Source organism: Aquarana catesbeiana, linkage group LG10 (assembly GCF_042186555.1).
Source record: "Aquarana catesbeiana isolate 2022-GZ linkage group LG10, ASM4218655v1, whole genome shotgun sequence".
NCBI lineage: Eukaryota > Metazoa > Chordata > Amphibia > Anura > Ranidae > Aquarana > Aquarana catesbeiana.
In genome coordinates, this window is record NC_133333.1 from 248,210,679 (window position 1) to 248,465,063 (window position 254,385).

A 254,385-nucleotide genomic window follows, 5' to 3' on the forward strand; every position below is an offset into this window, starting at 1 on the left:
AATGTCATCGGTGTTCCAACATGTTTCACTCTGTCTGCAATGAATGAGCGGTGACATGTTGGATTGTTCTGTCACCATTAACCCAAAGACTTCAGTAAACATGCAGAATAATGGCAAACTCTGGAATTATTTGTTTGAGGGGGAGAAAAAATTGATGAACATTTGCAATGTTTACATGTAGATTAGGACAGATAATAGTAGAACTTGAGAGATTCACAAGCAGAGGACCTTAACCCACCTGCCCCAGGCGTGTAGCCATCTATATATACGGGGCCCAAGATTGCTGAACAAGACAAGTGTGTTCCTGGAATTGTTTTCTACCACCCCCACTGTTTGTATGGAGCATTAACAATCAATGGGCAGAGATTCAACAGATAGGAAATGTTGTATCCGTTCTATTAATCTCTGATAGAGAAGATTGTTTAACTGGCAATACACAGACATATGTCCATCATGTTCAATAAAAAAGACAAAAAAAGAATAATTTACAAACCTTTCATGCTTAGTACGTTAAACGCACATTTTTTCTTCAGATTAGGGTAAAAAAAAACTCTTCTAGACCATGATCAGATTTGGTTTATTAAAATAGAATACCTTCTTGATCCCTAGAGGCAATAATACCTAAAATAATCTATGGCAGCCTTTCTCAACCTTTCTAACTCATGAGAACCCTTAAAATAAATTTCAGGTCTCAGGGAACCCTGGCTATTATCAATTTATTGGGGAAAATGCCCCTTGCATACTGTACAGTAGGTTTGTTGGTAGGGTGCAGCATGGTGCACACAAGATTCCTGCTAGAGTCACATGGGGTGGCAGCATTTAATTGGATCGCTTCCACAGAGACCCAGGAAACCATAGAGGAACCATGTTCCTCTTGACTTCCTCTCCAACTGCAGTGCCGCTATGGAAGAGTGTCATCTGCAGTGGAGAAAGTAGAATGCACCTGCCTGCAGGTAGCCAGGGGAAAGGATGTCAATCCCCCCTCTCCACCCCTCTTATTGGTGGCCAGTGGGAAAGATGCACCCTTAACTGTAGTGGTCAATATGCACCCTTACAGACAGCTACAAAGCCCATTGGTGTCATGCCTCTTGGTATGCCAAATGATGTCGGACCTGGGACTATGGAGGCATCATTAGATGGGAGGTCTATCAGCTGCAGCTCAAGGAACATCTAGCTATCTCTGGAGGAACCCTGGTGGAGAATGGCTGATCTATGATGTTCTTTCGTATAATTAATTAGCCAGTTATATTTTGTGCATTTAAAAACATGTCAAGCATTATGTAGGCATACTACATAGTTGACTAGTTGAAGCCATTCCTGAAGAAGTATTTTTCAAATTTTTACAGTATTTACTGTAAAGAATCCTTTCTGTAGGTGCAGGTTAAAGCCTAACTCCAGGAAAATAAAAAATAAAAATTCCTCCCTTGCAGTGGGCACCCTCCAACACTTCAAGGGTTAATTGCTCATTATGTCTAGGAGGGATTAAAGAGGCTGATTCACCTACCTGAACCCTCACTCCGGCGCTCTTCTCCTCCATCCAAAGCTTGGGTCCGTGGGCAGGGCCTCTGTGTCATCTCGTACCAAATAGGCACATCAACCCTGTATGGTACACTGAGGAGGCTGGCGTCAAACCGGAACTGTTTTTTTTCTGTCTGTCTTTTTGTCCCATGGAGGAGATTTCCCTTTATTTCCTGTCCTGGATAAACAAAAAGAATTAAGAGAATATCTCCTTAAAGTGAGGGAGCTTTCTCTTGGTCAAGGTTCATGCTACTACGTGTTGGGAATGCATGCAAAATTGTGCAAAAAAATGCGCTGCCCTTTAGTAGACGTGTGGCGGTGCCATTATTTGTTAATGGCATTTTCCCACCCCCATGCATCTGCCAATGAAGCATTTTTGGAAAAAGGTCAAGGACTTCTTTTCCACATTTCCTGCGCATAGGGCAGTCCATTAAAAATTAACTCATGCTGTGGAAGTGATAGGACGACACATTGTATGGGATATAAGGCAGAGAGAACCATATACAGCAATTTACTGCAGCACATATTGAGACCCCCATCTGTTTTTGGTCAGGATCTTGGCAGGAGTTTTTTACTCCACACCCCTGAATTCCTTGCAGTTGGGATGGTTGCCGCCTCTCTGCTCTCTCGTCCTCCTGTGAATGCCCATCTCTTTCCATCCGGTATATATCTGAGGCCTTGGTTTTGCGTTCACCCTGTGAGAATCTAATCTTGGCCCCCCTGGTTGCTTTTATCAGCGATTTTGTTCATCTTTAATACTCATGATTTTCTATATAAAAACATAAGCCTCCCGGAGAAGCACTACAAGGTCCGAAACATGTTAAATGACATTTAACATATGTGCTCTCGCCAGCCCAACTTTGTCTACAGGACAGCTGAGTTCCATACCAATGTTTACCTGAGTATGTTTTTCTTATTTGTTACACACATTTTTTATGTAACTGTATTTTTCTTGCTATTTGCAGTTTTATTGTATGTTTATAATAAAATGCCCTTTTTTTTTTTTTTACTACATTACCTGGTCTGTCTATAAAATCCAGAGGGGTATTACAGTGCAGTTCAGCAATAGGTTTTTCTTTTTTTGTCTTTTATTGGATCAGATGGACTAGGAGTTTATACACACACTGCCAATCCCTGCCTCATCAAGTCCATTGAAATTAATGATCTGCCCTTCATGTGACGTGCGGCAACACACGGAAAACGCACATGCACTCGGTCGCCCCTGTACTTATGAACCTAGCTTAGACAGTTCTCTCCGGAACCAAGGTCTCCCCATCTCCGGTTCTGGTGACAGCTGTTTAAATGTTGGATTTCCAAATACTGTCTGTCCCGGTTTACTGTGGTCTCCAAGACCCAATAGAGATGGGGACAGCAATAAAAACCCAATGGAGGTTCTAACTGTTGCCTACGCTATCCAACACCTAAAAAAATATTAGCTGTGGTAACACTTTAAGCGTTTAAGGTTTTTTTATGCGTCTTATCCCCTCGACGTGTGAGAACATCTTGTTCTGTGTGATTTTACATCTGAAGATTCAATTCTCTTTGCTGCCCCGGTTGCATCTAGTGAAATTAATTGTCTCTCTGATGATTGTAGAAGGAGCACCCTGGGGGTTTGCACCTCGGGAGGTACACAAGCATGGAGGCAGGTGTTCTTGCTGTGTTGTCAGCCTAGTCATTTATTGTATTTACTTTAGACACTACATATACATATATATGTATAATCTAATTTCTTTTATGTAGGTGGTTGTAGATGGGAAGAAATATATTCGGATGCGTTTATGCACCTCCAGCCTGGGTTGCGTTCACACCAGATATATATTATACTTTTCAAGGCATAAGCATTTGTTTGCACAGTTTTTGGTTACATTTTAAATAACATAATTTACTGGAATAGGAAAGTTCAGGTCACCTCCCTAGGTGCGAGCCATAAAATTATGGCACGTTCCTAATTTTTCAAACCCATGTCAACAAGGGTCGATCCAGCCAAAACGGCCCTTTCATTTTTTTGGTAGATGCTGTTAAAATGATGCTGGAGAGTTTAACCACCTGAAAGTTTCACATATCTATTGGGCACTCTGTTGTGGGATCTTGGTGCAAAGTTCCAGGAATCTGTAATATGAGGGATTTCCATGATTTCGGCTGGATTTTTTATTTTTTTTTTTTTTTTTTTTTTTGATGTAGCACCCTCTTAGTGTAGAGTAAGCTGCTAGGTAAATGTAGCTAGCTCCTCTGTAATCCAGAGGAGCAGGGATTGATTATTTAGGGCTGCTCAGTGTTTCATAGGCTGCTGCTCTGTTACTTCCAAAAATAAAAAGATATACAACGCTAATGCCCCGTACTTACGATAGGATTTTCTGACGGAAAATGTTCGATGTGAGCTTTTTGTCGGAAACTCCGACCGTGTGTAGGCTTCATTGGACATTTTCCATCGGAATTTCCGTCACACAAAATTTGAGAGCTGGTTCTCAAATTTTCCGACAACAAAATCCGTTGTCATAAATTTTGATATACACAATTCCGATGCGCAAAGTTCCACGCATGCTCGGAATCAAGCAGAAGAGCCGCACTGGCTATTGAATTTCATTTTTCTCGTCTCGTCGTACGTGTTGTACATCACCACGTTCTTGACGTTCGGAATTTCCGACAAGATTTTTGTGACCGTGTGTATGTAAGACAAGTTTGAGCCAACATCCGTGGGAAAAAAAACATGGATTTTGTTGTTGGAAAATCCTATCGTGTGTACAGGGCATAAAAGTGCTGAAGTCCAGATAATCAATGAAAAGAATTTGATTGATGACAAGATGGACGTTGAAACCATAATAATAGTTCCACAAGAAATTGTGAATAAAGGTGTAAAAAAAATAGTAAATTCTTGATATCTCGAAGGAAGGGGTTAAACCAATAGGGTGTGAATAGGTTGGCCGTGCTGCTCCATTAACCAGAGAGAACTGATAGCTCTCTTTTCTACTCTTATCTGCTCTGTTACTTCCCCCTGTCTTCTAGAGGATTCTAGAATCCTAGTGGGAGGAGGGATTGGACATACAGCCTGAATATTTATGGCACTCTAGCCGATCCCTGGGTAGGTGTGCCCAGTAGGTGGTGATACAGCTCATAAATAGTCTGAAGCCTAGACAGCAGTGTGCAGAGTTCCTGAGTCCAATCCTTCAGGAGGAGACCCCTGGTACGGGATCCTAGAGGAATTCTTTAGGAAGAAACCGAGGTCCCAGCTAGGCTTAGCTGGGAGGCCTGAAGTTAAAGTCCAGGGATCAAGTTGGTTCTGGAGAAGCTCCTGAGAGAGAGCCAGGAGGAAATTGGTGGGAAAGAGTCCAGCTGTCCTATGGTGGTGTGAGTCTACATCTCCAAACTGAAGGCAGGATAGCCTGTGCAATGGCAGGCCTATAAGTAGGGAGTTGCAATAGTCAAGGCGAGAGATAACAATAGAGTGAACGAGTAGCTCTATGCTGTCGGTGGTAAAGAAATGGCTTATTTTGGAGATGTTATGGAGGTTTTAGGCGACGAGATAAGCACAATGATTGGATGTGGGGCCGAAGAGAGAGTTCAGAGTCCAGGATTACACCAAGTGCCCTGGCATGTGGGGACAGACTGATAGTTGTGACCTTCAGTTCAGTTTTGGAAAGCTTAAATTAGAGGAAGTGTTTTGACATCCATACTGATATCCCAAGACCACCATTTGTGGACAGACAAGGGTCTCCAAACTTTCTAAACAAAGGGCCACTGGTTTTCTGTCGTTCAGACTTTAAGGGGGATGGCCAGCAGGAGTAGAAAATGCTCCATGTTAGTGGGAATAGACTGTCTCAAGCTTGGTGTTCTGTGGGATTGAAAAGTTACATAACGCCTGTGTCCAGTCAGCAGAGGAATAGTGCCCCTTCATTGGTATCCGTGGGAGGAACAGTGCCCGATCGTTTATTTCGGTGGAAGGAATAGTGCCCTATTGTTGGTGTCAGTGGGAGAAATGGTGCCCTATTGTTGGTGTCAGTGGGAGGAATCGTGCCCTATTGTTGGTGTCAGTGGGAGAAATGGAACCTCATCAATGGTATCAGCGGGCGAAATGGTGCTTCATCAAGAATGGTGCCCCAAGGGTTGGATAAAGGCAAGTAAAGGGCAACATTTGGCCTGTGGGCTGCAGTCTGGAAATCACTGGTATAGATGAATAAAAGCCACACTCCAGTATATACTCTTCCAGTCATCTTTATTCAATCATAAGCAATACAGCTGCATCTATAATGCCCCCACCCAGGGACCACCGCCTACTTAACATGTTTCACCCTAAAGGGCTTGCTCACGGGGATGTGAGCAAGCTGTTTTTGGTGAAACGTGTTAATGAGGTGGTGGTCCCTGGGTGGGGACATTATAGATGCAGCTGTATTGCTTATGATTGAATAAAGATCATAATATTTAAATCTTCATAAAAAATTCTTCTTATAATTTTCATAAAAGTGATAAATACTTTACTAAAAGGACGTGCATTTTTAAGCGTGTAAAATCATGAACCTTGCCATATCTGTTCTATTCTAATGACCAGCGTGCGTGCGTGCGTCGTCTGCCATTATTCAGCTGTAACATGGTAGGTAACAACGTGTGATTAGAGCTCCATTTTCTTTTTTATTTCCACTTATTATTCTCCCAGTAGTCCCAACTTTGTCAACAAAACCTTCCGGTAATTAACAGTCTCCTATCTTTATTTTTTTTCTTCTTCACGAAAGCATGCCCCAACATGCATTGTATTCCTTAATTTCTACCCTCAGACAGCATTCAGACTAATTATTTCTCTGCGTTATCATAGCCTCCAACTTGTCATCATTTCCACTGGCTTTCAGGAGACTGCAAATTAACGAGGAGACATGGGCAAACAAGGACCTAATTTGTTTATAGATCAAATGAATTAGTAGAACAAAAAATGATATTGGCTTTAGGTTCTGATTTCCATGAGCAAAGCAACATATTGAAATCTGGATTGTGTCTGCAGGATACCGTGCTGGCCTGGAGATAGGGAGAGGTCAAATAGCCTAGGGAATCGAGCAAGCAAGTTCAGAGGGGGTCAGATTGTTCTTTATTGGTCTTTTCTTCAAGGTAGACTCTTCGGGCCTAGCATGTGTACCATTGCACGCTGTGAGCTTCTCACAATGTGCAATAGAAGCAGTCAGAACCTGCCTTGGCTGGACGATGTCCAGCATCATCTACCTAGGGGGTCTCAAAACTTTCTAAGCAAAGGGCCAGTGTACTGTCCTTCAGAATTTAGGCCAGACTCTGGCCAGTGGGAGTAGAAAATACATCAAGCTTGATGGTCAGTGGGAGTAAAAAATGTACATATGATTTGTAGTCAGGGAGTAGGAAGAGGAACAGTGCTCCATCATTTGGTGTCAGGGGGAGGAATAGTGCCCCATCATTGCTATTAGTGGGGGGAATAGTGCCATATCATTGGTGTCAGTGGGAGGAATAGTGCCCTATCATTGGTGTCAGTGGGAGGAATAGTGTCCTATCATTGGTGTCAGTGGGAGGAATAGTGCCCTATCATTGGTGTCAGTGGGAGGAATAGTGCCCTATCATTGGTGTCAGTGGGAGGAATAGTGCCCTATCATTGGTGTCAGTGGGAGGAATAGTGCCCTATCATTGGTGTCAGTGGGAGGAATAGTGCCCCATCATTGGTGTCAGTGGGAGCAATAGTGACCCGGCATTGGTATCAGTGGGAGCAATATTGACCCCATCATTGGTTTCAGTTGGAGGAATAATCCCCATCATTTTTATCCTCGGGAGGAATAAGGTCCCAAGGACTAGATAAAGGTAAGCAAAGGGCCTCATCCAATCATCGGACTGTAGTTTGGAGACCACTGATATAGCTCTTTCCTCCCCAGCCTTCAAAGCATTTTGATATTTGCATAATTCCTCCCAAGACCCAGCCTACTGTTTGTATCAGGGCTCTAGAGAGGAGTATGGAGGCCTTATTTTTTTTTCAGGAAGCTATATACAGCACCCTGCTAGCCCTTCCCCTAACCATAATCTGCCAGCATTGCACAGAGAAGCACTGGGATCCAGTGTTGACACCACTGGGTCTAAAAAAGATTGCAATGAAAATGGAAAGGTTTTGTAAAAAATTAAATAAAGTCATTCTAAAAATTTATAAACCACAAATTATTTCTCCAAGAAACTCATTTTATGGGCGACAAAACCCTAGCCCTTCGTAGAGCTTGGGTAACGCAAGCCTTCCACGCCATGTATTCTACCTACGCGAGAGGAGATGCCATCCTGTTGAATAAGTCCTTGCCTTGTACTGATGACCGTGTCATGATGGACCCAGGGAGGCACTACATAATATTTTTGTTGGAATTTAGAGCAGCATTGTGGGCCTTTGTCAATGTTTATCTCCCGCCCCCTTTTGATCCTGCCCTCCTATATTTTATTTTTTATGAAAAATTGGCCCCTTTCCATTTGGCGAAAATTTTATTATAGGAGGGGGCTTTAATGCCACCCTTGATGAGAATTCGGATACTTCCAATCCTCATAGGAGTGTTAATCAGGATTTGGCTATCTGGGCTGACACTTTCACGCTCCCTGAAATTTGGAGGTGGAAGCACCCGGATGAAAAATCATGCTGTTATCTTTCCACAACTCATAAGTCAGGATCCCGCCTAGATCTTGTTTTTGGTACCACCTTGTCTTTGTCTTGTGTCAGTGCGGCTTCTTACCTTCCAGTGGGCCTATTTCATCACTTCCCCCTTGAACTTTTCTTGCAGATGGGGGATCAGAGGGAACCCGGTTGCTGGAGGCTGGCCCCATGATGGGTTCAGGAAATGGTGTCCACAAACCTAGATAAATATTGTAAAATTAATTATTCCTCCGCTTCACCTTCTATGGGAGAAGGCATGCAAAGCCACTTCCCGAGGGCAATATATCTCAGCAATTAAGGCTGTCTGCAGAAAATATGCTTCCCAAACTACTCAATTGAAGGAGTGCGAGGCTGAAGCTGCGGCCTGCCTTTGCTGCAGCCCCAGCACCTGAATCTTTTTGTTGCTTAGCACAGGAGGGATCTAAGAATCCATTTCACTACTTTTGACACCAGGGCTGCTGATGGGGGGGGGGGGGGGACAACCAGTCCTCTTGTAGGGGGCCCGAGCACACAGGAAGGGGGGTTAGTGATGGACGACAATTGCAGAACTTTTCATCCAGCAGCTGAAAGCTGGTCTCTCCCCTCTCCCTAATGCCAACTTTTATATGCTGAGATAAAAGGGACAGTCATCCCTCACTGCAGGCCCCCCCTCCCAGCACAGGATCTAATGGTAACTTTGCTCCTGAGTTTGTTATCTCTGTAACTTTGTTTCTATCCAGCTGTCTCTCTGATCCAGAAGCTCCAACTGCCCAGTCTGTATATTTTTATCTTCTTCATTTTTATTTATAAAAATAAATGATAAATTACAGTTTTATCTTTTAGATTTAGCAGGAATTCTGTGAGTTATGTTGCGTTTGTGTCTGCTAATAATGATTTTATTGTATTTTTAGCGAAATATAGCTTTTAATACTTTCTTCAGGGCGGCGGCCCTGTCAGGTAGTCTGTACGGGGGCCTGCAGTTTCTATCAGCAGCCCTGTTTGACACACTTGGATGTCAGGACCTTGGCAGGGAAATTATTCAAATCGGGAGATAAGAATGGGAGGCTACTGGCTAATTTGTAGCAAATACTTGTTATCAAATGGTGGTCCCTGAACTCCTATCCACATCTGGTGTCAAACTTACAGGGCCATCAACCATACAAGTTCGGTCTGTATTATAACTTTTTATATGACCAACCCTCGCCCATCTCTGTTCCTGCATTCCTTACTAAATTAAGCAATCTCTCATTACCTACCCTCTCTCCTGAGGAGGTAGACCGCTTGGAAGCACTGTTGACATCTCTTACAATTGAAGCGGCTATATACTCCTTTCCTAATATTAAAACTCCAGGACCTGATGGTCCTCCCAGGTAAAGAGCATGCTTCCATTATAGCCCCTAAACTCCAACAATTATTTTCCTCTTGTCTGGAGACTGGAGAACTACCATCTTCGATGCAACAGGTCGACATCCCTAAGCCTGGCAAGGATCTGTGGCAATGCGGCTTCTATATCACTTTTAAATGATGACCTAAAGATTTTAACCAAGGTCCTAGTGTATTGGGTAACCAGGTGCTTCCTGCGCTAATCAAGGATGACCAAACCGTGTTCATGCCAGGTAAATCTACCGATGTTAACCTGCGTAGAGTCCTTACCCATCTCCAACTCCCCCCAGGAGACACTGCGACTAGAGTAGTCATGGCCCTGGACATGGAGAATGCCTTTGATTCAATCCATTGGCAATATATAACTGCTGTTCTTGAAATTATTGACTTCCCTCCACTACCTGGGTACATGCTCTGAATGTACATGCTTTCTGTCAGCTCAACTTATACTCCAGTTTGCAGGTCATTAAGCAGAGGTTGAAAGCATGGGACAATCTTCTCTTGACTCTTATTGGAAGAATAAACTTGGGGAAAATCAAAATCCTTCCAGTCCTCTTGTATGCTATACGCTAGTCTACTATGTTCTTCCCACAAATTAGTTACATAATTACCTCCTTCCTTCGGAGACCCTGTCCACACAGACTAAGTAGGAAAATTCTTTGTAGAACTTGGAAGCAGGGGAGTGCCCAGATCTTTACACGTATTTCTTAGCAGCCCTACTTATCCATGCCCGTAATTGGGTGGTCTCCGATGACTCTATCGCCTCAGTGGTCCTAGAAGCAGCGCATTCAGGCTCATTTGAAACTCATTTAAAACCACCTCTTCCGTAGCCTCCAAGCCCCATTTCTATCCCTCACTTTTATCTATGAAAGCAGTGTTTAAGGCTTGGTGCATTACTATGCTCAAATGTACCTCCACCACTGTTTTTTAGTCTCGTCATGGTTCAACTTCATGCTAGCTGAATTCCAGACCATTCCTGGCCCCTCCATCTGGACTTCAAAAGAAAGCATCTTGATAATAATATTTGTAAGGGAGGCTCCCTGATCACCTTTTGATAGGCTAAAACAGCACTAAGGTCTCCCAAATTTTCTATTTAGGTCTCCCGAATTCCCTATTTTTTTGGGATATCTGCAACTCCGCCATGCCTATCAGTCTTAGTTTGTTACACACACACACTCTGTCTGTTTCCAGATGATCTGGAATCATTGTTGCGTGAGGTTACCCTCGCCAAACCACTGTCTGTAATCTCCAGGGGTCTTTTGCACTCAGTTCATAAAGGCCTTGACCTTCTGAGATCGAAATGGCATGCAGAGGTGCCAGAGCTCGATGGAGAAAGCTGGGAAGATGTTCGGGAGTATCCCCTTCTACAGTTGGTTGCTACCAGGAATAGGCTAATACAATTCAAAATATTGAATATGGCCTATCTAACGGCTGCACATAATCTACGCGGAAGTTGCACCACACATCAGCACTCCAGCTGATTATTTTCATGTATTTCGGTCATGCCCTTACATCCAAGAATTTAGGTCAGAGGTTACTCGCTTTATTCATTCCCTAACTACCATTTCTATATCTCATACAGTCGCAGTATGTCTCCTGGGCCTGGTGAACCCTGTGGCACTTACTAGGGCGACTAGGACCTTACTTCGTATTGAGGTGGAAGTCGATTAGACTCCCTCCTCTTGGGCGTTGGAAGGCTTTAATAAACTCTGTAGTCCCGCTTTATAAACTGACTTCTATTTCTCAGGGATGCCCAAAAAAGTTTCATAAGATATGGGATATCTGGTGTGATTCACCATCCATGATGGAGGCCGGATCAGATCCCACTGATGGTGGCACTCTTTAATTGTTAGATTATCATTTATTGTACATGAGAGAATTTTATGATTCTAGGATAGTCCTCATATGATTCCCCATGCGGAAATGCTAGTATCCTTCTGTTTCTTTAGTTATTGCAGCTGACCCATCATCTCTATTATTCCTGTACATTACCCCAGGAGTCCATCTCAGATTGTGTATCTCCTTGTAATTGCCCTACATTTGCTGGTAACATTGAGCTCCTGCTTTTGCTCGTATGTTTTCTCTGCCTGTGAGGTATGGTTGAGCTATAGTTTCTTTCCTTTTCCTTTTCCTTTTTTTTTTTTTTTTGGTTTGTTACTGTATTTTGAGTCCGGGTATGCCCCAAGGCTCTGTTTTATACCTTATTTTCTTAGAAATTTTAATTAAAAAAAACAAAAAACGTATTTACAAGTTGATAGGGTGGGGATGGGAACCAATGAAGGTGAAATATAAGCAGATTAAACTTCAGCTTTAAAGTATAACTAAAGGCAAAATAGTTTTTTTTGTTGTTGTTATGTATAGAGTGGAGAGGGATTAGAACCCCTGTCAGTTTTTATTGCTGTCTGTTTCTCCGATTTACCCTCTCTATTTGTTCCGTTCACCATTATCATTGAGCCCTGGTTCACACTTAGGTGATGCAGGAAACGCAGCAAATCCTGTGCATTTCCTGCACCGCATTGCAATCGCACGGCGTCAATGCGATCTGCTGCGGATGTCAATGTTATCTTAACGACACCCTGAAACAAATCGCAAAATGCAGTTGCGATTACCGGGATCGCATTGTATGGGTGTGAACACCCATGTGATGTGATTCAGGTTTCGAGAGAAAAAAAGGGGCACCATTTTGATGCGGTGCAATTTTTCTTTTTTTTTTTTTTGTGCGAATCACATGCAGTGTCTACATCGCCCAAGTGTGAGCAAGGGCTGATAGTGAAAGTAAAAGAAAAGCCGAATTTTGGGTTGTCCCCAGAAAAGTAATAGAGGGGAAATCTTCCAATGGGGACACTAGTTCGGGGGTCCCCAAGGAATTCCCTTAATTTGCATGAATTTCCTCTCACTTCCTGTTTGGCTATGGGACAGAAAGTGAAGGGAAATCTCTGCAACGGGACACAGATGGCGAAAAACAAATCTGACAGGGGTTATAATCCTTCCTCGCTCTATCCAAAATGGGAAAAAAAAAGTTTTGCTTGTACAGTAGTACCTTGGATCGCGAGCATAATTTGTTCCAGACGCATGCTTGTAATCCAAAACACTCGTATATCAAAGCGAGTTTCCCCATAGGAATCAATGGAAACCTAGGTAATTCGTTCCATTGTCACTGCTAGTATATGCAGTACCGCATGTGGCCAGAGGTGGGGGACGCTCTGAGACACTCGGAGACACAGGGGAACGGAATGTTTGCCAGTGTCTCCGAGCGCCACCAGCGCCCCCTGCACCCCTGGCCACATGCGGTACTGCACACCCCAGAGGCTTAATTTCTGCTTGTCTTGCGAAACAACGCTCGCAGATCGAGTCAGGATTTTTATTTTTTTTTTAAAAACAGCTTGTATTGCGAAACATTTGTAACCCATGTTACTCGCAATCCGAGGTTTTACTGTAGTTCTAAGCCTCCTTGTCAGGTTTTTTTTTTTCCATCTATATCCCCTTTTGGGACATTTCACTTCCTGTTCTGCAGATACAACAGAAAGTAAAAGAAAATCGCTACAAAGTGAGAGAAATCTCCTCTTAGATATTTTGTCACAAGAACAAGTTTGACATTTTAAAGCGGAAACTAAACTCTCTCAATCAACATTGACTATTTTTTAATCCTTTTGCTGCTAGCCTTAATAAATAGGAAGGTACCATATATTTATATTATATACCTTTTTATGGAATCCACATGCCCTTAGCTCCAGCATGCAGGCAGGAGGGTGTGCTTAGCTTAGAAAACTCTTATCCTATGAAGACTCCTGCGATGTATGCACACCGTCCAAATTTTTGAGATGGCAATGAGCAAAAGTATGCGGGAATAGGACACACCCCCTGCCACGCCCCCTTAAAGGAGAATTGTACAAAAAAAAAAAAAAAAAAAAAAACAAGATTGATTAAACCTACAATTGCTTTTTTACCAGTACTATTCCTTTATATTGGCTTTTGGAATTTACAAATGCAGCAATTTAGAATTCAGATGAAAAGTTTAGCGCTGGGAAACATTTTTTGACAGACAAAAAGTGTATTTTATATACAACTATGTAGATCAGACCAAAATGAGGGACAAATGGGGAGGAATGAGGGACAGAGGGACATTTGCTCCAAATCAGGGACAGTCCCACGAAATCAGGGACAGTTGGGAGCTATGTGTATGACATCATTTGCCTAGGCCAGAAACCAGGAAGTACGGTAACTGAAAAAATGTAAAGAAAAAAAAAAAGTGTAAAACAAGTAAAAACAATGTACTTTCCTATCGATTTACTAATGCTAGCAGCATGAGGATTATAAAGAGTCAGTGTTGCTTGAGAGAGTGGAGTTCTACTTTAACCCAAAGATATGGAAAACGATAGATTCCCTTTAACATTCTATGTCTGCTGTACAAATTCTCTATTTGCAGAGCTTGTTGTCTCCAGAGTGAGTGGATTGTCTTGTAAAGTGATCAGTTATTCGGCTCATTCACAGAAGTCCCAAGACACCATCCCCGGCTAATTGTTTAGAGAGAAGAAGGTGGTGTGAGATTACGGCTCCCCCAGGCTCACACAGCTTGTTTTACACGCCGTAAATGTCTTTCACGTGTTGTTTTATGATGTAAAACACGGCCATTATCTTACAAGTACGAGGCCCGGATCTGTATTATTCTCCAATCACTGTGGGCTTTATTGCTGCCAACGAGGACTCCTATTATTTAAGAGCCCACTTAAGCTTTATATGAGCCCCTTTCCTAATAGAGACGCACACTGCAGTGTAGTACTTTATATTGTTCTATGATGGAGGAAGGAAGAGGAGGTAGACTCATGGTGATGTGTATGCAATGACCCAAGCAAGCCATTTTCATATTAATCCACAGATTTACTTGTAGGCAGGTGCAGTCTACTTTCTCCACTGTAGGTGGCGCTCATCTGCAGCGGCATTGCAGTTGAAGAGGAGAAATCAAGGAGGAACCTGGTTCCTCCTATGTTTTCCTGGGTCACTGGGGAAGTTATCCAATTGGATGCTGCCGCTTCATTTGATTCTAGCAGCCATCTTAGGTCGGGCAGAGCCTATTTAAAAAGAGAAGTAAAGGGGTTTTTTTTTTTGGTGGGGATTATTACTTGCTGTGTCCCAGAGTGAGGTCAGGCAGCAGAGAGATGTTGTTGCCTGCACAGTGAGGGTGCAGGGATGCAGGGCAGACGGCGAGCGGTGAGAGATTATGTCATCTCTCTGCTCCCCTGCTGACCGGGCCACTGATTGGCCAGGCGGCCGCTCCCCCACTGGGCCGCCCAGCTGCCCGCCGAGCCGCTCGCCCGCTTACCCACAGAGCTGCCTGCACACTCACCCGTCCGCCGAGCTGTCTGCACGCCGAGCCGCCCGCTCACTCACCCGCAAATAATTTCTCGGGGGGGGCAATTGCCCCATTGCCCTCCCCTGGATCTGCCCCTGCTCCTCTCCTCTCTGCGCCTCCACGCTCACTGGAGCGCTGAACTGTGGAGGGGCAGGCCGTCTCAGGTTCTCAACGGCTCGCTGAGAGGCTGAGACAGGCACCTGGTGGTTCCAGACTTTATTGTCGTGATGACGCGGTGCTGGACTGATTCCAGTGACGTCAGCAGAGAGCGGACTTCAGACCACTCTCTGCTGAAAACCGGTCATAGGAGTGCAAAACGAATTCTGACCCATAGGAGAAGTCCAGACAAACGAACTCGGGCTGGACTTCTCCTTTAAGGCCCTGGCTCCCAGACTTGGTACGCTTTTTGCGAGTCGGTAGAGTAGGGCCGGGTACCACGTCTGTTAGGGACAGAACTGGCGTCAAGGAAAGGTGTCTGACATAGAGGGTAAGTGGTAGGGTTCGTAACTTCTCTGGGCATCTTCCCGCTTGGGCACAAAGCGGCCAGGCCACACTTTGCCCCTCCCAACAGGCGCTGCCAGTTCGGCTGAAACCTGCTCTCTACACGCTGTTGGGATCCATGAGTGTTCCCGGTTGGGGCGGTCTTCCCACCAGGTTTATTGTAAACTGCCTTTACAGTACTTCAATACAAGTTCTTTACATTGCACTTGGACTGTGTGTGTTTATTGCCGTTGCACCCCACCTACATATGTAAGTCCTTAAAATAGGCGTATACACCGATCAACCATCACATTATGCCCACCCACCATAACCCTTCGAGGCATGGACTCTCCACTAGACCTCTGGGGGTATGCTGTGGTATCTGACATCAAGCCTTCAGTAGCAGATCCTTAAGTCCTGTAAATTGTGAGTTGAGGCCTTCATGGATTGGACTTGTTTTTTCCAGCACATTCTACAGATTCTCGATGGATTGGATTGTGATCTGGAGAATTTGGAAGTCAAGTCAACTCCTGGAACTTGTTGTGTTTTTCAAACCATTCTTAAAGCAGGGTTCCACCCAAATTTTGAACAATATCTGTATGTATTCTCTTCCTTGCCTAGATGCTGACATGCCGTTTAAAAAAATTTAAATCGCCGTAATTACCTTTTATTTTTCTATTCTTCTTTGCACTTCCTGGTTCTCCTCCCGTGGGAGTAGGCGTGTTTCTAGCCTCTCCCAGACTCCGCACAGACTCCTGGGAGCTAGTCTCAGGCTTCCCAGGATGCCACTGAGCATGTGCGGGAACGAGCAGTGAATGCTGGGAGCACAGCATTCACCACATCCAGGAAATAAATGCTTGTGGGCTTCAAATGCCCACAATGAAGATGGAAACCGCCTGCAGTGAATAATATAAGTTATTCTTTCCGACGAAATCTGACACAGGCGGACATATTACACACAATATGTGAGTATGTAATGCTGAGAAGAAAAGTTTGTGAATGAACTCAAAAAAAAAAAAAACGATAGGTGGACCCCCGCTTTAAATTGATCAGACCAGGACACCTTCTTCTATTGCTCCGTGGTCCAGTTCTGATGCTCACATGCCCATTGTAGGTGCTTTTGGCTGTGGACACTGGTTAGCATGGACACCCTGACTGGTCTGCGGCTACACAGCCCTATACACAACAAACGCGATGCTGTGTGTGTCCTGACACCTTTCTATCAGAACCATTATTAACGTTTTAAGCAATATTTGAGCTCCAGTAACTCTCCTATTGGATCGGATTACACAGGCGAGATGCTCATCAGTGAGCCTTGGCCGCCCATGACCCTGTCACCAGTTCGCCTGTTTTCCTTCCTTGGATTACTTTTGGTCAGTCCTGACTACTGCAGACCTGGAACATCCCACAAGAGCTGCAGTTTTGGAGATCCTCTGACCCAATCGTGCCTTAGAAACACCCACTCCTTCCTCTGACCCAATCGTGCCTTAGAACACCCACCCATCGAGGCGTATTCATATTTGCATAACTCCTGCCAAGAGATAGCCCACTGCTTACATCAGGGCTGGGGGCTCTTGAGAGGAGTGCTGAGGCCGGGTGCTGTGATGTCTTCAGGAAGCTATGTACAGCCCCCTGCTGGCTCCTCCCACCAGCCATGATCTGCCTGCATTGGGTAGAGAAGCACAGAGACCCAGATATCACTAAAATCAGTACAATGGAACCTTGGATTACGAGCATAATCCGTTCCAGGAGAATGCTTGTAATCCAAAGCACTCGCGTATCAACGAGAGTTTCGCCATAGAAGTCAATGGAAAGGAAGATAATTAATTCCGCATTGACTTCTATTGCATGCAATACCGAATGTGGCCAGAGGTGAGGGGTGCCGGAGAGCCTCAGAAATACTCGGGGACAGCTCGGCTGAACTCGGAAACACTCGGAAAGGCTAGGCAACACTTGGGAACTGAGTATTTCCAAGTGATTCTGAGTATTTCCGAACAGCTCCGAACAGCCCTGAACCGTTCCAAGTGTCACCGACGCCCCCCCGCACCTCTGGCCAAATGCGGTACTGCACACCACATTAGCTTGAATTCTGCTCGTTTTGCGAGACGGCGCTCGGGTCAGAATTAAAAAAAAAAAAAAAAAAAGTTGCTCGTCTTTCAAAACGCTTGTTAACCACGTTACTCATTAACTAAGATTCCACTGTATGTAATGAAAACAGAAACGTTTTATGTAAAAATGTACTTTGATTGTTGAAGGCGGGAGGGAGAACCAGGAAAGGCAAAATATGAACAGATTAAAGTATAACTAAAGGCACGGCTTTATTTATTTTTTTAGTTTTGGATAGAGTGGAGAGGGATTAGACCCCCTGTCAGGTGTTTATAGCTCCAGCACATAGCCAGTGATTGACAGCCTCAGCTCTGTTCCTGTGAGCTGCGTGAAGGGGGGGGGTGTGTGCCCCTTCCCTCCAATCAGCTCTCAGAGCTCTCCTCACTGAACTCCTGCAGAGTGTAACTTCAGCTCCCTTCCCTCTGTTTTGAAAGCTCAGACAAGCTTTATAAATTCTGCACTTTGAATGGCTGTAGAGAAGAGAGAGGGCTTCAGATAAACAGGTACATGAAGGGACGGCATGCCCCGTGCCAGACCTTCAGATCTTCAGATCTCCTTACCATCATCACGGCCCCGGCCATTCATAAAGCTGGGGCCCGCAAACCTGAATGGGAGATTGGGTGAACATGGAAGCGCCGGAGAACCGTGGCAGCACTGCACTGGAGGGCTCCTTGTGTAGGTAAGTCTGTCATAATGTGCTAGTATGTGGTGACTCTTTTTTTTTTTTTGTGCAGTTTACTACCGCTTTAACAATACTAGTAAGATAACCCTACGGGTCCGGCGCTATTTTTCCACTTTCCTCAACTGGGCAAAAAAATATGACTTTAACCTCTTGGTGCCGAGCGCACACAAATATGTGGCCTCTCGGCGGGTGGGCCTTGGTGCCGATCGGCCGCATATTTGCACGCATTAGTGCAAATAGGGCTGTGCTGAGAGCGTGCTCCTGGCACAGTTACCGGCGGCTAACGGAAAGTTCCTAGAGAAAAACTCACCCAAGCTCTACCGCTATATAGTATAGTTGGTGTGCAGAGTAGTCGGTGCTCTGGCTAATTAAGCTCACAAAAGATCCATAGAAAGTACAGGCCGGCAACTCGACACCTTCTCCAATAGGAAATATTTATTTGAGCATTACAGCAATAACAACATCCAAAAATACTGACGCGTTTCGGCCTTAGGCCTTCATCAAAAGCATTGCTGTGACCTATAAACTGTACAACTCCGTTGAACAACAAACTGAAATCTTTTAGGTGGAGGGAAGTAAAAATAAAAAACTAAAATAATATGGTTGCATAAGTGTGCACACCCTTACACTAATACTTTGTTGAAGCACCTTTTGATTTTATTACAGCATTCAGTCTTTTTGGGTATGAGTCTATCAGCATGGCACATCTTGACTTGGCAATATTTGCTCTTTTCTTTGCAAAAACACTCCAAATCTGTCAGATCGCGAGGGCATCTCCTGTGTACAGCCCTCTTCAGATCACCCCACAGATTTTCAATGGGATTCGGGTCTGGGCTCTGGCTGGGCCATTCCAAAACTTTCATCTTCTTCTGGTGGAGCCATTCCTCTGATTTGGATGGATGCTTTGGGTGGTTGTCATTCTGAAAGATGAAGTTCCTCTCCATGTTCAGCTTTCTAGCAGAAGTCTGAAGGTTTTGTGCCAATATTGACTAGTATTTGGAACTGTTCATAATTCCCTCTATCTTGACTAAGGCCCCTGTTCAAGCTGAAGAAAAACCAGCCCCAAAGGATGATGCTGCCGCCACCATGCTTCACAGTGGGTATGGTGTTCTTTTAGTGATGTGCAGTGTTGTTTTTGCGCCAAATATATCTTTTGGAATTATGGCCAAAAAGTTCATCCTTGGTTTCATCAGACCATAACACATTTTCCCACATGCTTTTGGGAGACTTCAGATGTGTTTTTGCAAAATTTAGCCGGGCTCAGATGTTTTTCTTCCTAAGAAAAGGCTTCTGTCTTGCCACTCTACCCCATAGCCCAGACATATGAAGAATATGGGAGATTGTTGTCACATGTACCACACAGCCAGTACTTGCCAGAAATTCCTGCAGCTCCTTTAATGTTGCTGTAGGCCTCTTGGCAGCCCACCTGACCTCATCTTTTAATCACATTTGGAGGGACATCCAGTTCTTGGTAATGTCACTGCTGGGCCATATTTTCTCCACTTGATGATGACGGTCTTCACTGTGTTCCATGGTATATCTAATGCCTTGGAATTTCTTTTTTACCCTTCCCCTGACTGATACCTTTTAACAATGAGATCCCTCTGATGCTTTGGAAGCTCTCTGCGGACCATGGCTTTTGCTGTAGGATGTGACTAAGAAAATATCAGGAAACACCTACTAGAACAGCTGAACTTTATTTGGGGTTAATTAGAGGCACTTTAAATGATGGCAGGTGTGTACTGACTCCTATTTAACATGAGTTGTAATGTGATTGCTTAATTCTGAACACAGCTACATCCCCAGTTATTAGAGGGTGTGCATACTTATGAAACCACATTATTTTATTTTTTATTTTTACTCCCCCCCCCCAAAAAAAAAAAAATTTAATTTGTTTTTCAATTAGATTGTACAGTTTATAGGTCATATTAAAGGTGGAAAAAGTTCTGAAATTGTTTGTTTGTCTCATTATTTTAACATCACAGAAACCGGACATTTTAACAGGGGTGTGTAGACTTTTTATATCCACTGTATGTACAGTATCTCACAAAAGTGAGTACACCCCTCACATTTATGTAAATATTTTATTCTATCTTTTCATGTGACAACACTGTCTTGCCAATCTTCTTATAGCCTAGGCCATCTTTATGTAGAGCAGCAATTCTTTTTTTCAGATCCTCGGAGAGTTCTTTGCCATGAGGTGCCATGTTGAACTTCCAGTGACCAGTATGAGAGAGTGAGAGCGATAACACCAAATTTAACACACCTGCTCCCCATTCACACCTGAGACCTTGTAACACTAACGAGTCACATCACACCGGGGAGGGAAAATGGCTAATTGGGCCCAATTTGGATATTTTCACTTAGGGGGTGTACTCATTTCTGTTGCCACAAGTTAGGACTTTAATGGCTGTGTGTAGGATGACCACCTGTCCCGGATTGCCCGGGACAGTCCCGCATTTTGCAGGTCTGTCCCAGGTCCCGGGTACCTTCATTTACTGTGAGTAAAGTGGCAATGCGGTGGCTTTTTTGGGGACCGTGATCAGTGCTTCTAGGTAGAGTGTGCACCCCACCGCCCCCGCTGTGCTGTGATTCCTTACACCACAAGCTAAATTTTTGGGAGGGGGGGCTGTCCCTGAATTGCGGTTTGGAAATGTGGTCACCCTAGCTATGTGTTGAGTTATTTTGAGGGGGACAGAATATTTACATTGTTATACAAGCTGTACACTCACTACTTTACATTGTAGACAAGTGTCATTTCTTCAGTGTTGTCACATGAAAAGATAGAATAAAATATTTACAAAAATGTGAGGGGTGTGATCACTTTTGTGAGATGCTGTATGTGGGGCGGTCCTTAAGCAGTTTAAAGGGCCAGTAGGCGCCGGCTCCAAGGGGTTAAAAAAAAAAAAAAAAAAAAAAGTTTTGCTTATAGTCCTACTTTTAAACTTGAGCTATAAGACAACCTTTTGTTGTTACAAATGTGTTTCCTCTGAAATTGCTATTGTTCACCTTCATGGATGACATGCACACATCACGGATTGGCGGCCGTACGTCACATGGCGGTGGAGGGGGAACGTTTGATGGGCATAAGTGAGTTCAGTGATTTAAACTTGGCCTGTGCGTTGGCATTCGGAGGCTTCTTCTAAGCCAAGCGTAACACTCCCAGTTTTCTATGTGCTCAGTGTTCCAGGAAAGAGCATACAAACCCAAGCCACACTTTCCCCTCTCCGTCAGTCGTCTCGATGTCATCGCCTTGGAGACCGGGACGCCTCCGTGGCTCTCGGGCAGTGAAAGCCGTTTCGCAAGAACATGCCGCTCCCGTCTGCAACAATCCCAACAGGTTCCTCCACTACAAGGGAGCAGGTAGGGCCCAACGTCCCGGATTCTCACTTTTTTTTTTTCTAAATTCAGGATAAGGAACCACCTAGAATATTTGGTTATTCTATAACTGGCATCCTTGTAGAGTCTTCCTAAATCGGCTTCTAGTTTATCTGGTTATGAGATTTTAATCTTTCTACTTTTGTACATCAAAAGACAGCAAAGCTAAACTCCGGCCCTTTCTTTCCTGATCACAGAAGAAGTGTTACATTGTATCTAAAGCCACAACTTTTTTTTTTTTTTTTTATTAGTGTTAGATAGATCAGTGAAGGCTTAGACCCCCTGTCAGGGTTTTTTTATTGTCTGTGTCCCCTGCTGGCAAGATTAACCCCCTTTTATCTGTCCCCATGACATTATTGACAGTCAATGGAATATGTAGCTATTTCCCCCCCCTTAGGCTGGGTTTACACATGTGCGGTTTGCAATCTGAAGTCCGGTGCGGTTTTGTTTACCGGTTTAGGTGCGATTCAGGTGTGAATTTTTTGCTTGAATTTGTATCTGAACCAGACCTAAAATCCTGACTCTTTTTAAAGAGGAAGTAAACCCTGATGAGTTTTACTTCCTCTTTTTTTTTCCCCCTGCAAAGTAAAAGCATAATGGGCTAGTATGCATCGCAACTTACCTGCAATCGAAGCCCGCGATGTCCCCGCTGGTGGATGCATCCATCTTCACCCCTCTTCCTTTCGGAGCTGGCTCTGTGACTGGCCGGAATCGCGTGACATCACTCCCGTGCATGCGCGCAGGAGCCACCGGTCATGGCACGGTCCCTTTTTAAAAACGGCACGACCATGCCCTTTTTTTCGGTGCGCATGCGCCGGTGACGTCGGCACAAGCATATATGGTAAATATCTCCTAAACCGTGCAGGTTCAGGAGATATTTCCAGTACCTACAGGTAAGCCATATTATAGGCTTATCTGTAAGTTAAAGTGGTTGTAAACCCTTACAGACCACTATGACCTACAGGTAAGCCTAGATTAAGGCTTAACTGTAGGTGCAAGAAATATCTCCTTTAACCTACACGGTTAAGGAGATATTTTCCTAAAAACGGGCACCGATGTCTACGGCACATGCGCGCCGTACATAACCGCGCAGCCGCACTGAGCGTGCCGTTAGTGAAGGCGATCATGCCGTCACTGGCGACTCCCGTGCACATGCGCCGGAGTGACATCATCGCTGCTCCGGCCAGTCACAGCGCCGGAGCAGCAATACCCGGAAGTTACTCCAGGTATCATAGTGGCGACGGAGGAGGTGAACGAGGGTTGCTTCGAAGGCTTCGATCTCAGGTAAGTAATTCATAATGTGCTAGTATGCTATGCATACTAGCTCATTATGCCTTTGTCCTGCAGGGTGTTTTTTTTTTTTTTTAGAGAGGGTTTACTTCCTCTTTAAAGTGGCAGTAAAGGGATTACAACCACTTTAAAATGGGACTGCAGCTATCCCAGACATGTGTGAATCGGCTCCATGGAAAGCCGGTCTCTAGGCCGTCTGTGACCTGTATTCCTCCCAGAGTCTCAAAGCACCACACTGTCATGCTTGCAGCACAGGATCATTGGTTGCCATAGGCATGCGCACAGGGTGTGCTGGGTGTGCCCAGGCACACCCTAATCCCCCCATGCGCATTAGTGTTATCGTTCTGTGTAGCAACAGTGTCATGGGAAAGATCTCCCTCTTACCGGCTCTGCCATAAGAGAAGTGTTTATCCTTTTCTCTTTCACTGTGCCATCAGGGAGATCAATGTGCCGGGGTCATATATATGCAGATATATACACATGCATGTGTGTTTGAGCTTAAGGGTGCACACCCTAATGCATTAGGCTGCGCACACCTATGTTGGTTGCCTCCTGCCGATATCAACCAGGCTCTTCCCTGTGAGGGAGATGCAGACTCAAACCACCTCTGGACAGCTTAGGCTCTCTCCCACAGCTTCCCCCTGGCTCTCTCCCATAAACTTCTCCTGACCCAACTAGATCCTTGGACTAGACTTGCAAATAGGCCCCCCAGCTAAGCCTAGCTGGGACCTTGGTGTTTTCAGGCAGGCTTCCTCCCAGGCTTTTGCCCCAGGGTCTCCTGCCGATATCCACCAGACAATTCCTGGTCCAATTCCTTACTCAGCTATGAGTAAGCATCTATCGATGTGAAACGCGTTAGCTACGTCCTATGCACTGTTCCTGTGAGATGGCTTTTGTCCCTGGGTCTCCTGTCGATATCCACCAGACAATTCCTAGTAGGGGAGATATAGACTCACACTGCCTCTGGACAACTTGGGCTCCCTCCCACAGCTTCCCATACATCCCAACATTTTGAGATGGGAATGAGGGACACCTACTAGCAAATGTATGTCAGTATAGGACACGCCCCCCTGCCACACCCTCTTAAAGGAGAATTAACCAAAAAAAAGTTAATTAAATCCACAAGGGCTTTTTTTACCACTACTATTCCTTTATATTTGCTTTTAAAATTTACAAATGCAGCAATTTACAATTTGAAAGGTTTAGCACTGGGAAACAGGTTTTGAAAGTTAAAAAGTGCATTTTATATACAACTATATAGATCAGACCAAAATGAGGGGGAAAGAGGGACAGAGGGACATTGTTCTAAATCAGGGACAGTCCCTCAAAATCAGGGACAGTTGGGAGCTATGGAGCCTTCCTCCAGGCTCTCACCCGTGAGCTTCTCCTGTCTCAACTAGATCCTTGGACTAGACTTGAAAAAATTGGCGCCCCCCCCAGCTAAGCCTAGCTGGGACCTCGTTGTCTTCAGGCTGGCTTCCTCCCAGACTTCTGCCCAAGGGGGAAGAGCCCTTAAACTAGGGTCACCTCCTGCAGAGCTGGACCCAGGAACACTGCATTCTGCTGCTCAGGCTTTAGACTATTTATAAGCTCTCCCACCACCATCTGGGCACACCTCCCCAGGGATTGGCTGGATTCCCATAAATATTCAAGCTGCAGAATTTGTCCTTCCTCCCACTTTGTTCTAGAAATCTCTAGAAGACAGGGGGAAGTAACAGAGCAGCAGCCCGTGAAACACTGGGAAAGCCCTAAGAAATCCACCCCTGCTGCTCTGATTGCAGTGGAGCTAAACTAAATTTGCCTAGCAGCCTACGCTAAACTAGAAAGGTTCTACAAAGATGTGGCTAAATCTGTCAATGGGGTCACCTGTTAACAACTGCCTAAGCAGGGATTTCCCCTTAAAGCGGAACTTAACTCACTTAAACAAATTCTATCTTTGTCCCTCTCACTTCCTGTTACACAAATTGGTAAAAATACTTATTCTGATGTTAACAGTTTTGTTGCTTTTATGTTTTTTGTTTTTTTTTTTTTGTGCTGCAAGGCAGCACTTCCTGGTTTCCAGCCTAGACTAGGCCCCGCTGGCTCCTGGGATTGCTATATCACAGCTGTCCTAAGAGGCAACAGGGTGGATTTACTAAAGGCAAATAACCTGCGCACCGTGCAAGTGCAGTTGCACTCATTTTCCCCAGAACATAGTCAATGCGGTAAAGCTTCAAATACCGGGCGGGAATCGCATTCCTGTTCAAATCGTATGCAATTCTTTGCAGTGCGATTTGAGCCTATTCATTTCGTATGGGATCAAGTCACACCGCAAAGGTACAGTATTGGAGAATTTATATGAGTACTTGTGCAAACGCTTCATATCACCCCCCTGGTATCAGTAGCGGTGCAACTCTACTTTTAAAGTCCAACTCCAGGCATGATTATTTTCACACATTTCCAGCAGGCAAACATTCTTGTTCATTGGCTTATAAGCACTGCAGGTCTCATAGACCCCAGTACTATGGTTATGTCTCTGCTCCCCTCTCCTCCAGACCGTTCACAAAACAGAGTCCTTGGGTGGTGTACTTTGTGAATGGTCTGGAGGAGAGGGAGGCAGAGATGGGGGGTCTGAGAGCTGCAGCACTTGTATCCAGATCCGCTCTCACTGTACATCCTCCATCATGTAAACTACCTGACTTACAGGAGATAGAAGTATGACAGCGAGGTCCTCTGAGGAACAAGAATGTATGCCTGCTGGAAATCATTGTTGGTCAGGGGCGGACTGACAACTCATGGGGCCCCCGGGCAATAGGAGATTATGGGGCCCCCGGCAGGGGTGTAACTACCACCATAGCGACCCATGCGGGCGCTATGGGGCCCACAGCCGAGTGGGGCCCAGTGAGGATAAGAGCACCGCCGGCACAGTCTCCCAGCCAGGGGAAGAGAGAGGAAAGGAAGAGGCGAGCTGTCCGTATCAGCAGAGAGCTGAATTGCCCGATGTAAGAGCTTTCATTAGAACTTCCAGTGTTCCCGGGGCTCACGTCACATAGCTCCATCTTTTGGCCCAGTGCCTTTGATAGACAGAACGCCAATCCAATGCGGGACATGTGACCTCATCAAACGCGTCGGGCCAAGAGGTGGGGCTATGTGACGATGAGCCCCGGGAAGATAGGAAATTCAAATGAAAGCTATTACAGCGGGCAATCCCGCTCTCTGCTGATCCGGGTGGCTTGCCTCTTCCTCTGCATAGGTGGGGCTGTATGGGGCACAGGCAGACCAGGCTGTATGGGGCACAGGTCACGCTGTATGGGGCACAGGTCACGCTGCATTGGGCACAGGTCACGCTGCATTGGGCACAGGTCACACTGTATGTGGCACAGGTCACGCTGCATTGACACTAGGGCAGCTGTGGGGGGAGGGCTGTTTGCAGGGGGGCCCCATGCAACATTTTGCTATGGGGCCCAGCTATTTCTAGTTACGCCCCTGGCCCCTGGGCAATAGGAGATTATGGGGCCCCCGGGCAATAGGAGAAGATTATGGGGCCCCTGGGCAATAGTAGATTATGGGGCCACACAGTATACACACACACACACACACATACAATATACACACACAAACACACAGTATACACACACAGTATATACATACACACACTGAAAAGGTACTGGAGAGGCGGGGCAGCTATAATCTTGGGATTTTTTTTAAAAAACACAGATTTTTACATGCTGTCCCTGGTTTTATTGAGGCTGGCAACCCTGATGGGGCCCTTTAGTGGCATGGGGCCCTCGAGCAGTGCCCGAGTGCCCGAATGGTCAGTCCACCCCTGTTGTTGGCGCTTGCATCTACCTTGGTGGGGATCCACCTGACTATTACACACCTAGAAGTACTAATGGGAAAAAATGATTGCAAATGGGTGACTGTATTAATTCCATAAAAGTCCGTAGTATGGCACCTGAAGGCAGCCCAGTGGAGATGAGAAGCAGTACTCTGGAAAGGCTGGGAAAAGAAGCACAAGGCGCCACTCTAAGTGCAGTAAGTTATGAAATTTAATAAGCAAATGGTGCATATGTACTCACAAGTTAAAAACGGGCATATCAGAAATGAGGGAACAGCCGTCCGGGAGGGAGTCCATCCAAGGCAGAACGTTGGTGAAGTGGAGCGGGTTGCGCCGGTGGATGCCGACGTTTTCCTGGACCTCGACCACACATGATGCCGGGGGATGACGTCCCTTCCGGTTGGACGGTGTGTCAGTAAGCAGGCAACGCGTTTGCGGAGCATGCGCTCCTTCTTCATGCCTGTTTTTCAACTCACTCTTGTGAGTACATATGCACCATTTGCTTATTAAATTGCATAATTTACTGCATTTAGAGTGGCACCTTGTGCTTCTTTTCCCTGCTGGAAATCATTGAAGATAATCGTGCCCGTGGGGGTTGGGTTTTAAGGATATCGCTGTTCTTCGCAAAGGTATGGTTGTTGATGGCTGGCGAACTACAATGACCAGCAACCAGCTAAAGAAGCCCATTGATTGTTTCCAGAAGAGACTTGTGAGCGGGGTACCCGAGGAAGGCTGTGATAGGCATAAAGGGTTCATCATGGTTAATTTCAGTGCTGGCCGGGGTGACCAGAAGCTCTGGTCTACAGTACTGCATAACCTGCAAAAGGGGAAGTGTAAATAAGTGACACCCATTCTGAAAGCTCCTCTTGTCCATTTGACATCCGCTCCCATAGTTCCCAACTGTCCCTGATTTCGAGGGACTGTCCCTGATTTTGAACAAAGTCCCTCTTTCCTCCTCATTTGTCCCTCATTTTGCTCTGATCTATATAGTTGTATATAAAATACACTTTTTATCTTTCAAAAAGTGTTTCCCAGCGCTAAACCTTTCATCCAATTTCTAAATTGCTGCATTTGTATATTTCGAAACCCAATATAAAGGAATAGTAGTGGTTAAAAAAAAAAATCCCTTGTGGGTTTAACCAATCTTGTTTTTTTTGTACAATTCTCCTTTAAGGGGGCGTGTAGGTTTAATAATTTTTTTTCCCCATAATTCTCCTTTGTGAGGGCGTGGCCGGAGGTGGGGCCTATGGCTACGTACTTTTGCTAATAATAGGTGTCCCTCGTTCCCATTTCAAAAAGTTGGGAGGTATGTCCGCTCCTCTTGATTGGAAATGTCACAGGAGGTACGGCAGGGTCAGTGCCAACAGCAACCTCGGCAGTCCTTAAACCGATTCTTCAGTCCCCCCCCCCCCCCCCCCCAAAAAAAACAAATTAAAAGTCAGCAGCTACAAATACTGTAGCTGCTGACTTTTAATAAAAGGACACTCACCTGTCCAGGAATTCGGCGCCATCCTCACCTGGACCAGTTCTTCGCCGGTCTTCAGGTCCTCCACCATGCTAAATGTGGGAAGCCGCCTGTGACTCCTTGCGGCTTCCCACTGCTCATGCGCGGACCATGCTGCACTGAGTTTATAGTCCCACAGCCCTCTGGGACCTGTGATGTGTCCCATGAGGCGGGGTGGACCTGTCAAATCCAGGTATCTGCTCATCAACCCGCCACCAAAAAAAAGAAAAAAATCCAAAAGTCGAAGAGGAGGGGGGAGCTAGCAGAAAAGCCCTTTAAAGAGGAAGTAAACCCTGATGGGTTTTACTTCCTCTTTTCTCCCCTGCAAAGTAAAAGCATAATGGGCTAGTATGCATCGCATACTAGCCCATTATGTTGCACTCGCCTGCAAACGAAGCCCGTGATGTCCCCGATGTCCCCGCTGGTGGCTGCATCCATCTTCCCCCCTCTTCCCTCCAGGGCCGTGGACTCCGGCTCTGTGACTGGCCATAGTCCCGTGACGTCACTTCCGCGCGTGTCCTTTCTTCAGTGCGCATGCGCTGATTACGTCGGCACAAGCGTATATTTATCGCAGGTTTAGGAGATATTTCCAGTACCTACAGGTAAGCCTTATTATAGGCTTGCCTATAGGGAAAAAATGGTGTGTAATGCCGCGTACACGCGATCGGAAATTCGGCCAGCAAAAGACCGATGAGAGCTTTTGGTCGGAAAATGCGACCGTGTGTACGCTCCATCGGACTTTTGCTGGCGGAATTCCAGCCAGCAAAAGATTGAGAGCAGGTTCTCAATTTTTCTGTCGGAAAAAGTTCCTATGCGAAAATGCGATCGTCTGTATGCAATTCCGACGCGCAAAATTCCTACGCATGCTCGGAAGCATTGAACTTCATTTTCTCGGCTCGCCGTCGTGTTGTACGTCACCGCGTTCTTGACGGTCGAAAGTTCAGCAAACTTTTGTGTGACCGTGTGTATGCAAGGCAAGCTTGAGCGGAATCCCGGCGGCAAAGCCGTCGTATATCTTTTTCCGCCCAAAATCCCGATCGTGTGTACGCGGCAAAAGAGTTTACAACCACGTTAATGATACAGTGATGGATATGCATTATCTTCACAAAGATTTTCCAGTTTTAATTTGCGTCAAGAACTCCCCCTAAAGGGGTCCCCTTCCAACCCCAGGCCATATACAGCCTAATGGCCCGCTTTTGATTGTTTTCATCACTGGCTGTAGCACATAGCTCCCAACTTTTTCAGATGGGAACGAGGGACACCCATTAGCAAAAGTATGCAGCATAGGACACGCCCCCTGCCACGCCCCCTTAAAGGAGAAATATACAAAAAATGGATTAGTTAAACCCACAAGTGTTGTTTTTTTTTTTTGTTTTTTTTTACCACTACTATTACTTTATATTGGCTTTTGAAATTTACAAACGCAGCAATTTAGAGATTGAATGAAAGGTTTAGCGCTGGGGAACACTTTTTGAAGGATAAAAAGTGCATTTTATATACATCTATATAGATCAGAGCAACATGAGGGACAAATGAGGAGGAAAGCGGGACAGAGGGACTTTGTCCCAAATCAGGGACAGTCCCTTGAAATCTGGGACAGTTGGAAGCTATGGTGTAGTATATTGAAGTGTATGTAAAGCCAAGACTTTCATTTTGAGTCATGGATAGAGTAGGGAAGATTTAGGACCGTTGTCAAGTTCTTATTTTTGTCTGTGGCCCTGCTGGAGAGATTCACCCTCTTCTATTGTATTTACAGTAGTCACCAGAACAAGAGGTGAGGGTACGTCTTCCAAGAAACATACCAGTTCTAATTCGAAGAGGGAAATTTCCTAATTTGTAGGAATTTCCTCTTACTTCCTGTTGTGTCTCCAGAACAGGAAGTGAAGGACACTGACGAGAAAAATTCTAGTTGTCTGGTTGTTGTTCTGACCCTCCAGTTTTTCTGAGTCGCTTATATGGAATCTGCAAACAAAATTTTCTGAAAGAGATTGTCGTTTTTTTTTGTTTTTGTTTTTATGACTTCCATGGTTTCCTTGAATATCGCTCTCTTCTGGGATATACCTTTACCACTGTGACATACAATCATGGCCCCAGTGAAGGTGCTGTAACCTGGACTCCTAATTTCCTAGCTGGTGATCATTTGGTATTGCTGATCAACCAGTAACTTTGTAATAAATAGGAAGGTCTCCCTCTGCCCCCTACAGTCAAGGTGCAGATAAAAATCATCTGCTTCACTGTCTATGAAGATTGTCGTCAGTAGTTAAAAAGGAACAAAATGGCTTCAAAGCAGTGATTCCCATACTGCTACCCATGGGCCGGATGTGGCCCTGTGCATGTATTTAATTGGCTTTTGGGGCAGTATTTCTATTACTGACACCAATGATGGGGCACTATTCCTCCAACTGACACCAATGATGGGACACTATTCCTCCTACTGACACCAATGATGGGACACTATTCCTCCTACTGACACCAATGATGGGACACTATTCCTTCCACTGACACAAATGATGGGGCACTATTAATCCCACTGACATCAATGATGGGGCACTATTCCTTCCACTGACACCAATGATGGGGCACTATTCCTCCCACTGATACCAATGATGGGGTACTATTCCTCCAACTGACACCAATGATGGGCACTATTCCTTCCACTGACACCAATGATGGGGCACTATTCCTCCCACTGACACCAATGATGGGGCACTATTCCTCCCACTGACACCAATGATGGGGCACTATTCCTCCCACTGACACCAATGATGGGGCACTATTCCTCCCACTGACACCAATGATGGGGCACTATTCCTCCCACTGACACCAACGATGGGGCACTATTCCTCCCACTGACACCAATGATGGGGCACTATTCCTCCTACTGACACCAATGATGGGGCACTATTCCTCCCACTGATACCAATGATAGGGCCCTGTTCCTCCTACTGACACCAATGATGGGGCACTATTCCTTCAATTGACACCAATGATGGGGCACTATTCCTCCTACTAACACCAATGATGGGGCACTATTCCTTCTATTGACACCAATGATGGGGCACTATTCCTTCTACAGATAGCAATGTTGGGGCACTGTTCCTCTTACTAACACCAATGATGGGGCACTATTCCTCTTCCTGACACAAACAATGGGGCACTATAATTCTCACCGACACCAATAGGGCACTGTTCCGCCTAATGAAGCCAACTATGGGGCACTATGCCTCTGGTTGACACCAACACTGTGGTAATATTCCTTCCACTGACACCAACAATGGGGCACTGTTCTTCTCACTGACACCAACAATGGGGCACTGTTCTTCTCACTGACACCAACAATGGGGCACTGTTCTTCTCACTGACACCAACAATGGGGCACTGTTCTTCTCACTGACACCAACAATGGGGCACTGTTCTTCTCACTGACACCAACAATGTGGCACTGTTCCTCCTCCACAACAGGTGCTAGGCCAATTTTTACTCCAACTGATACCAACCCTGGTGCATTTCTCACCACCACTGCCTACCAAGTTTGGGGTGTTCTACTCCCCCCTGGCCAGTTTGCCCCCCCCCCCCCCAAGACTTAAGGACAGTGAAGTGGCCCTTTGTTTAAGAAAGTTTGGGGACCCTTGCTATACCAAATTTTTATCTAGTTCCTTCTGACATAAAAGCTTGAACTTATCCCTGTGATGTTGGGTTTGACTGTTAGCAGGAAAGTCCAAATAGACCGGGCACTAGCAATCTAAAAACTTCTGTAACTTTTAGAAGAACTACAAGTCCCAGCAAGACACAGATGAAGTGACATCACTGCTGTGGAACCAGCATGCAGCTCAGGAGTATTGAGAGTGACAGCTGCCATCTGAGGCTTCTCACACGGGTGTTTTATGTTAGGTGCCAGGCTCCCCTTTTGAAGCCACAGATGCCGGAGTTTTGAATTGAGCCATCCATCTCCCACACACAGGTCGCAGGCCCGGGGTCTAGATAAACATTCTATTAATACTGAAAGCCATGACACGGCTTATTTGTAATCCATTTTCACCGTCACCATCACAAACCTCACCGTCCCAAAACATCATAACAAAAGTGGAAGCTTAAAAAAAAAACAAAAAAAAACCTCCTTAAAACTTTTCATGACACAAAAAAAGAAAAAAAAAAAAAAAAATCACGTGGTCTGATGACTGCGCCGCCCACGGACTATAAAATGAGCGTCATCATGCGCCCTAAAAATAATTAGAACCACGAAGAGGGTATTTCCAGCCAATAAGAAGACGTTTGTCATATTAATGGAAGCCGGGTGAGTTCATCAATTTACAGCTGTGAGAAACAAACAAAAAAAAAATGTTTTTTAAGGGTCTCGGGAATATTGATGCAAGGTGTACAAAAATGAAACTTTTTAAATGTAGAAATGGAATTCGGCGTTTGCACAGCACATGGATACGTGGATTGTTCTTGTCTTAGCTGTTTATTAAAGTCTCTCATGATACGTAAATGTAACTTTTTTTATTCTATTTTATTTTTTTCGTGTGGTATTGTTCTTTCTGTTGGTTTGATGACAAACACGTGGCTGTGCGTTTTTTTTTTTTTTTTTTTGTCTGCTTACTCATGAGTATTGCTAACCATGATTGATCAGATTGATAGCATTGCGGATCGAGGTTACACATGTTAAAAAAAACAAAAAAAGGGGGTGCATAGTTGCAAGCTTGCTATAAAAACTTGCTGGCTGTGGTCTTTGTGAACAAAACGTGGCCAGCATGTGATCTCCTGATCCAGGAGCTGTTGAATCCGATTTTAAAAATGGAGCAGCGTGGGTTTTTTTTTTGGGGAAATGCGGTTTTTGTTTTTTTTTAAATTGATCTACGATGTGCTCCACCTTTCTGCCACGGACTTTGCAGCTATAAAGTTGGGTGTGAATTTGATGAGCTGGAGTAAAAATGATTTTATCTTTGTTCCGGTAGAGCGTATATATGGCGTTTTGTGTTACTGATGGCACCCAAAAAAATAATAAAATGGCGGCTATAGAGGTATACTCCGTGGCCTGTGGCTATTACATATTCATTGTTTTTTAGTTATTATTTACTGTATGGATGTAATATGACTATTCTGCAATTCACAGAAACGAGGGGGCAGCTCCTCGTCGGGTTCATGTTTTCCATCCGAATGAGCCCGTTGCTGTTGCTGTGTTTTGAATCAGCAGGGAGGAAATCGGAAATCGCATTTTAACGAGTGTATATTTGTAAAAATTTATATATATATATATATATATATATATATATATATATATATATATATATATATATATATATATAATATACACGATTTATGTAGCACCAACAGTTTACGCAGCGCTTTACAATGTACAGGGAGGACAGCACAATTACAATTACAGTACAGTTCCCTTCTGTATTGAACTATGCTGTAATTGTGCTGTCCCCCCTCCTCTACATTGTAAAGTGCTGCGTAAACTGTTGGCGCTATATAAATCGTGTATAATAATAAATAAAAAAATATATGAGATTGCTGCGTGTATGTATGTAAAATATGTAAAAAAAAAATATATATATATATATAATGTATTTATGTATATGTATGTGTGTATATATATATATATATATATATATATATATATATATATATATATATAAAAAAATATATATATAATATATGAGATTTCTGTGTGTGGCTTAGAGGAAGGACATACAGTAGATAAGGATCTAGAAACTCGGGCCTGTAGTGGTGCACGTGGTGGAATCTGGTTGCTCCTTTGTTCCCAATGCGGTGGCCATTTTTGTTGTTTCTGTATTATCCGACATTCATTTTTGAAAAGTGAGAGTTTTTTTCTCCTGTGTTTCCTCCTGGTGTGGTATTGATTGGTGGTGATCGTGAAAAAAAAAAAGGTGATGAGGTTGATGATATTTCAAGAAATAAGGAAGAGGATGTGGTGTAGCTGAAGGCCCACAAGTCCCAGCATGCCCTACTGATTTCGGCAATTTTAGAAAGACATTAAAATTTTTGCACATGTTTTCAATTGCCTGGCCGTTCCGTCTGCTAGCCGTGCACCTCAGTGGACATCTCAGTAACAAAGCAGCTAAACGTAGATAGAGCTACCTGCTCTGGCCCTTGGCTTTGTTTCTGGATATCCCAGTCTGCTACCTGCCCCGACCCTTTGATTTCTTTCCTGTCTGTTTAAGTCTGTTGTCTGCCTTGACCCTAAGCTTTGTTCTTGGCTATCCATGTCGACTAGGGTACCAAAGAGACTTTGACCCAAAGTGCCTGACCACCACTACACGACCACTTATAATAAAATTGACCAGACATGAAACCGACTGAAGTTTAATGGCCACAGCAGCCTTTTATTAACCAAATCTATAAATAACATATTAAACATATTAACACATGAACATCAGACAGTATTCCAGGGGCCCCAAGGGTCCTTGTGGGCATGCACTCCAAGTACCTGGGTAACCACCACTTTAGGCCTCCAGCCTCAGAAAGCCCTGCCTCGGAGACCAACCAACATCGCAGATACCACCAGCCAGAATAATGGGAGCCGTACCTCAGACGGGTCCTACAAATGTACCCTTTTGCCCCTAATTATAACCCATCCAAGGACTTCATGGCCCTGCCAGCCTCTATGACCAAAATGCCCCAGCTCCGTGACTTGCTAGAAAAAACAGAAAAGACCAAAACAACCACAATAACTCAAAAAACCTGGAGGGAGGGTGGTAAGTTGTCCCATCCACGCTCTCTTCCGACTAAACTCCTCCCGAAACCCTTCCAACTTACCAAATCCTGAAGCCCCTCCTGCTCCCATCTTTCCACCAATCTGGTGAGTGCAAACTTCCTCCATTACTTTACACTCACATAACTCCTCCTATGCTCAAACCCCTTCTAACCCAGTCATGTTGGCCCTCCTTCTAGGCTTTTTCCCTTTTTTACTCCTCCCTAGTCTGCTATCTGGCCTGACCCTTCTTTCCTGTCTATTTGTGTCTGCTACCTGCCCCGACCCTAAGCTTTGTTCTTGGCTATCCAAGTCCGCTACCTGCCCTGGCCCCTGACTTTGCTCCAGGCTAGCTGGCTTCTTCTGTCAGACCTACTTCCTGGGACCTTCTAGACTCCGAGACCTTGGTCCTAAGCAGGACGAATCTGTTGTGACCTAGTGTCCGCACTCAACGATGCCCATCTCCATCATCAGGAGCTCTGGTGCATACTGGGTGGCCCTTGAACCTTCGGCCCTGGAGAACCCTGTATCATCTGCTATGACGAGGGTTCCATCCTTTCCCAGAGTCCTCCCAGTGTGGTTTTAACTCTGCAGATCCAACTTTCAGGCTTGATCTTCCCAGTGGTGTCCTGCTCTACTAGGAAATGTCTGTCAGACCACACTTCTTGGGTATGTCTACTGTCCCTTATAGCAAGGGTCTTCAAACTTTATACTTTGCTCCTTTTTAAACATGGCCGTCCTTGTGTGTACTGAACCTTTTAGGCCTCCTTTACATATGCTGTGCCCTCTGAAGAGTAATCTGTGTTGGATTGCTCTTCAGAGGGAATTTGACAGGCGGTGAGGAGGCGTTCTATTGCCTATAAATCCCTTATACAGCCCACTTCCTCTTTCTTGTCTGGTCCTTAGCCTAGGCTTATGACACCATGCACAGCTCTCTCACTCTCATGAGAGTTTGCCAGGAAAGGAGGGGGGGAGGAGTCATAAGAGGGCCAATGAGAGCTGCAAAGCTAGGGGTGTGTCTGTGTAAATCCAGGAAGTGAACGGGCAGCAGCTTCAGCTGCCCACAGATAAAATGGCTGCAGCCAGACTCGGTGGAGGGAGATTTCTGTAGCCTATTTGGCAAGTACAGAATCACAGTATATATAAAATAATATGCAAAGTGGTTGGTGGGAAGCTTCAGAATGGCAAAGATGTTTTTATTACAAATGATGTGAGCAGACTGCAGTTCCTCTGCTTTTGACCCCTTTTATGTCAAAAGAACTGCTTGTTTTGTTCATGCCAGCCAATCGGCATATCCTGAAAAAAATAAATAAAAATGCAGTAAAAAACAAAAAAAAAAAAAAAAAAAACGGGTTGATTGGTTGCTGTGGGCAACTCAGACAGTTCTTATTGCAGGTTGATTTTATATACAGGCCCCGGGGGGGTGGTGTGCATGCAGCAGTGGAATGGTTACATCTCTGATAAAAAAAAAAACCACCTTAAATTAGGACTCTTCCTCCGAATGAATGAAGTCACGTGACCAGCAAACGTTCTCACCCACATATGACCACACAGCTGAGCACGCCAGATCTCCCAATTAAACCGAAACCAACAGAATATTTATATATATTATTAGTCTTTTTGTCTTTAAAGAGAGAAAACGCCTCCTGTGCCTGACCGGTGAGCTCTTCTCATATCCCCCAACCCGAGGAAAGGGACTGAAGGAGACGTCTGCATTTTGGTTGCTTGGCCATGACTGTTGCTCGAGCAACTTATGGAGGAATAGGAACTATGGCGGTCAGCCAAACTGCGTGGATGTGGGGGGGCGACCACACGCTGCCGGCCCTTTTTTTAAAGACTTCCGCATGCGCCATTTTAGAGATGGGCGCAGAGAGCGACCGGGATCTGTACCCTGGAGCAAGGCTGCTTCTAAGATGGCTGCACCTCTCGTGGTATCAAATGCTTTACTAAAAAAAAAAAAGAATAAACATTTTTTTTTTTTCTGCAAAAACTTTTTTACATTTTTTTTATTTTTTTTTTATTTTAAAACTGAAAAGAAAAAACGAAATTAAAAAAATGTCTTTTTGCACAGGGCTGTGATGCTCGGTCGCAGAAATGGCGGTAGTACCTGCGACGAGGTCCACGTTTCTGTGACATTTAGATCTCCCCCCCCCCCCCCATGCTACCTGCTGTGATAAATTAGGGAGCTCTATTTAAAAGAAAATAAGAATAAAATAAAAACTTGGTAAAATATTCAACTTTTCAGGAAGTTTTTAGCACTTAGCCCAGTGTTCACACTGCCGTGACTTCAAAGCCGAAAATCCCTGTGCGACTTCATCGCAGCTTGCATACGACTTCTTTTAACAGAAGTCAATGCAAGTCGCGTTTAAGTCGCACCAAAAGTAGCGAAGGAACCTATTTTCTTGACTTGAGTCGCACCGATTTAGAACGGTTCCATTGCAGTTAATGGGGTGCGACTTGTCATGCAACTCTCAAGTCGCATGACAAGTCATGGGTAGTGTGAACCAGAACTAAGTGTTAAATCAAAGGAGAACTGTTTTTTTTTTTTTGGGGGGGGGGGGGGGGGTGTTTTTTTTGTTTTTTTTGTTTGGTTTTTATTGGGAGTTTTAGGCCTCGTGCACACTGGGCGTTTTTACAGCTGCTGTTTTGGGCATCGGGCGTTTTTTATTTCTTTTTCTACAGCCAGTAAAATCCCCAGCATGTTCTCCTATGTGCCCGTGCACACATAGGCTTTTATCAGTGTTTTTTTTGGCTGGGGCATTTTCAGACTAGAACCCCCCCCCCCCCCCCCCCCCGAACTACTGTATTTGAAGAGGAGTTTTTCATATGTAAAAATGCTACAACGCTGTTAAATGCGGCTATCGAGCGTTTTAGGTGCGTTTTTGAGCATCAAGCTTTTTGTGGCTAAAAGACGCAAACGCGGCAAAACACTAATGCAAAAAAAAAAGGCAGCAAGACTTGCATTATTGCGGCATTCTATAGCTAACGCGTTTTTATAGCGTTTTTATAACATCCAGTGTGCATGAGGCCTTACAGTTATTCAACATAATACGCTTGTATGGCATCTATCTGAGGAAGGTGCTGGAGTGAACAATTTTACATTACAAGCCATTAAAGTGATTGTAAAGTCTTGTTTTTTTTTTAAATAACAAAAAAATGTTATACACACCTCCTCTCTGCAGTTGTTTTTGCACCGTACAGCCTAGATCCTCCTCTTCTCGGGTCCCTCTTTGCTGCTCCTGGCCCCTCCCTCCTATCATGTGCCCCCCCTCAGCCAGCAGCTCTCTATGGGGGCACCCGAGCCGCGTCAGAGCTCCGTGTATCCATTCAGACACGGAGCCCCGACCCGGCCCTGCCCTCTCTCTCCCCTGATTGGCTGACTGACTTTGATTGACAGCCGTGGGAGCCAATGGCGCCGCTTCTGTGTCTCAGCCAATCAGGAGGAGTGTCCCAGACAGATTAGACACTCGTGGACAGCGCTGGAGAGAGAAGGGGCTCAGGTAAATAATTAGGGTGTGCTGGGGTGGCTGCTACACACAGAAGATTTTTTAATCTTAATGCATAAAATGCAAAAAAAAACTTCTGCCTTTACAACCCCCTTTAATCACTTGACCTCCGGAAGATTTACCACCCTTCATGACCAGGCCATTTTTTTTTGCGGTACGGCTACTTTAGCTGGCAATTGCGCGTTCATGCGAAGCTGTAGCCAATTAAAATTTCCCCCACAAATGTTTTTTTTTTTTTTTTGTGGGAAAAATCCAGGGGTCTGATATATTTTGGAATTTGGTCAGCTTGTCTGTACTGAAAAGCGGTCAATTTTTCATATAAAAAAGCGCAAAGCTTCTTTTGGTGGTATTTGATCACCTCTGCAGGTTTTTTTTTTTTTTTGAGGAACTTGACTGGCCTGCACAGAGTCCTGAGTCCCTCAACCCGATAGAACAGTGTTCATCAACCCTGCCCTCAGGGCCCACTAACAGGCCAGGTTTGCAAGATAACTGAAATACATTACAGGTGATATCATTTGCTGCTCAAGTGATTGCAGTATTCTAGTCTGCATCTCCCCAAGGTAATCCATAAAACCTGGCCTGTTAGTGGGCCCTGAGGACAGGAGTTGATGACCACTGCGATAGAACACCTTTGGGATGAATTAGCAGAGACTATGAGCCAGGCCTTCTCGTCCAACATCAGTGCCTGACCTCACAAATACGCTTCTAGAAGAATGATCAAACATTCCCATAGACACACTCCTAAACCTTGTGGACAGCCTTCCCAGAAGAGTTGAAGCTGTTATAGCTGCAAAGGGTGGGCCAACTCAGTATTGAACCCTACGGACTAAGACTGGGATGCCATTAAAGTTCATGTGCGTGTAAAGGCAGATGTCCCAATACTTTTAGTAATCTAGTGTATTTTGAAATTTGACCAGCCTGTTACATAGTAGGTGAGGTTGAAAAAAGACACAAGTCCATCAAGTCCAACCTATGTTTACTGAAAAGCAGTCAATTTTTCATATAGTATACAATAACGGTGCATGCATGATTTGAAGTAGCCTATGTGAATGCTGGACTTTTTCAAGGCTTAAGCAAGGTCCTGTTTTGCACTTATGAAAACATGAGTTAGCAAACTAGTTTAAATTCTGGTGCAAGTAGATGCAAGAGGTTGGCTGTTTATTCAAGAGGGCTTCCCAAGGGTCAAACATCTGCATTAAAGCACAACCATTGCTCTACCCTGAATGGGTAATGCACAAGACATGGCGTGTAGTGGTGCCATTCATATTGAGAAGCACCGCAACCATTAACCTTGTTCAGAGATGTGGTTTGGGAGATGAAAAATATTTGGGGTATCATTCTAGAGGGTTCACTTCCTCCTGGGCTTCTGCCTGGAGAAGATGTGGGCCTAGAAGGACAAGGATCCTGGTGTTCTAGGCCCTAGACCTATTTATGCACATCTCGGCCCCCTACTGGTCATACTTCCTCCCAGGCATTGGCTTTGGCTGTATAAATATGCAAGTTAAGGGTCTGACTCTTCCAACCCACTAAGTTCTAGAACTCGCCAGAAACCAGGGCAGGGGTAGTTGAGCCTACAACCAGCAGACCCCAGAAAAGCCAAAATCAATCAAACCTTGTTGCATTGGAGGAGCCAAAGACTAAACTTGCCTTAATCCTACTAGCAACCTAACTAGAGGGGTGCTACCGAGGAGAAAGGAAAGGTACGCTGCTCCAGGTGAATGTTATGTCCAGATGGACTCGGTGGTCTGGGCGCTAGCTCCGGCTCGCTTTCGTGACACTGGATGCCAAATAAATTTGGCTGCACACCACCGCCAGTCCAAGAGTGTTTATTGAATAAACTGTACAATGGGTACTACCACCAGGACACAGTCAAATAAATCAGGTTGACGCGTTTTACACAAACATTGTGCTTCCTCTGAGGAAGCACAATGTTTGTGTGAAACGCGTCAATCTCATTTATCTGTGTCCTGGTGGTAGTACCCATTGTACAGTTTATTTAGTAAACGCTCTTGGACTGCCAATGGTGTGCAGCCCAATTTATTTTGTATCCATAGGAGGGTGATATACGGACCTCCCCAGCACTGTCGTCTGTCGGGTGCTGCCGCCGCCATCTCCACTAAGGGAAAACGGTCGTGAAGCCTTTTGGCTTCACATCCGGTTCCCTGCTGCACATGCGGGAAGCACGCTGCGCTTTCCAATTGGCCCGGCGGCAGTAGAAGGAGGAGGGGGGAGCGAACTTCTGAGGGATGGTGCCGCAGCGCCATCTCCTGGAAGTGGGTATGGGGACCTGTCAAAAACAGGTCCCCGTTACCCCACCTCCGCCTGAAAGGTGCCAAATGTTGCACCGGAGGGGGGAAGAAGCAAATAAGCGGAGGTTCCTCTTTTGGGTGGCACTCCGCTTTAAATAATTTGTATTGAATAATAATAAACAAATTCCCCCATGCAACAATGGACCCCCCCCCCCCCCCCTGCAATAATACTCCCCTGCAACAATAGGCCCTCCTTCACGAACAAAATACACTCAGTAACAATACCCCCAGCAACAATATATCTGCCCCAGGAACATAAGACCCCTTCTAGCAACAATAGATCCCCCCAGGAGTCCGTATCAATAGACCCCCCAAATAGTGGTTCCCCCCCAACAACAAAAAACCCCAGAGCAAAAGTTTTCCCACCAGCAATAGACCCCCTGCAATGGTAGATCCCACTAGCAACAATAGACACCCCCCCCTAGCAACACTACAACCCCCAGTTACAATAGATCCCCAGCAGTCAGCATCAATAGACCCTCCAGCACACCCCAGCCCCCTTTTACCAGTACATACATTCTGTGCTGGAGGTGCAGGACCCCGCGTTCCCACTGAAGAAAAGCCCCACCTCCTTCTTATCTCACAATGCAGTGCAGGTGCCTCAGTAACCTACTGAGTGGTGCCAGTATTGTACTGTGGGATCAATGGGGGTGGGGGAAATCTCTGACTTTTCGAAAAGTCTGTATTTGCATACTAATTGAAGGACATTGTGGGGCTCATTGAAGGTGACAGATGGAGGAGCATTAAACAATGCACCAAGCGCCTGGTGGCTTTAGACCTCTTGGATCTGTGTCCTCCTTGGGTAGTACAGTGTAAAACCAAATCCTCATCCCTCCTGGTCATTTGTGTAACCCGTCTCCTGATTGTTGGCGAGGCCGGTCCCTGAAAAGCGTTAATTCTTTTCAGTGTCGTCACTTTGCTGTGTAATGGAATGTGAGCCCCTATGGGGGGTTAAGCAGTAGATTAGTAAAGTGTTGTTCAATTCCTGATGTATTATTCCTCACGTATTCACTTTTTTTTTTTTTTATACCGATTTTATTATTATATAATTTTAATTATGGCCTGGGCTGCAGGACGATTGTACACTTTTTAAAATTTCTTTTGGCCTATTTAAATGATATTGGAAATGGGCCACTTTGCACGTCCTTTAGAGGTTTGGCTTCATCTTCGATAGCGCACGTGACCGCCAACACGTCCGTATCCTGCACCCTATGAAGCCACAGACCTCCCATGGCAACACCAGAGAACCAGTACAGTTATATTTTTATCTCCGATATACAAAGAGGAATCGGTACTTTGTAAACAAACAAACAAAAAAACGTCTTTCTATGCGTAGGAGGATTTGTTCTAGATGAAATTCTGATATTGAGAGGAAGTATTTTTGCTATACACGGCTGACTTCCTGTTGAGTCATTTCCATAAGAAATCTGTTAACCCCGCTACCCTGGTCTGAAATGAATTGCAATAGATTGCATTTAAAGGATTTCCAGACACAAGAACGAAAATCGTATTTATTGCACCTGACCAGTCCTTGGATGTGATGGCTGCATTCGTTTTCTTTAACTGCTCCTGCCCAGGCCAGTTTTCAGCGTTGTCACACTTTGAAGGACAATTGCACGGTCATGCAACACTGTATATGACATTTCTATCATTGTTTTTTCACATAAATAGAGCTTTCTTTTGGTGGTATTTACTTATTTTTTGCTAACTAAATTTAAAAAAAACGAACATTTTGAAAAAAAACAAACTTGTTTTTGTTTTGTTTCTGTTATAAAATTTTGTAAACAAATAATCTCTCTTCAGAAAATTTCAGCCAAAATTTATTCTGTTCTATTTCAGTAGTCTGTAGGAAAGTTATAGAGTCCACAAACTATGGTATATACTGAATATATCTGAAAATTGATCAATCCTGATGTACGGACGGCCTATCTCATTTCTTGAGGCCCGAAAACACCAGGAAAGTACTAATCTCCCCCAAATGACCCCTTTTTTGGAAAGTAGATAGTCTAAGGTATTTAGTAAGAGGCATGGCGGGTTTTTCAAAGTTGTAATTGTTTGTCACAATTGTTTGGAAAATGAAGAAATTTTGTAAAAAAAATAGTTTTTTTTCACTTTTTTTTTTTACATACCGTCGCTAATTCAGTAAAGCGTCATTACATAACTGGTATGGTGGTGATCAGGCACACAGACTGGTGACAGTATGTTTGGAAAAAAAAAAAAATTTTTTTGTTGTAGCCGTATGATACATGGTACACGGTACCTCCCCCCGATGGCCTGACACATGGTAATAGGCGGACTACTGTTCCCAGCCAGTCCTTTACTGTCCATGCTGCGTTCCCCGGCCACAGCATTCTGCACTACTCTTGATTATCTTCTCTTCTTCTGTTTCTCTCGCACTGACCTTTCTCCAAAAGGATAGTTCTGTGTCCCTGGTCACAGTACGCTGATCTACTCTTCACCCGCTTGACTGCTACTTCCTCTGTACTGATCTTCTCCAGCATGCAAGTCCTGTGTTCCCTGGTCACAGCAGCTTGATACCTCTTAGAGATGAAGATCTTTATCTAGGGCTCCCTCCTTGCGGTTCCTCCATCCCTCCTCCGCGCTCGGCGCATCCCCCATGTGGGGACGCTCAGAACAGCAACTCAATACTCCATTCTGTCTTTTCCTGCTCTCCAGAACGCCTCCCTGGTAGCATGTGACCCCAGCTTATATGGGAGGCCTGCCCCCTTGCCAATACCGAAAGGTAATTGGTCAGAGCTCCTCACATGAGCTGCCTGCCACTAAGACTTCAGGTCCAACCTCTCTTCCAGAACCATCTTTCTGGAAGCAGGGGAGGCATCTCTAAATCGGAGCACAAGTGACCACACCCATCACTACACTGAACACTCTGTCCCAGAATCAAAACAGACAGGCCCAGCACGCAGCATAAACCTGCCTAAATTTACCTGTACATACCCTGAGTTTAGAAAAATCCCTTTTTAGCACCTACCTTTAGGTAGAGGGTGCTACATTTTTTTTTTATTTATTTAATTTTTTTTCTTTCCTTTTTTTTTTTTAACACACTGTGACCAGAACAATACAGTGTTATCATAGTAACACTGAACTACTCTGGGAGGTGACCAAGATATATATATTATTTTTTTATTTTTTTTTACACATTACACATATGATTGCTTATAACAGTACGTTTCATTGGTATAAGCAACCATTTTTACTGAATAAAACCGATTCATTTAGTGAGTATTGTTGTGATTGGCCACAGCTTATCGAATGGTTCAGATGGGCAGTGATTGGCCCTGTCTGCTCCATGTGATCACTGTTGACCAATCACAGCTAGCAACACAATTGTATACAATGAATGGCATAAAAGGAAGCCATCCATTGTTTACAACTGTCATGTGATCTGCTATGATTGGTCACAGCGATCACATGGTACCTTCAGCGGGCCGTTACAGTGATCTGTCATGGGCATGTTGTGGGTGGATGTCATATGACGTCCCACTGGAACGACGAAAGTCCTGTCAGCTGTCATTTTGCTATAGGCCGGATGGGAAGTGGTTAAAGTGGTTGTAAAGGTTTTTTACCTTAATGCATTGTCTGCATTAAGGTAAAAAACCTTTAATGTGAGTCTCCCCCCCCCCCCCCCCCCATATATTTACCAGAACCTGGTGTTGATCCAGCGCTGTGCCTGAGAGCAACGGCACTGGCTCCTCTCCTCATAGGCTCAGAGACAGCAGTGGGAGCCATTGGCTCCTGTTACTGTCAATTATGGACAGTGAGGAGGGGGCGGGGCGGAGCCGCACTGTGTGTGTCTATGGACACACACAGCCAGTTCGGAAGCAAGCCCGCACGAGTGCCCCCATAGCAGGGGGGGGGGGCAGAGATGAGATCAGTCACCCTGCACAAGGAGTGAGAGCTGAGGGAGGGACCTAGCTGGCTCTGCCCACTGCAAAAAAATAACAGGAGGGGGCGGAGACACCACCGGTCACCCTGCACAAGGATTGAGAGCAGAGCTGAGGGAGGGGCTTAGCTGGCTCTGCTCACTACAGGCTGCCTGCAGAAAGTTACAGGAGGGGGCGGAGATGAGATTGGTCACCCTGCACAAGGAGTGAGAGCTAAAGGAGGGGCCTAGCTGGCATGGCCCACTACAGAAAACGACAGGAGGAGGCGGAGACACCACCGGTCACCCTGCACGAGGATTGAGAGCAGAGCTGAGGGAGGGGCTTAGCTGGCTCTGCTCACTACAGGCTGCCTGCAGAAAGTTACAGGAGGGGGCGGAGATGAGATTGGTCACCCTGCACAAGGAGTGAGAGCTAAAGGAGGGGCCTAGCTGGCATGGCCCACTACAGAAAACAGGAGGAGGCGGAGACACCACCGGTCACCCTGCACGAGGATTGAGAGCAGAGCTGAGGGAGGGGCTTAGCTGGCTCTGCTCACTACAGGCTGCCTGCAGAAAGTTACAGGAGGGGGCGGAGATGAGATCGGTCACCCTGCACAAGGAGTGAGAGCTAAAGGAGGGGCCTAGCTGGCATGGCCCACTACAGAAAACAACAGGAGGAGGCGGAGACACGACCGGTCACCCTGCACAAGGATTGAGAGCAGAGCTGAGGGAGGGGCCTAGCTGGCTCTGCCCACCACAGGCCGCCTGCAGAAAACTACAAGAGGGGGAGGAGACAAGACCAGTCCTCCTGCACAAGAAGAGAGTTCAGCAGTGAGCGGTCTTTATTACAGGAAGTCTCACACTGGAATAGTGCACAGATCTGGAAGAAATACACAAAGATCACCGAGATTCAAGAAGAATGGGTTTGGACAATATTTGTTTTGCTCGGAGTTCAGCTTTATGCCCGACCCCCGACCCTTAAGTGAACTTTAAACTTTAAGGGAAATTAGTACTGCATGATCAGGGTCACAGGGCCGCTATTGGTGAAAAGGAAATCACAAAGACGCAATGATGATGAAGATGATGATGATGAAAGGCCTATTTCTGCGTCAGATATTGAAGGTCTCGGTGAGATATCTGAGTCATTGTTCTGTCTGGAGTGGAGGAAAATCATAATAATAATATGAATAGGACTTTACAGACTAAAAATGAAAGTTGACTGCAACATTGTATCACACAACATACAAACCTGTATCAGTTATCAGATGACTCAACTGTTTTTATCTCACAATATATATAAGAAGTGTAATTAAAGGGCCAGTAAATAAAAACTTGATGGGGTTGAACCCCTTTTCATGTAATGCAAAAAAAAAAAAAAAGTAAGGGCTTCGACATTACTTTAAAAGAGATATATGGGATTTTTTTTTAACCACTTCAGCCCCGGTAGGATTTACCCCTTTCCTGACCAAAACATTTTTTTGCGATTCGGCACTGCGTCGCTTTAGCTGACAATTGCGCGGTCGCGCGACGTGGCACCTAAGCAAAATCGACGTCCTTTTTTTTCCCCTACAAATAGAGCTTTCTTTTGGTGGTATTTGATCACCTCTGCGGTTTTTATTTTTTATGCTATAAACAATGAAAGACCGACAATTTTGAAAAAAAAAAAGCAATATTTTTTTTCTTTTTGCTATTAAGAATATCCCCCAAAAATATATAAAAAAAAATAATTTTTTCCTCAGTTTAGTGCCTCCCCAGGCTTTCACACTGGGGAGGCATGAGAGTCGATTTTCAGGCGCTAAAACGCCTGAAAAGCTCCCCTCCTCTCCTACTCCAATCAGAGAATGCTTTGTAAAAAAAAAAAAAAATACAAGGCTTTCGGTAAAAAGCAGTAGTGCCACATGAGTGACCCCTTGTGGTCAGTGTGCAGCGGGGAAGCCGCTCAGTACAGAACCCAGAAGTTCACAGCCACCACAGTAGTAGCAATGACTACTACAGTGACTTCCAGCTTCCACAGCGTCCCCCTGGGGTATACGTTCTTCTATGTCAGGGGTCTCCAAACTTTATAAACAGAGGGCCGGTTTACTGTCCTTCAGACTTAAACGGGGCCAAACTTTGGCCTTTGGGAGTAGAAGAGGTCCCCGTGGCAGTGGGAATAAACAATGCCCCATCTTTGGTGTCACTGGGAGGAATTGTGCCCCATTATTGGTGCCATTGAGCCCCATTGTTGGTGTCATTGGGAGGAATTGTGCCCCATCGTTGGTGTCATTGGGCCCCATTGTTGGTGTAATTGGAAGGAATTGCGCCCCATCTATGGTGTCAGAGGGGGAATTGCACCCCATTGTTGGTATCAGTGGATGAAAATAGTGCCTCAAGGGCCGGATAAAAGCAAGCAAAGGGATGCATTTGCATACCTCCCAACTTTTTGAGATGGGGCAGATAGGACACACCCCTTGCCACGCCCCCTTAAAGGAGAATTGTACAAAAAAACAAGATTGGTTAAACCCACAACTGTTTTTTTTCCCCCTACTAGTCCTTTATATTGGCTTTTGGAATGTACAAATGCAGCAATTTAGAAATCGGATGAAAGGTTTAGCGCTAAAAAACACTTTTTGATAGATAAAAAGTGCATTTTATATACAACTATATAGATCAGACCAAAATGAGGGACAGAGGGACAGAGGGACATTGCTCCAAATCAGGGACAGTTGGGAGTTATGCATTTGGCCCCCGGGCCGCAGTTTGGAGATTATTGTTCACTGGTCTCTATATATATATATATATATATATATATATATATATATATATATATATATATATATGTGTGTGTGTGTGTGTGTATGTGTGTGTGTGTATATATATATATATATATATATATATATATATATATATATATATATATATATATATATATATATATATATACGGTATATATAATTTTTATATATTTTTATATATAAAATTCCAAGCTGGTCTAATGTAAGTATGCAGTAAAGCTCATACCTAGAGTCCAGCTTAACTTTGCATGCTGTCCTGGTTTGTATACTTGCCCTGGGATTAGATAACAGCCAATCAACTAGCATTTTTATAAGGAGATCAGCTCCTTCTATCTGCCAGGACCAGTATATTTTAAAGGTCACTGTTATTTTAATTTTTGAAATGCAATACTGAATACAGCCTGGAGGGGGCAGCGCAATACTGAAATTCAGATACATTGTCTCATTTTATGTCTAGTAAACCTGGGTGGTTGTACGAATGGATGAACTATTGATCGATCGTAGCAGCTTTTTTAGCTCAACTGACCTGTTGAGTAAATCTTTTCAGCAGTACTGCTTATTCATCATTAAACCCTGGATTTAAACTGGATGACCTTTTACGTTACTACAGCACTGTGTATCAAAAACAACTGTTATTTTATCCTAAAATTCTGTTTTGGCTTTTTGTTTTCATCTGTTTTTACATTTCAGTGCTGCTTATCTGCTCCGGCCTCTTTCAGTCACTTCCTGTCTAACTAATGCGTTTTCTCCCATGCCAGCCTCACATCATTGGCCAGGACCGGCTTCTGATAGTGACACCAGAGGACCATGCCTGGGCAATGTGTCACCATGACTCATACCTCCCAACTTTTTGAGATGGGAATGAGGGAAACCTATCAGCAAAAGTATGCAGGCATAGGACACACCCCTTGACACGCCCCCTTAAAGGAGAATTGTACAAAAATACAAGATTGGTTAAACCCACAAGTGCTTTTTTTTACCACTACTATTCCTTTATATTGGCTTTTGGAATTTACAAATGCAGCAATTTAGAAATCAGATAAAAGGTTTAGCACTGGAAATTACTTTTTAATAGCTAAAAAGTGCATTTTATATACATCTATAAAGATCAGACCAAAATGAGGGACAAATGAGGAGGAATACGAGACAGAAGGACTTTGCTCGAAATCAGGGACAGTCCCTCGAAATCAGGGACAATTGGGAGCTATGATGACCACCTGTAGTCTCCACCACGGACACGGATGTGGCAGGATGACAATGCGGGAGTACAGTTGGGAGATAGTTGTCGCCCAATAGCAGGAAGTTCCTGAACAGGGCCATTCATGATGGCAAGATCACCAGGGATCTGAATATCTGGGGGGGGCCCCCTTAGTCTAAAGAGGGCTTCAAAATTCAGATAAATCCCCCCCTCCCCCTGCAGAACTGCACATCCTCAGGCTAGGGAAGTGGGGATTAGGCCCATGTCCCCAACAACATGGGGACATGGTGCCTTGGCAAGGGCACCTCCTGGCAAGGTAGCTGCCAATCTGTTGAGGGCCTGTGACCTGGTATTGAGAGGCCACTTCCACCATTTCTTTTCTGGGCCAGACAGGTTCCATGCTCATTTATTATAGCAGAACCAAAGACCATGCATTCTCTGCATTAGGGTAAAAAAAACATTCTAATACCTGTAACCCCCCCTTTTCCGCCACAACCCAGCAGTTGGCCATAGGCTCCTGCTGCTGTCAGTCTAATCCTGTGAGTGGGGGGAACGAGCTGTGCTGTGCCTGTCTATGGACCCACGCGGGTCAGCTCGGGAGCACGCTCACACGGGTGCTCCCATAGCACATAGCTAGGAAGAAGGAATGGACAGCGCGGTGGGGGGGCTCGAAAAGAGAAGGTAAAGGGGTCGATCTGTGCAACATCATTGCATAGTGCAAGTAAGTATACCATCTTTTTTTTATTTTAGCAAAAAAAATGACCCTTTAATATCACTTTAAAGTGGAAATTTAGCATAGCTCCCAACTGTCCCTGATTTTGAGGGACTGTCCCTGATTTGGAGCAATGTCCCTTGCACAGGAGAGCCCAGAGAAGCACCGGTGGGCCGTTGGGGGGGGGGGGGCATCCCCATCCCCGTCCCCGTCCCCCTCCCCTCCCTGCTACCTGTAAAAGCCATCCAGCAGCTATTCAGTTGCAGTAGCGAGGGGTGGTAATTTTTTTTGGGGGGGGGTTGCAAACAGTGCCACCACCATTCCCCCCCCCCCCCCCGGTCGGTCGGTCGCAGGTCCGGAGCACTTACCCTATCTATTGGCAGGCTTCACTGGTGGCTTCCCCTGCTCTTCGCGGGCATTACGGCGGCGGCTTCCCCTTCCCCTGCTCTCCACTGCTTCCGTTTCCTCCCTCCTCCTCCGCGGGCCTATCGGGACGCTTCTCTTTTCGGGAAATGGGTCTCATAGCCGCTTCCTGATTGGCTGGGAGGAGGATCAGTGTTTCAATAGGGAATATTCATTGTAACACACCTGGGTGGACTCGTAGCGCAATGCTCTGCGCCCCGACCCCACCCTATTTTGAAGCCTATTAGAGCCTTGGAATTCATGCATTGGGTGTCCTAAAAGGGGCCAGATGCACGGATAAACCAAGTGGCTGTTGCTGGGGGGGCTGTGCCCGGGTGCCCCTAATGGACGGGCCGCCCCTGTTCAGCTTTTAAATGACAGGGAATCACTGGCTGAAAAAAAAAAAGATCCTGAGATGATGCCTGTAGCTGTAGGCATCTTTACGGTACAACCACTGAGAGTCCAGGATGTCATATGATGTCCTACGGGTGAGCGGTGGTCTAGGAGTAGTGTCTCCTTCCAGGAGCCCCTCCATTGCAGTTTTTCTATATACAGATGTCCAAAGAAAGGCAACATTAAAATAGTTTGCTTTGTTGCTGCCCCATCTAAAGTTTCTGGTGACCTAAGCTGGTGGTTAGTAGATTGGACTGCCATGCAGTCATTCTGGAGAATACTTGCATAGGTTGAGTGTGCATGTTTATGCCCTTTGAGGGCTTCACCGTCACCAAACGTATCTCTTTGAGGACAAGCACAATCGGCATGAAAAATACACCCGGGGCTATCCCTGCCTTTTATACTCTGTTTAAATTTGCTCAAGCTAATCATGGACAGTGGACTATACAGTATCCTGGGAGTGTTTTTCTATAAAAGCCATCTCTAGATCTTTCATACGTCGGCGCAGCCATAGCTTGTGTACTCGGGCTCTCAACGGGGTGCTGACTGGTAGCCGCCGCCATACTGTGTGTCGTGAAATCTTCCAATCAGAGACCTCTTGGCAGGCTAACTTTCGCATTAGGAGTAAGATATGAAGGCAGTAAAGTGACATATTATGACCAACGCCGGACAGGCCCGGGCTCGTCAATCTTGGCACATCTTAACGACGGGAAGCGTAGCTTCTAATTCCGTCTTCCATGTGGCGCAGACCTCTTGAGGCTTTGCTGGTGTCTTAGCTCATGACGGTAGCGGTAACACTTTAATGTAATTGACTCCTGCTGAGATATCCTCACACCCGCCTAATCACAGAGGTGCCTGGTACGATTTCCCAGCATGCCACGCTGCCAGTTAAGAATTCTATGGCCGGGAGCAAATTAATACAGTACAAAGTTTTTTTCCACAAATGTAAAAAATGTAGAATAGAATATTTTGCTTGTGGGTCTTGAATGTATTAGTTGTTTTTATATATTGCCAATAATGAGATTGCTGGTGCAAGGTCGGAAGAAAGAGAATTTGGAACCAAGAAGCACTTGGACGTATTGTCTTTAGGCCCGCCATAAATGGTTCCTGTTGAACCGGCCAAGATTCAAACCGTGTATGGGCAGGCTAAATGTACCAAGTTTATCGATCAACTTTGGTACAACCAGCCTGCCGGATTAACTTGTGATTATTGCTATAGCGGCTGTTATAGCTGCTAGCAATAATCACAGCCTTCTCCTGGAGGGGATGGCTTGCCCTGTCCGCCCCTCCACCCCCACGCAGACAACTGATTGGCGGGAGGGATTCCCCTATCAGCATTGTCTGTGTTGATGGGGGAATTGTGTGTATTTTTAAGAAACTTGCACCATCTATGGCTGGCCTTACAGGGAAGGGCTGGGAACCTATGGCCTCGGGATGGGGGGGGGGTGCAAACACAACCAACTAGCCCTTCTTATGGTAGAGAAATCATCATGTGGGCTACAGAAGGTGTACTATGCAAAGTGTGCCAGGTTGGCACATTTTTTTGGGGGTCATGGTAAAAGTGGGGTCCCTAAAGGAATTGGTTTATTGGGACACAGCTTTACATCTTCCAGCATCAGCTTGCTTTGCAGCTCTTGGCATTTGGTCACCTGACATTTCAGAGCTGCAAAGGAAGTTGCTGTTGGAATAGTTCTCTCTTTTCCCAATTCTGTGTCTGAACAGGGAGGAAATATGCCTTGCATCTGTAGGTCCCTCTCTGATGTTTGAATACCAAAGTATCTCCATTCATGATCACTAGCCCAGCAAATCTAATCCTTTCCTGTTTGATGGCCAATGCCCCTCTGCCCCCATAGCTCAGTCCAGTAGTTGTGTCCATAAAGGGAATAAAAGTGGCAACAAAAGCTAAGGAAATGAGAAGACCTTATCAAATATACAACATCCTACTTGGGTTTTTTCTGGATGTCTACATTTATGGATGAATGTTTTATATTGTCTGTGAAGGTTCTCAGGCATCCAGATCACAGGTTATCTAGTAGTAGTTGGTCACATTCAACTTGGCTTGTTCTGTAATTTTGAAGACATTATGTAGTTCACCAAAGCCACTTCTTCCATTCTTATTAGATCTTCAGCTCATTGGAACAGTAGAAGTGGCTTGGATAAGCTACAAACCATTTTCAACATTGCAGAACAAGTCCAGCTGAATGTGACCAGCTTTTGGCTCCAAGCAGCCTTTGGCAATGTCAGTCATTTCTGACTAGTGGCTTTTGACCCCCGTGAGACCCTCTAAACCAGGGGTCTCAAATTGGTGGCCCTCCAGCTGTTGCAAAACATAAGTCCCATCATGCCTCTGCCTTGGGATTTAGGCTTGTAACTGTCAGTCTTGCAATGCCTCATGGGACTTGTAGTTTTGCAACAGCTGGAGGGCCGCCAGTTTGAGACCCCTGCTCTAAACCAACCTTTCTCAACCTTTTCACCCTCAGAGGAACACTTGAAATTTTCAGGCCTTGGTGAATCCCTGTAAGATTGCTTTATCGAGGTTCATTGGGAAAATGCCCCTTACATTGGTGTTAGGAAGAATGCCCCATATAGAGAATGACACCCTTGCAGGCATGCTGTTGGCTCTGCCCAATGGCATTGGACCTGGAACTATACAGGCACGGAGGCACCATCAGATGGGAGGTCAGTTAGCCACAGCTCAAGGAACCCCTAGCTATCTCTGGAGGAACCCTAGGGTTCCATGGATCCCTGGTTGATAATGGCTGCCCCAGCCTTGTCTTTGTGGCTCTCAACCACTTTAAGAAATGTAACTACACTAGGTCTTGTTCTGTACTGTAACTTGTACTTCTGTACCTGGATTTTGGTGCTTCAAAAATGTTGTACCAGCTTTTATTACTGATGAAATATTACAATACATATTGCAGGTTATTTTAAGCACTTCTGTGTTTTTTTGCAAATGCTTAGGTGTGACAATCATTGGGTACAATGTGACAGAAGTGCAACTCCAACCAAATGCACAGTTGAAATATATATCTTTGAACTCTTTTGCCATCCAGAATACAGTGTCTTGAAAAAGTATTCATACCCCTTGAAATTTGTTTGTCATGTTACAACCAAAAACTTAAATGTACTTTATTTGGATTTTATGTGCTAGACCAACACAAAGTGGCACATAATTGTGAAGTGGAAGGAAAAGTGTGGGGGGTACATTTGTATTCTGCCCCCTGTCAATACTTTGTAGAACCGCCTTTCTCTGCAATTACAGCTGCGAGTCTTTTTGGGGATGTCTCTACCAGCTTTGCACATCTAGAGAGGGACATTTTTGCCCATTCTTCTTTGCAAAATATCTCAAGCTCTGTCAGATTGGATGGAGAGCGTCTGTGAACAGCAATTTTCAAGTCTTGCCACAGATTCTCAATTATATTTAGGTCTGGACTTTGACTGGGCCATTCTAACACATGAATATGCTTTGATCTAAACCATTCCATTGTAGCTCTGGCTGGATGTTTCGGGTCGTTGTCCTGCTGGAAGGTGAACCTCCGCCCCGGTCTCAAGTCTTTTGCAGACTCTAACAGGTTTTCTTCTAAGATTGCCCTGTATTTGGCTCCATCCATCTTCCCATCAACTCTGACCAGCTTCCCTGTCCCTGCTGAAGAAAAGCATCCCCACAACATGATGCTGCCACCACCATGTTTCACGGTGGGGATGGTGTGTTCAGGGTGATGTGCAGTGTTAGTTTTCCACCACACATAGCGTTTTGCTTTTAGGCCAAAAAGTTTGATATTGGTCTCATCTGACCAGAGCACCTTCTTCCACATGTTTGCTGTGTCCTCCACATGGCTTCTTGCAAACTGGACTTTTTATGGCTTTCTTTCAACAAGGACAGATTCTCCCACCTGAGCTGTGGATCTCTGCAGCTCCTCCAGAGTTACCATGGACCTCTTGGCTCTTCTCTGATGAATGCTCTCCTTGCCCGGCCGGTCAGTTTAGGTGGACGGCCATGTCTTGGTAGATTTGCAGTTGTGCCATACTCTTTCCATTTTCGGATGATGGATTGAACAGAGCTCCGTGAGACGTTCAAAGCTTGGGATATTTTTTTCATATACCCTAACCCTGCTTTAAACTTCTCCACAACTTTATCCCTGACCTGTCTGGTGTGTCCCTTGGCCTTCATGATGCTGTTTGTTCACTAAGGTTCTCTAACAAACCTCTGAGGGCTTCACAGAACAGCTGTAATTATACTGATATTAAATTACACACAGGTGGACTCTATTTACTAATTAGGTGACTTCTGAAGGCAATTGGTTCCACTTGATTTTAGTTAGGGGTATCAGAGTAAAGGGGGCTGAATACAAATGCCCCCCACACTTTTTACATATTTATTTGTAAAAAAAAAAATTGAAAACCATTTATCATTTCCTTTCACTTATGTGCCACTCTGTGTTGGTCTATCACATAAAACCCCAATAAAATACATTTAGGGTTTTGGTTGTAACATGACAAAATGTGGAAAATTTCAAGGGGTATAAATACTTTTTCAAGGCACTGTATTTGTAAATTTTTATTGCATTCAATAACACACTTGTGTATTGGCTGTTGCATTTCACCTTTCTGTATAATGGGATCAGCAAGTTATCACTCTGCTGAGGTCCTTGGTGTGCTCTCTTCCTATCCTAAGCTGCTGTGGATCCTTCCCTTCACCTCAACATATTAACACAGCAGCAAGCATTAGATGGGGATTGAATTGCATCAGCAATGAATGTTTTTCATTGCTGATGTTTTTTAGACTATGCAAGCACCACTGGTTACTGGATTGCTTAGGAAACTTCAGAGCGTGAAAAAAATAGATTTGGGATGGCCAATTTTTCTTATGGGGTAGGTGGGCCAGGGGTCCTTTGACATGTTTCTGGGAAGAAGACCATTCAGCGGTTGTTATGTTCACACTGCTGTCTCAAGCCTGTAAATAGTTTACATTACAGCAAACAAACAACAAATAGGACAAAATAAATAGTCAATGTGCATAACTATTCGCCCCCTAAAGTCAATACTTTGTAGAGCCACCTTTTGCGGATATCACAGCTCCAAGTCGCTTTGGATAAGTCTCTATGAGCTTTCCACATCTTACCACGAGGATTTTTGCCCATTCCTCCTTGCAAAACTGCTCCAGCTCCTTCAAGTTGAATGGTTTGCGCTTGTGAACAGCAATCTTTAAGTCTGACCACAGATTTTCTATTGGATTGAGGTCTGGGCTTTGACTAGGCCATTCCAACACATTTACATGTTTCCCCTTAAACCACTCAAGTGTTGGGTGATGTGATGTGTTGGGTTTGCTTCAGACATAGTTTTCTTTGATGGCCAAAAAGTTCAATTTTAGTCTCATCAGACCAGAGCACCTTCCTCCATACATTTTGGGAGTCTCCCACATGCCTTTTTGCAAACTCAGAATGTGCCATTTTGTTTTTTGCTGAAAGTAATGGCTTTCTTCTGGCCATAAAGCCCAACTCTATGGAGCGTACGGCTTATTGTCGTCCTATGTACAGATACTCCAGTCTCTGCTGTGGAACTCTGCAGCTCCTCCAGGGTTACCTTAGGTCTCTGTGCTGCCTCTCTGATTAATGCCCTCCTTGCCCGGTCCGTGGGTTTTGGTGTGCGGCCATCTCTTGGTGCTCCTAGGGATCATCAAAGACTTGGATATTTTTTTATAACCTAACCCTGACTTTTACTTCTCAACAACATTGTCCCTTACTTTTTTGGAAAGTTTCTTGGTCTTCATGGCAGTGTTTGGTTAGTGGTGCCTCTTGCTTAGGTGTTGCAGCCTCTGGGGCCTTTCACAAAGGTGTGTATATGTAATGACAGATCATGTGACACTTAAATTGCACACAGGTCAACATCGTTTCACTAATTATGTGACTTCTGAAGGTAATTGGTTGCACCAGAGCTTTTTATGGGCTTCATAACAAAGGGGGTGAATACATACGCACATGCCAATTATCAGTTTTTCATTTCTGAAAAATAGTTTTATGTATATATTTTTTTTCTAATTTTACTTCACCAACTTAGACTATTGTGTTCTGATCCATCACATATAATTCAGATTTAAAAAAAAACATTGAACTAAAGGCTGTAATGTAACAAAATAGGTAAAAAGCCAAGGGGGGTAAATACTTTTGCAAGGCACTGTACATAATGTCCATAGCCTTGCCACAGTTCTACTTCAACCTGAATGATTATTTTGTGAATTAACTTTTACCGATGAGGAGGAGCGGCAGCACAGAGGACCAAGTGACAGTTGCTGCATGTAACTGGCAATGGTAATGGTTGCACATTTCAGAGAAAGGGTTGCAGCTAAACTATAGTGGGGGTTGGGTTAGGTGACGAGAACACTTAGAGAAGGGTTAAAGAGTCACTCCAAGAAAAAAAATACAAACAGTTTTTTTTCTGAAAAGTTCTAAAATTCTAGTTCAGGAGTTTAGTTAGGGTGGGAAACGGAAAGAGCTCAGGGTTACTAATCCAAAAAGCCAGACAGGGTGGGGTATTGAGTATTGACACATAGAATGCAGAACTGTGGTTTTAGAGTGTGGTCCTCTGTTTGCTGTGCAGGGATGGGGTGGTGGGAGTCATAAGAATGTGCTTTCCATTACAAAACTTGTGCCAGGTTTAGTGGTTTCCTGTATATCTGTTTCCACTGTCTTTAAGCTATTTGGTTACATTTGGCATTTTGATATGACTTGACTGGAGATACAATAAGGTTGCATACACTATATTGTCAAATGTTTGTGGTCTTCACAGCTTGTTGACATCCCATTCCAAAACCATAGGCATTAATATGGAGTTTCCTGTTGCAGCCTCCACTCTTCTGATAAGTCTTTCCACTAGATTTTGAAGTGTGTCTGTGGGAATTTGTGTGCATTCAAATCATTGGTGAGGTCAGGAATTGATGTTGGGAAAGATGGCCTGGCTCTCAATTGGTGTTACAATGTATCCCAAAGGTGTTCAGTAGGGTTGAGGTCAGGGCTCTGTGCGGGACACTCAAGTTCTTCCACACAAAACTAGTCAAACCTTGTCTTTATGGAGTGGCTTTGTGCACAAAGCACAGTCATGATGGAACAGAAAAGGGTCTTCTCAAACTGTTACCACAAGGTTGGAAGAGCGCAATTGTCTAAAACAACTTTGTATATAGTATTGTTAACAGTACCCTTCACTGGAGACACCCAATCATTTGGAAAGGCATCCACATTTTGACCCTATAGTACAGTGATGGCGAACCTTGGCACCCCAGATGTTTTGGAACTACAGTTCCCATGATGCTCATGCACTCTGCAGTGTAGTTGAGCATCATGGGAAATGTAGTTCCAAAACATCTTGGGTGCCAAGGTTCACCATCACTGCTATAGTAGGTGTGAAAGGACTCTACCTACACTCAAAATATGTCAACACGTGTCTTTATGGAGCTGGCTTTGTGCACAGGGCACAGGCATGCTGGAACAGAAAGATGGCCTTCCCCAAACTTTTGCACAATCTAATAATACAACCATTTCCAACCAGGGTTCAGTAGAACCCTAAGGTTCCACCAGAAAGTTCTTGGGGGATTCCTTGAGTTGTGGCTGGTTGACATCCCATATGATGGCGTCTGGATAGTTCTGGGTATAAAGCCACTTGGTAAAGCCATCAACATTACCCCACTGGTCTTTTAGCTGTAAGGGTGGCGTTCTTGCCACCACCGTAAAGGGAGCTCTCTTCCCACTGACTACCAATGCAAGAGGCATTCTTCTCCCAGGCCTCCAATTCATTTTAACAAGGGTTTCCTGAGACCTAAAAATTTTATCAAGAGTGCCTCTGGAGTATAAAGGTAGAGAAGGTTGGACTAATGCAGGGTTTCTTATCCAGGGTTACATTTAACCCCAACGTTCCTCCAGAGGTTGCTAAAGGTTCCTTGAGCAATTTCTGCCTCTCAGATAAGTTCCCACTGACACCATTATATTTTTAGCTATCTGTAAGGGGGTTATTCTTCCCAATGACCACAAGTATAAGAAGCATTCTTCCCACTGACCATCAAACTAATGTATCTTGAGTTGTAGTAGACATAGTAATGTTTAGCGGGGGTTCCCCAAGACCAGAAAGATATTTCAAGGGTTCCTCTGTGTTGAAAAGGTTGAGACAGGCTGAGTTAATAGGTCTTTGCATGCTGTAGCATTTACTGCAACTTTCAACCAGAAACACCTGCACTCAATAATTTGGAAGAAACCTTCAGCCATATAATGTATCATGAGATGTAGATATAATGTATATGAGATCATCTATGTCAGTGTGTTGGGATTGTGCATGCTGATGTGTTAATGATAATTGTGTCTGTGTTCTGGTCACAGAGTGATCTATCCTTTGTCTGACTCCCCCTCGGTGAAGATGTCCCATTCTTCTCCGGCTGATGAAGGGACGACTTTTGAGCACCTCTGGAGTACCCTGTAAGTTTCAGTTCCGGGTTATTTGTTTCAAAATCTATTATTATTGACAGGGAAATAGACGTTGTGTTCAGGGCAGGATCAAGAATGAAGTCATAGAGGCAGAGCCATCTTTAATATTAATTGGACCCTGAACAAACATTTTCTTGCCCCAACCCCCCCCCACGCCATGTAATTTTGCAGTCCGCCTCAACATCCCAAAAAACAAACAAGCACCGGCGGGCTCAAGGGGGCAGCTGCTTTGGGCCCCACAATAATGACTAGGCCCGGGGCAGGTGCCCCCTTTTGCCCTGCATTAAAGACGGACTTGCATAGAGGCGAATGACTTGGGGAACAAGCCAAAGTAGATAATTTCATATGCTTGAGGTTTCTTCATATTAGATATTTAGGTTTTATGTTCTGTTGGCCCAGTCTGAACTGCAGGATAGTGTGGTCTTAGCTCAGTATTAAAGGAGGCCTACATTAGCTGGACAGTGAAGTAAGCCATTTATCGATTGCGTTCATGTATGATTCCTGTTTGCCCTTCAGTTAAATATCTTAACTACAGGCAGAAAGAAAACAAAAATGATTCATGCATGTATGTGTGATATTTAAAGTAGTTATAAACCCTTGAATATACCCAGTAAAGTGACAGGCCTCAGGTGACACACAAAGATGAAAAAAAATCCTCCTACATAAGTTGTACCTGTTTATCTGCAGTCTTCTATTCTCTACATCTGCTCAAAGTGCAGAATTTTTTAAAGTTTGTCAGAGAGTTCTGAAAAAAGGGGACAGAGAGCTGTAGTTACACTCTGCAGGGGGAGCTCTGAGAGGCGATTGGAGGAAAAAGACACACCTCCCCCCTTCCACACAGCTCACAGGAACAGAGCTGAGGCTGTCAATCAGCTGGAGGTTCATCCCATGTCACCTTTTTTCTTTTGGTGTCAGGAACACTCTTCAGAAGTGATTCATGCAGATAGCAGCGGGAGGAGGCAGCAGACAAAAATGACACGAAGGCTACTTTCACACTGGGGCGGTGTGAGCGTTAAAGGTGAAGCGCGGCTAGTTTTAGCGGAGCTTTACCGCTGTTTTAGCGTCGCTTTTCGGCCGATAGCGGGTTGCTTTTAACACCCGCTAGCGGCCGAAGAAAGGGTTAAAAGCGCCCATGTTGCGGCGCTGCGGACGTGCATTGCAGGTGCTTCGGCAGCGCTGCTCATTCATTCCAATGGGCAGGGGCGGTTTAGGAGCGGTGTACACAGCGCTCCCAAACCCCCCCAAAGATGCTGCTTGCAGGACCTTTTCTAGTGCCCCGCAAGCGCACCGCCCCAGTGTGAAAGCACTTGGGCTTTTACACCGGGGAGGCACGGGAGGTGTTTTTCAGGCGCTTTACAGGCGCTATTTTTAGAGCTAAAACGCCTCAGTGAGAAAGTAGCCTTAGCGCTCTGGATTGAGACAAGTACATACTATAGTGAAATACGTTTTCTTGCCTGAGGTTTACAACCACTTTAAAATTAAGGAGTTTATATAAAAGCATTGAATATGACTTTCACCAAACTATCACTGGTGGTGAATCAAACACTGTCATTTAAAACCTCCCAGGCGCCGCTTCAAGCAAAGGTCCTACAATGCTTCAGTGACTCCCATTGATTGTAGGTGCCAGCATTGAGAGAGCTCATCCTGGCTCTATGTATACACATGGGAAGAAAGGGGGATAAAACACCTCACTCCAGGAAAAACAGCCTGGGTAAAAAGGAAAGTGAAAGTGGCTTCACCTCAACTTCTCCCAGGCCATGCCACTGACGCATTTCGCCTCGTCCACAGAGCTTAGTCATAGACCCCTATGACTAAGCCCTGTGGGCGCAGTGAAACATTTTAGAGCGTGGCCTGGGAGGAGTTGGGTCCCCATCTCTTTAGATGTAGGGTGGGACCAGGTTTGATTTGGTTGTGCCCACCCATAATGTGGAAATGAGGACCATGGGCAGGATTAACAAGGGATCTGGGACCATAATGATGCTAAGTATGTTCCTGTCTATAGAAAAAAAGATTGTCCATGGGACAGAAGAAGGTGAGGGTCAGCCTCTCTAACTGAGCCCTGGACAGCAGTTATACCAAGCCAGGATTTGTAAACCCTTCCTAAGCTATACAAAACAAAAAAAATATTTTGGGTTATAGATGCGCTTTAGTCTGTTGGAAATAAATATCCAATGTGGATTCCCGAGGACATATAGAATATCTCACCCTGTTTTATCTTCTTCTGCTTTCAGGGAACCAGACAGCAACTATTTTGACCTGCCTCAGTCAACAAGCCACTCCAATACGGAGGTGACCAATCGGACAGAGGTCAACATGGACGTATACCAGATGAGGAACATGAACCAGTCGATCATGGTGGGTGTGTTGTGACCTCGCAATGAACAATTAATGCATCTTGCAGGGAAATAGTGCAGATTTGTTTAAACAAGAAAAAGTGTTGTGGGTCAAATTGGAAATTCAGGTAAAATTTATGGTAAAGTTAGGTCTTGGATATCAGGTTAATGCTTGTTTAGGTCTAGTGGACATAGAAAAGGAGATTTACCTACCTGATCCTCTGCGCTTTTGGACCTCCCATGCTCTGGCAGTCTAAGGTCCTGACATTATCAAGGGTCTACAACGCTTTGTTGGACAAGATGACACTGAAGGACAGTCCATTACTGGAGAATAGGGTAGCTCCTTCTGCCGGGAAGCAGAGGATTTGGTAAGCTAAAGTGCTTCTCCTGTCCTAGACCAGGGGTCTCGAAAATTTTCTAAATAAAGGGCCGTGTGAACTATCTGTCAGACCTTAGGGGGGTCAGACTGTGGCCAACGGGAGTAGAAAAGGCAAAGACATCAGTGCAGAAAAACAATGCCCTATCTTTGGTGTTAGTAAGAGGAATGGTACCCCATCGTACTTGTCATTAGGAGGAATTGTGTCTCATTGTGCCCCATTGTTGATATCATTGGGAGAAATTGTGCCCCATCATTGTTATCATTAGGAGACATTGTGCCCCTTCATTGGTGTCATTGGGAGAAATTGTGCCCAATTATTGGAGTCATTGGGAGAAGTTGTGCCCCATCATTGGTGTCATTAGGAGAAATTGTACCCCGTCATTGGTGTCATTAGGCCCCATTGTTGGTGTCATCGGGAGGAATTGTGTCCCATCATCGGTGTCACTGTGCCTCATCATTGGTGTTAGTGGGAGGAATTGTGTCCCGTCGTTGGTGTAGGTGGAGTGAATTATGCCCCTTCATTGGTGTCAGTGGTGGGGATTACGCCACATTGCTGGTATCAGTGGATGCAATAGTGCCTCAAGGGCTGGATAAAAGCAAGCAAAGGGCCACATCTGGCCCCTGGACTGCAGTTTGGAGGCCACTGCCCCAGACTAAAAGAGGTTTTTAACCTTTGCAGTGTGGGTGCACACTGACTAGAATACTCCCAGGACATTGCTAAGAGAGGCCTAGTCATTACTACTCACTTCACCATCACAGGCGGGAGCTCTTCCTTTAATTTTAACCCCCTCACATGCTCTCTTTTTCTCCTGAGGCAGTAGCTCTGAGCTCAGTGTTTAAAAGCTCTCTGCTGGGCCTCTTCTAGCAAGGTCCTAGGAGTGTTCCAGTCAGGCTATATATGGAATGGAAGTGGCCTACACCTATAGCAAGGGCATTAGTCAACTTTAGTCAGAGCTGCACAGTTTGTTTTTTTATCTACAGACGCCCCTTATCCGCATAGGCAGTTTTTTGGTAAAGGTGAACTAACCCTTTAAGAGAACTACCACCAGCGTAGTGGCGTTAGGGCCATTTTAAATTCTCCCAAATACCTTTACTGATCCACCGCTTCAGGAATAAACCGGACATTAGAATTGTTGAAGCACGCTTTTTATTTTCACTTGTTTCCTGTGCTGAAAGCACTAGGCTGAGGAGTATGACATCATAGACTAGCGTCGTTTCTGAGACATTGGTCCACCTTACATTATGGTTTCCTCCAGCCTTTGACGGGTATAAACTTCAGAACTTGACTAAGCATGACTGCTGAGACAGAGTCCCGTTCCACAGAAAGATGACTTTCTTCGGCACATGTAGGCGTCGTGTTTACTCTAAGGCCTACAAAAGGCAATGAACACCGAGGTAGGACCTTGTCCAAGCATGAACCTGGCACAATCTCCCACCGGGTAGCAAAGTATTTCTGAGATACTTGAGAAAAGTTTCTGCTTGAACACGCAGAGTTGGCACACAAATCTACCTTAGAACTCTGGGAAAAAAAAAAAAAAAACTCGAATTGTGATTTGACTCAGTATGGACATGTTGGAGGTTTAAAGCAAAACATGTTCACTGCATTTTTTTGTGTTTTATTTAAAGAATTCCATGTACATCACTTTCCAAAATTGAGATGTGCCCATGCTTTCCTTGTGAGGTAATTTGTCTCTGGCAGGAGTTAATCTTGGGGTTAATGTCAGGGCTTGAGTTTATGGGAAGCCTAAATAATCTTTAATATCTTACTTGAGATTATGTAAAGATGTTTTTCTTTTAATCTATGTGTGTCCGATAGAGAAAACTGAGAGTGTATCTAAGGCCTTGTTCACACGGGCATACTACAGAGTACACCTGTGTGAAGGCCATGTTTACCCGCGTTCTGTGCATTCCAGTCCCATTGATGTCTATCAGGATGCAGAGACTACATGGACACAGCCTTTGCCACCCGTACGGGTGCACTGTCTGGATTCAGGGCTCTGCACCCGCACCCACAAAGGATGTCAAATTGGGAGTAGAGACTGTATCTGTGCAGCTTCTGCGTCCCAGTAGGCATAAAAACCTATTTATCCCCGTGTGGGTAAACGTAGCCCTCACATGGGTGTACGCTGTAGTATGCCCGTGTGAATAAGGCCTAAGAAGGATTCATCACCAATCAATCAATGTATCTTTTAGCAGGTCTAAATAGGTCAAGAGCCAGATTAATAGACAAATCCACTACTACTTAAAGAGGTTGTAAAGGCTGAAGAAACCTATTGTGTGCTGCCCCCCCCCCCCCCCCACAGCCTTCCTAATACTTACCTGAGCCCCCTCTTGATCCAGCAATGTGGCATGGGAACCTCCGCTGTCCCGGGTCTCTCTCTCCTCATTGGTTGAGACACAGCAGTGGGAGCCATTTAAAAAAAACAAAAACAAACCTTTAATATCACTTTAACTACTTGCCGACCACTGCATGCCGATATACGTTGGCACACTGGCAGCGGTGGGCAAATGGGCATACCTGTACGTCCCCTTTAAATGGCGAGACTAGCGGGCACGTACTGCGTGGCCGTGCCCGCGGGTCCTGCGGACTCTATGTCCGCCGTGATTTGCCTTCACTTTCTGCCCTGTAGATACAGCAGGAAGTGAGAGGAATTCTCTCAATAACAGTGGTCACCAACCTTTTGGAACTCACAGACCACTAAACTCACAATTTTAAATCCCTCGGACCACTAACATGGCTTATATACACACAATGCTCCGGCTCTCTGCTCCTCTCCCCCTGGATCACACTGCTGCCTTATACACACAATGCTCCGGGTCACACTACTGCCTTATACACACATTGCTCCGGATCACACTACTGCCTTATACACACAATGCTCCGGCTCTCTGCCCCCCTTCCCCTGGATCACACTGCTGCCTTATACACACAATGCTCCGGCTCTCTTCCCCCCCTCCCCCTGGATCACACTGCTGCCATATAAACACACAATACTCCTGCTCTCTGCCCCCTCTCCCTAGATCATACTGCTGCCTTATACACACAATGCTCCGGCTCTCTGCCCCCCTCCCCCTGGATCACACTGCTGCCTTATACACACAATGCTCCGGCTCTCTGCCCCCCCTCCCCCTGTATCACACTGCTGCCTTATACACACACAATACTCCTGCTCTCTGCCCCCTCTCCCTAGATCATACTGCTGCCTTATACACACAATGCTCCGGCTCTCTGCCCCCCTCCCCCTGGATCACACTACTGCCTTATACACACAATGCTCCGTCTCTCTTCCCCCCTCCCCCTGGATCACACTACTGCCTTATACACACAATGCTCCGTCTCTCTTCCCCCCTCCCCCTAGATCACACTGCTACCTTATACACACAATGCTCCGGCTCTCTGCCCCCCTCCCCCTGGATCACACTGCTGCCTTATACACACAATGCTCCGGCTCTCTGCCCCCCTCCCCTAGGATCACACTGCTGCCTGATACACACAATGCTCCAGCTCTCTGCCCCCCTCCTGCTGGATCACACTGTTGCCTTATACACACAATGCTCCGGCTCTCTGCCCCCTCCCCTAGATCCTACTGCTGCCTTATACACACAATGCTCCGGCTCTCTGCCCCCCTCCCCCTGGATCACACTGCTGCCTTATACACACAATGAATGCTCTGGCCCTCTGCCTCCCCTCCCCCTGGATCACACTGCTGCCTTATACACACAATGCTCCTGCTCTCTGCCCCCCTTCCCCTAGATCCTACTGCTGCCTTATACACACAATGCTCCCGCTCTCTGCCCCCTCCCCCTGGATCACACTGCTGCCTTATACACACAATGCTCTGGCTCTCTGCCTTCCTCCTCCTGCATCACACTGCTGTCTTGTACACACAATGCTCCAGCTCTCTGTCCCTCCTCTCCCTGAATCGCACTGCTGCCTTATACACACAATGCTCCGGCTCTCTCTTTCTCTCTCTCTCTAAGATTTTGGTGTAGTTCTTTCTTTTTACCACTAGATCCCTCCACCTGTCCCTAGTTCCTCAATTGGAACCATTTTTCAGCGGCACAATTCTGATTTTCTAAAGAAAATTAATTTGGAATTCGACCCATGTATGACCTGCATTAGTCTTGCTGTGTGTTCAGAAAATACTTCAAGCCTGGACTGCTTTTGCTTGCTATTAAAGTGTCTGACTACTTTGGAGTTAGAACTTCTAGTGTGTTTTATTGCGGGTTTGGTTTGTCAGATTAATATAGTCTTAAAGTGTAACTCCACTTTTATGGGGGAAAAAAAATGAATCTAGCGTATACAATTACTACACAAGTCACATTGTAATTAAATGTTATTAAAAAATTACCTTTCCTTTTCAATCTGCACCGCTGTAATTATCTGTAAAATGCAATATGGCCACCGGGAGGAGTTCTGTACGCAGATGGTATACACAACGACCCCCCAGAAATGTCATCTCCTGCTTGTGTGATTGGCTCACTGATTTTCCCAGAAGTCTGCTTAAAGATATAAGTCAGATTTCTATCTCCTGTCATTTATGGAGAGATACTCCCAAAGGAATATCACGTCTAAAGGGATAGAAAAAGAAGAAGAGGGGGAAGTGCCACTAAGTGCAGCATCACAAGGGGGATTTTTATAAAAAGGGAGTAAAAACACTTACAGGATGAAACTGTATTTTCCGCCTTTCACAAGCTAAATACAGTTTCATCCTGTAAGTGTTTTTAATCACTTTTATTAAAAAATCCCCCTTGTGATACTGCACTTAGTGGCGCTTCCCCCTCTTCTTTTTCTATACAACACAGAGTTGGCAATATGCCGAAGGACAGCAGCCTAAAGTGCTTCACACATATCTACTTCATTCCAAAGACTACCACCACTCCCAGTACCCTATTTTCACTGGAACTATTTGAAGTTGCTGAAATGCATTCCTTGCGCCTGAACCCCTAGACTTTGACGTCTAACAGGGATGCAGACGCTGCCGCTTTCCTCATTAGAACCCCGCAGTTACAGCAGCTGATTGATAACTATAAAATCACTCCCATTAGATTCACTCAGCACATGGACACAGAGAAACAAACAGCTATTTCTTCAGAGTAACAAAAGGTAGGAATCTGCAACATAGTTACATAGTTGGTGAGGTTGAAAAAAAACACAAATTCAACCTATGTGTGTGATTATATGTCAGTATTACATTGTATGTCCCTGTATGTTGTGGTCGTTATGGTGTCCATCTAATAGTGTTTTGAAACTATCGATGCTCCCCGCTGAGACCACCGCCTGTGGAAGGGAATGTCACATCCTTACCGCTCTTATGCCCCGTACACACGGTCGGACTTTGTTTGGACATTCCGACAACAAAATCCTAGGATTTTTTCTGACGGATGTTAGCTCAAACTTGTCTTGCATACACACGGTCACACAAAGTTGTCGGAAAATCCGATCGTTCTGAACGCGGTGACGTAAAACACGTACGTCGGGACTATAAATGGGGCAGTGGCCAATAGCTTTCATCTCTTTATTTATTCTTAGCATGCGTGGCACTTTGTCCGTCGGATTTGCGTATACACGATCGGAATTTCCGACAGCGGATTTTGTTGTCAGAAAATTTTATCTCCTGCTCTCCAACTTTGTGTGTCGGAAAATCCGATGGAAAATGTCCGATGGAGCCCACACACGGTCGGAATTTCCGACAACACGCTCCGATCGGACATTTTCCATCGGAAAATCCGACCGTGTGTACGGGGCATTACAGTAAAGAACCCTCTACGTAGTTTAAGGTTAAACCACTTCTCTTCTAATTTTAGTGAATGGCCTTGTGTCTTTTTAAATTCCCTTACGCGGAAAAGTTTTATCCCTATTGTGGGGTCACCAGTACGGTATTTGTACAATGAAATCATATCTCCTCTCAAGCGTCACTTCTCCAGAGAGAACAAGTTCAGTGCTCGTAACCTTTCCTCATAACTAATATCCTCAAGACCCTTTATTAGTTTTGTTGCCCTTCTCTGGACTCTCTCCAGTTCCAGCACATTCTTCCTGAGGACTAGAGCCCAGAACTGGACAGCATACACTAGGTGCGGCCAGACCAGAGTCTTGTAGAGTGGGAGAATTATCCCCTTTCTAATTCATGCTAATATTCTATTGGCTTTGCTTGCAGCAGCTTGGCATTGCATGCCATTGCTGAGCCTATCATCTACTAGGACCCCCAGGTCCTTTTCCATCCTAGATTCCCCCAGAGATTCTCCCCCCAGTCTATAGATTGCATTCATATTTTTGCGACCCAAATGCATTATTTTGCATTTTTCTACATTGAACCTCATTTGCCATGTAGTTGCCCACCCCATTAATTTGTTCAGATCTTCTTGCAAGGTTTCCACATCCTGCGGAGAAGTTATTACCCTGCTTAGCTTAGTATCGTCCGCAAATACTGCGATTGAACTGTTTATCCCATCCTCCAGATCGTTTATGAATAAATTAAATAGGATTGATCCCAGGACAGAACCCTGGGGAACCCCACTACCCACCCCCGACCATTCTGAGTACTCCCCATTTATCACCACCCTCTGAACTCGCCCTTGTAGCCAGTTTTCAATCCATGTACTCACCCTATGGTTTATGCTGACAGTCCTTACTTTGTACAGTAAACATTTATGGGGAACTGTATCAAATGCATTTGCAAAATCCAGATACACCACATTTATCTAGATGGCAGCTCACCTCCTCATAGAAGGTTAATAGATTGGTTTGGCAAGAACAATTCTTCATGAATCCATGCTGATTACTGCTAATGATAACATTCTCAGTACTAAAATCTTGTATATAGTCCCTTCTCATCCCCTCCAACAGCTTGCATACTATTGATGTTAGGCTAACTGGTTTGTAATTCCCAGGGATGTATTTTGACCCTTTTTTAAATATTGGAGCTACATTGGCTTTTCTTCAATCACCTGTTACCATACCAGTCAGACTGTTCGTAAAAATTAGGAACAATGGTTTGACAATCACTTGACTAAGTTCCTCAAGGACCCTCAGGTGTAGGCCATCTGGTCCCGATGACTTTCAAGTCTATTTCTAATTCTATCCTCTGTTAGCCATGAGGGTGCTTCCTGTGATGTGTCATGAGGACAAACCATGCAGTCTTGGTTACTGAATCCCCCCCGATTCCCTTGTGAAGACTGAGAAGAATAAATTCAAAACCTTTGCCATCTCTCCATCTTTTGTAACCAGATTATCTTTATCATTCTTTATGGGGCCAATATGTTCTGACTTCCCTTTTTTACTATTTATGTGGTTTCTTGTTTTTTTGGGGTTTTTTTTTGCTCTTCTCCGCTATGACTTTCGCGTTCTATCTTTGCTGCCCTGATTGCGCTCTTACATTTCTTATTGCATTCTTTGTAAAGTTGGAATGCTGATAATAACCCCTCCGGATTGAATTTTTTTAAGGCCTTCTACTTTGCTTTTATATGCATTTTTACGTTGGAGTTAAGCTACCCAGGCCTTTTGTTAGCTCTTTTAAATTTATTTCCAATTGGTATGCACTGGCCAATACCTTTTATTTAACATGCTCTTAAAGCACACCCATTTTTCCTCCTGTGTTCTTTGTTCCTAATATTTTATCCCAATTTATATCTTCTAGCAAGGTTCGTAGTTTAGGGAAGTTGGCTCTTTTGAAATTCAGTGTCTTTGTATTAGCCTTGTGTTTCCTATTTTTGTGATTGATGCTGAAACTAATTGACCTGGGATCGCTGTTTCCTAAAGAAACGCTTCATTTCTTAATGATGCTTTTACCATCTGACCCATGAAATTGTCCTGCAAGACATTTAAGAAATGGCGAGCCTTAGACGAATGTGCGGTTCCTTGCACCCAGTCTATGTCTGGATAATTAAAATCCCCCATTATGATGACACTTCCCATCCTTGCTGCCATTCCAAAGTTTGTTACAATCCCTGCAATGTACATAGATCGACCAGAGGGGGAGGGGTTTTATCTAAAAAAAAAGTGGAGTTACGCTTTAAATAAATTATTGTGTCACCTGCTTCTCTTTGTACCTCCACCACTAAGGCTGGATTCACACTGCTGTGACGGCAAAGTAGTACGACTTTGCCTGCTACTGTGCCCTGCAACGTTCTTCCTACTTGTTCCGACTTCTTGGATGTGATTTAGGAGCTTTACAAGGGCTGAAATCGCACGCAAGTCAGAACTTTTCTAAAGTCAGAGCAACTTTTGTGTAGTATCAGTTGAGATGGTTCTCATAGGGAAACTTTGAATTTTGACATGTCATGCGACTTGAGTAATCACAAGTTGGATCCCCTTGTCCCAGCAGTGTGAACAGAGCCTAAGTAAGCACCTAGGAGGAGATCCCATCTTAGAGGTGACAACTGTAAAACTTTAGCCGATTCCAAATTGCCGCAAAATGCACGCAATGCGTTTTGCTCTTAATGGCAGCCCAAAACGCGGTGCGATTCTGCCCCAACTGTTGGGCAAAATGAGAAAATTCAAAAATCACACTAAGCTTGTCGTCCAAAAAGAAGCAAGAGCTTATTTGTTTTGTTTTGTTTCTTTTTTCAAAATTATGTCTTATTTTTTTTTTTTTGTTTATAGCGCAAAAAAAAATAAAAACGCAGAGGTGATCAAATACCACCAAAAGAAAGCTCCATTTGTGGAGAAAAAAAAAATGACATCAATTTTTTGGGGGAGTACATTGTTGCAGGACTGCGCAACTGTCACTTGCACATATTGCAAAAATGGCCTGGTCATGAAGGGGGGGGGGGGGGTAAATCTTCCGGAGGTCAAGTGGCTATTGGCTAATCTACAGAGGGCTTTAGAAATGGATAAGGGTGGCACATGTGGACCAAAAAAAAAAAAAAACACAACTGTTGAAACAGTGATGTCATAGCTGAGGAAACCAGGAAAAAAAAAATGAGTAAGACAATGAAATCTTTAAGTGATGAGCAGAATGTAAGCCGTGCCATCAGCATGATGCTACTCGTTCCACCCATCAGCCTTTGCGCTGCCCCAAGGATAATTAAAGAAGCCAAGTACTCCCACTCCGCAAAACTCATTTTTTTTCACACCCGAAATGGTAATCCTAAAGTAAATCGACCAACTTCAGCCTTCCTTTTTACCCTAAATGAAAAAAAAGCACATATTGAGCTCTTTTGTCTAACCCTAAAGCCGTCCATAGATGGTTCGAATCTCTGCTGGTTCAGAAGGTTCGATCGTTCAACTTGGGTACAAACGGCATTTGTGGGATTTTTCATGCGATTATTGCCAGCAGCTATAGCCTCTAGCAATAATTGCTGTATTCTCCCGGCAGTGACGGCTCCCGGCAACCAATCAATATACACTTATTGGGATTTTTTTTTTTTCAAAGACATGGAGCAGAATACATTTTGGCCTAAATTTATGAAGAAATTAGATCTTTATTTTTTTTTTATTGGATATGTTTTATAGCAGAAAGTAATAAAAAAAAAAAAAATTATATATATATATATATATATATATATATATATATATATATATATATATATATATATATATATATATATATATATATATATATATATAATACACACCCTGTGTTTCCCCGAAAATAAGCCTAGGTCTTATATTAATTTTGACAACAAAAGACACAGTAGGGCTTATTTTTGGGGTAGGTCTTATCATGGAATGTGATGTCTTCTCTCCCCCTCTCCCTCCCTGCCAGTCAGGAATCCCCTGTGTGAACTGAGTTAAGATGCTTGTAAAATCCTATAATCAACTCTATTACAGTAGTATATAATGTACAATGTGTGTTTATGTAATATGATTGTGCCAAATACCTTCGTTATAGCGCCGCTCGGTACTTCCGTGACCCGCCGGAGCTCTCTTTCCCGCTCCGAGCACTGCGGGGGGCGGGGGGGTGTGGTATACTGTACCGAAGGTACTGTATTTGGCACAATTATGAAACACACACATTGTACATTATATACCCCAGAAATAGAGTGGATTATAGGATTCTACAAGCATTTTAAACTAGGGCTTATTTTCGGGGTAGGGCTTATATTACAGCTTTACTGGAAAATAAGGCTAGGTCTTATTTTTGGGGTAAGTCTTATTTTCAGGGAAACACGGTGTATGTATGTATATGTGTGTGTGTATGTATATATATTATATATAGATATATATAATATATCTATATAGATAGATATATATATATATATATGTGTGTGTGTGTATGTGTATATATATATATATATATATATATATATATATATATATATATATATATATATATATATATATATATATATATATATATATATATATATAATCTATCTATATGAGAGAGATGATAGATATAGATATATTTATTTTTTTAGTTTTATATAATAAAAAAAAACCCTGTGGTGATCAAATACCAAAACAAAAATAAAACTAGAACCAATGAATGAAGTGCTCAGTACTGTTGAAAACGTATCCACTCATATTGTATTGACACTGTCAAAAGAACACGAGGCTCTACGGCAAACTAAAGCATAAAAAATAGAGTAGACTATGCCAGAGAGGGGACAGTCAAAAGAGCCATATGATTGAGCCACTAGGAAATAGTGGCAAAAACCTCAAAAAAAAAAAAAAATACATTTTAATGAATGAAAAATACATGTCCAAAAAACATACAAAATAAAAGTGAAAAAGCAAATGGTGATTACCAATAATGAAAATGTAAAAATATACTCAAATGTAAAGGTGTTAGCGCTAAAAACATATAAAATAAAAGTGAAAAGTGCAAATGGTGATTACAAAAGCAAATAAATATATAAAGTCCAAAGTGACAATCCCAACACCATAAATAAATGAAATCTTTTTATATATCTATATATTTTTTTTTTTAGCAGAGACCCTAGAGAATAAAATGGCGGCCGTTGCAATATTTTATGTCCCACTGTATTTGCACGGCAGTCTTTCAAGCGCAGTTGTTTTGGAAAAAAATACACTTTAATGAATAATAAAAAACAAAAAAAAACAAAAAAAAACTGTAAAGTTAGCCCAATTTTTTTTGTACAATGTGAAAGATGATGTTATGCCGAGTAAATAGATACCAAACATGTCCTGCTATAAAATTGCACACGCTCGAGGAATGGTGACAAACTGCGTTACTTAAAATTCGGTCGTTTTTGTCTTTTTTTTTTTTTTTTTTTTTTTTATCTCTCTCCCCTTTTTTTTCCTTTTTTTTTTTTTTTTTTTTTTGCTTTTCCCTATATATATAAAATTAGAAGAAAGAAGGTTTTAACCTTAAACTACGTAGAGTCGTCGTAGAGGGTTCTTTACTGTAAGAGCGGCAAGGATGTGGAATTCCCTTCCACAGGCGGTGGTCTCAGCGGGGAGCATTGATAGTTTCAAGAAACTATTAGATAATCACCTGAATGACCGCAACATACAGGGATATACAATGTAATACTGACACATAATCACACACATAGGTTGGACTTGATGGACTTGTGTCTTTTTTCAACCTCACCTACTATGTAACTATGTCTGAGAAATCGATAAGAGCCAATTGCGCTTTGTTCGGGTCTCCGGGCTGGCTGCTCGCTTGGGCCTCCCGGTGGGACAGGAGAACCCAGAGGAGCCCCTCCCGCCGCCTTGGCTGATTAGCCGCATTGGTTGTTAATACAAGAAAGCCCAATCGTCTGCTCTAAAAAAAAAAAACAAAAAAAAAAAACGGTACCGTGGTGATGCCTGCAGATGCAGATCATTCCGCTACAAACATTTGAAGTCAGATGGTGTACAGGTACCTGATTTGGCGGTTAGCCATCATTTTTCGTGACTGCTGCTCAGATCAAAGATGAAATCTGATTGGTCCTGCACTTTTTTTTCTTTATTATTCTTGCCTTTAGCAATGTTCTATTGAATATTGAGCTTCGGTCGGTTCGGCCCCCTCCCTCCCCCCCTTTCTCTCCGTCCTCGGTGACGCAGCTTCTCTATGTAACTATAGCCGCCCCGCTCACGGCTTGGCTTCCTAACTCTTCCCTGACTTTGTTGTCACTGCTGGAAGGACGTAAGGCAGAAGGATCAGGTGGAGGGTGGAATACTAATTACAGGGCAAGCCAAGCCTTTGATTGCAGCTTGATGACTCCCTCAGCTGTAACATTCACACCGTGACGCCATAACAGAGCCGTAATTACCGGGGGGGGGGGGGCTGCCGGCACCGCCGAGAAGGATCTCCAAACTCAATTATTACGACAAATCTGATAAAAGGGACCAGAAAAAAAAAAAAAAACATTCTCATCCAACGTTTGATTGTGACTGTCATTTATTAATAATATAATATGTTTAACCAGGACATTTACCCCCCTTCGTGACCAGGCCAATTTTTTTTGCAATACGGCGCTGCATTACTTTAACTGACAATTGCGCGGTCGTGCGACGCTGTACCCAAATAAAATTGATGTCCTTTTTTTTCCCACAAATAGAGCTTTCTTTTGGTGGTATTTCATCACCTCCTGCGGTTTTCGTTTTTTACACTACAAAAAAAAAAAAAACGATAATTTTGGAAAAAAAATTATTATATTTTTCACTTCCCGCTATAAAACATATCCAATAAAAAAAGTGTAAAAAAAATTTTTAAATTTTTTAAATTTTTTCTTTTAATTTTAAATTTCTTCAAACTATGGGGTAGATTTATGGCATTTTTATTATTTATTTATTTTCTACTAGTAATGGCGGCAATCAGCAACTTTATATAAACAACAATTTTGAAAAAAAAAAAAAATATATATTTTTTTACTTTCCGCTATAAAACATATCCAATAAAAAAGTGTAAAAAAAAAAATCGAATTTCTTCAGAAATTTAGGCCAATAAGTATTCTGCTACATGTTTTTTGGTAGAAAAAAAATCCCAATAAGCATATATTGATTGGTTTGCGCAAAAGTTATAGCGTCTGCAAACTATGGGATAGATTTATGGCATTTTTATTATTATTGTTATTATTATTTTTTCTACTAGTACAATTTTGAAAATAAAAACTATATTTTTTTTACTTTCTGCTATAAAACATATCCAATTAAAAAATCTAATTTCTTCATAAATTTAGGCAGATATGTATTCTGCTTTTGGTAAAAAAAAAAAAAAAAATCCCAATAAGAGTATATTGATTGGTTTGTGCAAACGTTATAGCGTCTACAAATTATAGGATAGATTTATAGCATTTTTATTTTTTTTTTTTTTTTTTTCTACTAGTAATGGCGGCGTTCAGCAACTTTATATAAACGATTTTGAAAATAAAAACTATATTTTTTTACTTTCTGCTATAAAACATATCCAATAAAAAAAAGTGTAAAAAATCGAATTTCTTCAGAAATTTAGGCAGATATGTATTCTGCTACATGTTTTTGGTAAAAAAAAAAAAAAAAAAAATCCCAATAAGCGTATATTGATTGGTTTGCGCAAAAGTTATAGCGTCTGCAAACTACGGGATCAATTTATGGCATTTTTATTATTATTTTTTTTTTCTACTAGTACAATTTTGAAAATAAAAACAATATTTTTTACTTTCTGCTATAAAACATATCCAATAATAAAAAAAAAATTCTTCATAAATTTAGGCAGATGTATGTGTATGTATTCAGCTACAAAATTTTGGTAAAAAAAAAAAAAAATCCCAATAAGCGTATATTGATTGTTTTTTTCAAAGGTTATTGCATCTACAAACTATGGGATAATTGATCCCTATATATACATCATTGGTGTCAGTGGGAGGAATAGTGCCCCTTCATTGGTATCAGTGAGGAGGAATAGTGCCCCATCGTTTGTGTCAGTGGGAGGAGTAGTGCCCCATCATTGGTGTCAATCAAAAGAATGGTGCCCCATTGGTGTCAGTGGGGGGAATAGTGCCCCATCATTGGTGTCAATGGAAAGAATGGTGCCCCATCATTGGTGTCAGTGGGAGAAATAGTGCCCCATGGTTGGTGTCAATGGAAGGAATAATGCCCCATCATTGGTGTCAGTAAGAGGAATAGTACCCCATCGTTGGTGTCAGTGGAGGGGAAAAGTGCCTCATTGTTGGTGTCAGTGGATGGAATGGAGCCCCATCATTGGTGTCAGTGGGGGAAATTGTGCCCCATCATTGGTGTCAGTGGGGGGTTTAGTGCCCCATCATTGGTGTCAGTGGATGGAATGATGCCCCATCATTGGTGTCAGTGGATGGAATGGTGCCCCAAGGGCCAGATAAAAGCAAGCAAAGGGCCGAAGTTTGGAGACCACTGACCTAGATCATTCTGCTCCCCCCAGACTAACATCAAGGCGTTCTGATATTTCCATAACTCCTCCCAAAAGCCAGCCCACTAATTGCTTCAGGACTGCAGGCTCTTGAGGAGCACTAAGCCAAGGTGGTGTTGTGAAGCACAGAGACCCAGTGATGACATCACTTGGTCTAAAATAAGGGATGTAATCAGAGCAAAAGGATTTACTTGAACCGCTAGCCGAGCAGTTACACTGCGGCAGGTTGGCACCGCTGCGCAAATCGCCGTAGCTCTACGTCGCTTCTTTAAGACGTCACAGCAGGTCCCCGCCGCGTGTCCCCGGAGCCAATGCGCATGCCTGGCGGGCACCCGCGATCGCCCGTGACAGGGCGAGAACCAGAATCTGTCTGTGTAATCATACAAATCTCTCAGGGGAGAGGCGAGAGATTGTGTGTTCATACCAAGTATGAACAACGATCTCTCTCCCCCCCCTAGTCAGTCCCATCCCCCCCCCCCACAGTTAGAACACACACTAGGGAACACTTAACCCCCTTGATCGCCCCCTAGTGTTAACCCCTTCCCTGCCAGTGACATGTATACAGTAATCAGTGGGTATTTTTAGCTCTAATCGCTGTATCATCATGTCGCAGTCCTGATAAAAATCGCAGACCGCCGCCATTACTACAAAAAAAAATAATAAAAATTACATCTATCCCCTATTCCCTAGACGCTAAAACTTTTGCGCAAACCAATCAATATACGTTTATTGTGATTTTTTTTTTTTTTTTTACCAAAAATATGTAGAAGAATACACATCGGCCTAAACTGAGAAAAAAAATTATGTAAAAAAAAAATAATAATCGGGGATATATATCATAGCAAAAACTACAAAATATTGTGGTTTTTTTTCTCCAAAATTGTCGCTCTTTTTTTGTTTATAGAGCAAAAAATAAAAACTGAATTACTAGTTAAAAAAAAAATAATAATAATAAAAATGCCATAAATCTATTCCCTATTTTGTAGACGCTATGACTTTTGCGCAAACCAATCAATAAACGCTTATTGTGATTTTTCTTTTTTTTTTTTTTACCAAAAAAATGTAGAAGAATACATATCAGCCTAAACTAAGGACTAAGTTTGTTTTTTTTACATTTTTTGGGGGATATTTATTATCGCAAAAATGTAAAAAAAAATTTTTTTTTTTTTCAAAATTGTTGCTGTTTTTTTGTATATAGCGCAAAAAATAAAAACCGCAGAGGTGATCAAATACCACCAAAAGAAAGCTCTATTTGTGGGGAAAAAGGACGTCAATTTTGTTTGGGTGCACGACCGCGCAATTGTCAGTTAAAGCAACGCAGTGCTGAATCGCCAAAAAAAAATGGCCTGGACAGGAAGGGGGTAAATCCTTCCGGGGCTGAAGTGGTTAAAGTGGAACTAAACCCTTCTGTCCCTTTCAGCCAGGGAAGCGGCTGTCCTAGACTCTGTTTTGATCCAGCGCTGCACATGGCACACGGTCATTTGATGGATTTGACAGTTTGGTTGAGAACACAAGCAACTGTGACAGTTGGCATTCACGGCATGCCAGGAATGTAACTGTTTTTTTTTTAAACCGTTAAATTGATGTCTTTAGTTCCACTTTATTAGCCTGAAACAGGGGAGTTGAGATATGATTGGATTAAACTTTTAAAGGGTAACTCCACTTTCACTGAAAAAATCTAACAAAAGAATACAGCATATACTATACAGTTGCTACACAAGCCATATTGTAATTGAATGTTATTAAAAACGATCTTTCTATTTTAATCTGTACCGCTGTAAAATGAAATGCAATATGGCAACCCGGAGGAGTTCTGAACATCACTTGGTTAAGGAACACCCCCCCCCCCCCCCCCCGAAATATCATTTCCTGCTTGTGTGATTGGCTCACTGAGTTTCCCAGAAGTCTGCGCTAATATATGAGTCAGATTTTAGGCATCCCCTGCAATAGAAATTGCAGTTTCGATGAGATACTCCCATACCTCCCAACATTTTGAGATGGGAATGAGGGACACCTACTTGCAAACGTATGTAAGCATAGGACACGCCCCCTGCCACACCCCCTTAAAGGAGAGTTAACCCAAAAAAAAAAGTTAATCAAATCCACAATGACTTTCTTTTTGCCACTCCTATTTCTTTATATTGGCTTTTAACATTTACAAATGCAGCAGTTTTGAATTTAGATGAAAGGTTTAGCACTGGGGAAACACTTTTTGAAAGATAAAAAGTGCATTTTATATATACGACTATATAGATCAGACCAAAATGAGGGGGAATGAGGGATAGAGGGACATTGCTCCAAATCAGGGACAGTCCCTCGAAATCGGGGACAGTTGGGAGCTATGTACTCCCCAAGGGTTAAATAATTCTGCAGACCCTGCAAGCTTTTCTCATCAGAACACCGAGAGTGTACCCCACACACACAAATAGAGATTTCTTTATTTTTTGTTTTTATTTTTTGTGCTATAAACAAATAAAAAAAAAACAAAAAAAAAACTATTTTTATTTTAATTAATTAATATTATTTAATTAATTTATAAAAAAAAATTATTAATATTTTTTACTTTCTGTTATAAAACATATCAAATAAAAAAATTTTAAAAATCTAATTTTTTCACCAATTTAGACCAATATGTATTCTTCTTCTACATATTTTTAGTAATAAAATCCCAATAACCGTATACTGATTGGTTTGCGCAAAAGTTATCGTGTCTACAAACTATGGGATATATTTCTCGAATGTTTATTCATTTATTTTTTTACTAGTAATGGCGGCGATCAGCGATCTTTTAGTGGGACCGCCATATTGCGGCGGACATTCTGACACTTTTTTGGGGACCAGTGACGCCAATACTGTGATCAGTGCTAAAGATATGCACTGTCACTGTACTAATGACACTGGCTGGAAAGGGGTTTACATTAGGGGCAATCAAAGGGTCAATGGCGTGCCTAGCCAGGACTTGTGTACTGTGGGGGAGGTGCTTTTACGAGGGGAAGGCATGGAACCATCTACCGGCTTTTGCAGCAGTGTTCATTTTGAGATCAGATTTTGATTTTGGTTTAAGTCATAGTTTTTTTTTTTTTTTACTAAATTGCCATTAGTCGTATTTTAGTCATCTGAATTGTTTTAGTCCTATTTTAGTCGTCTAAAATTGAATGGGTTTTGTTCAATTTTAATGCATTATTTAACCACTTCCCTCCCGGCCTATAGCAGAATGGCGGCCGGGCGGTGGTTCAGTTATCCTGACTGGGCGTCGTACGACGCCCAACAGGATAACATGCCGGCGATCGCCCGCGGGGGCGCGCAGCACGGCGATCAGTGGTGCTGTGTGTCACTCTGACACACCGCATCTCCAATCGTGGTAAGGAGCCTCTGACGGAGGTCCCTTACCACGTGATCAGTGGTGACCAATCACAGCGTGCAACCAGGAAGTGCCGGCAAATGACTTTCCTCGGTTCGTGCTGACAGGGACAGCTGATCGGCGTCTCTCCCTGTTGGGGGGGGGGGGGGGTGTCTGCGCTGATAATCAGCACATTGATTATCAGCATAGCCCCCATGAGAGGTGCCACAACAATGCCAATCAGTGCCCATCAGCTGCCTTTCAGTGCCCATCAGGAACGCCTGTCAGTGCCAATCAGTGCCCATCAGTAACACCTGTCAGTACCTCATCATCAGTGCTGCCCATCAGTGTCATCTATTAGTGTCCATCAGTGCCGCCTATCAGTGCCCATCAGTGCTGCATATCAGTGCCGCCTATCGGTGCCCATCAGTGCCGCCTATCAGTGCTGCATATCAGTGCCGCCTATCGGTGCCCATCAGTGCCACCTATCGGTGCCCATCAGTGCCGCCTATCGGTGCCCATCAATTCTACATATCAGTGCCTCCTCATCAGTGCCCGTCAGTGAAGGAGAAAACAAAAATTTTATAACAGAAACAAAGAAAAACTTTTTTTTTTTTCAAAAACTTTTTTTAGTTTGTTTAGCAAAAATTAAAAAAACCGCAGAGGTGATCAAATACCACCAAAAGAAAGCTCAATTTGTGGGAAGAAAATGATAACAATTTAGTTTGTGTACAGTGTGTTGCATGACCGCGCAATTGTCATTCAAAGTGTGACAGCGCTGAAAGCTGAAAATTGTCCTGGGCAGGAAGGGGGGAAAGTGCCAGGTGTTGGGGAAAAAAAAAATTCCCCTCTGGGTTATCTATGTACATTGCAAGGATTATAACAACCTTTGTTGTAGATTCCTATCTTTTGTTATTCTGAAGAAATCCCTGTATGTTCCTCTGTGCCGAGTGGGTCTAATGGGAGAGGTTTCATAATGATCACTCAGCTGTGCCGCTGCAGAGCACTAATTAGGGAATCTGCTGGGCCTGCATCCCTTTAGCCATGTTCCTATTTGGAGTATCTCACCAGAAATGAAATTTTTGTTGCAGGGGATGCCAGAAATCTGACTTGTATCTTAGGGCATCGGACATTGAGTCTGCAGGACCCGCTGATCGGGTCCTGCTGTGTAGAATGACAGCGGGCGACGCGCACTCGCGCCCCAATACCTGGAAGTGCGGGACTATGTATATATAGGCGATCCTGTGCAGCGCGGCCGCCCTGTAGCAGTAAAATCGGACGATCCTCAAGGAGTTAGCTTTAACCACTTCCCGCCCGCCATATAGCAGAATGACGGCCTGGAAAGTGATTTAATCATCCCAACTGGACGTCATGTGATGGGTAAGTCGCAGGGGGGGGGGGGGGAGCGCGGCAATCTGTGGTGTGTCTGTTTGACACATGGCATCTCCGATCTCAGTAAAGAGCCTATGACGTAGGCTCTATACCATGCGATCGGTTGTGTCCAATCACAGTGTAAACAGCTTTTCCTCCACTCGCACTGCCAGGCGCGAGTAGAGGAGAGCCGATCAGTTGCTCTCCTGACAGGCTGATTGATTATCGGTGCAGACCCACTGAAGATGCCCACCCATGACCATCAGGGATGCCAATCAGTGCCCATTAGAGGTGCCAATCAGTGGCCATTATAAATGCCATTCAGTGCCTATCAGTAATGCCTGCCAGTGCTTCCTCATCAGTGCTGCCCATCAATGCCACCCATCAGTGCCGCCCATAAGTGCCCATCAGTGCCACCTATCAATGCCCATCAGTGCTGCATATCAGTGCCACCTATCAGTACCTGTTGTCACCTGTCAGTGCCCAACAGTGCGGCCTTTCAGTGCCCATCAGTGCCACCTGTGAATGCCCATCAGTGCTGCATATTAGTGCGTCATCAGTGCCCATCAGTGCCGCCTATCAATGCCCATCAGTGCTGAAAATTAGTGCCTCATCATCAATGCCCATCAGTGCTGCACATTAGTGCCTCATCATCAGTGCCCAGCAGTGCTACCTCATTAGTGCCACCTTGGTGCCCATCAGTGCAGCCTCATCAGTGCCCATCAGTGAAGGCGAAAACTTACTTATTTACAAAAGGAAAAACTTTTTTTTTTAATTTTCGGTCTTTTTTTAAAAATTTGTTTAGCAAAAAAATAAAAACCCCAGTGGTGATCAAATACTACCAAAAGAAAGCTCTATTTGTGGGAACAAAATGATAAAAATTGTGTTTGGGTACAGTGTCGCACGACGGCGCAAAATGCGACAGCGCTGAAAGCTGAAAATTGGCCTGGGCAGGAAGGGAGAAAAGTGCCCGGTATTGAAGTGGGTGGTTAAAATGTTAATAAAGCAAAAACCCTTATTATGTTTTCCTTTTTTTTTTTTTTTTTTTTTTTTATTGTGGACAGAGTAGGGAAGATCGTTTTGCTATCCATGTCCCACTGAAAAGATTCTCTGCACTTCCTGTCCTACAGACACAACAGGCGGTGAAAGAAATTCTCTCCAAAGTAAGGTGAAATCTCCTACTAAACGGTTATCACCAGAACCAGATTTACCTTCTATTCCTGTACTGGACTCAACTCAAACTTAAATTGTTCCATCACTTTCTGTCCCAGCGACCATGGTCACATGGACAAATAAAAAGATTGACTCTCCTCAGACGGACACGGACTGCAATATGGAGTGTAAAAAAAAAAAAAATCAAAAATCAAATTTCTTCATAAATTTAGGCCAAAATTTATTCTGCTACATGTTTTTCTCAAGACCCGCTTCCTGATTTGGCCAGGAGGAGAATCAGTGTGACAATAGCGAATCTTCATTCGCTGTTGTCACACAACTGGGTGGGCTCCGGGTGCAGTGCCCACAGCTAAAGACCAGGAGGCACGTTTCTTTGGCATCTGGTAACCTTGCGCCTATACACCACTACTGGTAACCAATGCGATTTTCCAGAACCCTGCACAGTCACAGAGATCAATTTAAGGTGTTTACTAACAAGTCCTCAAGACAGCTTCCAGCTTCCACTGGACATGGTCCAGTGAGTGAGACAGTCCTTCTTCAGACCCGATCTCTTGTGGTGATGTCCTGCAACCAGCTTCTACGAAGATCCATCCAGGCCCTCAACCCTGAGGCCTCTAGAACAGCTGCACAGTCCATGGGCTGCCTGAGGGCAGCAGCCCCTTGGGCTCTGGAACCCTCTTGGGGAGAAGGAACCCAGCTCTCCGGTGCTTTAGACCACGGGTCTCCAACATTTCTAAACAAATGGCCAGTTTACTGTCCTTCAGACTTTAGGGGGTCCGTAATGTGGCCAGTGGGAGTAGAAAAGATCCCGATGTAAGTGGTAACAAATAATGCCCCATTGTTTGTGTCAAGTTACAGTAATTTCATCCTATTATTGGTGTGAGTGGGAGGAATTATGCCCCACCGTTGATATCATTGGGCCCCATCATTGGTGTCTTTGAGAGGAATTGTGCCCCGTCATTGATGTAATTGGGCCCCATAGTTGGTGTCATTGGGAGGAATTGTGCCCCCTTCAGAGGTGTCAGTGGGGGTAATTATGCCCCATTGTTGGCATCAGTGGATAAACTGGTGACCCAAGGGCTGGATAAAAGCAAACAAAGGGCCACAGTTTGGAGACAAATGCTATAGACCAGGGATATGCAAATAGCGGACCTCCAGCTGTTGCAAAACAACAAGTCCCATCATGCCTCTGCCTCTGGGTGTCATGCTTGTGGCTGTCAGAGTCTTGCTATGCCTCATGAGACTTGTAGTTCTTCAACAGCTGGAGGTCCGCTAATTGCATATCCCTGCTTTAGACCATTTATTAAATTTTCAGGTCCCCCTCTGGACACACATCTCAAGGGATTGGCTGGAGCATAATAAATATCCAAGCTGATTATTTGCATCTCCCTCCCTAATCTCTGGATGCTTCTTCCAGAGGCAGGTGAAAGCAATCAAACTCCAGCCTGGGAAACCCTGTACAGACCAGGACATATGATCACTGCTCCCTTGATTGGAGCCAAAAACTAAATTTACCCAGCATCTTACGCTAGGAGGGTGCCATGTAATGATAATGGGGGGGGGGGGGTGCTTGTGGCAGTCAAGTGGACCTGTTGCACAGTTTCAGTGGGTCTGTCACGAGGGCCACGTACCTGATATGAGACCGAAGTAGTGGGGAGGCCTCCCTTGCACCTCGGGTCCTTAAAGCCTCTGGAGATGGACCCGAGGAGCAAGCCTTAGTCCAGGATCCGAGGTCATGTCCAGTTGGGCAACGAAGCATAAATGGGTTAATCAGAAGAAGAATGGGGTCGGGTCGGGGTCGGATCCACTCTGGCAGCTGAGTACAAAAGGGGAAAAGAAGTAGAATGGTCAAGGTACAAACCCGAGGTCAAAGCCAAGCAGCAATCAAGAGTTATCAAACAGGTTTCCAGGTCACAACAGGTTCAGACAGATCACACACTAGCACAGGAACAAGGGGGGGCTGAAGATAATCCAGCAATTTGGCAGTATCTGGGCTGGAGGTCACTTCCTGTGCGCCTCCTGGGGATTTTCCCGCCTTTTTCCATCAGGTTGAGGTCACTTCCTGTGCGCCTCCTGGGGATTTTCCCGCCTTTTTCCATCAGGTTGATGTCCCTTCCTGTGCGCCTCCTGGGGATTTTCCCTCCTTTTTCCATCATGCTGAGGTCACTTCCTGTGTGTGTCCTGGGCATTTTCCTGCCCTTTTCCATCAAGTCTTCTGTGCAGGTGCGGGTTGGTGCCCTGAGGCGTCTTTGGCGCGTGCTCAGTTGGCACGGATTTCCTCTTGCGGCAACGCGCCATTGGTGCATGCGTAGTAAGCCCTGGACTCTTACAGGGTCCCTGCATATACTGTACGTTCACTTGCTCTGTAGAGCGCACCATGAGAGGTCCAACAAGCCCTCTCCTGAGTCAGGCCTATAGCAATCATCAAAGCTCATGTTTCCAGCCGATTGGATAACTCTAGCTCCGACTCAGCAGGGGGCGTATCAGGCAGAGAGACCACTGATTCCACTTCAGCATACAGGAAGGGGACAGGCTTTTCTACTCAGGGTGTGGCTGCTTTCTAAAGAAAACCATCGTTTTGCACATTTTTAAAAATTTTTATAGCTAAAAAGTTCCATTGGGCTTTAAACATTTGAGGCTGCATGTATGTAGAGACACATTTTATTGGTTTTTTTCTTTATCTTTGTTTTAGAGATGCATTGTTTGAGTCTTAATACCTTGCAAGAGTAGCTTAATGCCTTAGCAAATGTAATATGTCAACAACCTAATACCGGTCAACCAGAGAATTAGCCACAAGTTTTACTGTTCTGCAAAGTTACAGATGAGACTAATTGATGGTAACGACAGCACTGAGGAACTTGGACCAAGTTTCCATGGCCTCTTCCTTCCGACCCTCTCCTTTCTACTCCGCGGTCACCAATACAGTTGGGCGTTTTTTTTTACGAAGTAGCTTGTTGCCGTGCCAGAATCCGGCTTTACGGAATTAAAACAAGCAAGGTTTAATAAGAATGGAAGGAGCCCCGTCTTCCCCCGCAGTGGGATACTTGGTGCAGTCCAATACAACACTGGGCAAGCCTGGGCCTGCCTGGTGCTTTAATGAATAGTCATGAGGAAAGGAAAAAAGGGGAGGGTCCACGTTTGTTGTTGGATGCAGCTAGTTGACAGAACCCAGGGAGATGAGAGAGAAAAAAAAAAAAAAAAGAAAAATTCAAACAAACTGCTTACATGTACCACAGCATCCTCCGAGAGCCATGCACTGCGTCGTCTACCTGGGCTGCCTTTGTACGTTTTCGCTCCTACCCAAACCTACGCTTCTGACCCCATGACTCCGGTGCTGGGACTTTTGCCTCTTATATTCAACTTCCACATAGAATAAAATGCTATATATAAGTGACCCCATGCAGCCGTACACGGTAGGTAACGGGAGTCCTTGCAAGCTTTAAAAGAACGGAATTTTTTTAAAACTTAGTTTTTTTTTATGTGTAATATATATATATATATAAGCAATTTATACATATTTATTTTTTAATATGATATTTTATATATTTATTTTCTTTTCATTTTTTTATACACATTTATTTATTTTTTAACAGGACACATTTATTTTTTTAATAAAATATAATTTGTGTTTTTTTAAAGAAATCTATTCACATATTTATTTTTTAATGTATACATATTTATTTTTCTGATATGATATATTTTTTTTGTTTTTTTTTAATTTTTTTTTTAATACTTTTTAATTTTTGCAGTACATGTGTACTTCTTTTTTTTATTTTATTTTTTTTTAACAGGACACATTTTTTTTTTAAATAAAATTTTATTTATATATTTCTTAAAGAAATGTATACACATATATTTTTTAATGTATAAATATTTATTTTTCTAATATATGATATATGTTATCTATTTTTTCTTTTCTTTTTTTATTACACGTTTACTTTTTTTTAACAGGACACATTTATTTTTTTAATAAAAATATAATATATATATATTTTTTTATAGAAATTTATGCACATATTTATTTTTTAATGTATACATATTTATTTTTCTTTTATGATTTTATATATATTTTTTTTATTACACGTTTACTGACAGCACACATTTTATTTATATATATGTGTATATATGTGTGTGTATATGTGTGTGTGTGTGTGTATATATATATATATATATATATATATATATATAATGTATTTTATTTATTTTCTGTACTTTTTTGTCTGATTATATGTCTGTGTTTGCCCCACTTTTTTTTTAGAAATGTATACTCAAATTTGATTTTTAATATAGATTTTCCTTTGTTTTGTTTTTTGTATACATATTTAGTTTTCCTTTAGAAATGTATGTTCCTTTAAAAAATTGTCTACCCCCTCCCCCACAAGCTCCTTTACCGTCACTCCCTACTGCTTCTTTCACACCTGTTGCTATTTAAATCCTGCCATGCATTAAGATTAGGAAATTAGGGCTTCTTTTGGGATCAGTTTCATGACTGCGACAGTCACAATGAAGGGAGACGGGGGTCACGTCTCTGGAATATTTGGGCCTTTTGCTCTTTGGTGGCTGTTAAAATTGTAAACTGCGTTCTTCGGGTTTTGTGTATTTTCTGTTCTTTATATTGAAACATATTTTTTGTTAATTTTTAGTTGAAAAAAGATAGTTGCTTTCATAGTGGTTGGTTTGTTACTTTTAAGGGGGTGAACATGTGCAAAATGATGGAAACTTATTTCTGCTTTACATGTGTTTGTGATATGTAGCTGGAGATACAAAATTAGCAAAGATCCTGATTTTTTTTTTTTTTTTTTTATTCCTTAAAAATAATAAATTTTTTTTTATGCAGGGTTCATTCGGAGGGATTTAAGTCAATTTTTTTTTTTTTTTTTTTACTTTTCTAAATGTTTACATTTTTTCTGTCTATGAGATGAATGTTAGTCCAAATGATGTAATAAGTTATTTAAGCAGAAAATAATCCCTTCAAAAGTTTTTTTGAAGGAATAAAAAAAATGTATTTTTGAAACAGAGCAATGGCAAAAAAACGACTAAGTGGTCCACTGAGTCTACCTCAATTGTTTTTCTAGTTTGAAAAAAAAAAAATAATAATAAATATATATATATATATATATATATATATATATATATATATACAGTTGTGCTCATAAGTTTACATACCCCGGCAGAATTTATGATTTCTTGGCCATTTTTCAGAGAATATGAATGATAACACAAAAACTTTTCTTTCACTCATGGTTAGTGTTTGGCTGAAGCCATTTATTATCAATCAACTGTGTTTACTCCTTTTAAATCATAATCACAACGGAAACTACCCAAATGGCCCTGATCAAAAGTTTACATACCCTGGTGATTTTGGCCTGATAACATGCACACAAGTTGACACAAAAGGGTTTGAATGGCTATTAAAGGTAACCATCCTCACCTGTGATCTGTTTGCTTGTAATTAGTGTGTGTGTATAAAAGGTCAATGAGTTTCTGGACTCCTGACAGACCCTTGCATCTTTCATCCAGTGCTGCACTGACATTTCTGGATTCTGAGTCATGGGGAAAGCAAAAGAGTGGCAAGAAGAAAGCCATTGTTGAAAGAAAGCCATAAGAAGTCCTGTTTGTGAGAAGCCATGTGGGGGACACAGCAAACATGTGGAAGAAGGTGCTCTGGTCAGATGAGACCACAATTAAACTTTTTGGCCTAAAAGCAAAACGCTATGTGTGGGGGAAAACTAACACTGCACACCACCCTGAACACACCATCCCCATTGTGAAACATGGTGGTGGCAGCATCATGTTGTGGATATGCTTTTCTCCAGCAGGGACAGGGAAGCTGGTTAGAGTGGGTGGGAAGATGCAGGGCTGGCTCAAGACATTGTGCTGCCTGGGTCCAAGAATAGAATGCTGCCCCCCCCCCCAAAAAAATAAATATCACGTCCACCCAAATCATGTGTCCCTGTGCACTATGTAATGTGTGCAGACAGACAGATCCTCCCCATCATCGGACTCACCGGATCCCCAGACTCCTCGTGCAGACGGATCCTCCCCCATGAAATAACTGGGCCCGTGTGCAAGATAAAAAGTGGGCCCTAGGGCCCTAGGTAGTACAAAAATCACTGGATAAACATCCGGAGTGCAGACTGTATGGTGATGGGTAGAATGTGCAGGTGAGGAGTGTGGAGTGTACAGTTGTAGGTATTATGTTCAGGATGGTGTCAGTAGGGCAGTGGACGTTGTCAGTAGTTCTTTATTTTTATTTTCTTATTTTTTTTACAATTATAATTTTTAGTATTTTTTTTTTTCATTTTTTCAAAATGCTTTTTGGCGGCCAGTGGATGGTGTCACTGGGGCAGTGGACGGAGTCAGTAGAGCAATGGACAGTGTCAGAATTTTTTTTATTTTAATTATTTTTTTACAATTTTATTTTTTAAATATTTTTTTACAATTTATTTTTGTATTTTTTTTTTCACAATGATTTGGGGGGTGAGAGGATTTGGATGGTGTCAGTACGGCAGTGGACTTTTTCAGTATTTTTTTTTTTTGTTTTTATTATCTTATTATCTATTATTTTGTTTTTAGATATTTCTTTAATATTTTTTTTTTCACACTGCTTCTGGGGAAGGGGGTGGGGGGTATGAGGCAGTGGACGGTGTCAGTTTTTTATTTTTATGTATTTATTTTTTTTACAATTTAACTTGTTTTTCATTTTTTTGTGGGGGGGGGGGAGGGAATGGGGCAGTGGACAGTGTAGGCAGGGCGGGCGGTGTCAGTAGTTTTTCTTATTTATTTATTTTACAATTTTATATTTTTTATATATTTTTTTTACAATTTTATTTTGTAATACTTTTTGCAATATTTTTTTTTTTTTTTTAATCAGCTTTGTCGGTGGTCTTTGGTGAAATATGAGGGGTCTGAACAGACCCCTGACATCTCCCCTTTGAGACAGAGAAAAGGATTGAGGACACAGATTCCCCAAGTCCCTTTTTCAGCATTGAAGATGAAGGGACAGAAGACAGAGGCTCCTATTCATTCATAAACTGAAGCAGAGTAACACACAGGTTACTCTGCTCAGTTATCACAGGCAGGGCCGCCATCAGGGGGGTACAGCCGATACACATGTACCGGGCCCGAGCATCTGGAGGAGCCCAGGGCCCGGAAACCAGGAAGTGTGCAGGAGAGAGGCGCCGGAGGCTAAGCACAGTAAGCTGGCAGGGCTGGGACTCAGGAGATGTTATGAGGGAGGGACTTAACAGCCTTTCAGTTACTCATTGGCTGAGGAGGCAGCAGGAGGGGGGCTGCTCCCCCAGCCGTGGGAGGGAGAGGAGAAGCGGCTGTCATGCAGGGATATCAGTGTTTACAGCTGTCCCTCTCGCCGCACCGATCATCCCCGGCTGTGAGCCAAAGGACAATCATCCATGTGTGCAGAGTGGGTCACAGCAGCCCACCTCCCCCCCCCCACCTCGGAGGCCCTAAGGCAAAGGTGCAGTGTTTCAGCGCTCAATGGAGAGCCGCCTCTGCCGCCCCTCCCAAGTGCCGATTGGGTCCCATGGACCCACCAGGACCCATGGTAGGGCCGGCCCTGGGAAGATGGATGGAGCCAAATACAGGACAACCTTAGAAGAAAACCTGTTAGTCTGCAAAAGACTTGAGACTGGGGCGGAGGTTCACCTTCCAGCAGGGCAACGACCCGAAACATACAGCCAGAGCTACAATGGAATGGTTTAGATCAAAGCATATTCATGTGTTAGAATGGCCCAGTCAGAGTCCAGACCTAAATCCAATTGAGAATCTGTGGCAAGACTTGAAAATTGCTGTTCACAGACGCTCTCCATCCAATCTGACAGAGCTTGAGATATTTTGCAAAGAAGAAGAATGGGGCAAAAATGTCCCTCTCTAGATGTGCAAAGCTGGTAGAGACATCCCCAAAAAGACTTGCAGTTGTAATTGCAGAGAAAGGGGGTTCTACAAAGTATTGACTCCGGGGGGCGCTATACAAATGTACCCCACACACTTTTCACATACAGATACTCCTTGTTTAACGAGCGCTCGGACTTACGACCAGCTCTGCTCACCTGAATGACGTGCTGTACATCATTGTATTGTACAGTACAGAATTTTCGTTTGTGTTCTCTACTTATGCAAATTAAAACAACCTTATTGAGCTGGAGTTTTGTGTTTTTAGACCTTTTTTTCCCCAATACAGTAGTATTATAGTAGTAAAATATTGATTACTTGTGGCTCCTCGTTTAACGGCCTGGTTCGTTGGGACGCAACCTGGTTGTTAAGTGAGGAGAGCCTGTACTTATTTGTAAAAAATTGTGAAAACAATTTATCATTTTCCTTCCACTTCACAATTATGTGCCACTTTGTGTTGGTCTATCACATAAAACCCTTTTTCAAGGCACTGTGTGTGTAATATGTGTATGAAAATAAAAAATATTAATAATGTTAAAATATATATCCAAATAATAATTAAAATAAAATAAATAATAATAAAAAAATTGATATATATATATATATATATATATATATATATATATATATATATATATATATATATATATATATATATTTTTTTTTTTTTTTTTTTAATTTATTATTTTTGTTTTTTTTCACTTTCTTGTCTGAGTATAGATGTACTGTTTTTTTTTTTTTGTCCCTTGTGCCAACCATGTTTGAATCTTTACTTCTCTTACTGTTGACTGGCCCTACCTCTGCTGGAAGACTATTAACAATATCAACTACTTTTTCGGTAGAATAATACTTTCCAAGATCAGTTCTGAACTTTCCTCCTGCTAGTTTGAGGTTTTGCTTTTGTTTTTTTTTCCCACTGTACGATTGATCTCTCACAATTGGTCATCGAATCTAAACTTTTCAATACGTACTTTTTTTTGTTTTTTAATCATCATTGTCATTTATTTATTTATTTGTTTATTTGTAAATTCCACCAGAAAACATCTAATCAAACATTAATTATACATTAATTAATTATACATTTAATTATACAACGCTTGGTTATCAAGTGACATAGATGGTCTGTTGGATGGAATTACTTATGATAAAGTTGTAATATTTTATTTCACTTAAAAAAAACAGGAATAATAATTAAAAAAAAAGAATAAATATTGCTGAAGTGAGGTGATGTTTTTTTAAACCTTGTAGATGTTACAAAAGTAAAAGTAAATTTTTTTTAAATTTATTTTTTAACATCTACATGGTTTAAATAAACATCACCTCACTGCACCAATATTTATTCCATTTTTTAAGTTTTTTTTTTATTTGTCTTTGGCAAGCAACGCACACTGCAGACAGAATCAGTGTTGTAGAGCTGACAGAGATGCTGTTAAAAAAAAAAACACTATTAAAACCAAACACAAAAATTGAAGCTTATCAATTCTTCGATGTGGTGGCTGCATTCGCTCTCTTTTATTTTTTTTTTTTTTCCTTTACTGTTACAGAACAAGCCATCCTGCAGATGTAGCAGTTAGTGGGTTGGGACAAGCCATTTACCAGTGAGAGGGGTGCTTACAATGATTAGCTTTGATTTATTTATGTAAAACCTTTATCCCAAAAGAAAAAAAAACAGTTACTGTAACTGCTTATAAAGTGTTCGACAGCTTCAAGTCCATCTAAATCTGCCAGTCCATGAAACACTCCCCCCCCCCCCCCGACTAACAATGTTGCTGTCCAAAGGTGTCTGCTATACTACTTCATCCGTGACGCTGTACCCAAATAAAATTTATGTCCTTTTATCCCACAAATACAGCTTTCTTTTGGTGGTATTTGAAGGGTTTTTATTTTTTGCGCTATAAATAAAGAAAGACTGACAATTTTGAAAAAAAAAGTAAAAAAAAAAAATTATATATATGTGTATATATATATATATATATATATATATATATATATATATATATATATATATATATATATATATATTTTTTTTTTTTTTTATATATATATATATAATATAAATTTTTTTTTTAACTTTCTGCTATAAAACATATCCAATGAAAAAAAAAATGTAAAAAATCGAATTTCTTCATCAATTTAGGCCAATCTGTATTCTGTTACATATTTTTGGTAAAAAAATCCCCAATAAGCGTATATTGATTGGTTTGAACAAAAGTTATAGTGACTACAAAATAGGGCAAAAATTTTGTCATTTTTATTATTTTTTTTTTTTTTAGTATTAACTGCGGCGATCTGCGATTTTTATTGGGACTGCGACATTATGGCGGACAGATCGGGCACTTTTGACACTATTTTGGGACCATTGGCATTTATACAACGATCAGTGCTATGTCGGTGTGGGAAATTATGTCCTGTTATTGGTATCAGTGGATGAAAGTAGTGCCCCAAGGGCCAGATAAAGGCAAGCAAAGGGCCGTGGTTAGGAGACCACTGCTCCGGAGCTTAGTAAATGAGACAAAGCTTCGCTTTGCTATGAATACCCAATCACATGCAAGGGGAAAGAAACAGCATGCATGGGTTGTGTATATTGTGCTTTCATCAATTTCTTCCTCTCTGTGTCATAAATGGTGTATTGCCCTGATTCCTGGTGTCAGACAGCCTCTTTCTGTAGATGCTGCTCCATCGCTCTCTCTCGGTTTGGTCCCTCCAGCTTCTGACGACATGTCTTCCCATGCTCATTCCTTCTGTAAGTACATCTGAGCAGTCAGCCCCAAGCTGTTCCTTCCCTTCCAGAATCCTTAAGGCAGCAGAACAGCAGCTGATGCATCTCTAGAGGTGTCGGAGATGTCCACAGGGAGGGTTTGCTGCGGCTCTGAATAAGACATGGCCTTGGTGTGAAAACTTTTTTTTTTTTTCCCAGAGAATCGGGCATGATAGAAATATATAGATGCCACCACTGTTCATCTGTTTGTGAGGGTGCCAGCTCTGGGGTGGTCATCTTCATCCTTACTTAGCCACTGAATCAAAATGGCACATCCGAATTTAGAATTGGAATACAACATCTTAATATTCAAGTCCAAATACAAGTTTATTCTAATGATAGATTCCTTGCAAAGCGAACATGGGGCTGTAACTTTGCTCCCTTCCTCAGGGCCTAAGAAAATCACACAAAGGTACATTATATGTGGACTCCGTATTCAGTATGTAGCTTGAGTGTTAGGAATGTGCTCAGGATCTGTTACCGGCTGGTTCAAGCAGCCCTTCAGCATGCAGAAGCTTCTAGTCCAATATTCAGCTTCTTCACATTCACACCATTGCCATACTACTACTAAAAGGGAACATAACTTTTATGTTATTTACAGAAAGCTACAGAATGTTTATGGAGATGACACAATTGGCAAGAGCAATGTCTTGTCGTTGGTGTCATCTCTGCAATGTCTTGTCACTGGTGATTCTTGTCCATGGTGTCATTTCCGTAATGTCTTGTCACTGGTGACTCTTATCAATGGTGTCATCTCCATAACATTTTGTCATTGGTGACTCTTGTCCATGGTGTAATCTCCGTACTGTCTTGTCATTGGTGACTCTTGTCCATGGTGTAATCTCCGTAATGTCTTGTCATTGGTGACTCTTGTCCATGGTGTAATCTCCGTAATGTCTTGTCATTGGTGACTCTTGTCCATGGTGTAATCTCCGTAATGTCTTGTCATTGGTGACTCTTGTCCATGGTGTATTCTCTGTAATGTCTTGTCACTGGTGACTCTTGTCCATGGTGTATTCTCTGTAATGTCTTGTCACTGGTGACTCTTGTCCATGGTGTAATCTCTGTAATGTCTTGTCATTGGTGACTCTTGTCCATGGTGTAATCTCCATAATGTCTTGTCACTGGTGACTCTTGTCCATGGTGTAATCTCTGTAATGTCTTGTCATTGGTGACTCTTGTCCATGGTGTAATGTCTTGTCACTGGTGACTCTTGTCCATGGTGTCATCTCCATAACATTTTGTCATTGGTGACTCTTGTCCATGGTGTCATCTCCATAACATCTTGTCATTGGTGACTCTGGTCAATGGTGTCATCTCCATAACATCTTGTCATTGGTGACTCTTCTCAATGGTGGATTCTCCGTAATGTCTTGTCATTGGTGACTCTTGTTAATGGTGTATTCTCCGTAATGTCTTGTCAAGACTCTTGTTAATGGTGTCCTCTCTGTAATGTCTTGTCGTTTTGACTCTTGTCCGTGGTGTATTCTCCATAATGTCTTGTCATTGGTGACTCTTGTCCATGATGTCATCTCTGTAATGTCTTGTCAATAGTGTCATCTCCATAATGTCTTGTCATTGGTGACTCTTGTCCATGATGTCATCTCTGTAATGTCTTGTCAATAGTGTCATCTCCATAATGTCTTTTCATTGGTGACTCTTGTCCATGATGTCATCTCTTTAATGTCTTGTCAATAGTGTCATCTCTATAATGTCTTGTCATCGGTGACTCTTGTCCATGTTGTCATCTCCATAAGGTCTTGTCATTGGTGACTCTTGTCAATTAAGTATTCGCTATAATGTGTTGTCATGGTGACTCTTGTCCATGGTGTCATCTCCGTAGTGTCTTGTCATGGCTGACTCATCGCCATAAACATTCTGTAGCCTCCTGTAGATGTCTAACAGCCTGCACCCCTCCTTCGTCAAGAACTCAATGATGTTACAATGCTTCTGCTTGGAATCCATTATTTACCTACAATGAAAAAGAAGAAGAGTTACTATAAAGGAACAGTTACTCTACCAACAGGTGAAATTTTAATGACCTATGTATAGTAAAAAAAAAAAGTTATGGCCATTTTTTTTGGTATGACCCTCGTATAAAGAGGGTTCTAGTGTCTGCATCCGCTCTCCCAAGCATCAAACTAGTATACTTCCAACTAAATATGGAGACATCTGATATGCACTTACCTGTTCTTAGCCAGCGATTACACAGGTAGTGAAGAATGGATCAGAATGACAGTCTTGGAACTTGCACCTGCAAATGCAAATCAGCAAATGCCTGTTTTTTTGTTTTTTTTTTAACCTTCCACCATCCCAACCACCCCCCCCAAAAATTATGTTTGTTTCCTATTCTTTTCTTTTTTTTCTTTTTTCTTTTTTTTTGTAACATCTTTGTTTATTATGGTGTTTATTATATGAACAAGTATGACACAAAGTTTCTCGCTGGAAACAATAGAGCTGAGCAAGAGCTGGTTTGTATCCCAGGGTAATGGAAATAAACAGTCCGCTCTCTGTAGAGATACTCAAAGCGAAAACACTCAAGGATGTTACAAAAGAATAAAAGTTTCCGGAGAGTATGTACAGACCAAGACACAAAAGCAGACAATGGCAGTGAATATAGAAAATACCATGTGATGGCATTGCATATGAAATATGCTTTATAGCTCCCCTTAAAGCGGAGTTCCAGTCATAAAACAAATTTTACATTATTCAACTGCATTAAATACAAATGACAACCCTTTGGAAACCTTTTTTTTTTTTTTACTCACCTTTTCAGGTCTGTTGCTAGGGGGTCCCTCGTAATCTGCCTCTTCCTCTCCAAGGCGCCTGACGTCATTTCCCTCGGCACCCGTGCTCGCTAGTGCTCCTGTGGAGATGTCTGTCATCATTTGCCAGGAGTCCCTGGGCAGCGCCGAGGGCTTCGTTGCCAATACCACGGGGGCGGGCACTTCCGATGACGACGCCCGACGACGCAACGTCAGAAGTGTACGGCGCTGCGCCGTACATACGGCGCATGAGCGAGAACGGGCGGTGCATGCTGCACCAGAGCCCGGAAGATGGTGCTTGTGGGCTTCACATGCCCACAAGCACTATGGAAACTGCCAGGAAAGGGGAATATAAGATATATTCCTCTATGAAATCGGCACTCGAGCGCCGATTCAGCACAGAAGCGTGAGTGCTATAAATAAGCGTTTCAAACAAAAGATATTCATTGAAAAAAAAAAAAAAAAAATTTAACAGTGGGAACTCCGCTTTAAGATCTCTGCAGGAGCCCCACCAACTTGTCCTGCAGTAGCTACCTTCTAAGTACAGGTGAATGGGGATTTAGGATCAATCCTAGCAAGGGGCGAAATGCGTCAGTAACAGAGGCAGCTAGGTGTATTTGTACTGGTTACTTTAACAAGGAGGACTGGTTTGTGGCTTTAGTATGTAAACCCAATAACTTCAATCCTAGACATGTACACTGCTGAAAAATTATTTCGTTTTTGTATTTTTTTTTTTTTCGTTTTCAGGTCATTCGTTATGATACCAATTCGTAAATTCGTAAATACGAAAATAAGAAAGAAGATCCGAAAATTTGAAATAATAACTAACTAATAATAACTTAACTATTACGAACTATTAAATTATAGGTATTGGAATTTCCTTTCAAATTTGGCTGCTAGTGAAGATAACGAATACAAACTTTTCCAAAGTTACGAATTCTCCGAAATAACGAACGCTGCATCTAAACAAATGAAGCGGAACAAATTAATATTAAATAATCAAAACGTTTTTATTATTATTGTTATTTATTATTATTAATTTGTTATGTTCCATTCGTTATTTTGAATAATTCGTCAGATAAATTCGTATTCGTTACGTTCACTAACAGCTAAATTTGAAAGGAAACTCCAATACCTATAATTTAATAGTTAGGTTATTATTAGTTATTAGGGTTTTTCGAATTTTTTTTTTCAAATTCATAAATTCGAAAATTCGAAAACACTAATAAATAACTAATTAATAACTATTACTAACTATTAAATTATAGGTATTGGAATTTCCTTTCAAATTTGGCTGCTAGTGAAGGTAATGAATACAAATTTTTCCAAAGTTACGAATTATCCAAAATAACGAACGCTGCATCTAAACAAATGAAGTGGAACAAATTGATATCAAATAATAATAATAATAATAAAACGTTTTTATTATTATTGTTATATATTATTATTAATTTGTTAGGTTCCATTCGTTTAGATATGGCATTCGTTATTTTGGATAATTCATAACTTTGGAAAAATTCGTATTCGTTACGTTCACCAGCAGCCAAATTTGAAAGGAAATTCCAATACTTATAATTTAATAGTTAGTAATAGTTATTAATAGTTAGTTATTAGGGTTTTTCAGAATTTTCAAATCTATTAATTAATTTGAAAATTCGAAAACCCTAATAACTAATAATAACCTAAATTTTACTAACTATTAAATTATAGGTATTGGAATTTCCTTTCAAATCTCGCTGTTAGTGAACGTAACGAATACGAATTTATCTTACGAATTATCCAAAATAACGAATGCCGTATCTAAATGAATGGAACGTAACAAATTTTAATAATAATAATAAATAATAACTAATAATAAAAACGTTTTATTATTTAATATTAATTTGTTCCGCATCATTTGTGTAGATGCGGTGTTCGTTATTTCGGAGAATTCATAACTTTGGAAGAATTCGTATTCGTTACATTCACTAGCAGCCAACTTTGAAAGGAAATTCCAATACCTATCATTTAATAGTTATTATTAGTTAGTTATTCCTTAAAATTTCCAGATTTTCTTTCTTATTTTCGTATTTATGAATTTTCGAATTTACGAATATTCGGAAAAATTTGTTTAAATGGGTTTGTCGAAATTCGTTAAAAAAAACGAATTCGGAACCAAATGATTTGCACATGTCTATTCAGTACTTATCTTCCCTCTGGTGATGAGACATGCGCACGCTTCCAACACGCTGACATCTTCTCCCCGTTTTTTTTTTTTTTTGGGGGGGGTTCTGGGTCCGTTGGTTATTGTGATGGGCTGGGCCAGGATGATGCACCCTGCTGCGCATGCGTGAGTCCATTCATCCCGACACTGAGGCGCGCTGACACTGAGCTGCGCATGCACAACTTAGAGTACATCCTCAAAGAGGAGCTCCAGGATCCTTCAGAAAAAAATTAAAAGTCAGCAGCTACAAATACTGATTTTTTTTTTTTCCAGTCGGCTCCCGGGTGCTGCCACCGCCATTGCTTGTGAGGGAAACCGGCAGTGAAGCCTTGCGGCGCTGCGCTTTGCGAATGGTGCAGCGGCGGGGGAAGGAGGAGAACTTCCGGGTGAATTTGCCGTGGTGAGATTACCCGGAAGTGGTAGCGGGTACCTGTCAGAACCAGGTACCCGCTCTTTCTCTTCCCCCTGAAAGGTGGCAAATGTGGCATCTGAGGGGGGCGGAGGAGGCAGATAAGGGGAGCTTCCCCTTTTGGGTGGAGCTTTAAGCATCTTGCGAGGAGGAAGGTAAGAAACCTCTATAGCAGAAGTGACTTAGTATGCACTATATTACCAAAAGTATTGGGACGCCTGCCTTTACACGCACATGAAATTTAATGACATCCCAGTCTTAGTCCGTAGGGTTCAATATTGAGTTGGCCCACCCTTTGCAGCTATAACAGCTTCAACTCTTCTGGGAAGGCTGTGCTCAAGGTTTAGGAGTGTGTCTATGGGAATGTTTGACCATTCTTCCAGAAGCGTATTTGTGAGGTCAAGTACTGATGTTGGACAAGAAGGCCTGGCTCGCAGTCTCCACTCTAATTCATTCCAAAGGTGTTCTATCAGGTTGCGGTCAGGACTCTGTGCAGGCCAGTCAAGTTCCTCCACCCCAAACTCGCTCATCCATGTCTTTATGGACCTTGCTTTGTGCACTGGTCCAAATCATTTGGTGGAGGGGGGATTATGGTGTGGGGGTTGCTTTTCAGGGGTCGGGCTTGGCCCCTTAGTTCCAGTGAAGGGAACTCTTAAGGCGTCGGCATACCAAGACATTTTGGACAATTTCATGCTCCCAACTTTGTGGGAACAGTTTGGGGATGGCCACTTTCTGTTCCAACATGACTGCGCACCAGTGCACAAAGCAAGGTCCATAAAGACAAGGATGAGTAAGTTAGGGGTGGAGGAACTTGACTGGTCTGCACAGAGTCCTGACCTCAACCCGATAGATCACCTTTGGGATGAATTAGAGCGGAGACTGTGAGCCAGGCCTTCACATCCACATCAGCGCCTGACCTCACAAATGCTCTTCTGGAAGAATGGTCAAACATTCCCATAGACACCCTCCTAAACCTTGTGGGCAGTCTTCCCAGGAGAGTTGAAGTTGTTATAGCTGCAAAGGGTGGGCCAACTCAATATTGAACCCTACGGACTAAGACTGGGATGACATTAAAGTTTATGTGTGTGTAAAGGCAGGTGTCCCAATACTTTTGGTAATTTAGTGTATCTCTTCTGCAATAAAGAATCTACCTGCTTGCAAGCTTTTCAATTCGGGGCAAAGTTCCGCTTTAGTTCCTGCATTTGTATCTGTATTACTTTCCAGCAGAACAAAAAGTTGAAGTTTCAGCCAACATTCGTGTCTCTGTAGGAAGAGGAATCTGTGCTGTGAATGAGTTGATTGTCATGGTCTCATCTATTAGAAAATACCTATTGACATAGTAACATTAATTCTTGCGGTCTTAAGAATGCAGCATAATGTGTTGGGACAAATCTCATCTCCAGCGCCTGCTTGTAGGAACACCTCCTGAAGATTACACAGCTGTCTCCTTATACCGGGACCATCAGATTCAAGTGGACCTGTCACCCCCCCCCCCCGCACCCTGGGGGGAGGGGCTGTTTTCTGCACTAAACCGATAGAAGGCCTGTGACTGAACCTGAAGTGTGGTTGTGGGGGCCCTAATGAAATATACCAGGACTGTACCCAGAAGTGGGCAGAACCTTTTCATAACCTATTCATTACCTTACATAGGTAGTTCAAATTTCATAGGTTGGTAGAAAAACTCTTCATTTATACCAGTGGTCTCCACGCTCTGGCCCCCGGGGGCTTTTCTACAGCCCTTTGGGCATTATTCCACCCCACCATAAGCAACAGTGGGGCATAGCTCCTGTCACTGGCACCAACAATGAGGCACTATTCTTCCCACTGACACCAATGATGGGACACTATTCCTCCCACCTATACCAATGATGGGCACTATTCTTCCAACTGATGCCAATGATGGGACACTATTCCTCCCACTGATACCAATGATGGGGCACTATTCCTTCCACCTATACCAATGATGGAGCACTATTCTTCCAACTGATGCCAATGATGGGACACTATTCCTCCCACTGATACCAGTGATGGGACACTATTCCTCCCACTGATACCAATGATGGGGCACTATTACTTCCATCGATACCAATGATGGGACACTATTCCTCCCACTGATACCAGTGATGGGGAACTATTCCTCCCACTGACACTAATAATGGGGCACTATTCCTTCCACTGATACCAATGATGGGGCACTATTCTTCCAACTGATGTCAATGATGGGGCACTATTCCTCCCACTGATACCAATGATGGGGCACTATTCTTCCAACTGATGTCAATGATGGGGCACTATTCCTCCCACTGATACCAATGATGGGGCACTATTCCTCCCACTGATAATTCTTTGAGCCAAGCACTCTATTCTCTGTCATAAATACAAAGAATATTCTAGTATATAAATATAAAGTTGTATACATTTGATCACAATTTTCTAAGTTGGGGTTCAACAAGCAACACATGAAATGGTTGTGTATTAAAGAGGTGATCCTAGCAGAGAGGTGGAAAGCAGCTCGTACATTGACCAAAAAAAAATTATTTGGTTCCTCCGTCCAGAACTGCTGTTCTCTTGTGTTCTCACGGTGGGGAGACTTCCCCGCCTTCAGAACACAATGATCGGTGTTACCAGCTATAGCCGGCGGCACTGATTGTACGGGAAAAACCCTGACGGGGTGGTTGTACAGAAGTTGATTGAATTCTGTACAAGCCGGGTGCCTATACATGGATCAAAATTTGAATGTTCCCTGCTGACCAGCCTTGAATTTCGATCCATGTATGGCTAGCTTTAAGCCGGCCATAGACGGTTTCGAGTCTGAGCTGGTTCAGCAGGAACTGGACGAGATTCCAGCCATGTATGTGCAACCAGCCTGCCAGAATTTACATATGATTATTGCAAGCGGCTGTTATACCCTCTAGCAATAATCTCGTTCTTCTCCCGCCGGGAACGGCTTCCGTCGCTGGGAACCAACCGTTGTTTGGTTGGATCATATGAGTACGATCCAACATCTTTTGGCACCTTTTAAAGTCAAAATTATAGACTGAAGTGTCAATTCTTACAGTCTGTGACCCGAAGAGACACAAGTGGTGGGGTGATGATCTCTTCTATGGTGTTGACACACAGAGCTGGTTGTACTGCCTGCAATGACTTTTACTGATCGATCGCTTTGTAAAATGCAGCCCGTGGGCTGGAGACACTTATCCCACCCGGGTCAATTAAAGGATAATTAGAAAGCAAATATGGGGCGGCTTACACAGGTCTCCACAGAGCGTTCTATCAAGACAAGACTGGAAATCCACTCTCCAAGTCATACTTGGCACACTGATGAATTCCATACACATTATCTGATGGTACAATGAAATGGTTATATTTCTATATCGCTCTAATGATAGGAATTGTCCTGGTGGACAATATCCAGAAAATGACTCTTAAGAATGTAATTAAAACAACAAGCTTAAAAGGATAGGATAAATTTTGGGTCTCTCTCTGTCTCTCTCTCTCTCTCCTTCTCTCTCTCTCTCTCCTTCTCTCTCTCTCTCTCTCTCTCTCTGTCTCTCTCTCTCTCTCTGTCTCTCTCTCTCTCTCTCTGTCTCTCTCTCTCTCTCCTTCTCTCTCTCTCTCTCTCTCTCTCTCCTTCTCTCTCTCTCCTTCTCTCTCTGTCTCTGTCTCTGTCTGTCTCTGTCTCTCTCTCTCTCTCTCTCTGTCTCTCTCTCTCCTTCTCTCTCTCTCTCTCTCTCTCTCTCTCTCTCTCTGTCTCTCTCTGTCTCTCTCTCTCCTTCTCTGTCTCTCTCTCTCTCTCCTTCTCTCTCTCTCTCTCTCTCTCCTTCTCTCTCTCTCTCTCCTTCTCTCTCTCTCTCTCCTTCTCTCTCTCTCTCTGTCTCTGTGTCTGTCTGTCTCTCTCTCTCTCTCTCTCTCTCTCTCTCTCTCTCTCTCTCTCTCTCTCTGTCTCTCTCTCTCCTCTCTCTCTCTCTCTCTCTCTCTCTCTCTCTCTCTCTCTCTCTCTCTCTCTCTCTCTCTCTCTCTCTCTCTCTCCCTCTCCTTCTCTCTCCTTCTCTCTCTCTCTCTCTCTCTCTCTCTCTCTCTCTCTCTCTCTCTCTCTCTCTCTCTCTCTCTCTCGATATAGATATATATAGATCTATATCTATCTATATATATATTCAGTATCTCACAAAGTACACCCCTCACATTTTTATATTTTATTTATTTTGTATTCATGTATTTATTTTATTTATTTTTCTTCTATCTTTTCATGTGACAACACTGAAGAAATGACACTTTGCTACAATGTAAAGTAGTGAGTGTACAGCTTGTATAACAGTGTAAATTTGCTGTCCCCTCAAAATAACTCAACACACAGCCATTAATGTCTAAACCGCTGGCAACAAAAGTGAGTACACCCCTAAGTGAAAATTCCAAATTGGGCCCAATTAGCCAATCCCCCCCCCCGGTGTCATGTGGCTCGTTAGTGTTACAAGGTCTCAGGTGTGAATGGGGAGCAGGTGTGTTAAATTTGGTCTTATCGCTCTCACTCTCTCATACTGGTCACTGGAAGTTCAACATGGCACCTCATGGCAAAGAACTCTCTGAGGCTCTGAATAAAATACACAGTGGCTGCGTTTGACAGGCACAGTGGCTGTGTTTGGGGAATATTTCAATCGGACTAGGATCTGAACCCAGATATGTGAGTCCCCCTAGGAAGTTGTCACCTGTGCTGGGCCAGCCATCTGTAGTCGGGGCATTCTCCGCTCTGCATCCACACGCATACAAGTGACCTGCATATGTGAGGCTGTGGAGCAGGAAATGTCCAGGTTATGGAGGATTGGTGGCCTGTAATACTAACTGCTCCCAGGTGGGCTCACACATGAGGATTCCGATCCTAGTCCTTATGCCCCTCAGGGGTGGAACTACCGCCATAGCGAACCCACGCGAGTGCTGTGGGGCCCGGTGAGCAGGGCCGATCCTAGGCGGGTGCGCGCTCTGGTGCTGTAAGCTGTCGCAGAGAAGAGCTGTGGCACGCCACTTGACTGCACTGGTTGCTAGAATCGCCGGCCGCCCGGCACCTAGCAACCAGTGATGTCTGAGGCCACGGCCGCCCCAGCATTCATAGCACACCCCCCCCCGCCGCTGGAAAACAAGCTCGGCTCCACCCACCTCTGCCATCTTCAGACAGCGTGGCTCAGAGGGAGGGGAGCGAGAGGAGTGTTTCTGAAAAGAGCTGCCCGACGGAGCCTGCCTGCCTTGCTGTGAGACTGTGAATGACTGCACTGCACCTGACATGAACCTCGGCCTTACCCTGTAAGTCAGTGGTCATTAACCCTGTCCTCAGGACCCATTAACAGGCCAGGTTTTATGTATTACCTTGGGGGAGATGCAGACTAGAATACTGCAATCACTGAGCAGCAAATGATATCACCTGTGATGTATTTCAGTTATCTTGCAAACCTGGCCTGTTAGTGGGCCCTGAGGACAGGGTTGAAGACCACTGCTGTAGGTAATTTGCTGTGCCATCAAACGCAGCCACTGTGCCTAAACACATCCATGGTGCCCTTTAAATGCACCCACTGTGCCCCTTAAATGCACCCACTGTGCCCGTCAAACACAGCCACTGTGCCCGTCAAACGCAGCCACTGTGACATAAAACGCAGCCACTGTGCCCATAAAACGCAGCTGCGGTGCCGGTCAAATGCTGCCACTGTGCCCAAACGCAGCCACTGTGCCCGTCAAACGCAGCCACTGTGCCCGTCAAACGCAGCCACTGTGCCCGTCAAACGCAGCCACTGTGCCCGTCAAACGCAGCCACTGTGCCATAAAACGCAGCAACTGTGCCCATTAAATGCAGCCACTGTGCCCATCAAACACAACCACTGTGCCCATTATACGCACGGGGGGGGGGGCTGTTTGCAGGGGGGGGCATACAATATTTTGCTATGGGGCCCTGTGATTTCTCGTTAGGCCACTGCCTGAGCTCATCACTGATGAGAAGGATATTACCAGAGACAAGAGACTAAAGCTGCCCATAAACCGGTAGAATTTTGTTTGTATGGAAATTCTGAAAAATTGTTTGTCAGAACATTCTTTCTTGTCAACATTGAACAACTAAATTTAGCTCGAAAAGCTCTTAAAATTTTGTCCAGACCTGCTACTTGAATGGAATCTCAGACACGTAATAAACACGTTTCGATTGTGCTCAGTACTTGAGGATTACAATATGAAGAATTTTTTTTTTTTACAAACAAAAACCACATTTACAGTTAGAATTTTGTTCATTAAAAATTTTCATCCTGCTCCTTTGAATTTTTTTTTTGCCACTAAGGTCATAAACCATTGTTGATTTGACCCCACTAACCATTCAAAAACGAAAAATTGAATTCAAATACTTACAGTAATTTTCCTTTCCTGACGAGCTCCATGGCAGCACAGTGGGGTATAGGCTCTGCCCCCCCCCCCCAGGCCTCCAGGACTTAACTCATATACATTTGAGCCCACCTACAGCCTTGGCGTTCTGTAAGACCCCATTCACACAGGGACGACTTGTCAGGCGACCTAGTCGCCTGACAAGTCGCCTCCCGTTCTGTACTATGGAGCCGTTCTAAGGGGAGCGACGCAAGTCGCTCCGACTTAGAAAAAGGTTCCTGTACGACTTCGGGGGCGACTTGGGGCGACTTGCATAGACTTCTATGCAGAAGTCGTTTTGCAAGTCGCCCGGGCATTCGTTTGCAGGTCGCCTCGATGAGGCGACCTGCAAGTCGTGTTGCCCCTGTGTGAATGGGGTCTAACTAGTCCTTCCAAGCTGGGTGGGATCTGTGCTGCCATGGAGCTCGTCGGGGAAGGAAAATTACGGTAAGTTTTTGAATTCAATTTCCGTTTTCCTGACGACGGCTCCATGTCAGCACAGCTGGGAATTAACTAGCCAAAACAGGGGAGGGATAATGCTACACACTCCTCAATTCTGACTTAAAAAACAAAAGCCAAACTCAACTGTCATTAAGCCATGAATATGAATATTTTGGTGCCCGTGTAGCTGCCTTGCAGAAAGTTTCAGACACTCGGCCTGCTACCACCCTCAAGGTTGAGAACCTTCTAGTGAAGGGTGCCGTGATTCTCCTGGCACGGCCAACCCTTGCAACTTGTAGGCCAAGGAGATGAGCTTTACCAACCAAGAGGAAAAAAGAAGAACGCTGAGGCTGTAGGTGGGCTCAAATTTATATGAGTTAAGTCCTGGAGGCATGGGGGGGGGGGGGGGACAGAGCCTATACCCAGGACCCGTTAGGAAAAGTTAATGTATGTCCTGAAAACAAACATTTTTTCAACAGATTTGTACTGGTGGTTTGCCGTAGATGGTAGGTGCTGATTCTTGTCAGGAAGGAAGTGATGATAAATCTCTCTGACATTTTTTTGGTTGGGTTGACTTGGGAAGGGTTAAAACTGTTGAACTTTTTGTTTTTATTGCTTTCTGTTTTTTTTTCTGTTGATGAGCTTTACCAACCAAGAGAAAAAAAGAACGCCAAGGCTCAAATTTATGAGTTAAGTCCTGGAGGCATGCGGGGGGGCTATACCCAGCTTTGCTGACATGGAGCCGTCAGGAAAAGTTAATTTATGTCTTGAAAACAAAGTTTTTCAACAAATTTGTACTGGTGGTTTGCCATAGATGATGGGTGCTGATTCTTGTCAGGAAGGAAGTGATGATAAATCTCTATGACATTTTCAGGGTTGGGTTGACTTGGGAAGGGTTAAAACGGTTGAACTTTTTGTTTTTATTGCTTTCTGCTTTTTTGCTTTTTCTGTCTCAACCACCCCCCAACTCAAGGACAGGAAGTAGTGGAAAATTCCCCCAATTAGGCCAGACAGAGATAAAAAATCTGGAAGCTAAAATTGTAATAGAAGCACCACACCAACAGTTGTTGGGCCCAAGAAGCTTATTAGTTAATATTGGGGTGAAATCAGATAAAAAAACCAATGAGTTTCAGGGTCTTGACCACTCCCTGTCACGGTCTAGGGGTCAGGCTTGGAGACCAGTAGCTATAGCAGTAGAGAGGCTCACACTAACCAGCTGGATAAGTACACAAGCAGGTCCGATGACATGGGCTCACTCTAGGTGCAGGGTCTAATTTTACAGAGCTCCTTATGGTGGAGATGGGTTTTGCTGCATGTTAGTACCAGGTCGCGATCCTCAGGATGGCCCCACCAGGAGGCGAGCAAGCCGGGGCCCAGAAGCAGATATAGCTGCTAGGAATAAAGCAGAGACATAGTAGCTAAACAAGCTAAAGGTCGGTAATAAGTGGCTGCAGGTTGGGATGAAGCAGAAGGCGTAGTCGAGGAACAAGCCAAAGGTTGGTAACAAGTGGTAGCGGAGATGAGGACAGCTGCTGGTACGCAAAAGTGCAAGATATTTGCTGGAGAAGAGCACAATAATCTGGCTAACAGGCAGTGCAGAGACATGGCTTAAATAGGAAGTTGACCAGAAACAAGGTACAGTGGAACCTTGGTTAACGAGTAACGCGGTTAACGAGCGTTTTAAAAGAGGAGCAACTTTTTTTTTTTAATTCTGACTCAGTTTGTGAGCGTTGTCTCGCAAAACGAGCAGAATTCAAGCTAATGGGGTGTGCAGTACCGCATTTGGCCAGAGGTGCGGGGGCGCCGGTGACACTCCTAATGGTTCGGAGACCTCGAAAATATTCAGAAACACTCAGAAATACTCCGTTCCGAGTGTTTCCGAGCCTTTCCGAGGCTTTCCAAGTTCAGCCGAGCAGTCCCCGAGTATTTGAGGCTCTCCGGTGCCCCCCCCAACTCTGGCCACATGCGGTATTGCATGCAATAGAAGTCAATGTGGAACGAATTATCTTCGCTTCCATTGACTTCTATGGGGAAACTCGCTTTGATATGCGAGTGCTTTGGATTACAAGCATTCTCCTGGATCGGATTATGCTCGTAATCCAAGGTTCCACTGTACAAGGCAAGAAACTAAACAGGATGTTGTCCAGCATCTGAAGTGGTTCAGCAAGAAGAGATACTGCTGAACACAGCAGAGGTTGTGGGTTCAGATCCTGATCCTGACACTCCCACTTTAGAAGGGTTTAAAGACTGCGTAGACTGGAATAGTAGAAATTATGTAAAAATTATAGAGATTATTAAAGTTCATATTAGGTAAATGGTTCACCAAAATAAAAACCTAATAGGAATTATAACTCGTTGACAATCAAAAAAATAAATCGATCCACCGAACACAGCAGATCGTGGCTCACAATGGGATCACATGATCACAATGTCAACAACAACAATTTCATTAATAACAGCTCTGCTTCTTATACTAGTGAGCTGTGATTGGCCCTAAGCTATCACAGCAACCTGTACCATGTGATTAGCTGTAGCCAATCCCAGATCACTAGTCATCACAGCTGTCATGAATGAAACTCATTCATCACCGTTCATAGCAATGCTGATAGAATGATCTTCAATGTGTAAAAAAAAAAAAATCCCTGATCACCCCCCCCCAAATAGTACAGTGTTACTATGGTGACACTGAACTACTCTGATGAAAGTATGTAACAAAAAAACCAAAAAAATATAAAGAAAAAAAATTAGAAAATATTTTTATTTATATAACCACTTAAGGTCCGGAAGTTTTTGCCCCCTTAATGACCTGGCCATTTTTTGCGATACGGCACTGTGTCGCTTTAACTGACAATTGCGCGGTCTTGCGAGGTTGTATCCAAACAAAATTTATGTCCTTTTTTCCCCACAAATAGAGCTTTCTTTTGGTGGTATTTGATCACCTCTGCGGTTTTTATTTTTTGCGCTATATGCAAAAAAGCGCAACAATTTTGAAAAAAAAATATATATTTTTTTATTTTTGCTATAATAAATATCCCCCCAAAAAATTGAAAAAAACACATTTCTTCTTTAGTTTAGGCCAATATGTATTCGGTGAGCTGTGATTTTTAGCGGGACTGCGACATTGTGGCGGACAGATCGGGACACTTTTGACACTTTTTTGGGACCAGTGACATTTATGCAGCGATCAGAGCTAAAAATAGCCACTGATTACTGTATAAATGTCACTGGCAGGGAAGGGGTTAACACTAGGGGGAGATCAAGGGGTTAAGTGTGTCCTAGGGAGGTGTTTATAACTGTATGTGGGCTGGGCTGACTGGAGGTGGAGAGAGATCGCTGTTCTTAATTACTAGGAACCAGACGATCTGTTTGTTTACACTGACAGATCCCAGTTCTGCCTGTTTTTTAGAGCGACCGCGGGTGACCAGTGGAGATCGAGTCCGCCAGACCCACTGGTTGGCTCCCCCACTCGTGAATGGGTGCGCGCGCACACACCCAGATATCGCTGTGTATGCACCAGACATATAATGACGGTGATTCGCGCTGGGGAGCCAACTTGCCGCAGTACAACTGCGGCGGGCGGTCGGTAACTAGTTAAACACTGTAACCAGTCCGTGATTACACTGTACTGCACTAGTGACCAGTATGTAAAAAAATAAAATAAAAAATTAAGGAAAAAAAACGAATTCTATCAAAATTTCTTCATTTTCCAAAAAAAGTGACAAAAAAAATGACAACTTCAAAAAAACTCGCCATGCCTCTTACTAAATCACTCAGTCTGTCTACTTTCCAGAAAGGGTCCCTTCGGTGGTAATTGTTATTTGGACTGTCCTGGCACTTTAAGGGCCTCAAGAAAATTTAGATACATCAGGATTGGTCAATTCTCAAATATATCCCAGCCTTTGTAGACGCTATAACTTTCACACAAACCATTTAATATACACTTAATGGGATTATTATTATTTTTTTTTTTTTACCAATGGCATTTAGCAGAATACATTTGACCTAAATGAATGAAGAAATTCGATTTTTTTTTTTTTTTTTATTATTATTAAACTGGATACGTTTTATAAGAGAAAATATAATTTTCAGTCTTTTTTTCATTTATATGATTTAAAAAAATTAAAAAGTGGTGATCAAATACCACCAAAATAAAGCTCTATTTGTGTAGAGCAAAAGGATATAAATTGCGTTGCATGACCGTGCAATTGCCAATTAATGACTTGCTGATCACCCACCGCAGATGTACTGTGGCAAGGTGGCTCGGCTGCGTGAAATCGCTCCAATTGGCCAGCTGGGGGAGCCAACCAGCGGGTCCGGCCGCCCGCGATCGTTCCCCGCAGAGACAGAATGGGGATCTGCCTGCGTAAACAAGGCAGATCCTCCGTTCTGCAACGGGATGGAACTGAGATCTGTCTTCATGCTAAGCAGGAAGACGGATCTGTGTGTTGTCCCCAGTCACACCGTCCCCCATACAGTTAGAAAACACAAACGGGGAACACATTTAACCCCTTGATCGCCCCTGATGTTAACCCCTTCCCTGCCAGTGTCATTAGTGCAATGTCAGTGCATGTTTTTAGCAATGATTACTGTAATAATTTCACTGGTTCCCAAAAAAGTGTTAAAAATGTCAGTTAGGTGTCCGACGCAATGTCGCAGTCCCGCTAAAAATCCCTGATCACCGCCATTGCTAGTAATAAATAAATAAAAATGCCATTAATCTATCTCCTATCTTGTAGACGTGATAAGTTTTGCGCAAACCAATCAATATACCCTTATTGGGATTTTCTTTTACCAAAAAAATTGTAGCAGAATACATATTGGCCTAAACTGATGAATACTTTTATTTATATATATATATATATATATATATATATATATATATATATAATTTTATTTTTTTTAATTTTTTTTGGATATGTATTATAGCAGAAAGTAAAAAATATTGTTTTTTTTTTTTTTTTCAAAATTGTTGGTCTTTTTTTGTTTTATAGCGCAAAAAAAAAAAAAAAAAATTGCAGAGGTGATCAAATACCACCAAAAGAAAGCTCTATTTGTGTTAAAAAGGACATCAATTTTGTTTGGGTACAACGACCGCGCAATCGTCAGTTAATGTATCGCAAAAAATGTCCTGGTCATTAGGTGGTTAAAATCCTTCTGGGGCTGAAATGGTTAAAGTAGCGTAGTGCTAAATAGCAAAAAAAAAAAAAAAAAAAATGGCCTAGTCCTGAAGGGGGGAAAAAATCCTTATGGAGCTTAAATGGTGAAAAAAAAAAAAACCACATGCGTCAGGTGAGGTAGGACTGCGATATAGTTTAATTTCCCGTTTCGCGGCGGCGGTCATCAAGCTCGGTATGCTTACCTGGCGTTTTTTTTTTTTCTTGGCGATGTTTACAGAAAGCCTTTTGTCAGCTTAATATTTGTCAAATCTGTTTTAAGGCCGAGTTTGTCTTCCCATGCATCCACAATATAAGTAAACTTCCTTAACGTGAACCAATAAAAAAAAAAAAAAAAAAAAAAACTTAGACGAGCGACTGTTTACTGTCTGTCCGGCTTACAAAGCCACATTTGCCGGGGATAAGAGCTAACCAGGGCACAATACACAAAAGAATGGTATGATTAGTCGTCTTGTCGGGTCTAGCGCTAAACAAACACTGGCTGACGGCTCCACAACAAACACACCATGTGAACTATACTCCATGGAGGGTACAAAGTTCGGAGTTTAAATGGCCTCAAGGAGTTATTTGCAGACTCGGCAATTTTGAGACAATTTTTTAATTTATTTTTTTATGGCATTTTCTAAAGCATATAACAATAGATTTAACCACTTAAGGACCGAGCCTCATTCTGAGATGTGTTGTTTACAAGGTAAAATAATTTTTTTTTGCTAGAAAATTACTTAGAACCCCCAAACATTATACATTTTTTTTTCTAACGCCCTAGAGAATAAAATGGCAGTCGTTGCAATACTTTCTGTCACACCGTATTTGCGCAGCGGTCTTACATGCGCACTTTTTTTTCTGGAAAAAACACATTTTTTTTTAATTAAAAAATAAGACAACAGTAAAGTTAGTCCATTTTTTTTAATATTGTGAAACATAGTGTTACGCCGAGTAAATTGATACCCAACATGTCACGCTTCAAAATTGCGCCCGCTCGTGGAATGGCGACAAACTTTTACCCTTAAAAATCTCCGTAGGCGACGTTTAAAAAAATCCTACAGGTTGCATGTTTTGAGTTACAGAGGAGGTCTAGGGCTAGAATTATTGCTCTTGCTCTACCGATCGTGGGCATACCTCACATGTGCGGTTTGAACACCATTTTCATATGCGGGCGCTACTCACGTATGCGTTCGCTTCTGCACGCGAGCTCGGTGGGACGGGGCGTGTTTAAAAATAATTTTTTTTTCTTATTTTACCTTTTTATTCTTTATTTTTACACTGTTGTTTTAAAAAAAAAAAAAAAAACATTGTGTCACTTTTATTTCTATTACAAGGAATGTAAACATCCCTTGCAATAGAAAAAAAGCACGACAGGTTTTCTTAAATATGAGATCTGGGGGTCAAAAAGACCTCGGATCTCATATTTACACTAAAGTGCAATAGAAAAGAAAAACAAAATTGTCATTTAAAAAAAAAAAAAATGGCCCTTTAAGAGCTATGAGCGTAAGTGACATTTTGGTGTCGCTTCCGCCCTGCAAAGTTATGGAGACGGGTGGGGACCATTTTCCCCTCACTCGTCTCCATACCCCCAACAAGGGAGAAGATCCGATTGCCTCTGCCGCTGCCGATGGCTCCGGTAAGCGGCGGAGAACACCGGAGCGCGGCGGGGGTGAGGGGCCCCTCTCCCGCCGCCGATAAAAGTGATCTTGCGGCGAATCCACCACCGAGACCACTTTTATCGGAAAGCGGACCGCCGGCCGAAGAAGAGGATACCGGGGTTATGGCAGCTAGCTGCTGCCATAACAACGATATTCTTCTTCAAAGTCAAGACGTATATCGGTGTGCGGCGGTCCGTAAGTGGTTAAAAGTATATAAAGATGAATATAAACAAACACTATAGCAAGAAAGTATCAATATCCAATATAGGTAAAGCAGTATTGGCATTTTTATTTATTTATTTTTAGTAGCATCAGGCAATACAGCTCGCAACTCATTTTCCACTTGTGGTGCCCTTGTAGGGCAGGTACATTGGGGGGTTTTCTGGGATAACATTCAAAATGAATGGCAATGCACATATACCACCCATTAATGTGTGTGCGTAGATTACATTTAGGCTAATTCTTGGATGGAAGCTTCAACCTCTATCAACCGAGAATTTATCATTTTGATCAAAGGTGGTTGCTTGAAAACATGTAATTTTGTGTAATTTTCCACCTACGAGTTTGATTGTCTACCTGAATTTGACTGATTTGGAATTGGGCAACAAATTGGCAGCTTCATTGCAGGTTATTGGAAAACAAAAATCTATGGAAATAAGTAAAATTTGGTAAAATAAAGTAGTAAGAAAAAAATCAAATAGTACAATACATAAAATTTTGTTGAACGCGATAAAATTTTTCCACCGAGTTGTACTTTGCAAAAAAAAAAAAAAAAAAAAAAATGAATGCACCCATATTACAAGGCAGGATGGATCCATGTTTTCATGTTTGCACCAAATTCTGACCCCACCATCTGAATCAGACCAGGCAACGTTTTTCAATCTTCTATTGTCCAATTTTGGTGATCCTGTGCGAATTGTAGCCTCAGTTTCCTGTTCTTAGCTGAGAGGAGTGGGACCCGGTGTGGTCTTCTGCTGCTGTAGCCCATCTGCTTCAAAGTTGGATGTGTTGTGCATTCAGAGATGGTATTCTGCACGGCTTGGTTGTAACAAGTGGTTATTTGAGTTACTGTTGCCTTTCTATCATCTGGTCTGCCCATTCTCCTCTGACCTCTGACATCAACAAGGCATTTTCCTCCGCACAACTGCCGCTCACTGGATATTTTCTCTTTTTCGGACCATTCTCTGAAAACCCAAGAGATAATTGTACGTGAAAATGCGGCTGGTGAGTGTATGTATCAGCGCTATATACATAAATTTTTATTTGAAAAGCACTGGGGTGTGTATTTATATTAGCAGCTGGCTATAGTATACACTTATTGGGTTTTTGGGGGGTGTAGGGATATCCACAGCGCGGCTTATAGTATTTGCAATTAATATTTCTGCATTAGAGCCTGCAAAGCATTGCAACGCGATCAGTGGATCACAAGGTGCAATGCCCCTGTAGACTTCTCCTCCAGCCCAGGTCTGGGATGTCATCACCATACTTGTGCTCCATTGAGAATCACAAGGTCTTCTGCTGCAGTGGAAGATGAGATTTGTAGTTTTTTTTTTTTTTCATTCACGGATTCCTGTGGATGAATGACACAGGTGGAGCTACAGAGAGGAACGCCACAGTCATAAAATGACAGGAACCAGAGGGAGTGAAGAAACCCTGGATTCTGTAAGGTAGGGGTTTAAGTGGTTGGGGTGAAGTGGTTTGGGGCCAGGGGGCTGCAGCCTTTGACCATGCTTTATTTTATATCCTAAATATGGGTGTAACGTTGAACATGGCCATAAAGATGGACTTCCCTTTTAAATCTCATCTCGTTGTGGTCTATCAATCAACTATCAAATCAACCTCTTCCTTCCAGGTCAGTCGAAAGTGGTTGAAATTGCCGGAACAATACACAAAAGAATGGTATGATTAGTCGTCTTGTCGGGTCTAGCGCTAAACAAATACTGGCTGAGGGCTCCACGACAAACACACCATGTGAACTATACTCCATGGAGGGTACAAAGTTGAGAGTTTAAATGAGCTCAAGCAGTTATTTGCAGACTCGGGCAGTTTTGGAGACAAACTGGTTTTATGGCATTTTCTAAAACGTATAACAAAGGTACAAAGGTATAAAAGTATATAAAGGCCGTTCTAAACTAATACAATAGTAAGAACGTATCAGTATTCAATATCAGTGTTATCTAATGTTTTATCTCCTCTTAAGCTACTATTTTAAAATTACTTGAGAATTTTATCGCCAATAAACGCAATGATGCAACAGTTTGCCAAGTGAAATGTTATGTTATACCCTCATAATGATATAGGTTGACCCAATAAAAATAGTATTACCTCTTGCTCTGTGGTTCCACCACTTTTATGTAGTACAGTGTTCACCATTTTACCTCTAGCTGAAGAGTCCATAGAGCTATAAATGGGATGGACTCTAGCTGAGTAGTCCATAGAGCTATAAATGGGACAGACTCTAGCTGAGGAGTCCAAAAAAGCTATTAATGGGACGGACTCTAGCTGAGGGGTTCATAGAGTTACAAATGGGATAGACTCTGCCTGAGGAGTCCATAGAGCTATAAATGGGACAGAGTCTAGCTGAGGTGTCTATAAAGCTATTAATGGGACAGACTGTAGCTGAGGAGTCCATAGAGCTATAAATGGGACAGACTCTAGCTGAGGAGTCCATAGAGCTATAAATGGGACAGACTCTAGCTGAGGAGTCCATAGAGCTATAAATGGGACAGACTCTAGCTGAGGAGTCCATAGAGCTATAAATGGGACAGACATTAGCTGAGGAGTCCATAGAGCTATAAATGGGACGAACTCTAGCTGAGGAGTCCATAGAGCTATAAATGGGACAGACTCTAGCTGAGGTGTCCATAGAGCTATAAATGGGACAGACATTAGCTGAGGAGTCCATAGAGCTATAAATGGGACAGACTCTAGCTGAGGAGTCCATAGAGCTATAAATACTTTTTTTTTTTTTTTTTTTCTTGAAAGGAGAGCCCCTCCGACGCACACGCGACAAAAGCTTGGCTCAAGGGATGAATTTCAATAGAAAGTAGCGAGGTAGCTGCTCCGCTACGCATGAAGCCCTGACCCAGAATCGGGTTGCCTACGAATGATTTAGCACCGGGTTCCCAACGAACATGCAATGTGCTTCGGGAGAGATGCAGCCTGCTTCTGGCCGCGCTCCAGTCCCGAGACAAGCTACCAGCTACCATCTGTGGGATTTGTGACTGAACGCCTCTAAATCAGAATCCCCCCTAAAGGTGACGATACCACAGTGCCGCGGAGCCCATGTTGGCCTGGGATAGCCGGCCCTCCCACGACAGGGTGGGGGAGCATTGATAGCTTCAAGAAACTATTAGATAAGCACCTGAATGACCGCAACATACAGGGATATACAATGTAATACTGACATATAATCACACACATACGTTGGACTTGATGGACTTGTGTCTTTTTTCAACCTCACCAACTATGTAACTATGTAAGATGGTAGCTTCGCCCCATTGGCTCCTCAGCCAAGCACAAACACCAAATATTGGTTGAGCAGGATTACTATTGAGCTATAAATACTTTAGCCAACCATTTCTTTTTTTACAAAAGCCAGAATTGCCACATTGCTAGTCTGGGCCTGATCACAATATTGGCTGAAATGATAAAATTACAATTTTTTTTTTTTAATGTCCAGTAGTATTTCCTAGGAAAATGATGTTGAAAAACAACCCGAGATCATTATGTAGAAGATGGAAATGGTGCATGGCGGGGAGATAGCGATCGCATCTAATATTACCACATATTTCCCACTTTCACTGAGTCTGTGTTTGAACTGGAGAGCAGAGCAATAACTCACAGTTAACGAGGCAATCGTTCCTTTCCAGGTCAGAGATTGGTTGTAGGACTTGAAAGAAACGTCTGTGAAGTGTGTGATGTCAGACAGCTGAAGACTTTGCATCACCCTATATGTAGCATTAAAAGCTTTATTGCATTATACTGTATATATTTTTAACCTATATTTCCAAAAGTTACAAGAGGAAGGCGTTTTCATCAAGACTAAGACCGTTTTATTGGGTATAGTGCTAAATATGGACAATATAGTTGGGTCATGGTGCAAAAACAGGAGGGTGCATCGTTTGTATTAACCATTTCAGCTCCTGAAGATTTTACCCCTCCTTCGTGACCAGGCCATTTTTTTGCTTTTTGGCACTGCGCTAATTCAACTGGCGATTGCGCTGTCATGCAACACTGTACCCAAACAAAATTTATATTTTTATAATATATTTTTTTCCCACAAATAGAGCTTTCTTTTGTAGGTATTTGATCACCACTGGGTTTTTTTTTTTTTTTTTTTTTTGCGATGTAAAAGAAAAAAGACCGAAATGTTTGGAAAAAAAAAAAAACAAGATATTTTTTACTTTCTTCTATAAAACATCTCCAATAAAAAATAAATAAATTGTGTTCATAAATTGTGGTCAAAATATATTCTGCTATATGTTTTTGATTAAAAAAAAGAAAAAATTCCAGTAAGCGTATATGTTTGGTTTGCATGAAAGTTATAGCGCCCACAAAGTGGGTATAGAAAAAAAATCACCCCCCCCCCCCCCTTAAAATCACATTTTGTTGCTTTTCAGCCTGAAATGAACACAGTTTTTTTTTCCACCTGTATTTACTTATAACATTCAAGTAAAAGACAGAACAACAACATGTCAGAATTAAAAGAAATAAATAAATGAAAAAACAGAATCACTGAGTTGGAAAAAGGATCACCCCACTTATGTCAATATTTTGTTGGACCACTTTTTGCTTTAATTCCAGCCTTTAGCCTGTTGAGATTTGTCTCTACTAACTTTGCACATCTAGACAGTGGTGGCTGGTGCTCCATTTTTTTTTTTGTTGGGGGGGGGCGGCAAACAAACCCTTCACCCTCTCCCTACGCACTTACCCTATCCAGGTTACGGGTGGCTCCTCCCGGCCAATCCGGTCGCTTCTCCTCCCAGCCAATCCGGTCTTAGGACCCGCTTCCTGTCCTGATTGGCCGGGGGGAGAAGCAGGAAGACAAAACCAAAGTTGATTTGCTAATGTCACAAGTGGGTGGGCTCGGGGCGCAGTGCTTCTATCTATGCGTCTGCCGCCCCGTGTGGAGATTGGGGGGGGGGGGGGCCGGGGCTCCTGCGTCCCCTATGGGCCGGCCGCTGGTGCATCTACACTATTTGCCCACTCTTCTTTGCAGAACTGCTCAAAGTCATCATCAAAGTCAGTTGATGATGATTGTTTGTGGACTGCAGTCTTCAAGTCATTCCACAGATTTTCAATGGGGTTTAAGTCTGGGCTCTGACTAGGCCATGCAGGGACATTCACCTTTTTCTCCTTTAACCACTGTGTGCTCATTGTTGCTGTGCGCTTTGGGTCATTGTCATGTTGGAAGGTAAACCTTCTTCCCATTGACAACTTTCTGGCAGAGGGGAGCAGATTTTACTCAAAAATTTGATGATATTTTGCCCCATCCATTTTTCCTTCCAGAGAAGCACCCCCATAACAGGATATTACCCCCCCCCCAATAACAGGATATTACTCCCCCCCCCAATAACAGGATATTCCCACCCCCATAACAGGATATTACCACCCATAACAGGATATTACCACCCCCCATAACAGGATATCACTCCCCCCCCAATAACAGGATATTACTCCCCCCCCAATAACAGGATATTACCACCCCCATAACAGGATATTACTCCCCCCCAATAACAGGATATTACTCCCCCCCCAATAACAGGATATTACTCCCCCCCAATAACAGGATATTACCACCCCCCATAACAGGATATTACTCCCCCCCAATAACAGGATATTACCACCCCCATAACAGGATATTACTCCCCCCCCAATAACAGGATATTACCACCCCCATAACAGGATATTACTCCCCCCCCAATAACAGGATATTACCACCCCCATAACAGGATATTACTCCCCCTATAACAGGATATTACCACCCCCATAACAGGATATTACTCCCCCCCAATAACAGGATATTACCACCCCCATAACAGGATATTACTCCCCCTATAACAGGATATTACCACCCCCATAACAGGATATTACTCCCCCTATAACAGGATATTACTCCCCCCCAATAACAGGATATTACTCCCCCCCAATAACAGGATATTACCACCCCCATAACAGGATATTACTCCCCCCCAATAACAGGATATTACCACCCCCATAACAGGATATTACCACCCCCATAACAGGATATTACTCCCCCCCAATAACAGGATATTACTCCCCCCCAATAACAGGATATTACTCCCCCCCAATAACAGGATATTACCACCCCCATAACAGGATATTACTCCCCCCCAATAACAGGATATTACCACCCCCATAACAGGATATTACCACCCCCATAACAGGATATTACTCCCCCCCCAATAACAGGATATTACCACCCCCATAACAGGATATTACCACCCCCATAACAGGATATTACCCCCTCCATGCTTTACTGTAGGAATGGTGTTATTTGGATGGTGAGCTGTATTAGATTTCCGCCAGACATATCGTTTGGTGTTGAGGCCAAATAATAACATTTTAGACTCATCTGACCACCTTAAACGCACCTTGAAAAGATATACCTGTGCTCAAGTCCCAATCGCGTGTACATGTATTTAAACTATCAGGTGCTAAAGAGGTGTGACCCCATAATAACCACTTTAAGACTGCCCCACACAGATATCCTGTTGCTGGGCGCCCCTCTTGCACGAAATCCTGTACCTGTATGTGATTTCATGCACGGGGTCTGGGGCGTTCCCGCTGTGATTGGACACACCGCGAGTCAATCAGCGGATCCGGTGGACGCGATGTCCGCCGGGACCCGCCGATAGTACTGAGGAGAGGCAGAAGGACGGTCTGCCTATGTAAACAAGGCAGATCGCCGTTCTGCCAGAGGGGAAAATGGAGATCTTGTGCTTCTGCTAAGCAGAAACACAGATCTCTGTCTTCCCTCCAGTCAAAGCACCTCCCCCACAGTTAGCCCTCCCTAGGGACACACTTAACCCTTCGATTGCCCCTGATGTTAACCCCTTCCCTGCCAGTGTCATTAGTACAGTGACAGTGTACGTTTTTTAGCACTGATCACTGCAATAATGTCACTGGTCCCCAAAAAGTGTCAGGCGTCCGATTTGTCCGCCGCAGTGTCGCAGTCCTGCTAAAGATCGCTGCCATTACTAGTAAAAAAATTAAATAAAATAAAAAGTCCATATAAATATCCCATCATTTGTTGACTCTATAACTTTTGCGCAGACCAATCAGTATACGCTTATTGGGTTTATTTTAACAAAAATATATAGCAGAATACATATTGGCCTAAATTGATGCAGAAATTTAGATTTTTTTTACATTTTCTTTTATTGGATATGTTTTATAGCAGAAAGTAAAACTTTTTTTTTTTTTTCAAAATTGTCGGTTTTATTTTGTTTATAGCGCAAAAAAATAAAAAAAAGTAGAGGTGATCAAATACCACCAAAAGAAAGCTCTATTTGTGGGGAAAAAAGGACGTCAATTTTATTTGGGTAAAGTATGGCATGACCGCGCAATTGTCGGTTAAAGCGACGCAGTGCCATATCGCAAAAAATGTCCTGGTCATGAAGGGGGTAAAACCTTCCGGAGCTGAAGTGATTAACTTGTAGGTTGTAGAACCTTCTGAAAAGCTCTCGGGTCTATTGCCGGCCATTCTGGCTGGTTCTGTCGCCCTCGCCTTCTATAGGTGTCTACTTCCCTCCAGGCACTTCCACAAATAAACTTCTCTGATCCTTAATCTCTGTCCATTGTCTGTGTCTACAATGGCGGGGGGCACAAGGTTATCTCCAGAAGGTAACTCGATCGGGCTGATGTGTGGTCTCCTAATGCAGATACTACTCTTGGCCTGTCCACCTTAAGTGCTACAATTGTATGGAGGGAACTAATGTATTATTTATAAAAAAAAAAAAAAAAAAACAGACTTGGGTTCACTTCCTCTATGGTGAAGTTGGCGCTTTTGTCTTGTAGTGTCGGCCGTCCACCCCTCATTTATCACTCCGAGCGGTTGGCGCGGTGTACGGACTTGTGGGTGTGCTCAACACATCATTGATGTAACCGGCTCCTACTTGAACTTGCATGATGCCCGTGTAGCAGCAATAGCACAAAGTACGAGCAATGATGTCAGTAAAGAGGCCCTGTCACCAACTTAAATAAAATGCAGCACAAAAAAGCAAGTGTTTTAAATGCTCCAGGAAAGTTTAGATTTCCTGGAGAGAAAAGGTAAATGCTCCAGGAAAGGTGAACTCCCCAGCACTTTCTAAACAAAGGGCCAGTTTATTGTCCTTCAGACTTTAGGAGGGCCGGACTTTGGTTAGCGGAAGCAGAATTTTTCCTGGTATCAGTGGGAGAATACATCACCACATTTTGTACTAGGGGAGGAAATAGTGCCCCATTGTTCATACCATAGGGAGGTATAGTGCCCCATTATTGGTGTCGGTAAAAAAAATGGCGCCCCATTGTTGGGGTCAGATGCACTGGCGGCTGGTGCTCAAAATTTTTTGGGGGGGGATGCATACAAACTGTAAAATTCAGAAAAAAAAAACATCAATTGCATCCTCACTGTACCATCAATCGCAGTCATTGTGCCATCAATCGCAACCACTGTGCCCATCAATTGCCACCACTGTGCCCATCAAACGCAGCCACTGTGCCCATCAATTGCCACCACTGTGCCCATCAATTGCCACCACTGTGCCCATCAATTGCCACCACTGTGCCCATCAAATGCCGCCACTGTGCCCATCAAATGCCGCCACTGTGCCCATCAAATGCCACTGTGCCAATCAATTGCTGCCACTGTGGCCATCAAACTCATCCACTGTGCCCATCAATTGCCGCCACTGTGCCCCATAAAATGCAGCCACTGTGCTCATCAATTGCCCCCACTGTGCCCATCAATTGCCGCCACTGTGCCCATCAATTGCCGCCACTGTGCCCATCAATTGCCGCCACTGTGCCCATCAATTGCCACCACTGTGCCCATCAAATGCTGCCACTGTTCCCATCAATTGCCACCACTGTGCCCATCAAATGCCACTGTGCCCATCAATTGACACCACTGTGCCCATCAAACGCTGCCACTGTGCCCATCAAACGCTGCCACTGTGCCCATCATTTGCCACCACTGTGCCCATCAAATGCCACTGTGCCCATCAATTGCTGCCACTGTGGCCATCAAACGCATCCACTGTGCCCATCAATTGCCGCCACTGTGCCCATCAATCACCGCCACTGTGCCCATCAATTGCCCCCACTGTGCCCATCAATTGCCCCCACTGTGCCCATCAATTGCCGCCACTGTGCCCCATCAAATTCAGCCACTGTGCCATATCAAATGCTGCCAGTGTGCCCCCTGCCAGCCCGCCGTCTGAACTCACCTGTCTCGGTGGGACAGCTCCTCGATGTCACAGCGCCTGTCGTTTCAGCTAATCAGGTGACGGGTAACAGATCCGAGCACCTGATTGGCGGAGAGCCGGCTTAGTGTTAGTAAAGCGAATATTCATTCGTTTTTCTAACACACAGCTTAGTTGCCTTTTATGACGCCTATTAGAGCCTATGGCTTTAATCAGGTGCTTCAAAACCACCCCCCTCCGATGTAATTCAGGCGCCCTGCACCCAAAATGGGGCCGGGCGCCTAAATATGGGGTGGCAGTGGTGGCCATAGATAGATTCATGCAGTGCATGAATCTATCTATTGGTGAGAGAGGCCCGTGCGCCCTTATGGATGCACCGCCACTGGTCAGATGGCAGAATAGTGTCTTGCATGCCCCGAGCCGCAGTTTTGAGACCACTATTGTATGTCATAGTTCTTCTTCTGGGAGTCTCTAATTGCTCTCTGTGCTGGCCCAGCTTCTTCCCTCCCTTCACCTACCTGCATAAGCTTTAATGTTCTGTAGGAGTGAAGGTGAATACTATGGAGGGTCAGCTCTGCGCTTGCCGGGGCTGCTGACATCACACCTAAGATGGTGGCACCCAGTAGTCATCTCCAGACTGTTGGTTGTCTACAAAAGAGAGGCTTTTACAGGTAAATAACATGCATAAAATACAGCTTAGGGGCTCCCTCTCAGGCATCCAAAGTCCAGTGAGGTGGAAGGCACTAGATGGGTGCAGACTGGGAGCGAGACCATCTACACTATGAAGATAGAAGGGTCTTCCCACAGTTGCACACCTATATGGCCATGTCATTATAAAGTCAAAGCAGCCTCAGCTCGCTTCATCAGAAGCCATGGCTCCAACGCATTTCGCCCCACTCCTGGGGACAGGGTGACCCATGTTGGGGGGCATGGCTTCCGATGGAGCGAGCCGAGGCTGCTTTTACTTCATAATGACATGGCCAGATAGGTGTGCAGCTGCGGGAATACCCTTCTATCTTCATAATGCATAAATACAGTACATTCAACACGCAAATCTTATGAGATATTTTTTGTGAAAATGCATAGCTCCCAACTGTCCCTGATTTCGAGGGACTGTCCCCGATTCGGAAACAAAGTCCCTCTGTCCCTCTTTCCTCCTCATGTGTCCCTCATTTTGGTCTGATCTATATAGTTGTTTATAAGATGCACTTTTTAGCTATCAAAAAGTGTTTCCCAGAGCTAAACCTTTCATCTGATTTCTAAACTGCTGCATTTGTAAATTCCAAAAGCCAATATAAAGGAATAGTAGTGGTAAAAAAAGCACTTGTGGGTTTAACCAATCATTTTTTTTGTACAATTCTCCTTTAAGGGGGCGTGGCAGGGGGTGTGTCCTCTGCTTACATACTTTTGCCAATAGGTGTCCCTCGTTCCCATCTCAATAAGTTGGGAGGTATGAAAATGGTCTGGTGACAGGGTCTCTTTACTGAGGCAGTTCCCTGATAGGACTGTATTTTAGCAGCACTCCCCCCGCCTGGTCCATTATAGGGGGAAATTTACTAAAAAGGGAGCGCTCAGAATCTGGTGCAGCTGTGCATGGCAGCCAATCAGCTTCTAACTTCAGCTTGTTCAATTAAGCTTTGCAATAAAACCTGGAAGCCAGAGGCATAACTATAGCCTTCAGGGCCCCAGTTCAAGAAACCATGAAGGGCCCCTGACCCATAGTATGATGGGGGGGGTATTGTGAAAGGATGAGGAGCAGTGTGACGGGGGCAGTAGGATGGGGTATTTTTATAGGAGGGGGGCAGTGTGACCAAAGAAGGGTATCTGAAAAATGTGTGACCGGAGGGGGGAGTGTAATAAGAGGGGCACTGTTAAAGAAGGGGGGGCAGTGTGACAAGAAGGGGCAGTACGATGGGGGCAGTGTGACAGGAGGGGGCAGTATGCTCGGGTCAGAGGCCCCTCCCCTCTTCATTATATACACTCACACTCGGGAAGTGAACTGTGCTGGTTGGAGGAACATCCCGCAGATATCACATAGCTGCCGATCGCCCCCTTCTGTCCCCTCCCCTGTTTAGTTGGATACCAGCCGGAGGTACAGGGGGAGGTGCGGGGGTCTTGAGAGGGCCCCCCCCACACTGGCGGAATGCCAGGGCCCAGTCGCAAGTGCGACTGTTGCGACATTGGTAATTCCGCCACTGCTGGAAGCTGATTGGTTACCATGCACAGCTGCACCAGATTTTGCACTCTCCAATGTGCAGTGAAATCAGAGTAAACCATTTCAGTACAACCCGTGAAAGACTGAAGGGAAGGCCGGAGGTCAGGCTTGAATGCAAAATATGGTGAAGTGGAACTTTACCCAAAACAACTTGATAAAAAAATAATGTTCTTTAACATACATTCCACATTAATAATTGTGCTACCAAAATGAGTGTGTGCTGTAAATTGCCTCCAGCAATGGTGCTGTTTCTTCTTGCCGGAGGCTGCCATTTTGCTGAAGCCCAGGGCTGCTGAGCAGCAGTAAATCTTTAGGTTTTTCAGCCTAAATCTTTAGGCTTTTAGCCTGCTTTAGGCTAAAATCTTAAGCCCCGTACACATGATCAGAAAATCGTACAGAAAATACCACTTTCGAATCGATCGTACGATAATCGGATCGTTAGTACAGCGCTTTCGAGAGCTGATCATGACAGTTCATCCGATTTATTATTCTATCGGACATGCATGAATTTTTTTTTTTTTCGTACGATTTTCGTTTTAATCAGTACAGCTATTGTTTGAAAATGCAATACAAATGTAATACAACACATGACATCACTTCCAAATTTTTTTTTCTGTTGTGCGGGAATTTTCGTGACTTTAGTAAACTCATCAGATTCGATCTGAGATTAGCATGCAAAAAAAAAAAAATACGGACGGTCATTCGTCCAATAATCTCATCGTGTGTATGGGGCATTAGGGCTAAAAATCTTTAGGCTTTTAGCAGGTCGGCCTCTAGTGGCTCTGATTTTTGGCGCAATGCCAAAAATGGAGAGCAACTGAGCATGTACAAAAAGCAGGGTGAGACAGTGTATTACTGGATTTTAAAGAGTATAGCCACTTCTTTTTAATGTTTTACATAACTATATCTGCAAAAGAAGCCAGTATGAAGTGATCCAGCGGGACATCAATTTCTGACTAAAGTTCCACTTTGAAGGTGTCTTTAAATTTTTAAATAAATGGACTGGATTCGGTCTTTAAACTTTTCCCAGGCTTCGAATCTATAGAGCGCTCCTTGTTGTTGAACACGGAGGTGTTCCTGAGCTGGCTCACAACAGACCTGTCAATCTGTCCACTGACAACAAGTATTAACCTGTTACCAAAAAGGAAAAAGCCTGGGGAAATTTTTCGAATGACTCCAAAGCCAGCAAGTCCTTTAAGACTCCTGTAACTAGACACCTTGAATCCTAAAATGCAGCTGATGCCTCTCTCCGTCTTACCTGTGTGATGCTCCAGTCCTTACCTGTGTGTGTTTTTTTTTTTTTCTCCCCTCTCTCTCTCCTCCCATTCGAAACCGTCTGCAGTCTCAGTTCAATCTGCTGAACAACACCATGGATCAGAGCATTGGTAACCGAGCAGCTTCCACCAGTCCGTACAACCCAGAGCACAACTCGAATGTCCCCACGCATTCTCCCTATTCGCAGCCCAGCTCCACCTTCGACGCCATGTCGCCCGCACCGGTCATCCCCTCCAACACAGACTACCCGGGACCCCACAGCTTCGAGGTCACCTTTCAGCAATCCAGCACTGCAAAGTCAGCCACATGGACGGTAAGTCACTTTCTTGTGTGTACCTGTTCTTCTCTGAATCTTTATTGGCATGTAAAGTGTGTGTAGGGGGGGTCTAGATCAGCGTTTCTCAACCTCCAAAGGAACCCTTGAAATAACTTTCCGGTCTTAGGGAGCCCCTGCTAAAAATGACCATATCTACAACTCTGATAAATTCGTGTGATGGTCAATGGGAAGATTGCTCTTTACATTGGTGGACAGTGGGAAGAATGCTGCTTACACTTGTGGTCATTGGGAAGAATTATCCCCTTACAGATAGCTAAAAGGATGAATGGTGTAAGTGGGAACTTATCTGAGAGGCAGAAATTGCCCAAGGAACCACTAGCAACCTCTGGAGGAACCCTATGGGTTCCATGGCACCCTGACTGAGAACCCCTGATCTACATCCCGTATATAATATGGGTTACAGGCTGAGAGCCATCCTCATCAGGATGTATCAGTGAACATTGAATTGAGTACAGTATTACCGGAGAGTTTTAATTAATATATTGGACTTGAGGTGGTAACGCCTGCTCTGCAAGCCGATGGGTGGGAAACAGAAGGGACTTGGGTATCCTTACAGGAAGGAGGAGAGTGGTATGGTGGTGTTTAGTTGGCCAAAGAGCAGGTAATATGGTACCCAGGTTGAGAAACCCTGGTATAGATACTGAAAATGGGGCCGCGGTATTACATTTATGTAATTTCCTACAAGGGGATGTGGAGGGGGGGGTAGCTCTAGGTTCACTCCAACGTTCTTCTGAGACTTTGTAAACAAGAGATGATGGGCTGAGCCAGTGCTGGACAAATCCTCGACGTGAGGAAGCCCCAGCACTTCAATGTCATTAGAATTTTTAAGCTGGCCATGTATCGGTAGATTTTTGTATAAAAGTTTTAATTAATATATTGAACTTGAGGTGGTAATGCCTGCTCTGCAAGCTGATGGGTGGGAAACAGAAGGGACTTAGGTGTTCTTACATGAAGGAGGAGCTATGGTGGTGGTTAGTTGGCTAAAGAGCAGGTCCTAGCGACCTTTGGAGGAACCCTAGGGTTCCATGGCAGTATTTCCCAACTCCAGTCCTCAAAGCGCCCCAACAGGTCAGGTTTTCAGGATTTCCCTTAGACGAAACGGCTGTGGTAATTACTAAGGCAGTGAACTTGATCAAATCACCTGTGCAAAATAATGGAAATCCTGAAAACATGACCTGTTGGGGCGCCTTGAGGACTGGAGTTGAGAAACACTGTTCTATGGTACCCTGGTTGAGAAACCCTGGTATAGATACTGGAAATGGGACCACTGTATTCATTTTGTGTCATTTCCTACATGGGATGTGGAGGGAGGGGGGGGGGTCTCTAGGTTTACTCCAAGCTGGGACTTTGTAAACAAGACGAGATGGGCTGAGCCAGTGCTGGACAAATCCTCAAAGTAAGGAAGCTGCAGCACTTCAATGTCATTGGAGTTTTTAAGCTGGCCATATATCAATAGATTTTTCTATGAACGTTCGTATTAAAAATCATGTCAGTACATTTGATACTGGGAGAAAAATACTAAAGCTTGCCATACGCTGGTATATTTTTGTATGAACATTCATTCAAAAATTCTCATCAGTACATTTGATAATGCCATCAGAGACTTGATCAATGTCGTTCAAAGGTACTTCTAAATTTCATTTGCTTTTAACATTTGAATTTGAAATCAATGGAATTTCCCAAACGATTATCTTATTTACTAGTATTTCATTATTTGCAAAAACAAAAAATAATAATTTTCCTTCAATTTTGTTCATCAATACATTTAAGGGCGATCATGGTTTTGATCCACATTACCTATTCAAAAATCTAACGAAGGTTCTGAAAATGACAATTTTTAAATTTTTTTTACTGGTGTATGGCTAGCTTTAGGGTCAGTTTGCGGGTGGACAACAAGACATCTATATGGCAGTGTATGGATATGCAAGGTCAAAGTCAAGCAGCCAGGTTTGTAAATTTTCTGCGGCAATATATCTGATTTAAGCATCACCTAATCATTTGGTGTAGGGGGAGATAAAAGGTAGCAGCTTTGGGGCATCTGCTGACCTTGGCTGGTCATTTTCTTCAGAATAAAGGTAGTAGGGACTTGGAGGATTCGGTTAACCTGCAAAATAGGGGGAGTGTCCTGCAGGAAGCGGACACATGTCAACTAATGACCATGACTGGACAGTTCCTGCAGAAGAAAGATAGCAGGGACATAAGGGTTTGGGAAACTGTCAACATAGGGGGACTGTCCTGCAAGAGGAGGACACATGTCAACTGGTGACCTTGGCTGGACACTTCCTGCAGAAGAAAGGTAGTAGGGACATCGAGGGTTTGGGTAACTGGAAAAATAGGGGGACTGTCCTGCAAGAAGAGAACACATGTCAACTGATGACTATGGTTAGACACTTCCTGCAGAAGAAAGGTAGTAAGGACATGGAGGGTTCGAGAAACTGTCAACATAGGGTGATTGTCCTGCAAGAAGAGAACACATGTCAACTGGTGACCTTGACTGGACACTTCCTTTCAGAAGAAAGGTAGTAGAGACATGGAGGGTTTGAGTAACTGGCAAAATAGGGGGGCTGTCCTGCAAGAAGAGGCCACATGTCAACTGGTGACCTTGGCTGGACACTTCCTGCAGAAGAAAGGTAGTAGTGACATGGAGGGTTTGGGTAACTGAAACAAAAAGGGGACTGTCCAGCAGGAAGAGGACACAAGTCAACTGCATGGCTCTTGGAACAGATTAGTACAGGAAGTAAAGGTAAACTAGAAGCAGCTGATACATTAAAAGGGAGTAAGGAAAATGTATTGTTTCATTTTCATCCCTGAACCTTCAAAATAACAAATAGAAGCTCATTCAATGCTCCAGCAAAATGGAACATTTTCTAATAGCAATGTTTGATCGTATAATTATCTCTACTGTGTTTCAGCATTTTGGGTTCGGAAATTGAAAATAATTTTTGTCTGTTACCGGTACATTTTTAACTGGTTTTTGTGCCATAGTTTATAATGGTATTTAATGTAGTGATCTTTTAGATTCTCTGTCTGGTCATGGTCTATTGGTGACCTATATACAGTATATCTAAAGAGCTGCATAAATTGACGGTGCTTTATAAGTACCTGTAATGAATAAACTGGAGGAACTTTCTGAGTTGCTAAACATAACCAATCAGATCCTCCCAGAGATGGAGATGCTCTTTGTTTTTAAGTCAGACACCTTACGAGACATGCTGATGGTTAAGCCTGTAGAGCTTTCTCTTCTATTGTTCTCAACCTAACCACAGACTTTCCACAAATTGGGCCCTCACAATGTACACAGGGTGGCCTAGAGGTTTGTTTTCCTCAGTTCAGGAGAACAGGTACTCACTCCATTCACTCCTGTTTACTTGCCCAAGGCACGGTGAGTTGACATGGAGTAAATCCCACTTCAAAGGCCTGTGACATCATAACACATTCCTGGAGGATGCTGTGACTTCCATTAGCTAGACAAACAACAATCCCTAGCTATCGCTCATACTTCTCATACATGCATGTGTGATAAATGGCCATTTTTTTATGAACTTGTTAAACCTTTTTGCACTAAAAGTGCACACAGCGTACGATGCCCCCCTCCTTGAGCACCACTTCGGTACACTCATTTTCAGCATGGCTTGAAGCTTCAAGTGGGAAAAATAAATGTGAAAAAAATGTGCAGCCATGCATCATGGAAAGTCTCAAAGTCTAACATGACCTTAACAATTACCTAACCTGTCTTTTGCATTTTGATGCAGTGTTGCACCAATGCATGTGTTTGAACTTGCAACACAGCAGTTGACTTTTGCCTCCAATACAAAAGCGTCTCAATAGAACCTGCAGCATCCCAAGTAATGCAAGGAAAACGGGCCGAATGCAGCCTCAGTACTGTTGTACATGCACTGCAACACTGAATTATAGGTGCATCTTCTGACCTGCGTTTGACATTTGAAACATGCCAAAACAACGCCTGTCTGCATGAACTCCAACAATGAACTTCATTATAATACAAACTTATTAATATACCATAACAATCATAATTCCTAATAAGAATCTTAAAGTAATATTGAAGGCCATATTTTTTTTTTTTTTTTAATAAAAAAGAGGTTATACTATATTGCACAGAATTGTCACTTCCCTTCTCTTCTGTCAGTCCCCACTGGCACTATTGGCTCCTCCCTCCCTCAAGTGCCTTCTGTAACTGTCAGAAACCATGAAATCAGACCAAGACAGAAGTACAGTTAAATTATTATTATAATACAGGATTTTTATAGCACCAACAGTTTGCGCAGCGCTTTACAACATGAGGGCAGACAGTACAATTACAATACAAATCAATACAGGAGGGATCAGAGGGCCCTGCTTGTTAGAGCTTACAATCTAGAAGATCACACTTGTTCAATAATAAAAGTAAAAAAGAACAAACGTAGTCAAAACATAGCCAAAGTTCAGTAACCGTAACGGATAGTCAGCCAAGCCAGATCAGAGATCAATGTAGTGGAAAAGCAAGCATGATCTGGAGCCAGAAGGGATGTCAGCAAAGCAAGTCGTTAAACAGGAACACAGCAGATAATCTCTGTGATGTTGACCAAGGCGAAGGCAGAGATCCTCTGGACTGGACGGCTTAAGTAGGCAGGCTGATGAGCAGGATATCATCAACAGCTGAGTAACTGTGGAGAGATAGTAGCTGGCAATTAGCCGACAGCTGAGTGGCCAGCTCTGAGAAGGAAGGGCTGAGCCCAGCCCTGACAGTATCAAGCCCAGTTGCTAAGGAGGCACCCACGCATGCTTGGTTCCATTGGTACCTGAGTTGTGCTGTGTATGTCTATGGACATGGCCCCACTCCCTCCTCACAGGAGTGTGACTGATGGCAGCAGGAGCCAATGACTCCACTGCACTCGGTGTCCCCTGTGAGAGCAGGAAGTGACAGACATGGTGCTGGGGCCAGAGATGCTGTTGGAGCTGAGACATGGAGCCAGGTAAGCGTTTTAGGTACGGGGATGTCCGGATAGTTAGTGGGACCCTGACATTAACACCCAATACTGGATACTTGAAGAGGAACTCCACCCTACCAATTTAACCTGAAATGTAATAGGTATTTTCCCAACCACACAGTTGAGACCTGTGCGTGATACAAGAATCCAGGCTTTTTCTTTTAAACAATCTACTGAGCTGGCCAGAACCAGCTCTGCAGGGAAGTCTATTCTACATTTTCACAGCTCTTACTGTGAAGAAGCCTTTCCGTATTTGGAGGTTAAATCTCTTTTCCCCAACATGAAAAGAGTGCCCCCTTGTCCTCTGTGATGACCTTAAAGTGAATAACTCAACACCAAGTTCACTGTATGGACCACTTATGTATTTATACATGGTGATCAAATCCCCCCTTATGTATTTATACATGTTGATCATATCCCCCCTTAATCTCCTTGTCTCAAGAGAGAATAAATTCAGTTCCTCTAATCTTTCCTCATAGCTGAGCTCCTCCATGCCTCTTATCAGTTTGGTTGCCCTTCTCTGTACTTTCTCCAGTTCCCCGATATCCGTTTTGAGAACTGGAGCCCAAAACTGAACTGCATATTCCAGATGAGGTCTTACTAATGATTTGTACAGGGGGGCAAAATGATATCTCTCTCTCTGGAGTCCATACCTCTCCTAATACAAGAAAGGACTTTCCTCGCTTTGGAAACCGCAGCTTGGCATTGCATTCTATTATTGAGATTATGATCTACCAAAAACCCTAAATTCTTCTCCACCATGGATTCCCCCAGCTTTCTCCCCCTAGTATGTATGATACATTCATATTCATAGCCCCCAAGTGCAGAACTTTACATTTATCAACATTAAACTTCATCTTCCACACAGTTGCCCAATTAGACAGAGCATTGAGGTCGGCTTGTAAATTAGAGACTTCCTGTAAGGACGTTATTCCACTGCATAGCTTGGTGTCATCCGCAAAGACAGAAATGGTACTTTTAATCCCAGACCCGATATCATTTATAATTACATTAAAAAGTAAGGGTCCCAACACTGAGCCTTGGGGTACACCTATAATAACCTTAGAGCAGGAGTCTCCAAACTCTCTAAACAAAGGGCCAGTTTAATCTCTTTCAGACTTTAGGGGGACTGGACTGTGGCCATTGGGAGGAGAAATTGTCCTGGCAGCAGTGGGAGTAAACCATGTATCAGTGAGAGGAACAGTGCCCCATCGCTGGCATCAGCGGTAAGAATAACACCTCTTCGTTGATGTCAATAGAAGGAATAGTGCCCCATCATGGACATGAGTGGGAAGAATAGTGCTATATCATTGGTCTCAGTGGAAGCAATAGTGCCCCATCATTGGTCTCAGTGGAAGGAATAGTGCCCCATCATTGGCATTAGTGGAAAGAAAAATGCCCAGTCATTGGTGTCAGTGAAAGGAATAGTGCCCCATCATTGGTATCAGTGGGAGGAATAGTGTCCCATCATTAGTGTCAGTGGGAGGAACAATGCCCCATCATTGGTGTCAGTGAGAGGAATAGTGCCCCATCATTGATCTCAGTGGAAGGAATAGTGCCCCATCATTGGCATCAGTGGAAAGAAAAGTGCTCAGTCATTGGTGTCAGTGAAAGGAATAGTGCCCCATCATTGCTATCAGTGAGAGGAATAGTTCCCCATCATTAGTGTCAGTGGGAGGAATAGTGCCCCATCATTGGTGTCAGTGAGAAGAATAGTGCCCCATCATTGGTACCAGTGGCAGGAATAGTGCCCCATCATTGGTGTCAGTGAGAGGAATGGTGCCCCATCATTGGTGTCAGTGGGAGGAATAGTGTCCCATCAGTGGTATCAGTGGGATAATTAGTGTCCCATCAGTGGTATCAGTGGGATAATTAGTGCCCCATCATTGGTATCAGTGGGATAATTGGTGCCCCATCATTGGTATCAGTAGGAGGAATAGTGCCCCATCATTGGTATCAGTGGGAGGAATAGTGCCCCATCATTGGTATCAGTGGGATAATTAGTGCCCCATCATTGGTATCAGTGGGAGGAATAGTGCCCCATCATTGGTGTCAGTGGAAGGAATAGTGCCCCATCATTGGTATCAGTGGGATGAATAGTGCCCCATCATTGACATCAGTGGGAGGAATAGTTCCCCATCATTGGTGTCAATGGGAGGAATAGTGTCCCATGATTGGTATCAGTGGGAGGAATAGTGCCCCATCATTGGTATTAGTGTCCCATCATTGGTATCAGTGGGATAATTAGTGCCCCATCATTGGTATCAGTGGGATAATTAGTGCCCCATCATTGGTATCAGTGGGAGGAATAGTGCCCCATCATTGGTATCAGTGGGAGGAATAGTGCCCCATCATTGGTATCAGTGGGAGGAATAGTGTCCCATCATTGGTATCAGTGGGAGGAATAGTGCCCCATCATTGGTATCAGTGGGAGGAATAGTGCCCCATCATTGGTATCAGTGGGAGGAATAGTGCCCCATCATTGGTATCAGTGGGAGGAATAGTGCCCCATCATTGGTGTCAGTGGAAGGAATAGTGCCCCATCATTGGTGTCAATGGAGGGAATAGTGCCCCATCCTTGGTGTCAATGGAGGGAATAGTGCCCCATCCTTGGTGTCAATGGAGGGAATAGTGCCCTGGTGTTGATGTCAGTGGCAAAAATTCAGCCCACCCACAATGGGTGTCAGTGGGAGGAAATGTGCTCCAGGGGGCTGGAACATGGGGCATCCGCATCTGGCCCCCAGGCCTCAATTTGGAGACCACTGCCTTAGACCATTCAGAGTAGGAATCATTAACCACTACTCTCTGGATTCCGTCTTTTAGCCAGTTTTCTATCAATTTACAAACTGATTTTCCCAGCCTGTAGACTTTACACATTAGCTGTGCGTGTAGAACGGTGTCGAACGCTTTTTCAAAACCCAAGTATACCATAGCCCAGTGATGGTGAACCTTGGCACCCCAGATGTTATGGAACTACATTTCCCATGATTCTCTACTACACTGCAGAGTGCAATGAGCATCATGGGAAATGTAGTTCCAAAACATCTGCGGTGCCAAGGTTCCCCATCACTGCTATAGCCAATATATGTTCATATATTCTTTTTGAAAAAGGTGGACTTTGCCTTTAAAACCACTTGACCACTGGGCACTTAAACCCCCTTCCTAACCAGACCAATTTTCAGCTTTCGGTGCTCTCACACTTTGAATGACAATTACTCAGTCATACAACACTTTACCCATATGAAATTTTTATCCTTTTTTTCACACAAATAGAGCTTTCTTTTGGTGGTATTTAATCACCATTGGGTTTTTTATTTTTTGCGCTATAAAAGAAAAAAGACTGAAAATTTGGTAAAAAAATGAATTTTTCTTTGTTTCTGTTATAAAATTTAGCAAATTAGTAATTTTTCTTCGTAAATTTTGGCCAAAATTTATACCGCTACATATCTTTGGTAAAAATAAGTACAACTTGGTGTATATTATTTGGTCTTTGTGAATGTTAGAGAGTCCAAAAGCTACGGTGCCAATATCTGAAAATTGATCACACCTGAATTACTGACGGCCTATCTCATTTCTTGAGACCCTAACATGCCAGAAAAGTACAAATACCCCTCAAATGACCCCTTTTTGCAAAGAAGACATTCCAAGGTATTTAGAAAGATGCATGGTGAGTTTTTTTGAAATTGTCATCTTTTCCCACAATTCTTTGCAAAATCAAGATTTTTTTTTTCTTTTTTTTTTTTTCACAAAATTGTCATATTAGAAGGTTATTTCTCACACACAGCATATGCATACCACAAATTACACCCCAAAACACATTCTGCTATTACTCCCGAGTATGGCGATACCACATGTGTGAGACTTTTACACAGCGTGGCCACATACAGAGGCCCAACATGCAGGGAGCACCATCAGGCGTTCTGGAGCACCCAGGCCAATTCTGACATTTCTCTCCTACATGTAAAAATCATAATTTATTTGCTAGAAAATTACATAGAACCCCAAAACATTATATATATATTTTTTTTAGCAAAGACCCTAGAGAATACAATGGCGGTTGTTGCAACTTTTTATCTCGCACGGTATTTGTGCAGCAATTTTTCGAACGCGTTTTTTTGGGGAAAGAAACAGTTTTGTGCTTTAAAAAAAAACAAAACAGTAAAGTTAGCCCAATGTTTTTGCATAATATGAAAGATGAAGTTACGCCGAGTAAATAGATACCCAACATGTCACCCTTCAAAATTGCACACTCTCGTGGAATGGTGCCAAACGTCGCTACTTAAAAATCTCCATAGGTGACGCTTTAAAATTTTTTCCTGGTTACATGTTTTGAGTTACAGAGGAGGTCTAGGGCCAAAATTATTGCTCTCGCTCTACCGATCGCAGCGATACCTCACATGTGTGGTTTGAACACCGTTTTCATATGTGGGCGGGACTTACGTATGTGTTCGCTTCTGCATGCGAGCACACGGACATGGGCGCTTTAAATTTTTTTTTTTTTTTTGTTTATTGTTTATTTTACTTTATTTATTTTAGTTTGACACTTTTTCCCCCCAAAAAAATTTTTTGATCACTTTTATTTCTATTACAAGGAATGTAAACATCCTTGTAATAGGAATATGGCATGACAGGTCCTCTTTACAGTGAGATATGGGGTCAATAAGACCCCACATCTCACCTCTAGGCTGGGAAGCCTGAAATAATAATAAAAAAAAAACGATCTTGGCTTCGATCGTAGCGGTGAGTCGGTAGAAGCACCGGAGGGTGGCGGGAAGGGGGGGCGTCCCCTCTCGCCTCCCATAAGAATGATCAAGCAGTGGAACAGCAGCTATGATCATTCTTATGGTGTAGGAAATCGCCGGCTGAAAAAGCTGATATCTGAATGATGCCTGTAGCTGCACCCATCATTCAGATATACCTGCTCAAAGTCAGGGATGTCATATGACTGTGGGCGGGAACTGGTTAAAAATTGCGGAGTATTGCGGGCTATTGCAGAGTATTGCAGGGTATATTGCAGAGTAGTGCCCGCGTATATTGCAGAGTAGTGCCGGGTATAATGCAGAGTATTGCAGGGTGTTATGCAGAGTATTGCAGGGTATAGTGCAGAGTATTGCAGGGTATAGTGCAGAGTATTGCAGGGTGTTATGCAGAGTATTGCGGGGTGTTATGCAGAGTATTGCAGGGTATAGTGCAGAGTATTGCAGGGTATAGTGCAGAGTATTGCAGGGTGTTATGCAGAGTATTGCAGGGTGTTATGCAGAGTATTGCAGGGTATAGTGCAGAGTATTGCAGGGTATAGTGCAGAGTATTGCAGGGTGTTATGCAGAGTATTGCAGGGTGTTATGCAGAGTATTGCGGGGTATTATGCAGAGTATTGCAGGGTATAGTGCAGAGTATTGCAGGGTGTTATGCAGAGTATTGCAGGGTGTTATGCAGAGTATTGCGGGGTATTATGCAGAGTATTGCAGGGTATAGTGCAGAGTATTGCAGGGTATAGTGCAGAGTATTGCAGGGTGTTATGCAGAGTATTGCAGGGTGTTATGCAGAGTATTGCAGGGTATAGTGCAGAGTATTGCAGGGTATAGTGCAGAGTATTGCAGGGTGTTATGCAGAGTATTGCAGGGTGTTATGCAGAGTATTGCGGGGTATTATGCAGAGTATTGCAGGGTATAGTGCAGAGTATTGCAGGGTATAGTGCAGAGTATTGCAGGGTGTTATGCAGAGTATTGCAGGGTGTTATGCAGAGTATTGCGGGGTATTATGCAGAGTATTGCAGGGTATAGTGCAGAGTATTGCAGGGTGTTATGCAGAGTATTGCAGGGTGTTATGCAGAGTATTGCGGGGTATTATGCAGAGTATTGCAGGGTATAGTGCAGAGTATTGCAGGGTATAGTGCAGAGTATTGCAGGGTATAGTGCAGAGTATTGCAGGGTATAGTGCAGAGTATTGCAGGGTGTTATGCAGAGTATTGCAGGGTGTTATGCAGAGTATTGCAGGGTATAGTGCAGAGTATTGCAGGGTATAGTGCAGAGTATTGCAGGGTGTTATGCAGAGTATTGCAGGGTGTTATGCAGAGTATTGCGGGGTATTATGCAGAGTATTGCAGGGTATAGTGCAGAGTATTGCAGGGTGTTATGCAGAGTATTGCAGGGTGTTATGCAGAGTATTGCGGGGTATTATGCAGAGTATTGCAGGGTATAGTGCAGAGTATTGCGGGGTATTATGCAGAGTATTGCAGGGTATAGTGCAGAGTATTGCGGGGTATTATGCAGAGTATTGCAGGGTATAGTGCAGAGTATTGCAGGGTGTTATGCAGAGTATTGCAGGGTGTTATGCAGAGTATTGCGGGGTATTATGCAGAGTATTGCAGGGTATAGTGCAGAGTATTGCAGGGTATAGTGCAGAGTATTGCAGGGTATAGTGCAGAGTATTGCAGGGTATAGTGCAGAGTATTGCAGGGTATAGTGCAGAGTATTGCAGGGTGTTATGCAGAGTATTGCAGGGTGTTATGCAGAGTATTGCAGGGTATAGTGCAGAGTATTGCAGGGTGTTATGCAGAGTATTGCAGGGTGTTATGCAGAGTATTGCGGGGTATTATGCAGAGTATTGCAGGGTATAGTGCAGAGTATTGCAGGGTATAGTGCAGAGTATTGCAGGGTGTTATGCAGAGTATTGCGGGGTATTATGCAGAGTATTGCAGGGTATAGTGCAGAGTATTGCAGGGTATAGTGCAGAGTATTGCAGGGTGTTATGCAGAGTATTGCAGGGTGTTATGCAGAGTATTGCAGGGTATAGTGCAGAGTATTGCAGGGTATAGTGCAGAGTATTGCAGGGTGTTATGCAGAGTATTGCAGGGTGTTATGCAGAGTATTGCGGGGTATTATGCAGAGTATTGCAGGGTATAGTGCAGAGTATTGCAGGGTATAGTGCAGAGTATTGCAGGGTGTTATGCAGAGTATTGCAGGGTGTTATGCAGAGTATTGCAGGGTATAGTGCAGAGTATTGCAGGGTATAGTGCAGAGTATTGCAGGGTGTTATGCAGAGTATTGCAGGGTGTTATGCAGAGTATTGCGGGGTATTATGCAGAGTATTGCAGGGTATAGTGCAGAGTATTGCAGGGTGTTATGCAGAGTATTGCAGGGTGTTATGCAGAGTATTGCGGGGTATTATGCAGAGTATTGCAGGGTATAGTGCAGAGTATTGCAGGGTATAGTGCAGAGTATTGCAGGGTATAGTGCAGAGTATTGCAGGGTATAGTGCAGAGTATTGCAGGGTGTTATGCAGAGTATTGCAGGGTGTTATGCAGAGTATTGCAGGGTATAGTGCAGAGTATTGCAGGGTATAGTGCAGAGTATTGCAGGGTGTTATGCAGAGTATTGCAGGGTGTTATGCAGAGTATTGCGGGGTATTATGCAGAGTATTGCAGGGTATAGTGCAGAGTATTGCAGGGTATAGTGCAGAGTATTGCAGGGTGTTATGCAGAGTATTGCAGGGTGTTATGCAGAGTATTGCAGGGTATAGTGCAGAGTATTGCAGGGTATAGTGCAGAGTATTGCAGGGTGTTATGCAGAGTATTGCAGGGTGTTATGCAGAGTATTGCGGGGTATTATGCAGAGTATTGCAGGGTATAGTGCAGAGTATTGCAGGGTGTTATGCAGAGTATTGCAGGGTGTTATGCAGAGTATTGCGGGGTATTATGCAGAGTATTGCAGGGTATAGTGCAGAGTATTGCAGGGTATAGTGCAGAGTATTGCAGGGTATAGTGCAGAGTATTGCAGGGTATAGTGCAGAGTATTGCAGGGTGTTATGCAGAGTATTGCAGGGTGTTATGCAGAGTATTGCAGGGTATAGTGCAGAGTATTGCAGGGTATAGTGCAGAGTATTGCAGGGTGTTATGCAGAGTATTGCAGGGTGTTATGCAGAGTATTGCGGGGTATTATGCAGAGTATTGCAGGGTATAGTGCAGAGTATTGCAGGGTATAGTGCAGAGTATTGCAGGGTGTTATGCAGAGTATTGCAGGGTGTTATGCAGAGTATTGCGGGGTATTATGCAGAGTATTGCAGGGTATAGTGCAGAGTATTGCAGGGTGTTATGCAGAGTATTGCAGGGTGTTATGCAGAGTATTGCGGGGTATTATGCAGAGTATTGCAGGGTATAGTGCAGAGTATTGCAGGGTGTTATGCAGAGTATTGCAGGGTGTTATGCAGAGTATTGCGGGGTATTATGCAGAGTATTGCAGGGTATAGTGCAGAGTATTGCAGGGTATAGTGCAGAGTATTGCAGGGTATAGTGCAGAGTATTGCAGGGTATAGTGCAGAGTATTGCAGGGTGTTATGCAGAGTATTGCAGGGTGTTATGCAGAGTATTGCAGGGTATAGTGCAGAGTATTGCAGGGTATAGTGCAGAGTATTGCAGGGTGTTATGCAGAGTATTGCAGGGTGTTATGCAGAGTATTGCGGGGTATTATGCAGAGTATTGCAGGGTATAGTGCAGAGTATTGCAGGGTATAGTGCAGAGTATTGCAGGGTGTTATGCAGAGTATTGCAGGGTGTTATGCAGAGTATTGCAGGGTTGGCTGAGCATTGAGGGATGGATGTGACAGCAATTGTCACTGAGCACCGCTGTGGGCACTACACATACAGCCCACAGCGGTGCTGCCATCCGATCCCTCCCCCTCTCCCCTCGCACTGTACCGATCGGTACAGAGAGGGGCGGGAGGAACCGGCGTCATGAGATGACGCCGGTCTGTTGACATGTGATCGCTCCGTCATTTGACAGAGCGATCACATGGTAAACGGCCGCGATCAGCGGCCGTTTACCGTGATCCGTGATGCGCCGGGTCCTCTGGACCCGGCGGTCACGGAAGTTCTCGGGTGCGCGCCCCAGGGGGCGCGCGAGAGCAGTATTCTGGGAGGACGTCCATGGACGTCCACCCAGAACTAGCCGACCGCGCTGTTGCCGTCTTTCGGCTATGGCCCGGTCGGCAAGTGGTTAAATTGTGCTGCAATGCCTTCTGTACATGTGTTGCAGATGTTTTTTTTTTTATGATATTACTATGCATTGCAGCACATTGCTATGCTTTACAGTGCATCAGAATGCACTGCTCAGAAATGCTACATGACCAATGCAGATCAACCATAGAAAACAAGGCAAATTGCCTTCCTCTTCTGCAATGCTACCCTCTGTTGCCCGTACTGCAAGCCCTTAAAAAAAGTAATGATAATAAAAAAACAACTATAGTATTGCCCACCAGGAAGGATACAGTATGTAAATTACTATTGATTCACCAGTTGCATGTAAATAGCTTGTTGCTGATGATAACACACAGGATGGAGGTGCTACAAACACTGCAAATTAGATTTTGGCACCTCATCTCCGTTCCCCCCCCCCCCAAACCCCCCCCCCACCGTTATAAAAAGCGCAACGAAGCTTTAATCCTTGGCATTCATGATGAGACATGCCCAGCCCGTCCGCTCATGTTTGGATCCATCCGAAGTGGATGCTGCACTGAGCTGCTCGGGCAGGTATCGGACTTGACAAGCCTTTACTTTTTTATCCTTTTTGAGTCTAGCTTTGCTTTTATGAGCGTAATCTGTATAAACACATTGTAAACACTTTTTCCTGTTTTTATATTTTTTTTTTCTTTATGGTCTGTTCACTTTCAAAGAGCGAGGTCAGAGGGTGACGATGACAGATCTGTAGGGGATAACTCAGCTGTGTTTTGGATTTACGGGGAATGTTGTCCGCTTTTGTCATTCATTGATATGTTCTGGGTTTTCCAAGTTAACGTTCATTGACTGGCAGATTTTTTTTTTTTTTTTTTCTAATGCAAAAAAGCACTATGTTGTTTCTTTAGCGTTTTGAGTGTACCGGCTGCTAGCAAAAGGGTTAATTTTACTAAAACTGGAGGGTGCAAAATCTGTTGTAGCTCTGCATGGTAGCCAATCAGCTTCAATTAGGCCTTGTTAAAAAAAAAAAAAAAAAAAAACCTGTAATCTCCAGTTTTAGTAAATCTGTCACTGGTAGATATTAGGGTATTATTCATGGGCGTAGCAACAGGGGTCTCAGGGGTCCCAATTGTGACCCCGCCCTTAGCTCCAGGGGGCCCCACAGCTCTGCTCCCTGCTGTCATATTACATTTGATTTCCTCCACAAAATCACAGAGCTGGAGCCGAGCTCCAATCTGCCTTGTGTCCCCCAGTGCCCCAGCCAAGTTCTATAATCCAGTAATCGGCCTTCAGTTGTTTGCGCTCTCTCCAGTCCACACCCTTTCTCTGCTCTCATTGGCTGGGGACATGTCATTACTAGGATGGGGGGGAGGTCATGTCATTACTAGGATGGGGGGAGGTCATGTCATTACTAGGATGGGGGGGGGGAGAGACAAGGTCATGTCATTACTAGGCTAGGGGAAAGGGGGAAAGGTCATGTGATTACTAGGATGGTTTCTACAAAATAGTTTGAATTACCTTCTCAATATGTACATAAATCTCTGAAATAATTCTTTAGCCACTTGGAGCATCTTGGCGCGTAATGGGAGTATCTTGGTGCGTAATGGGAGTATCTTGGTGCGTAATGGGAGTATCTTGGTGCGTAATGGGAGTATCTTGGTGCGTAATGGGAGTATCTTGGTGCGTAATGGGAGTATCTTGGCATGCAGTGGAAGGGGCGGGTTAGTAGTGGGGGGCCCCAGGACAATTTTTGCATTGGGTCCCACAAGCTTCAAGCTACGCCTCTAGTATTATTCATCTTAAACATCACAGATTCGGGTCTGAAAAGCTGGAATTGAACATCTGCAATATTCAAATGAGTTGTTTTAGTGTTTAAAGCCGAGTCGCGTTCTTAGTTCTATGCGCATATTGGTAATTATTTATCATGTAGTTACAGCTGAGGGTCTTTAAAGTGTAAGTAAACCCCCCCCTATCGTTTTCCGCCAAGGAAGCCGCTATCTTTGCCTCTGTTTAATCTACAACTGTCATGATGCTGCACATGTGATCAGTTATGACACCAGCCATTGGACGGTTTGACCGTTTGGTCGAGGGACCAACCAATGGGAGTGTTCCATTTCCGGCACGTGCCGTGACTGAAACTGTTTTATGGATGGGTTTAAAAAAAAATGGGTGGGGGAGGCATATAATATACAAGTTTTATTGTTGTCCCCTCCTAGCACTCGAAAATTCAGAGATACACTATGAGTGCAAGTTCAGATCATAAGTAGGTAGACAACGCATTAGAGGTCTGGAAATAGTCCCATTGGAAACGGGACACTGGAGATGGTGCAGAAAACCTTTTTAGTTTTTTTGTATTTTCATTCAATTCGTCATTGAGGCCCGTCTAGTTATGACAACTTTTTTTTTTTTCAATGTTCCATATGTGCATGGCTTTTAGAACCATGAGAAGCCTAACCTAAATGCAGCTTTATTATAGCCAATGTCCATGCAGTGGCGTCACTATGGTGGCACAAGGCACTAAGGCACATATCCATGCAATCTCCATTGACATTAGCATACTAAGATATACTAAGATATTTTAGACAATTGTATGCTTCCAACCTTGTGGTCCTTTTCTATTCCAGTTCCATAATAACATGGTTTGACCAGTGGAGGAACTTGAGTGTCCTGCACAGGGCCCCAACCTTAACCCTACTGAGCACCTTGTCTATTGGGTCCAGTTTTTCTTATCCACCACCAGTACCAGACCTCACAAATGGCTGAATGGACACCTATTCCCACCCACACCCACATTCTGAGATCTTGTGGAAAGCCTTCCCTTAAAAAATTGGGTGGATGTTATATTCACAGTTTGCTAAATTGTATAGTTGTTATACACGGTAGGGTCAAACGTTTGTGGACACCTGACCATAGCACATCTAAGAGCATGTTGAGTATCCCCTTCCAAAACGAAGTGTATAAATAACACTTGCAATCTCCATTGACATTATCATACTAAGATATTTTAGACAGTTGTATGTTTCTAACCTTGTGGTCACAGCTTGGAAAAGGTCAAAGTTACATAGTCAGGTTGAAAAAAAGACACAAGTCCATCTAGTTCAACCAATAAAAAAAAAAAAAAAAATGTATTCCATATACACAATCCTTTACCCACAGTTGATCCCAGAGGAAGGCAAAAACCCCAGCAAAGCATGATCCAATTTGCTACAGCAGGGGAAAAAATCCTTCCTGAACCCCTGAGAGGCAATAGGATATTCCCTGGATAAACTTTACCTATAAATGTCAGTACCCAGTTATATAATGTACATTTAGGAAAGAATCCAGGCCTTTCTTAAAGCAATCTACTGAGCTGGCCAGATCCACCTTCTGAGGGGGTCTATTCCACATTTTCACAGCTCTTACTGTGAAAAAACCTTTCCGTATTTGGAGATGAAAACTCTTTTCCTCTAGACGTAAAGCGTGCCCCCTTGTCCTCTGTGATGACCTTAAAGTGAACAAATCAACACCATCAGTTCACTATATGGACCCCTTATGTATTTATACGTGATGATAATATCCCACCTTATATATTTGTACATGTTGATCATATCCCCTTTAATCTCCTCTTCTCAAGAGAGAATAAATTCAGTTCCTCTAATCTTTCCTCATAGCTGAGTTCCTCCATGCCTCTTATCAGTTTGGTTGCCCTTCTCTGTACTTTCTCCAGTTCCCTGATATCTTTTTTGAGAACTGGTGCCCAAAACTGAACTGCATATTCCAGATGAGGTCTTTCTCATGATTTGTTCAGGAGCAAAATGATCTCTCTCTCTCTCTGGAGTCCATACCTCTATTAATACAAGAAAGGACTTTGCTTGCTTTGGAAACCGAAGCTTGCCATTGCATGCTATTATTGAGCTTATGATCTACCAAAACCCCCAGATCCTTCTCCACTACAGATCCCCCCCGTTGTACTCCCCCTAGTATGTATAAAGGCATGCATATTCTTAGCCCTCAAGTGCAAGACCTTACAATTATCAACCTTAAACCTAATTTTCCAGATAGTTGCTCAATTAAACAGTGCATTGAGGTCGGGTTGTAAGTTGGAGATATCCCATAAGGACGTTATTCCACTGCATAGCTTGGTGTCATCTGCAAAGACTGAAATTGTACTGTTAATCCCAGACCCTATATCATTTCTAAGTATATTAAAAAGTAAGGGTCCCAACACTGAACCTTGGGGTACACCTGTAATAACCTTAGAGCAGGGGTCTCCAAACTTTCTAAACAAAGGCCCAGTTTAATGTCTTTCTGACTTTAGGGCAAGGGTCTTCAAACTATGGCCCTCCAGTTGTTCAAGAACTACAATTCCCATCATGCCTAGCCATGTCTGTGAATGTCAGAGTTTTACAATGCCTCATGGGATGTGTAGTTCTGCAAAAGCTGGAGGGCCGTAGTTTGAGGATCCCTGCTTTAGGGGGACTGGACTGTGGCCATTGGGAGTAGAAAATGTCCTGGCAGCAGTGGGAGTAAACAATGCATCATTGATATCAGTGAGAGGAATGGTGCCCCATCGACATCCTGTAAGGATGTTATTCCATATAGCTTAGTGTCATCTGCAAAGACTGAAATGGTACTTTTAATCCCAGACCCTATATCATTTTATAAAGTTATTAAAAAGTAAGGGTCCCAACACTGAGCCTTGGGGTACACCACGGAGAACCTTAGACCATTCAGAGTAAGAATCATTAACCACTACTCTCTAAATTCTGTCTTTTAGCCAGTTTTCTGTCCATTTACAAATTAATCTTTCCAAGCCTGTAGACCTTACCTTACACGTTAGCCGTGTGGGGGGAACTGTGTCAAACCCTTTAGCAAAATCCAAGTATACCACGTCCACCGCCACCCCTCTGTCCAAGGTTTTACTTACCTCCTCATAAAAAGAAATCAGGTTTGTTTGACAACTTCTGTGTTTCATGAATCCATGCTGTCCTTTTCTATACCAGTTCCATATTAACATGGTTTGACCAGTGGAGGACCATAAGTGTCCTGTACAGAGCCCTGACCTAAACCCTACCTAGCACCTTTGGGACAACATGAAATGTCTATTGGGAGCCAGGTCGTCTTATCCACCACCAGTACCAGACCTCCCAAATGGCTCAATGGATACAAATTCCCACAGACACGCTATCAAATCTTGTGGAAGGACTTCCCCGAAAAATGGAGGACGTTATAACCACAGCTTGATGTGTAGGAATTTAAGTGTTCCAAACAGAACCCCAACCTCAGCTCCTATTGATTGCCTTTGGGATGAATAATACACCAATAGTAAGCCAGGTCTTCTCATCCAACATGCATGAGCTAAACTGGTTGTAGACATGTAAGGCTGCTAGCCATGCCAGCCTTGATCAAATTATTGCATATTCAAATAATCAATCTGTGTTCTAGCTTGCCCAAAAGGAGCATTCTATACACCTGGATCACATGATCATAAATGGTTCTAGCAGTAGTGGCCCAAATAATCCAACATGATCAATTGGCGGGGTCGTTTTGTCACACATCAGCCGTAAAGTAATTCCTGATCTTCAGACTTCAGCAGGTATCTCATGTCTGTGTTGACCTGTAGACAGGTTTGTGTGGGTCAGTAGTGGTGGTGGACGTTGACTGCCTTGTAAAGGTGTCAGTCATAACATTGCTGCTGATGTGCTGGACAGCTCCCTCTGATACAAAGGCGAGTTAGGATAACTAGGGTAAAGTGTGCGTAAAATTCTGCAAACATTCTAATGCAGAGCAATGTAAAGTACAAACAAGCAATATTTACCCTAGCCAAGGTCTACACCGAAACCAGCTTAGTATTTTATTATTAAAATACCTGTACATTTTTCAGTGGGGCAATTGTGGCTTTTGTTGGGGTCGTTTGGGTTCCAGCAACCTGTATTAGCCTTTACATGGCTGTTCTGAGCTTACAGCAGTTTACTAATTAAATAAAGTTTCCACCAAATTCGTCAAAATTCATATCAGCTTAAATTCCCTCCAGAGCTCTAATTGTATCCAGCTTTTTTGTTCTAGTCACCTCTTTAAAGGAGCTCTCTGAAACAGATAATAATAATAGTAATAAAAAGTATAATAATGTGCTAGAGCTAAAACAATATATACATACAATGGGGAAAAAAATTATTTGATCCCCTGCAGATTTTGTAAGTTTGCCCACTTACATAGAAATGAAGGGTCTATATTTTTTATCATAGGTGTGTTTTAAATTATAGAAACAGAATATCAACCAAAAATCCAGAAAAAATACAGGATACAAATGTTATAAATGGAGTAAAATAAGTATATGATCTCCAAGCAAAACGACTTCGAACTTGGTGCAGAAACCTTTGTTGGCAAGCACAGAGTTATTAATGTTTCTTGTAGTTGGTTACCAGGTTTGCACACATCTCAGGAGGGATTTTGGTCCACTCTTCTTTACAGATCTTCTCTAAATCCTTAAAGTTTCCTTGTCTGTCACTTGGCAACTCGAAGTTTAAGCTCCCTCCATAAATATTCTATAGGATTAAGGTCTGGAGACAGGCTAGGCCACTCCATGATTTTAATGTGCTTCTTCTTGAGCCACTCCTTTGTTGCCTTAGCAGTATGTCTTGGGTCATTGTCATGCTGAAAGATCCATCCACAACCCTTTCTCAGTGTTCTGGCTGAGGGAAGAAGGTTCTCATCCAAGATTTTACAATACATGGCCCCGCCTGTTGGCCCCTCAATGCCACAAAGTCGGCCTTTTCCCTTTAGCAGCAGAGAAACAACCCCAAAGCATCATGTTTCCACCTCCGTGCTTGACTGTAGGGATGGTGTTCTTAGGGTCATAGTCAGCATTTTTCTTCCTCCAAACGTGACGAGTCGAGTTAATGCCAAAGAACTCAATTTTGGTCTCCTCTGACCACAGCATTTTCTCCCAATCCTTCTCTGAATCATTTTAGATGTTTATTGGCAAACTTCAGACAGGCCTGTACATGTGCCTTCTTGAGGAGCAGGACCTTGTGGGCGCTGCAGGATTTCAATCCATGGCGGTGTATTGTGTTACCAATGGTTTGTTTGGTGACTGTGGTCCCAACTGCTTGGAGATCATTCACAAGCTGCTACCTTGTAGTTCTGGGCTGATCCCTCACTTTTCTCATGATCATCCTTACCCCATGTTGCGAAGTCTTGCATGGAGCTCCAGACTGAGGGCGGTTGATGGTTATTTTGTATTTCTTCCATTTGCGAATAATCGCTCCAACAGTTATCTCCTTCTCACCAACCTTCTTGCTTCTGGTCTTGAAGCCCATTCCAGCCTTGTGCAGGTCTACAATCTTGCCCCTGACGTCCTTTGACAGCTCTTTGGTCTTGCCCATGATGGTGAGGTTTGAATGGAAGTAAGAGATTCTGTGGACAGGTGTCTTTTATACACATAACGAGTTGTCATTAGGAGCACCTTCTTACATTGACAGCACTAATCTGTGTATCACAGGAGCACCTACTCTAGTCAGTCTGTGGGAGCCAAAACTATTGTTCGTTGGTAGGGGATCAAATACTTATTTTACTCAGTGAACTGCAACTCAATTTATAACAATTGTATCATGTTTTTTCTGGATTTTTGGTTGATGTTCTGTCTCTATCATTTAAAATGCACCTATAAGAAAAGTTATAGACCCTTCATTTCTTTCTAAGTGGGGCAAACTTACACAATCTGCAGGGGATCAAATCATCATTTTCACCACTGTACTGTACATTTTATATACTGTGCAAAAAATGTAGGCAGTGGTGAAAAAGTGCTATACAGCATTTTTTTTCCACACCTGCCTAAAACCTTTGCACAGTACTAGATGTATTCTATTAGTCAGAATCTAAATTTATTCTGGCCGTTAGAATGCATTAACGTGCATAAATGCGCCAACACGTTTGCACCGTTTTTCTGCCCAAATGCTTCTCTTCTGAATGCACAAGTGATTTTTTATTTTATTTTTTTGCCTCTAAACGCCTCTATTCGCCTATGTGTGCATGGACATGGATACAGTATATAGGCTACCATGGAGAAGCGCTTAGAGGCATTTTTTAGCTGCAGTGTGCATGAGGCCTAACAATTTGAGTGATGGTGCCTGTGTCATTTGCAGAGAAGTATTAGAATATACTTTCAGAAAGCCTGTCCAGAGTACTGATGTGCTGCTGTCCCCGGAGCAAGTACATGTAGACTGGATGTGGAGAGAGAGGCTGGAGGAGATCCAATGCACTGAGATGCATTAACAAATTTGATAACAGTAAATTGTTGACAGTACACAGTTGGTTTCCTAAATATCATCCAGTTATGGTTTAATCTACTTTAATCCTTATTTTTGCTTTCGGTGCAACTCACACGCTACAATTTTTTACTAACAGTCATCACGTTTTCATATTTTATTTTAAAAAAATGTCCTATTTTCCATTGCAGACCTCTTCTCCATCCCTTTTCTTTTTATTCCATTGCAGACCTCTTCTCCATCCCTTTTCTTTTTATTCCATTGCAGACCTCTTCTCCATTGCTCTTCTTTTTTCCACAACAGACCTCGTCTCGATCTCTCTTCTTTTTCCATTGCAGATCTCTTCTCCATCGCTCTTCTTTTTATTCCATTGCAGATCTTTTCTCCATCGCTCTTCTTTTTTCCATAACAGACCTTGTCTCGATCTCTCTTCTTTTTCCATTGCAGATCTCTTCTCCTTCGCTCATCTTTTTATTCCATTGCAGACCTCTTCTCCATCGCTCTTCTTTTTTTTTTTTCAATTGCAGACCTCGTCTCCATCGCTCTTCTTTTGTTTTTCCATTACGGACCTCTTCTCCATCTCTCTCCTTTTTTCCATTGCAGACCTCCTCTCCATCTCTCTTGTTTTTTCCATTGCAGGCCTCTTCTCCATCACTCTTCTTTTTTCCATAGCAGACCTTGTCTCGATCTCTCTTCTTTTTCCATTGCAGGCCTCTTCTCCATCACTCTTCTTTTTTCAATAGCAGACCTTGTCTCGATCTCTCTTCTTTTTCCATTGCAGACCTCTTCTCCATCTCTCTTCTTTTTTTCCATTGCAGACCTCTTCTCCATCTCTCTTCTTTTTTCCATTGCAGAGTGCAGACCTTTTCTCAATCTCTTCTTTTTTCCATTGCAGACCTCTTCACCATCTCTCTTCTTTTTTCCATTGCAGACCTCTTCTCCATCTCTATTCTTTTTTCCATTGCAGACCTCGTCTCCATCTCTTCTTTTTTCCATTGCAGATTTCTTCGCCATCTCTCTCTTCTTTTTTCCATTGCAGACCTCTTTTAGATCTCTCTTCTTTTTCCATAACAGACCTCTTCTCCATCCCTCTTCTTTTTTTCATTGCAGACCTCTTCTCCATCTCTATCCTTTTTTCCATTGCAGACCTCTTCTCCATCTCTCTTCTCATTTTCTTTTGCAGACCTCTTTTCCCATCTCTCTCCTTTTTTTTTTTTCTATTGCAGATCTCTTCTCTATCTCTCTCCCTTTTTTCCATTGCAGGCCTCTTCTCCATCCCTCTTCCTTTTTTTCTTTTCTGGTTCTTTTCGGGACCAGTCTACTCTGCGGCGCTCTTCAAGCCATTTCAGAATAATACCAAACAAGGTAAAGAAAAAAATATATATTATTCAGGATGCTTGCTAGAACCATTCAGCTATGCTCTGCCATTGCCTGCATATTCCAGGATCTGTCATAACAGATTCACTCAGGCCAGTTAACGGTATTTGCGGTTTGCAAGATCCTACACGCCAGCTGAGAATGACAGACAAATAATTATCACTTCTCTGGCGCTTTCTTGTTCCAACCTGTCCCGGGACTCGTACAGCTGCCTGGTAGGAGTGCAAGAAAAAAAAAAAGGAATAATAGCCCGCAGCTACATATCTCTCCCTTCTCTCTGCTACGTAGTTGGTGGTGCCGTTCGCTGGGATCCATTGATTAGACTCGCAGGCAAGTTGTGTTCAGTCCGCTTTTCAGAGACTGGAATGTACGGAGCGGGGGGTGGGAAAATGTAATTGTTTGGGCAAATCATTTCATTTAAGAAAAAAAAAAAATGGAATAAAATATCCCCCAAAACAGACAAGTCTAGACGCCGCCTTGTCAACAGCTGAAGATAACTGCTATTTTATCAGCTCCAAATGTGTTGGGACACATCGACTAGCGGATCGACAGAGTCCGGGGGCCGTTCAGGGGCTGTACAAAGGCTTTGCTTCTCTAGGGACAGAAGCGGAGTTTGTGTGTTTAGGTCGTGCAGACTTGATAACTGTACAGGAGTGTTAAAGGTTGTTTGACAGGCTGGACTTGGACTGTCAAAGATGGCGCCAGGAGCCGACGGGACACATGCAGCGTGTAGTAAAATAAGGCCTTTATATACAGTGGGGACGGAAAGTATTCAGACCCCCTTAAATTTTTCACTCTTTGTTATATTGCAGCCATTTGCTAAAATCATTTAAGTTCATTTTTTTCCTCATTAATGTACACACAGCACCCCATATTGACAGAAAAACACAGAATTGTTGACATTTTTTGCAGATTTATTAAAAAAGAAAAACTGAAATATCACATGATCCTAAGTATTCAGACCCTTTGCTCAGTATTTAGTAGAAGCCCCTTTTGATCTAATACAGCCATGAGTCTTTTTGGGAAAGATGCAACAAGTTTTTCACACCTGGATTTGGGGATCCTCTGCCATTCCTCCTTGCAGATCCTCTCCAGTTCTGTCAGGTTGGATGGTAAACGTTGGTGGACGGCCATTTTTAGGTCTCTCCAGAGATGCTCAATTGGGTTTAAGTCAGGGCTTTGGCTGGCCCATTCAAGAACAGTCACGGAGTTGTTGTGAAGCCACTCCTTCGTTATTTTAGCTGTGTGCTTAGGGTCATTGTCTTGTTGGAAGGTAAACCTTCGGCCCAGTCTGAGATCCTGAGCACTCTGGAGAAGGTTTTCGTCCAGGATATCCCTGTACTTGGCCGCATTCATCTTTCCCTCGATTGCAACCAGTCATCCTGTCCCTGCAGCTGAAAAACACCCTCACAGCATGATGCTGCCACCACCATGCTTCACTGTTGGGACTGTATTGGACAGGTGATGAGCAGTGCCTGGTTTTCTCCACACATACCGCTTAGAATTAAGGCCAAAAAGTTCTATCTTGGTCTCATCAGACCAGAGAATCTTATTTCTCACCATCTTGGAGTCCTTCAGGTGTTTTTTTAGCAAACTCCATGCAGGCTTTCATGTGTCTTGCACTGAGGAGAGGCTTCCGTCGGGCCACTCTGCCATAAAGCCCCGACTGGTAGAGGGCTGCAGTAATGGTTGACTTTTTACAACTTTCTCCCATCTCCCGACTGCATCTCTGGAGCTCAGCCACAGTGATCTTTGGGTTCTTCTTTACCTCTCTCACTAAGGCTCTTCTGCCCCGATAGCTCAGTTTGGCCGGACGGCCAGCTCTAGGAAAAGTTCTGGTCGTCCCAAATGTCTTCCATTTAGGGATTATGGAGGCCACTGTGCTCTTAGGAACCTTAAGTGCAGCAGAAATTTTTTTGTAACCTTGGCCAGATCTGTGCCTTGCCACAATTCTGTCTCTGAGCTCTTCAGGCAGTTCCTTTGACTTCATGATTCTCATTTGCTCTGACATGCACTGTGAGCTGTAAGGTCTTATATAGACAGGTGTGTGGCTTTCCTAATCAAGTCCAATCAGTATAATCAAACACAGCTGGACTCAAATGAAGGTGTAGAACCATCTCAAGGATGATCAGAAGAAATGGACAGCACCTGAGTTAAATATATGAGTGTCACAGCAAAGGGTCTGAATACTTAGGATCATGTGATATTTCAGTTTTTCTTTTTTAATAAATCTGCAAAAATGTCAACAATTCTGTGTTTTTCTGTCAATATGGGGTGCTGTGTGTACATTAATGAGGAAAAAAATGAACTTAAATGATTTTAGCAAATGGCTGCATAATAACAAAGAGTGAAAAATTTAAGGGGGTCTGAATACCTTCCGTCCCCACTGTACATCTTTAGGACAGATATTGAACTTTGACAGTTTATAGTCACCCACATGAAAAAAAAAAAAATCATCTTTTTTTTGGCCAATACACGAGCCAAATTAAATGATAAAATCACTTTTGCATATCCTGAAATTTTAAAGCGTCTCCTATTACTACAAGATCCAGACAATTTTTATTAAAAAACTTTTTCTTTAATATAGTCTTATGAAAGTGATTTTTTATTTTTTTTTTAATTACAATGTCTTTATTGCTTTACTCTCAATTACATTATCAAATAAAGTTGTGTAACTGTACAGTTAGATGCATTAGGATACCAGACGGTGGAGGAGGTCCATTAATGATGACAAATAAAGTCAATATCATAGACTGCTAGTTATGGCAGAGAAGAGGGCATTTGGAAACAAGGAGCTTGCAATCATTCAGTAGATACAGTATCTCAGGAAAAAAATCACACTCTCCTGGTCTGTCTATTATTCTAGATACATCAAGTATTAAAGGGAATGTATGGTGGTTTGGCACATACATTATCTGACCCTCACATTTTTGTAAATCTTTCTTTTCTTCTTTTCATGTGACAACACTGAAGAAATGACACTTTGCTACAATGTAAAGTAGTGAGTGTACAGCTTGTATAACAGTGTAAATTTGCTGTCCCCTCAAAATAACTCAACACACAGCCATTAATGTCTAAACCGCTGGCAACAAAAGTGAGTACACCCCTAAGTGAAAATGTCCAAATTGGGCCCAAAGTGTCAATATTTTGTGTGGCCACCATTATTTTCCAGCACTGCCTTAACCCTCTTGGGTATGGAGTTCACCAGAGCTTCACAGGTTGTCACTGAAGTCCTCTTCCCCTCCTCCATGATGACATCACGGAGCTGGTGGATGTTAGAGACCTTGCTCTCCTCCATCTTCCTTTGAAGATGCCCCACAGATGCTCAATAGGGTTTAGGTCTGGAGACATGCTTGGCCCGTCCATCACCTTTACCCTCAGCTTCTTTAGCAAGGCAGTGGTCGTCTTGGAGGTGTGTTTGGGGTCATTATCATGTTGGAACACTACCCTGCGGTCCAGTCTCTGAAGGGAGAGGCTCATGCTCTGCTTCAGTATGTCACAGTACATGTTGGCATTCATGGTTCCCTCAATGAACTGTAGCTCCCCAGTGCCGGCAGCACTCATGCAGCCCCAGACCATGACACTCCCACCACCATGCTTGACTATAGGCAAAACACACTTGTCTTTGTCCTCCTCACCTGGTTGCCACCACACACGCTTGTCACCATCTGAACCAAATAAGTTTATCTTGGTCTCATCAGACCACAGGACATGGTTCCAGTAATCCATGTCCTTAGTCTGCTTGTCTTCAGCAAACTGTTTGCGGGCTTTCTTGTGCATCATCTTTAGAAGAGGGTTCTTTCTGGGATGACAGCCATGCAGACCAATTTGATGCAGTGTGCGGCGTATGGTCTGAGCACTGATAGGCTGACCCCCCACCCCTACAACCTCTGCAGCAATGCTGGCAGCACTCATACGTCTATTTCCCAAACACAACCTCTGGATATGATGGTGAGCACGTGCACTCAACTTCTTTGGATGACCATGGCGAGGCATGTTCTGAGTGGAGCCTGTCCTGTTAAACCTCTGTATGGTCTTGGCCACCGTGCTGCAGCTCAGTTTCAGGGTCTTGGCAATCTTCTAATCGCCTAGGCCATCTTTATGTAGAGCAAAAATTCTTTTTTTCAGATCCTCAGAGAGTTCTTTGCCATGAGGTGCCATGTTCAACTTCCAGTGACCAGTATGAGAGAGTGAGAGTGATAACACCCAATTTAACACACCTGCTCCCCATTCACACCTGAGACCTTGTAACACTAATGAGTCAAATGACACTGGGGATGGAAAATGGCTAATTGGACCCAATTTGGACATTTTCACTTAGGGGTGTACTCACTTTTGTTGCCAGCGGTTTAGACATTAATGGCTGTGTGTTGAGTTATTTTGAGGGGACAGCAAATTTACACTGTTATACAAGCTGTACACTCACTACTTTACATTGTAGCAAAGTGTCATTTCTTCAGTGTTGTCACATGAAAAGATAGAAGAAAATATTTACAAAAATGTGAGGGGTGTACTCACTTTTGTGAGATACTGTATATGTGGTAGAAGGGGAGGGGGTTCACCTATCTGAAGAACAAAGATCGTAAATGAAGAAAGTGGCAGAAAATAAGAATAAACTAGTTTGAGCTGGAGACCACGCTGGATGGATTTAAACGGTTATGGGTATTTATTTAGTGGTAAGTTAAGGAAGTGATGGGAAAAGAGAGAAGGGTGTGATGGAAAGTGGTTTGTGGGGGCAAAACCCAACTGGGGGGTGGAGTACAGGTTGTGCATGGCATGGCAACCATATGTTGCAAGAGTAGAGGTCATAAGTCCACTAAAATTTCTTGATATTCCGAGTGGGAAAAAACAGTAGGGAACAAACCTAAACTAGATGTATTTATGCAATCTTAATGGCCATCATTGGCCATTGGCAATATGTAGCTAGAGATGAATGCTGTAGTGCACATTGACTTAACATACACTATATTGTCAAAAGTATTGGGACATCTGCCTTTACACGCACATGGACTTTAAATGGCATCCCAGTCTTAGTCCATAGGGTTCAATATTGAGTTGGCCCACCCTTTGCAGCTATAACAGCTTCAACTCTTCTAGGAAGGCCGTCCACAAGGTTTTGGAGGGTGTCTATGGGAATGTTTGACCATTATTCTAGAAGCACATTTGTGAGGTCAGGCACTGATGTGTTCTATGGGGTTGAGGTCAGGCCAGTCAAGTTCCTCCACCCTAAACTCGCTCACCCAAGTCTTTATGGACCTTGCTTTGTGCACTGGTCCAAAACATTTGGTGGAGGGGGGATTATGGTGTTGGTTGTTTTTCAGGGGTTGGGCTTGGCCCCTTAGTTCCAGAGAAGGGAACTCTTCTTTTTTTTTTTTTTTATCTTGTTCAAGTATTTTATTGAACTCTTTAGGCTGCATTCACACCTGAGCACTTTTAGCTCGTAAAATGCCCAAAAAACACCCAACAAGCCAAATCCCGTTCATTTAAATGGCCCCTGTTCACATCTGAGCATTTAGTAGCCTTAAGAAAAACGCCCGAAACTCATAAAAGTACATGAGCTTCTTTTTGGGCAGATTACAGGCGTTTTCCTGCTTTTTACATTGGTGACCTTTTGACCTGTGCAAAAAAAAAAAAAGGGTAAAAATTGCGGTAAAAACGCTCCTTTCACACTACCGCGACTACAAAGTCGCATGCTTTTAACTGCAATTGCAGGGAATGCCTGTGAAACTCGCATCAAAGTCGGACCAAAGTAGTACAGGGTCTACTTTGAAGTCGTGCGACTTAAAGTACTCTTTGGAAATCATGGGGTACGACTTGTCGTGCGACTTTGCAGTCCCAAGTCACAGGATAAGTCACACAAGTGTGAAAGGGGCCTAAGGCGTCAGCATACCAAGACATTTTGGACAATTTCATGCTCCCAACTTTGTGGGAACAGTTTGGGGATGGCCCCTTCCTGTTCCAACATGACTGCGCACCAGAGCACAAAGCAAGGTCCATAAAGACATGGATGAGCGAGTTTGAGGGGGAAGAACTTGACTGGTCTTCCCATAGACACACTCCTAAACCTTGTGGACGGCCTTCCCAGAAGAGTTGAAGCTGTTATAGCTGCAAAGGGTGGGCCAACTCAATACTGAACCCTACGGACTAATGCCGCGTACACACGAGCGGACTTTGCGACCGGAATGGTCCGACGGATTATCCGACGGACTTTCGGCGGACTTCCAACGGACTTTCCCAACGAACGGACTTGCCTACACACGATCACACCAAAGTCCGACGGATTCGTACGTGATGACGTACGACCGGACTAAAACAAGGAAGTTCATAGCCAGTAGCCAATAGCTGCCCTAGCGTCGGTTTTTGTTCGTCGGACTAGCATACAGACGAGCGGACTTTTCGATGGGTACTGGGTCGGGCAGAGTTCCGACGTAAAAGATTTCAAAACTTGTTCCAAATCTAACGTCTGTCAGATTTTCGACCGAAAAAGTCCGCTGCGGGTCCGATGAAGCCCACGCATGGTCGAATTGTCCGCCGGACCAGTCCGGTCGAAAAGTCCGCTCGTGTGTACGCGGCATAAGACTGGGATGCCATTAAAGTTCATGTGCGTGTGAAGGCAGACCCAATGCTTTTGACAATATAGTGTGCATGGAAACCCAGTCTTATGTAAGCCTATTATGTAGCAAAAAAGATATCAGACTGCTACAATGTAACATTTATATTTGGACAGGGATGAAAATAAGTTATATTTGGATAGCTATATTATGATAGTAAACTGAATTGGACATTTGTGATATCACTCAAACTATAACTTTAAAGTTGAAGTCAGGACACAGGGCTCCTCTGTCCTCCTCACCAAACTCATCAGACCATCGGGGTTTATTTACTAAGGCCAAATCAGCTTTGCACTGCAAGTGCACTTGGAAGTGCAGTCAGTGTAGATCTGAGGGGGACATACAAGGAAAATGGGAAACAGCATTTTCGCTTGTACGTGATTGGATGATAGAAATCAGCAGAGCTTCCCCTCATGTCAGATCTTCTCCTCAGATCCACAGCGACTGCACTTCCAAGTGCACTTGCGGTGCAAAGTGGATTTGCCTTTAGTAAATCAACCCCAAGTGTCTTTATGGAGTTGACTATGTACATGGGGCACAGTAATGCTGGAAACAGAAAAGGGTCTTCACCAAACTGTTACCACAAGGTTGGAAGGGAACAATTGTGTAAAAAGTCTCCGTAGGATGTAGCATCAACAATACCCTTCACTGGGAACATCTGAACTCCTTCATTTGTTGATGTCTGCACATGCATTTTATGTGGTGGCAATCGCCCATTATATTGGCATTTTTTTGGTTATCTATGCCTTTTGTGCCTTAGTGGGTGCTTTGGTAGTTTTGCTTAGGATTCATTCCCTTTCATTGAAGAGCCCGCAATTTATTTGTCAGTTCCCTCTCCTAAATGCCGATGTTCATGTAAGCTTGCAATTACATATTACTATTGCTGCTCCTGTTGCCAATATATTCCACCTGCGTTGCAGACTCTCATTTGCTTCTCTGTTTGACAAATGATGGTTTTCCCGTTTTGGTCTTTGTACCCTTATTTTTTTTTTGTAAAAAAAATTTCCACTAAAGTTAGACACACTGTACATACGTTAGTGTTATGTAAGAAAAAAAAATTACAGACTTTTGTATTCCCATGTAAGTCCATGGGAGTCCAAAGCCTGCCTAAAATAGTTCACAATGCATCTGTCAATTAATTTTTTCTTTTACTTACATTTCACAATGAACAAGTACTTCTGGAGGTAATCATGGAAAAAAAAAAGATGGTCCGCGACTCCTCGCTTGCTCTTTAAAATCTTCAAAATGTATTGATTCTCCATAAAAGACACAGACAGAAGATGTAAACGCGTTTCAGCCTTGTGAAGGAGGCCCGCAAGGCCGAAACGCGTTTACATCTGCTGTCTGTGTCTTTTATTGCGCAGTCATGCTAAACTGTACTTGAAATTTGCTACATGCTACACTGAAAATGCTACACTGAAATTTTTATCATTTTTTTTCACACAAATGGAGCTTTCTTTTTGTGGTATTTAATCATCATTTGGGTTTTTATTTTTTGCTAAACAAACAAAAAAAAAGACAGACATTTTTGAAAAAAAACATCTTTCATAGTTTGTTATAAAATTTTTCAAACGGGTAATTTTTCTCCTTCATTGATATTCGCTGATGAGACAGTACTGATAGGCTGCACTGATGGGCACTGATGGGCTGCACTGATGGGCACAGATAAAGCAACACTGATAGGCACTGATAAGACGGCACTGATAAAATGGCACTGATAAGATGGCACTGATGGGAACAGATAAGGCAACACTGATAGGCACTGATAAGACGGCACTGATAAGACGGCACTGATAAAATGGCACTGATAAGATGGCACTGATGGGAACAGATAAGGCAACACTGATAGGCACTGATAAGACGGCACTGATAAGACAGCACTAATAAGACGGCACTGATAAGATGGCACTGATGGGTGGCACTGATGGGTGGCACTGATGTCACTGATGGGCACTGGTAGATGGCACAGGTAGGTGGTATTGATAGGCAGTACTGGTAATGACGCACTGATTGGTGATTTATAGGCGGCACTGATAGGCAGCACTAAGGGCACTGATAGGCAGCACTGAGGGCACTGATGGGTGGTACTGTGGGCACTGGTAGGTGGCGCTGGTGGGCACTGGTAAGTGACACTGGTGACATCTCCACGATCGGGACTGATGTCCCTCTCACAGCCGCCGGTGATCGGCTTTTTTTCCCTCCTCGCGCTATCAGTGTGTATTTATTTTACATTTATTTTAACCCTAACCCCCAACTCCTAATCCTAACCCTAACCTAAACTGAACTTGAACCTCTTACCCTAACGAAAAAAAAATATAATAAATGAATAATAATAAAATAATTATAATAAAATAAAAATAAAAGAAGAAATAAAAGCTAATGGAACATTACATTTATTTATAACCCTAAACTGAACTCAAACCCCTTACCCTAACAAAAAAAAAAAAATTATAATAAATGAATAATAATAAAATAATTATAATAAAATAATAATAAAAGAAGAAATAAAAGCTAATGGAACAGATGATAGTTTTCTTTATTGGCTAATAAAAAGTTTTTAGATTGTCAGCTCTAACGAGCAGGGCCCTCTGATTCCTCTTGTACCAAATTGTAATGTAACTGTACTGTCTGCCCCAATGTTGTACAGTGCTGCGCAAACTGTTGGCGCTATATAAAACCTGTATAATAATATTAAAAAATGCAAAAACACAAGAACGCTGTATAAAAAATGAGCCACAAACGCACAAAAAAATATTTATTGTTACTTGGTATTAATTTATTGAATTTATTTTTTATTTATGATTTTTATTTATTTGTGTATTTATTTTACATTTCTTATTCATTTATTATTATTCATATAATAATAAATAACATAAAAATAAATAAAATAATACATAACCCTAACCCCCAACCCCTAATCCTAACCCTAACCCTAAACTGAACTTGAACCCCTTACCCTAACAACAAAAAAAAATTTATAATAAATGAATAATAATAAAATAATTATAATAAAATAATAATAAAAGAAGAAATAAAAGCAAAGAAACATTACATTTATTTATAACCCTGACCCTAAACTGAACTCGAACCCCTTACCCTAACGAAAAAAAACATTATAATAAATGAATAATAATAATAAAATAATTATAATAAAATAATAATATAAGGAGAAATAAAAGCGAATGGAACAGATAATAGTTTACTTTATTGTCTAATAAAAAAACGCCAAAGCCCAAAAACGCTGTATAAAAATGAGCCACAAACACGTGAAAAATATTTTATTGTTTTCTTGGTATTAATTTATTTTTTATTTATGATTTGTATTTTTGTGTTTTTTTTTTTTCTTTTACATTTATTTATTCATATAATAATAAATAAAAATAAATAAAATAATAATAACCCTAACCCCTAACCCTAAACTGAACTCGAACCCCTTACCCTAATGAAAAAAAACATTATAATAAATGAATAATAATAAAATAATTAAAATAAAATAATAATAAAAGAAGAAATAAAAGCTAATGGAACATTACATTTATTTATAACCCTGACCCTAAACTGAACTCGAACCCCTTACCCGAACGAAAAAAAACATTATAATAAATGAATAATAATAATAAAATAATTATAATAAAATAATAATAAAAGAGGAAACAAAAGCTAATGGAACAGATAATAGTTTTCTCTATTGGCTAATAAAAAAATGCTGCATACAAAGGTGCCAGAAACGCGCTCCGGTGTGAATCCAGCCTATCAGTAGGTACCATTTGCCGGGTCTTGTAGTTCTCCTGCATCTGGATGGATTCCTGTTCCAAGTGAATGATATCGGAGGATGTGAGATGTGTTCGGACTTGATGATCTTATTAGCCGGGACACGTCTGTGTCGGGCCGTGTAGTATGTAATTCCTGCAGGCGGAGGGGGGGGGATCAGCCGAGGTTTATCCGTGTCATAACATGGCAGAACGATCCTCTCCTGGAAAGTCTCCTATCCCAGGCAAGTCCTGGATTGTCAGGGAATGTCAACATGAAAAGAAAAAAGGGGGCCTTTCACACAATCTGGCAGCACCTGGACAGGAAGAAAAAAAAAAAATCCCCCAAAAATCTTTTCTCATAGACCCGATGTACTCTTTATGTATTTCTATAGTCTGATGTATTCCCCAGCACTGTGCAGATAATATGGATCCCATGACGTAATCCTCGCCCCATGTCCTCCTCTATGATCACCTGGATGGGATTGTGTGTAAGATCCCTACAGCCGGAGAGGAAGGAGGTCACCTCTCTAAAAAAAAATAATTCTTCTACAGTTATGATGTCATAGAGGTGGTCTGTGAAGACGCCTTCCATTCAAATAAACCCCGACCCTCCGGTCTGACGATGACACTGCTGTAAGATCTCGCTTCCAATTAAGGGACTATTGACATTGTTCCAGTAAAATGCCTCTTATATTTGGAAAGTGCGAACACCACTCGTAAAAATGTATCTCCTATTTTGGAGAAAATGTCGCGCCGATAAAATGTTATTTTATATTTCGAAAGCAATGAAGTCACTCCAGTAAGATATCACTTGTACTTTGATTGTAGTATTTTCAGTCTAGGAAACATTCTGTATGTTAGATAGTCACTCTAGTAAAATATAACATGTTTAGATATATATTTTTTTACTATTAAAATCAATATTATTAATAGTAGTGAGTTCTTTATAAATTATAAGTTATATCAACAGTTGTGATGTCAGTCTAGTGCAGTGATCTCCAAACTGAGGTCTGCAGGCCGGATGGAGCCTCTTGCTTGCTTTTGTCTGGCCCTCCCACTGACACCGATGATGGGACACTATTCCTCCCACTGACACCAATGATGGGGCACTATTCCTCCCACTGACCCCAATGATGGGGCACTATTCCTCCCACTGACACCAATGATGGGGCACTATTCCTCCCACTGACCCCAATGATGGGGCACTATTCCTCCCACTGACCCCAATGATGGGGCACTATTCCTCCCACTGACCCCAATGATGGGGCACTATTCCTCCCACTGACACCAATGATGGGGCACTATTCCTCCTCCCACTTACCATGTGTGCTACATCATGATTTTTGCTCCCACAGACCACTGAGCCTGAAGCACTGATTGCTCCCACTGACAACTGGCACTGCGGCATTCTCTACTCCCATTGGCCACAGTCCCTGTGGTTTGGTTTGGAGGTGAACTGGCTCTTTCTTTAGAAAGTTTGGGCACCCCAGTCTAGTAACTTACACTTTATATTTTGGCAGTAGTGATATCACATTACAGAATTGTAACATATGTGGAAAGTGAAGATGTCAAGCCATTAAATTATCACTTCTATATAAAGAAACACGACTAATTCCTGTAAACTATAATCTGCAGAGAATATTAATGACCGTCACCCTCCGAATGGAACTTCTGTGTCCTTCTGTAAAAGGTTTCTTTTATATATAGAAGTGACGTCACCACTGTTGCGGGGCAGTGATGTCTCCCCTTCTATCCGATATCCTATAAATCAGGGGGAGGCAACCTTTTGAGTACAGTGTGCAGAAAAATGTTTTCAAAGAAATTGAGCGTGCCGATTTATAACAAAAAATGTGAACTTCACACTTTCAAATCATGAAAAGGATTTAAATGTTGTAAACACAATGCCTGCAACTCCACACCTCAGATCACTGTCCCCCCTGCACATCTACCCCACCTCTGTACATCTGCCCCACATCTGTAACCCCTCTGCTCATCTGCCCCACCACTGTACCACTTTGCTCATCTGCCCCACCACTGTAATCCACTGCTCATCTGCCCCACCAATACACCTCCTTTCACATCTGCTCTACTGCTCTACCCCCCTGCTCTTCTGTCCCACTGCTGAACCCCCTTCTCATCTCTTCCACCACTGTAACCCCCGGCACATCTGCTCCACCACTGTACCCTCTTCTCATCTATGATATGCAGAGTGGTGAAAGGAAGCAGAGATGAGACACATCTACCTCTCCTGGCACACTCATCCTGCTGATCCACCTCTCGTATCCAGCCCACATGCTTGTATGTGATGTATGTGATGAATGGAATGTATGGGATGTATGTGATGAATGGAATGTATGGGATGTATGTGATGAATGGGATGTATGTGATGAATGGGATGTATGTGATGTATGTGATGTATGGGATGTATCTGATGCATGGGATGCATGTGATGCATGGGATGTATGGGAGGTATGTGATGTATGGGATGTATGGGATGTATGTGATGAATGGGATGTATGTGATGCATGGGATGTATGTGATGCATGGGATGTATGGGATGTATGTGATGCATGGGATGTATGTGATGAATGGGATGTATGGGAGGTATGTGATGTATGGGATGTATGGGATGTATGTGATGAATGGGATGTATGTGATGCATGGGATGTATGTGATGCATGGGATGTATGTGATGAATGGGATGTATGGGAGGTATGTGATGTATGGGATGAATGGGAAGTATATGATGTATGGGATGAATGGGATGTATATGATGAATGGGATGCATGGGATGTATGTGATGCATGGGATGTATGTGATGAATGGGATGTATGGGAGGTATGTGATGTATGGGATGTATATGATGTATGGGATGAATGGGATGTATATGATGAATGGGATGTATGGGATGTATGTGAGGTATGGGATGTATGTGATGTATGGGATGTATATGATGTATGGGATGTATGTGAGGTATGGGATGTATGTGAGGTATGGGATGTATGTGATGTCACATACAAACATCTGGAATGGATGCGCAATGATGAGCTCAGGTCAGGGGCATTTTCTGAAAGCAGTGGGCCTGTGTGCAGGATCATAAGTTGGGCCCCCGCAGCTGAGAAAGTGCGGTGTTCTGCACCGCAGCAAAAGTTGGGTATGATTTTCATTGCGCTGAATACTGACTGTGGCTTAAAAGGACACAGAGTGCGGAGGGGTTCAGTAGTAAGGGACACAAAGGTTCAGGAATAATTTCGACAAAGTTTCCAGAAGCTCAACAGTAATTCCACAAAGTGTCACCTGATTGTGGTTTTCTCAATCACAGTGAAATCTCTTCTTTCTGAGATTGGTAGTGGCAACCAAGCGAGTCATCTTCCTCCAGATAGTGGGCGGGGCTGGCAAGACTGTGATTGGCTTTAGCAGTGGCCAATGACAGTCCTTCTCTTTCTGGAAACCGGGACTGCCCCCCGACCCCCCCCCCCCCCCCCCCCCTCCAGCAGAACTGCACCCAATCTCTTCCTCATCACAAAAGCTGACGATCGCAGCTACAGCAAAGTTAGAGAACCAAACAATGTTTCCCATCTTTTACAATGTGTGGGGGGTGCAGTGCCTCCCCCTCAGTGCGGAGTGGGGAAATCTGAGATTGGAATGTATTATTGTCTCACTGACACTTCCCTGCGCTGCTCTGCTGATGGGGAGGGATTTGAGTGCTGGCAAGAGAGGCTTTGCGTGCTGCTTGCGGGACCAGTGCCGGGGGTTGCCTATCCCTGCTATAAATGTACAGAGGAGGACCGTCTCACCTCTGTAATGTCTCATACACTCACCGGCCACTTTATTAGGTACACCTTGCTAGTAGCGGGTCGGACCCTCTTTTTGCCTTCATTCTTCGTGGCATAGATACAACAAGGTGTTGGAAACGTTCCTCAGAGATTTTGCTCCATAGTGACATGATAACATCACACAGTTGCTGCAGATTTGTCGGCTGCACATCCATGATGCCAATCTCCCGTTCCACCACATCCCAAAGGTGCTCTATTGGATGAGATGTGGTGAGTGTGGAGGCCATTGGAGTACAGGGACCTCATTGTCCAGTGGTGAGATGATTGGAGCTTTGTGACATGGTGACATTATCCTGCTGGAAGGAGCCATCAGAAGATGGGGACACTGTAGTCATAAAGGGATGGACATGGTCAGCAACAATATTCAGGTAGGCCGAGGTGAATAAACGATGCTCAATTGGTACTAAGGGGCCCAAAGTGTGCCAAGAAAATATCCCCCCCCACCATTACACCCCCACCACCAGCCTGAACCGGTGATACAAGGCAGGATGGATCCATGCGCCGAATTCTGACCCCACCATCTGAATGTCGGAGCTGAGATCCAGACTCATCAGACCAGGCAACATTTTTCCAATCTTCTATTGTCCAATTTTGGTGATCCTGTGCAAATTGTAGCCTCAGTTTCCTGTTCTGAGCTGACAGGAGTGGCACCCAGTGTGGTCTTCTGCTGCTGTAGCCCATCTGCTTCAAGATTTGATGTGTTGTGCATTTAGCAATGGTATTCTGCATACCTTGGGTGTAACGAGTGGTTATTTGAGTTACTGTTGCCTTTCTATCAAGTGAAACCAGTCTGCCCATTCTCCTCTGACATCAACAAGGAATTTTCCTCCACAAAACTGCGGCTCACTGGATGTTTTCTATTTTTCCCACCATTCTCTGTAAACCCCAAGAGATGGTTGTGCGTGAAAATCCCAGAAATACTCCGACCAGCCCGTCTGCCACCAACAACCATGCCACGTTCAAAGTCACTTAAATCCCCTTTCTTCCCCCATTCTGATGCTCGGTTTGAACTTCAGCAAGTCGTCTTCACCACGTCTAGATGCCTAAATGCTTTGAGTTGCCGCCATGTGATTGGCTGATTTAGCAGTTTGTGTTAACTCAATGGGTGACCATACAGAAAAATATATAATATATAATAAACCGGAAGCAAAAAGAAATGTCCAACAGTAAATGTCCCAAAAAGACTGACATAAATCCACCAGAGGTGTGATGATAACAGCAGACAATGATGTGTGATACTGGAACCCTTCACCATAGATCGAATGGCCTCTCACCTGGTCCTAAAGATTTCTATAGAACGTGACGTCGTGACGTCATCCGCTGCTACTGCGCATGCTCCACCGCTCACACACTGTGTGTCCATGTTCGTTTCCTGGCACTTGTGAAGTGCCTGATATGTAAGTCTGATTTTATTCGTTTTACAATAAACATTTGAATACGGAGAGCACTATGTCTGTCCCTTTTGTGATTACATGCTTATGATACCCACCTGCCATCTGATCATCCGGAGGAGTCCCTTGTCATGTAGATCTCCTTGTCTGCCGATCTTGTATCATTGCCTGATTATCTTTAGGACCAGGTGAGAGGCCATTCGATCTATGGTGAAGGGTTCCAGTATCACACATCATTGTCTGCTGTTATCATCACACCTCTGGTGGATTTATGTCAGTCTTTTTGGGACATTTACTGTTGGACATTTCTTTTTGCTTCCGGTTTATTATATATTATATATTTTTCTGTATGGTCACCCATTGAGTTAGCGCTGCACCTTTTATTATTATTTGTCTAGAGGGATTTGATCGTTTACCCTGGTGTTCAGCTGCTTCATTTTTTATTTACATTTTTATTTTGTGACATACGTGCGCTGATATACTTTTATATATTTTAGCAGTTTGTGTTACCAAGCATTATGTGGAATAGACTCCCTCCAGAGGTGGTTCTGGCCAGCTCAATAGATTGCTTTAAGAAATGCCTGAATTCTTTCCTAAATGTACAGAATATAACTGGGTACTGACATTTATAGGGAATTGATATTGATTAGTATTGATATTTGGTATTGATCCAAGAAAAATCCGATTGCATCTCTAGGATCAGGAAGGAATTTTTTCCCCTGCTGTAGAAAATTGGAGCATTCTTTGCTGGGGGGGTTTTCACCTTCTTCTGAATCAACTGTGGGTATATGAGATTGTATGATTTGTTTTATTTATATATTTTTTATTCCTTTTTTTATTTCATTTATTTATTTTTATCTTTTTATGTTTTATTCTTTTTTTTTTTATTTAGTTTATTTATTTTTTATTCTTTTTTTATTTTATTTATTTATTTTTTATTCTTTTTTTTTTTATTTATTTTATTTATTTGTTTTTTATTTATTTTTTATTCTTTTTTTTAAATTTATTTTATTTATTTGTTTGTTTTTATTTATTTTTTATTCTTTTTTTTAATTTATTTTATTTATTTGTTTGTTTTTATTTATTTTTTATTCTTTTTATTTATTTTTTATTATTTTTTTTTTAATTTATTTTATTTATTTGTTTGTTTTTATTTATTTTTTATTCTTTGTTTTAATTTATTTTATTCATTTATTTATTTATTTTTTTAAATTAATTTTTTATTCTCTTTTCCATTTTTTTATTTATTTTTTTTATTTATTTTATTGATTTATTTATATTTATTTTTTAATTTATTTTATTTATATATTTATTTATTTATTTTTTATGGTTGAACTAGATGGACTTGTGTCCTTTTTTCATCTGACTAACTATGTAATTAAACGGGTGTACCTAATAAAGTGGCCGGTGGGTGTATTTTGCAGTATTGAATACGTTGTACCTGGAGAAGAGTCCACATCCCTCGTATTTATAAATTAGTGGTATTGCTAAGTGTCACGGGACTTAGTTTTGTTACCAAGACTCCAATTAAAAAAAACCTTTTCATCTAATCTAATTATTGGTTACTTTGATAAAAAAAAAAGCAAAATAAAATAGACGGGCAAATAAGGTAACCGGGCCGTTCAAATATTTCTCCGTCTATAAAGCAGCTGTTTAAAATAACAGAACAATTTTTTTTTAACAACATCCTGCAGAAGCGTGTTGTGGAAACAAACCTGAAAGAACGCCGCTAAGCACTATTTACATCTAAACTTGCCGTGTAACGTGACCTCATACTATTCCACACACACAACCCCCTCCTCTATGGTGTCTCTGTACTTCTAACAGCCATACAGGCGCGGAAGGCTCTCCGTATAAAAAGCGGGGTGTGTGCCCAGCATGCCTTCCAATCATTCCCAATAATGGCAAAGCAGGGCGGGGCACAGACAACAAATCATTCTGGGTGTCGGCTTTAGTAGATCAGCTCATTTTGCTTCCCTCCCGACTTCAGAAACTTACATAAAAAGAATTGATTCTAAAGCACGAATAGTAGAATTTAATTCAAAATGTTTCATATTAACCATTTAAGGACCGGAAGATTTGCCCCCTTAATGACCAGGCCATTTTTTTTTTTTTTGCGAATACGGCAATGCGCTTTAACTGACAATTGCGCGGTCGTGCGACGCTGTACTCAAATAAAATTGATGTATTTTTTTCCCCCCACTAATAGAGCTTTCTTTCGGTGGTATTTGAATCACCTCTGCGGATTATATTTTTTGCGCTATAAACAAAAAAATACCGACAATTTTGAAAAAAAAAATTTTTTTTACTTTTTGGTATAATAAATATCACCCCCCCCCCCCCCCAAAAAAAAAACAAACAAAAAAAAAACGAATTTCTTCATCAGTTCAGGCCAATATGTATACTTCTACATATTTTTGGTAAGAAAAAAAATCGCAATAAGCGTATATTGATTGTTTTGCGCAAAAGTTATAGCGTCTAAAAAATGGGAGATAGATTAATGGCATTTTTTTTTTTTGTTTTTTACTAGTAATGGCGACGATCTGCGATTTTTAGCGGGACTGCAACATTGCGGCGGACAGATGGGACCATTGACATTTATACAGCGATCAGCTCTGTATAAATGTCACTGGCAGGGAAGGGGTTAACTCTAGGGGGGGTGATCAAGGGGTTAAGTGTTCCCTAGGGAGGTGTTTCTAACTGTGGGGGGGACTGACTGGAGGAGGAAAGAGATCGCTGTTCTTGATCACTAGGAACAGCAGATCTCTCTCTACTTCCCTGACCGAACAAGGGATTTGTCTGTTTACATTGACAGATCCCTGTTCTCGCTCTCTGAGGAGCGATTGCAGGTGGCCTCCGGCGGCGCCCTTTCCGCTGTTAAAGGGACCACCGTACAGCTACGGCGATTCGCGGGAACGAGACGACCTGCCGCCGTATAATGTGGGCGGCTGGTCGGCAAGTGGTTAAAGTGATACTAAACACACACTGTTTCATTTACATTCTCCCTTCTATTTCTGTATGGGGATGACGGCAATGTAATTATTTAAATTTTTTTTAATATTTATTTTAATTTATTTATTTTTGTATTTTATATTTTATTTCTTTTTTTATTTTTTTTAAAACATCTAAGTACCCTTTCCCTAATCTATATCCAGCTGTCACATGACCCAGCTCTCTCCCAGCCTGTCTGCAGGGAGACATAAGCAGGAGGAGCTTCTAGTTCTCTGCTGCTGGTCACATGTTAAAAATAAATAAATAAATAATTCATATCAATAAACTGTTTTAAATAGTCATACAAATATATATTTGAAATCAAATCTTTATTATTTTTTGGCAATAACATGGTGTGGGGGGGAGGTGAAGCCTCCATCAAGGGAGTAGATAATTAGGGGAGATTGGCAGTGAGGGGGCAGCAGAAGAAGAGCCATGGCAGAGAAGGGGTTATGAGAGAGCTAGATGACTTTAGAGCAGAGGTCTCCAAACTTTTTAAACAAGGGGCCAGTTTACTGTCCTTTAGGCTTTGGGGGGAGAGAATCACACTATGGCCAGTGGGAGTAAACACTGCCCCATCATTGGTTTTAGTGGGAGTAATATTGCCCCATTGATAGTTTTAGTGGGAGGAATAGTGCCCCATTGATAGTTTTAGCGGGAGGAATAGTGCCCCATCAATAGTGCCACACTGATGGAGTCAGTGGGAGGAATAGTGCCCCATCAATGGTGTCAGTGGGACTAATAGTGCCCCATTGATGATGTCAGTGGGAGGAATAGTGCCCCATTGATGGTGTCAGTGGGAGGAATAGTGCCCCATTGATGGTGTCAGTGGGAGAAATCGTGCCCCATTGATGGAGTCACTGGGAGGAATAGTGCCCTATTGATGAAGTAACTGGTAGGAATAGTGCCCTATTGATGGTGTCAGTGGGAGAAATAGTGCCCCATTGATGGAGTCACTGGTAAGAATAGTGCCCTATTGAAGGTGTCAGTGGGAGGAATAGTGCCCCATTGATACTGTCAGTGGGAGGAATAGTGCCCCATTGATGGTGTCAGTGGGAGGAATAGTGCCCCATTGATGGTGTCAGTGGGAGGAATAGTGCCCCCATCAATGGTGTCAGTGGGAGGAATAGTACCCCATCATTGGTGTCAGTGGGAGGAATAGTGCCCCCATCAATGGTGTCAGTGGGAGGAATATTGCCCCCATCTATTGTGTCAGTGGGAGGAATAGTGCCCCCATCAATGGTGTCAGTGGGAGGAATAGTGCCCCATTGATGATGTCAGTGCATGGACTAGTGCCCTTATTGTTGGTGTCAGTTGGAGAAATAGGGTCCCAAGGCCTGGATAAAGGCAAGCAAAGGGCCACAGTTTGGAGACCAGTACTTTAGAGGTTTGCAGGGGAGGACAGCAGAAGAGGAGCCATGGGAGAAGTATATGATTGGAGAGATTGGCAGAGGAGGAGCAGAAGAAGAGTTAGATGATTGGAGAGATTTGCAGGGTGGGGGGTGCATCAGATGAGGAAACATAGGAGAGGTAAAAGACTGGCAGATAGGGGGCAGAAGAAGAGGAGCCATGATGGGAGGAGTAGATGAGCCTTTCAGGAGCATTAAAGGTTTGGTGTGGAGATAGGTTCCTGTTTGGCCTTGGCTAATACAGTAAACGAAGGGAGAAATAAGGATGGTATGGGGACCCTGGAGCAAAGCCTAATGTTAGCACAATGAGTTGTGTAAATTATCAGTGCAGCTCTAACTGCCTAGGGCCAGGAAGACACTGGAGAGGCAAGTAGCCAATTATCCATCCATTAGCTGCTATGACATGTATACGGCCCTCACAGAAGATTGATTACCAGGGTAATGTTATGTGTGCAACAAGAGGATGTGATATAATATTCTTATAATTGTAGTATTATTCATTCTAACGTACAATAGTTTATACTGTATTGCCTACAAACATTTTTTTTAAATGGTACCAGAGTGGGACAACCACACAACTATAAAAAAAAATACATTTTATTACAAATAATTAATAAAAATATTTTAAAAAACGAGATAAGAAATACTATCTTATCTATCTTATCTATCTTATCTATCTTATCTATCTTATCTATCTTATCTATCTTATCTTATCTTATCTATCTATTTATATAAAATATATCTATCAGATTTCCATCTCACAGTATATTATTTTACTTGCAAATTTTGAAAACATTTATTTGAGTCTTTCTTTGAAAAAAATCGGAATAAAATCTTTGAAAAATATTTAAAAACCATCAAGAAACAGTCCTACTGGCCATATTGGCCATAACAATGAACCGTATCAAATTGACGTTGCTGTTTAATCCAAGAGGACCTGGTAATAGTAAAGTCCAACATAAAAATTATTTTTTTTGTAGGCAATGATTAGGATGGATGTGGTACCTTCACGATAGCCAATTTTTTTTTTTTGTTTACAAACTTTTTATTAGTGATACGAAACGTGTTATGATAAATCGAGAGAAATACAGAGTAAAGGAATCATCATTACAGTAAATCATGTTGATATTATTTCTATTAGTTATAGTTTATAATGTATGAAAGAAAATGAACACTCATCGTTATGTATCAATTACATTGACCGAAATCAATTCACATGGCTAGTTGAACTGCACACAAATGTAGCTTTTCCTTAAATAATATGCAAGAAAAAAAAAAATTCCAAGACAAGTTATTGTTATTGTCTTTATTTCGGAAAGAAGTTCCAATAATTCTTCACTTTAACCAAGAGAAGTTGGCGCTGAATGTATACCTCATCTCAACAAGATTGGTAGCATGCTACTAGGCCATTAACCATTTTACATGTAAAGCTTGTTGTCCTTCTAACTAATAGCCCAATTTTTATGCAGTGAGAACATATATAAAAGTGAATATCACTTCCCATCCAAAAGCTGTGTAGGATATTATCGGTATTAATCCTCCTATTAGATACCATCTCGGCACCTTTGAAGGCCAAAACCTGATTGAAGAGCCATTTTCTCCGGACTTGTCCCGGCACACCTCGGTGAATGTGTGTTGCTCCAAGTGAATTTTTGGGATCACTTTTCAGGCACATGACCTGTCCTAACCTGTCAGGGGATAATCCTTAATTCCCGGTAATATCCTTCATTGACATATTTCAACACTCAGGGTACGTCGTAAGATCAGAATGGAAAAGATGGAGCCCCGTGTGACTCAGAAAGATACAAAGAGGACTTTTGGATGGAACAGAGCCGTATGTGTCATGGTGATGGAATTGAACAATGACTATTTCCCAGCGTGGGCTTGTTCGGAATTAAGTACCCCTTCATACAGTTTTTTTAACCTGCAGATTAATAGAGCATTGTACAAAAATACATTTAGTACTGAGCGTAGAATACACTGAGCTTCGCTTTTCCATTGTGTCTGCGAGAACTGGTTGTCTTCAACTTACGATGTGCTGTGTGCTCTGACACCTTTCTATCGGAACCAGCATTAACTTCTTTTAGAAATTCGACCTACAGTAGCTCTCTTATTGGATGAGACTGCCCAGGCCAGCCTTTGCTACCCACGTGCATCAATGAGCCTTGGCTGCCCATGACCCCATCTCCAGTTCGCTGGTTGTCCATCCTTGGACCCCTTTTGGTAGGACATTGACCACTGCATACTGGGAACATCCCACAAGAAGGGAGGAAAGGAAACGTTTCTGGTCTCTGCCCATGACCCCGTCTCCAGTTCGCTGGTTTTCCATCCTTGGACCCCTTTTGGTAGGACAATGACCACTGTATACTGGGAACATCCCACAAGAAGGAAGGAAAGGAAAAGTCTCTGGTTTCTGCCCGTGACCCCGTCTCCAGTTCGCTGGTTTTCCTTCCTTGGACCCCTTTTGGTAGGACATTGACCACTGCATACTGAGAACATCCCACAAGAAGGGAGAAAAGGAAAAGTCTCTGGTCTCCGCCCATGACCCCGTCTCCAGTTCACTGGTTTTCCTTCCTTGGACCCCTTTTGGTAGGACATTGACCACTGCATACTGGGAACATCCCACAAAAAAGGGAAGAAAGGAAAAGCCTCTGGTGCCGCACATCCACGGAATCTTGTGATAGGTATGAGAGAGATGACCTCAGCCTGGGCTCACGCTCCAAAGCGTTTCACTCCGCCCCTCCCCCCCCAGAGCTTAGTCATGTAGATGGAGATCCCATGAATATGGGGAGTATATAAGTATCCTTCATGGTCACTCAAAAAGGCAGGTGTGTACAGTTGATCGTTCCGGCTGTTGAGGAAGAATAATGACGTGAAGCAAGGAAAAAGTGAAGAGTGAAGGGAAGTCTAAAGGCCCGTACACACGATACGAAAATCGGAAGAAAAATTTTGTCCGACGAATGTTCTGCCGATTTTCGGATCGTCAGTATGGTGCTTTCCACAGACGATTCCGGTTTTTCGTCAGACAAAAGCTGGATGTGCAGACTATAACATTTTTGTCGTACGTGAACTCAACGTCCGATTTTCGTTTTAACCACTTCAGCCCCGGAAGGATCTGCCCCCTTAATGACCAGGACATTTCTCGCGATACGGCACTGCGTTGCTTTAACTGACAGTTGCGCTGTCGTGCGACGCTGTACCCAAACAAAATTGACGTCCTTTTTTACCAACAAATAGAGCTTTCTTTTGGTGGTATTTGATCACCTCTGCGGTTTTTATTTTTTGCGCTATAAACAAAAAAAAAAAAGACCGACAATTTTGAAAAAAAAAAAATATAAAAAAAGAATTTATTCATCAGTTTAGGCCGATATATATTCTTCTACATATTTTTATATTTTTGGTAAAAAAAAAAATTGCACTAGGTGTATATTGATTGGTTTGCGCAAAAGTTATCACGTCTACAAACTACGGGATAGATTTAGGGGACTTTTATATATTTTTTAAAATTGTTTTCACTGGTAATTTTTTGCAGGCAGAACGCCGCTTTAATATTAGGGAAAAGTGTAAAAATATCCCACAAGAACTGGCCCTTGTAAAGGTCACTCAAATCCCTACGCCTGCCCATTTTTTCTGCTTTCAATACATCAACTTCGGGGATAGCATGTTCACCTGCTGCCTAATGTATCCCACCCACTTCAAGGTGCTATTGTCATAAGGTTATGGCTGATCGGACTGTGTAATAATCACTGGTCTTTTTATTGGGAACACTGGCCCAAAAGTAATGCCGCGTACACATGGTCGGAATTTCCGCCAGAAAAAGTCCGATGGGAGCTTTTGGTCGGATATTCCGACCGTGTGTATGTCCCACCGGACTTTTTCTGTCGGAATTACCGACGGCCTTAGATATAGAACATGTTCTAAATTTTTCCGTCGGAAATGCCGACGGAGGTTATCCCGTTGGCAAGTCCCGACTGTGTGTACGCGGCATAAGGCAAGCAGCAAATAAGGCAGCAACAGGCCAAAGCAAAATGCATGTAGACACAGTCAATGGGTCCAGTTGACATTAGAAATGGGGAAGATGGAGGACTTAAGGGACTTTGTATTATTGAAACTAGCATTAGGCCATGGCGGGTTCCACTCAAAATAGAATTCAGGCTGTTCTGAAAGAAAAAAGGCCACTTAGTTCCTTCAGTCTCTGTCTCGTATATTACTACCCATGTCTTTTTCATACACTTATCTCAGATGTCTGTGTTTTTGTTTTTTTTCAGTACTCACCTTTGTTGAAAAAGCTGTACTGCCAGATTGCCAAGACATGTCCTATCCAGATCAAATTGTCCAGCCCCCCTCCACCGGGCACCGTGATACGGGCAATGCCAGTGTATAAAAAGGCTGAACATGTGACGGAGGTTGTCAAACGCTGCCCCAACCATGAACTAGGTAGAGACTTCAATGAAGGTAAGGAGGCCGAGCCTCATACAAAGTCTGGAGAAAATGTGTTCTGTCCGTGTAGCCTGCGTCATCCAATCACATTCAGGCACTCCTTTTAGAGAGCGAAGCCAGCAGTGTTTAAAGAATCAGTTTGGTCCAGAACCCAGCCCAGCTTGTGAATACACTACATACTGTACAGTCACCCCTTTGCTGTCCTGTAAACATGTTCATAGTTTAGGATTGCTCTTTAGGGTTGGACCGACGCACTCAGTTGTAGGTCAATGGGGGGGGTGGTTTGTAATGGTGGGGGCGGGTTGGAAGGGTTCTCTCCTGATGATTACTGCCCAACTTGACAGAAAGGTGTTGGGGAGCCCTTTTTGGGGGCTTGGGCTGCTACCTCTGGGTACGGCCTCAAGGTTGTTTCCGTATGAAAAGTAGGTGTCCAATGAAATGCAAGTTGGAAGGTGACTTTGTAACCGTTATATTGAAGGTAGCGACAAATGACCAAACCCCCGAAGGAAACAGATCAGAGGTCCACTCTAGCCTATTCAGTTACCTCCCCCAGCCACATCCCCCCCCCACCCCGTCCAACTCCCCCTTCTCCATCGCCCGCTCTAGGTCCTTGTACCCTCCCCCCCTCTCCTCACTTGTCGCTACTTTAAAATTATTACAAATTCACTTTCTAAATTGCATTTCATTGAATATCGGGTGCTCTTTTTTACCTACCTTTATATAGTTTTGGATTGACGTCACTGTAGGGTAGAAGTACCGTGATTGGCGTAGTGCTCCCCTTTCTTGTCCCAGTGTGAGTGCTTCTGCACATGAAGTTACAGGAAGCTAATGCAAAGACAGATTTTGGTACTTTTTTTTTTTATAATACTTACCCAGATTTCGTGTCTTTTTCTCATTGTCTATCCCCTCCCTACTTCCATGACTTGGCTGCAATCGTTGGCGCACTATTAAAGTGTTACTAAACCCAGGACCCTGCAGTCACTATATCTGGTCTCCCACAGTACACAGAACATGGAAATGCAATAGTTTTAGTAAATATAAACTGCTAAATACCTTTTCTCATCAGCAGTGTATAGCAGTCTTCTGACTTCTATCAGTGTCTGCTTAAAGCTTGTAGGAGGCGTTTTCATTCTTCTCTGACTGTCCTATGAGGCTGTAGGACCCCTGATCCTCTGTCTGGACAGTGCTGATTGGCCCTGTGCTGATCAAATGCACCCTCCCAAAAAAATGATGAAAAAAATCTCTCTAGCAATATACCCTAAACTGAGCATGTGCAGAGTGCCTCCAAAGCTCTGTACTATCAGCAGATTGGAGACAGTAAAAGGGGAGGATCTGTGCATACAGGATCAAACAGCTTTTTTACACAGTGTGGAGGATTAACCCCTTAGGTTCCACACTGAGTATAACAAGCAGGCTTTACTGCATATACAGACTGATTTTACTGTTGTGGGTTTAAAGGATAGGAAAAAATAATATTTAGCAGGTAAAAAAAATTAGAATTTAAAAAAAAATTCTTATTAAGCCTGTAAAGCATTGCACCAGTGATCAGTAGATCTCTGGTGCCACGCAGGTCTTCAACAGATCTGCCAGTGTATCTTCTTCCCCGTACATCCCGTCGGACCAAGCAGATGCAATCTGACAGAAAGAGAGGATTAACTACCATGGACGCTACAGTGATGCGGTCGGGTGGGCGGAGCCCCATTTTTTAAAAATTGTGACAACTTGTGGCGAGGGGGAAGGAGAAGAACCCCACCAGCTGTCAGATTAGGAGATGTCAGAAACCATGAAATCAGACCGAGACAGAAGTACAGTTAAATCACACTTGTTTAATAATAAAAGTAAATGGAACAAATGTAGTCAAAACATAGCCAGAGTTCAGGAACCGGAACGGATAGTCAGACAAGCCAAACGTCAGGGAGCTGGAGATCAGTGTAGTAAAACTGCAAGCAGGATCTGGAGCCAGAAGGGATGTCAGCCAAGCAAGTCTTTTAACAGGAATGCAGGAGAGCGTCTCTGTGATGTTGACCAAGGCGAAGGCAGAGATCCTCTGGGCTGGACGACTAAAGTAGGCAGGACTGACGAGCAGGATATCATCAACAGCTGAGTAACTGTGGAGAGATAGGAGCTGGCAATTAGCTGACAGCTGAGCGGCCAGCACAGAGAAGGAAGGGCTGAGCCCAGCCATGACAGGGGGGTGTGGGGGCGGTCCATTTGAAATATGTTACATAAGGTGAACTTATCCTTTAATAACACTTTAAAGCAGAGCTCCACCCAAAAGGGGAAGCTTTGCTTGTTTGCACCCTCCCCCACTGCCACATTTGGCACTTTTTTTGGGGGGGGGGGGGCGAGTACCTGGTTTTGACATTTACCCGCTCCCACTTCCGGGTAAGATCACCAAACGGAAATCTACGAAATTACTGGCCCCTCCTCCTTCCCTCCCGCTACCTTCTAGGACACAAAAAGGTCCCAGAAGACCGCGGGACTGTTCAGAAAGCGCAGCGCGACTCGCGCATGCGCAGCAGGGAACAGTCTGTGAAGCCGCAAGGCTTCACTTCCTGTTTCCCTTACTACAGATGCCGGTGCCTGCACCCGAAGCTGAATGACGAATTGGCTTGGGGTGCTGACATCGCAGGATCCCTGGACAGGTAAGTGTCCTTGTATTAAAAGTCATCAGCTACAGTATTTGTAGCTACTGACTTAAAAAAAAAAATTCTACAGACTGGAACTCGGCTTTAACCTGACTTTTCTGTAGTTCCATGCCTGAAATGTGTACTAGAGCTGCATTAGCAAGTCCAGTAAAATATTCCCATCACACACATTCCTGGAAACGGCGGGTGCTCCAGCAATAGCCAGCTGGGAACTGGTATTAACATGAGAATAAAGCATTCCGTATATTGCCAGCGCACCGTCGATCTTCAAATAGCATCCAAAAGTTTATTGAAAGCAATCCCATCACAGCAAAATTTTGCAACGTTTTGGGGCCCCCACAAGACCCCCCTGTATCACATGGCTTATGAAGGGGTCCTGCTTGACCCCTGAAACATTCTGACTCTTTGCTGTGATGTGATTGGATGCTATATAAAAAGATCCACAGTCTGCTGGAAATATATGCTTTATCTATATCTATATCTATATGCGTCTGCCATTGGGATTTTTAGACCTTCAAACACATACTAGGTCCAATTTAGATAGGATGCAATTAACCTACCAGCAGGTCTTTAGAGTGTGGGCTGAAAGTAGAGTACCTGGGGGAAACCCAAAAAAGCACAAGAAGAGCATGCAAACTCCATGCAGTGCATTGTCTTTGCATGCGCTAATTAAAGTGGAAGTAAACCCACCTATTATTTTAAGCCAGGGAAGCTGCCATCTTGGCCTCTGTTTAATCTTCAACTGCCATGACGCTGCACATGTGATCCATTATGACACCAGCCATTGGACGGTTTAACAGTTTGGTTGAGAGCACAACCAATGTGACCGTTACATTCCCGGTATTTGCCAGGAAATGTAACTGTTTTTTGAAACGGTTAAATCTTTGGGTTTACTTCCTCTTTGGTGCACTTACGTCTGTGCAGCATGATGAATAAAAAGGGGCTGGCTGGGAAAAGGGTGGTTCAGTGTCACAATTTTCAGAAAATTTATGAATCGTCTTGTACTATAAGAACATTTTAATACACAAAGACCAGTCAGGCAGGAGGGAAGCTTAAAACACAGCCTTTCCTGTGATTGGCTGCTCTCTGGATCACTATCCTCTCTACATACACCATTGGCTGCCCTCTGGATCACTATCCTCTTTTCATACACCATTGGCTGCCCTCTGGATCACTATCCTCTCTACATATACCATTGGCTGCCCTCTGGATCATGATTCTCTCTACATACACCATTGGCTCCCCTCTGGATCACTATCTTCTCTACATACACCAGTGGCTGCCCTCTGGATCATTATCCTCTCTACATACACCATTGGCTCCCCTCTGGATCACTATCTTCTCTACATACACCAGTGGCTGCCCTCTGGATCATTATCCTCTCTACATACACCATTGGCTGCCCTCTGGATCACTATCCTCTTTTCAAACACCATTGGCTGCCCTCTGGATCACTATTCTCTCTACATATACCATTGGCTGCCCTCTGGATCACTATCCTCTCTACATACACCATTGGCTGCCCTTTGGATCACTATCTTCTCTACATACACCATTGGCTGCCCTCTGGATCACTATCCTCTCTACATATACCATTGGCTACCCTCTGGATCACTATCCTCTCTACATATACCATTGGCTGCCCTCTGGATCACTATCCTCTCTACATATACCATTGGCTGCCCTCTGGATCACTATCCTCTCTACATACACCACTGGCTGCCCTTTGGATCACTATTCTCTCTACATACACCATTGGCTGCCCTCTGGATCACTATCCTCTTTTCATACACCATTGGCTGCCCTTTGGATCACTATCCTCTCTACATATACCATTGGCTGCCCTTTGGATCACTATTCTCTCTACATACACCATTGGCTGCCGTCTGGATCACTATTCTCTCTACATACACCATTGGCTGCCCTCTGGATCCCTATCCTCTTTTCATACACCATTGGCTGCCCTCTGGATCACTATCCTTTCTACATACACCATTGGCTGCCCTCTGGATCACTATCCTCTCTTCATACACCATTGGCTGCCCTCTGGATCACTATCCTCTTTTCATACACCATTGGCTGCCCTCTGGATCACTATCCTTTCTACATACACCATTGGCTGCCCTCTGGATCACTATCCTCTCTTCATACACCATTGGCTGCCCTCTGGATCACTATCCTCTCTACATACACCATTGGCTGCCCTCTGGATCACTATCCTCTTTTCAAACACCATTGGCTGCCCTCTGGATCACTATTCTCTCTACATATACCATTGGCTGCCCTCTGGATCACTATCCTCTCTACATACACCATTGGCTGCCCTTTGGATCACTATCTTCTCTACATACACCATTGGCTGCCCTCTGGATCACTATCCTCTCTACATATACCATTGGCTACCCTCTGGATCACTATCCTCTCTACATATACCATTGGCTGCCCTCTGGATCACTATCCTCTCTACATATACCATTGGCTGCCCTCTGGATCACTATCCTCTCTACATACACCACTGGCTGCCCTTTGGATCACTATTCTCTCTACATACACCATTGGCTGCCCTCTGGATCACTATCCTCTTTTCATACACCATTGGCTGCCCTTTGGATCACTATCCTCTCTACATATACCATTGGCTGCCCTTTGGATCACTATTCTCTCTACATACACCATTGGCTGCCATCTGGATCACTATTCTCTCTACATACACCATTGGCTGCCCTCTGGATCCCTATCCTCTTTTCATACACCATTGGCTGCCCTCTGGATCACTATCCTTTCTACATACACCATTGGCTGCCCTCTGGATCACTATCCTCTCTTCATACACCATTGGCTGCCCTCTGGATCACTATCCTCTCTTCATACACCATTGGCTGCCCTCTGGATCACTATCCTCTTTTCATACACCATTGGCTGCTCTCTGGATCACTATCCTTTCTACATACACCATTGGCTGCCCTCTGGATCACTATCCTCTCTTCATACACCATTGGCTGCCCTCTGGATCACTATCCTTTCTACATACACCATTGGCTGCCCTCTGGATCACTATCCTCTCTTCATACACCATTGGCTGCCCTCTGGATCACTATCCTTTCTACATACACCATTGGCTGCCCTCTGGATCACTATCCTCTTTTCATACACCATTGGCTGCCCTCTGGATCACTATCCTCTTTTCATACACCACTGGCTGCCCTCTTTATCATTATCCTCTTTACATAGACCATTGGCTGCCCTTTGGATCACTATCCTCTCTACATACACCACTGGATGCCCTCTTTATCATTATCCAATCTGCATTGGACAGCGGTGTCTGTCTGTATGTGCCCTCTTCTTACCCCATACTCCCTTGTATCACTGCACCACCAGAGCTGATAGGAATTGAGAGCGGTATCAAGAACTACTACATGTTAGAAACAGTAAGTGAAACCCCTAAGGATCCTTCACACCTGATTGTTTCTGCATGTTAGCACAGATTATCAATTGCTCTGTGTGGGAGGTTAATTATTATTTATAGTGTAATCTCTCATAATTTGCGGCTGATTGCAAATAACGTCAACCAAATCGAGTGCTGGGGGGCCCCAAGCCAGTGTTTAGAACCTCGGCACCGAACCACCCACCATGGTTAAGTCTTGTCATGTCTTCGATGCCGAATCATCAACTTTCATGATAGTTTAACAAAATAGAATAACCTTTTGTTGTGTATTACTGGTATCTCTGCCCGCTTTAAAGTAAACATTTAGGGCTAGTTTACATTAGCGTTACTTTCTGAGGAGTGATCCACAGTTGGCGTTGTATCCCCTTCTCACCGCCTACTTTAACCACTTAAATGCCAACTTACCACACACATCTGCGTGCAGTTGTGGAGCGATTGCAGCGCAGCCCCATTCACTTGAATAGGCCGCATTCGGCAGGTGGTAGTGCCCGTTGAATAGGACAGGCGGTATAATTCTTGCCTCGGCATGTGTGTACCCCCAGCCACTGGGGGGAGCGGTTCAGGGGCGATTGCGGCGCAGCCCCCCCAATTACTTGAATAGGTCGGGTTGGGCAGGTGGTAGTGCCTGTTGAACGTGACCGGGGGTATAATTCTTGCAGCAGCATGTGCACACCTCCAGCCACTGCCCTGTCAGCCACGTCGTTTTAGCCCCCCGCCCAAACCGCTAGCATACTTACCTCACTTGGGTAAAACTATCAAGTTTGCTTTAATGCCTATCCCGCCAGCCATGCATGTGTACTTCCCCTGCCCAATGGTTCCTTTTGGTCATGAAGGGGAAAAGAGGATGAAACCCCATATAGGACATGACTTGGAGCTTACACCAGAATGAGGACTCCCACTTGTGACAGCACTGGGTGCCTGAGCAGCCAATTACCATCGTATCCCTTACAAATGGATTTTTAATGCAGCTAGTGTAAGTAGCTTGGTATCGGCCTCCTGTAGTACACACCAACACTAATAACCAATCAGACTCTGCTGCAGTGCACATGTGCTTATAAGTGAAAATAAATGGTAGACTGAAAAGAGAGGAGATTTTATCAATGTGCTTTATTATCCCTTATCTATCCAATAGGTAGGCTGGGGTGTGTTCTAGAAAAGTGGTCTCCAAACTGCGACCTGGGGGCCAGTGTTAATTTTGTCGACTAGAACGACTAAAACATTTTAGTCGACTAAAGGAATATTATTTTAGTCGACTAAAATACGACTAAAACTAAAACAACTGAAATTACTAAAATACGACTAAAACTAAAACGCCATTTTAGTCAAAAGACTAAAATGGGACTAAAACTAAAATGCCATTTTAGTCAAAAGACTATGACTAAAACTAAATTGAAAATTGACTTCAGAATTAACACTGGTCTGTAGTGCATGCTCTCATACCTCAATGTAATAATAAATAACATATGAGATTTTTCACTCCAGCAGTATATTATGAGTTTGCAAATTGTAGAGAATTGTTAACTAATGCATTACAATTAAATTACACCCATTAGATTTTAGACGACTAAAATGAGTTTTAGTCGATTAAAATATATTGGTGATTTTAGTCGACTAAAACGTAGGATATTTTAGTCGACTAAAATGTACTGGAGATTTAGTCGACTAAATACGAATAAAACTAAAACAATTGCAGAAGACTAAAATGGGACTACAACTAAAATGCCATTTTAATCCTAAGACTAAAACAGAATTGAAATTTGCTGCCAAAATTAACACTGCTGGGGGCCAGATGTGGCCCCTTTGCTTGCCTTTATCCGGCCCTTGGGGCAGTGTTTCTCTCACTGATACAAGACACTATTTCTGTGTCAATATTTTCATGAAAGTTTTAGGAGCGTATGACAAGCCATGGTTTTGCCCACACAGGGGCAATATTGAACAGGCACATGCAAAAAAAAAAAAAAAACATTGTAGGTACGTAGAATGATTAAAATAACTGTAAATTGTTATCAGGACCCAAAAGGGCCAGGGTAGAGGTAAGGTAAGTATCACAAGCTATACTGTATTGTCGAAGAAAAAGAACAAGGGCTGCACATGTAAAGGTTCCAAAATGCCTTTATTGAGATCACCGTGATGACACCAAGGACAGAAAACAGTCACGTAGACGGGTTTCACACATACACCTTGTGCTTAATCATTACTGGTAATTTCTTCAAGTATCCCGCGGAGGAGGGTCGGGGGCTGGCACTCTTTACAAGGTTCCAATTGGGTTATTATATACACCTGGAGCAGCGGGTCCTCCTTCCTTTGATGTACTAAGGGAAAGGGAAAAGGAAATCAGTCTTCGTCTAATAGCCTTCATATCAGGAATGAAGAGGAAAAGAAAGAGACAGAGGAGAAAGAGAAAGGAGAAAGAAGAAAATGTGAGGGCGAGGGAGGCCCCATGAGAGGGGCGAGAACCACGGACGCGGAACCTGCACAAGCGAAGTTTACAGTCGACCGTAGCTAGTTGGGGCAGGCACGGGCAGGAGTAAGTTATCCAAGGGTCCCAGACTTTCAAGAATTTTGCATGCGAATCCTACAAAATACTGGACATCTGCTCGTCAACCATCAGGGTGGTCATCTTGGTTTTCACACCCTGAAAAGCAACAGACGGAGTCTTCCAGGCCTGGGCTATGGTTCGCTTGGCAGATATAAAAAGGTATGAGGCCAACTTCCGCTGGTGCGTGAATAGACCCGGTATAGGGCAATCCAATAGAGCCAGTCGGGCGTCTTTGCGTATTGTTACATGAAATAAGGATTGCAATAGGCCAAAAGCCCTGGACCAAAAACCGTTCAGATGTGGGCATGACCACCATATATGTAAGACATCCCCACGCTGACCGCAGTTCCAAAAACATCTGTCACTGCTACCAGGGTAAGCGTGGGCAAGCCTTGCCGGGACCCAGTACCACCGCAGGAGCACTTTATATGCAGCCTCCGAGAATGTTACAAGACACTATTTCAACCACTGACACCAATGATGGGGCATAATTCCTCCCACTGATACCAATGATAGGGCATAATTCCACCCACTGACACCAATGATGGGGCATAATTCCTCCCACTGATACCAATGATGGGGCATAATTCCTCCCACTGACACCAATGATGGGCCATAATTCCTCCCACTGATACCAATGATGGGGCACTATTCTTCCTACTGATGCCAACAATGGGGTACTATTCCTCCCACTGACCCAAATGACTGCCCCCCCCCCCCCCCCCCCAAAGTCAGAAGGACAGTAAACTGGCCCTTAGTTTAGAAAGTTTGGAGTCTTCTTTTCTAGAAAAAGCTATGCTGCTGCATTGGAAGTCCAGGATGTGGCTGTACAGAACTACAAATCAACTGTCTGACAAAACGATTACCATACATCAGGGGTAGGCAACCTGGGGCCCTCCAGCTGTTGTGGAACTACATTTCCCATGAGGCATTGCAAGACTGGCAGTTACAATTACTCCCAGAGGCATGAAGGGACTTGCAGTTCTGCAACAGCTGGTGGGCCCCAGGTTGCCTACCCCTGCCATACATGTATGTCAACTGTTGGTTGCTGGGAGTCCATTTTGTAGATATACAGTCCATTTTTTTTTTTTTGAAAGATCGGTATATCAATTTGAACCAGCGCATTAGAATATAGCCTTATGCATGGAAGATAGTGATTACCCATCGTATGTTACTTATCCTGTAATCTCTGCACTGTTTCAGCAGGGAAGCTGAATTCACTGCATGGTATACAGATAGAATCTATAGATTTGTGTATGAAATACCATAATGAAAATACGGAACAGCAGGAAAGTCTATATAAATCTCAGTAAATGTTACAAATAAAACTCAGTGGAATTATACTGCAGGCTCTTGTTCTGTAAATCTGTTTTCATGGCCAGCGTGTTTATTAAACCTCTGAGTGTACGCCCTTATTACTAACACCTGAGCAATTTTAGAGCTTACCAAATGCTTTATTTTAAATATAGATGGGTAGGAATGTGTGTATAAAACTCGCATGAAGGGGCCATTTCTGAGATCACCTCAACAGCAATGAAAATTTGTAACAAGCAATTTAAAAAAAAAATGAATGCGTCCTGATGCAGACGGGACACAGATGGATACCTATGAACAAAGGAACTTGGTGGGCTTCTGAAAATGTTCATGGAGATGTATTATTCCCGAGGTCTCTAATGAAGGTGTGTCTTTCTACTTTTTCGTTGTTTAGTAATTTTTTTTTTTTTTTTTAATTTTTGTTTTTGAAGGTCAGTCGGCACCTGCAAGTCACCTGATTCGTGTGGAGGGCAGTAACCTATCCCAGTATGTAGATGACCCCGTAACCGGAAGACAAAGCGTCATGGTCCCTTATGAGCCTCCACAGGTAACACACAAGCTGATAGGATTGGATTAGGTCTCATCCATCAAAGTGTCAAAAGTAGAATAATCTGTTTGCAAAACATATTGCTTTGTCTTTTCCTCAGCCAGCCCAGCCTTTAGCCCACCCCCCCCACTGCCAAACCTGAATTTACAATTTCTGGGTTTTTCACCCAGCCTAGAGCTGCCTGCAAATACTGGATGGCAGCTGATCACGCATGCACATCCTCGCCCTCCCCCCAACAATCTTTGTATTAAATTTTATTTTTAATGAATGTGCAAGTTTATATCTGGTGAAGTGGCATGTCTATGGGGGAACAGCAATAGTGATTGGTCATAAAAAACCCATCCTATCCAATCCACTTTTCCATAAGGAAACATGTCTAAAGAGGATTGACCAGGATCATAGAGGGACCTAAAAACAGGTCTGAGTCCGCTACCGTTTCCTGTTTGTAGGTACCTTTGAGCCGCTTTCTCTTGTTCCTAACTCCCTAGACTTGCACATCTCTCAGATGTCCCCCATTTTACTGTTACTTTATATCTGTGTTCCTCCACTCCTGCCTTACTTTTATGTGCTTCCTTCTCCTGAGCGCTTCCCAATCTGGTCTTACTCCTGTGTTCCTCCCCTACTTGGGACTTACTCTTTTCCCTCCCTCACTTTGGTCTTGCTCCTGTGCTACTCCTTCAATCCGGCCTCAATCCTGTGTTCCTCCCAAACTTTGGTCTCCCTCTTGTGCTTCTTCCCCATCTGGCCTTAATCCTGTGTTCCTCCCCCGCTTTCACTTTTCTCCTGTGCTTCTCCATCTATCTGGCCTCAACCCTTTGTTCCGCCCCTGCTTTGGTATTTATCCTGTGTTCCTCCCTTAATCTGACTTCAGTCTTGTGTTCTCTATCACTTTGGCCTTTTTCCTGTGTTCCTCCCCTGCTTTGGTCTTTCTCCCGTGTGTCTCCCTCAATCTGACTTCAATCTGGTGGTTTCCACCCCACTTTGGTCTTTCCCCTGGGCTTCTCCCTCAATCTGACATCAATCCTGTGTTCTCCCCCCCACTCTTGTCTTTCCCCTGTGCTCCTTCCTCCATCTGACATCAATCCCGTGTTCCTCTCCTGCTTTGGTCTTTCTCCTGTGCTCCTCCCTCAATCTGACTTCAATCTTGTGTTCTCCCCCCACTTTGGTTTTTCTCTTGTGCTCCTCCTTCCATCTGACCTCAATCCTGTGCTCCTCCCAAACTTTGGTGTTCCTCCTGTGCTTCTCCCCCCATCTGGCCTTAATCCTGTGTTCCTCCCCCGCTTTCACTTTTCTCTCATGCTTATCCATCTAGCTGGCCTCAACCCTGTGTTCCACCCCTGCTTTGGTATCTCTCCTGTGTTCCTCCCTTAATCTGACTTCAATCTTGTGTTCTCTCTCACTTTGGTCTTTCTCCTGTGTTCCTCCCTCCATCGGACATCAATCCTGTGTTCCTCCCCTGTTTTTGTCTTTCTCCCGTGCTTCTCCCTCAATCTGACTTCAATCTTGTGGTTTCCACCCCCCCTTCGGTCTTTCCGCTGGGCTTCTCCCTCCATCTGACATCAATCCTGTGTTCCTCCCCTGCTTTGGTCTTTCTCCTTTGCTCCTCCCTCGATCTGACTTCAATCCTATGTTCCCCCCCCCCCCCACTTTGGTCTTTCTCCTGTGTTCTTCCCTCCATCTGACCTCAATCCTGTGCTCCTCCCCTCCCTCCATCTGACATCAAACCTGTGTTCCTCCTCCGCTTTGGTCTTTCTCCCGTGCATGAATCTGAATTGAATCTTGTGGTTTCCACCCCGCTTTGGCCTTTCCCCTGGGCTTCTCCCTCAATCTGACATCTCTCTCACTTTGGTCTTTCTCCTGTGTTCCTCCCTCCATCGGACATCAATCCTGTGTTCCTCCCCTGCTTTTGTCTTTCTCCCGTGCTTCTCCCTCAATCTGACTTCAATCCTGTGGTTTCCACCCCCCCCCCCCTTCGGTCTTTCCCCTGGGCTTCTCCCTCAATCTGACATCAATCCTGTGTTCCTCCCCCACTTTGGTCTTTCTCCTGTGCTCCTCCTTCCATCTGACCTCAATCCTGTGCTCCTCCCCTCCATTTTACCTCAATCCTGTGTTCCTCCCCCGCTTTGTTCTTTTGTCCTGTGCTCCTCACTCAATCTGGCTGCAATCCTGTGTTCCTCCCCCTGTTCTGGCCTTGCGTCTGTGTTACTACCCCACTTTTATCTTACTTTGTGGTTCCTCTCCATCCCTTAATTTCCCACTCCCACCTTACTTCTGTGTTCTGGCTGCTGAGTATGTGTATTTGAGTATATGTATGCAGTATAGTGCGTTATGTTATATTTTTTATGTACATGCATACAGTTTATATAAATACACATTTCTGTATAATTTAATTGTAAAATGCTGAAGGAAGATATTTAGATTTCTTTTTTCCTTTTACTTTGTCAGGTGGGAACAGAGTATACTACTATCCTTTACAACTTCATGTGTAACAGCAGCTGTGTTGGAGGGATGAACAGAAGACCGATCCTCATCATCATCACCCTGGAGACCAGAGAGTGAGTAATCTTCAATGATGCTGCTGGGTACATCTATACTGAGGAAGTATGGAGGCCACCAGAGATGACTTCTCCTGAAGTACTACTGCCCAGGCTGGAGATTAGTTTTAAACATTAGGGTGTATTAGAGTTGGCACAGTTCGTAATATCTTGTGGTTTTACAGGCACCTAGTGAAGCGACATTAATGCTTGGGTTGCACGAGTATTCTTATTAAGGCTATTTAGGAGTGAAGTGCTTTACAGCCCAAATAGGAATGCTCAAGCGACACCAGGCATCCTGTTTATGGTCAAAGTTGGACCAAAAGACATCTGCAGACCCTTAGATTTATGGGAGAATGGATAGGTAGCACTAAAACCCTGGAATTCTCCTATTACCATCCAGTAGGGTTGCAGTGATGTTTATGCAGGGTCTGCAATGAAAAAAAAAAATTGATCGGAGATTGAAGCACCACTCCATGAATTAATAGTTCAGACACACATTTATTCCATGTAAAATCAGGTGGAAACCTATTCAAGAAAGCCAACACATTTCAGGGGGGGGGGACATCCCCTTTATCGGGGTTTAAAGAGAAACTGCAGTCTGCTCACATAATTTGTAATAAAATAATCTTTGCCGTTCTGAAGCTTCCCTCCAACCACTTTGCATATTATTTTATATATACTGCGATTCTGTACTTGCCAAATAGGCTGCAGAAATCTCCCTCCACTGAGTCTGGCTGCAGCCATTTTAACTGTGGGCAGCTGAAGCTGCTGCTTGTTCACTTCCTGGATTTACACAGACACACACGGACACTCTCACACCACTGCTTGCCTGCACATTTTTCCTCTCTTGATAAATACACGTGGATCTCTGCAGTCTCCTGTTATCTCTGCCCTCATCCAGCTCTGCAGCTCTCCTTGGCTCTCCTGTGATTCATCCACCCCCCCGGCAAACACTCACGAGAGAGAGCTGTGCATGATGTCATAAGTCTAGGCTAATGACCAGACAAGAAACAGGAAGTGGGCTGTATAAGGGATTTACTGGCAGAAGAAAAAAAAAATGTTTTACTATCCAAAGTTAAAACAACAACATTGGCAGAAGATTTAATAGATGGAAACATGAAAAAATGACCAAACAAGGAAAAAAAAAATATATAGACTGGGATGAAGATACAATGGGGTAGATATACTAAAACTGGGGCACTCAGAATCTGGTGCAGCCGTGCATGGTAGCCAATCAGCCTCTAACTTCAGCTTGTTCAATTAAAGTGTTTGTCAACACTTCATATCCCTGATTTGTGGCTGCTGTACCATGTACTTGTATGACAAAGTATGAGGTTCTCTATGCATTGCTTCCTTTGTGTGGAATTCCTGGTGTTCCTGCTAGTCCCTTTGCTTTCCTATTAAAAAACTGACCACACTAAGCAGGCGAGCACACTGTGGTCAGTGCTCTAGCTATGCTGGGAACTCAGCCTGTTCTCCAATGATCAGACTTGTCCTGACACGCCCCCCCCCCTCTGTGCAGCCTCTCACTAGGAAGCTCAGTGTACAGTTGCTTCTCCTTCCCCCAGCTCTTATGCAGCTGAGAACAGAGGGAATGTGATCACATATGAAAACGGGGAAAAAAAGTATTCGTAATTTTTTTTTGTTTTGTTTTTTTATATCTATACACAAATGTTTTACCTTTTTAATTTCAGTTTTAAACTGAATAGGTTGTTTTACAAGGTGACTGACTGTTTTACCATCACTTTAAGCTTTGACAGTAAAACCTGGAAGCGGATTGGTTTCTATGCAGAGTTGCACCAGATTTTGCACTCTCCAGTTTTAGTAAATCCACCCTTTGGCATGAGTTATGATGCACAATGTTTATCAGCAGCTAGTTTACTCAGCTTAATCTCAGGTCCTCCTTAGATGATGTCTCAGTGTCTGACCATCCTGACCTTCTCTATGAAAATCATAGAGAAGGTCCCATGTCAGCTGCAAGGTTAACCAGCGCTAAGGTTAAACAGTACTCTTCATAACAATACAAATTATAACTTTCTGGGTTGTTTTCTTCTTTTTTTTTTTTTTAGCGGACAAGTATTAGGCCGGAGGTCATTTGAAGGTCGGATCTGTGCATGTCCTGGCCGAGACAGGAAGGCTGATGAAGACCACTTTCGGGAACAGGCAGCATTAAATGAGAATGCATCAAAAAATGGAAACGGCAACAAGCGCAGTGAGTGTACGATAAGTATGATTATTATTTACTTTTCAGTTTCTTCTACTTTGAAGAGTTGAGTAACATTTCACTATGACTATTATAAGTGTCATTTTTTTTTTTTTTAGCAGCTTGCAAGCAGAGTCCTCCAGGAGTAACATCACTAGGGGCAAATATGAAGAAGAGACGGCATGGGGAGGAGGAAATCTACTATGTGCCTGTAAGTTTATGTTTTATTGGGTTATTCGGGTGTTTAGGTAACATGACCTCTAAATAGGGGTGCTACGGATCGTCATCGATCCGTGATCTGATCCGCGGAGGTTGATCCGTACGGGACACCCGCGATCCGCGGAGCGCTCTGTGGCCTCGGCCATAGGAAAGGCCGCGGCTTCGGCCTGGCTCCGGAGCGGCGGCCATCTTGGTACACCCGGCGGCCGTTTAGCACGTGATAGCTCTGTCAAATGACAGAGCGATCACTTGTAACAAACCGGCGTCATGGTTCCTCTCTCCCCTCTGTGTATTGATCTGTACAGTGGAGGGGAGAGATTGGATGGCAGCAGTGCCAATACTCTGCAATGCCCTGCTGCAATGCCCTGACAATACTCTGCAATGCCCTGCTGCAATGTCCTGACAATACTCTGCCATGCCCTGACAATACTCTGCCATGCCCTGACAATACTCTGCCAAGCCCTGACAATACTCTGCCAAGCCCTGACAATACTCTGCCATACCCTGCCAACACTCTGCTAATAGGGAGATTGTGGATATTACAGTGGGGGAGATTTTTTTTTTGTTGATCCGAAAATGACCCGAACCGTGACTCCTGATCCGAGGAACGATCCGAACCATGAGTTTTTTGATCCGTTGCACCCCTACCTCTAAATCAGATGAAGGAGAGGGAAGAATGTGAGTTGGTGTAGAAGAGGGTTAGAGGGTAAGACAAGATAAATATATACCGACACCATTTAGACGTTTTATTAAAATGTACGTCAGGGCAAAAAAACATATTTAGTACATTTCTCCATGTTTTGTGCTATTAAAAACATTGCAAATACAGAATAATAACTGCCAGAAATCCAGTGTGCTCCTAACTTCCTGTTTCAGCTGTCAAAATAGTGCTGCAGCTGCACTAAAACCTAAGGATGCACCGATACCACTTTTTTTTACACTTTTTCGAGTACGAGTACCGATTTTTTTTTTGTTTTTGTTTTATGGAACTCGCCGACACCTGGGGCCTAGAAAGAGTAGGTAGAGGGGTTGTTTGAGAGTTGGGTGGGAAGGGGGGGAGTTGAGGGGTAAGTGAGGGCAGGGTAGGTGATTGTGGGGTGGGAGAGTTGGATGGAAAAGGCTGTGATCGCTGGGGGGGATGGGGATGGGAGGGTCATTGGTAGACATGGGTGAAGAGTTGACAGCTGGTGGAGGGAAGGAGGAGGCAACATGCAGAAGTGACAGCTGGCCAAAGGGGAGGTGGAGGCGGGGATGGCACCTGCCAGAGAAGACAGCCAGTCGGAGGGGAGGAGGAGGAGGCAGGGATGGCACCCGCCAGAGATTACAGCCGGCCAGACTGGCTTAAGTGAGGCCCAATTTTCTGCCTGGTTAGGGTATCTGGATGTATTCTTGAAAAGCAGGAATGCTCCTGGATTTTAACGTGTAGAAAACCCGCATGGGTTAAAACAAAGTCACCTCTCTCTACAGAAGGGTCTGGTAGAAGTAGAGAATTACATCAAAGAGAAAGTCTGGTCAGTCACAGCCCAGCCTCATATTCCGACACATAATGGAATCTGTCTTTTCCTCAGGTCCGAGGTCGGGAGAACTTTGAAATCCTGATGAAAATTAAGGAGAGCCTGGAACTGGTGGAGCTGGTGCCGCAGCAGCTGGTGGACTCATACAGGCAGCAACAGCAGCAACTTCTGCAGCGACAGTAAGTTTTGTGTGCCTGTGAAGCTACACAGATAAGGTGTGTGTGGGTGTGTGGGGGAGGGTTACAAGTAACTGTGCAGGTAAACCAAATTACATTTTTTTTTCTTCTTGGGAGGTGGTGGGGTGGGGGACGACCTTAAACCTTGCCGCTAAGGCCACTTAAACACGGGGCTGTTCAGCTGTAGGGTGCCTGGGAGGGATAGGTGCAGCGTCCAGCCCCGCTGAAATGTCTATGGCTGAATGGGGCTGCACAGAGAGGGGTATCAGCGTTTAGGACCCTGTGCTTTCAGACAAGGTCCCAGAAAACCTGCACTCCAGAGGCTTGTCCCTGAATGGACAGGGCCCTAAACACCGGTACCGCATGGGTATAGCGTTCACTCCCATAGAGTTGCAGACTGCCATAGACTTTGACAGACTACCTACAATGGGGATGGATGCTGCGCCTCTCCTGGGTGCACTACAGCTGCACAGCCCTGTGTGCAAGGGGCCTAAGCTGGTCCCGTAGAAATGGAAAAAAGAAATGTAGTAATTGCGCAGGTGAAGAGATTGTTGATAAATAATCAAGCAGCTAGCAATCGCACAACAGAACACCTTGTATAAAAAAAAAAAAAAAAAACGAAAGTTTGCCACACTAATAGCCTGTGAACAATATAATAACAAAATAATGGCGATTAGTCCATAAAGTGTCCAAACATGAACAAATCCTTAAAATCGTGTCTCTTGGGGTGATAGATGACAGAAAGGCCCAAAGTGCACCTTCCACCTTGAAAATAAAAGATGTGCCCTTACTGGATAGCTAGACTCCACGTTATAGGAGCCTATCATCATTGAAGATCCATCCATTGAAAACAAACGAAAATGGTGTTAAAGTCAGCCTTGCTGGTTTCTCCCTTTCCTTCTCTCTCACAGAAGTAATATAAAGGGAGAGAAAGATCACCACAGTGTAAAACCGTGGTGGTTTATTGAAATTATCCACATGTCCAACAAAACCATAGATTAAAAAGTCCTGGGTCAAAAGAATCTGCAGATCACAAACAAACTAGCGTGGTGTATTGAGTATAGACCACACCCTACTAGTTTCGTCATACATGACGTCATTGGGGTTTTTCATTTCATTAGAAATGAAAAATGCTGCAGTTATAGAATTGGTGCAAATATCCACAGACAATTCTAAGAGTGTAGAAATGTCATCAGCAAATGGCTCCAAAGCTTTATTCACATGGTCATACGGCAACGTTTCGGAGCCACGCATGACCTCTTTGTCAGGCAATTCTAAATCACAAATCCATTTGTAGCTCAGGCACTGTAAAATATAACAAGATAGCCAGGGGTCTTGTATTTATTTGGATTCATTAATTTAAAATGAACTCCAGTATAGAAAACTACATTGAGTGCATGCATTTTACTTTCTTCTAACCTACATAGTAAGGTTGAATACTTGATACAACCTGATAAAAGATTATGCTTGGGCTTTATCCAATACAGTTAATTGAAATGAAGCTCTCCAGTTATATGAATTGCATTGAGCAATTATGTCTGTTCTACAGCAAACTGAAAGTTTTGGGTTACTACATACAATGCTTTTGCTCTGCCTTACTTGTAAATGCCCAGCTGCTTAGTGACCCTATGGATCATGATGTAATAACCTCATCCACTAGAGGGCGTTGTTCATTGTCCCAACTGATTTTCATCACCGCAGTGTCTGGGATATGTGAAGTCATTCTGCTGCAGAGTTGAATGAGATCTTCAATATTTTTCTTTGCAGTGCACACATCCAGTCTCAGTCATCGTATGGTCCGGTTCTTTCACCGATGAATAAAGTCCATGGCGGAATAAACAAATTGCCATCAGTCAACCAGTTGGTGGGACATCCCAATCAGCACAACTCAAACAACGCTCCCGGTATGATCCCGATGGGTAAGCATGAAGGACAGCCTATGTTACAAATCAGGTCTAATTAAAATATCTTAAAGCCCATCTCTACCCAAAAAGGAAGGATTACAATTTGTGTCAGGTTCTTATTGCTACCTGTTTTCCCAGCTGGGGAGATTTCCCGTGACCTCTTCTCCCAGACACACCACATATGACAACAAGAATCTGTGTAGGAATCTAACCTTTCCTCACTACCCAAAAGTAATAAGTGGGGTTCCAATATAATATGAGAACTAGAGTTGGGAGTTAATGTATACAGCGGGTACAATAAGTATTGAACACGTCATCATTTTTCTAGGTAAATATATTGGTAAAGGTGCTATTGACATGAAATGTTCACCTCGTGTTAGTAACTCCTCATACGATCCATACATACAAAGACACCAAAACAAAGTTCAGAAATGAAGTTCTGTGTAATAAAATGGAATGACACAGGAAAAAAGTATTGAACATGCTAACTGAACTATATTGAATACTTGGTACTGACAGCTTCAAGACGGAGGATCCTGTATGGAGAAAGAAGTCTCATGCGTTGCTCAGGTGTGATTTTGACCCCATTCTTCCACACAGTCTTCAAATCTTGAAGGTTCCGTGGGCCTCTTCTATGAACCCTGATCTTTAGTTCTTTCCATCGATTTTCTATTGGATTCAAGTCAAATGATCGGCTGGGCCATTCTAGCAGCTTTATTTTTTTAGAAACCAATGGAGAGTTTCCTTGGCTTTGTGTTTGGGATTATTGTCTTGGATGAAATGTCCTCCCTCATTTCATCTCCATCATCCTGGTAGATGGCAGCAGATTTTTATCAAGAATGTCTTGGTACATTTTTCCATTCATCCTTCCTTCAATGATTAGAAGGTTGCCAAAACCACATGCTGAAAAACAGCCGCCCACACCATGATGTGCCCACCTCCAAACCTCACTGTTGGTATGGGGGGTGTTTATTGGGGTGATGTGCCATGTGACCTCCAAACATGGTGTGTATTATGGCGTCCAAAGAGTTCCGTTTTGGTCTCATCTGACCAGACTGTATTCTCCCCGTATTTCACAGGCTTGTCTAAATGTTGTGCAGCAAACTTTAAACGAGCTTCAACATGCTTTTTCTTCAGCAATGGAGTCTTGTGTGGTGAGCGTTCATACAGGCCATGGTGGGCGAGTGCATTTGTTAGACCCCTTTCACACTGAGGCCATATAGCGCTAAAAATAGCATCTGCAAAGCGCCTCTCCTGTCACTCCAATGTGAAAGCCCGAGGGCTTTCACACTGGAGCGGTGCGCTGGCAGGAGGTAATAAAAAAAGTCCTGCTAGCAGCTTCTTTGAGGCGCTTTAGGAGCGGTACACCGCTCCTAAAGCGCCCCTGCCCATTGAAATTAATGGGCAGCTTTGCCGGTGCTTTTAACCCTTTTTCGGCCGCTAGCAGGTGTTAAAAGCACCCCGCTAGCGGCTAAAAAGCGCCGCTAAAAATAGTGGCGCTTTACTGCTGACGCCCGGGGTGGCTAAGTGTGAAAGAGCCCTTATTTTTTTATAATCAATATTATAATTGTACCCGCTAATTCCAGGTCTTTTTGAAGCTCTCCACAAGTGGTCATTGGCTCTGGATTATTCAGAAGTTTAGAAATCCTTCTGTAACCAATGCCATCAGTATGTTTTGCAACAATAAGGTTGCGAGGGTCTTGAGAGAGCTTTTTGCTTTTACCCATCATGAGATGTTTCTTGTGTGACACCTCGGTAATGAGGCACCTTTTTATAGGCCATCAGTTGAGACTGAACCTGCTGATATGAATTTGCACTTGCAAAGCGCAGGATAGCTTTCTAATTACTGATAGATTTAAGCTGGTGTCTTGGCTTCCCATGACTTTTGTGCCTCTCTTTTTTCACGTGTCCAATACTTTTTCCATTTGTCATTCCATTTTTTTTTTCTTATAACTTAATTTCTGAACTTATTTGTTTTGGTGTCTTTGTATGTATGGATTGTACGGGTTGTTACCGACCTGTGGGGAACATTTCATGTCAATAGCACCTTTAGAAATATATTTAATCTAGAAAAATGGTGACATGTTCAATACTTATTTTACCTGCTGTATCTAAAGCCAATATATTTTTTGTTTGGGATGGAAGGGATTGTTTTTTTTCTGTCCTAAAGAGCAGTGGAGATGAGGCACTGGAGGACATGGATCTCCTAACAAAAATGGCTTGTTTGGCAGTACTCTACACAAAAGAGAGCCCTGTCAAAGAACAAAGGTCAGCCAAATTGAAAAATTAATAATGGTCAGCCAAAAGGGGAGTCTATGACAGTATATGACAACAGAAAGACCGCCAAAGCCCCCAAAATGCATTGGAAGCCATTCCTTGTTTTCCTGTTATTTATAGAATCAAAGCACCATTCTGGACTCCAGGAACGTCTGTTGGGTGCTCTCTTTGGTTGGCAGATATAGTATGTTGCTGTGTCCAGTTAAGGATGTTTTCCTTCACTTTCTGTCCTAGAGACATAGCAGGAAGTGAGAAGAGAGCTCTCCAAAGTGAAGGGAAATCTCTCTTAAGCCTGGTACATACCACAGTTTTTTTTTTTTTTTCGTTCAACTCAGCGAGTTGCTGACGGCTCAGGTGGGAGCCAATGTACTAACAATCCAATGTTAGTACAGCGATCTCCCAGCTGTGCTTTTGTATTCTGACAGGGGGATGGCCTCCCACCAGAACACTTCGGTCAGCGCTCTCAGGGAGCTGATATGGAGCCGGTCTGCAGACCTTTTTAGGTCATGAGCCTTTAACAGAAGCCGGCCGAATGTCAGCCGGTTTCTATTGAACTGGCCAACATTCGGCCCGTGTGTACTAGGCTTTAGACAGGTGTCCTCCATATAAAGATTGATCCTCAATCCTGTCCTGTTGACAACGACAAGTTTTGGATTTACTGTCACTTTCTGTATTAATTGTCACAGATGCACAAACTTTCTATAGTATAGAAGAAAAAAAAAAAAAAAAAGAGAGTTAAGCTGCGTACACACGATCGGACTTTCCGATGGGAATTGTGTGATGTCAGGCTGTTGGCGGAAAATCCGACCATTTATACGCTCCATCAGACAATTGTCAGATTTTCCACGGACAAATGTTGGATGGCAGCTTTTAAAATTTTCCGCGGACAAATGTCTGTTGCCGGATTTTCCGATCGTTTATACACAAGTCCGTCGGACAAAAGTCCAAAGTACAAACACGCATGCTCGGAAGCAAGGACAAGCCGGAAGCGGGTCGGTCTTGTAAGCTAGCGTTTGTAATGAAGAATTATGCCCCGTACACACGGTCGGACTTTGATCGGACATTCCGACAACAAAATCCTAGGATTTTTTCCGACGGATGTTGGCTCAAACTTGTCTTGCATACACACGGTCACACAAAGTTGTCGGAAAATCCGATCGTTCTATACGCGGTGACGTAAAACACGTACGTCGGGACTATAAACGGGGCAGTGGCCAATAGCTTTCATCTCTTTATTTATTCTGAGCATGCGTGGCACTTTGTCCGTCGGATTTGTGTACACATGATAGGAATTTCCGACAACGGATTTTGTTGTCGGAAAATTTTATCTCCTGCTCTCCAACTTTGTGTGTCGGAAAATCCGATGGAAAATGTCCGATGGAGCCTACACACGGTCGGAATTTCCGACAACACGCTCCGATCGGACATTTTCCATCGGAAAATCCGACCGTGTGTACGGGGCATTAACATTCGTGACGTGGCAAATTATAAAATATATAAATGCAGCGCACAATTCTCTTCTTCTTTAATGGGATAATAATGAAGCTGCTTTGCTGGTGATACTGATGAGGTTCTGCCAAACGTATTTAAAAAGGCTTTTTTTTTTTTTTCTAGTGATATCAAGAATAATATTATTATGTTTTTTTATTTTTTTGGTCAAGTTACCACAACACCATTATCTTGTAGTTTTTTTAGATCAAAGATACAACTCTGTTGGTGTCCCTTGTCAATTTTACATTGTATTTTTTAAATGTAACTGCCGACTCCCAAACTGTGATTTGAAGTAAAACACATAGCCAAGTATTATTCTACACAATTTTTTTATTGTGCATTCAAAAAAAGAAAAATAAAATTAGACATGATATCTGCAAATAGAACTTAACCAAAAAGTGCATTCTATGCATCCAAAAATATAGAAAATATACCAAATCAAATCATTATTATTCAACCAAAAAAATTAAGTCAAAGCAATAACTCCAAGGCCAATAATAAATAACACGTTATCTCCTCCGATTCCGCAACATGGCTGGTTGACAAACGGCCATTCAGAAACGAAATGAAAAGCACGAAATGAAAAGCACGAATTAACACTCACCAAACTTCTACTAACATGAAATTAGCAGAAGGAGCCCAAAGGGTGGCGCTAAAGAGCTGAAAAACCACATAGTACGTCACTACGTTCGTAATTGTTGGCCAACAACTGTGTGGCCGTGTGTATGCAAGACAAGTTTGGCCCAACGCCCTTCGGACAAAATTCCAGGGTTTTGTTGGCCAACAATCCGATCGTGTGTACGAGGCTTTACTGTGCGCATGTTGGGCCTGGCACAAGTTGCTCAGAGGTGTCTTCTCCATCCTCCCACCCTTCTCTTTCCTGGTTTCCTTACCTGTTTTTCTGACAGTGGAAATGACTATCCCATCATTTTAGCCTTCACTCTCTATGGTCCGCTCATTGCCTTTGTACCTTTACGCCTCCTCAAGCACCTGTAGGATTTGTGAACCCAACAACATGGTAGATAGCTGTGTCTTATCTTTATAGACCATACTACAATCCATTACAATATTTTTTATGCACCCCACCACCCTGCAGGCTTCACTTCTCTCTGCCCTATCATGCACCACATGACTCTATTCTACCCCCCTTAACTTATTTAGAGGGCATTGTTTTGTCATCCCTAAAGTTTATCTAAACTCAAGAACAAAAACTAATAATACTGCAGCTTACTGGTCATTAGATGTGGTGGCTGCATTTGTCTTCTTTTTCATGTTTTTTCCTTTCTTTTAACCTGGTAATCCTTCCAGGACTTAACTTCCTTTCCTAGGGTGACAACCATATTGAGAACCGTAGCCACCCTAGGACAGAGCGTGTGTTCTCCATAACAGGGGGAAGCGTTTTGTAGTCCAGTTGGGCCTATTCACACCTACACATTTTATCAAGCATTCTTTCCACCCCTCTTTTTTTTTTTTTTTTTTTTTTAGATCAGATTTTTAGATTTTTTTTTTTTTTATAAACACTTAAACATACACACAAGAGACAAATAAAGCATATCACACAAAAAAAAAAATTCTATCAGACATACAACAACATAAAACCCCCCCCACCATAACACACTGCATTTATCAAACATTGCAGATGGAACCTATTTTCACAGCAGATCTAGGTCTGACCAGGCCTATCCCTAGCTCAAACCCAAACTCATTGTCTAGCTATGGTGACCAAATTGAGTCAAACCTATAGAAAAAAAAAATGAAATGCACTTATTATGATCAAATAAGCAATCAGATATGGTCGGAGGACGTGGGAAGTCCACCTAATGTTCTTAAGTGAACTTCCCCCACGTCCTACGACAAGATCCGATTGGATATTTGATCTTTATAAGTGCCTTTGTCTCCAGACCATGAACACTACATGTAGGACAGTAACCCACTTTAGTGGTTTAAACAATGAACGATCAACATAGCCCAATAGAAATGTAAGACTATCCACTTGAAGGTTCACATCTAAGATCTCCTTGAGTGTGCCCACAACCTCCGCCCAATACCTCTGGAGTTTTTGGCAGCGCCATAATAGGTGTATTAGAGACCCTGAATCACTGCATCTAGGGCAAGCCGAATTGGCTCTAAGGGTTTCAACCCTTATGCTGCGTACACACGAGCGGACTTTCCGGCAGACTTGGTCCGACGTTCTTCCCGCCGGACTTTCTGGCGGACTACCGCCGGACTTTCTGAACGGACAGACTTGCCTACACACGACCAGATTTTCTAGCAGGCTAGGTCCACCTGTATTTCCGACGGACTTTCGCCGGAGGACTTTCAGAATGAACGGACTTGCCCACGCATGGACAAGTCCGTTCATTTTGAACGTGACTCGGGTACGACGGGACTAGAAAAGAAAGTGAATCTCGCCGCTTTTATCGGCGAGATTGACACCTTGCGAGACCTAAGGGCCTGGTATGCCCCGCGCTCGCCGCAATAGGAAAATTTGTTTTTTCTATTGCAGCGAGCGTGAGATGCAGTACCCTGCCCTTGCATCGTATCTGGTCCGTCGGACCAGCATACAGACGAACGGGCTTTCCGTCAGGAACTGAGTCCGGCTGACTTACGACGGAAAGATTTGAAACATGCTTCAAATCTAGGTCCGGCAGACTTTTGGGAAAAAAAAAAGTCTGCGGGAGCCTACACATGATCGGATTGTGCGGCGGACTCTGGTCCGCCGGACCAAGTATGCCGGAGAGTCCGCTCGTGTGTACGCGGCATTAGAGCCCTTTTTAGGCTAGTGCTGAGATTTGGTAAAGTGAAATAACCCCCTAGAAACCCATAGATTTCACTTTCTGGGGGTCACCTAGGAAAGACCATGGCAGGCTGGTTGACATGAGTTAATGTACTTTCCAAATAACCTTGATGCCTCTCCTATATAAGCAATATATCCTGCTTTTCCATCACCTGCAGGTTCTGGGATGGTGAACAACCACTCCATGCAATCGAACGGAGAAATGAATGGAGCTCATTCATCACAGTCCATGGTGTCAGGATCACATTGTACTCCCCCACCACCGTACAACGCAGACCCCAGCTTAGTCAGGTACGTCTACTGGACTCCCCCCATCACTATTTTGTGAGTCCTATGCCCCTGCATGATACCCTATTCAGATGCATTGTTTATTAATGTGTGTTCTAACTAGAGTGACAAGCTTGCTAACTCCACAATCATTACTGACATCACAAAACGAGGGGGAACTTGGATAACTAGGTCAATGTCACAGTCAGCTTGGTAGGTCTGTTGTATGAAGGTGTCAGGGAATTCGGGTTATCTGTAGCAACCAGATTCCTTTTTTAAAGGCCAGCTTTAGGGTGTAACATGAAGCAGGGTAAGAGTCTGCAGTTACACACCCCCCCCCCCTTCAAACTGCCACATCTTCTTACAGAAGCCAAAGGTGCTTCTGCCCATTGGCTCTTGTCAATTTTGAAATCAGTATGGTTGTGTGCGGCTTTGCAAGAATCTGTGACTGGAAAAAGTACGAGTCCTGTCTGTCACCTTGGCAGAAGAACTCAAGTTCTCAATGGAGCACAAGTGTGATTATGCCACAGCATTTGTAGTTCATTGATATTTCCTCCAGCCCGTAACTGAAGGGTCCCTACCTGCGGCTGCAAAAAGTGTCTACAAGGGCCAGGGCATTACTGATCACTGTGGAGCTGATCCACTGATCGCCATTTCCATGCAAAAAAATAATAAATTCATATTTTTTAAATAGGAGTATATATATATATATATATATTTTTTTTTTTTTTGCAAAAGGTGGCCTTTAAATAGCAGACAAAATGTGTCTGGTTGCCATAGACTTTTTATACCCGAGGGCCAATAATGCACAGTATAGGTGGCAACAGCATAAAATGTACTTACAACAAGGAAGGAAAGAGACTGGAACTGCCAATTACATAAACTCACAGCAAAAGGGGTCTTCAGCAGCATGCTGCCTGATGCCATTTGTGTCATTTCAATGCTTCCAAGTCCTGGGGAAAGTACAAATCCTTCCATTAGAAATGTGGATACTTGTGAATACTAATTAAACGTACCAGTAAGTTCTGGGAACGGATCCAGACGACCACAGCTAGTCTACATACAGTGTCCCCAGAGGGAAATGCACCTGACCAGATTTCACATTTCAGATAAGACCGTTGGTTGCTATGGACAGCAGCTCTACCTCTGTATGATTGAATCAACCCGACTTGTCCTTCAGTCAGACCATTCAAATCAGTCCATCTTGAAGCTAAATATGGGACTATACACGATAACTATGTTTAGTTGTGGGCTAGGAGCTCTAGTGCCCTCAAGGACTGTATTAGGTGGCTCTTTGCAGCTAAGAGTCCCTGTATGCTGTATGTAAAATTCTGCTAAGATTGGAAGTTATGTTAGTCAAAAGATGGGGGGAATTGCACAACCAAGATCAGCGCCAATATGGGGACAATCCAGTGTGTGTGTGTGTGTGTGGAGGATAGGATACTCTTTCTGTGGTGAGACTGGTTGACAATTTGCTGACCAAGAAATTATTCAAATAAAAGTATCCAGAGATTATCAACATCTCATTTGTTTAGTAGTAAAACAGGGAGCAATGGGCCACCCACAATATGTGTGGACATCACCTGGGCCAATCAAATGGAACTGATAGTCTCAGCCAATCACTACAGCTACCCCAGGTGAAGGCTGGCTCAGGAATATACAGTGGGGGAAAATAATGATTTGATGCCCTGCAGATCTTGTAAATTTGCCCACTTACAAAGAAATGAAGGGTGTATGATTTTTGTCATAGGTGTATTTTATATGATAGAGACAGAATATCAACCAAAAATCCAGAAAAAAACATGATATAAATGTTATAAATGGAGTTGCAGTTCAGTGAGTAAAATAAGTATTTGTTCACCAAGCAAAACATGACTTTGTACTTGGTGGAGAAACCCTTGTCGGCAGCACAGGGTTTCTTGTAGTTGGTGACCAGGTTTGCACACATCTCAGGAGGGATTTTGGTCCTCTCTTCTTTACAGATCTTCTCTAAATCCTTAAGTGTTCTTGGCTGTCGCTTGGCAACTCGAAGTTTCAGCTCCCTCCATACATTTTCTATAGGATTAATGTCTGGAGACTGGCTAGGCCACTCCATGACCTTAATGTGCTTCTTCCTGAGGCACTCCTTTGTTGCCTTGGCGGTATGTCTTAGGTCATTGTCATGCTGGAAGACCCATCCATGATCAATCTTCAGTGTTCTGACTGAGGGAAGAAGGTCCTCATCCAAGATTTTACAACACATGGCCATGTCCATTGGCCCAGCAATGCGGCAAAGTTGGCCTGTACCTTTAGCAGAGAAACGTTTCCAACTCCGTGCTTGACTGTAGGGATGGTGTTCTTGGGGTCATAGTCAGCATTATTCTTCCTCCAAACACGGCGAGTCGTGTTAATGCCAAAGGGCTCAATTTTGGTCTCATCCGACCACAGCACTTTCTCCCAATTCTTCTCTGAATCATTTAGATGTTCATTGGCAAACTTCATACAGACCTGTACATGTCTTCTTGAGGAGGGGGACTTTGCAAGCGCTGCAGGATTTCAATCCATGGCGGTGTATTGTGTTACCAATGCTTTGTTTGGTGACTGTGGTCCCAACTGCTTGGAGATCATTCACAAGCTCCTCCCGTATAGTTCTGGGCTGATCCCTCACTTTTCTCATGATCATCCTCACGCCATGAACGGAAATCCTTCATGGAGCTCCAGACTGAGGGCAATTGATAGTTATTTTGTATTTCTTCCATTTGCGAATAATCGCTCCAACAGTTGTCTCCTTCTCACCAAGCTTCTTGCTGATGGTCATGTGGCTCATTCCAGCCTTGTGCAGGTCTACAATCTTGTCCCTCACATCCTTTGACAGCTCTTTGGTCTTGCCCATGATGGTGAGATTTGAGTGGAAGAAAGAGATTCTGTGGACCGGTGTCTTTTATACACATAACGAGTTGTCGGTTGGTAGGGGATCAAATACTTATTTTACTCACTGAACTGCAACTCAATTTATAACAATTGTATCATGTATTTTTTTTCTAGATTGTTTGTTGATATTCTGTCTCTATCATTTAAAATTCACCTATGATAACAATTATAGACCCTTCATTTCTTTGTAAGTGGGCAAACTTACAAAATCTGCAGGGGGTCATATCATTATTTTCCCCCACTGTATGCTCAGCCAGTCATACCGTACATGTTCATTACATGGGTGAATCAATGGATACCATAACCTGGACATTTAAAGACAGGCAAATCTTAGTTTTTTTTCCAGTCTCTACCCAGTTTAGAAATATGTTTGGTTATGCCCATACTTTTGTCATCCTGAGATTAACCTTATTGGGTTAGGAAGCCATGTTGGTGGTTCTGATATAGTAGTACATTTTGGGAGTTGCCATTTGCTTTACACTACAGATCCCATTATCCTGGTACTTAGGCAAACATTATGTGTGCATGCTAATGGAGATGGTCAGGGAATGGTGTCAACACAGTCCAAAATTTGTCACATTGAACAGATGGGATGAATGGATGCCACCCATGTTACAACTTATAACAAGGACCATACTAAGCAGAATGGAAGTTTTATAGGTATACAAGTATTAATAATTGCTTGTATATAGCATTTCTAAAACAGAGACAACGCTACACACATATGCTGTATTCCCTTCTAAAGTAAAGCTACCCTTTAAAAAGAATACATACACACTGAATGAAGGGGTCTGACGTGCATCTCATGGATTGCAGCAGTAAGATCTGTATACCATATCCTGGTTGTGTCATCTCCACCATGGATTTCGCTACTTCAAGATGTAGTAGAGATCAGAAATGCCAAATTCAGGTGTGGCAATCTTACTGCTGGAATCCCTGAGATATAGAAGAAGGGCTATTCAACACATCTCCACCAATTTAAAAGAGCAAATGCCCATCACCGAGGCAGCCCAATGCAACGTTGCTCAGATGACTAGAAGTGAGTGAACCATTTCTGATGGAGATCCAGTCCTAAGCTAGTGGGTAACAACTTTTTACTTGTCAAGTTGGAGTCTCCAGGGCTTAACTGCTCCATCACTTGCTAGCCTAAGACCAGCCCCCCGCTGTAGCATTTCCTCCTTTAAAATGCAGTGATTTTCAAGGTTATTGTGGAAAGGGGTTATTCTCATGCTGTTAAGTGATACACACACTATATTACCAAAATTTACAGACACCTGCCTTTACACGCACATGAACTTTAATGGCATCTAAGTCTTAGTCCGTAGGGTTCAATATTGAGTTGGCCCACGCTTTGCAGCTATAACAGCTTCAACTCTTCTGGGAAGGCTGTCCACAAGGTTTAGGAGTGTGTCTATGGGAATGTTTGACCATTCTTCCAGAAGCGCATTTGTGAGGTCAGGCACTGATGTTGGATGAGAAGGCCTGGCTCGCAGTCTCCTCTCTAATTCATCCCAAAGGTGTTCTATCAAGTTGTGCAGTCCTGTCAAGTTCCTCCACCCCAAACTCGCCCCTCCATGTCTTTATGGATCTTGCTTTGTGCACTGGTGGGCAGTCATGTTGGAACGGGAAGGGGCCATCCCCAAACTGTTCCCACAAAGTTGGGAACATTAAATTATCCAAAATGTCTTGGTACTAAGGGGCCAAGCCCAAACCCTGAAAAACAAACCCAACACCATAATCCCTCCTCCACCAATTGATTTGGACAAGTGCACAAAGCAAGGTCCATAAAGACATGGATGAACGTGTTTGGGATGGAGGAACTTGACTGTCCTGAATACTAATGGCATCCCAATCTTAGTCCGTAGGGTTCAATATTGAGTTGGCCCACCCATTGCAGCTATAACAGCTTCAACTCTTCTGGGAAGGCTGTCCACAAACAAGGTCCGTAAAGACATGGATGAATGAGTTTGGGGTGGAGGAACTTGATTGGCCGGAGTCCTGACCTCAACCCAATAGAACACCTTTGTTATGAATTAGAGTGGAGAAGGACGAAAAGGCCTGGCTCGCAGTCTCCACTCTAATTCATAACAAAGGTGTTCTATTGGGTTGAGGTCAGGACTCAGGCCAGTCAAGTTGCTCCACCCCAAACTCGTTCATCCATGTCTTTACGGACCTTGTTTGTGGATAGCCTTCCCAGAAGAGTTGAAGCTGTTATAGCTGCAATGGGTGGGCCAACTCAATATTGAACCCTATGGACTAAGACTGGGATGCCATTAGTATGCAGGCCAGTCAAGTTCCTCCATCCTAAACACGTTCATCCATGTCTTTATGGACCTTGCTTTGTGCACTTGTCCAAATCAATTGGTGGAGGGGGATTATGGTGTTGGGTTTGTTTTCAAGGTCTGAGCTTGGCCCCTTGGCCCTACCAAGACATTTTGGATAATTTAATGTTCCCAACTTTGTGGGAACAGTTTGGAGATGGCCCCTTCCCGTTCCAACATGACTGCGCACCAGTGCACAAAGCAAGATCCATAAAGACACGGATGAGCGAGTTTGGGGTGGAGGAACTTGACTGGACTGCACAACCTGATAGAACACCTTTGGTATAAATTAGAGCGGAGACTGTGAGCCAGGCCTTCTTGTCCAACATCAGTGCCTGACCTCACAAATGTTCTTCTGGAAGAATGGTCAAACATTCCCATAGACACACTCCTAAACCTTGTGGACAGCCTTCCCAGAAGAGTTGAAGCTGTTATAGCTGCAAAGGGTGGGCCAACTCAATATTGAACCCTACGGACTAAGACTGGGATGCTGTTAAAGTTCATGTGTGTGTAAAGGCAGGCGTCCCAATACCTTTGACAATAGTGTGTATAAATCCTATGCATAGTTACAGTCTGAGGGCGGTATGACACGAGAGCTATTCTGGTCATCAGTTTCAGCTACTGTCCCCCCCCGCCCCAAGGAGGCTCCCAGCCCTTTCCATTGACTTGCACACTAGGATGATGCAGAATTTTGTCAGATCAGTGAGCAGATTTAGAGACAATTCTCTGCTAAAGAGTGATTTGACTGTAAAAGCTCTCGGGTGACATCGCCCCGAATCCGGTTCATGTCCTGTTGTTAAGTCGGCGATAACTGAGAGCATGTGGTGTGTTTGCGTTAATCCTGCTTTTTGTTTTCCACGCTTTTTGTTTCTGCAGTTTTTTGACAGGACTGGGGTGTCCAAACTGCATCGAATATTTCACATCACAAGGGTTACAGAATATTTACCACCTGCAGAACCTAACTATGGAGGTAAATGCTCGGAGACCATTGAATGATTTAGGCTGCAGACCATTTTTAGGGCAACATGCAGAGGTGGGCCCACTCCGTACCCCACAGCAACCAATCAGAAAGCAAATTTAGAGGTCCTAATTACTCACGTTTTTGTTCAGTAAAAGGTGAAAATACCACATACAGGATACATTTTGATAGCGTAGTTTTGCCATCTCTGTGCAGCATCATCACGCCAAGGGTTGTATGGGCCAAATATAAACACAGCAGGGGCCATTGCTGGTTCCTCCTTATGGAAATAGTAACTACCTGGCTGTCATACAAACCCTCTGATTTACCGAGTCAGAACAAGGGCTTCTGAATTCTCTCTCATTTTCCCATGAGTAGGTCAGCCAGGAAACTAGCAGCCATTCGGAAATACTACGTTCCCAAGTGTTTCCGAGCCTTTCCGAGTGCAGCCGAGCTGTCCCCGAGTATTTCTGAGGCTCTCCGGCGCCCCCCCCCCCACCTCTAGCCACATGCGGTATTGCATGTAATAGAAGTCAATGCGGAACAAATTATCTTCGTTCCCATTGACTTCTATGGGGAAACTCACTTTGATATGCGGGTGCTTTGGATTACAAGCATTCTCCTAGAACGGATTATGCTCTTAATCCCAAGGTTCCACTGTGTATGAAAAATAACATGTATGTGAAAAAGAAGTCCATTTGAAAAGAGTCCCGCAATGATTTATAGGAATGCATCCATGTGATCAGATTAAAAAAAAAAAAGGGTCCTGCACCAGTTTGGTGCGAATTCGGAGCAATTTGAGCCACACAAATCCATGGCTCAAATCGCACACCCCAGAGACACTGCATGTAATTTGCGCAGTAATGTGCTGCGATTCCTGTGCGAATTACATGCGGGTATTTCACACCGCAGCACTGTGAACCCAGGCTAGGTATATCTTCACTGCACCAAAAACACATCAATAACGCACCTGTGTTGCGTTTTTATTGAGTTTTTTGAGTCACGTGACCTATGAAAAACACACCATAAGCATGGTAACAATCGCAGTAAAATCGCGTGCATTTTCGGTGCCATTATCGGCATGTTTTTTCTTTATCGGTAAAATGCTGAAAACATCAATTTTCAGCAGCCAAAATTTTGGTGCATCTCTACACAGAATAAAACAAACACTGCGCCCACATGATGATGTCACTGCTAGGCCCCGTCCTGATGCGTTTCGTTCCACAGAACGTCCCTGGAGGGTTGCCAATACAGAAGAGGGCCAAGGCTAAACATTTTTCGACTTGCATGATAAGGCAGCATTAGAGAGGTCTGTTTAGAAGCCCATGACCCAGAATTCTCTGGTCTTGTACCTCCTCTCCCAATCTCATTGGACTTCCATATTCATAGCCTATAAAACAAACATGGACACATTCCCAGGAGTTTGTTGGGTTTTCTAACGATCTGGGAGACCAATCTTCTGTCACATGGAGATGTTGATGTAGTAAGACCTACTAATAATAAAAACAGGCTTACTCCATTCGTGCAAAGAGATTTCCCATAACTAAATTTTAGAAAAAGGAGTGCGGAAATTTGATTGGTTGCTGTGGATTTGCTATAGGCCTTGGCAAATGAGCCTTAAAAGTGAAGTTAGACACACATAGAGGGCTGTTCTAGAAAAATTTTTATATGTATAGTATAGCAGCGTCTTGTTATCACCTTTTTCATTGTTTTATCAAATACTTGAGTAAAAATTAATATTCATGATCAGTAAACTCAAAAAACGCCATTTTTTGTCTTCTGTCCCGATAATTAATATCTTGTATCTTCATGAGCTAACATGTCATGACATCTACTCCAAGCATGCTTGTACCCTCTGCTAGTGTTTTGTTGTGCATGAGCAAGAGATTGCATGGATAGAGAAACAATGAAAGTATTTAGAGAATAAAGGAGATCCTAGGACAGTGATGGCGAACCTTGGCACCCCAGATGTTTTGGAACTACATTTCCCATGATGCTCAACTACACTTCAGAGTGTACGAGCATCATGGGAAATGTAGTTCCAAAACATCTGGGGTGCCAAGGTTCACCATCACTGCCCTAGGACCTGATATACACTAGATTGTAAAAAGTATTGGGACGCTTGCCTTTACACGCACATGAACTTTAATGGCATTACATTAGAGACGGGCTACAGCAGGAGGAGTACAGTACCTGACCCATGAAAAGATACTTTAATGGCAAACCCCATTCTTAGTCCGTAGGGTTCAATATTGTGTTGGCCCACCCTTTGCAGCTATAACAGCTTCAACTCTTCTGGGAAGGCTGTCCACAAGGTTTAGGAGTGTGTCTATGGGAATGTCTGAGCATTCTTCCAGAAGTCTCCGCTCTTCTTGCTTTGTGCACTGGTCCAAATCATTTGGTGGAGGGGGGATTATGGTGTGGGGTTGTTTTTCAGGGGTTGGGTTTGGCCCCTTAGTTCCAGTGAAGGGAACTCTTAAGGCGTTAGCATATCAAGACATTTTGGACAATTTCATGCTCCCAACTTTGTGGGAACATTTTGGGGATGGCCCCTTTCTGTTCCAACATGACTGCACACCAGTGCACAAAGCAAGGTCCATAAAGACATGGATGAGCGAGTTTGGGATGGAGGAACTTGTCCTGACCTCAAACTTCTTGTCCAACATCAGTGCCTAACCTCACAAATGCGCGTCTGGAAGAATGGTCAAACATTCCCATAGACACACTCCTAAACCTTGTGGACGGCCTTCCCAGAAGAGTTGAAGCTGTTATAGCTGCAAAGGGTGGGCCAACTCAATATTGAACCCTACGGACTAAGACTGGGATGCCATTAAAGTTCATGTGCTTATAAAGACAATACTTTCGACAATATAGTGTATGCGCATTAAAGGCCAAAAACCTTAACACAGGAAAAATCTGACTTTTTTTTTTTTCTTAAGCAGCTCATGGCATATGTGGTGCTGTACTGCCCGCTAGTTTGAGTGAACCGAGGTACCATTCAGCGCGAATGCCACTGTGGTTTCACTCATTAAAGTGTAAGTAAACCCCCCCCCCCATCGTTTTCAGCCAAGGAAGCTGCCATCTTTGCCTCTGTTTAATCTACAGCTGCCATGATGCTGCATATGTGACCAGTTATGACGCCAACCATTGGACGGTTTGACAGTTTGGTTGAGAGCACAACCAATGGCACGTGCCATTGGTTGTGGAAATGAAACTTTTTTACGGATGGGTTTTCTTCCGCTTTAACAATTGCAGTAATGTGCACTAAAAAGTACAATGACACAATAGAAACTTTTTAGATGAAGGGTCTTTAGGGACAAAAAGCTGCTGCAGGTGGGACGGGAAGGCTAAAAGATGATTGGTCATTTTGCGTATTACAGAGTTTTATAAATGAGCTACAAAGTGTTCCATAGGAAGTGGTTCCCGCTAACTAAATTACTGTATAGTGTTCAGATACTATTGCGGTTGATGACCGTTATTCTTCCCTCTCTATGGCAGGATCTAGGAGCCCTGAAGATTCCAGAACACTACAAAGCCATTATCTGGCGTGGGATCCAAGAGTTGAACAAAGGTCACGACTATGGCGGCCAGCAGCTAATTCGCTCAAGCAGTAACGCCTCCACCATTTCCATCGGCAGCTCCGGAGAGCTTCAGCGCCAGCGCGTCATGGAGGCCGTACATTTCCGCGTGCGTCACACCATCACCATTCCCAACCGGAACGGTGCCGATGAATGGGCAGACTTTGGTTTCGATTTACCCGACTGCAAAGCGCGCAAACACTCCATCAAAGAAGAGTTTGCCGAATCTGATATCAACTAAACACGAAAACGAAGCCAACCCGAAAAAAAAAAAAAATGAATGCCTTTTTGGTGAACCCAAAACAAAAAAATGGCGGAACTGCAGGCAGCCATATTTCAACCTGTAGCAGCGGTGGGTGTTTGCACACAGCTGGGTGGTTTTCACCAAAGGGCCAGTTTTGCAAGGAACATCTGAACATCAAGTCATTTGTTGCTAAAAAATTTTCGCAAAACCAATTTCATGGAGCTAGTCGAAAACGGAGGTGCGATGCGGTTGGTACCCCATAACACAAAACACACTTTTGTTTTATTTAAACTACAGTTAAAAACCCCTGAGTGGGTTGGGAGATCAGCCGGTCTGACACATAGGTACATCTTATGCCTAGGTCAGCCATTGGCTGGTACAGAAAACACTTTGACGGGACAAAAAAGAAGTGTGCTGAACTGCCAAAAAAGTATTTTCTCCTTTTTATCCATGTCCTTTTAATTGTGCTTGTGACGTTAAGGAGTTTTAAAAACAAAACATGTTTTAAGTAAAACATGATTTGGAGCTACAGAACTGCACCAAAAATGGTGTATTAAAAAAAAAAAAAAAAAGAAATTTAATTTTTAAAGAAAAACCTCAGTCATCTCAGCTGCGTTTTAGGGGCACACCACCATTCATTGTTGACTGAGCCCTCTCTTATATATAGTTCTTGAATCCTAAGTGGTATAATAATAATTTTTGTTTTTATTTATCTGTAATATAAAATATTCATGATCTCTCTCATCGGATGCGATTAGGGGGGTCCCGTATTTGGCCTGCTGAGTCCGGCCGATCGGGCGTAAAGATCGGGGACTGGAGTAGTCATCGGGTCACGTTGTCTATTTTACATGTGGATGTTTTTTTTTTTTCCTTCCTTGTACTTAAGCAAATGGTCCTTCAGTGTGTTCATATTTAAAGCTTTTTTTTATGAATTGGGAGAGAAGTACATTGTTGTCTTGTATTTGTGTAGTTGTAAATAGGTTTAAAAAAAAAAAATTGGTTTGGTTACTGTCATATTTTTAAATAGATCCCAAATTCAAAAGGAACAAGTGTACTCTGGCTAATACTACAGTAGATAACTTGATTTATAACCCTTTATGGAGGACTCTGTACACAACGTACAGCAGGGCAGTCCTATGTAGTGTCATCCTTCTAGCGGGATACAAAGAACGGTTTTGTCAGATAAACTTGTGCTGATATAATACTTCTAAAGCAGGCGTTAGATTGGCGTTAGTGTATGTCAAGGCAAAACCCACTTTTTTGGGGGGGATAAAAACACATTAGTTTTGTGTATAGGTGTTTATCCCATCTCCTGCAGGATGCTGCTGCTGTAAAAAAAAAAAATTCTTCCCTTCTTCCCTGCAGTGCCCCCTTCTGTAACGGCTGTCTTGTGGCACTGTAAAGGTTACAGCAGTTGCTGCTACTGAGAAAAGTTGCACCATTTGCCCCCCCCCCCCTCTGCCATTTATATTGCTCATAGGACTGGGAGAGAGGGCAGACTAGTAGTGCAACTTTTCTCTTTTAGACTGCTTCTGGAAAATCTTCCCTGCAGTGCCCCCTTCTGTAGTGGCTGTCTTCTGGCACTGTAAAAGGTAACAGCAGTCGCTGCTACTGAGAAAAGTTGTACAACTAGTCCACCCCCTCTGCCATTTATATTGTTCATAGGACTGGGAGAGTGGGCAGACTAGTAGTGCAACTTTTCTCTTTTAGGCTGCTTCTGGAAAATCTTCCCTGCAGTGCCCCCTTCTGTAGCGGCTGTCTTCTGGCTATGTAAAGGCAGTCGCTGCTACTGAGAACAGTTGTACCACTAGCCCGCCCCCTCTGCCATTTATATTGTTCATAGGACTGGGAGAGAGGGCAGACTTGTAGTGCAACTTTTCTATAGTAGGCTGCTCCTGCTTCTGGAAAATCTTCCCTGCAGTGCCCCCTTCTGTAGCAGCTGTCTTCTGGCACTGTAAAAGGTAACAGCAGTCGCTGCTACTGAGAAAAGTTGAACCACTAGCCCACCTTCTCTGCCATTTATATTGTTCACAGGACGGGAGAGAGGGCAGACTAGTAGTGCAACTTTTCTCTTGCAGGCTGCTCCTGCTTCTGGAAAATCTTCCCCGCAGTGCTCCCTAGAATGCATTAAGATAAAAAAAAACCTTCTGCCTTTACAACTCCTTTAACAACAGTTGCTGCTACTGCGAAAAGTTGTGCCATTAGCCCGCCCTCTTTGCCATTTATATTGCTCATAGGACTGGGAAAGAGGGCAGACTAGTAGTCAAACTTTTCTCTTGTAGGCTGCTTCTGGAAAATCTTCCCTGCAGTGCCCCCTTCTGTAGCGGCTGTCTTCTGGGACTGTAAAGGTAATAGCAGTCACTGCTACTGAGAAAAGTTGTGCCACTAGCCCGCCCCCTTCTGCCCTCTCTGACATTTATATTGCTCAGATGACTGGCAGAGAGGGCAGATTTGCAGTGCAACTTTTCTCTTGTAGGCAAGAAGAAACTTCTGCAAATTAAGGGAATTCCTTAGGGACCCCCCAGGTCACCAGAACTAGTGTCCCCATTGGAAGATTTCCCCTCGATTACTTTTCTGGGGACAGCGCAAAATTTGTGATTTTCTTTTACTTTCACTTTAAATGATAGTAGTAAACAGGACAAATAGAAAGGGCGAGTCTCACTAATGGGGGCACAGACAGCAATAAACTGACAGAGGTTCTAATCCCTCTCTACTCCATCCAAAACTAAAGAAAAAGTTTTGCCTTTAGTGTTACTTTAAGCCAACACATCTATAATAAAATCATGGCAATGGCCCACGCAGCTTTCCATTAAAATGATCAGATCCTTATCAAGTGATAATAAAATAATACAAGCCTGCAAACAGCTGAAGCTCACTATGTACTATTGTAACGGTCTGCATATTTCATTTCACGAGGGCCTCCTGCCTGAAAGGAGGACTGTATGTGTTGCCCATAACAGCCAATGAGCTTCTCCATTTCATACACATAGAAAACGTGAAATGGAGGGGCGATGGCAACAGTTTCCTCTTTCAGATGCATCAGACCTGGGAGTTATTATGTCTGGTGGTTCAGTGACGTTTGCTGGGGGGGGGCTACAATTTTGTTGGTTTAAAGGCCAAACTCCACCACAAAATGGTCAACATCCTTTTATAAGGCACCAGCAAACCACACAGCGCTGAACCCAAAACAAACGGTTAGAGTCCATTCACACTTGTGCGATTTATGTGACTTTGGACGTCGCATGACAAATCGCACACACCGTTCTTTTCAATGGCACCCGTTCAAATTCACGGTGACTTTGCCTGCACTACTTTGGTGCGACTTTGATCCACAGAATGTAAAGTCGTATCAAAATCGCGCTATTGTGAAAGGAGCTTAAAGGAATCCCAGACCTCAGATGGAGAGAAGGCCACCTTCTTCTCATGGGCAATGTCACCATGGACATACCATCAGCCACCTGAAACTCCTGCAACCTGGCCACGATGACTATTGTTCTCATGAATGGTCACTATTCTGTATGGCTTGGCTGGTGCACATGCAAGGATTTGGGAGACGGGCTACAGCAGGAGGAGTACAGTACCTGACCCATGAAAAGATACTTTAATGGCAAACCCCATTCTTAGTCCGTAGGGTTCAATATTGAGTTGGCCCACCCTTTGCAGATATAACAGCTTCAACTCTTCTGGGAAGGCTGTCCGCAAAGTTTAGGAGTGTGTCTATGGGAATGTTTGACCATTCTTCCAGAAGGGGATTTGTGAGGTCAGGCACTGATGTTGAATGAGAAGGCCTGGCTCGCAGTCTCCGCTCTAATTCATCCCAAAGGTGTTCTATCAGGTTGAGGTCAGGACCTTGCTTTGTGCACTGGTCCAAATCATTTGGTGGAGGGGGGATTATGGTGTGAGGTTGTTTTTCAGGGGTTGGGCTCGGCCCCTTAGTTCCAGAGAATGGAACTCTTAAGGCGGCACCATACTAAGATATTTTGGACAATTTCATGCTCCCAACTTTGTGGGATGTTCCAACATGACTGCCCACCAGTGCACAAAGCAAGGTCCATAAAGACATGGATGAGCGAGTTTGGGGTGTAGGAACTTGACTGTCCTGACCTCAACCCCATAGAACACCTATGGAATTAATTAGAGCGGAGACTGTGAGCCAGGCCTTCTCATTCAACATCAGTGCCTGACCTCACAAATGCCCTTCTGGAAGAATGGTCAAACATTCCCATAGACACACTCCTAAACCTTGTGGACGGCCTTCCCAGAAGAGTTGAAGATGTTATAGCTGCAAAGGGTGGGCCAACTCAATATTGAACCCTACGGACTAAGGCTGGGATGTCATTAAAGTTTATGTGCGGGTAAAGGCATGTGTCCCAATACTTTTGACAATATAGTGTACCACATCGGAGACAGTATTGATCAGGAGTGCAAGGAGGAGGAGACCTCGGTGTTTTTTTCTTTTTACGGGTTAGTTCACCTTAACTGAAAACTGCCTTATGCATTTGGTAAAAAAAAAAACAGCATCTTTGACCAAACTCAGACAATGCCCTTTGCTATAGGTGTAGGCCATTTACATACCTCCTAAAGCCCGGCCAAAAAATTGCCAGAGATGGCATCACCATCGTCCTGTCTTGTTGCTACGATGCGCCCCCAGCCGTTACTACTCACCCCCACCATCACAGGAGCGAGCTCTGTAACCCCCCCCCCCCCCCCCCGCAAAATGTGTAGTCCACTCTGGTGCTCAGAGCTACCGCGGCGGGGGTAGGAAAGCATACATGGGAGAGTGTTTTAGCAACGTCCTAGCGACCAGGCAGGATGGAGGGGATGCCATCTCTGGGAGTTTTTCAGCCATGCTTCAGGAGGCAGCTAAACTTATAGCAAGGGCAAATATTCAACTTTGGTTAAAGCTGCACAGTTGTTTTTTTTGTTTTTGTTTTTTTTTTTAATCTAAAGGCACCCCTTACACCCCCCCCCCCCCCCCCCCCCCGGAGGGACAATTTTTGGTAAAGGCGAGAACAAAAAGTATACTTTAGTACCACATACCTGAATGAAAAGAATATCACGCTGGGCCAACAAAATGAATTCATCCAACAGTTACCTTATATATATTCTCTGGCATATATATTCCAGTTGTTAGTAGTCCGTAGGATTTTCTGCTAATGTGTTCCCTTTTAATAGATGTATATTTTGCTCAGTTCACCTTGCAGGGCAAGGATATGCTTTACATGTTTAAATTGATGTATACGCAATTTCTTGTCCAAATCAAATGTAAACAGGACTACATTTCATTATTCATGTGACATATTAATAACTTTATTATTATATATTGGGGGCAAAAACAACTTGCAACAGACTCAATTGAAGGGGGGTTGGGTCCTGGTTACCTGTACTGATGCCACTTAAAGTGCAAGTTCACCTTTTCAGAAAACCACCCTACAACTTCCCAATCCCCGCTGTATATACCTCTGTGGGTGATGAGCTGTCAAGTGCCCAATAGACATGGGCACTGCTCAAAAATTTGTTTGTTTTCGTTTCATTCGTTTTTTGTTTTCGTTTTTCGGGTCATCCGTTGTGATCGAAATTCGTGAATTCAAAAATTTGAAAATCCGAAATCCAGAAATTCGTAAGTTTGAAATTCAAAAAAAAAAAAAAAATCGAAAAATCAGAAATTTTAAAAAACGGAAATTCAAATTAATTAACTAATAATAACTATTACATTATAGGTATTGGAATTTCCTTTTCAAATTTAGCTGTTAGTGAACGTAACGAATACGAATTTATCCGAAGTTACGAATTATCCGAAATAACGAATGTCGCATCTAAACGAATGGAACAGAACTAGTTTTTTACTATTGTTATTTATCATTATTAATTCGTTCCGCTCCATTTGTTTAGATGCGGCGTTCGTTATTTCGGAAAATTGGTAACTTCGGATAAATTTGTATTCGTTACGTTCACTAACAGCTAAATTTGAAAGGAAATTCCAATACCTATAATTTAATAGTTATTATTAGTTAATTAATTAGAATTTCCGATTTTTAAAAATTTATGATTTTTCGATTTTTTTTTTTTTTTTTTTTTTAATTTCACCAACAGCCAAGTTTGAAAGGAAGTTCCCATACTAATAATAATTTAATAGTTAGTAATAGTTATTTCAGATTTTCGAATTTTCCTTCTTATTTTCCGATTTTTGTTCTTTTGAATATTGTTTATTTTCGGCTTTTCGCATTTTGAATTCACGAATTTACAAATTTTCCTTTATTTTCTGATTTCGAATTTAGGAAATTCGAATTTACGGCTATATTAAAAAAAATTGGTTGAACGGGTTTTCGTTAATTCCGAATTTGCAAATTTGTCGAAATTCGTTAAAAAAATGAATTCAGAACAAAACGAATTCAGAACAAAACTAATTGCACAGGTCTAGTGCCCATGCAGCTGGTACAGTGGTCTGGGATTTGTAGTTCACATTCTTCTCCCTGCAGGGCTTCTGGGATGGATCAGAACTCCCCCTCCTGCCCTGGGTGATATCTATGTACATTGCAACAAACTTTGTTGCAGATTCCTACCTTTTGTTATTCTGAAGAAATAGCTGTTTCTCTGTGTCCATGTGCGGAGTGAATGTGAATGGGAGTGATTTTATAATTATCAATCAGCTTCTGCACTTGCAGGATTCTAATGAGGTAAGTGACAGGGTCTGCGTCCCTATAAGCATTATAGAGTATTTCACTAAAAATGAAATTTTTGTTGCAGGGGATGCCCAAAATCTAACTTGTGTCTTAGGCTGGATACACAGAATTTTTTTTTTTTTGATTCAACGCAGCAGGCTGAATGTAAAAAAAAAAAACTATTTACTGTACTAACACAAGTGATGTTGGTGCACTGATCTCCCTCCCCCCATTGTGCTATTGTATTCTGAGGAACGAGAACAGAACACACTGATCAACGCTCGCAGCCATTGGCTGCCAGTGCAGATTAGCTGCAGGTCAGATGCTGGTTTTTCAGCATGCACGATCTGTAGAACAGACAGCTGTACATATGAGCCAAAAGTCGTCTGGTTCCTGCCAAACCAAGCGATTTCAGACGATTTTCAGCCCGTGTGTAGAAGACTTCAGTGCTGACAAATCAGTGAGCCAATCCCACAAGCAGGAAATGACATTCCTGGGGGCGTTCTGTATACCAGTGGAAAGGTAGGTGTGGGTGTGTTATTTTTGGACTTTAAAGGTATAATATATAATGGAGTTTTGTATAATATAGACAATGATTGAATTAAAATCCATTATTTGTTTATAAACATGATTAAAATAGTCCATATCCAAAAAGTACAATACAAATTGGTCAATGTAATAACATTTGAAAAATCATCTCATACAGTTCCTATTTGGCATGGTTTAGGTAAGGTCCCGACATGTTTTGCCCTCTTGGGCTTCTTCAGGGGATATATTTCTCTGTTGCGAGTTATGCCATTCTATCAACATATAACATAAATATACATAATAATACCACCAACATAGTACATTTAGGACATCTCACTTACAAGCTTACCCCAGATAGCAGTGCTTCTTCTTTTGAAGTAATAGACTATCTGGGGTAAGCTTGTAAGTGAAATATCCTAAATGTACTATGTTGGTGGTATTATTATGTATACTTATGTTATATGTTTACTTGATAGCATAGCTTGCAACAGATAAATATATCCCCCGAAGAAGCCCAAGAAGGCGAAACATGTCGGGACCTTGCCTAAACCATGCTAAATAGGAACTGTATGGGATGATTTTCCAAATGTTAATACAATGATGAATTTGTATTGTACTTTTTTGGATATGGACTATTTTAACCCCTTCCCGACCAGCCCGGGAGCCATCCTAGCTGTATGTCGGCTCTTTTAGACGCTTTAGCGGGCACCCACGCTCGCTTGTGACAGAGCGAGAACCGGGATCTGTGTGTGTAAACACACAAATCCCGGTTCTCTCAGGGGAGAGGAGACAGATCGTGTGCTCCTACTAAGTAGGAACACCGATCGGTCTCCTCCCCTAGCCAGTCCCATCCCCCCCCACAGAACACACCTAAGGAACACAGTTAACCCCTTGATCGCCCCCTAGTGTTAGCCCCTTCCCTGCCCATGACATTTATATAGCAATCAGTGGCTATTTTTAGCTCTGATCGCTGTATAAATGTCAATGGTCCCAAAAAAAAAAGTGTCAAAAGGGTCCTATCTGTCCACCGCAATCATGATAAAAATCGCTGATCGCCGCCATTACTAGTAAAAAAATAAATAAAAATGCCATAAATCTGTCCCCTATTTTGTAGACGCTATAACGTTTGCGCAAACCAATCAATATACGCTTATTGCGATTTTTTTTTTTTTTACCAAAAATATGTAGAATACCTATCGGCCTAAACTGATGAAGAAAATTTTTTTTTTAAAATTTGGATATTTATTATAGCAAAAAGTACAAAATATTGTTTTTTTCAAAATTGTCGCTCTTTTTTTGTTTATAGCGCAAAAAATACCGCAGGAGGTGATCAAATACCACTGAAAGAAAGCTCCATTTGTGGGGAAAAAAAGCGACAGAAATTTTGTTTGGGTACAAGGTTGCACGACCGCGCAATTGTCAGTTAAGGCGACGCAGTGCCGTATCGCAAAAAATGGCCCGGTCAGGAAGGGAGTGCAAATCCTGACGGGGCTGAAGTGGTTAACCATGTTTATAAATAAATAATGAATTTTAATTGAATCATTGTATATATTATACAAACCACCTTTAAAATCCCAAAATGTACTATGTTAGTGTTATTATTATGTATACTTATAAGTTTACATGATAGAATGACATAACACACAACAGACAAATATATGCCCTGAAGAAGCCCAAGAGGGCGAAACATGTCGGGACCTTACCTAAACCATGCCAAATAGGAACTGTATGAGATGATTTTTTCCAAATGTTATTACATTGACCAATTTGTATTGTACTTTTTTTGGATATAGACTATTTTAATCGGCCATATTGCATTTTAAAGAAAATTAAAGCGCTGCAGATGGAAAAGGAAAGGTCATTTTTAATTAAATTCAATTAAAATATGACTTGTGTTGTAATTGTATATGCTATATTTTTTTTTTGTATTTGATATCCCCTCCCCCCCCCCATTAAAGTGGAGATTCCCTTTAACCTACCACCATCCCTTAGAGGACATGTCTCCACCGCCACTGCTTTATGATGACATAGCTGAGTAACGGCCACACCCCTCATCATAGACTTGTAGTGCTGAGGAATACAGGGTGGGTGTCTGACCGGGTCTATTAGATTGCAGAGAACACCAGGCAAGGTGGTCAAACGCTGGTGCTATTTGGACCGCCTATGATGACACAAGTCATCATAGGCGGGTGCACAGGGTTTGCCAGGTGTGCCCAGGCACACCCTAATCACCCCGTGCAGCGCCCTGTGCAGTGCAGATTCACCCTACTACTGCCCCCCCCCAAGCACTGCCGTCTTCCTTTCTCTTTTCTCCCGCCGGCTGCTGCTGCGGGCACACACAGGGGGATGTTTTATAATGAGTGGGGTAAGGGGCATGTAAAATATGTCATTTACCAGCCCCTTCCCTTTCTGAATGAACACAGTGAGTGATCAGTACTGTGTTTAAAATGTCTTTGGAGTGCACACCCTAATGCAATAGGAATGTTATGAAAAACGACCTTTCCTTTTCAATCTACAGCCGCTGTATTTTTCTGTAAAATGCAACATGGCAACCTAGAGGAGTTCTGTACACAGATGGTATACAGAACACACCCCCCCCCCCCCCCCCCCGCGGAAATGTAATTTCCTGCTTGTGTGATTGGCTCACCGATTTCTCAGAAATCTCCACTAATACAAGTCAGATTTTCGACATCCCCTGCAGTCATTTTTTGGTGAGATACCCCTGAAAAGGGAATAGGATGCACACCTTACCTTTTTCCTCAGAGCCCTGCAGGTGCAGCAGCTGATTGATAGTTATAAAGTCACTCCCATTCCCATTCACTTTCCACATGGATGCAGAGAAACAAACCGCTAACTCTTCAGAACAATAAAAAGGTAGGAATCTGCAACAAAGTTTGGTAAAATCCCTGCAATGTACATTGATCACCCCGAGGGAAATGTTTTTTTTTTTTTCTCAACAAAAGTGCAGTTACCAAACCTGTCGCAAATATCTTAAAATAATCCATGCCTGTAAAAAAAAGTCTGTAAATACCTTTCCTGCTGCCCGTGTCGCAGAACTCGAATGCTGAGAAATCTTCTACAGAAGCCCCGAAAAGGGTAACCCGACATTTCGGGGAGTGTTAATTGCCTGGGTCCCCCACGGACCCGCCCTGGCTCCTCCCTCTGACCTCCACATTGTACAGAATACAAGGATGTGGAGGTCAGGAGGAACCACTGAAAGCTGCAGGGGGGGGGGGGGGGATCAGGAGAAACCATTGAGAGCTGCAGGGGACTGGGGAGATTGTCTCCTGTGTTGGTTTCTTATGAATGGAGTTTGGCGAAGCAGGTGGCAGGAAATGTATTTTTATTCCTTTCCTGGATAACTGAATTATAGGGACAGTATAGGGACAAGGATACTTTAACATATGGATTTCCATGTCAATGTGTGATAAATGTTTGAAATTTCACTCACCCATCACGCAGCCTCCAACACCAAAGTCTAAGGGTGACACATTCATGTTTCATAGAGTCTAAAGAAAATGTTAAAGTAATATTATATTTAAACACAAAATGAGTTACCCCCTCCACCATTCTAATTAACTCCGCCCCCTATCCTGGTGGGCCGGGACATGAATGAGTAACACCCCCCCCAAACCTTTCTAATTAACTCCACCCCCTGTCCTGGTGGGCCGGGACATGAATGAGTAACCCCCCCAAACCATTCTAATTAACTCCGCCCCCTGTCCTGGTGGGCCGGGACATGAATAACCCCCCCCCACCATTCTAATTAACTCACCCACCTGTCCTGGTGAGCCGGGACATGAATGAGTAACCCCCCCAAATCATTCTAATTAATTCCGCCCCCTGTCCTGGTGGGCCGAGACATGAATGAGTAACCCCCCCAAACCATTCTAATTAACTCCGCCCCCTGTCCTGTTGGGCCGGGATATGAATGAGTAACCCCCCCCCAAACCATTCTAATTAACTCCGCCCCCTGTCCTGTTGGGCCGGGATATGAATGAGTAACCCCCCCAAACCATTCTAATTAACTCCGCCCCCTGTCCTGGTGGGCCGGGACATGAATGAGTAACACCCCCCCCCCCCCCCCCCCAAACCATTCTAATTAACTCACCCACCTGTCCTGGTGGGCCGGGGCCACCCCAGTGTTTACTCATGGACGAGCGTTCGATGCAGTTGCATTTTAAGGCACTTTATTGCTTTAAGATACATTTCTTTGTTCAGGTTGTGCAGGTAAATCTGATGCTTGGAACGGGCAGTATTAGTACTCTGTAGTCCATACTTGATTGTACATACATTCTTTGTAAGATGTAATATTGATGGGAGAACAAAATGTATTTTTTGTTGTGATTTGTTTTTTTCTATGTCATGTAATAAAGAAATAAGATTGTTCTCCCTGTGTGTAATGGGATTTGTTCATTCTTTATCAAGATTTAGGGTTTTCGGGGAGACAGAATGACGGCTCTTAAACTGTAATGGTGGCCATACATGAACATGGTTTAATTTTTTTAAAGCTGAATTCCAGGTATGGCTATCTTTGCATAGTTAGTTTGGCCCAGCTTGAACCAATGTAACCATTGCCGGATCTAGGCGGGTGCTAGGGGGGCCCCCCCCAGATTTCAGTTGCGTCCCCCAGAGCTTCCCACTCACAACCCCACTCCACACCTTACGCTGTGCCCAGCCGTCTCCCACCCCTGCACTGTACATACACAGCCTGAGCACAGCCAGCAAGATCTCCTCCTTGGCTCTTCTGCACACAGCTGAAATCCAATTCTCTATCACACAACTACAATCTGCACTGTGTGTGGCTGATGACTACAGACATTCTGACCTGGAAATTTCACAGATCAGAAGTGCAACATAGTCACCAGGTACACACAGTGCAGATCGTAGCTGTGTGATAGAGAAGTGGATTTCAGCTGTGTGCAGGAGAGCCAAGGATGAGATCTTGCTGCCTGTGCTCAGGCTGTGTATGTACAGTGTAGGGATGGGAGCTATGCTGAGTGCCCTGCCAGCAGTGACCCCTGTCCCCTCTCCTGCCGGCGGCGACCCCTGTCCCTTCTCCTGCCGGCGGCGACCCCTGGCCCCTCTCCTGCCGGCGGCGACCCCTGGCCCCTCTCCTGCCGGCGGCGACCCCTGGCCCCTCTCCTGCCGGCGGCGACCCCTGTCCCCTCTCCTGCCGGCGGCGACCCCTGTCCCCTCTCCTGCCGGCGGCGAATCCCTGTCCTCTCCCCTGCCAGCAGCGACCCCTGTCCTCTCCCCTGCCGGCCGTGACCCCTGCCCTCGGCCCTACTGATTTTCAGTACACCGCCTTACCAATTTCTGTGCACTCCTCTGCTGACCAACTGTACACTTCCCAGCCGACCCCTGTATGCTGTCCTAAAAACTAAGAGCCCCGGCACACTGGCCAACAAGCTGCTGATCCTATCTCCTCTGCCCTGCTGACTCCATGTACTTTTTTCTGCTGACCTCCCATCCTCTGCCCTGCTAGCAGTGAGCCCTGTCCTCTTCCCTGCCAGCAGTGAGCCCTGTCCTCTTCCCTGCCAGCAGTGAGCCCTGTCCTCTTCCCTGCCAGCAGTGAGCCCTGTCCTCTTCCCTGCCAGCAGTGAGCCCTGTCCTCTCCCCTGCCGGCCGTGACCCCTGCCCTCGGCCCTACTGATTTCCAGTACACCGCCTTACCAATTTCTGTGCACTCCTCTGCTGACCAACTGTACACTTCCCAGCCGACCCCTGTATGTTGTCCTAAAAACTAAGAGCCCCGGCACACTGGCCAACAAGCTGCTGATCCTATCTCCTCTGCCCTGCTGACTCCATGTACTTTTTTCTGCTGACCTCCCATCCTCTGCCCTGCTAGCAGTGAGCCCTGTCCTCTGCCCTGCCAGCAGTGAGCCCTGTCCTCTTCCCTGCCAGCAGTGAGCCCTGTCCTCTTCCCTGCCAGCAGTGAGCCCTGTCCTCTTCCCTGCCAGCAGTGAGCCCTGTCCTCTTCCCTGCCAGCAGTGAGCCCTGTCCTCTTCCCTGCCAGCAGTGAGCCCTGTCCTCTTCCCTGCCAGCAGTGAGCCCTGTCCTCTTCCCTGCCAGCAGTGAGCCCTGTCCTCTTCCCTGCCAGCAGTGAGCCCTGTCCTCTTCCCTGCCAGCAGTGAGCCCTGTCCTCTTCCCTGCCAGCAGTGAGCCCTGTCCTCTTCCCTGCCAGCAGTGAGCCCTGTCCTCTTCCCTGCCAGCAGTGAGCCCTGTCCTCTTCCCTGCCAGCAGTGAGCCCTGTCCTCTTCCCTGCCAGCAGTGAGCCCTGTCCTCTTCCCTGCCAGAAGTGAGCCCTGTCCTCTTCCCTGCCAGCAGTGAGCCCTGTCCTCTCCCCTGCTGGCCGTGACCCCTGCCCTCGGCCCTACTGATTTCCAGTACACCGCCTTACCAATTTCTGTGCACTCCTCTGCTGACCAACTGTACACTTCCCAGCCGACCCCTGTATGCTGTCCTAAAAACTAAGAGCCCCGGCACACTGGCCAACAAGCTGCTGATCCTATCTCCTCTGCCCTGCTGACTCCATGTACTTTTTTCTGCTGACCTCCCATCCTCTGCCCTGCCAGCAGTGAGCCCTGTCCTCTTCCCTGCCAGCAGTGAGCCCTGTCCTCTTCCCTGCCAGCAGTGAGCCCTGTCCTCTTCCCTGCCAGCAGTGAGCCCTGTCCTCTTCCCTGCCAGCAGTGAGCCCTGTTCTCTGCCCTGCCAGCAGTGACCCCTGTCACGGTCACTACTGATTCCCAGTACACTGCTTTACCAATTCCTGTGCACTACCCTGCTGACCAACTGTACACTTCCCAGCTGACACCTATATGCTGCCCTAAAAATGAATAGCTCCAGTACACTGGCCTACAAACCAGTGGCGGCTGGTGCTCAAAATTTTTGGGGGGCTGCAAACAAACTGAAAAATTCTGAAAAATACTTAAAAAAAAACATTACAGCCTCACTGTGCCCATCAAATTCAACCACTTTGCTCATCAAATGCAGCCACTGTGCCCAGCAAATGCAGCCACTGTGCCCATCATATGCAGCCGCTGTGCCCATCATATGCAGCCGCTGTGCCCACTAAATACAGCAACTGTGCCCATCATATGCAGCCACTGTGCCCACCGGCTTGGGGCTCTGGCAGCACCCCCAACCCCCCCCACACGTGGCTCGTGGCTCTTAGCTATGACAGACCCCCTGTGGTCAGGTACTTACCGCCAGGCTCCTCTCCAAGTGCACTAGAGCGGCGGCAGAGGTATTCTTCCTCCAGTCCAGCGTGTCTCCTACGCTCCTCTTCCTAAGCACCAGGCTTCCAATAGGGTGGCCTGGCGCTTTGGCCAATCAGGAAACAGGTCTGTAGCCCTGCCTCCTGATTGGCAGGGAGGAAGGTTAGTGTGAAAATAGCAAAATTAATTCGCTATCGTCACACAATTGGGTGGGATCAGGGTGCACTCTGTGCACCCCGAGCCCACCCTATTTTGAAGCCTATTAGAGCCTCTGGCTCTAATCAGGTGCTTAAAAAAAACACCCCCTCCCACCCCCCCCATAGGAGTCCAGCGTCCTGAAAGGGGCCGAGCACATGGACGGGGCCCGTGTGCCCACAATGCAGGGGCCACCACTGCTACAAACTGACCCCCCTGTACTTTTCGCTGCTGACCTCCCATCCTCTGCCCCCCTGACATTTTTTTCCTGCACCCCCACATCAGACAGGCTAGATCCGGCCCTAAATGTAACTATGTATGCGCCATACCTGGGAGATCCATATGGAAGCTGGAAATAATTTTATTAGGCAAAGCTGCTGGCTTCTGGGTCTTGTGAGGAGGTCGTTTGCTCTGCATGGCCGCCATTCAGGGAACACTTCACATTTTATCAGTGTTTGCAAAGTATTCTCCAATTGGATGAGGTGGGGGTGCAGAGTGTTCTCTGAATGGCACCTGTGCTGCGCAAACGACATCCTGTGTCCACAAACAGGGCAGACACTTGGCTCCAGGCCTGGAAGAAACCGGCAATCACTGTAGTAGCAGTGCCCACTACAGTGATTTTGGTTCCAAAGTGGTGGACCAGGTATGGCTCATGCATACTAAGATTGGTCCAATCTACACCAATGTAACTATGTAAAAATAGCCATACTTGGGATTCAACTTTACGACCCTGATGAAGGGGGGTGGGGGATCGCTCCCTGAAACGCTTTGACTTTAAAACATTTAACCACTGGAGTAAACTGGTGTTTGGACTTGAATATTACCAGGTGGAGCTTCAATTCCTAAATACTCATCCTTATCACAACCCAAGGTAGTCATGGAAGCCCTACTACAGGGCATATTATGGTGGCACTTTGATTCCTAACTGCTCAAACAAGCAGGACATGGCGGCTAGCACCTGTGTCTAATGGCTGGTTTATTCAAATCTCTAGGTCTGCTAGACCTAAAAAAAAAAAAAATGGTTTGAAGTATGTAACATTTTTATTTAAAGCCAATTCACACCTTGCTATTAGTCATCTCTGGAAACATATACCGTATTTTTGTCATAGCCATCTCTGACAAGCATATCCGGTCCCGGTGAGAACTGCAGGTATGTAGGATATTGCAGAGGGATGCACCATGTTACAGCTCTGATCAGTAAAGCCAACACAACTATTCCTAGATCTGTAGTCAAAAAAGAATTCCAATTTAGATCAATATAACAGAATTTCATATCAAAGGATAATTAGACTTTTAATGCAGATCCTTTATCTGCTCTCGCCCCTGCAGACTTCTCAAGACCCACATTAATCTAATTTGAAGATAACACTTTTTATCCTCTGCTGAGTCACTCCAAGCCACCTCTAGGGGGCTCTCTTTGAAAATTACAGTAGAACCATAACCTACCAAATGCACTGCAATGGGTAATTAAAAGTACATCCGCACTTACAGTTTTCTCTTCTGTCTCACAGATATTAGTTGAACCCAGGGGCGGATCCAGAGTCTAGTCTCGGGAGGGGCACTGCCAGAAAATAATTTTTTTTGCAGTCAATTTATCGGGGAAATGGCTGGTGTTGGCGCTTCAATCATCATGGCACCATGGTTGTTATGGTGTCAGGATGATTGAAGTGCATTATTTCTATTTTTACATTGTTATTTAGAATTAAATAGTTCAACTCACCATAATGCAGAATCTTTGGGAGCCCTGAGCGTGTCCCCTGTCACTTGCCACCAGATGCAGATTGTCACTTGCCACCAGATGCAGATTGTCACTTGCCACCTGCCACCAGATGCAGATTGTCACTTGCCACCAGATGCAGATTGTCACTTGCCACCAGATGCAGATTGTCACTTGCCACCAGATGCAGATTGTCACTTGCCACCAGATGCAGAATGTCACTTGCCACATCACCTGCCACCCGATCGTGTGAAAGGGGCCTAAAGCTGCTTTCACACTGATGTGCTGCGGTTTAACCGCACCGTGGGTGCAGCACAGTGCCCCTGTGGCTTTTCTGCGGGTTAGCTGCACTTTGTCATAGACTTCTATTATATCTAGCAGGTGTGGTGCACGTCCAGAAAGTGTACCAAACCCACAGGTATTAACAGAAGTCTATGGCTCGATGCGGTGCATCTGCGGATCAGTTTAGAAGCAGCCTGGTAACCACTGCAGAAGACCTTTAGTAATAATCTTCCATTCAGGAATCTCCCTTGTTACAGGTCCTGCCGGCTGTTGCTGTCCCAGGCGGGGTGCAATTGTGACAGGAGCTGGCGCTACACAGGAAGCATCAGGTTATGCGTCACTCCACAGCTGTGCTTCCTCTAGCGCCAGCTCCATTTAGAACTCTGATGCTCAGGGGAATGGCGGGTTGGAAACCCCGTGATTTGGGCTTGTCGATCCACCAACCCAGAGCAGGACATCGCGAGCCACATCAGAGGGCTCTGTGGGCAACATGTGGCCCACGGACAAGCGAGTTGGGCATCCCTGGCCTAGGCGATCTGAGCGGAAGTGGAAGCAGGTACTTATCAAAACTAGGTACCTGCTCCCCCCCTATCCTTTTGGGTGAAGTTCTGCTTTAACCCCTTCCCGCCCGCCATACAGAAAATTGGCGGCCGGGAATTGGTTCAGTTACCCTGACTGGGCATCATATGACGTACATAACGATAAGCCGCGAGGGTGCGCAGCGATTGGTGGTGTGGTGTGTCAGTCTGTCGCATCTCTGATCGCGGTAAAGAGCCTATGAGGTAGGCTCTTTACCACGTGATCAGCTGTGTCCAATCACAGCTGATCACAGTGTAAACAGGAAAAGCCGTGCATTGGCTTTTCCTCTGCTCGCACTGACAGACACGAGTAGAAGAGAGCCGATCGGCTGCTCTCCTGACGGGGGGAGGGGGTGTTTGCGCTGATTATCAGTGCAGCCCCCCGAGGATGCCCACCAGGGATACAAACCCATGACCAGCAGGTAAACCCACTACTGCCCACCAGGTATGCCAATCAGTGCCCATTAGTAAGGCCTGCCAGTGCCGCCTGATCAGTGCCCACCTGTGCCACCCATCAGTGCCGCCTATGAGTGCACATCAGTGGCGCCTATCAGTGCATATCAGTGCTGCATTTAAGTGCCTCGTCATAAGTGCCACCTCATCAGTACTGCCTCATCAGTGCCCATCAGTGAAGAAAACGTACTTATTTACAACGTTTTGAGGTTTTGTAACAGAAGCGAAGAAAAACTTTTTTTTTTTTTTTTCAAAATTTTTGGTCTTTTTTTATTTGTAGCGCAAAAAATAAAAACTCCAGTGGTGCTTAAATACCACCAAAAGAAATCCCCATTTGTGGGGAAAAAAAATTATAAATTTTTTTTGGGGTACAGCGTCGCACGACCACGCAATTATCATTCAAAGTGTGAGAGCGCTGAAAGCTGAAAATTGGTCTGGGCAGGAAGGTGTACAAGTGCCCTGTATTGAAGTGGTTAAAACAACCAATCAGAATGAATCTGTTAAAAAGAGTCCCGGGATGTTACACAACCCATTGAAGAATCAGAACTTACTTGAAGAGAAGACTCCAATAAACAAACACCGGCCACTTTTGAAAAGATAAATAATTCTGTTTATTAGGAGCTGCCTTTGGTTTTCTACATACAGAGCGAAGGTCAGATGCATACAAGAAAATAGGAGGAGACAACAGATTACCAAACAATAACAATGACATATAGAATGGACAATACATTTCATCTTCTTTGCCTCATGAATGAAAAGTCTTATAAAGGAATCCATACTGACCAGATACCAGCTCTTATCCTTCAGACTGCTGGCCTGCAATGTTCTTTATTTCCATAGAAGAGCAGAGGGCTGTGTGTGGTCTGAGCCCTTACATGGAAGCAGTCACTATGAGATGAATGGCTGTTAAGGAAGGTGCCGTCACACATTCGATTCTAGAATGAGCGGAGGACTGTCCTCTGTATGTGGACGCAGTTTCCTTTTACAGGGGGAACCTCTATAAAAGTAAAAAATAACACTACACACACACACACAAAGCTGAAAATCCTGGCAGCACTTGTGAAGGAAGACCTATGGGTGCTGTGCTACGGTCTACAAACATCCGAACGCATTTATTTACCACCAAAGTGGAGGTGAAATCTCATACTAAGCAGTTATTATAGGTACATTTTCAACGATTTACATTGAGAAGTTGTTTTATGATAGACAAGAAGAGTTAATTACTTTTTATACAGACCACCTAAACTATACAGGACAGTGATGTCAAATGACAAGGGAAATAACCGGGGTCTGGAACCGGTTTAACATGGGAAGGTTCCATGCTCAATTAACATTACAAATCACCAGTTCCAGGACATTGGTTGTGCTCTGCCCTGGAACCTGCACGGCTCTTGGCAATCGTGCCACGGCAGCCTAAAGAGATGGTTGGCTGTTTAAGGGAAAGACAGGTTCTCTTTACATACAGGCCTGCAGGTCCAGGCTCGGTAACCTTCAGCTTCTGATTTCTAGGAAAATAAAACGTCTTTTCCCGGGGCTAATAATTCACACGATATATATATAGTGGAAAATATGTAATGTGTGATTCATAGACATGCATGTCATGACACATCTCACTAAAAGAGAAGCACAATATGAGGAATAAAGGCACAATCGTTTCATGTTTAGAGCCCATTAATACTTTAGAATGGGGCCTGTGTAGGATCATATGCAGGAACCCCAGCAATTACCCGCGAGTGTATATTTTTCCAAAAAAATTGCATTTGAAAGACCGCTGCGCAAATACTGTGTGACATAAAATATTGCAACAACCACCATTTTTTTCTCTAGGGTCTCTGCTAAAAAAAAAAAAAAAAATAATAATAATATATAAATATAGATAGATATATATATATATATATCTCTCTCTATATATGTATATATATATATATGTATATATATATATATATATATATATATATATATATATATATATATATATATATATATATATAGAGAGAGAGATATATATCTATATATATATAGATATATCTCTCTCTCTATATATATAGAGATATATAGATATATATATATGTTGAAGTGTAGAGGGGAACCGCACACAGCTTTCAATCTAGTGCCAGCAAACAGGCCCTCCCACCGACCTTGTATATATAAGAATAAAGTTCCAGAGGTTGCTGCACTTAAAAATTGTTGCTTTATTCCATCAACATTCCAGACAAAATCGTTCGTTTCGGGCTGATTTGTTTGCACCCTTCCTTAGATCAGTCAGAACACATCTGCAGATGTGTTCCAGAAGCATACAAGCATGCTTCTGGAACGAATTATGCTCGTAATCCAAGGTATTACTGAATATATATATATATATATATATATATATATATATATATATATATATATATATATAAAATCATATACAGAGACCCCAGCAATTACCTGTCAGTGATTGGCCATGGATGCAGGCAGTCAATGTCTACAACCAATCACTTGCAGGTATTCACTTCACGAGGGCAGGCGCCATTGGCTGTAGCAGCTGTCAGCCTCTCATTGATCAGCAGGCATGGGGGCTTAATCACCCAATAATAAGGCACTTCACACTGATCTCAGCTGGCAGCCTCAGGTCCTCAGTGCCAGAAAGTTTTATGAAATGTTTTAAGGTGAATTTTAGCCGCTGCTTTACACAGTTCTGGTACTTTTACTATATAAAATGGATATTCTTTGCCGTTTATACCCACTGACTGGAGACACGACACAGCCCGGCTTTTTCCTTTGTGATATACGGAGAGCAGCCCTGTGTTGTATTCCAAGGCAAAAAAAAGAGTTAAACACTTGTGATGGAGGACAAAAAGATGTAGAAGTATTTGGTATAATCTATAAAGAACCCGCACAAGTTGATCAGATTGAGTCACCCGAAGTTGGAGACCCCCTTTATGAAAATATGAGAAACCGCACTGAAATCGGCAGTATAAATTATTTAGTATGCGCGGTGTCCATTCATATTTATTGCCTTTTAAAAATACATTTTATTGCCAAAAGAGTGGCAGCTTTCTGCGACTGGGAGCCAGTGGCAGGAGCTCCTAAACACGTGACTGGTGTGGAAACCAATCACAGCAATCAGGTGATCAAGAAGCCGCCTCTTCCCAGCGTCCACACCTACTAGAATCAGAAATATTAAAATGCACTGGTAGCAAGACTGGGGGACACTTATACGTGGTTGCCTGTCCAATCAGCCTGCCGGCTATGGCTGGGTCAGCTCCAAGTACCTACTCCTGCCACTAAGTTCCACCTTCTTCAGAGGACCCTGATGTGATTTAAGGGGGGATTCTGATGGAGACCCTGATGTAAGAGGGACTCTGAGGTAAGGGGCACTTGGATAGGGACAGTGAAGTAAGGGGGGATTCTGTTGGGCACCCTGACATAAAGGGGGATTCTGATGGGGACCCTGAAGTAAAGGGGGATGGGGGAGTCTGATGGGGATCCTGAAGTAAGGAGGGGATTCTGATAGGGGACCCTGAAGAGGGATTCTGATGGGGGCCCTGATGTAAGGGGGAATTCTGATGGGGGCCCTGATGTAAGGGGGGATGGGAGAGTCCGATGGGGATCCTGAAGTAAGGGGGATTCTGATGGGGACCCTGATGTAAGAGGGACTCTGAGGTAAGGGGCACTTGGATAGGGACAGTGATGTAAGGGGGATTCTGTTGGGCACCCTGAGGTAAGGGGGGATTCTGATGGGGACCCTGAAGGGGGGATTCTGATGGGGGCCCTGATGTAAGGAGGGATGGGGGAGTCTGATGGGGATCCTGAAGTAAGGGGGGATTCTGATGGGGACCCTGAAGTAAGGGGGATGGGGGAGTCTGATAAGGATCCAGAAGTAAGGAGGGGGATTCTGATGGGGACCCTGAAGTAAGGGGGAATAGGGGAGTTTGATGGGGATCCTGATGTAAGAGGGACCCTGAGGTAAGGGGCACTTGGATAGGGACAGTGATGTAAGAGGGGATTCTGTTGGGCACCCTGACGTAAGGGGGGATTCTGATGGGGACCCTGAAGTAAAGGGGGATGGGGGAGTCTGATGGGGATCCTGAAGTAAGGAGGAGATTCTGATAGGGGACCCTGAAGGGGGGATTCTGATGGGGGCCCTGTTGTAAGGGGGGATGGGAGAGTCTGATGGGGATCCTGAAGTAAGGGGGGATTCTGATGGGGACCCTGATGTAAGAGGGACTCTGAGGTAAGGGGCACTTGGATAGGGACAGTGATGTAAGGGTGGTTCTGTTGGGCACCCTGAAGTAAGGGGGGATTCTGATGGGGGCACTGATGTAAGGGGGGATGGGGGAGTCTGTTGGGGATCCTGAATTAAGGGGGGATTCTAATTGGAGCCCTGATGTAAGGGGGGCTCTGATGGGCACCCTGATGTAAGTGTGGGAGGGGGACACTGATGGAAGCCCTGATGTAAGGAGGGGAGAGGGGACTCTGATGGGGGCCCGGATGTAAGGGGGGGACTCTAATGGGAGCCCTGATGTAAGGGGGGGAGAGGGGACTCTGATGGGGGCCTGGATGTAAGGGGGGGGCGACGACTCTGACCCTGGTTTAAGAAGGGAACTCCAATGGGGACCCCGATGTAAGGGGGGTTCTGTTGGGGGCCCTGATTTAAGAGGGACGCTTTCTGCTTTGATCTGAATCATATCATGCTGATTACAAATAAGAGAAGTAAAAGTAATACTCAATTATTTATATTTTATTTATCCATTTATAAAACTATTTTGTTCGACCCACAAATATTTTGTAAAATATACAATGTGGCCTTTGCAGTGAAAGGATTGAGGACCCCTCCGCCTGCCCTGGCAGATCAGGAAGGAATTTCTCCCCCTATTGGAGTGAACTGGAGTTTTACCAAGGGGTTTTTTTTGTTTTGTTTTTATGCCTCGGGATAAACTGAGTTTAGGGCTCTGTGGTTTCAGGTTTTCCAGTTATTCCCTCATTGTTCTATTGGGTGAACTTAATGTGTGTCTTTTTATGCAATCTACCTATGTAACCATGGCATGGCCTCCATTGTAAGTCTCTAAAAGTGCTTGTGTTGCCCCAAACAACAAATCGGCCAATCCCTTTCATTCTTCCAGAAATGGTTACAAAGAGAGAATTTGGCTTCTACAAACAATACAGACAACAAAACTTTTTAATCACTTCTTCTATAGACACAAACCAAACAAAAAAAAAAATAATCACACAACGACACTATGGCTATCGGGAAACAAAACGATTTTTGGTCTCAAAATGCATAGTACAATACGATCAGCTGAGAATAGAGAATAGAAATACCAAATTAAAGTGTTTTTCCACGTTTGCAGCCAAATTGGGATAACACCTAATTTGTTACATGGCCTCATTCACATACTGTAACTTTAATATATATATATATATATATATATATATATATATACACACACATCTAAAAATGGCAGCTTACCTATTTAAGACGAGCTATTCTGGTCCCTCCAGCAAGGAAAATCCTAGGTAATTCTCTTTGTTTATGAGGGGGCTGTGTTTGCTGTAATTAACCCTGTCTGTACTGTGCAGGATGATCTTCATTATCAATTGTTAATTAGATTTGAACACTGACTGTTTTAAAAAGAAAAAGGGTTAAAGGTGTGGAGACTAGGCTTCTTGCACTGTATGTTACTGAGGACAGACTTGGGACAGGCTCACTCTAACATTCTTCAAAAATCCTTGCAGTCAGACATTACGCCTCCTCCTGACAAACATCTAAAAAGGTAAGAAATCATTTTTACATTTTTTTTTTGCTATGTCAAGTGAAACACAAAACATATCTAGTGGGGGTCTTCTCAAACCTGACTGCAAAGTGGAAATATGCTTTAAAGTAGGGTTGCACCGATACGGATACTAGTATAGGTGCTGATACCGAGTATTTGCCCGGGTATTTGTACTTGGGCAAATGCTCCCTATGCCTAATCCGTTAACTTTGCATGAAGAGGCGGCCACCGGAAGTCAGTGGGCAGAGAGGGCAGAGAGGGCGGAGAGCGAGTCCTGGCAGCAGCAGAAGGTAAGCTGTCCGGGGCAGGGGTGTGGGTCACAGCTGCATGTGAAGTCAGAATCATTGACCTGGGTCGTCACATTCTTTAACGGAATGTTCGATCTCCATCAGAGATTGAACACCGCGATGCCCATCTTGGTACACCCTGCACTTGGCAGCAGTAAGCCTGCAGTCACAAGGCAGCAGCGGACATCTTGTTACACCCAGCCCATATAGTTCACTAACTATATGGGCTGGGTGTAACAAGATGTCCGCTGCTGCCTTCTGACTAGGCTTACTGAGGGCGAGTGCAGGGTGTACCAAGATGGGCATTGCAGCACTTGTATACTCGAGTTGCAAAATCCTCCAAGTTTGAACTGTTATTGTCTCTGATCATTCATTTATCATGCCAGCAATTGCCAATACAATCAGTGCCACTACCTGCCCATCAGTGCCAGCTATCAGTGCCAGCCATCAGTGCTGCATATCAGTGCACTGCATATCAGTGCCCATCAGTCAGTGCCACCTATCAGTGCTGCTAATCTCTTGAGTTACAGTTCTTTATAATCATAGGGAAGATATCATTAGTCGGTATTGTGCTTTGAAAACTGTCACATGGCATTTATAACAAAGTATCGGTAATCGGTTTCGGCGAGTACCTGGAAAAAAAAAAAAATACTTGTGATGGAGGACAAAAAGAGTACTTGTACTCAGTCTTAAAAAAGTGGTATCGGTGCAAACCTACTTTAGGATGTCACTAAACTAAAAAAAAAAAAAAAATAGATTCCAGTATATATTCTTAACTCAGAAAAGTCGATTCTACTGCGCTTAGCCTCCTCCAAAATTTCTTTTTTACTGCTGCAATTCGACTTACTGTTAGAGCATTGGTCTCCAAACTGCAGCCCCTTGCCTTTAGCTGGCTCTTGAGGCTCTATTCCTCCCACCAACACCAACAATGGGGCACTATTCCTTCCACTGACACCAATGATGGGGCACTAGTCCTCCCACTGACCCCTACAATGGGGCACCATTCCTCCTACTGACACCAACGATGAGGCACTATTCCTTCCACTGACATCAAAAATGGGGCACTATTCATTCCACTGACATCAAAAATGGGGCACTATTCATTCCATTGACACCAACTATTTCTCCCCCTAATACCAGAGATCGGGCAATGTTTACTCCCTCTGGGCACAACCCGGCCCCCCTAAAGTCTGAAGGACAGTAAATTGGCCCTTTGTTTAGAAAGTTTGGAGACCCCTGTGTTAGGCCATGGCACTGCTGAGTTGTTATGGAAGTCCAGGTTGTTTTGATAGAGGCCTTCAGCTTGTCTGCATTGTTGGGTCTGGTGTCTCCCATGTTCCTCTTGACAATACCCCACAGATTCCCTATGGGGTTTAGGTCAGGCAACTTTGCTGGCCAATCAAGCACAGTGATACCATGATCATTATCCAGGTATTGGTACATTTGGCAGTGTGGGGAGGTGCCCAGTCCTGCTGGAAAATGAAATCCGCATCTCCATAAAGCTGGTCAGCAGAAGGAAGCATGAAGTGCTCTAGAATTTCCTGGTAGAGGGCTGGACTGACTTTGAACTTGATAAAGCACAATGGACCAACACCAGCAGATGACATGGCTCCCCAAATCATCACTGACTGTGGAAACTTCACACTGGACCTCATGCAGCTTGGATTCTGTGCCTCTCCGCTCTTCCTCCACACTGCTAATGCAAAATCTTCCACAGTCAGTGATGATTTGGGGGAGCCATGTCATCTGCTGGTGTTGGTCCACTGTGCTTTATCAAGTCCAAAGTCAGCACAGCTCTCTAGCAGGAACTTCTAAAGCACTTCTTGCTTCCCTCTGCTGACCAGCTTTATGGAGATGCTGATTTCATTTTCCAGCAGGACTTGGCACCTGCCCACACTGCCAAATGTACCAATACCTGGTTTAAAGATCATGGAATCACTGTTCTTGATTGGCCAGCAAACTTGCCTGACCTAAACCCCATAGAGAATCTGTGGGGTATTGTCAAGAGGAAGATGAGAAACACCAGACCAAACAATGTAGACGAGCTGAAGGCTGCTATCATTTCTGGATTAAAAATCCTTTTTTTTTTTAATTGGTCTTATGTAATAATCTAATTCTCTGAGATACTAAATTTTGGGTTTTTACTAGCTGTAAGCTATAATCATCAAAATATAAAAAAAAAAAAAGAAAGAAAGAAAGAAACGTTTGAAATATATCACTCTGTTTATAACGCATCGATATAATATATGAGTTTCACTTTTTGAATTGAATTACTGAAATAAATTAACTTTCTGATATTTTGAGATGCACCTGTAAAGGTTCCCTGGGGGAGATTTTTCTTTTCCTCAGCAAAAGTGGACGTTCTCTTTAAATACAAGATACAGAGAACCTATGTGATGTGTCGGTCAAAAGAACACAGCACATTTGTTCTTCACTATCAATCCACTTTTTAGATTTTGAAGCTTGAAAACTAGAAAAGTAAAAAAAAAAATACAAGTGGAAACTTTAAGGCGGAAAAGAGCAATGAGCTCCGGCAGGAAGATTAACCAATGGGATAACCAGAAAAGCGTAATCCAGACCTCAGCCAATCAGAAGAGAAGTCATAACGGGAAGAGATGCCCACATAAGCCAATCGCCCTTTAGGCTCTTTTTGTAGGAAGGGAATACCGCTGTGAATTCTTCGTTATCCTTCATAGAGAGATGAATAATCAGACCTCATTCATTTCATGTGAGACACAACAGTGAGTATTGAGCACCATCTGGAGAAAACCTCAAGTCAAAACAAGTGCAATCGACCTTTTCTGCAGGTCAAGAAAGGAAGAACTCCGACTCCAGGAAAAAAAAAAAAAAAAAAAACAAAGAAACAAAAAAAACTATTTCTAATCCAGAATCTAAACCCTTCCTCTGCTGTCCAACAGATCACATGACCTCAGTCTTTATAATAGATATATCTACGGCTTCATTCCGCAGGTCTACAGCTGATCCGTTCCGCCATGACTGCTCGGCCGCCGCCGCGATGTGCAGTGCGCAGAGGTATTGTTCTTTGGTGACTGCTGGACATTCCTTGCCTGCAAAACAACCAAGACATTTCTTTAAAAGTGGTTGTAAACTTCAGACATAAAATATGAACAATGCATATTCCCTCTACAGCAGGGTTTCACAAATTTGCTTTGAATCTAGGAGCCAGCTAAAAAAAGTTAGGAGCCTTTTTTTTTTATTAACTAACAAAGCTTACAGGTGGGGGACATGTCACATGTTCCCGAAGGTGAACTTATCCTTTAACCCTTTCACAGCCAGAGCAGTTTGAGGTTTTTTCACACATTTAAAAAATTATTTTAGGCCTGAAGATTACACAAAACCCCCAAACATTATATATTTTCAGAAAGTAGACACCCTAGAGATAAAATAGCGGTACGTTCAAATTTTTTATGTCACACGATATGAATGCAAAGGTCTAGGAAACGCTAAATTTCAGTAAAAAAGACATTACAAGTTAAAAGCGGAGCTCCACCTAAAAGGGGAAGCTCCGCTTATCTGCTTCCCCCCCCCCTCCGATGCCACATTTGGTGTGTGTGTCACCGCTTCCCGGGAGACATGTCTCCCCGAAGTTCATTCGCCCCCCCCTTCCTCCTCCCCCCTCCACGGGCCATTCACAAAGCACAGCGCACTTCATGCATGCGCAGTAGTGAGCAGGTTGTTCAGCTGCAAGGATTCCCTGCTGCTTTCCCTTACAGGCAATGGCATCTGCAGCACCTGAGAGCCGATGGTAGTAGAGCTGGTAGTAGAGCATGTAGTAGAGCTGGTAGTAGAGCTGGGCCATGGAGGTGAAAGAGATGCAAGGAGAAGCTTTATGGGGGAGGTTGGGGTAGCAAACTGTGCATAGTGCACCCCTAAACCCTGCACACAACACACCCCTGAATGATGCACTCTGTACTTAGTCGTGAACTCTGCACATGGAGTAGTCGTGAACTCTGCACATGACGTAGTCGAGAACTCTGCACATGACGTAGTCGAGAACTCTGCACATGACGTAGTCGAGAACTCTGCACATGACGTAGTCGAGAACTCTGCACATGACGTAGTCGAGAACTCTGCACATGACGTAGTCGAGAACTCTGCACATGGCGTAGTCGAGAACTCTGCACATGGCGTAGTCGAGAACTCTGCACATGGCGTAGTCGAGAACTCTGCACATGGCATAGTCGAGAACTCTGCACATGGCATAGTCGAGAACTCTGCACATGGCATAGTCGAGAACTCTGCACATGGCATAGTCGAGAACTCTGCACATGGCATAGTCGAGAACTCTGCACATGGCATAGTCGAGAACTCTGCACATGGCATAGTCGAGAACTCTGCACATGGCATAGTCGAGAACTCTGCACATGGCATAGTCGAGAACTCTGCACATGGCATAGTCGAGAACTCTGCACATGGCATAGTCGAGAACTCTGCACATGGCATAGTCGAGAACTCTGCACATGGCATAGTCGAGAACTCTGCACATGGCATAGTCGAGAACTCTGCACATGGCATAGTCGAGAACTCTGCACATGGCATAGTCGAGAACTCTGCACATGGCATAGTCGAGAACTCTGCACATGGCATAGTCGAGAACTCTGCACATGGCATAGTCGAGAACTCTGCACATGGCATAGTCGAGAACTCTGCACATGGCATAGTCGAGAACTCTGCACATGGCATAGTCGAGAACTCTGCACATGGCATAGTCGAGAACTCTGCACATGGCATAGTCGAGAACTCTGCACATGGCATAGTCGAGAACTCTGCACATGGCATAGTCGAGAACTCTGCATAGTCGAGAACTCTGCATAGTCGTGAACTCTGCATAGTCGTGAACTCTGCATAGTCGTGAACTCTGCATAGTCGTGAACTCTGCATAGTCGTGAACTCTGCATAGTCGTGAACTCTGCATAGTCGTGAACTCTGCATAGTCGTGAACTCTGCATAGTCGTGAACTCTGCACTCTGCATGGTCGTGAACTCTGCACTCTGCATGGTCGTGAACTCTGCACTCTGCATGGTCGTGAACTCTGCACTCTGCATGGTCGTGAACTCTGCACTCTGCATGGTCGTGAACTCTGCACTCTGCATGGTCGTGAACTCTGCACTCTGCATGGTCGTGAACTCTGCACTCTGCATGGTCGTGAACTCTGCACATAGCATGGTCGTGAACTCTGCACATGGCACGGTCGTGAACTCTGCACATGGCACGGTCGTGAACTCTGCACATGGCACGGTCGTGAACTCTGCACATGGCACGGTCGTGAACTCTGCACATGGCACGGTCGTGAACTCTGCACATGGCACAGTCGTGAACTCTGCACATGGCACAGTCGTGAACTCTGCACATGGCACAGTCGTGAACTCTGCACATGGCACGGTCGTGAACTCTGCACATGGCACGGTCGTGAACTCTGCACATGGCACAGTCGTGAACTCTGCACATGGCACGGTCGTGAACTCTGCACATGGCACAGTCGTGAACTCTGCACATGGCACGGTCGTGAACTCTGCACATGGCACAGTCGTGAACTCTGCACATGGCACAGTCGTGAACTCTGCACATGGCACAGTCGTGAACTCTGCACATGGCACAGTCGTGAACTCTGCACATGGCACAGTCGTGAACTCTGCACATGGCACAGTCGTGAACTCTGCACATGGCACAGTCGTGAACTCTGCACATGGCACAGTCGTGAACTTTGCACATGGCACAGTCGTGAACTCTGCACATGGCACAGTCGTGAACTCTGCACATAGCACAGTCGTGAACTCTGCACATAGCACAGTCGTGAACTCTGCACATAGCACAGTCGTGAACTCTGCACATAGCACAGTCGTGAACTCTGCACATAGCACAGTCGTGAACTCTGCACATAGCACAGTCGTGAACTAATACACTTCTGAACCCTGAACGTAGCTCACCCCAGATACAACCGGCCCTTCGAGGAAAACCATACTGCTCATGCAGCCTGTGATGAAATTAAGTTTGACACCCCTGATTTAAATATTTCTGTGAATGAACTACAATTACCATCTGCCATTGTGGCAGGCGGCTTGTAGTTCTCACTGAACTACGAGCGCACTGGTGAGCGCTCTCGTAGTTTATTGATTTTTCTACGGGAGGTATGGGCAGACAGCTATACTGAGAGTTTACAGGAGCCTGACATTACACCCGTGATCTGCTGATAGCAGGTGCAATGCTCTGTAGGCTCCAGAAAAAAAAAAAAAAATATTGCGCATTTTTTTTTACATGAAAAAAATATGTGCATTTATTATTTGTTGTTAAAAAGTGAACGTCGCCTTTAAACTAACCTCCACAGTGATCCCCTACTGCTTCTCCCTACCTGGCCACCATTACAAATACCCAATGCTATCATACATCACGAGGGGGCACATATGACTTTTTCCCAATGATGCAGTACTCAAGCCTAGCAGCCACCATCTCCCCTGAGCTCAAACATTGGGTATTTCGGAGGACGTCCCAACAGAAGAAGGCCCAGTGTGTGAGTGTCGGAGAGGGGAGAATAAAGTGGTCTCAGGTAGAATTCACACAAACGCAGTCACTTGATAAAGGTTACATGGCCTCTTTAGGAAGGTGGCAATACTGACCTTTGATGGTGCGTATAAAGTGCTGGAAGAGATCTTTGTAAGCTTCTCTATACCTCTCATGATGTGAATGGGAAAGAGTTGGGAAAGACGAGTTATTCTCTATAATGCACAGAGGATTCTGATTGTCTAGACGTAATGATCCCTGACAGCCGTACAGCTAAGGAAAAAGAGGACATTGGGTTAGTTTGCAGAGACTTCATGCTTTGAACATCTTACAACTACAAAAACTGAACCTTAAACAAAGATTCTTATAAAGCATTGTGCAATCTGGCTGATCCCTGGAGCTATGTTTTTTTTTTTTTGTAATTCCTTTATTTTCAGAATGATGCATTTTAACAGTCATAAACAAATGACAGGGGTTATAATAAAAACAGAAACAGGAAACAAAGAGGGTTAACTGTTATGTATAGCAAGGTCAAATATCGAATCCCCCGGCTATGCACTCTGTAGTATACATGATGAGACCTAGCTGTGTGATGAGGTTCCAGCGTGCCCTGCCGGGGAGGCTTCCAGACAGTAACTTTACTAACCCAGTACAAATAGTATAGCCATTGGGGCCATACAGTAATATACATACTCACAACTGTTCGGGAGGCATGCCTCCCGAGAACCAGCTGGGCCCAGCCATGGGATGTAACAACTTGGGTGATACAAACCAGGATATTCACATTATCGGACTAAACCAGCCCATGACTGGGTACAAATTAGGGAAGGGAGGGCAGGGGGAACTTGGGGGGGGGGCTATGGTTTTTTGTGCGTGTCGCAGCTGGAGGTAGCGAAAGAACATGTGATTTGGTAAATCAAAGTTTTCTTTGAGTGTTTGAAATGATTTATCCGTCCCGTTGGCCACAACCTGTGACAGGTAAACAATGCCTCTAGCAACCCATAGTCTATGATCAGGGATTGTGGCAAGTTCAGGCAAAGCGGGGTTGTCCCAAAATGGAGTGTGGGAGTGGGGGGAGGGTGCTCAGCCCAGTCTCCTACAATGATGTGACAGCATACGCCTCTCACCACTGCCGTGAGACAGCCCCCGGGGCACGCAGAACAGGATTTGGAAGGGGTGTGATATTTGGCCGTGGAATTGTGAGCAGACCATATTGGAGTATCGGGTAGGGTTGCCACCTTTTGTTAAAGCCAAACCCGAACACTTTAGTGATGCACAGCATTTTTTTGTAGTACAAACTATACATCTATTTTGTGATAAAATAAACTTTATAAACACTATAGACTACCTGTGTATAAAAAGATATTATTACCTGCAAGTAGCTAATGTAACCTGGAGCCCTGCTTCACACTGAGGCAGGGTGGGGTGGGATTTGCAGTGATTCCTGTGCCTTTTCTGCCCCGCGTCACAATCATAGTCTGTCCATGTGAACTGCTGTGTTTGTCAATATTAACAACATCCCAAAACAGTTCACAAAATGCAGTGTAATTGTCAGAATCAGATTGCATAGGTGTGAACACCCACGTGATCCGATTCCAGTGCGGCAAAAAAAGTTGCATGCACCTTTTTTGTGTGGGTGCGGTGCGATTTGAGCCATACAAAATGAATGGGCTCAAAGTGCACTGCAAAGAATTGCATGTGTTTTGAACAGGAATGTGGTGCAATTCCTCTCTGAATCACATGCAGTTCCCTGCACCACACCAGTGTGAACATAGTTTCAAAGTAGTCCCCTTGTATAACAATGCAGAATTCAATGCAGCATTCAATGCAGCGTTTGATGGCACAGTGGCAGCATTTGATGGCACATTGGCAGCGTTTAATGGGCACAGTGGCAGCATTTGATGGGCATAGTGGCTGCGTTTGAGGGCACAGTGGCAGCGTTTGAGGCATAATGGCAGCGTTTGAGGGCACAGTGGCAGCGTTTGATGATTTTTGCGCCCCCCCCACAAAAATTTAGAGCACCAGCCGCCAATGAGCATAATAGGTAACGCCCCCCCCCCTTAGAGATCCTGCTAGCTCTAAATCCCTTAAGTATCCGACAGTGAGACCTCCATAGAGACCTCCATAGAGCAAGACAAAACCCTCTTACCTTCCAGGAGCCGCTGCAAAGATGTGTGTGCGAAGTGGGGGCGGAGTCTAACACCATGCTCTCTCACTCTCATCGCGTCCCTGGTTGCTAGGACACCAGACAGTTCCATTCACTGTCTCTGGCTGGCATCGGCGCCGGTGATTGGGACCTGGGTGGAAGAGAGAGCGCAGCCACAGAGCCACAGACAGTGCAGTATGATCCGGGCGGCTGCTGCAGGACATTGGCCCCCCAGAACGCTGGAACAGGAAAGAAGGGGGGCCATGCTGCTGGCGGTAGAACCTGGAGAGAGAGGAGTTGCCTGATTGTAACATTGCGGGGGTTCTTCTTCTGGAGAGGTGGAGGGGTTAGTCTGCTGGCGGGAGAGAGAATCTATTCTGACACACAGGCGGGGGGTGGCTGATGATCTGGAGCCTGAGACTAGTCTAGAGCGGAGCCTATGCATTGCTGCTGTGTCCGGGTGTCGGGAGAACACAAACCCAGGCACAGCTGTAAAAACCCGGGCTGTCCGGGTCATTCCCATACAGGTGGTAACCCTAGTATCGGGTTCTGTCGGTGTGATTGAAGTGGAAGAAGTGGGAGAGTTGGGATGCTATGTAGTACGTGAATAGGTCAGGGAGTGCTGTGCCCCCCGACTCAGTTGGACATTTTAGAACCTTCATCGATAATTTATGCCGGGATGAGCCCCATATGAAGGAGTTAAGGATAGATTCCATTGCTTTAAATATGCGCACAGGGAGAGGTATTGGGGCTTGCCAAAAAATGTATAATAACTTAGGGAGAAGGATCATTTTCACCAGGCTAATACGGCCCATGACCCCTAGAGGAAGTCTGGACCATGTCTGTGTTTTGGTTTTTAATGTGTTGAACAGTGGTTCAATATTAAGGGTGATAAAATCAGGGAGAGATCGAGAGATGTGGATACCCAAATATTTAATGGTGCTTGCCCTTACCAAGGGGAGGGTGGCTTGGTCGGCCGTAGGGACACCCATATCAAGTGGGAGGATTTGAGATTTAGTCCAGTTTTTCTGTAGCCCGGAGAACGCCCCAAAGTCTGTGATAATACGAAGAGCGGTCCGGAGTGAGGGGCCTGAGTCAGAGAGGTAGAGGAGCATGTCATTGGCGTATAGGCTTATTACCTCCGTCGTCTGACCGCAGCGAAGGCCCCTGATGTCAGGATGACATCGAAAAGCTGTCGCAAGGGGTTCTACAGCAAGGGCATAGAGCATAGGCGAGATTGGGCAGCCCTGCGAGATAATGTGAAGGAAGAAGAGATCCTGCCGTTTACCTGTATGCGTGCTGTGGGGGCCTGGTATAAAAGTTGAAGCCATTTTATAAATTTAGGACCGAAGCCGAATCTTTTGAGGCATTCCCACAAATAGCTCCACTCTACAGAGTCAAACGCTTTGGCTGCGTCCAGGCTGACCACTACTCTGGTGCCCATGTCTGTATGCTGAGCTTGGAGATTAGTGTGAAGCCTCGTGAGATTAAAGGCTGTATTTTTATCTGGCATAAAGCCAGTCTGATCGGGGTGAATTAGGCTGGATATTACTTTGTTAAGACGCATGGCCAGAATTTTTGCCAGTATCTTGACGTCTAGTTGGAGAAGGGATATAGGTCTGTATGACTCGGGGAAGAGAGGGTCCTTGCCTGGTTTAGGTATAAGGACAATAAGGGCTTCGCTCATGGAGATTGGGAGAGTGTTTGTATCGAAAATGTGCGTATATAGTTTACAGAGCTTGGGAATTAAAATCTCACTGAATTGTTTGTAGAACTCTAGGGGAAGTCCGTCAGAGCCGGGTGCCTTGGATGTGGGGAGCGAGGCAAATACTTCTAAAATGCATTCCGTAGTAATTGGTGCTTCAAGTTGAGCCACCTGTGGGGGTGACAGTGTAGGGAAGGCTATATCTTGCAAGAAATCTGAGAGTTCAGCCGGAGAGTGTCGGGAGGTGGAAGAATAAAGAGCAGAGTAGAAGGACCTGAACTCCTCAGCCACCTGGTCAGGATCTGATATCCTAATCCCGGAGGGCGACTGGAGAGATATCACTACAGGAGGCTTGTGGTCTAAGTGGGCCATATATGCGAGGAGCTTGCCAGCACGCTCGCCATGTTTGAAGACACGCTGTTTGGTGAAGAAGATACCTTGTTTGGCCCTTTCGAAGTGTAGCTGATTTGTAAGTCTGGAGTGCATGTGTACACGAGAGGCATTGGCAGCAGTAGGGTTATCCTGAAAAGCCTGCTCTAAGGTGTCTAGGTGGTCCTCTGCTTGGTGAAGCAGCTGTTTGGAGGTAGCTTTGTGGCGGTTGATACGTATGGAGAGAATCATACGGGCGTGTGCCTTGAAGGCCCCCCATATGGAGCCAACCCGAGCAGTGCCGTCATTGATGCGAAAGTAGTGTCCCCATTCACGCTGGATACCCTCTAAATCAGGGAGAATGGTAAGCCAAAATGGGTTTAGCCTCCATATCTTAGCAGTAGGGGGAGACGGCAGCCGAAGTGTGATCCAATATGGGGAGTGGTCAGAGAGCACTCTGGCACCAAAGCCCACGTCCATAAGGTATGGAAGTAGAGGGGGAGCAAGAAGAATAAAATCTATGCGGGACATGGACGATCGTGAGGGTGTGAAGCAGGAGAAACATAGTTTTGACGGATGTGTGTGTCTTCAGGTGTCAGGAAGGGCAAACTCTGTGAGGAATTTACCGAATCTAGTGGTGTTGGGTATTGAAGGGAGGGGGTTAGCGGGACTTAATCTGTCTAGGTGTGGGTTTATGACCGTGTTAAAGTCCCCCGCCCAGACTGCCGGCACCGAGGGGTGATGAGACATGAAGGCAACACCCTGTTGTAACATGGCAAATTGAAATGGGGGGGGTATAAAAGGCCAAGAGAAGGATCTCCAGGCCCCTAATTGTAGCATGCAAAAATAACGTCCGGCCCTGAGGGTCCGACTGCAAGGTGTGTATTTGGAATTGCACCGTTTTGGCAATAACTATTGTGGAGCCTGGTATAACCAGCCCACCCATGGCTTTTTGAAGCATTGTTGTTTTTGACCTGCAAGATAAGTTTCGATCAGGATAGAAATATCTGCTCGCTGGGATTTGAGATGCGAAAGTACCGCTGTTCGTTTAGCCTTCTCACCGAGGCCCCGAACATTCCAGGTTAAAATTTTAAGTGAAGCCATGACATAGGGGGGTCGGCCAAAAAGTGCAGTTGGACTCTCAGGACGCGACGAACAGTACAGAAAAGGACACACATCTCAATACAGTTTCTAACATAATAAACAGGTGCATTAAATAACCGTAGGCTATAGGGTTCAAATGGGGAGCCCCACATCCGTGACTGAATATTGCAGAAAGTACATTGTAACCACACCCTGCTCAGGGGTGTTATATGCCTGAAGGAACAAATCAGAACTGACAATGTCAGCTGCTTAAGTAGAGCAAGGTGGTGTGTGCAGCATGTCAATATGAAGAACAGAAAAAACAAAAATAAAAATGCATAAAAAACTGGAGTCAAACTCACTGCATAGACTCTGTACCAGCAAGGCAGATTCAACACACTGCCATCCATAATAATGGAGGGGGCAGAGGCTGGACAGGGAAACATTTGCAGGTTGGTAACAGTCAGCGGTGGCAAGTGGGCCACAGTCTCAAGGTGACCAACTTGATCAGGGGGGGCGATCAAGCTGAAAAGCGCACGGCAAGATTGGAGAGGTAGTCAGTCTCCCGGATTGCGGGTGCGAGTAGGCCGTTCGAAACTTATAAAGGGGACATATTGGCAATAAAACGGCAATATCAGTTGATGCGGAGAAAGAAGGAGCGAGAGGGCTGTAGGTTTCAACTGGGGGCATGTAATGAATCAAGATAAAACGCTTCAGTGTATAGAGCCCCAACTCACGGTTTCCGTAGATAACAGGGTGGATCAAACAAGTTGTACGTAGCAGTCAGCGGGCTTCAGGCAGCCAGAGGCTGCGATGCACGTAGGTTGAGGGATTATGCGGGACCCGGATTGGGCGCATCACGTTGCTCCAGCCAGGAGAGAACAGCCTGTGGGTCTTCAAAAAACTGCGCCTTGCCATCGCTCACCACATGAAGACGTGCTGGAAAGAGCATTGCGTAGGTCAGATGGTGGATACGGAGTTGTCGTTTTGCCTCTGTAAAGCGCAATCTCTTCTTTTGAACCTCAGCTGAGAAATCCGGGTAAACCGCCACAGTTGAGTTGCCCAGGGGAATGTTTCCTCTCTCACGTGTAAGTCGAAGGATTGTATCTTGATCTCTATAGTTTAAAAAATTGGCAATAAAAGTTCTTGGCGGGGCACCCACAGGTGGTTTCGCAGCAAGGCGGTGAGCGTGCTCCACAACAAATGTGGAGGAAAAGGCCTCTCTGCCAAAAGTCTTAGTAAGCAAGTTTTATAGGTAGGTGGGGGGGTCAGCGCCCTCAGCCCTCTCAGGGAGCCCTACAAAGCGGAGATTGCATCTGCGGAGGCGGTTCTCCATGTCATCTTGCTTGGAGAGAACCATATTCAGTTGATGCTGTAGCTGCTCGGTAGTGATCTGCAGTGGATGCAGGCCCTCCTCCACGTGGTTAACGCGGCGCTCTGTCTCGGACACCCTCTCACGGAGCTTGTGGACATCCTGTCGGATAAGAGAGATGTCGATCTTTACCTCCTCAATCCTGGAGGTGAGGGTGGATTGGCAGAGGGCAATAGCCTCCAGCACTCTGGCTGTGTCGCCGGAGGCCTGGTCGTCTGGTAAAGGAGACTGAGCGGCGCCATCTTCCTCTCCCGGGTCTCGATCGTCATGGCGGTATTGAGCCGATTTCGCCGCCGCTCCGGATCATTTTGGAGGGGACATGTCGGCCACTAGACGGGCAGGTGTACCGGGTCTTACAGGCGTCTTTCAGCGGGGAATATAGCCCTGAGGATCGCAGTTTAGGATGTCTCAAGCAGAGCTCTCACGCCGCGCGTCCTACCCCATGCAGCTCCAGACCACGCCCCCTCGGGAGCTATGGTTTTTTAAACTTCCGCAAAGCTAAATTCCAGGAATTCAGTCACTTTGTAAAAAGTGAAGGCACACTATGAGTTAAGTCCAAGGAGGTGCATGACATCCCGGGCTGGATAATTTCTATTATTTACATTTGACAGGCTTATTGCTCAGCTGGAGAGACACTCTGGGGATCCGAGGGGAGAGAAACACACAGAGCAGCTATGTCTGCCCCTCCCCTCTACTGCTCATTCACAGAACCCTTTGTATTTTAGGAATGTGTTCACATAGTACCAAGGCTTCTGTGATTAGCCAGGAGGAGGGGAGGGGTAGGCACAGCAGCTGCAGCAACTCTCCTGTTCAAGATGCAGTGCTCAGAAGGATCAGCGTTGCGCTCTCGGAACTACAGTGATAACTGTCTTCTGGGAGTGCTATAAAAGCTGTCAGATATAAATTATAAAGCTAAGCTCAGGAGGTGTCATGCACCTCGCTGGACTTAACCCATGGCGTGCCCTCATTTTTTACAAAGGCGCTGAAGACATCTAGAATCATCTAGTCCTTTTCTATGCAGCCTGAAGGTCCCTAAAAGGGACATAAAATTTATTTGGGTACAGCGTCGCACGACTGCGCAATTGTCAGTTAAAGTAACACAGGCCTGGTGAGGAAGGGGTTAAAACCTTTCCGGGGCTGAAGTGGTTAAGGTAAAAAAGAAAAAAAAAAAAACCTTCAGCCTTTAGAACTACTTTAAATTTTTAAAATTGCAATATCACAATAATGAAGTAAAAAGAAGGAACCAGGGAAAGGAAAACATAAGCAGATAAAATTTCAGCTTTAAATTTCTCCAGTCTGGTAAACACCCTCAAATGCCTCTTTCTAAATGTGAATAAGTCCAGCTTAAAGGGGAACTGCAGTCTGCTCACATAATTTGTAATAAAAATATCTGTGCCATTCTGAAGCTTCCCTCCAACCACTTTGCATATTTATTTTATATATACTGCGATTCTGTACTTACCAAATATGCTGCAGAAATCTCCCTCCACTAAGTCTGGCTGCAGCTATTTTAACTGTGGGCAGCTGAAGCTGCTGCCTGTTCACTTCCGGGATTTACACAGACACACAGAGGCACACCTCCAGCTCTGCAGCTTTCATTGGCCCTCGTATGACTCCTTTCTGGCAAACGCTCACAAGAGTGAGAAAGAGCTGTGCATGATAAACCTAGGCTTTTTACAAGAAACAGGAAGTGGGCTGTATAAGGTATTTACTGGCAGAAAAAAAAAAGTTTTACTATCCAAAGTTAAAACAACAAAGGCAGAAGTTTTAATAGATGGAAAGATGAAAAAAGTTCTGCTTTAATTATCTTTTTTCTCTTCATAACTTTCTCCAGGTCTCCTATTAATTTATTTTCCTTTTCCTCTTTCCAGAGTCAGCACCTCCAAACTATGGAGGTTCATTTTGGGACTGTACCAGAAAATCTACACCTGGAATTGACTCTGCTTGCTGTGGCGAAACACTTTGCAACCGAACACCAAAAGCAATAAATATTTTTTTCACAAAAAGAAAAAAAAAAAAATGTTGGACTTATAAAGGTATATAAACAAACAAACAAACAAACGGGGGATCTGAAGGTTCAGCTCCAAAATTCCTCAAAGACCATCAGCCATAATAGGTGGGACAACCCAAGGAGAGCAGTGACAAAAGCCATCCATTAGCACAGGATGACACCACTACAGGGATGTATTGTATATAAGGAAGCCGGGTGTGTTCTGAGTTTTTCATGTGAATTATGCATTATGTGCACATTTTAAGTTTTCTTTCTCATGTAGCCCGGCCTTACCTCCAGCCTTTGGTCGCAGGTTTTTGTGCAGTGCTGACTGATGTCCAAACTCACTATGGCTCCGCTAGAAAACTTCATGCTGATGTTCACAGTATCCGCATCCTTCATTGTGCCCAGATCTAGGCAAGGAAAGAAGTATTAATTAAATGGTTGCGGTATCACACAAAACGTAAAAAAAAGCTCAACTCCAGGCAGGTATGAAAAACACAAAGGAATGGAACTCTGTATTAACCACTTGAGCCCCGGACCATTATGCTGCCTAAGGACCAGAGGTCTTTTTCCAATTTGGCACTGCGTCGCTTTAACTGCTAATTGCGCGGTCATGCAATGCTGTACCCAAACGAAATTTGCGTCCTTTTCTTCCCACAAATAGAGCTTTCTTTTGATGGTATTTGATCACCTCTGCGGTTTTTATTTTTTGCGCTATAAACGGAAAAAGACCGAAAATTTTGAAAAAAAATGATATTTTCTACTTTTTGTTATAAAAAAAATCCAATAAACTCAATTTTAGTCATACATTTAGGCCAAAATGTATTCGGCCACATGTCTTTGGTAAAAAAAATGTCAATAAGCGTATATTTATTGGTTTGCGCAAAAGTTATAGCGTCTACAAACTAGGGTACATTTTCTGGAATTTACACAGCTTTTAGTTTATGACTGCCTATGTCATTTCTTGAGGTGCTAAAATGGCAGGGCAGTACAAAACCCCCCCAAATGACCCCATTTTGGAAAGTAGACACCCCAAGGAAATTGCTGAGAGGCATGTTGAACCCATTGAATATTTATTTTTTTTGTCCCAAGTGATTGAAAAATGACAAAAAAAAAAAAAAAAAAAAATATTTACAAAAAGTCGTCACTAAATGATATATTGCTCACACAGGCCATGGGCCTATGTGGAATTGCACCCCAAAATACATTTAGCTGCTTCTCCTGAGTATGGGGATACCACATGTGTGGGACTTTTGGGAGCCTAGCCGCGTACGGGGCCCCGAAAACCAATCACCGCCTTCAGGATTTCTAAGGGTGTAAATTTTTGCTTTCACTCTTCACTGCCTATCACAGTTTCGGAGGCCATGGAATGCCCAGGTGGCACAAAACCCCCCAAAATGACCCCATTTTGGAAAGTAGACACCCCAAGCTATTTGCTGAGAGGCATATTGAGTCCATGGAATATTTTATATTTTGACACAAGTTGCGGGAAAGTGACACTTTTTTTTTTTTTTTTTTTTTTTTTTTCATAAAGTTGTCACTAAATGATATATTGCTCACACAGGCCATGGGCATATGTGGAATTGCACCCCAAAATACATTTAGCTGCTTCTCCTGAGTATGGGGATACCACATGTGTGGGACTTTTTGGGAGCCTAGCCGCGTACTGGACCCCGAAAACCAATCACTGCCTTCAGGATTTCTAAGGGTGAAAATTTTTGATTTCACTCTTTACTGCCTATCACAGTTTCGGAGGCCATGGAATGCCCAGGTGGCACAAAACCCCCCCAAATGACCCCATTTTGGAAAGTAGACACCCCAAGCTATTTGCTGAAAGGCATGGTGAGTATTTTGCAGCTCTCATTTGTTTTTGAAAATGAAGAAAGACAAGAAAAAACATTTTTTTTTTTCTTTTTTCAATTTTCAAAACTTTGTGACAAAAAGTGAGGTCTGCAAAATACTCACTATACCTCTCAGCAAATAGCTTGGGGTGTCTACTTTCCAAAATGGGGTCATTTGGGGGGGTTTTGTGCCACCTGGGCTTTCCATGGCCTCCGAAACTGTGATAGGCAGTGAAGAGTGAAATCAAAAATTCACGCCCTTAGAAAGCCTGAAGGCGGTGCTTGGTTTTCGGGGTCCCGTACGCGGCTAGGCTCCCAAAAAGTCTCACACATGTGGTATCCCCGTACTCAGGAGAAGCAGCAGAATGTATTTTGGGGTGTAATTTCACATATTTCTATGGCATGTTTGAGCAATATATCATTTAGTGACAACTTTGTGCAAAAAAAAAAAAAAAAAAAAAAAAAATTTGTCTCTTTCCCGCAACTTGTGTCACAATATAAAATATTCCATGGACTCGACATGCCTCTCAGCAAATAGCTTGGGGTGTCTACTTTCCAAAATGGGGTCATTTGGGGGGGTTTTGAACTGTCCTGGCATTTTATGCACAACATTTAGAAGCTTATGTCACACATCACCCACTCTTCTAACCACTTGAAGACAAAGCCCTTTCTGACACTTATTGTTTACATGAAAAAGTTTTTTTTTTTTTGCAAAAAAATTACTTTGAACCCCCAAACATTATATATTTTTTTAAAGCAAATGCCCTACAGATTAAAATGGTGGGTGTTTCATTTTTTTTTTTCACACAGTAATTGCGCAGCGATTTTTCAAACGCATTTTTTGGGGAAAAAAACACACTTTTTTTAATTTTAATGCACTAAAACACGCTATATTGCCCAAATGTTTGATGAAATAAAAAAGATGATCTTAGGCCGAGTACATGGATACCAAACATGACATGCTTTAAAATTGCGCACAAACGTGCAGTGGCAACAAAATAAATACATGTTTAAAAGCCTCAAAAGCCTTTACAGGTTACCACTTTAGATTTACAGAGGAGGTCTACTGGAAAAATTACTGCACTCGATCTGGCCTTCGCGGTGATACCTCACATGCATGGTGCAATTGCTGTTTATGTTTGACGACAGACCGCCGCTTGCGTTCGCCTTAGAGCGCGAGAGCAGGGGGCGACAGGGGTGTTTTTTTTTTTTTTTTTTTTTTTTCTTTATTATTTTTTTGCTTTTTTAATCTTACTTTTAAACTGTTCCTTTCATATTTTTTTTTTTAATCATTTTTATTGTTATCTCGGGGAATGTAAATATCCCCTATGATAGCAATAGGTAGTGACAGGTACTCTTTTTTGAAAAAATTGTGGTCTATTAGACCCTAGATCTCTCCTCTGCCCTCAAAGCATCTGACCACACCAAGATCGGTGTGATAAAATGCTTCCCCAATTTCCCAATGGCGCTATTTACATCCGGCGAAATCTAAGTCATGAAATACTCGTAGCTTCCGGTTTCTTAGGCCATAGAGATGTTTGGAGCCACTCTGGTCTCTGATCAGCTCTATGGTCAGCTGGCTGAATCACCGGCTGCATTCTCAGGTTCCCTGTTGAGACAGGAGAGCCAGAGAAAAACACGGAAGACGGTGGGGGGGGGGGGGGGGGCATTCCCTCCCACGGCTTGTAAAAGCAGTCTAGAGGCTAATTAGCCGCTAGGATTGCTTTTACATGAAAGCCGACCGCTGGCTGAAAAGAATGATACCAAGATGATACCTAAACCTGCAGGCATCATTCTGGTATAACCACTCAAAGTCGTGAATGGCGTACCTGAAGACAAAAAAATGGTTAACAATGGTTAACAATAAAGCACAGTAAAGTGTAAATAATTACACACCTGAAAAACAAACATGATAAAACATAATAACAATAACAATAACAATAAAACATTGCAGAATAGAATACAGTAAAAAAGAGCAGAACAATAGAGAGAGAGAATAGAGAGAGAGAGAACAATAAAACAACAACTATTTTTTTTTATTTCATATTTTTTTTTTTTTTTTACACTTTTTTTGTAACTAACTTTTATAACGGTAACCGGTTCCAGGTTCGGGTCTCTCAAAATGCGATGGCATCTTTGGAGACCCTGTGAAAGTGTGCCTAGTCTGTGCAATGCTGTACCCTACGCTAATACTCAACTAGTGAATGGTAGCGTTCAAAACATTCACCAATGCAAAGACCAGGATTGTCAGGACAGGAGGGACAATAATAGCGGGTGTCACGCCTATATCCGCGCTCTTACTGCAGACACAACATCTTTTTTGGGGGTTCGTTGGGTAGGGGTACTCGGGAGGACATAAAAATGCCTCTCATGCAGCCGACTGCATTTGGTTGGGGATGTGAATGGGGGAAGTACGGGCGCTGCAGAAGTGGTGGGTTCCCAATTAGGATTGGCGAATGCAGCAGGAAGGGCACTATGGGCACGATGGGCCTGTGTTTGTCTTTTTGGTGGCAGCGGGACACTACTTGTGCTTGCCACCTCACCAGCTTCAACTGCACTTATGGGACTCGCCACGTCACCAAGTGTTACTGCAGTGCTGGTTTGACTACGACCGGGGTGTACTAGGCCGCTGGCGCTTGCCAGTTCACCAAAACGCTACCAAAAAACGTTAGCGATCGCAGGGATCAGGCCTGACTCTGCGAACGCTGCAGTTATGCGTTTAGTGTTTTGTGTCAGTGATCGATCGATACTGCACTTGGGTGGGCTGGGCCGGGCCGGGCGGAGGGGCAAAACGCAGGTGCTAGCAGGTATCTGGGCTGATCCCGCTAACACTGCGTTTTTGGGAACCCTAAACTGCTGGTGACGCTAGTATAGATCTGATCGGATCAGATATTGATGCGATCAGATACTATACCACTAAGGGAGGTGTACGGTGCGTGCGTGGGTGTTAGCGGGTACTGGCGCTAACCTGACGCCTGGGGCTGGTGCTTGCCAGTTCACCAAAATGCTACCAAAAAACTGTTAGCGATCGCAGGGATCAGGCCTGACTCTGTGAACGCTGCAGTTATGCGTTTAGTGTTTTGTAAGTGACAGTGATCGATCGATACTGCACTTGGGTGGGCTGGGCGGAGGCACAAAACGCAGGTGCTAGCAGGTATCTGGGCTGATCCCGCTAACACTGCGTTTTTGGGAACCCTAAACTGCTGGGGACGCTAGTATAGATCTGATCGGATCAGATATTGATCCGATCAGATACTATACCACTAAGGGAGGCGTATGCTGCATGCGTGGGTGTTAGCGGTACTGGCGCTAATCTGACGCTGCCTGGGGCGACGCATATCACCGCCGGGCGATCAGGGGGCTAAACCTTTATTCGGTAATAAACGGCGGGTGCCCTGACACTATAAAAAATAAACGAACTAACCAGCGTCATCCGTAACGGTTATACGGTGATCAGTGGTGAAAGGGTTAACTAGGGGGCAATCAAGGGGTTAAAACATTTATTAGGTAGTATATGGGGGTCCCTGACGCTATAAAACGCTGACGGCGAACCTAAATATTTACCTCACTAACTAGCGTCACCAGCGACACTAATACAGCGATCAGAAAAATGATCGCTTAGTGACACTGGTGACAGGGGGTGATCAAGGGGTTAAAACTTTATTAGGGGGGGTTAGGGGGGTACCCTAGACCTAAAGGGGGGGTAATACTCAACACTGTAACTGTCACAAACTGACACTATGCAGTAATCAGAAAAAAAAAAAAAAAAAACTGCTGGTGTCAGTTTGTGACAGGGGGGGGGGGTGATTGGGGGGGATCGGGGGGCGATCGGGGGGGGGATCGGGGGTGTTTTGTGTGCCTGGCATGTTCTACTGTGTGTGTGTGTGTTGTGCACTCACATAGATGTCTTCTCTCCTCGGGCCGGAACGGAAAATACCGACCTGAGGGGAGATGACATCACTTCCTTTGCTGCTGTTTAGCATACAGCAGCAAAGGAGTGTTCTCATTGGCCGGCGGCGATCGCGAGGGGGGGGCCACGAACGGATGGTCTCCCCCTCATCACGGATCGCCGCTGGACAAAAGACGACCGCCTCGGGCACCGGGGGGGATCCGATCGGACCCCCCACCCGCGGAAGGCAAATCACGTATATGTACGTGATTTTGCCTGTCCGTGCCACTTTGCTGACGTACATCGGCGTGAGGCGGTCGTCAAGTGGTTAAAGCAGAACTTCACTCTCCTAAGGTAGGTATAACATGTTTACTACAAAAAAAAAAAAAAAAATTGCATTCATAATCATTTTAACCGCTTGCCGACCGTATACTGTAATATATATATATATATATATATATATATATATATATATATATTACATATATAATATATATATATATATATATAATATATACATATTATATGGCAGCAAAGGCAGCTCTCCTGCGAGTGATCACGTACCTGTACATGATCCTGCACTTCCAGGTCTGGGGCGTGCACGCGTGCCGCCCAGCAACCCACTCACGCTGTGATTGGACACAGCAGGAGCCAATCAGCGGTTCTGGAGGACTCAATGTTCGCCGGGACCCGCCGAATGCTACAGGAAAGAAGCAGAATGGCGGTCTGCCTATGTAAACAAGGCAGATCGTGGTTCTGTCAGAGAGAAGGTACTGATCCTGTGTTTCTGCTAAGCAGGAACACAGATCTCTGCCTCCCCCCCCCCCCCCCCCTCGCGGTAGTAAGCACAACTTAGGAACACATTTAACCCTTTGATCGCTCCTGTTAACCACTTTCATGCCAGTGTCATTAGTACAGTCACAGTGCATATCTTTTTAGCACTGATCACTGCATTAGTGTCACTGGTCCCCCAAAAAGTGTCAAAAGTGTCAGTTAGGTGTTCGATTTGTCCACCCGCAATATCGTAGTCCCGTTATAAGTCGCCACCATTACTAGTAAAAAAAAAAAATTAAGAAAAATATCCCATAGTTTGTAGACGCTTTTGCGCAACCTAAACAATATATGCTTATTGGGATTTATTGGCCAGCAGCCTATGTGTTTTCCAAAGTGTCCCTAATTATAGGACGTAGCAGAATACATATTGGCCCAAATTGATGAAGAAATTCGATTTTTTCTATTTTTTTTATTGGATAGGTTTTATAGCAGAAAGTAAAAACATTTTTTTATTTTTTTTAAATATTGCTGGTCTTTTTTTGTATATAGCGCAAAATCAAAAACCGCAGCGGTGATCAAATACCACCAAAAGAAGGCTCTATTTGTGGGGAAAAAAAGGACAACAATTTTATTTAGGTACAGCGTCGCATGACTATGCAATTGTTAGTTAAAAAACGCAAAAAATGGCCTGGTCATGAAGGGGATAAACCTTCCAGAGCTGAAGTGAAGTGGTTACATGAACTAGGAGGACATGGCTACTTAAACACAGACAGTTTTTGTAAAGGTAGAACATATACATTTGGTGATGTACGTCCCATAGTTGGGGCACTTTCGACAAAACTTTGGGTGGAAGAAA

At 43.7% G+C, this 254,385-nt stretch overlaps 2 protein-coding genes across 9 annotated transcripts in view; one reads left to right on the forward strand and one right to left on the reverse strand.

The window, feature by feature from the left end:
• Positions 1 to 20,811: 20,811 nt before the first annotated feature.
• TP73 (tumor protein p73) lies at positions 20,812 to 208,163 on the forward strand. Of its 8 annotated transcripts, none has more exons than XM_073603600.1 (14): positions 20,812 to 21,486; positions 58,368 to 58,463; positions 60,704 to 60,827; positions 124,009 to 124,254; positions 172,097 to 172,283; positions 182,646 to 182,761; positions 185,207 to 185,316; positions 187,368 to 187,525; positions 187,621 to 187,712; positions 189,289 to 189,413; positions 191,178 to 191,314; positions 198,038 to 198,170; positions 204,254 to 204,347; positions 207,834 to 208,163. In XM_073603600.1, the coding sequence occupies exons 1-14, from the start codon at positions 21,296 to 21,298 to the stop codon at positions 208,152 to 208,154; spliced, it is 2,130 nt and encodes a 709-aa protein (XP_073459701.1). In that variant the 5' UTR covers positions 20,812 to 21,295; the 3' UTR covers positions 208,155 to 208,163. The 8 variants fall into 8 exon arrangements, with proteins under 8 accessions (XP_073459701.1, XP_073459695.1, XP_073459696.1 ...); XM_073603594.1 differs by having other exon boundaries at positions 20,813 to 21,486; positions 191,178 to 191,329; XM_073603595.1 differs by having other exon boundaries at positions 20,813 to 21,486; positions 187,624 to 187,712; positions 191,178 to 191,329.
• A 25,879-nt stretch (positions 208,164 to 234,042) lies between these two features.
• LOC141111365 (myo-inositol 2-dehydrogenase-like) overlaps positions 234,043 to 254,385 on the reverse strand; it is a gene marked incomplete in the record, with an annotated part of 38,623 nt that continues 18,280 nt past the window's right edge. The window contains 3 exon segments of the mRNA XM_073603603.1: positions 234,043 to 234,906; positions 238,474 to 238,630; positions 247,317 to 247,435. Coding sequence (XP_073459704.1) covers positions 234,758 to 234,906; positions 238,474 to 238,630; positions 247,317 to 247,435 — 425 coding nt within the window.

What these genes read in the sequence shown, in the direction of transcription:
- TP73 (XM_073603594.1), top strand. Translation starts at nt 21,296, where the DNA reads ATGTGCTCAGTGTTCCAGGAAAGAGCATACAAACCCAAGCCACACTTT. An exon ending in ACATGAACCAGTCGATCATG is followed by an intron (nt 60,828 to 124,008) that starts GTGGGTGTGTTG and finishes AACCGTCTGCAG; the next exon opens with TCTCAGTTCAATCTGCTGAA. An exon ending in GCAGACCCCAGCTTAGTCAG is followed by an intron (nt 198,171 to 204,253) that starts GTACGTCTACTG and finishes TTGTTTCTGCAG; the next exon opens with TTTTTTGACAGGACTGGGGT.